At 46.5% G+C, this 243,793-nt stretch overlaps 2 protein-coding genes across 12 annotated transcripts in view; both read right to left on the reverse strand.

Moving 5' to 3' along the window:
- The window catches only part of RIMBP2 (RIMS binding protein 2), a 716,511-nt gene extending 696,327 nt beyond the window's left edge, over positions 1–20,184 (reverse strand). For all 11 annotated transcript variants that reach the window (XM_068119472.2, XM_068119471.2, XM_068119470.2 and 8 more), the window contains exon 1: positions 19,961–20,184. In XM_068119472.2, coding sequence (XP_067975573.2) covers positions 19,961–20,020 — 60 coding nt within the window. In that variant the 5' untranslated portion in view covers positions 20,021–20,184. The remainder of the gene's footprint in view (positions 1–19,960) is intronic.
- Positions 20,185–55,960: 35,776 nt separating this feature from the next.
- On the reverse strand, positions 55,961–243,506 carry LOC137429523 (nectin 1b). The gene is made up of 14 exons (XM_078779520.1): positions 243,343–243,506; positions 233,375–233,457; positions 157,109–157,203; positions 156,244–156,550; positions 151,818–152,189; positions 148,837–148,954; positions 138,029–138,180; positions 137,280–137,309; positions 124,092–124,239; positions 123,515–123,559; positions 100,920–100,968; positions 100,664–100,762; positions 60,951–61,049; positions 55,961–58,792 (listed from the first exon to the last, which is right to left on the reverse strand). Exons 1-13 carry the CDS (start codon positions 243,504–243,506, stop codon positions 60,954–60,956), a joined length of 1,758 nt encoding a protein of 585 aa, XP_078635646.1. The 3' UTR covers positions 55,961–58,792; positions 60,951–60,953.
- Between the last annotated feature and the right edge of the window lie 287 nt (positions 243,507–243,793).

Genomic DNA, 243,793 nt, shown 5'->3' on the forward strand with positions numbered 1-243,793 from the left:
GCCTGGGACAACATTGACAGTCTTGAAGAGACACTGAGTGGAGCAGGTACTTCTCACAGAGGACAAGGTACTCTATGTTACCTGTGAGCAGCTTTGCTTCAAGATCACCAAAGAACAATGGGAAGAGGCCACAGAGCTAAAATCCTCACAGGAAGAAGCTGATACTCGCCTACTACTCCATGCTCTTCATGCAGCAGAATCTGGCTACAAGTCTGTTGTCATCACTGCTGAGGATACAGACGTCTTGGTTATCTGCCTGGGGGTCAGCAGCAACATCCCATGTCCCATGTACCAGAAATGTGGAACAAAGAACCGGACAAGGTTCCTGGACATCACCAAGCTAAGCCATGCACTGGGAGGTACTGTCTGTGATGCCTTGATTGGTATGCATGCCTTCATGGGCTGTGATACAGTCAGTGCATTCGCTGGCCGTGGGAAGATGACGACCTTGAAGCAGGTGAAGTCTGACAAGACCTACCAGGAAGCTTTCATGGAACTTGGACGTTCATGGGAAGTATCTGCAGAACTGTTCCAGAAGCTACAGGAGATCACCTGCCATATGTACATGCCTTCTAGCCGCACATCTGAAGTCAACAAGCTTCGATACCAACTGTTCTGTGCCAGACGTGGAGAAGTTGAGTCAAGTCAACTCCCTCCTTGTGAGGACTGTCTATTCATGCATGCTCGCCGTGCAAACTATCAAGCTGCCATCTGGAGGAGATGTCTGCAGAGCCAGCCCTATGTTCCAAGCCCAAAGGACTGTGGTTGGACAACTGATGAGGATGGGAAGCTGGCTGTTGAGTGGATGCATGGCTCGCCTGCACCAGATGCTGTGCTGCAGCTGCTCTCCTGCAAACGTGTGCGGTCATGCAAACTACCAGCATGTAACTGCCTCAGCAATGGCCTGAAGTGCACAGACATGTGCAAACTACAAACGTACAGCAACCAAGCCAGTGAAGAAGAGCCAGAAGTGGAATTAACCGACTCTGATATGGATGACGGTGATGATGAATAACTTGGTGGCATAATTATGCACAAACAGAAACGTGAAACTGTACTTCATTTAATAATGTTAAGAGCCAAAGAAAAAGTGTCATGGATGCATGTTGATTCTACTGAATCAAAGACCTTGCTTAAAACAGGAAACCTAGAGTCTGATTTGTCACAGGGTGTGACTTGACAAAAACATAAATATATTGTTCAACTTGCATAAATATTTTGTTAAGTTAAGTTCGAATTTTTTTGAAAACAACCCACTTCATCTACAAAATCTGCCTTTATGTACGAGAATGACTGCCTACATTCGTGATACTGGTAAGAAAGGATCCCTATGTGGTATTTTATGCTTGTCTGTGACTGAACTGATTCTTAACAGAAAGATTGTGGTGTGAGAATAAAGGATAGTGGTAAAGTGTGTGTTCGCGCCTTTCATCCATGGGGCATGTCCATTACAAGAAGTGATAAACTCTAAAAGCTGTGAGTCTGCAAGGCCTATCATATCAAAATGCAAACTAGAGACGTATAGCAAGTTAAAAACACCAAAGAGAATTAGTCACCCCGGGTGGTACCGATACTGGAAATTTGGGATCCTGGCCCATGGACTATAGTACCCATAAAAAAAAAATACGTTTTTTTTTTTTTTGATCACAAACACTCCCGAGAGTTACCCGAATCAACCGTAGTTGGATTTATTGAAATCCGTTAATCCGTTCTCAAGTCACAACACGACAAACAGACAGACAGACACGGCTCCAAATATAATATAGATTGTTGCGATTCATAATTTTTTTTCATATTTATTTGTTCTTTGTTTTGTTTTTCCTGTTCATCGTCATACTTTTCTTCATTATTCATTTAAAAAATTGTTCGTTGTCATTAATATGCATCCTTGTTGAATTACTAGACTGGTATACTCGTTTTAGTCGGGTCAATGTAAGGTTTGACCCCAAAAAAATTTATAATAAAGGTTTTTTTGTTTTAGGTGTATCATTAGGTTGTACTAGACCCCTGAAAAAAAGTTTACCAAAATTTGACTCCGGGAAAGTGGTTAATTAGCATATTTTCAAAATGGCACCCCCCCCAAATTTTCAATGTACAGGAAACTTTTTTATAATTCAAATTAGACCCTATAAATGTATTACAAATAGATAGAAACATGGTTGGTTTACATAATGAACACATCAGAAAACTTATATGACGTCATTATGACGTCAATGATGACGACAATGAATAATACATGCATTTTTATCAACTTTTTTCAACAAATACACACTTTGTGAAAAAAAATTTTTGAAAATTTGATCTGCCTATACAATACAGTATTTTCTGAAAGGTCTGTGAATAATACATGGTTATTGGTAGTGACGTCATGACACCATGCAACCTAGGAACAAATCCCTGCATCACCGTATGACCATATGAAGGGAAATATCATGTCAGCTGGTTGTCCTTACAGAAATAGGCAATGAAATCAAACTCGTCCATAACACACTGAATGTCAGAAACCACTAAGAGCCTTTAAGTTATGACTGTCACATACCATTAGTCATCATCGTCACTGTCTTCTGTGTCATCTTGATCCATTGGACGAACGTTGTTTGGGTTTTCACAGGATTCAAGTTGGCATTCTCCACAAGCAGAGGTGCAAGGTAAACCGTACCTCCTACATGTACAGCGCTGTGTTGTGCAAGCGGTCGTGCAATTGCAATGCACAATCTTTAACAAATTGTCCGGCGCAGGGTTTTTTGCGGTCATAACTGGTGCGAATTGATTGTCCTCAATTTTCCAACCCCAGTCAGTGGCATCCAAATTGCTCTCAAGTCCTAGCCATGTCATTATTTGATAGTACGCACGCAGGGAATGGAATTTTGTCGCAGATGCAGTTGGTGGGAGTCTAGCAGGCGCAACAAAGGATGATGCTGAAACCACTTTCTTTTTAAACACCGAATGTCGCAAAGAAGCAAGATAATCCGTTTGCTTTCCGGAAAACAGTAAAACCATCGACTGGTTACCATGCTGTTCTATTGTGTCCGCTGTCTGGCCAGGTTTGGTAAAAGCAAGTGCACAGGATTTTAACTGTTCATCCCCTTTGGCAACTTTCTCAAAGAATGTTTTCTTTCCCATCCCGAAAACCCGCGATGTGTGCCAATAGCACCGAGCACGTTCATCAACGTATGGAAACTTCCTAACATCAACGTAATGTTCTTCAGGTGGCTCCACTCTGGTGAATTGTAGATTATTTCCGAGGCCTTAAAGAACAAGGGTTGGTCGAATATCACGATTGGCGCAATCTTGTGTTTCGCTGCTAGGTCACAAATGAAACTAAGTGTGGAGAGTATGCAAGTTGGCTCACTTGGATACATGTCGATCATTGGTAGGAATGTGACAGATGATTTTCCAGGGTGGTCAGATACGCTATGAACTATGTTCATCATTCCCTGCCAGTTGGGTGTGTCCATGTGGAAACAGAATGAGAGCTCCCATAGAATGTCTACAACTGGGACAGGACAGTGAAGTTCTGGAAGTTTTTCAAACATAATGTTACGACGTGCAAATGTGGAGAAGCGATAATCAATGATATCAACCCGTGACATTTCTTTCACATTCAATTTGGAAACGTTTTTCCTATTGACAACATGGGTTGTCACCTGTCCTGGTGTTGTTGCTGCCACCATTCCCATTCCATGGAAGGTTCCTTTTCCATCCAGAGTTATGATATTGTGGTCAACATTATCAGCAGCGAATAATACTGTACCAGATGATCCTTTCCCAAGTAACTCTGGTGCAACCACATCAGCAGCATTTTGCAAGAATCTCTGCACCTCCCCATAAGAAGAGCTAAACCCCATCACAGACAAGGTGTCAATGAGAAATCGTGACTTATAGACATGGTGTAGCTGAGTAGCAAGTCCTATTTGAAGTGGCACTACAAGTGCCCGCGGGCGAACACCTTGTATTATTGACTGCCCGATAGCAGCAACTTTTTCATCTTTATCTGTCCCCACAAACAGTTTATTCAACATGGTACGCAGTGAAATCGGCAAGTAATCTAATGTAGTGTCTAGTTTGAGGCTCTGCGAAGAAGGATATCGATCAGTGACTGATGGGATTTCAGTCTTGATATCGCACTTCAGGAGCTTGGCAGCTGTAGCAATGATTGCACGTTTCTGACTTTCGGAATCACCATCTTTTGAAGTCTCGAAATAGGTACGAAGTATTTTTGCAGTTTTCCCCCTCATCGTCACTATATCCTGAAGCCCTTCTACTTCCGCTATGCATATAGAATCATTGTAGCGTTCTATCAGTTTTTGCTTCAAATATTGACTTCCATATGGCACAGAGTCTTCTTCAAGTAAGTATTCACCCATTTTGCTCACAAGTTCAGATATCGTAATTTGTTCTTCATCATTGCTTTCCAAATATTCACAAACTGTCACAAATGCTTGTCGCTGGTCCTCGTTTGTGGGCCGCCCGATGTGTTTTGGTTTTTGCACTGCCTCTGATCGAAACTGGTCTGGCATTTCCTGCCCCAATCGAAAGTAGGTATTGCAGCGTTTATGGTAAACACAGTCAGAAGCTTGCAAATTTGTACCAAGATATTCAATTCGACCCTGAACAATATGCGCCCAATCATCGTGTCTTTCTTTGCAATGTTTAACTATCGTCTGAGGGAAACAGTCAGTGAGAATCTTACCGGCACTTTCATCATGTCCATGAGTACCCTTAGAAATTTCATGGCCACAGAAGAGGCAGTCCTTTTTAGGGTCATATGGCCCTAAGCTAATACGGCGGCTCTTCTTCTTTACAGGTGATGATGATTCAGAAGAACGTTTTAAAGCCTGTTTGATTGCTTTTTCATTTGTCCACGAGGATCGACATTTCTTGTGTACTCGTTGGTTTGGTCTTGCGACAACATCATCACAACCCCTTTCTTGGCTTGATTTGTTGATTTTTTCAACACCCTTCCTTGAAAGTTTGGAAACATCAGTGTCCTTGGCGTCTTCCAAACTCGCTTTGCAAATTGGGCAGACGTCTTCGTCAAGCTCTCCGTTATCCAGTTTCAAATCCTGAAACAAAAAATATTTATTTAAGTCTTGGTAGTAAGGAAAAACAGTAATGATTCATGATATCATATGACGTAATTGAGACAGCAACGTCATTATGACGTCACAATGACGTCATAGAAATTTTCTGATGTGTTCATTAGGTAAAGCAACCATGTTTCTATCTATTTGTAATACATTTATAGGGTCTAAATTGAACAAGAATTTTTTTTTCTGTACATTGAAAATTTTGGGGGTGCCATTTTGAAAATATGCTAATTAACCACTTTCCCGGAGTCAAATTTTGGTAAACTTTTTTTCAGGGGTCTAGTACAACCTAATGATACACCTAAAACAAAAAAACCTTTATTATAATTTTTTTTGGGGTTAGGCCCTTATTTTTCATATATTGACCCGTCTATTTATTCCGAGCCCACTCTCAAGACCTTGTATCATCTCTATACGCTTGTTTGTCTAACATGTGATCGTCTCAGCTGATGTAAGGAATATGTCATTGTGTCAGAGGTGGGTGTACACCAAAGTTTCTTAAACACGAATCATAAAATCTTGATATGGATGTAATTTTTTTTTTTTTTTTGTATACTGAATCGAGGCTCGTGAAAGAGCTAACATTTATTTCACAAACAAATCAACCAGACAAACAAAATATATAAAAAGAGGGAGCGGAGGCCAAGATGGGGAGAGAAGGGGAAGACATACACCGAAAGATAGATACAGTCTCGACAAAAACACAATTGAGAAAGATCACTTAGCTTCGAAAGCGTGAGCGCATATTCCCATTACAAGCTTTAGATAATGAATTCCAGTCCCTCACGATAACTTAGATTGTACAGTACATTGAATGGTGATTTCGAGAATAATGTGTCAGTTAATTTAAATTCTCAAACCACAGAATTAGAAAATAATTTTTACCAAAATGATCACGTTTCATCCCGCTCGACACCCGAGTTCTTAACCATAAATCAATTTTCCCCAAACATGTTCACTATACTTTAAGAATGAGACGTCTTTTCTCCATATTAATATTAGAAGTCTCAGTAGAAATTTTTAACATTTATGATTATTTCTCGATAACCTTCAATTTGATGGCTCAGTCACTGGTGTGAAACATTGCTCTCAGGTGCACCCCATTCACTGTACTCAATGAACGGTTATGATTTGATAAGTAATAATAGGGTCAATAAAATAGATGGCGAAGTAGCTATATATATTCCATCGAAATTTGAACACACAATCACACATGAGTGCAATCACATGACTGATATTTTAGAAAGCCTCTGTTGAAATCAGTATCTATGGAACGCAAAATGAAATTATTGGAGTTGTGTATAAACCACCTCAAACCAAAATTCATTTAATGCTTCGATAGAGAACTTATTAATGACACATTTTTTTACAAAACCACATTTGCATTCCAAAGGGAGCTTTCAACATGAATTTGTTCAACTGTAATCAAAACCTGTTGTGCCAAGACTTCCTTTATAAAATTCTCTCAGACTCCTCCCTCCACTAAGAAATAAACCAACCAGAATCATGGATCTGTCTTCTGCCCTAATGGACAATTTTTTTAACAAATGTGTCATCTCCCTTAAAATCAGGTATCATAATATCTGATATTTCTGATCATTTCCCCATTTTTGCATGTGCATCATTATATATAAGTATTAATAATTTTTAATTTTTAATTAAAATTAAAAAATAATTTTTAATTTAATTTAATTTTTTCTAATTTTAATTATTCGATTCTTTAATTTAATTAATTTATTTAATTAAATAATTAATTAAAATAATTAAATATTAATATTAATTCAATATCAATTTTAATAATTTAATAATTTTTTATTATTTAATTTAATTTTTAATAATTTTTCCATATTAATCATTATATATATATATTGTTATGAATTTGGGGTAGGGGGAATATCTAGATTTAGATACATCTGCAGAGGTAGGTGTCCGGCTATCATGATAGGGAACCTCACCTGTAATAAGTTCTGTGTTTAGGCGGTTTGTCGGGGTGAGTGTGTACCTGTGATCATACGAGGATGATCCGGTGAAAAATAGTTCTCGGGACTAAGATAATTCCCCTGTGTGTCAGGCCTGGTGATCATACCTGTGTCCCTTATGGCAACGCACTCTTGTAGACATTAGATAGGCCCTTAGTGCACACATAAATTAAATCACCCCCCCCCCCCCTTACAATGACTGACCATAAGAACTGACCGGAAAGCCAAGCAGGCAGCGGCCGCACAGTGGTACACCATGGCTTTCACACATTGACCAGGCAGGCTGGGAGCCACACCCAGGAGAACTGGTGATTGGCCAGGGGAGGGACGAGCAACAAACACCCTCTCCTGTAGGGGAGGACATGCGATTCGTCAAAGGAAGGACAGAGAGCTTCCCCGTGATTGCGGGTGAGAAAGGTAAAGGAGCGACACACTGATTGGCCACCAATTGATGAGACCTCAGCCAATCAGTGCGGAAGGCACGAACGAACAACCAACAAGCTACGCACTGGTTGGAGGAGAAGCGCCGGTGATGTAAAAAGGTGCGAAAGGTGACGAGTAAACGAGGCACTGGTTGGTAGAGGGGGGGGGCTGACGTCACGTGACGGGAGTAAAACCTCTCGCTCGCCGGCATTTTTCTCTTTTCCTTTGGCCCTCTTGCTCTGGACTGTCCGATTGAGCTCTCCCCTTTGTCCTTCTCGTGTTGGCTGCCTTCCTGTTTGGACCTCCCTTCTGCCCTTGCTTTTTGTTCCCGTTTTGGAGTTGGTTTCGAAAGACAATGGAGCGCCGACGATTCTCTTCCCCGGCATTCACGTGCGAACGGCGAGCGTACGAGCTGCAGCAGCCAGGAGAACATTGCACGTTCGCTCGCTTGGTGCAAGAGGCCTGGTGAACGGAGGGGAGACCGGTGGAACACCAGCAAACGGGACCGAGCGGTTCGCGCTGACCAGAGTCACGTTGGACGGAGCCTGATCAACCCGACACTGCAGACAGATAAGACGCACATTCACAAACACAATAGTTCCTTCAATATCTTCCCTGTGAATCTCTGTGTGTGTAGGAGCACTCATTAAGGAGTGCTCCTACACACACACAAATCTGTGTGTAGGAGCACTCATTAAGGGGTTTCGTTTTGATCGTCGCATTCCATTGTTCTCGGGTTCCGTAATAAATATTTCTTTCTTGTACATTTTACCTCCGTCTCGGTTTAAGTTAATTTCCACAGGGAGAAGACATCGTCGGGGCTGGGAAGGTAAGCCACGGCATTTCCCCCAATCCCCCGGCTTTTGTATCGATCCGCCATTGAATTGTCGCCTCGTTAAGCTCGATACCATCCGTGGTGTACTCTCAGTCTTAACTGAGCCAGCCACACGACAATACCTAAACCACCACCGTTTCATCCGAATCTGTAACTTTTTGAAAATTAATCATGTGATTAATGTAATAAAGAAATAATTAATGAATTAATTGATTAATCAATAAATCCATAAATCAAAAATACCCTTTACAACCAAATCACTTGGTTGCTGTCATGTTGCTGTCAAATATCAGCTTCCTAACTCAAAGGATGGCTGAGGTATCGCCCGGACAAACAAACAAATGAAAAATCGGTCAGAGACCGAGGACTTGCCGGAATGTACTTTTTTTAATCGGCCATTTTGGACAAATATGGCGGCCGAACCACGTGACCGATTACGTCATCATTATTTGCTTTTCATACTCATTTATTCCTAGATTGTGCTCAAGAAATTTAATCTTGATCGGATGAAGTTTTATACTTGTCGAATTATGACGTCATAATGGAGGCACCTATGACATCATCATTAATATATTTTATTCCCCATGGAGAGTTCTTTACAATGAGCCATGTCTCAATTTTTTCTATTCAGCACTTTGAGATGTAGAGGTGCAAAGTTTTTCGGTTTTTCCAAGATGGCGGCCAAACCACGTAACCAATGACGTCATCATTATTTGTTTTCTCCACCAGTTTATGCCGACATGGCACTCAAGAAATTGCATCTTGATTGGATGAAGTTTTGTACTTGTCGAATTATCGAATTATGACGTCATAATGGAGGGCTTGGGCCGAGAGAGTTAAAAATTGGGCACATTCTATTCCAGGGCAAGGCAAATATGTGTGTAAAATATGGTGATTCTATGTGCAATGATGTAGACATAGTACTGCGCACAAACAGACCAACAGACAGAGACAGACAAACCAACCAACCAACATACTTCCCGGAATCTCTTCTGGCAAGTAACAAACAAGAAGTCGTCATGCAGAGTACGATACTTACAAAATCCACCCCCCCCCCCCCCCCCCGAAAAAAGTTTGCAATCGATCCAGTAAATTGTCCATTTCATCAAGATCAAAATTGACAATCTTGATCAAAGCTCGGGTCAATAGGATGAAAAGTGACGTTTTTAGACGAAAATTGATGATTTTAGGAGTTTGACCTTGAGTTGACCTTTGACCTCAAAAATAGTTGGTTTCCCAATTCAGTGAGGAACTATGCAAATGCTGTTAAAATTTCAAGTGAATTGGATGAAAATTGATGATTTTTCAGATGAAAATTGATGATTTTGGAAGTTTGACTTGGAGTTGACCTTTGACTTATGACCTCAAAAATAGTTGGTTTCCCAATTTAGTGACTCAATATACAAATACTGTTCAATTTTCAAGTCAATCGGATTAAAAATGGTGATTTTAGAAATTAGACCTCCAGATGACCATTGACCTTTGACCTCAAAATCAATAGGCCCCTCAATTGTGACGACCTCTACAACTTGGTGAAGTTTCGTGAAGATCGGGTGAAAATTCTGACCTGTAGCCGACTGACAAAGACAGAATAACAAAGAGAATAATGTACAAGACGAACCAATATACTTGAACAATCTTCAATTTTGCAAGTAACAAACAAGAAATATGTCATGCACAGCACGATACTTTTGAAATCCCTAAAATAAGTCGTTGGCCTATGTTGACGTCAAAAATAATTAGTGGTTGAATTTAGTGTCCTGATATGCAAATCCTCTTTAAATTTCAAGTCAATCAGATGAAAATTGAGGATTTTAGAAATTTGGCCGATGTTGACCTCGAAAATACTTGGTGGTGGAATTCAGTGTCCAGACATGCAAATCCTCGTAAAATGTCAAGTTAATCGGATGATAAATTGAGGATTTTATAAATATGACAAAGTTGGTTACGTTTGGCCTATGTTGACCTTTTGACCCCAAAAACAATATGCTTCTTGCTTATGACCAACTCCATAATTTGGTGAAGTTTCGTGAAGATCGGTTGAAAATTGTGACCTGTAGGCGACTGACATACAGATAGACAGACAGACAAATAACACACAAGACCAACCAATATACTTCAAAAATCTTCCATTTCCGCAAGTATTAACAAGCGTTACGCCTCGGTCCCCCGTCAGTGAAGTGATGCGAGTTGACAAAGTGGAAGACGCAAGGCGGCCATCTTGGATTTTGACGTGGTGACCCAATTTTCAATAGCGTTCTTCCTTATGTGTAGATACACCCACACACTAGATTAGAAGTTAGTAGTTCGTTTAGTTTTCAAGATATGCCGCTCACAAGATTCAGACATATATATGGTGGTGGCCATCTTGGATTTTGACGTGGTGACCCTATTTTCAATCGCGTTCTTCCTTATGCCGAGATACACCCACACACCAGATTAGAAGTTGGTACTTCGCTTATTTTTCAAGATATTCTGCTCACATGGTTCAGACATACATGGCGGCGGCCATCTTGGATTTTGACGTGGGTTGCACCCACACACGGACGGACGGACGGACAAACCATAGTCCCCCTTCCGCTCCGTGGTGCGACGGGGGACAAAAACGGTGCGTGCCACTTCCTTGCTTGACGCTCAGCATTCAAAAGGACAGAGCAACGCTGGGAAGTCAGTGGCAAACCACCCAGTGTAACCCTTGCCAAGAAACTACTTCAGCAACCCCAGCACTCTGTAAAGAGTGCCGTACATCAGCTCAAAATCAAGCATCAACTTCTCTTCTATGTAGATTCTACTGAAACAAACACGACCATCAATCCTCCCATCAACTCGCTTGGAGACACCTCTGGAGCACATGGTTCATTTTAAGTGCATCTTGGAAGAGCCTCGTTACAAAGTGTCAAACTGCTTCACCTTGCGAACACAATAAGTGTCAAAATACAAAATACATTATGGTAGACTTGTCACGTGGTAGAAAAAAAATATTGAACACCTTCCTAAGAGCAGTGCTTTGTGGCAAACCATCTCAAGGCAAATGCAAGGGCCGACATTATATCCTCGACTCCTCGAGGTTTGCACGCCACCCTCTACAACATTATATCCTAGACTCCTAGAGGTTTGCACGCCACCCTCTACAACATTATATCCTCGACTCCTCGAGGTTTGCACGCCACCCTCTACAACATTATATCCTAGACTCCTAGAGGTTTGCACGCCATACTCTACATTATATCCTCGACTCCTAGAGGTTTGCACGCCATACTCTACAACATTATATCCTCGACTCCTAGAGGTTTGCACGCCACCCTCTCCGACATTATATCATCAACTCCTAGAGGTTTGCACGCCATACTCTACAACATTATATCCTCGACTCCTCGAGGTTTGCACGCCACCCTCTACAACATTATATCCTAGACTCCTAGAGGTTTGCACGCCATACTCTACATTATATCCTCGACTCCTAGAGGTTTGCACGCCATACTCTACAACATTATATCCTCGACTCCTAGAGGTTTGCACGCCACCCTCTCCGACATTATATCATCAACTCCTAGAGGTTTGCACGCCATACTCTACAACATTTTATCCTCGACTCCTCGAGGCTTGCACGCCACCCTCTACAACATTATATCCTCGACTCCTAGAGGTTTGCACGCCACCCTCTCCGACATTATATCATCAACTCCTAGAGGTTTGCACGCCATACTCTACAACATTATATCCTCGACTCCTCGAGGTTTGCACGCCACCCTCTACAACATTATATCCTAGACTCCTAGAGGTTTGCACGCCATACTCTACATTATATCCTCGACTCCTAGAGGTTTGCACGCCATACTCTACAACATTATATCCTCGACTCCTAGAGGTTTGCACGCCACCCTCTCCGACATTATATCATCAACTCCTAGAGGTTTGCACGCCATACTCTACAACATTTTATCCTCGACTCCTCGAGGCTTGCACGCCACCCTCTACAACATTATATCCTCGACTCCTAGAGGTTTGCACGCCACCCTCTCCGACATTATATCATCAACTCCTAGAGGTTTGCACGCCATACTCTACAACCTTATATCCTCGACTCCTCGAGGCTTGCACGCCACCCTCTACAACATTATATCCTCGATTCCTAGAGGTTTGCACGCCATACTCTACAACTTTATATCCTCGGCTCCTAGAGGTTTGCACGCCATACTCTACAACATTATATCCTCGACTCCTAGAGGTTTGCACGCCGTACTCGACATTATATCCTCGACTCCTAGAGGTTTGCACGCCATACTCTACAACATTATATCCTCGACTCCTAGAGGTTTGCACGCCACCCTCTACAACATTATATCCTCGACTCCTCGAGGTTTGCAAGCCATCCTCTACAACATTATATCCTCGACTCCTAGAGGTTTGCAAGCCATCCTCTACAACATTATATCCTCGACTCCTCGAGGTTTGCATGCCACCCTCTACGACGTTATATCCTCAACTCCTAGAGGTTTGCACGGCACCCTCTCCGACGTTATATCCTCAACTCCTAGAGGTTTGCATGCCACCCTCTCCGACGTTATATCCTCAACTCCTCGAGGTTTGCACGCCACCCTCTCCGACGTTATATCCTCAACTCCTAGAGGTTTGCATGCCACCCTCTCCGACGTTATATCCTCAACTCCTAGAGGTTTGCACGCCACCCTCTCCGACGTTATATCCTCAACTCCTAGAGGTTTGCACGCCACCCTCTCCGACGTTATATCCTCAACTCCTAGAGGTTTGCACGCCACCCTCTCTGACGTTATATCCTCGACTCCTAGAGGTTTGCACGCCACCCTCTACAACATTATATCCTCGACTCCTCGAGGTTTGCAAGCCATCCTCTACAACATTATATCCTCGACTCCTAGAGGTTTGCAAGCCATCCTCTACATTATATCCTCGACTCCTCGAGGTTTGCACACCACCCTTTCCGACATTATATCATCGATTCCTAGAGGTTTGCCCGACACCCTCTCCGACATTATATCATCGACTCCTAGAGGTTTGCTCGCCACCCTCTCCGACATTATATCATCGATTCCTAGAGGTTTGCACGACACCCTCTCCGACATTATATCATCGACTCCTAGAGGTTTGCTCGCCACCCTCTCCGACATATCCTCGACTCCTAGAGGTTTGCACGCCACCCTCTCCGACGTTATATCCTCGACTCCTAGAGGTTTGCACACCACCCTCTCCGACATTATATCCTCGACACTGAGAGGTTTGCATGCCACCCTCTCCGCCATTATATCCTCGACTCCTAGAGGTTTGCACGCCACTCTCTCTGACATATCCTCGACTCCTAGAGGTTTGCACTCCACCCTCTCCGACATTATATCCTCGACTCCTAGAGGTTTGCACGCCACTCTCCGACATATCCTCGACTCCTAAAGGTTTGCACGCCACCCTCTCCGACGTTATATCCTCGACTCCTAGAGGTTTGCACACCACCCTCTCCGACATTATATCCTCGACACTGAGAGGTTTGCACGCCACCCTCTCCGACATTATATCCTCGACTCCTAGAGGTTTGCACGCCACTCTCTCTGACATATCCTCGACTCCGAGAGGTTTGCACGCCACCCTCTCCGACATTATATCCTCGACTCCTAGAGGTTTGCACGCCACCCTCTCTGACATATCCTCGACTCCTAAAGGTTTGCACGCCACCCTCTCCGACATATCCTCGACTCCTAGAGGTTTGCACGCCACCCTCTCCGACATATCCTCGACTCCTAGAGGTTTGCACGCCACCCTCTCCGACATTATATCCTCGACTCCTAGAGGTTTGCACGCCACCCTCTCCGACATATCCTCGACTCCTAGAGGTTTGCACGCCACCCTCTCCGACATTATATCCTCGACTCCTAGAGGTTTGCATGCCACCCTCTCCGACATTATATCCTCGACTCCTAGAGGTTTGCACGCCACCCTCTCCGGCATTATATCCTCGACTCCTAGAGGTTTGCACGCCACCCTCTCCGACATATCCTCGACTCCTAGAGGTTTGCACACCACCCTCTCCGACGTTATATCCTCGACTCCTAGAGGTTTGCACACCACTCTCTCCGACATATCCTCGACTCCTAGAGGTTTGCACACCACCCTCTCCGACGTTATATCCTCGACTCCTAGAGGACGCCAGCTGCCGGAACGAGTCCGCCTCGCGTTGACCGGTTCTGCGACGACGGAACCCCGGGCTCTCGCTGCCGAAGCCGACAAGTTCTTCGCGACGTTGGACACCCAGGCGAGTTTTGGCGCAGCCGTCGCGGCTCTCGGGGCTGACCCTGATGCTGATGCACAACACCTCGTGGATCTCGAGGCTGATGCGAATTTCGTGTCCGCCGCAACGCCCCGCCCACCGCCGCGGAGAAAACCGTGGCCTCCGCCGCCTTCGCCGCAAACCTGGTGTTTTTTCCACGCCAAGTTTGGCCACGAGGCTCGGCAATGTCGCCCGCCGTGCTCATTCTGCAGGTCGGGAAACGCCCGGGCCGGCCCTCGGTAGTGGCACTGAGCACCGGCCGTGCCAACAGCCTACTGTTCATCACGGACACCTTATCCGGGTGCCGTTACCTGTGCGACACGGGAGGGCAGGTGAGTGTCGTTCCCGCCGGTACGTCCGACAAGCAGTCCGTGGGCCGGGGCCCCCCTGCCAACGATACGTCCATTCGCACGTACGGAAAACGCTGCCTTTCTCTGCGGTTCGGAGAGCAGGTTTTCCGATGGTCGTTCGTCACTGCCGACGTGCCTATGGCACTGCTCGGCGCGGACTTCCTGTGTGCCAATGGTCTACTGGTGGACGTCAAGCACAGAAGGCTTGTCCAGGCTGAGACGTTCAGCTCGCTCGCTTGCGCGCTGCCCGCCTCGTTGAGCGGCTCATCGAGCGGCTCACCGAGCGGCTTGCTGAGTGGTTCCGTTCCGGCCAGGTTCATCTGTACGCTTCCGGCAGCGAACGAATTCACCCGCCTCCTCGCGGGTTTCCCGGCCCTCACGCGGCCCACCTTCTCGGCGGGGGCCATCAAGCACGGGGTGGAACACCACATCCCCACCGCCGGGCCACCGGTCTACGCCCGGGCACGCCGCCTCGAGCCGACGAAGCTCGCCGTAGCTAAAGCGAAGTTCGCTATGCTGGAGCGGCTCGGCATCTTGCGGCGCTCCGAGAGTGCTTGGGCGTCGCCGCTTCATATCGTGCCAAAGCCCGGCGGGGGATAGCGTCCGTGCGGGGACTACCGGCGCCTCAACGACGCCACCACCCCCGACCGCTACCCCGTCCCCCACATCCAGGACTTCTCCGCCCGGTTGGCGGGCATGTCCTTCTTTTCGAAGGTGGACCTCATACGCGGCTACCATCAGGTCCCCGTCAGGCCGGAGGACATCCCGAAGACGGCTGTCATCACGCCGTTTGGACTTTTCGAATTTCTTCGGATGCCCTTCGGTTTGAAGAATGCGGCTCAGGCGTTCCAGCGCCTAATGGACAGCGTCTTGCGCGACTTGGATTTCGTCTACGTGTACCTGGACGACGTCCTCGTCGCCAGCATGTCCCGTGAAGAGCACCTACACCATCTCCGCACGCTCTTCGAACGTCTGGGCCAGCATGGCGTCATCGTGAACCCCGCCAAGTGCCGGTTCGGCGTCGCCGACATGGACTTTTTGGGGCACCGCGTCACCAGGCACGGGGCCGTCCCCCTACCGGCCAAGGTGGAGGCGGTGAAGGGGTTTCCGCGCCCCCGCACGATCAAGGGGCTCCAGGAGTTCCTAGGCATGGTAAACTTTTACCATCGGTTCCTGCCCCGCATCGCCCAGCTCCTGCGCCCCTTGCACGAGGCCCTCCGGGGCAAGCCGGGAAAAGGTGGCGTTACCTGGACCGAGCAGATGGACGCGGCGTTCACGGGCGCGAAGCTCGCCTTGGCTAACGCCACCATGCTCGCGCACCCGGCGCCCGATGCACCGATCGCCCTCACCACCGATGCCTCGGACTACGCGGTGGGCGCGGTGCACGAGCAATGGGTGTGTGGTGCCTGGCAACCGTTGGCGTTCTTCAGCCGGCAGCTTCGCCCGCCCAAACACCGCTATAGTACCTTCGACCGCGAGTTGCTCGGGCTTCACCTGGCGGTCAGGCACTTCCGCCATCTGCTCGAGGGCCGTGCGTTCACGGCCTTCGTCGACCACAAGCCACTGGTTTTCGCGATGGGCAAGGTCGCCGAGCCGTGGTCGGCCCGGCAGCAGCGTCACCTCTCGGCCGTGTCTGAGTACACGACGGACATCCGGCACGTCGCGGGGAAGGACAACCCGGTGGCGGATTGCCTTTCCCGGTCCGTCGCCCACGCAGTCCACCTTGGCATCGACTATGCCCGGATGGTGGCGGACCAGGCCGCCGACCCCGGCGTCCAGGCCTTGCGGACCGCCGTCACGGGCCTCCGCATCACCGAGGTGCCGTTCGACGGCGCGGCCCTCTTGTGCGACGTCTCCCTCGGACGGCCTCACCCCATCGTGCCCGTGGGCTGGCAGCGCCAGGTTTTTGACGCCATACACGGCCTGTCCCACCCAGGCACGAAGGCCTCCCAGAGGTTGGTCGCCGACAAGTTTGTCTGGCATGGCCTCCGGAAAGCCGTCCGCGGCTGGACCAGGACGTGCCTCGCGTGCCAGCGCGCGAAGGTGCACCAGCACACCCAGGCCCCATTGGCCCCGTTTACGGTGCCGGCACGTAGGTTCGACCACGTGCACGTGGACCTGGTGGGACCTCTGCCCCCCTCGCGGGGTTTCACCCACATCCTCACCATGGTGGACCGCACCACCCGGTGGCCGGAGGCCGTGCCTTTGGCAGCGACGACGGCGGCGGACATCGTGCAAGCGTTCATCACCACCTGGGTCGCCCGGTTCGGCGCCCCCTCGGACATCTCGTCCGACCGTGGCCCCCAGTTCACCTCGGAACTCTGGGGGGCGGTCGCGCGGGGGCTCGGGGTCCAGCTGCACCGAACCACGGCCTACCACGCCCAGGCCAACGGCCTGTGCGAGCGGTTCCACCGCTCGTTGAAGGCCGCGCTCTGGGCCACCCACCGCAACGGCGGCTGGGTCGACAGGCTCCCCTGGGTCCTGCTGGGCCTCCGGACGGCGCCCAAGGACGACCTGTGCGCATCCGTGGCGGAGTTGGTCTTCGGACAACCACTGCGGGTGCCGGGCAAGTTCCTCCCCGACCCCACGGCACCATGGTCCGCGGCGCAGGAGCGCTCCGCGCTGCAGGAGACCGCCCGGAGGTTCGCCCCGGTGCCGACGGCGCACCACGAGCACCTGCCTACGCACGTCGCCCCGGAGCTTCGCACCGCGGAGTACGTCTTCGTCCGGCACGACGCCCACCGGACACCACTGCGGCCCCCGTACGACGGGCCTTTCCACGTGCTGGAGACTGGGGGTGAAACATTTCACCTTGGAAATCGGCGGCACTCCCGACCGCGTCTCGGTGGATCGCCTCAAGCCGACCCACCTCGACGTGGACCACCCACCGCCGGTGGCTCGGCCCCCGCGTCGGGGCCGCCCCCCTGCGGGCGGACCCCCGGCACCGCCCAGGCCCGCCGGCACGCCGCCCCCCGGTCCTGCACCCATCCCGGGTGCAACCGGAGGCATCCCTGCACCCCGGACCCCGCCAGTCGCCAGGGGGCGCTTCGGCCGGGTCATCCAGTTGCCCCACAAACTGGCCCTCCAGGTGCGCGGGAATTCTGGGGGGGCGCGTGTGGCGGACACGAAAGCTCACTGGCGTGAGGGCATCATTCCACGCACCAAGTGGGCGGCGGCCACGCCCGAGGGGTAGGCGTGGCCGCGGGATATACACCGGGTGCGCAGCCCGGAGCGCTCCAGTGCTACAGTGAGCTCTGATAATAAAGACTCTTAAACTTACTGCGTTGTCCACTTCCTTCTTGTTGTACAAGTAAGCGCGCGTAGCACCGCGCTTTAGGGTAATACTAATGTAATGGGGTCCGTCATATGGAGGGTAATACTCATGTAATAGGGTCCAGGGGCGGATCCAGGGGTGGGGGGAGTGCAGGGGGTGCGCATCCCCCCCCCCCCCCCCCCCCTTCGATCCAGGATGAGGGTGCAGGCGGTGCGAATCTGCTGAACTGTTGGACCAGGGAAAAACACAAGGAACTGCAGAAACTTCCAAGAACGCACGAAATGCCGTTTCTGACGATCAATTTATTCAAATTTCCTGGGGGACGACCCCCAGGCCCCCCCTAACCCTACCCCCCCTCCCCCCCCCCACCCCACCAGCGCTATGGTTTCATGCAACCCCCGTCAAAAAAATCCTGGATCCGCCCCTGGGGTCCATCATATAGAGGGTAATACTAATGTAATCGGGTCCATCATATAGAGGGTAATACTAATGTAATACTAATAGGGTCCGTCATATCGAGGGTAATACTAATGTAATAGGGTCCATCATATAGAGGGTAATACTAATGTAATACTAATAGGGTCCATCATATAGAGGGTAATACTAATGCTATGGGGTCCATCATATAGAGGGTAATACTAATGTAATACTAATAGGGTCCGTCATATAGAGGGTAATACTAATGCAATGGGGTCCGTCATATCGAGGGTAATACGAATGTAATACTAATAGAGTCCGTCATATAGAGGGTAATACTAATGCAATGGGGTCCGTCATATAGAGGGTAATACTAATGTAATAGGGTCCGTCATATAGAGGGTAATACTAATGTAATAGGGTCCGTCATATAGAGGGTAATACGAATGTAATAGGGTCCGACATATCGAGGGTAATACTAATGTAATATGGTCCGTCATATAGAGGGTAATACTAATGTAATAGGGTCCGTCATATAGAGGGTAATACTATTGTAATATGGTCCGACATATCGAGGGTAATACTAATGTAATAGGGTCCGTCATATAGAGGGTAATACTAATGTAATAACGTCCATCGTATAGAGGGTAATACTAATGTAATAGAGTCCGTCATATAGAGGGTAATACTAATGAAATAACGTCCATCGTATAGAGGGTAATACTAATGTAATATGGTCCGACATATCGAGGGTAATACTAATGTAATAGGGTCCGTCATATAGAGGGTAATACTAATGTAATAACATCCATCGTATAGAGGGTAATACTAATGTAATACGGTCCGTCATATAGAGGGTAATACTAATGTAATGGGGTCCGACATATCGAGGGTATTATACTAATGTAATAGAGTCCGTCATATAGAGGGTAATACTATAAATGTAATAGGGTCCGTCATATAGAGGGTAATACTAATGTAATAGGGTCCGACATATCGAGGGTAATACTAATGTAATAGGGTCCGTCATATAGAGGGTAATACTATAAATGTAATAGGGTCCGTCGGTCCCCCTTCCTCCCCTCACCAACAAGCACAGGTGCGCGCGTGCGCGTTTGTGTCGCCGAGGCCTAAATATCACGTGACATGATAACAACACGTTATATTCATGTTTAATGTCGACTATCATAGATAATGACGTCATTATAATGAGGAATATATTGAAATGTTCCGAATAAACGACACGAACCGTTCCCGGATGTCGCTCGGAGTCCTGAGTTCAGCTCGCGATGTTTACCTTCCAATGGTCGATCGGGTCACCGTGACCATGAGGACGACGTGCCGGTGCCGCCTTCATTTAGCCCGAGGTTCTTGGAGCCGACATGACGATCGCGATCGCTCGGTCGCCTCACCCTCGGATCCGTCCCCGCTCTTCTTCTCCGCTCTTCTGACACCGAGATCTGAGGGGACAAACCCGCCCCTCGTGGCGAATCGGTACTAATACGGGGAACCCGACTTCGAGGGGTGAACCGGTACTAATACGGGGAACCCGACTTCAAGGGGTGACCGGTACTAATACGGGGAACCCGACTTCGAGGGGGTGAACCGGTACTAATACGGGGAACCCGACTTCGAGGGGGTGAACCGGTACTAATACGGGGAACCAGACTTCAAGGGGTGAACCGGTACTAATACGGGGAACCCGACTTCAAGGGGTGACCGGTACTAATACGGGGAACCCGACTTCGAGGGGGTGAACCGGTACTAATACGGGGAACCCGACTTCGAGGGGGTGAACCGGTACTAATACGGGGAACCCGATTTCGAGGGGGTGAACCGGTACTAATACGGGGAACCCGACTTCGAGGGGGTGAACCGGTACTAATACGGGGAACCCGACTTCGAGGGGGTGAACCGGTACTAATACGGGGAACCCGACTTCGAGGGGGTGAACCAGTACTAATACGGGGAACCCGACTTCGAGGGGGTGAACCGGTACTAATACGGGGAACCCGACTTCGAGGGGGTGAACCGGTACTAATACGGGGAACCCGACTTCGAGGGGGTGAACCGGTACTAATACGGGGAACCCGACTTCGAGGGGGTGAACCGGTACTAATACGGGGAACCCGACTTCAAGGGGTGAACCGGTACTAATACGGGGAACCCGACTTCGAGGGGGTGAATCGGTACTAATACGGGGAACCCGACTTCGAGGGGGTGAACCGGTACTAATACGGGGAACCCGATTTCGAGGGGGTGAACCGGTACTAATACGGGGAACCCGACTTCGAGGGGGTGAACCGGTACTAATACGGGGAACCCGACTTCGAGGGGGTGAACCGGTACTAATACGGGGAACCCGACTTCGAGGGGGTGAACTGGTACCAATACGGGGAACCCGACTTCGAGGGGGTGAACCGGTACTAATACGGGGAACCCGACTTCGAGGGGGTGAACCGGTACTAATACGGGGAACCCGACTTCGAGGGGGTGAACCAGTACTAATACGGGGAACCCGACTTCGAGGGGGTGAACCGGTACTAATACGGGGAACCCGACTTCGAGGGGGTGAACCGGAACTAATACGGGGAACCCGACTTCGAGGGGGTGAACCGGTACTAATACGGGGAACCCGACTTCGAGGGGATGAACCGGTACTAATACGGGGAACCCGACTTCGAGGGGGTGAACCGGTACTAATACGGGGAACCCGACTTCGAGGGGGTGAACCGGTACTAATACGGGGAACCCGACTTCGAGGGGGTGAACCGGTACTAATACGGGGAACCCGACTTCGAGGGGATGAACCGGTACTAATACGAGGAACCCGACTTTGAGGGGGTGAACCGGTACTAATACGAGGAACCCGACTTCGAGGGGGTGAACCGGTACTAATACGGGGAACCCGACTTCTAGGGGGTGAACCGGTACTAATACGGGGAACCCGACTTCTAGGGGGTGAACCGGGACTAATACGGGGAACCCGACTTCTAGGGGGTGAACCGGTACTAATACAGGGAACCTGACTTCTAGGGGGTGAACCGGTACTAATACGGGGAACCCGACTTCGAGGGGTTGAACCGGTACTAATACGGGGAACCCGACTTCTCGGGGGTGAACCGGTACTAATACGGGGAACCCGACTTCTAGGGGGTGAACCGGTACTAATATGGGGAATCCGACTTCTAGGGGGTGAACCGGTACTAATACGGGGAACCCGACTTCTATCGGGTGAATCGGTACTAATACGGGGAACCCGACTTCGAGGGGGTGAACCGGTACTAATACGGGGAACCCGACTTCGAGGGGGTGAACCGGTACTAATACGGGGAACCCAACTTCGAAGGAGTGAACCAGTACTAATACGGGGAACCCGACTTCGAGGGGGTGAACCGGTACTAATATGGGGAATCCGACTTCTAGGGGGTGAACCGGTACTAATACGGGGAACCCGACTTCTATCGGGTGAATCGGTACTAATACGGGGAACCCGACTTCGAGGGGGTGAACCGGTACTAATACGGGGAACCCGACTTCGAGGGGGTGAACCGGTACTAATACGGGGAACCCGACTTCGAGGGGGTGAACCAGTACTAATACGGGGAACCCGACTTCGAGGGGGTGAACCGGTACTAATACGGGGAACCCGACTTCGAGGGGGTGAACCGGTACTAATACGGGGAACCCGACTTCGAGGGGGTGAACCGGTTCTAATACGGCGAACCCGACTTCGAGGGGATGAACTGGTACTAATACGAGGAACCCGACTTCGAGGGGGTGAACCGGTACTAATACGAGGAACCCGACTTCGAGGGGGTGAACCGGTACTAATATGAGGAACCCGACTTCGAGGGGGTGAACCGGTACTAATACGGGGAACCCGACTTCTAGGGGGTGAACCGGTACTAATACGGGGAACCCGACTTCTAGGGGGTGAACCGGTACTAATACGGGGAACCCGACTTCTAGGGGGTGAACCGGTACTAATACGGGGAACCTGACTTCTAGGGGGTGAACCGGTACTAATACGGGGAACCCGACTTCGAGGGGGTGAACCGGTACTAATACGGGGAACCCGACTTTTCAGGGGTGAACCGGTACTAATACGGGGAACCCGACTTCTAGGGGGTGAACCGGTACTAATATGGGGAATCCGACTTCTAGGGGGTGAACCGGTACTAATACGGGGAACCCGACTTCGATCGGGTGAATCGGTACTAATACGGGGAACCCGACTTCGAGGGGGTGAACCGGTACTAATACGGGGAACCCGACTTCTATGGGGTGAACCGGTACTAATACGGGGAACCTGACTTCTATGGGGTGACCCGGTACTAATACGGGGAACCCGACTTCCATGGGGTGAATCGGTACTAATACGGGGAACCCCACTTTGGGGAGGTGAACCGGTACTAATACGGGGAACCCGACTTCGAGGGGGTGAATCGGTACTAATACGGGGAACCCGACTTCGAGGGGGTGAACCGGTACTAATACGGGGAACCCGACTTATAGGGGGTGAATCGGTACTAATACGCGGAACCCGACTTCTAGGGAGTAAACACGTACTAATACGGGGAACTCGACTTCTAGGGGGTGAACCGGTATTAATACGGGGAACCCGACTTCTAGGTGGTGAACCGGTACTAATACGGGGAACCAGACTTATAGGGGGTGAATCGGTACTAATACGGGGAACCCGACGTCAAGGGGGTGAATCAGTATTAATACGGGGAACCCGACTTCTAGGGGGTGAATCGGTATTAATATGGGGAACCCGACTTCTAGGGGGTGAATCAGTACTTAATACAGGGAACCCGACTTCGAGGGGGTGAATCGGTACTAATACAGAGAACCCCACTTTGAGGGGGTGAGCCGGTACTAATACGGGGAACCCGACTTCGAGGGGGTGAATCGGTACTAATATGGGGAACCCGACTTCGAGGGGGTGAATCGGTACTAATACGGGGAACCCTACTTCGAGGGGGTGAACCCCAGTACTCGTTTGGGGAACCCGACTCTCGGGGGTGATTCGCTACTCGTACAGGGAAGTAGGGGATAGATGTTTGTTCTGGCTCACATAAAATTTAACATCGAAGTCAATGGGGAAAATTAAGGAAACTTATTGACTCTCACCCCCTCTCTAGTTAAATTGCGCCCCTTTTTACCCTCGCCTGAGGAGAGGGTATTGATTGCATTTGAGTTCGTTTGTCTGTTTGTCCGCACAGAATAAATATGATTTTCTCTGCAACCGTTGGTCCGATTGACAGGAAATTTTCACCATAGGCGCAACTCCACCTGCGTAATTTTTAATGATAATTATGAAGTCATAGATCACGTTTTTCGGCCACCATATTTGTTTTAACACAAAAGGCTTAAAACCACTGAAATTACACCTCCTTTTCTCTCAAAAAATTGCGCCCCTTTTCTCCCTCCTAAGCCCTGCCCACGTTTTACTGCACCCCTTTTTCTCCCAAAAAATTACACCCTTTTCTCCCTGCATTTAACTTATTAACTTCCCTCATTTTTTATTATACTCATACAGAGACCCAACGAATATTTGTTTATGTTTTATTTTAGGGAATAATTTAATTTTCTTACAACACTCATCACCGTCAAGTATATTAACAAACAACATGTTGGAACTTGAATCTTGGGACAAGTATCTTTGTTGAGCAGAGATGAAATGATAGACCTCTCTTAATGTTCTAGTTTGAGCACCTCCTGAGCCACATATCATTTTAAGATTGTAGTTAATTATTTTCCCCTCAAGCTCTTGACAATCACTTTTTTTTTGTCTCTTAGAGCCTCTAACTTACTCGTATTTAAATTTATTCGCTTATTTGTTTTATCTACTTTTACCCCTGTTATTTTTTCAATAAGACTTATTTGATATTTTTCACATTCATGATGTTTTCCATTTAAATACCAAGGTTGTCTATACCTCCACTCTTTAGTTTGGTTATTGCATGGTTCTATCATTTATATATTGATAGAACTTATATATTGATATATTTATATATTGATACAACAACAACAACATGCATTTTAAGGCCATTTTCCCTGCTAGAGCGGGGGTTAGCCTTGCGGTCCCCATGACAATCTTCTCCATTTTGCCCTATTTTCTGCATCTCTCCTTGTTAACCCCCTTGCCCGCATTTCTTCTTCCACCATCTTTAGCCAAGTCTTTCTCGGTCTTCCCCGTCCTCTACTTCCTTCTACATTAACTTCCATCACTCTTCTCAACCAGTCACTTTCATCCTTCCTCAATACATGACCAAACCATCTCAACCTGTTCCTCTTCACAGCATCAATCACAGGCAATATTCCCATCATCTTTCGCAATTCATCATTTGTCTTCCTCTCTCTCAACGATACTCCGCACATCCATCGAACCATTCGCATTTCCACCCTTTCCAGCCTTCGTTGCTGCTCTACGTTCATTACCCATGTCTCGCTCCCATAAATCAAAACACTTCTCACACATGCAGCATACACCTTTCCCTTCAGCTTCAGCGACACTCTCCTCCTCATCAGCATGCCACTCAGTTCCCGAAACTTCTTCCATGCACATCTCAATAACAACTATATTTATATATTTATATATTGATAGATTTATATATTTATATATTGGTAGATAGATAGATAGATAGATATATATATATATTGATGTTCCTCTTGATGTTGATATATATATATAGAGGGAAAGGTGACCCTCTGGAGTGTGGCTCGTACCGAGCGATAAAGTTATTGGAGCATGGAATGAAGGTATTGGAAAGGGTGTTGGAGAGGAGGATAAGGAAGAAAATGAAGATCGACGAAATGCAGTTTGGATTCATGCCAGGAAGAGGAACAACAGACGCGCTTTTCATTGTGAGGCAGTTGCAGGAGAAGTACATGGAGAAGAGGAAGAAGTTGTTTCTTGGGTTTGTTGATCTGGAGAAAGCATTCGATCGGGTTCCACGCAAAGTATTGACATGGGCATTGAGGAAGTTAGGAGTGGAGGAATGGTTGATCAGAGTAGTGAGGGCAATGTACAAATGAGCGCGCACAGCTGTAAGGACGAAGGACGGGAACAGTGGTGAGTTTGAGGTGAAGGTGGGAGTGCATCAGGGGTCGGTACTAAGTCCACTACTATTTGTAGCTGTGATGGAGGTGCTGGCTCAGAACGTAAAGGAGGGTTTACCATGGGAGTTGTTGTATGCAGATGATCTGGTGTTGATTGCGGAAAGTATGGATGGACTGAAGGAAAAGATGAACACGTGGAAGGAATGTATGGAGACAAAAGGTCTGAAGGTGAATATCAGAAAGACGAAGGTGATGGCAAGTGGTACAGCATGTGGTGAGGTGGAAAGAACTGGGAAGTGGCCCTGTGCTGTATGTAGGAAGGGTGTCGGAGTGAACTCCATTCAATGTACAATGTGCGCTGAGTGGGTTCATCAAAAATGTAGTGGTCTGAGAGGGTCATTAACCAGTGTGGGAGCTACATTCAAATGTAAGGTGTGCACAGAGGGAGCTGCAGATGGAGGAAATGTTGAGTTGGATCTTGGAGATGGCGTGAAGCTGGAAGGTGTGAAAACATTTTGCTACCTCGGAGACATGCTGAATGGAGAAGGTGGATCAGACTCGGCAACGGTTGCTCGAGTGAGATGTGAATGGAAGAAGTTTCGGGAATTGAGTGGCGTGCTGATGATGAGGGGAGAGTCGTTGAAGCTGAAGGGAAAGGTGTATGCTGCATGTGTGAGAAGTGTTATGATTTATGGGAGCGAGACATGGGTAATGAACGTAGAGCAGCAACGAAGGTTGTAAAGGGTGGAAATGCGAATGGTTCGACGGATGTGCGGAGTATCGTTGAGAGAGAGGAAGACAAATGATGAATTGCGAAAGATGATGGGAATAGAGCCTGTGATTGATGCTGTGAAGAGGAACAGGTTGAGATGGTTTGGTCATGTGTTGAGGAAGGATGAAAGTGACTGGTTGAGAAGAGTGATGGAAATGAATGTAGAAGGAAGTAGAAGACGGGGAAGACAGAGAAAGACTTGGCTAAAGGTGGTGGAAGAAGAAATGCGGGCAAGGGGGTTAACAAGGAGAGATGTAGAAAATAGGGCAAAATGGAGAAGATTGTCATGGGGGCCGCAAGGCTAACCCCCGCTCTAGGAGGGGAAATGGCCTTACAATGCATGTTGTTGTTGTTGTTGTTGTTTTGTATCATCATAATTAGAAAGATATTTGTTGTTAGCTTTAGCATATTGTTACGTGGGTCCCCTTGGTGAATACCTGGCATCGGTGACCCCCGGACCGTGAGAGGAACTTCGCCAGAAAGTTGTATTATATATGCGCTTTCGCCACGCAATCCATATGAATTCCACCCAAGAGAAAACGGATGTTCCAGGATATATTTCAATGGTAATGATACCATACAATTTCAATGATACAACCACGGAGTTTTCCCCGAGCAATCAACAACAAACAACCATCAACAATTCCCAATCCACAATCAATTCCCTATATGATTAAGATGGCCCTCTTATATATGTGTGTCCACTTCTGTACTCACGACCCCCTTTTGGTCTCTGCCCCTCACAATGTCTCTGGGCCCCTCCTGACCAAGATGCTGGTCGGCGTCGCCGCACTCGGGCGGTTGAACGAACCCCGGGTGGACGTGTTTCCACCGGGCAGGTATCGTACCAGGCACCGCCGCTGCAGCCCCTCGTGGCCACGCGAAGCGGGTATGGTAAAGCAAGCCAAAAGCCCCACGCCGCTTGCAAGGCGTGTTAGGCCCCAACGTGCGACCCGTACGCGTCTGTTTAGACGGTGCCGCGAACGGTGCCAGATGCGGGGTCGATGCACGGCCCCACGTCAACTTGACGTCTCCACCGGGTAGGTACACGTCCCGGTAACTCCTCTCGCCAGACGGGCTTCGGAACGCCGCTTTTCCACGCAGCGCAAGGTCGATCCCACCTTTCGTCGGAGCGGGGCGAGGAAGAAGAATACTCGTCGCTTTTCTTCCTCCTGTCTTTTCCTCTTCCGTTTCCGGTCACTTCCGTTTCCGGACACTTTTCAGAAGGGCTCCTGACCCTCCAACCACAACAACCCTTAATCTATTACACATGGATAAGCAAAGACCTGAATGGTAATTCACATACATTCACATAAATATGTAACACTCCCCCCCTTCAAGAAAGAAAGTTTGAACCCAGCGAAAACTTTCTTTGCCGGCCAATTTGGAGAAACAAACCAGATAACTCAACCCCCCCACATTATCAGTTCCCCCCGGGCACAGTTATCACTTAAAAATAAAGCAACCAACATTTCACCACAACCCCTCCAGATTACTCCCTCTGGACTAAGCACCAGCAACGACATCGTCCCTGCCAAATCAAACTCCATCTCATGACCCTCTGACTTTGACCGTCAGTTTCTTGTGAATGAAGGTTAAGGGGTTGATCAAAGATCCAAAGTTAAGCAACTCGATAGCACTTTTTCCGGGAGGCCAAGCCGAGTATTCACTACATGGATGCCTTTAGGAACGTGGAGTTCACGGTTAGTCCGTGCAGGAAAGTTCTCTACATGGGCGCCTTGAGGAACGTGGAGTTCACGGTTAGTCCGTGCATGAAAGTTCACTACATGGACGCCTTTAGGAACGGCGTTCACGGTTAATTCGTGTAGGAATCTTGGCTCGGCGGCTCCGCCGCATTCAGTGCTTCAACTTCTCAGAACTTCCCTAATAATTAGGGTGGGACCACTTGTCCCTGTAGTCCCATGAATAGCGGTCTCCTTCTCGGCCACTACTTTGCCAATCCTTCCTTCGGGAGCGGCCGTAACTCAGGGAGCCTCCATAATAATATTGATTGCGGCCACCACCAAAACTACCGCCCAGTTGTCCTCTCCTGTAGACCTCTCGACGCCTACGAAATGCCTTCCCTACTGTTATGGTCCGACCCTCCAAATCCTTGCCATTCCAATTCTTCTCTGCCTCTCTGGCGTCTTTTGTGCTGGCAAACGTGACAAAGCCGAACCCTCTTGACTGTTGCGTTTCCCAGTCTCTTACCAACCGCACTTCCACCAGCGGCCCATATCTGTTGAAGACAGAGGTCAGAACTTCTTCCTCTGTTTTGAAGTTCAGTCCCCCTACAAATAACTTGGCACTTTTGTCGCCATCCCGAGCTGGTGTGGTGTTATTTTCCCTGCTGGGCTCTTTACCAACCCTCAGGTTACCATAAACTTGACCCCCGGCCAAATCATTCCCGATAACCACAGATACACCCTCTACAGGAAGCGTGGCTTGTAAACCGACGGTGACCGGTCCTGACATCAACTCGGACTCCAAATGGATGACATGAAGTGGAGCACTAACACCGCCCCCGATCCCCTGTAAACGAACACTATCCCCCGTTGCCGTCTCCTCGGACCATGGCAAAATGCCTTCAAGCATTAAAGATTGATGTGCTCCTGTGTCCCTCAATATCCTAACCGGTCTCCGGTTAGTCGAGGCTCCATCCAGTGACACAAACCCCTCTGAAATAAATGGTTGGTAACCCTTTTGATGGCGATTTCTCACAATGGCCATTGCATTTGGAGTCGTAATAGTCGGACTCCGCTCTGGGTCTTCCCTTTTCATGCGGTAACAACTGGACATCAAGTGTCCAGGTTTCTTGCAAAAAGCGCAAGTAGGCCCGGAGGAAAAACTCGTGGTCTGCCTTGGGCCCGCATCCCTCTGATTTCGAACAGGTGGGGTATCCGCGTTGTCCCCATAATCCTCTCGAGGTCGCCGCCATGTATTGTCGTTCTCCGCACCTGCTGTTCCCCACCTCCCCTGCGGAGATCTAGGCGAGGAGTTAGGTTCGTGGACCCCTATTCGGTGGGTTAAGGCATAATCATCTGCCATGGGGGCTGCGTCCCACAACTTTGGTACTTTCTTTTCCTGCAGGTACACTTTGATGTCCTCGTGGACACACTGCTGAAATTCCTCCACCAGGATCAAGTCACGCAATGTTTCGAAGTCTTTCCCGACTCCTTTTGACTCACACCACCGATCAAACATGTTTTCTTTCACTCTGGCAAACTCCACATGGGTCTCACTCTCCCTCTTCCTGGCATTCCTGAATTTTTGCCTGTAAGCTTCCGGAACCAACTCATAGGCTTTGAGGATGTGCTTCTTCAGTACCTCATAATCTGCACATTGGTCCATTGGTAGCGCCGAATAAATCTCTTGAGCTTTTCCCACCAGCACACTTTGCACGAGTATGGTCCAGGCCTCCTCCGGCCAGTTTAATTGTCGAGCCACTTTCTCAAAGTGTGGAAAAAATTTCGCGACTCCCTTTTCACTGAACGGTGGAACCAGCCTCACATGTCTGCCCACATCCCAGGTTTTCTGGTTAGGTGTCGACCCCGTCAGCAAGGGTGGTGCCTCTCCCCGTTCTCTCATTAACTCCAGCTCCTTGAATTTAATTTCTTGCTGAAGCTCCATATCACGTTCCTTTAATTCCCTTTCCGCTTTTCTCTCCTCTGCTTCGAGTTCCCTTGTTTTCATCCTTTCTAACCTTTCCTGGAGTTCTCGTTCCCCTCTCCTTTCTTCTTCTGCTCTTTCCTTTTCTGCTTTCCTTTCTTCTTCTGCTAACCTTTCCTGGAGTTCTCGTTCCACTCTCCTTTCCTCTGCTTGTTTCTCTTCTCTCCTCTCTTCTGCTTTCCTTTCTTCTTCTTTGATCCGTTCCTGGCTCCGTAATTGCAACTCCAGTTTCCGGAGCTCAACGTCTTCTGGTTCTTCGGGTAGCCACTCCCAGGCTAACTCGTCCCATGTTCCTAATCCCACCATAGATTGTATCACCGTGGTCTGCAACTCTGCCTTCCTCAAATTAGTTCGGACCTCCAAGTTAAAATGTTTGGCCAATTTCAAGAGGTCCGACTTTAGTAACGCTCGGAACTGTGCCTCACTCGGTGTTACCGCAAAGTTCTGTGCCACAAACGCCATGGTGACTATCGTTAACACCTGTTAACCTTCACCCAAGACTTTACCCCAATTTCCCCCAAAAATTTACCAATTAATACTTAATTAATAAATTTTAATTAATAAAAATATTATTTTATTATTTTATACAAATACAATTTTAGATCCCGGACGTAGACCCAATTGCGAAGCCGCAAATCGTAATTTGGACGAGCCCCCAATTATGTTACGTGGTCCCCTTGGTGAATACCTGGTCTCGGTGACCCCCGGACCGTGAGAGGAACTTCGCCAGAAAGTTGTATTATATATGCGCTTTCGCCACGCAATCCATATGAATTCCACCAAAGAGAAAACGGATGTTCCAGGATATATTTCAATGGTAATGATACCATACAATTTCAATGATACAACCACGGAGATTTTCCCCGAGCAATCAACAACAAACAACCATCAACAATTCCCAATCCACAATCAATTCCCTATATGATTAAGATGGCCCTCTTATATATGTGTGTCCACTTCTGTACTCACGACCCCCTTTTGGTCTCTGCCCCTCACAATGTCTCTGGGCCCCTCCTGACCAAGATGCTGGTCGGCGTCGCCGCACTCGGGCGGTTGAACGAACCCCGGGTGGACGTGTTTCCACCGGGCAGGTATCGTACCAGGCACCGCGGCTGCAGCCCCTCGTGGCCACGCGAAGCGGGTATGGTAAAGCAAGCCAAAAGCCCCACGCCGCTTGCCAGGCGTGTTAGGCCCCAACGTGCGACCCGTATGCGTCTGTTTAGACGGTGCCGCGAACGGTGCCAGACGCGGGGTCGATGCACGGCCCCACGTCAACTTGACGTCTCCACCGGGTAGGTACACGTCCCGGTAACTCCTCTCGCCAGACGGGCTTCGGAACGCCGCTTTTCCACGCAGCGCAAGGTCGATCCCACCTTTCGTCGGAGCGGGGCGAGGAAGAAGAATACTCGTCGCTTTTCTTCCTCCTGTCTTTTCCTCTTCCGTTTCCGGTCACTTCCGTTTCCGGACACTTTTCAGAAGGGCTCCTGACCCTCCAACCACAACAACCCTTAATCTATTACACATGGATAAGCAAAGACCTGAATGGTAATTCACATACATTCACATAAATATGTAACAATATCTACTCGAACAGAGTTGTGATATTCTCTCTCTCTTAGCCTTTTCTATCATCAAGAGCATATCGACATCACTGATTAAATCCAAAACCTGTTTTGTCATTTTTGACGTGGCACTCCAAGCCAAACCAGGAGCAGTGTTAGTGAGCGGGGTCTAATCCATAGGAATTTTTATTATGGCAGACGGTTCTAAAAGTCTCAAATACATCAGCCAATAGTAGGACATCAGTTTTAAGATACAAATCATGATACTCTCCAAGGTTCTTTATATTAAACTTTTCCCAAACATTTTGTGCTCGAGTATAATCTTTATCAGATGTATGACTTTTATTTAATTAGTTGTAGAAATTTTCTTTTGAGGGAAGTTGTGTTTCTTCAAATCTCTCAAATGAATCCATATAATCATACAGATACGGATATATCCCCTTTTGTGATAAGAGTTCAATCTCTTCTTGGTTTATGAAATACTCTGAAAGACTCGGAGAGTTTTTAATATTTGATACCAAGTCAGATAATGGACTTGCCATAAATTTAAATGTATCAAGAAACCTGATATGAGTTATAGGAGATTTATTCATTGTTTTTGTGAATGAAATGTATTTCTGATCCATGTTAGGAATTGCTGAAATGTCTCCAGATGTCTTTGAAAGTTCATTAATAAATAGATGCGTATCATAATGAGCATTGTTATGAAGAAAGACAGGAATGAAAGAGGGGAGTTTATAATTAATATTACAACTTTGATGAGCTGAACCTCTATATTTACCAGTGAGATGACAATGGGTGACGGGACCCACAAGGGTCCGGTGACCCTGCCAGCCCGAACCACCCGCTCGGGTGGCGCCCCGAAGGACAAGGGACACCACACTCCACCAGACCTCCCATGGGGCCCAGGTCATACCACGACACCCATGGCTGGACCCCACGACCAAATCTCACCAGCCCAGCCCCCCAGCTGGCTGGCATCACCAAATTTCCAAGGGGGCACATTTTTCCCGAGGCCATCCCCAATGACCTCTCCTGGTCCAAATCCCGCAGCCCAGGGACCAACTCCCACCATGGCTGCTCCAAATCCAATTCCCAATCCAATTTAACTTTATTTTTCCTTTTAATTTCTTTTGCCTCGTGTGTCCAATAACCGCAGCTGCAGGTAACAATCCCTCCAGGCTGTTCTGCCCCTCCCTGCAGCTGTTCCAAATTCCCTATGGGGACCAAATTTTCCGAGGCTCTATCTCCCGAATCTCCCAGGTCCAAATCCAGCTCGGAGCCAACACACTCCCCCTGCTGGCTATTCAATTTCGGAGCCTCCTGTACCCAATCGTTATGCATTGTGAGGGTCCCCTTGGTCACCTCAACCTCCTCCCCAGACTGACTCACCTCAACCCCCAAACTACCTTGGGCCTGGTCAACCTTGTCCTCCATGGGACTGTTCCAGGTCCCCAACCGCTGGGTCAAATCATGTACATCATCCCCATCAATAATTTCTGGCCCCCACAGGCCTCTCTCGATTAACCCCCGCTCCTGCTCTGTTTCGCGGGCTTCCAACCCCTTTACCTCTTCGGCCAATTCACCCCCCTGTTGATTGAGGAGTCCCCATTCCTCACTCTTTTGCCGCATTCTGACATCCATCCGGCCCTGATAGCCTTCCAGGTCTCCATTTGCTTTATCAATTCGGGTATTCGTGACACTAATCCTATCCTCCAAATTTTCCCCCATTCGGACAGCTTGGGTCATGCCCGCCTCTACTTTTGATATTAATTCCTCCCGTTTAAGTTCAATTTCTACCCCCATGGATTTTTCCATTTCCCCCAATTTAGTCTCTACTTTGACCTCAAATTCCCCGTCTGGCCGTAATTTGGTTCTGCAATGTCCCCTCTATACCATCAATTCGGTCCCCCAGTTATTGTGTTATTTCCCCAATTTTTCCTTCCAATTGTTCATTCATTCCTCTTATTTCATTCCCTTGTTCATTCATTTGCTCATTCATTCCCTCTATCTGCCCCTCCAATCCATCAATTTTGCTTTGCATTCCTTCAATTTGTCCTGTCAATCCCTCCTTCAATCCATCAATTTGCCCCTCCAATTCTTCCTTCAATCCCTCTATGTTTTTGGTTTCGGCATTCAATTCTCCCAGCAACCTATAAATTTTTCCGGTTTGAGCATTAATTTGCTCATTCATTCCCTTCATTTCAATCTTTTGTTCATCCATTTTGTTATTCATTCGTTCATTCATTTCCTCCATATCTCCCTTCAATTCCCCTTTCATTCCCCTCATTTCGTCCTTCAATCTATCACTCATTGTGTCCATTTTATTATTCAATCGCTCACTGCTCTCACTCTGAGCATCCATTTTATCATTCATTACCTTCATAAAACTCATCATCTCGACCTGAAAAGCGTTCGGGACCGTCTCTATGGCAGGGGAAGTTCCATCACTATGCTCCACCCCAGTATTTGGCCCACTTCCAATCCCGTTGGCATTTCCCTCACGCGCATCCTAATCGGCGTCTGCCATTTCACTGTTGGCTGAAGCGTTTCCCGCTCGAGTATTTTACCTCAGAGAAAATAGAGATTTTTAAATTTTCGAACCGCGATTTAGCGTTTCGTGCACCCCAATCGACTATAGAAAAAATTATAGCGCCTCCGACTATGAGAATTTTTCGTCCGAATGCCGAGTGTAATGTACGCTCAGCTGTGTCGATCGCAGCCGCGGCCAAAAAAATTTGTCCGTCGGGCCCGAATCTCACTCACTGACACCACTTGTCGTGCGGATGCTCTCAGTTAAGACAGAGCTTCCACGGATGGAATCGAGCTTAACGAGGCATTTCCCAATTCAATGGCGGATCATACACGAGAAGGGGGTTGGGGGATTATGCCGCTTACCTTCACGGTCCGATGTCTTCAACCTGAAAATCAATAACTCAACCAAAAACGGATATAAAATGTACAACAGGAATATTTATTACGGACCCGATAACAAAGGACGAGACGGAAGAACTAAAACCTAGGTTGGGATCCCACTCACAGACCTCATATACAAAACAATGGGAGAATGAATCAAAGGAACCATTGTTTGTGCGTCTGTGCTTCTCTGTCTGGATGTGGTGTCCGTCAGGAATCGTCCAGTCCAAGCACGTCGTCCGACGCAGCTCTGGTCAGCGGGAAAAAAAGGCCTCGATGCGCCCCCATTCACACACTGCTAGGCCACCGAGCCACTCGCTCGCCCCGGTCTTGCCCGCTCCAGTCGCAAGCCTCACTCGTATGTGGACGCCAGGGAGGAGAATCAATGGCGCTCCAATGTTGCTCCAACGTCCGTCGTCAAGCAGGGAAATTCGCGGATAGCAAAGGAAGAAAGGTCCAAACGGAGCGAAAGGCAAGGGCAGAAGGGAGGTCCAGGAAGGGCAGAAGCCAAAGCGACAAGGACAAAGGGAAGAGCTCAAAATGCTAGCGAGCGAGAGGTTTTACTGGCGGTCTTCTGAAGTCAGCTCCACTCCTCTGCCAACCAGTGCGTCGTTTACTCGTCACCTTTCACGCCTTTTTACGTCACCGGCGCTTCTCCTCCAACCAGTGCGTAGCTTGTTGGTAGTTCATTCGCGCCTTCCACACTGATTGGCCATGGTGTCATCTGTCGGTGGCCATTCACTGTGTCGCTCATTCACCTTCCTTACCCCCAATCACGGGGAAGCTTTTTGTCAATTCCCCGATCAATCACATGTCCTTCCCTGCTCTGCCAATCGGTGGCCTGTTCTTCGTTTGCCCCTCCCCTGGCCAATCACGAGTTCTCCCTGGACATGGCTCTCAGCCTGCCTGGTCAATGTTTGATCGCCATGGTGTACCACTTTGCGGCCGCTTGCTGTCGGTCTTTTCGGTCAGTCATTGTGGTCGTCGGGGAATTAATTAATGTGGTGCACCAATGGATCTAGCTAATGTATGTGGTGTGTTGCCATAAGGGACAATGGATTGATCACAGAGGTTTCACACACAGGGGAATTAGCTTAGTCCTTATTCTACCTGTCACCGGATCATCCTCATATGATCACAGGTACACACTTAATCCGACATTCGGTCTAGACAGGTCCTCTACTTATTTACATTGAGATGGTTCTAGCTACCCCCGACAACCGAAGCATGCTACCTATACAGATCTACCTAAATCTATATATGCCTACCCCACCCGACATAACAATATATTGTACATATACACAACAAAAAGTGCATGTAAGATCTCTAGCACCGGAAGTGGCTGAGTATTTTTCGATCAGGCTAGTGTCAGCCGGTGACGACCTCTTAGTATATGTTGTGGCCTGCTGGTAATTGGGATTGTGATGACTTTGTCGAGTGAGTAGCACCACATGTCAGTCATGCTATGGCGAATGGTATCAACAGGCGGAGCTCTGTGCTGCGGCAGATCTTGTGAACAGTGACGTATTGGAGAGCTAGAGACTGATGCCAAATTGACCGTCAATCTGGAAAAATTGGAATTTCCTTAAACAAAGGTTGCATTTTGCGATCATTATACTGACAAAGTATAATGAAGATCAAATAGCTGTATGTTGAAATATGTTGAAAAAGTCAAAACTTTACATGGGGTGTACTTACTTTTTCACGTGACTGTACATGTCCATACAAAGGTCAAGATGCCCCTTGGGCGACAAGATGTCTGCAATTCCTCTCACCTGTACGTGACACAACCTTTGGACTACTGCGGTATAATTCAAAACATGACATATGCTGTGGCCTTGATGATGAGATCATCGACCATGACATCTGCTGTGGCCTTGATGATGAGATCATCGACCATGACATCTGCTGTGGCCTTGATGATGAGATCATCGACCATGACATCTGCTGTGGCCTTGATGATGAGATCATCGACCATGACGTCTGCTGTGGCCTTGATGATGAGATCATCGACCATGTTCGAGACTATAAAATTGAGATCACTGAGAGAGGTCCTGGTCCTGGCCGCATTACATCTGCTGTGGCCTTGATGATGAGATCATCGACCATGACGTCTGCTGTGGCCTTGATGATGAGATCATCGACCATGACGTCTGCTGTGGCCTTGATGATGAGATCATCGACCATGACGTCTGCTGTGGCCTTGATGATGAGATCATCGACCATGACGTCTGCTGTGGCCTTGATGATGAGATCATCGACTATGTTCGAGACTATAAAATCGAGACCACTGAGAGAGGTCCTGGTCCTGGTCCTGGCCGAAATGATGTTCCTGTTCGGTATTTAGATGTTCCTTTGATGTACTGTTGATAGGTAGGCCCTACTCGAAGTACCTTTGTATTCTGGTATGTTATTTGTGTATAAAAGTCAGACTCCCTCTCCCGAGCATCTATATAATAATCTATATAATAATAGCGTAAGGACTCGACTTTGTTATCCCTTTTACGCCGCACCCAGTGACCCGATGCCCACGGCACTAATGGATTTACGATCTACGAACCGTGCTCTTTGTTTATCACGTACAGCCATACTCGAAAAATCTGAATTAGCTGACGCTGGGGCCCAAAAGCATACGATTAACTGCCGATACGACGCCATCTTACGACGCCATCGTATTGGCGTCTGCTGGGCGAAGGCGAAGCAAGCCGTCCGCTGATTGGACAGGCGAAGGCGAAAGCAAGCCGTCCACTGAGTGGACAATCCAGAGCATGCATTTGTGCCGGTGTCGGCGATCGTTGTTCATATACGCACTCTTCATTCTCATCTTTCTTCCTAAATCTTACTCGGACAAGCAAATCCCCTATGCCATCCATAATGGTGCACTCTATCCATACACCACATCCTCCCTTCCGTGGATGTTCCACGGGTTTCGGCTAGTTAGAAATATTCTTCAATGTAATCCTGTACATTGTAATCCCACGCAGAGGACAATCCATTATTTAATTACAATTGTGTTGACCAAATAATAATGATCGAAATTAATCATCGTCAGGCTCAACCGAAACTGGAGGAACATCCACACTACTCTCACTGCCATGAATATCCAGCTCCACAGATGGATGATGGGCACCTCAATGGATGAGGCAACATGAACATCTGGCTCCACAGATGGATGATGGGCACCTCAATGGATGAGGCAACATGAACATCCGGCTCCACAGATGGATGATGGGCAGCTCAATGGATGAGGGAACATGAACATCCGGCTCCACAGATGGATGATGGGCAGCTTGCCGAAGCGTGGTCATGGGCACCTCAATGGATGAGGGAACATGAACATCCGGCTCCACAGATGGATGATGGGCACCTCAATGGATGAGGGAACATGAACATCCGGCTCCACAGATGGATGATGGGCAGCTTGCCGAAACGTGGTCATGGGCACCTCAATGGATGAGAGAACATGAACATCCGGCTCCACAGATGGATGATGGGCACCTCAATGGATGAGGGAACATGAACATCCGGCTCACAGGTGGATGATGGGCACCTCAATGGATAAGGGAACATGAACATCCGGCTCACAGATGGATGATGGGCAGCTTGCCGAAACGTGGTCATGGGCACCTCAATGGATGAGGGAACATGAACATCCGGCTCACAGATGGATGATGGGAAGCTTGCCGAAACGTGGTCATGGGCACCTCAATGGATGAGGGAACATGAACATCCGGCTCACAGATGGATGATGGGCAGCTTGCCGACACGTGGTCACGGGCACCTCAATGGATGAGGGAACATGAACATCCGGCTCACAGATGGATGATGGGCAGCTTGCCGAAACGTGGTCACGGGCACCTCAATGGATGAGGGAACATGAACATCCGGCTCACAGATGGATGATGGGCACCTCAATGGATGAGGGAACATGAACATCCGGCTCACAGGTGGATGATGGGCACCTCAATGGATGAGGGAACATGAACATCCGGCTCCACAGATGGATGATGGACACCTCAATGGATGAGGGAACATGAACATCCGGCTCACAGGTGGATGATGGGCACCTCAATGGATGAGGGAACATGAACATCCGGCTCCACAGGTGGATGATGGGCACCTCAATGGATGAGGGAACATGAACATCCGGCTCACAGATGGATGATGGGCACCTCAATTGATGAGGAAACATGAACATCCGGCTCACAGGTGGATGATGGGCACCTCAATGGATGAGGGAACATGAACATCCGGCTCCACAGATGGATGATGGGCACCTCAATGGATGAGGGAACATGAACATCCGGCTCCACAGATGGATGATGGGCACCTCAATGGATGAGGGAACATGAACATCCGGCTCACAGGTGGATGATGGGCAGCTTGCCGAAACGTGGTCACGGGCACCTCAATGGACGAGAGAACATCGCACGGCGGAACGGAATTGGTGGTGTGTGAATGGCGGGACCCGCGAGCCAACATCTGATTCACATGTTTCCAGAAAAGCTCGGCGGAAGTACGAACAGGGTAGTTAGCCGGACCGAAACCTCGGATCACAACAGCTGCAACTTCAGGTGCACCGATCCAGGCGCGAACGCAACTGTCGGCCATACCTGCGGATTGCAGGCGTTTCCTGCATCGTCGAATGCACTGAAATACAAATCAATAGACATGCAACACATAAAGTCGACTCTGCACATATCGAACCGCTTGGCCTTGTGCAAGTCCATTTTGGACTTCCAAGTGTTCATCCTCAAGAGTAGGCAAGTTATTGCCGGCATCTCAATTGAAATTTGTCCCTCATCCTTATAATTGTCAAGATAGTTAAATAACATGCATTATAATGACAAATCTCCTTTCTGGTCTCTTCTTATCAAAATCCTCACGAAGGCACCAATCTCCAATGTATTTCTCTTGAGAAGAACACCAATATCAGATGTGATTACAGAAACGTTTCAGTAATAATTATTTGATGATCTTAATCACCAAATCAGATCTTAATGATACTGAGGCGGACACGAAAGCACTGACGTGGTGACATCACCCCGCACACCAAGTGGGGATGGGCCACGCCACGCCAGGGAGTGAGGCGTGGCCTCACGATAGACACGGGGCGCGCAGCCCTGAGCAGCTTAGTGCTGCAGTTTGAGTACTTTCAATAAAGACTCTTTTATGAACCGCGTTGTCCGCTTGCTCTTTGCGTAAGCATTAGCGCGCGCAGCATCACGCTTCATATGGTGACCTCGACGTTGGATCTGCCGTAGCGATCCTTCCGAACACGACGCCATTGCAATGGCAAACGACAAGGCAATGTCGATTAAACTTCCCGAATTTTGGGAGGCCCAGGCCGAAGTCTGGTTCGTCCAAGCCGAAGCCCAATTTCAGATTCGGCGCCTCACCGGCGACGACACGCGCTACTGCCACGTCGTCGCCTCCCTCGGGCCCGGCACGGCCGCTCGAGTTGTGTCCGTCCTTCGCCACCCACCGGACGGCCACAAGTACGAGGCACTCAAGCGGCTACTCCTAGCCACGTTCGGCCTCACGGATGACGCACGGGCCAACCGCCTCCTGGATCTCCCCGAGCTCGGTGACACGCGCCCGTCGGTCCGAATGGACCATATGCTGTCACTGTTGGGCGACGAAGCCCCCGGTTCTCTATTCGGGCGCTTTTCCGTCGCCAACTTCCAGCGCAGGTTCGCCTCGCGTTGGCCGGGTCCGGGCTAACGGAACCCCGAGCATTGGCAGCCGAGGCGGACAGGTACTTCGCGGCTTCGGATACGCGGACGAGAGTCGGTGCGGCCGTCACGGACCTCGAGGCTGATGCTGCTGATGCTGCTGATGATGCTGATCCACAGCATCAGCTTACACAGCATACGCAGCATGCTGATACGCCCCTCGTGACCGCCGCCACGCCCCGCCCACCGCCGCGGTGAAAACCGCCACCGCGGGGAAAACCGCCAACTCCACCGGCCTGGCGGAGCCAGCCACACTCCTCCAGCTCCACCACCTGGTGCTGGTTCCACGCCAAGTTTGGCCACGGGGCTCGGCAATGTCATCCGCCATGCTCCTTCAACAGGTCGGGAAACGCCCGGCCCGGCGCTCAATAGTGGCGATGAGCGCCGGCCGTTCGAGCAGCCTGCTGTTCATAATGGACACCTTATCCGGGCGCCGTTACCTGTGCGACACGGGAGCGCAGGTGAGTGTCGTTCCCGCCGGTACGTCAGACAAGCACGCCGCGGGCGGGGGCCCCGCGCTGCTTGCCGGGAACGGGACGCCCATCCGTACGTACGGAAAACGCTGCCTCTCTCTGCGGTTCGGAGGGCAGGTTTTCCGATGGACGTTCGTCACCGCCGACGTGCCCATGGCACTGCTTGGCGCGGACTTCCTGTGCGCTAATGGGCTCCTGGTCGACGTAAAGCGCAGACGTCTTGTCCAGGCCGAGACGTTCAGCTCGCTCGCTTGTGCGCTGCCCAGCTCGTCGAGCAGCTCAACGAGCGGCTTGCCAAGCGGCTTGCCGAACGGTTCGGTTCCGGCCACGTTGGTCTGTACGCTTCCGGCAGCGGACGCATTCACCCGCCTCCTCGCCGGCTTCCCGGCCCTCACGCGGCCCACCTTCTCGGCGGGGGCCGTCAAGCACGGGGTGGCCCATCACATCCCCACCGTCGGGCCACCGGTCTACGCCCGGGCACGCCGCCTCGAGCCGATGAAGCTGGCGGTGGCAAAAGCGGGGTTCGCTACCCTGGAGCGACTCGGCATCGTTCGGCGCTCAGAGAGCGCTTGGGCGTCGCCGCTGCACATCGTGCCAAAGCCCGGCGGGGGATGGCGACCGTGCGGGCACTATCGCCGTCTCAATGACGCCACCACTCCCGACCGCTACCCCGTCCCCCACATTCAGGACTTTTCCGCCCGTTTGGCGGGCATGTCCTTCTTCTCGAAGGTGGACCTCATACGCGGCTACCATCAGGTCCTCGTCAGGCCGGAGGATGTCCCGAAGACGGCGGTCATCACGCCATTCGGACTCTTCGAGTTCCTGTGGATGCCCTTCGGTCTGAAGAATGCGGCTCAGGCGTTCCAGCGACTGATGGACAGCGTCCTGCGCGACTTGGATTTCGTCTACGTCTACCTGGACGATATCCTCGTCGCCAGCGCGTCCCGCGAAGAGCACCTACGCCACCTCCGCACGCTCTTCGAACGCCTGGGCCAGCATGGCCTGATTGTGATCCCCGGAAAGTGCCGGTTCGGCGCCGCCATAATCGATTTTCTGGGGCACCGTGTCACCAGGAACGGAGCCGTCCCCCTGCCGGCCAAGGTGGAGGCGGTGAAGGGGTTTCCGCGCCCCCGCACGATCAGAGGGCTGCAGGAGTTCCTGGGCATGGTGAACTTTTACCATCGGTTCCTGCCCCGTATCGCCCAGCTCCTGCGCCCCCTGCACGAAGCTCTCCGAGGTAAGCCGGGCAAAGGCGACATTACCTGGACCGAGCAGATGGACACGGCGTTCACGGGCGCGAAGCTCACCTTGGCTAACGCCACCATGCTCGCGCACCCGGCGCCCGATGCACCGATCGCCCTCACCACCGACGCCTCGGACTACGCGGTGGGCGCGGTGCACGAGCAATGGGTGCGTGGAGCTTGGCAACCGCTGGCGTTCTTTAGCCGGCAGCTTCGCCCGCCCGAACGCCGTTACAGTACCTTCGACCGCGAGTTGCTCGGGCTTCACTTGGCGGTCAGGCACTTCCGCCATCTGCTCGAGGGCCGTGCGTTCACGGCCTTCGTCGACCACAAGCCGCTGATCTTCGCGATGGGCAAGGTCACCGAGCCGTGGTCGGCCCGGCAGCAGCGTCACCTCTCGGCCGTGTCCGAGTACACGACGGACATCCGGCACGTCGCGGGGAAGGACAACCCGGTGGCGGATTGCCTTTCCCGGGCCGTCGCCCACGCAGTCCACCTCGGCATCGACTATGCCCGGATGGCAGCGGACCAGGCCCCTGACCCCGACGTCCAGGCCTTGCGGACCGCCGTCACGGGCCTCCGCGTCACCGAGGTGCCATTCGACGGTGCGGGCGCGGCCCTCTTGTGCGACGTCTCCTCGGGCGTCCTCGCCCCATCGTGCCCGCGGGCTGGCAGCGCCAGGTGTTTGACGCCATCCACGGCCTGTGCCACCCGGGCGCGAGGGCCTCCCAAAGGTTGATCGCCGACAAGTTCGTCTGGCATGGCCTCCGGAAGGCCGTCCGCGGCTGGGCCAGGACGTGCCTCGCGTGCCAGTGCGCCAAGGTGCACCAGCACACCCAGGCCCCGTTGGCCCCGTTCACGGTGCCGGGACGCCGGTTTGACCACGTCCACGTGGACCTGGTGGGACCTCTGCCCCCCTCGCGGGGTTTCACCCACGTCCTCACCATGGTGGACCGCACCACCCGGTGGCCGGAGGCCGTGCCCTTGGCGTCGACGACGGCGGCCGATGTCGCGCAGGCTTTCATCGCCACCTGGGTCGCCCGGTTCGGCGCCCCCTCAGACATCTCGTCCGACCGCGGCCCCCAGTTCACCTCGGAGCTCTGGGGGGCGGTCGCGCAGGGGCTCAGGGTCCGGCTGCACCGAACCACGGCCTACCACCCCCAGGCTAACGGCCTGTGTGAGCGATTTCACCGCTCATTGAAGGCCGCGCTCCGGGCCACCCTCCGCGACGGCGGCTGGGTCGACAGGCTCCCCTGGGTCCTGCTGGGCCTTCGGACGGCGCCCAAGGAGGACCTGTGCGCATCCGCGGCGGAGTTGGTCTTCGGGCAACCGCTGCGGGTGCCGGGCGAGTTCCTCCCCGACTCCACGGCACCATGGTCCGCGGCACAGCAGCGCTCCGCTCTGCAAGAGACCGCCCAGAGGTTCACCCCGGTGCCAACGGCATGCCACGGGCACCCACTGACGCACGTCGCCCCAGAGCTTCGCACGGCGGAGTACGTCTTCGTCCACCACGATGCCCACCGGACACCACTGCGGCCCCCGTACGACGGGCCTTTCCACGTGCTGGAGACCGGGGCGAAGCACTTCACCCTGGACATCGGCGGTACTCCTGACCGCGTTTCTGTAGACCGCCTCAAGCCGGCCCACCTCGACGTGGACCATCCACCGCCAGTGGCCCGACCCCCGCGTCGGGGCCACCCCCCTGCGGGCGGACCCCCGGCACCGCCCAGCCCCGCCGCCACGCCGCCCCCCGGTCCTGCAGCCGGAGGCATCCCAGATGGCATCCCTGCATCCCAGACGCCGCCAGTCGCCAGGGGGCGCTTTGGCCGGGTCATCCGTTTGCCCCGCAAACTGACCCTTCAGGTGCGCAGGGATTCTGGGGGGGCGCGTGTGGCGGACACGAAAGCACTGACGTGGTGACATCACCCCGCACACCAAGTGGGGATGGGCCACGCCAGGGAGTGAGGCGTGGCCTCACGATATACACGGGGTGCGCAGCCCTGAGCAGCTTCGTGCTGCAGTTTGAGTACTTTCAATAAAGACTCTTTTATGAACCGCGTTGTCCGCTTGCTCTTTGCGTAAGCATTAGCGCGCGCAGCATCGCGCTTCAATACTGTATTAAGGTTTATATAAGAATCTTGTAGAAGACGATGTAATTATATTGTTATGAATTTTGGGGTAGAGTGATATATAGATCAGGTAGATCTGTGTAGGTATCATGCTCCGGTTGTCGTGATCGGGAACCCCACATGTAATAAGTTTGTTGAGGCGGTTTGTTCGCGTAAGTGTATCTTTGTGATCATACAAGGATGATCCTTGCGTTAAATAGAGTTGGGATTATGCTAATTCCCCTGTTTGTGAGACCTGTGATCTATCCATTGTCCCGTATGGCACTACACCATAGACATTAGTTAGGCCCATTAGTTACACCACATACACTAATTAAATTCCCCTCCCACAATAAAACTCACTGGAAGAGCAGGCAGGAAGCACCCGCGCATTGCGCCGGCATGTCGATGAAACATCGAGCAAGCCAGGCAATAGACACGCAAAGAAGGACTCGTGATTGGTCAAGGTAGGCGCAACAAGCTGGCCACCGACCGATGGCATGGGGAAGAGAGTGCTTCGCGCTCGGCCAATGCTGAGGGAATGATTCCAGAAGAACATTCTAGAGGTCGAGAGACGACGGACTTATTGGTAGGGAGGACCGGTGACGTCAGACCACGAGCGATAAAACAACTCGCCGGCCGGCATTTCCTTCTTCTTGCCCTGGACTTCCTTTGTGTTCTTGCGCTTGCACCTTCTCCCCGCTTGATTTTGTTCCGGACATTGGCGAGCGACGGTGTCCGGGACGTGACCTGTCGTCGGAACGGAAGGAGCTGCAAATCGCTCGCTCCCTCACGCGACCTGCCTGGAGGGAGGCGTGGACGGGCCGCGCGGGAGGCCTTATCGAGGCCTGGTGAAGAAGGGCGCGTCGAGGCCTTCTTCCCGCCAACCGGAGCCGTGTTCGGACGACGAGCTTTGGGCCTTACGATCCCTGACACTCCAGCCATTATTGCTAAGCCCAGCACACACAAACAAGACGTGGTTCTTTTCGTAAATTCTCCCTTGTCTTTGTTTTAGACATCTGGTGTGGAAGCGCTCCACTTTAGAACATTTATTAACCGATGTTTCATTGTTCTCGGGTTCCGTTAATCAATCTATTATTTTTGTACATTTTACATCCACCTCGGGTTCAGTTAATTTGCAGGGTGAAGACGCCTGCGTGGGGTTCGTGCAGGTGAGTCAGTATTCTTCTTCTTCCTCGTGTATCATCTGCGATCAATTGAACTAAACGCCTTCATTAACGTTCGTTTCCATCCGTGGCTTACTCTGTCTTAACTGAGAGCAGTCACAGGACAATATTTTAGAGACATATATATATATATATATATATATATATATATATATATATATATATATATATATATATATATATATATATAATACATATATTTTTCACCCGAGTTCAGGGTTTTCAAAGTACAACTTGCAGACTTTGTTTGGCACCAGAGAGATGAAGGAGTTACCTTTGTAATAGCTAGACATCTACATATCTCTCTCTTTGCAGTAATGTGTAAATACCAACTTGGGGAAAAGGATCTGTGAATGCTTTGTCTTACGAAACAAACATCTTCTGAGGCTCCTGCTCTCTGAGATTCAATTGTGTTCCTTGTTGACCAACTGGAAAAACAATGTCTGACTCAGTATTTATCAAGAACTCTCGTCCTGTGATCTCCCCATCCCTACTTCCTGCCACTTTGAAGACAACCTGACCCGAAGATCTCATCCTTTGTCCTCATTTATTATAAAAGGAGTGAAGCCAGCTGAATCTTCAGGAGATTCCTGGAACGTTCGTATTGAGTCCTGTCCATGTGCACCGGCAAAGTATTTTGTTGTAATCTTTGTTATATCCTGAGTAAATCTCCAAAGAATTAAATCTTCAAAATTGTTATCGGTGTGGACATTTTAGTTTATTTACATTCTTCACACGTTTACATTCTTCAACAATTTGGTGGCCCGTATGGGGACAATAACGCCCTGGGGGACGGAGACGTGGTACCAGCTCGGTTGATTTCAACACTCTGGCCTGAAGGTGAGGGTACATGGATTTTCACCTGCTAGTAGCCGTGACCCTCTAGGACTCCTGGGGTAACGTGGCTCCGAACATTTGAAGATTTAATTCTCTGTTGTGTTCATGTATGTGTTGATGTACTGCAGTGTCTATGGCATCACTGAGGTGTTAGCACCTGAAGTTTGGAACCCTTGCTTAATATTGCAAAAACGTCCTGGAGTTCAAGCGCTGGGGGTTCGGAAACCTTGCTTTGACAGGGCAAAAGGCCTGTTCATTTAGTATTCACTCGGGGAGTAGGGTTGGAGTCCAGTCTGTTAAAATGAGACGAAGGGCCATGGTGTGTACTCAAACGTTTATTTACATGTGCCAATGTCGGAGTAAAAAATGAATAATTCTCATCTCTGGACCAATCAGAGACAGCCATGGCCGAAAAGCATGCTGGGTTCTTGCATCACATGGGGTAGTCAGGCGAAGTTAAAGGAGGTTTGATTGTTTGAGTGCCATTGGCATAAAGCCATCTCGCACTTGCCGAGCAGAACCGTGCCTTTACGTTAGAGTTGGAAGAAAACCTGTTTTATCTGTGGTTTAACCTTGTACAAAATATTAAGCCAAGGGTTTTATAACAGCATACCTGTGCGTTGAACTAATGGCAGGTACTTGGCCTCACTTTGCCGAGTTACTTTGCGGGTATAAATCACAATTCAGAAAGAATAGAAGTTGGAGATCTGGCTGCCCATGCGGACAAGCACATTATCTCCGTGCGTACGAATAAATATTCCTTTTTGTCTATCAAAGTTGTCTGTCACTATTTTTGATAAAGGTGGACAGACACCACACGAATGCTCAGCAGGTTCTGACATTGGTGAAAATGGGTGATATTTATGGATGGCCTCTTCATATTTTTACCGACAGCCTTAAGCTGTCCCAAGGAGTGTGTATTGGTAGACGCTGGGTATCGATGGGGAGATGGGTGATAGATGGGCAAATGTGATAGATGGGTAAATGGGTGATATTTATGGATGGCCTCTTCATATTTTTACCGACAGCCTTACGCTGTCCCAAGGAGTGTGTATTGGTAGACGCTGGGTATCGATGGGGAGATGGGTGATAGATGGGCAAATGTGATAGATGGGTAAATGGGTGATATTTATGGATGGCCTCTTCATATTTTTACCGACAGCCTTACGCTGTCCCAAGGAGTGTTGGTAGACGCTGGGTATCGATGGGGAGATGGGTGAGAGATGGGCAAATGTGATAGATGGGTAAATGGGTGATATTTATGGATGGCCTCTTCATATTTTTACCGACAGCCTTACGCTGTCCCAAGGAGTGTTGGTAGACGCTGGGTATCGATGGGGAGATAGGTGATAGATGGGCAAATGTGATAGATGGGTAAATGTGATATTTATGGATGGCCTCTTCATATTTTTACCGAAAGCCTTAAGCTGTCCCAAGGAGTGTGTATTGGTAGTAGAGATCTTGGGGTTATGCTTCCAGTGGAGATCCTGAGGTGTGAAAAATTAGTAGACGCTGGATATCGATGGGTAGTTTGTGAAGAATGGTCTTTAATTGGTACAATTATGTTTGAAAGTTTTGTGTTTATTGTGAAATTTGTTATTGTTATAAAGATTATATCGACCATGTGAACGCGCATTTATTAGGTATCCAAGCCCCGAAGGAGGTAGACATGCACGCTCGAACCTGTTAATGTTTATTAGGTATCCAAGCCCCTATGAGAGGTAGATATGCGTGCTCGAACCTGTTAATGTTTATTAGGTATCCAAGCCCCTATGAGAGGTAGATATGCACGCTCGAACCTGTTAATGTTTATTAGGTATCCAAGCCCCTATGAGAGGTAGATATGCGTGCTCGAACCTGTTAATGTTTATTAGGTATCCAAGCCCCTATGAGAGGTGGTAGGCATGCGCGCTCGAACCTGTTAATGTTTATTAGGTATCCAAGCCCCTATAAGAGGTAGACGTGCGCGCTCGAACCTGTTAATGTTTATTAGGTATCCAAGCCCCGATGAGAGGTAGATACGCGCGCTCGACACTTAACACACATTTATTAGGTATGCGCGCCCCGATGAGAGGTAGATACGCACGGTCGACCCTGATAACACGCATTTATTAGGTATCCCAGCCCCTATGAGAGGTAGATATGCGTACTCGACCCTGTTAACGCACATTTATTAGGTATCCGAGCCCCGATGAGGTAGATACACACGCTCGACCCTGTCAACGCTCGCTTGACCCTGTTAACGTGCATTTATTTGGTATCCAAGTCCCTATGAGAGGTAGATACACACGCTCGACCCTGTTAACGTGCATTTATTAGGTATCCGAGCCCCGATGAGGTAGATACACACGCTCGACCCTGTCAACGCTCGCTCGACCCTGTTAACGTGCATTTATTTGGTATCCAAGTCCCTATGAGAGGTAGATGCGCACGCTCGACCCTGTTAATGCGCATTTATTAGGTAACCAAGTCCCTATGAGAGGTAGATACGCGGGCTCGACCCTGTTAACGCGCATTTATTGGGCAGCCAAGCCCCCATGAGAGGTAGATGCTCGCGCTCGAACCTGTTAACGCGCATTTATTAGGTATCCAATTCCCGATGAGAGGTAGATACGCACGCTTGAACCTGTTAACGCGCATTTATTAGGTAGCCAAGCCCCTATGAGAGGTAGATACGCACGCTCGAACCTGTTAACGCACACTAGTTAGGTATCCAAGTCCCTATGAGGTAGATACGCACGCTCGAACCTGTTAATGCGCATTAATTAGGTAACCAAGTCCCTATGAGAGGTAGATACGCGCGCTCGACCCTTTTAACACGCACTCGACCCTGTTAACGCGCATTTATTAATAATAATAATAATAATAATAATAATTCATTTATTTTGTATAGCGCTTTTCAAGAAGCCCAAAGGCGCTTTGACAGAGTGGAAAACATAATGCATAACAATACATGAAAACAACAATTGCAAAAAGACAAGCATCAATAGGGAAATATTTAAAGCAAAAGGAGGGAGAAGGAGAAGAGATAGTCAGGGGTTAAATGCTGTGGGTTGAATGTTGAATGCAGTGTTGAACAGGTGGGTCTTTAGTGGTTTTGAATGTGGTGAGTGAGGAGGAGTCTCTGATGGTGTGAGGTAGTGAGTTCCAGAGGGTGGGAGCAGCGATGGAGAAGGCCCTGTCCCCCCAGGATCTGAATTTGGTCTGGATGGAGGGGGTCAGGAGGTTGGTACCAGCAGAGAGGAGGTTGCGGGTGGGAGTGTGTCTGGAGAGGAGGTCAGCCAGGTAGGATGGGGCCAGGTTATGGAGGGCTTTGTATGTCAAGAGGAGGATTTTGTACTGGATTCTCTGGGGGATGGGGAGCCAGTGAAGCTTGTAAAGGACCGGGGTGATGTGGTCACGGGTCCGGGAATGGGTGAGTAGACGGGCAGCGGAGTTCTGAATGTATTGGAGTTTATTGGTGATTTTTGAGGGTGAACCATAGAGGAGGCTATTGCAGTAGTCCAGACGGGAGGTGATGAAGGCGTGGATGAGGGTTTCTGCAGCTGTGGAGGAGAGGGATGAGCGGAGACGGGCAATGTTTTTCAGGTGAAAGAAGGCTGACATTGTGATCTGTTTAGTGTATTTGTCGAAGGAGAGGGTTTGGTCAAAGATGACGCCAAGATTCCGGATGTGAGGGGAGGTGGATACTGGGATACCGTCAATGTTGAGGGCAACTTCAAAACAGCTGTTCACCACCATCTCTTATATCTTCCCCCATCCAAAACCTTGATCTTTTCTACCCCCACTAATTCACCCCAGATCCACCTTGTTTGAAATTCCAACTTCTTTCCTGGAAGTCTTGGCAGTGTCCATATGTTTTATACCTCTCCCACCCCCCCCCCCCCCCCACCCTTCCCATGCCTTCCCCCCAAAGCCCTCTCCCTCCCACAGTTCTCTCGATGTCTCCATGTCTCTCGGTCCCTGCTCTCAAATGTTGTGTTTGTGTCCTTCCCCCTCTCTCCCCATCTTGTCTACCGCTCCCGATGTTATTTGTTTTGTGTGTCTGTTTGTCTTTCTGTGTGATTAATGTTCGCTCTTTCACGAGCCTCGATCTTGTATACAAAAAAAAAAAGAAAAAAAAAAGTTATGGGTGGATTTTGTGAGCGTTTTTGGGCCAATGATGATTATTTCAGATTTATCACAGTTAAGCTTGAGGAAGTTGATTTGAAGCCAGGATTTTATTTCAGTGATGCAGTTTGTCAGGATAGAGTGGGTGTCGGTGGAGACGGACTTGGTGGAGATGAAAAGCTGGATGTCATCGGCGAAGCAGTGGAATTGGAGACCATGACGGCGGAATAAGTGACCGAGGGGGGACAGGTAAAGGATGAAGAGGAGGGGGCCAAGAACTGACCCTTGGGGGACACCTTGGGGGAGGGGAGCAGTGGGGGATTTGCAGTTATTGATGGAGATGAACTGGCGTCTGTCAGAGAGGTTTGATTTAATCCAAGAGAGGGCAGTGCCGGTAACGTTAAAGGTGGATTCAAGTCGGGTGAGGAGGATGGTGTGATCGATGGTGTCAAAGGCAGCGCTGAGGTCGAGGACGAGAATGTTGAGGTTGCCAGCGTCAGAGGAGAGGAGAAGGTCGTTGGTGATTTTGAGGAGAGCAGTTTCAGTACTGTGGTTGGAGCGGATTCCGGATTGGAATGTTTCATACAGGTTATTGGCAGAGAGGTGGTGTTTGAGTTGAGTGGCTACAGCGTGTTTCAAAACTTTTGACAGAAAGGGTAGGTTGGAGATGGGTCTGAAGTTGTTTAGGGTGTCAAGGTTTAGACCAGGTTTTTTTAGAATGGGGGTAACAGCAGCAATTTTGAGGGAAGGTGGGACGATGCCTGTAGACAGGGAGGAGTTTATTGTTGCAATGATAAGTGGAGAGAGAGCAGGGAGGTAGGCCTTGACAAAGCTGGAGGGGATGGGGTCAAGAGTGCAGGTGGCAGTTTTCATTCCTATGAGGAGTTCAGAGAGGTCAGTAGGGGAGATTGGGGAGAACGGAGACAGGGGATGGCAGGACAAGGGGGGCAGGTGGTTGGAGGGGGAGCGGGTGTGGCGGTGGTCAAGCTGTTGTAGATGTTGTCAATTTTGCGTTGGAAGAAAGCGAGGAAGGAGATGCAGTTGTCGACTGTGAATGACTGGGTGGTGGTGTTCAGGGGGCGGAGGAGTTTGTTTATTGTCGAGAAGAGTGCTTTTGGGTTTCCGGAGCCAGAGTGGATAATTTGAGAGTAGTAGGCGGAGCGGGCGCGGGAGAGGGCATCTTTGTAGTGTTGTAGGTGGTCCTTGTAGGCTTGGGAGTGAACTGTGAGAACTGTTTTATTGCAGAGTCTTTCAAGTTGGCGAGCACGAGTTTTCATCAGGCGGAGTTCAGGGGTAAACCAGGGAGCAGAATGGGTGAAAGAAACTGTTTTGGTTTTTACAGGCGCAAGCTGGTCAAGGCAGGAGGAGAGAGTGTGGTTGTAGTAGTCAGTGAGGTCGGAAGGGGTGTGGAGGTCAACGAAGGGAGAAGTGGACATTTTTTCAGAGAGGGTGGATGAGAATGAGGTAGGTGAAAGAGCGTTTACCTTACGGAAGTTGATAGTGCGATAATGTCTTGGTGTTGGGGTGGGGATGTTGATGGTCATAGTGATAGCTAAGTGGTCAGAGAGGGTGAGGTCGGAGCCAGAGAGATGGTGCAAGATTAATCCAGTGGAGCAGACAAGGTCCAAAATGTGACCACGGATATGGGTAGGAAAGTCGACATGTTGAGTGAGGTTAAAGCAGGTGAGTAAATCAGTGAAGTCAGTGGTTATTGTGGAGTCAGTGGAGTCCATGTGGATATTGAAATCACCAAGGAGGAGGATTGAGGGGGAGAGGGAACATAGCTGGGTCAGAAAGTAGGAGAAGTCAGACAGGAATGATGGGTGTGGTTTGGGAGGGCGGTAGACGACAGCCCTAATTAATATTTGGTATCAAAGCCCCTATGAGAGGTAGATACGCACGCTCGAACCTGTTAACGTGCATTAATTAGGTATCCAAGCCCCTATGAAAGGTAGATGTGTGCGCTCGACCCTGTTAATGCGCATTTATTAGGTATCCAAGTACCTCTGAGAGGTAGATACGTGCGCTCGACCCTGTTAACACGCGCTCGACCCTGTTAACGTGCATTTTTTAGGTATCCAAGTCCCTATGAGGTAGATACGCGTGCTCGACCCTGTTAATGCGCATTTATTAGGTATCCGAGCCCCTATGAGAGGTAGATACGCGTGCTCAACCCTGTTAACGTGCATTTATTAGGTATCCAAGCCCCTATGAAAGGTAGATGTGCGTGCTCGACCCTGTCAATGCGCATTTATTAGGTATCCGAGCCCCTATGAGAGGTAGATACGCGCGCTCGACCCTGTTAACGCGCATTTATTAGGTATCCAAGCTCCTATGAGAGGTAGATGCGCGCGCTCGACACTATTAACGCGCATTTATTCGGTATCCAAGCCCCTATGAGAGGTAGATACGCGCGTTCGACCCTGTTAACGTGCATTTATTAGGTATCCAAGCTCCTATGAGAGGTAGATACGCGCGCTCGACCCTGTTAATGTGCGCTCGACCCTGTTAACGTGCATTTATTAGGTATACAAGTCCCCATGAAAGGTAGATATGCGTGCTCGACCCTGTTAATGCGCATTTATGAGGTATCCAAGTCCCTATGAGAGGTAGATGCGCGTGCTCGACCCTGTTAACGCGATTTATTAGGTATCCAAGCCCCTATGACGTAGATGCTCGCGCTCGAACATGTTAACGCGCATTTATTAGGTATCCAAGCACCTATGAGGTAGATACGCGCGCTCGACCTGTTTACGCGCATTTATTAGGTATCCAAGTCCCTATGAGAGGTAGATGCGCATGCTCGACCCTGTTAACACGCATTTATTAGGTATCCGAGCTCCTATGAGAGGTAGATACACACGCTTGAACCTGTTAACACGCATTAATTAGGTATCCAAGTCCCTATGAGAGGTAGATACGCGTGCTCGACCCTGTTAACGCGATTTATTAGGTATCCAAGCCCCTATGAGAGGTAGATACACGCGCACGACCCTGTTAACGTGCATTTATTAGGTATCCAAGTCCCGTTGAGAGGTAGATACGCGTGCTCGACCCTGTTAACGCACATTTATTCAGTATCCAAGCACCTATGAGAGGTAGATACGCGCGCTCGACCTGTTAACGCGCATTTATTAGGTATCCAAGTCCCTATGAGAGGTAGATGCGCATGCTCGACCCTGTTAACGCGCATTTATTAGGTATCCAAGTCCCTATGAGAGGTAGATATGCACGCTCGACCCTGTTAACGCGCATTTATTAGGTATCCGAGCCCCTTTGAGAGGTAGATACGCGTGCTCGACCCTGTTAACGCACATTTATTCAGTATCCAAGCACCTATGAGAGGTAGATACGCACGCTCGACCTGTTAACGCGCATTTATTAGGTATCCAAGTCCCTATGAGAGGTAGATAGATGCACGTGCTCGACCCTGTTAACACGCATTTATTAGGTATCCAAGCTCCTATGAGAGGTAGATGCGCATGCTCGACCCTGTTAACGCGCATTTATTAGGTATCCAAGTCCCTATGAGAGGTAGATATGCGCGCTCGACCCTGTTAACGCACATTTATTAGGTATCCGAGCCCCTTTGAGAGGTAGATACGCGCGCTCGACCCTGTTAACGCGCATTTATTCAGTATCCAAGCCCCCATGAGAGGTAGATACGCACGCTCGAACCTGTTAACGCGCATTTATTAGGTATCCAAGCCCCTATGAGAGGTAGATACGCACGCTCGACCCTGTTAACGTGCATTTATTAGGTATCCAAGCCCCTATGAGGTAGATGCGCGTGCTCGACCCTGTTAACGCACATTTATTAGGTATCCAAGTCCCTATGAGAGGTAGATGCGCGTGCTCGACCCTGTTAACACGCATTTATTAGGTATCCAAGCTCCTATGAGAGGTAGATGCGCGCTCGACCCTGTTAATGCGCATTTATTAGGTATCCAAGCCCATATGAGAGGTAGATGCTCGTGCTCGACCCTGTTAACGCGCATTTATTAGGTATCCAAGCCCCTATGAGAGGTATATGCGTGCGCTCGACCCTGTTAACGCACATTTATTAGGTATCCAAGTCCCTATGAGAGGCAGATACGCATGCTCGAACCTGTTAACGCGCATTAATTAGGTATCCAAGTCCCTATGAGAGGCAGATATGCACGCTCGAACCTGTTAACGCGCATTAATTAGGTTTCCAAGTCCCTTTGAGAGGTAGATACGAGCGCTCGACCCTGTTAACGCGCACTCCACCCTGTTGACGTGCATTTATTAGGTATCCAAGTCCCTATGAGAGGTAGATACGTGCGCTCGACCCTGTTAACGCGCATTTATTAGGTATCCAAGCCCCTATGAGAGGTAGATGCGCGCGCTCGACCCTGTTAATGCGCATTTATTAGGTATCCAAGCCGCTATGAGAGGTAGATACGTGCGCTCGACCCTGTTAAAGCGCATTTATTAGGTATCCAAGCTCCTATGAGAGGTAGATACGCACGCTCGACCCTGTTAATGCGCATTTATTAGGTATCTGAGCCCCTATGAGAGGTAGATACGTGCGCTCGACCCTGTTAACGTGCATTTATTAGGTATCCAAGCCCCTATGAGAGGTAGATACGTGCGCTCGACCCTGTTAACGCGCACTCCACCCTGTTGACGTGCATTTATTAGGTATCCAAGTCCCTATGAGAGGTAGATACGTGCGCTCGACCCTGTTAACGCGCATTTATTAGGTATCCAAGCCCCTATGAGAGGTAGATGCGCGCGCTCGACCCTGTTAATGCGCATTTATTAGGTATCCAAGCCGCTATGAGAGGTAGATACGTGCGCTCGACCCTGTTAAAGCGCATTTATTAGGTATCCAAGCTCCTATGAGAGGTAGATACGCACGCTCGACCCTGTTAATGCGCATTTATTAGGTATCTGAGCCCCTATGAGAGGTAGATACGTGCGCTCGACCCTGTTAACGTGCATTTATTAGGTATCCAAGCCCCTATGAGAGGTAGATGCACGCGCTCGACCCTGTTAATGCGCATTTATTAGGTATCCAAGCCGCTATGAGAGGTAGATACGTGCGCTCGACCCTGTTAAAGCGCATTTATTAGGTATCCAAGCTCCTATGAGAGGTAGATACGCACGCTCGACCCTGTTAATGCGCATTTATTAGGTATCTGAGCCCCTATGAGAGGTAGATACGTGCGCTCGACCCTGTTAACGTGCATTTATTAGGTATCCAAGCCCCTATGAGAGGTAGATACGTGCGCTCGACCCTGTTAAAGCGCATTTATTAGGTATCCAAGTCCCTATGAGAGGTAGATGCGCGCTCGACCCTGTTAATGTTTGTTCGGTATGACCTCATATTTTATTAGGTTTATTAGTTATGCTCAAACCTCAGGTACACACACTACTCAAAGCCGTGTATTTCAGGTACACACACGAATCAAAGCAAAGTGTCAGGGAGTGCATAAACTTGGGCAGATGGAACAGTAGCACTCGTTTAACTTTTTTCTGATTCCTGATAAGTGAAATCATTTACCTTTATGTCACCTTCAAACTCCTAAAATAAAACTTTTCATTCCCAGTGAAATTAAAACATTTGTTTTCATTGAAATGAAAATACACTTTGGTCACAAAACACAATCATTTTTATTTCAGACACCTGGTCAATAAGCAATGTACAAGCAATTTCAAGGCTACACTCAGTTATCATCAGGTTACTTCTATCACATCTCCTGCACCACTCGGTCCACTCCAGGTGTAGTTTTTATCATTCCCTATTCTTTGATGACCGAATGTCTGTTCACCATTCCTTTGTTTAGTGCTCTTCACATAGTGCAATCTTCACACGCTCAAAACCTCACCGCTCCGTTATTTCATGTCAACTCCACGCTCACGACTGCATTACATCACATCCAATCACACTCCACCACGTCCCATCCAATCACACTCCACCACATCCCATCCAATCCCACTCCACTACATCACATCCAATCCCACTCCACTACATCACATCCAATCCCTCTCTACTACATCGCATCCAATCCCACTCCACTACATCACATCCAATCCCTCTCGACTACATCGCATCAAATCCCACTCCACTACATCGCATCAAATCCCACCACTACATCGCATCAAATCCCACTCCACTACATCACATCAAATCCCACTCCACTACATCACATCCAATCCCACTCCACTACATCACATCCAATCCCACTCCACTACATCACATCCAATCACACTCCACCACATCCCATCCAATACCACTCCACTACATCCCATTCTATCCCTCTCTACTACATCGCATCCAATACCACTCCACTACATCCCATTCTACTACATCGCATCCAATACCACTCCACTACATCCCATTCTACTACATCGCATCCAGTCACTCTCTACTACATCGCATCCAATACCACTCCACTACATCCCATTCTATCCCTCTCTACTATATCGCATCCAATACCACTCCACTACATCCCATTCTTCTACATCGCATCCAATACCACTCCACTACATCCCATTCTATCCCTCTCTACTATATCGCATCCAATACCACTCCACTACATCCCATTCTTCTACATCGCATCCAATACCACTCCACTACATCCCATTCTCTCCCTCTCTACTACATCGCATCCAGTCACTCTCTACTACATCACATCCAGTCACTCTCTACTACATCGCATCCAATACCACTCCACTACATCCCATTCTACTACATCGCATCCAGTCACTCTCTACTACATCGCATCCAATACCACTCCACTACATCCCATTCTATCCCTCTCTACTACATCGCATCCAATACATCCCATTCTATCCCTCTCTACTACATCGCATCCAATACCACTCCACTACATCCCATTCTACGACATCGCATCCAATACCACTCCACTACATCCCATTCTACTACATCGCATCCAGTCACTCTCTACTACATCGCATCCAATACCACTCCACTACATCCCAATCTACTACATCGCATCCAGTCACTCTCTACTACATCGCATCCAATACCACTCCACTACATCCCATTCTATCCCTCTCTGCTACATCGCATCCAATACCACTCCACTACATCCCATTCTTCTACATCTCATCCAATCCCACTCCACTACATCTCATCCAATCCCACTCCACTACATACCATTCTATCCCACTCCACTACATCCCATTCTATCCCACTCCACTACATCCCATTCTATCCCACTCCACTACATACCATTCTATCCCACTCCACTACATCCCATTCAATCCCACTCCACCACATCCCATTCAGTCCCACCCTACCATATCCCATCACATCCCAATCCACCACATCACACTCACTCCTACTCCACCATATCCTACGCCATTCTTCCACATCACATCCCATATTACTTTGAATGTTAAAACGATGCTAGGTGCCTGCTTGACTGCCCTCTCCACACATCTGGGATCCTTTCCACCATTTATTCCACATCCTCTGCCCTCTTTACTCCATTTCCTCTCATCTATTTTCTACTCTCATTGTTTCCTCTTGTCTATCCTCTTGTCTATCACTATATGTTGTCTTGTTCCATTAGACATCGTCTCATTCACAACTCTCACTCATTCCACTTCTACATAAATCCTTTCATGTCTTTATTCCCCCTTTGTCATTCTTCTGCTCTTGTTCTTCCAAAGGAAGCACACACCTCGTTTTTCACGTTCTTCATTTTTACACACCGTTTTACTCAAAACATTATTGAACCAAATTCCAAAATGCTCCCTTACAAAAGTGAAGAGAAGCAGAAAAGAAAGCAGGAAAAACAGCAAATGATGTTTTGAAACAAACACAAAACCACACAAACAATCACAAACTGATTCATCATCAGCAGAAGAAATCCAGTGGATAAGTACTTGATTTTACGCATCCGCCCCCGAAGGTGGCCAGAGGCATTATTCATTCATGCCAACACTGCATGATGGTTTCCAAAACCATTCAAACTATTATTTGTGCCTTTCCAGCATGGACACCCAATGGGCTCGTTTGATTCCACCGGCCTAGTGGCAGACCCTCGGTCAATGGGCGCTGCGATTCCCAACAAGGCCGAGAGATCCAAATGAAGGAACATTAACACAGGCCCCAACCTCATTTTGACCCCAATAAGCTGAAGTGCCATGGTTATTTTCCCCCCAATGGTTTCGATACATCCATTTTAGTTTGTTAATCCTTTGCATCTCCATAAAAAGGATTGTCATAAACACCGACATAGAACCCAGCAACACCTTTGCCAGCAACTGCATAAGTGCTGATCAGGTATTCAAGATGTGCCTTTTCACCCGCAAGGTGCTGGACAGGGCTGGGATTGAATTGGATTAGAACTGGAAACCCCCCAGGAACACCCAGAAATATCTCCAATTTCCACGCTATCCCAATGTTGTGGCAAGAATCTGGGGGAGGTAATGAAGGCTGGGGAGAGACTGAAGTGAGAGAGAGAGAGAAAGAGAGAGAGAAAAAGAGAAAGAGAAAGAGAAAGAGAAAGAGAAAGAGAAAGAGAGAGAGAAAGAGAGAGAGAGAGAAAGAGAAAGAGAAAGAGAAAGAGAAAGAGAAAGAGAGAGAGAAAGAGAGAGAGAGAGAAAGAGAGAAAGAGAGAGAGAAAGAGAGAGAGAGAGAGAGAGAAAGAGAAAGAGAAAGAGAAAGAGAAAGAGAAAGAGAAAGAGAGAGAGAGAGAGAGAGAGAGAGAGAGAGAAAGAGAAAGAGGGAACATAGGAAATTACTAAACATATGTCATATTAAAATGTCCATATTTAAACAACACTTCCACATTATTATTGATGACCCCTCATACTAATCACCCTGGATGTGGAAATTCTTCAGTGAAGATGTAAACAGTACTAGCTCTTCCACTATCCTCGACTATGTGTACAAAACAGAGGGGCAATACCCCTGGATGCTCACCTGGTAGAAGCTGTATACTACACTGACTAAACGTATTTTAAACTGTATCAAGGCATTTTTAACCAATTTCAATGGTTGCTAGAAGACAGGGCAGCAAGTAGAATGCAAGACAATGATTTGGAGCTCTCCTGGAACGAAGTTCCGGGGAGCTTATGTGGTGGTGCGTCGTCAGTCCGTCCGTCAGTCCGTAAACACTTGCAACTTCTTCTCCGAAACTGCTGATGGGATTGTAACCAAATTTGTCACAAATTATATTTGTAGTGTTGTGACTAAAATTTGTTCACGAAAAAAAAAAAAATCAGGGTCTAAGGGGGTCTACCGGGGGCCAAAGTGGATCCACGTTTGTCCCCCACCCCCCCCACCCCCCAAAATAGGTATTTGCTTTATTCTCAGAAACTACACATGCAATTCCGATGAAACTTGACCACAACATTCCGATAATCACCCATGATGTACCGAAGTTTGTTCCTAGCACTTAAAAAATTGGGGTCAAAGGCGGTCTATAGGGGGGGGGGGGGGGGAATTTCCCCCCAAAATAGGTATTTGCATTTTTTTTCTCAAGAACTACACACAATTACGATGAAACTTGACCATAACCTTCGCCACCCATGATGTACCAAAGTTTGTTCATGGCATTAAAAAACATTGGGGTCAAGGTAGTCTATGGAGGGGGGCGGGGAGGTTGCCCCCCAAAATAGGTATTTTTTTGTTTGTTTTTTTAAAGTCTTATGATTACGTTAGTATGATCGTACATGCTGCCCTGTTTTCCAGCAACCATTGAAATTGGTTAAAAATGCCTTGATACGGTTTAAAATACCTTTAGTCAGTGTAGTATACTGCTTTATTCTACCAGGTGAGCGTCCAGGGGTATTGCCCCTATGTTATTTTAATGCCGGGAACAAATGTTGTTAGATCATGGGTGATTATCGGAATGTTGTGGTCAAGTTTAATTGGAATTGTATGTGTAGTTTCTGAGAAGTAAGCAAATACCTATTTTGGGCAACCCCCCCTGACCCCCTGTACACCTCCAAAGGGGCAGATGTTTTTTTAATGCCATGTACCCTGTTAATGCGCATTGTACCCTGATGCCATGTACCCTGATGCCATGTACCCTGATTTTTAATGCCATGTACCCTGATGAACTTTGGTACATCATTGGTGATGAAGGTTGTGCTCAAGTGTCATCGAAATCGTGTGTGTAGTTTCAGAGAAGAAAGCAAATTCCTCTTTTGGGGGGTCAAACCTGGATCCACTTTGACCCCCTGTAGTCCACCTTAAACCCGATTTTTAAAATGCCGTGAACAAACTTAAGTCACAACATAACAAACATAATTTGTGCCAAGTTTGGTCACAATCCCATTAGCGGTTTTAAGGAGAAGAAGTGGCAAGTGTTTACGAACTGACGGACGGACTGATGGACCGACGGATGACTCGTCATCTCACAAGCTCCCAGGAACAAAGATCCAGGTGAGCTAAAAACAAATAACATTTCGATCACATATACACTTTCTCAAAACAAATTTAAATAAAGATATTCACACTAATTGATCATGTTCATTTAAAGCTGTAAAACTTAACACTTGATTGAAAAGAAACTTTTAGGGAGTTGTGCTTTCTTTACATTTCAAAGAGAATTCTATTCCATGCATTTAACCTTTGCTTACCTGTCACATGACATACCAACTAATGTCTTAGTGACCCTGCAGACTGGCTGAGTTCATGTCGTTGTGGTAATGACAGAGGGACATGGTGAGAACTCAATCCTCCCATTGCACAAAACTAGAGAAAAATGAAAGAAAAAGAAAATATTAACCACCTGGGCAGAAAAAGTGAATCAAGAACAGCGTTTCATAGAGTGACCAGAAAAAGTGAATCAAGAACAGCGTTTCATAGAGTGACCAGAAAAAGTGAATCAAGAACAGCGTTTCATAGAGTGACCAGAAAAAGTGAATCAACAATGGCGTTTCATAGAGAGTGACCAGAAAAAGTGAATCAAGAACAGCGTTTCATAGAGAGTGAACAGAAAAAGTGAATCAAGAACAGCGTTTCATAGTGACCAGAAAAAGTGAATCAAGAACAGCGTTTCATCGTGACCAGAAAAAGTGAATCAACAATGGCGTTTCATAGAGAGTGACCAGAAAAAGTGAATCAAGAACAGCGTTTCATAGAGAGTGACCAGAAAAAGTGAATCAAGAACAGCATTTCATAGTGACCAGAAAAAGTGAATCAACAATGGTGTTTCATAGAGAGTGACCAGAAAAAGTGAATCAAGAACAGCGTTTCCTCGAGTGACCAGAAAAAGTGAATCAACAATGGCGTTTGATGGAGAATGACAAGAAAAAGAGAATCAACAATGGCATTTTGTTGAGACTGACAAGAAAAAGTGAATCAACAATGGCGTTTGATAGAGACTGACAAGAAAAAGAGAACCAACAATGGCATTTCATAGAGAGTGACCAGAAAAAGTGAATCAAGAACAGCGTTTCATAGAGAGTGACCAAAAAAAGTGAATCAAGAACAGCGTTTCCTAGAGTGACCAGAAAAAGTGAATCAACAATGGCATTTTATAGAGAGTGACCAGAAAAAGTGAATCAAGAACAGCGTTTCATAGAGTGACCAGAAAAAGTGAATCAACAATGGCGTTTTATAGAGAGTGACCAGAAAAAGTGAATCAAGAACAGCGTTTCATAGAGAGTGACCAGAAAAAGTGAATCAAGAACAGCATTTCATAGAGTGACCAGAAAAAGTGAATCAACAATGGCGTTTCATAGAGTGACCAGAAAAAGTGAATCAACAATGGCGTTCCATAGAGAGTGACCAGAAAAAGTCAATCAACAATGGCGTTTTATAGAGTGGCCAGAAAAAGTGAATCAACAATGGCATTTTATAGAGAGTGACCAGAAAAAGTGAATCAAGAACAGCGTTTCATAGAGTGACCAGAAAAAGTGAATCAACAATGGCGTTTCATAGAGAGTGACCAGAAAAAGTGAATCATCAATGGCATTTTATAGAGAGTGACCAGAAAAAGTGAATCAAGAACAGCATTTCATAGAGTGACCAGAAAAAGGGAATCAACAATGGCGTTTGATGGAGAATGACAAGAAAAAGTGAATCAACAATGGTGTTTGATAGAGACTGACAATAAAAAGAGAATCAACAATGGCATTTCATAGAGAGTGACCAGAAAAAGTGAATCAAGAACAGCGTTTCATAGAGAGTGACCAGAAAAAGTGAATCAAGAACAGCGTTTCATAGAGAGTGACCAGAAAAAGTGAATCAAGAACAGCGTTTCATAGAGAGTGACCAAAAAAAGTGAATCAAGAACAGCATTTCCTAGAGTGACCAGAAAAAGTGAATCAACAATGGCGTTTTATAGAGAGTGACCAGAAAAAGTGAATCAAGAACAGCGTTTCATAGAGAGTGACCAGAAAAAGTGAATCAAGAACAGCGTTTCATAGAGAGTGACAAGAAAAAGTGAATCAAGAACAGCGTTTCATAGAGTGACCAGAAAAAGTGAATCAACAATGGCGTTTGATAGACTGACAAGAAAAAGTGAATCAAGAACAGCATTTCATAGAGTGACCAGAAAAAGTGAATCAACAATGGCATTTCAGAGAGAGTGACCAGAAAAAGTGAATGAAGAACACCGTTTCATAGAGAGTGACCAAAAAAAGTTAATCAAGAACAGCATTTCCTAGAGTGACCAGAAAAAGTGAATCAACAATGGCGTTTTATAGAGAGTGACCAGAAAAAGTGAATCAAGAACAGTGTTTCATAGAGTGACCAGAAAAAGTGAATCAAGAACAGCGTTTCATAGTGACCAGAAAAAGTGAATCAACAATGGCGTTTTATAGAGAGTGACCAGAAAAAGTGAATCAAGAACAGCGTTTCATAGAGAGTGACCAGAAAAAGTGAAACAATGGCGTTTGATAGAGACTGACAAGAAAAAGTGAATCAAGAACAGCGTTTCATAGAGTGACCAGAAAAAGTGAATCAACAATGGCGTTTTATAGAGAGTGACCAGAAAAAGTGAATCAAGAACAGCGTTTCAGAGAGAGTGACCAGAAAAAGTGAATCAAGAACCGTTTCATAGAGAGTGACCAGAAAAAGTGAATCAACAATGGCGTTTTATAGAGTGACCAGAAAAAGTGAATCAACAATGGCGTTTTATAGAGAGTGACCAGAAAAAGTGAATCAAGAAGAGCGTTTCATGGAGTGACCAGAAAAAGTGAATCAACAATGGCGTTTTATAGAGAGTGACCAGAAAAAGTGAATCAAGAACAACGTTTCATAGAGAGTGACCAGAAAAAGTGAATCAACAATGGCGTTTGATAGAGACTGACCAGAAAAAGTGAATCAACAATGGATTTGTGTTGAGAGTGACCAGAAAAAGTGAATCAACAATGGCATTTTGTTGAGAGTGGCCAGAAAAAGTGAATGAGCAATGGCATTTTGTTGAGAGTGACAAGAAAAAGTGAATCAACAATGTCGTTTGATTGAGACTGACAAGAAAAAGTGAATCAAGAACAGCGTTTCATAGAGAGTGACCAGAAAAAGTGAATCAAGAACAGCGTTTCGTAGAGTGACCAGAAAAAGTGAATCAACAATGGCGTTTTATAGAGAGTGACCAGAAAAAGTGAATCATCAATGGCGTTTTATAGAGAGTGACCAGAAAAAGTGAATCAAGAACAGCGTTTCATAGAGAGTGACCAGAAAAAGTGAATCAAGAACAGCGTTTCATAGAATGACCAGAAAAAGTGAATCAACAATGGCGTTTGATAGAGACTGAGAAGAAAAAGTGAATCAACAATGGCATTTCAGAGAGAGTGACCAGAAAAAGTGAATGAAGAACACCGTTTCATAGAGAGTGACCAAAAAAAGTTAATCAAGAACAGCATTTCCTAGAGTGACCAGAAAAAGTGAATCAACAATGGCGTTTTATAGAGCGTGACCAGAAAAAGTGAATCAAGAACAGCGTTTCATAGAGAGTGACCAGAAAAAGTGAATCAACAATGGCGTTTGATAGAGACTGACAAGAAAAAGTGAATCAAGAACAGCGTTTCATAGAGTGACCAGAAAAAGTGAATCAACAATGGCGTTTTATAGAGAGTGACCAGAAAAAGTGAATCAAGAACAGCGTTTCATAGAGAGTGAGAAGAAAAAGAGAATCAAGAACCGTTTCATAGAGAGTGACCAGAAAAAGTGAATCAACAATGGCGTTTTTATAGAGTGACCAGAAAAAGTGAATCAAGAACAGCGTTTCATAGAGTGACCAGAAAAAGTGAATCAAGAACAGCGTTTAATAGTGTGACCAGAAAAAGTGAATCAACAATGGCATTTCATAGAGACTGACAAGAAAAAGTGAATCAACAATGGCGTTTGATAGAGACTGACAAGAAAAAGTGAATCAACAATGGCGTTTGTTCGAGACTGACAAGAAAAAGTGAATCAACAATGGCGTTTGATAGAGACTGACAAGAAAAAGTGAATCAACAATGGCGTTTCTCAGAGACTGACAAGAAAAAGTGAATCAAGAATGGCATTTCATGGAGAGTGACAAGAAAAAGAGAATCAACACTGGCATTTTGTTGAGTGACCAGAAAAAGTGAATCAACAATGGCATTTCATAGAGAGTGACCAGAAAATGTGAATCAACAATGGCGTTTCATAGAGAGCGACAAGAAAAAGAGAATCAACAATGGCATTTTGTTGAGAGTGACCAGAAAAAGTGAATCAACAATGGCATTTCATAGGGTGACCAGAAAAAGTGCATCAACAATGGCATTTCATAGAGTGACAAGAAAAAGTGAATCATCAATGGCGTTTGATCGAGACTGACAAGAAAAAGTGAATCAACAATGGCGTTTGATCGAGACTGACAAGAAAAAGTGAATCAACAATGGCGTTTGATCGAGACTGACAATAAAAAGTGAATCAACAATGGCGTTTGATAGAGACTGACAAGAAAAAGTGAATCAACTATGCCGTTTGTTCGAGACTGACAAGAAAAAGTGAATCAACAATGGCGTTTGATAGAGACTGACAAGAAAAAGTGAATCAACAATGGCATTTGTCAGAGACTGACAAGAAAAAGTGAATCAACAATGGCATTTCATAGAGAGCGACAAGAAAAAGAGAATCAACAATGGCATTTTGTTGAGTGACTAGAAAAAGTGAATCAACAATGGCATTTGATAGAGAGTGACCAGAAAAAGTGAATCAACAATGGCGTTTGATAGAGACTGACAAGAAAAAGTGAATCAACAATGGCGTTTGATAGAGACTGACCAGAAAAAGTGAATCAACAATAGCATTTCATAGAGACTGACAAGAAAAAGTGAATCAACAATGGCATTTCATAGAGAGTGACCAGAAAAAGTGAATCAACAATGGCGTTTCATAGAGAGCGACAAGAAAAAGAGAATCAACAATGGCATTTTGTTGAGAGTGACCAGAAAAAGTGAATCAACAATGGCGTTTCATTGAGTGACCAGAAAAAGTGAATCAAGAACAGCGTTTCATAGAGAGTGACCAGAAAAAGTGAATCAACAATGGTGTTTCATTGAGTGTGACCAGAAAAAGTGAATCAACAATGGCATTTCATTGAGAGTGACCAGAAAACGTGAATCAACAATGGCGCTTCATTGAGTGACCAGAAAAAGTGACAACAATGGCGTTTCATTGAGAGTGACCAGAAAAAGTGAATCAACAATGGTGTTTCATTGAGTGACCAGAAAAAGTGAATCAACAATGGCGTTTGATAGAGATTGACAAGAAAAAGAGAATCAACAATAGCATTTTGTTGAGTGACCAGAAAAAGTGAATCAACAATGGCGTTTCATTGAGAGTGACCAGAAAAAGTGAATCAACAATGGCATTTCATAGAGAGTGACCAGAAAAAGTGAATCAACAATGGCGTTTTATAGAGAGTGACCAGAAAAAGTGAATCAAGAAGAGCGTTTCATGGAGTGACCAGAAAAAGTGAATCAAGGACAACGTTTCATAGAGAGTGACCAGAAAAAGTGAATCAACAATGGCGTTTGATAGAGACTGACCAGAAAAAGTGAATCAACAATGGATTTGTGTTGAGAGTGACCAGAAAAAGTGAAGTCGCATACAACACTATAAAGATGCCCTCTCCCGCGCCCGCTCCGCCTACTACTCTCAAATTATCCACTCTGGCTCCGGAAACCCAAAAGCACTCTTCTCTACAATAAACAAACTCCTCAGCCCCCTGAACACCACCACCCAGTCATTCACAATAGACAACTGCATCTCCTTCCTTTCATTCTTCCAACGCAAAATTGAAAACATCTACAACAGCTTGACCACCGCCGCACCCGCTCCCCCTCAAACCACCTGCCCCCCCTTATCCTGCCATCCCCTGTCTCAATTCTCCCCAGTCTCCCCTACTGACCTCTCTGAACTCCTCATCGGAATGAAAACTGCCACCTGCACTCTTGACCCCATCCCCTCCAGCTTTGTCAAGGCCTCCCTTCCTGCTCTTTCTCCACTTATCATTGCAACAATAAACTCCTCCCTGTCTACAGGCATCGTCCCACCATCCCTCAAAATTGCTGCTGTTACCCCCATTCTGAAAAAACCTGGACTAAACCCTGACACCCTAAATAACTTCAGACCCATCTCCAACCTACCCTTTCTGTCAAAGGTTTTGGAACGCGCTGTAGCCACTCAACTCAAGCATCACCTCTCTGCCAATAACCTGTATGAAACATTCCAATCCGGATTCCGGTCCAACCACAGTACTGAAACTGCTCTCCTCAAAATCACCAACGACCTTCTCCTCTCCTCTGATGCTGGCAACCTCAACATTCTCATCCTCCTCGACCTCAGCGCTGCCTTTGACACCATCGATCACACCATCCTCCTCACCCGACTTGAAACCACCTTTAACATTACCGGCACTGCCCTCTCTTGGATTAAATCATACCTCTCTGACAGACGTCAGTTCATCTCCATCAATAACTGCAAATCCCCCACTGCTCCCCTCCCCCAAGGTGTCCCCCAAGGTTCAGTTCTTGGCCCCCTCCTCTTTATCCTTTACCTGTCCCCCCTCGGTCACTTAATCCGCCGTCATGGTCTCCAATTCCACTGCTTCGCCGATGACATCCAGCTTTTCATCTCCACCAAGTCCATCTCCACCGCCACCCACTCTATCCTGACAAACTGCATCACTGAAATAAAATCCTGGCTTCAAATCAACTTCCTCAAACTTAACTGTGATAAATCTGAAATAATCATCATTGGCCCAAAAACGCTCACCAAGTCCACCCATAACTTTGCCCTCAACATCGACGGTTTCCCAGTGTCCACCTCCCCTCACATCCGGAATCTTGGCATCATCTTTGACCAAACCCTCTCCTTCGACAAATACACTAAACAGATCACAAAGACAGCCTTCTTCCACCTGAAAAACATCGCCCGTCTCCGTCCATCCCTCTCCTCTGTGGCTGCAGAAACCCTCATCCACGCCTTCATCACTTCCCGTCTGGACTACTGCAATAGCCTCCTTTATGGTTCACCCTCAACAATCACCAATAAACTCCAATACATTCAGAACTCCGCTGCCCGTCTACTCACCCATTCCCGGACCCGTGACCACATCACCCCCGTCCTTTACAAGCTTCACTGGCTCCCCATCTCCCAGAGAATCCAGTACAAAATCCTCCTCTTGACCTACAAAGCCCTCCATAACCTGGCCCCATCCTACCTGGCTGACCTCCTCTCCAGACACACTCCCACCCGCAACCTCCGCTCTGCTGGTACCAACCTCCTGACCCCCCCCCCCCATCCGGACCAAATTTAGATCCTGGGGGGACAGGGCCTTCTCCATCGCTGCTCCCACCCTCTGGAACTCGCTACCTCACACCATCAGAGACTCCTCCTCACTCACCACATTCAAAACATCACTCAAGACCCACCTGTTCAACACTGCATTCAACATTTAACCCACAGCATCTAACCCCTGACTATCTCCTCTCCTTCTCCCTCCTTTGTGCTTTGAATATTTCCCTATTGATTCTTCTTTTTTTGCAATTGTCTTTATGTTTTGCTATGCGTTATGTTTTGCACTCTGTCAAAGCGTCTTTGGGCTTCCTGAAAAGCGCTATATAAAATAAATGCATTATTATTATTAACAATGGCGTTTTATAGAGAGTGACCAGAAAAAGTGAATCAAGGACAACGTTTCATAGAGAGTGACCAGAAAAAGTGAATCAACAATGGCGTTTGATAGAGACTGACCAGAAAAAGTGAATCAACAATGGATTTGTGTTGAGAGTGACCAGAAAAAGTGAATCAACAATGGCATTTTGTTGAGAGTGGCCAGAAAAAGTGAATGAGCAATGGCATTTTGTTGAGAGTGACAAGAAAAAGTGAATCAACAATGGTGTTTCATAGAGAGTGACCAGAAAAAGTGAATCAACAATGGCGTTTGATAGAGATTGACAAGAAAAAGAGAATAAACAATGGCATTTTGTTGAGAGTGACCAGAAAAAGTGAATCAACAATGGCGTTTCATTGAGAGTGACCAGAAAAAGTGAATCAACAATGGCATTTCATAGAGAGCGGCCAGAAAAAGTGAATCAACAATGGCATTTCATAGAGAGCGGCCAGAAACAGTGAATCAACAATGGCGTTTCATAGAGAGTGGCCAGAAAAAGTGAATCAACAATGGCGTTTCATTGAGAGTGACCAGAAAAAGTGAATCAACAATGGCGTTTCATTGAGAGTAACCAGAAAAAGTGAATCAACAATGGCGTTTGATAGACGGACAAGAAAAAGAGAATCAACAATGGCGTTTTATAGAGAGTGACCAGAAAAAGAGAATCAACAATGGCGTTTCATTGAGAGTGACCAGAAAAAGTGAATCAACAATGGCGTTTCATTGAGAGTGACCAGAAAAAGTGAATCAACAACGGCGTTTCATTGAGAGTGACCAGAAAAAGTGAATCAACAATGGCGTTTCATTGAGTGACCACTTTAAAGGAAGACAATCATTAATTGTTTTGAAGTGATATGTTTGAGAGGATAATATCCCTGACCCATTAGCACAAAAATATTTTTTCGGGGAGAATAATAAGGTGGCTAATTGTGTTTTAAAATCGGACTATTTTCACTTCCATTGTGCAAATGAACTACTTCCGTCAAGTGAGTTGTGTGACGTCACGGGGGTAAAACTCATTGATGAAGTGTACATCTGCGTTTCATCACAAGGTTTGCGTGCATTCAAGTTGCCGATGTGCCAAGCTTTTTAACTGGTCAAATCGTCGAGAAATTTGACCACAGAACTCAGAAGTCGTTTATTTCCATTCCTGACCCACAAAAAGATTGTCAATGATCGTGTGCTTTGTGGTTGAAAAATCTAGGAACAACCAAGTTCAATATCAAAATGTAGGTTCATTCAAAATATCATGTTGTTTGGGGAGACCTCTCTTGCCCTCTATCCACCACACCCCCAGGAGTACCGCTGGCTACAGTTCCCCTCCGCTCCCACCTTTTGTTGTTATGTGTCTTGTACCGTCCTCCAAACAGTGATGACTCTATTTACATCTCCCTGTCGGACAACATGAACCAACTTCTATCCACTCATCCCAACTCTCTCTTCCTCATATGTGGTGACTTCAACTGTCACCATGCCAGTTGGCTGGGTGTGGGCACCTCTCTCACCACCCATGGCATCTCAGCAAAGGACTTCTGCGACTCACTGGGACTGACACAATCTGTCAATTTCCTGACCCGGATGCCTTACAACGGAGCATCTTCTCTTCGAGACCTGGTTATAACAAACTTCCCTGCAAATAAGTGTACTGCTACTCTTCTTCTGCACCAATCGGTTCTTCTGATCATGTGCTTGTTAAACTGGACATCTCTCTGGCTATTCTCAGAGAGCCTCCTCAGCGCCGCCGAGTCTGGCATTTCACTCAGGATGACTGGCACGGTTTTCAAGCAGCCAATCATCTGGACTGGTCTCCCATCTCTACTAACTCTGACATCAACTCTTCCTGGGAATTCTTCCAAAGCAAACTGCTCTCTCTCATGCACAGGTTTATCCCATCTCGTCTTCAGTTGTCATACCCTTCCTCCCGTCCATCGTACACTGAAGCTTGTGGTGAGGGAGTTTCACTGAAACAACTTGCCTGCACCTCATGGAAGGCAAATCCAACTGAATGTAATCTCAGTTTCTTTCACAAAGCTCAGAGCAAATGTGTGTCTATCCTCAGGAGAGCCAGGAAACACTATCTCTCTACTCTCAAACCTGTCTCCCTCCTGCAAATCCTAGTGGCATCTGGTCAAATCTGTTTCTGGTGATTGTTCCCCTTCTATCCCCCCCCCCCCCCCCCCCTTACCTCAAATGGCTACACAGTTGACACTGCACGTGAAAAAGCCGAATGCCTCAAATATGTTTTTGTCAAACCTCGACTCTGATTCTGCAACTGGACCAGACGGCATCAGCCCACGGGTCCTAAAATCCTGCTCTGCCGCTCTATCTCACCCTCTCTCTATTCTCTTCACCCTCTCTGTTGCTCAAGGTCATCTGTCATCTGCTTGCAAATCAGCAAACATCACCGCTTTACACAAAAAGGTGCAAAAACAGATCCTTGCAACTTCAGACCAATCAGCCTGCTCCCAATTATCAGCAAAGTCATGGAATCCATCATTGCATCGGATATCAAATCCTTCCTCTTCTCCAATGGCTTGATCTCTGATCATCACTTTGGTTTCAGACCAGGTCACCCTACTCTGGACATGCTGCTTCTGCTGTCTCAACAATGGATGGAGGTCCTCAATGCCAAACAGGAAATCAGAGCTGTCTCCCTTGACATATCACGTGCCTTCGATACGGTCTGGCACCCAGCTCTGCTCACCAAACTCTCCTCCTATGGTATCCATGGAAATTTCCACGCATGGCTTGCGGACTTCCTCTCTGGTCGTAGTCAACGTGTGGCCCTGAATGGGTTTCTCTCATCTCCCTTTCCTGTTCAGGCTGGAGTTCCCCAAGGTAGTGTTCTGGGCCCTGTGCTTTTTCTGGTCTTCATCAACGATCTCTCCGACTGTCTGGAAAATCCTCTCTATCTCTTTGCTGATGAGTCTACTCTCTGTCGCTCCATTCTTCATCCCTCAGATTGGCAGCCTCCTCACTCTCTGTAGATCTGGAAAAAAATCACAGACTGGGCAAACAAGTGGAACATGTCGTTCAATCCTGACAAATCTCACACTCTCACTATGTGTCTCCGAAAAGACCGTATGGACAACCCTCCCATCTACTTTCTCAACAATCCTCTCGAAGAAGTGCTGTCACTCAAGCTTTTGGGTTCCACTAACCTCCCATGAACGTGAGAGACAACGTCATCAAAAGACAGACAAAAAGCAAGAAGTACACCCACCGAAGTAGGGGAGCGAAGATTCCCACACTTCAACCAAATGATTATGTGCGAGTTAAGAAACTGGTTCGTGTGATGAAAGGGACTGCAAAATACATTGATCCTGTGCTGATTCGGGAGAACATTGGACCAGGCACCTACATACTTGGTGATGGGAATAAGTGGAATGCATCGCACCTGGCCCTCTATCCAGAGACTGCACTAATGCCGATCACATAGGGGAATGGAAGGAATGAAACAGATACAAGTCCAGAGGGAAATGAAAGGAATGAAACAGATACAAGTCCAGAGGAAAATGGAAGGAATGAAACAGTTACAAGTCCAGAGGGAAATGAAAGGAATGAAACAGTTACAAGTCCAGAGGGAAATGGAAGGAATGAAACAGTTACAAGTCCAGAGGGAAATGAAAGGAATGAAACAGTTACAAGTCCAGAGGGAAATGAAAGGAATGAAACAGTTACAAGACCAGAGGGAAATGAAAGGAATGAAACAGTTACAATTCCAGAGGGAAATGGAAGGAATGAAACAGTTACAAGTCCAGAGGGAAATGAAAGGAATGAAACAGCTACAAGTCCAGAGGAAAATGGAAGGAATGAAACAGTAACAATTCCAGAGGAAAATGGAAGGAATGAAACAGTTACAATTCCAGAGGAAAATGGAAGGAATGAAACGGTTACAATTCCAGAGGAAAATGGAAGGAATGAAACAGCAACAATTCCAGAGGAAAATGGAAGGAATGAAACAGTTACAAGTCCAGAGGAAAATGGAAGGAATGAAACAGTTACAAGTCCAGAGGGAAATGGAAGGAATGAAACAGTTACAAGTCCAGAGGCAAATGGAAGGAATGAAACAGTTACAAGTCCAGAGGAAAATGACAGGAATGAAACAGTTACAAGTCCAGAGGGAAATGACAGGAATGAAACAGTTACAAGTCCAGAGGCAAATGGAAGGAATGAAACAGTTATAAGTCCAGAGGGAAATGGAAGGAATGAAACAGTTATAAGTCCAGAGGCAAATGGAAGGAATGAAACAGTTATAAGTCCAGAGGGAAATGGAAGGAATGAAACAGTTACAAGTCCAGAGGGAAATGACAGGAATGAAACAGTTACAAGTCCAGAGGGAAATGACAGGAATGAAACAGTTACAAGTCCAGAGGCAAATGGAAGGAATGAAACAGTTATAAGTCCAGAGGGAAATGGAAGGAATGAAACAGTTAAAAGTCCAGAGGAAAATGACAGGAATGAAACAGTTACAAGTCCAGAGGGAAATGACAGGAATGAAACAGTTACAAGTCCAGAGGCAAATGGAAGGAATGAAACAGTTATAAGTCCAGAGGGAAATGGAAGGAATGAAACAGTTACAATTCCAGAGGAAAATGGAAGGAATGAAAAAGCTACAAGTCCAGAGGGAAATGGAAGGAATGAAACAGCTACAAGTCCAGAGGGAAATGGAAGGAATGAAACAGTTACAAGTCCAGAGGGAAATGACAGGAATGAAACAGTTACAAGTCCAGAGGGAAATTGAAGGAATGAAACAGCTACAATTCCAGAGGAAAATGGAAGGAATGAAACAGTTACAATTCCAGAGGGAAATGGAAGGAATGAAACAGTTACAATTCCAGAGGGAAATGGAAGGAATGAAACAGTTACAAGTCCAGAGGCAAATGGAAGGAATGAAACAGTTACAAGTCCAGAGGAAAATGGAAGGAATGCAACAGTTACAAGTCCAGAGGGAAATGGAAGGAATGAAACAGTTACAAGTCCAGAGGGAAATGGAAGGAATGAAACAGTTACAATTCCAGAGGGAAATGGAAGGAATGAAAGTTACAATTCCAGAGGGAAATGGAAGGAATGAAACAGTTACAATTCCAGAGGGAAATGGAAGGAATGAAACAGCTACAAGCCCAGAGGGAAATGGAAGGAATGAAACAGTTACAATTCCAGAGGGAAATGGAAGGAATGAAACAGTTACAAGTCCAGAGGGAAATGGAAGGAATGAAACAGCTACAAGTCCAGAGGGAAATGGAAGGAATGAAACAGTTACAATTCCAGAGGGAAATGGAAGGAATGAAACAGTTACAATTCCAGAGGGAAATGGAAGGAATGAAACAGTTACAAGTCCAGAGGCAAATGGAAGGAATGAAACAGTTACAAGTCCAGAGGAAAATGGAAGGAATGCAACAGTTACAAGCCCAGAGGGAAATGGAAGGAATGAAACAGCTACAATTCCAGAGGGAAATGGAAGGAATGAAACAGTTACAAGCCCAGAGGGAAATGGAAGGAATGAAACAGTTACAAGCCCAGAGGGAAATGGAAGGAATGAAACAGTTACAATTCCAGAGGGAAATGGAAGGAATGAAACAGCTACAAGCCCAGAGGGAAATGGAAGGAATGAAACAGCTACAAGTCCAGAGGGAAATGGCAGGAATGAAACAGTTACAAGCCCAGAGGGAAATGGAAGGAATGAAACAGCTACAAGCCCAGAGGGAAATGGAAGGAATGAAACAGTTACAAGCCCAGAGGGAAATGGAAGGAATGAAACAGCTACAAGCCCAGAGGGAAATGGAAGGAATGAAACAGCTACAAGCCCAGAGGGAAATGGAAGGAATGAAACAGCTACAAGCCCAGAGGGAAATGGAAGGAATGAAACAGTTACAAGCCCAGAGGGAAATGGAAGGAATGAAACAGCTACAAGCCCAGAGGGAAATGGAAGGAATGAAACAGTTACAAGTCCAGAGGGAAATGGAAGGAATGAAACAGCTACAATTCCAGAGGGAAATGGAAGGAATGAAACAGTTACAATTCCAGAGGGAAATGGAAGGAATGAAACAGTTACAATTCCAGAGGGAAATGGAAGGAATGAAACAGTTACAATTCCAGAGGGAAATAGAAGGAATGAAACAGTTACAAGTCCAGAGGCAAATGACAGGAATGAAACAGTTACAAGTCCAGAGGGAAATGGAAGGAATGAAACAGTTACAAGTCCAGAGGGAAATGGAAGGAATGAAACAGTTACAAGTCCAGAGGAAAATGGAAGGAATGAAACAGCTACAAGTCCAGAGGGAAATGGCAGGAATGAAACAGTTACAAGTCCAGAGGGAAATGGAAGGAATGAAACAGTTACAAGTCCAGAGGAAAATGGAAGGAATGAAACAGCTACAAGTCCAGAGGGAAATGGAAGGAATGAAACAGTTACAAGCCCAGAGGAAAATGGCAGGAATGAAACAGTTACAAGTCCAGAGGGAAATGGAAGGAATGAAATGGTTACAAGTCCAGAGGGAAATGGAAGGAATGAAACAGTTACAATTCCAGAGGGAAATGGAAGGAATGAAACAGCTACAAGTCCAGAGGGAAATGGAAGGAATGAAACAGTTACAATTCCAGAGGGAAATGGAAGGAATGAAACAGTTACAATTCCAGAGGGAAATGGAAGGAATGAAACAGTTACAATTCCAGAGGGAAATAGAAGGAATGAAACAGTTACAAGTCCAGAGGCAAATGACAGGAATGAAACAGTTACAAGTCCAGAGGGAAATGGAAGGAATGAAACAGTTACAAGTCCAGAGGGAAATGGAAGGAATGAAACAGTTACAAGTCCAGAGGCAAATGACAGGAATGAAACAGTTACAAGTCCAGAGGGAAATGGAAGGAATGAAACAGTTACAAGTCCAGAGGCAAATGGAAGGAATGAAACAGTTACAAGTCCAGAGGAAAATGACAGGAATGAAACAGTTACAAGTCCAGAGGGAAATGACAGGAATGAAACAGTTACAAGTCCAGAGGCAAATGGAAGGAATGAAACAGTTATAAGTCCAGAGGGAAATGGAAGGAATGAAACAGTTATAAGTCCAGAGGCAAATGGAAGGAATGAAACAGTTATAAGTCCAGAGGGAAATGGAAGGAATGAAACAGTTACAAGTCCAGAGGGAAATGACAGGAATGAAACAGTTACAAGTCCAGAGGGAAATGACAGGAATGAAACAGTTACAAGTCCAGAGGCAAATGGAAGGAATGAAACAGTTATAAGTCCAGAGGGAAATGGAAGGAATGAAACAGTTAAAAGTCCAGAGGAAAATGACAGGAATGAAACAGTTACAAGTCCAGAGGGAAATGACAGGAATGAAACAGTTACAAGTCCAGAGGCAAATGGAAGGAATGAAACAGTTATAAGTCCAGAGGGAAATGGAAGGAATGAAACAGTTACAATTCCAGAGGAAAATGGAAGGAATGAAAAAGCTACAAGTCCAGAGGGAAATGGAAGGAATGAAACAGCTACAAGTCCAGAGGGAAATGGAAGGAATGAAACAGTTACAAGTCCAGAGGGAAATGACAGGAATGAAACAGTTACAAGTCCAGAGGGAAATTGAAGGAATGAAACAGCTACAATTCCAGAGGAAAATGGAAGGAATGAAACAGTTACAATTCCAGAGGGAAATGGAAGGAATGAAACAGTTACAATTCCAGAGGGAAATGGAAGGAATGAAACAGTTACAAGTCCAGAGGCAAATGGAAGGAATGAAACAGTTACAAGTCCAGAGGAAAATGGAAGGAATGCAACAGTTACAAGTCCAGAGGGAAATTGAAGGAATGAAACAGCTACAATTCCAGAGGGAAATGGAAGGAATGAAACAGTTACAATTCCAGAGGGAAATGGAAGGAATGAAACAGTTACAAGTCCAGAGGCAAATGGAAGGAATGAAACAGTTACAAGTCCAGAGGAAAATGGAAGGAATGCAACAGTTACAAGTCCAGAGGGAAATGGAAGGAATGAAACAGTTACAAGTCCAGAGGGAAATGGAAGGAATGAAACAGTTACAATTCCAGAGGGAAATGGAAGGAATGAAAGTTACAATTCCAGAGGGAAATGGAAGGAATGAAACAGTTACAATTCCAGAGGGAAATGGAAGGAATGAAACAGCTACAAGCCCAGAGGGAAATGGAAGGAATGAAACAGTTACAATTCCAGAGGGAAATGGAAGGAATGAAACAGCTACAAGCCCAGAGGGAAATGGAAGGAATGAAACAGCTACAAGTCCAGAGGGAAATGGAAGGAATGAAACAGCTACAAGTCCAGAGGGAAATGGAAGGAATGAAACAGTTACAATTCCAGAGGGAAATGGAAGGAATGAAACAGTTACAAGTCCAGAGGGAAATGGAAGGAATGAAACAGCTACAAGTCCAGAGGGAAATGGAAGGAATGAAACAGTTACAATTCCAGAGGGAAATGGAAGGAATGAAACAGTTACAATTCCAGAGGGAAATGGAAGGAATGAAACAGTTACAAGTCCAGAGGCAAATGGAAGGAATGAAACAGTTACAAGTCCAGAGGAAAATGGAAGGAATGCAACAGTTACAAGCCCAGAGGGAAATGGAAGGAATGAAACAGCTACAATTCCAGAGGGAAATGGAAGGAATGAAACAGTTACAAGCCCAGAGGGAAATGGAAGGAATGAAACAGTTACAAGCCCAGAGGGAAATGGAAGGAATGAAACAGTTACAATTCCAGAGGGAAATGGAAGGAATGAAACAGCTACAAGCCCAGAGGGAAATGGAAGGAATGAAACAGCTACAAGTCCAGAGGGAAATGGCAGGAATGAAACAGTTACAAGCCCAGAGGGAAATGGAAGGAATGAAACAGCTACAAGCCCAGAGGGAAATGGAAGGAATGAAACAGTTACAAGCCCAGAGGGAAATGGAAGGAATGAAACAGCTACAAGCCCAGAGGGAAATGGAAGGAATGAAACAGCTACAAGCCCAGAGGGAAATGGAAGGAATGAAACAGCTACAAGCCCAGAGGGAAATGGAAGGAATGAAACAGTTACAAGCCCAGAGGGAAATGGAAGGAATGAAACAGCTACAAGCCCAGAGGGAAATGGAAGGAATGAAACAGTTACAAGTCCAGAGGGAAATGGAAGGAATGAAACAGCTACAATTCCAGAGGGAAATGGAAGGAATGAAACAGTTACAATTCCAGAGGGAAATGGAAGGAATGAAACAGTTACAATTCCAGAGGGAAATGGAAGGAATGAAACAGTTACAATTCCAGAGGGAAATAGAAGGAATGAAACAGTTACAAGTCCAGAGGCAAATGACAGGAATGAAACAGTTACAAGTCCAGAGGGAAATGGAAGGAATGAAACAGTTACAAGTCCAGAGGGAAATGGAAGGAATGAAACAGTTACAAGTCCAGAGGAAAATGGAAGGAATGAAACAGCTACAAGTCCAGAGGGAAATGGCAGGAATGAAACAGTTACAAGTCCAGAGGAAAATGGAAGGAATGAAACAGCTACAAGTCCAGAGGGAAATGGAAGGAATGAAACAGTTACAAGCCCAGAGGAAAATGGCAGGAATGAAACAGTTACAAGTCCAGAGGGAAATGGAAGGAATGAAATGGTTACAAGTCCAGAGGGAAATGGAAGGAATGAAACAGTTACAATTCCAGAGGGAAATGGAAGGAATGAAACAGCTACAAGTCCAGAGGGAAATGGAAGGAATGAAACAGTTACAATTCCAGAGGGAAATGGAAGGAATGAAACAGTTACAATTCCAGAGGGAAATGGAAGGAATGAAACAGTTACAATTCCAGAGGGAAATAGAAGGAATGAAACAGTTACAAGTCCAGAGGCAAATGACAGGAATGAAACAGTTACAAGTCCAGAGGGAAATGGAAGGAATGAAACAGTTACAAGTCCAGAGGGAAATGGAAGGAATGAAACAGTTACAAGTCCAGAGGGGAAATGGAAGGAATGAAACAGTTACAAGTCCAGAGGGAAATGACAGGAATGAAACAGTTACAAGTCCAGAGGGAAATGACAGGAATGAAACAGTTACAAGTCCAGAGGGAAATGGAAGGAATGAAACAGTTACAAGTCCAGAGGGAAATGACAGGAATGAAACAGTTACAAGTCCAGAGGCAAATGGAAGGAATGAAACAGTTACAAGTCCAGAGGGGAAATGGAAGGAATGAAACAGTTACAAGTCCAGAGGGAAATGACAGGAATGAAACAGTTACAAGTCCAGAGGGAAATGACAGGAATGAAACAGTTACAAGTCCAGAGGGAAATGGAAGGAATGAAACAGTTACAAGTCCAGAGGGAAATGACAGGAATGAAACAGTTACAAGTCCAGAGGGAAATGGAAGGAATGAAACAGTTACAAGTCCAGAGGGGAAATGGAAGGAATGAAACAGTTACAAGTCCAGAGGGAAATGACAGGAATGAAACAGTTACAAGTCCAGAGGCAAATGGAAGGAATGAAACAGTTACAAGTCCAGAGGCAAATGACAGGAATGAAACAGTTACAAGTCCAGAGGGAAATGGAAGGAATGAAACAGTTACAAGTCCAGAGGGAAATGGAAGGAATGAAACAGTTACAAGTCCAGAGGAAAATGGAAGGAATGAAACAGCTACAAGTCCAGAGGGAAATGGAAGGAATGAAACAGTTACAAGTCCAGAGGGAAATGACAGGAATGAAACAGTTACAAGTCCAGAGGGAAATGGAAGGAATGAAACAGTTACAAGTCCAGAGGGAAATGGAAGGAATGAAACAGTTACAAGTCCAGAGGGAAATGGAAGGAATGAAACAGTTACAAGTCCAGAGGAAAATGACAGGAATGAAACAGTTACAAGTCCAGAGGGAAATGGAAGGAATGAAACAGTTACAAGTCCAGAGGGAAATGGAAGGAATGAAACAGTTATAAGTCCAGAGGGAAATGGAAGGAATGAAACAGTTACAAGTCCAGAGGAAAATGACAGGAATGAAACAGCTACAATTCCAGAGGGAAATGGAAGGAATGAAACAGTTACAATTCCAGAGGGAAATGGAAGGAATGAAACAGTTACAAGTCCAGAGGAAAATGGAAGGAATGCAACAGTTACAAGTCCAGAGGGAAATGGAAGGAATGAAACAGCTACAATTCCAGAGGGAAATGGAAGGAATGAAACAGTTACAATTCCAGAGGGAAATGGAAGGAATGAAACAGTTACAATTCCAGAGGGAAATGGAAGGAATGAAACAGCTACAAGTCCAGAGGGAAATGACAGGAATGAAACAGTTACAAGTCCAGAGGGAAATGGAAGGAATGAAACAGTTACAAGTCCAGAGGGAAATGGAAGGAATGAAACAGTTATAAGTCCAGAGGGAAATGGAAGGAATGAAACAGTTACAAGTCCAGAGGAAAATGACAGGAATGAAACAGCTACAATTCCAGAGGGAAATGGAAGGAATGAAACAGTTACAATTCCAGAGGGAAATGGAAGGAATGAAACAGTTACAAGTCCAGAGGAAAATGGAAGGAATGCAACAGTTACAAGTCCAGAGGGAAATGGAAGGAATGAAACAGTTACAAGTCCAGAGGGAAATGGAAGGAATGAAACAGTTACAATTCCAGAGGGAAATGGAAGGAATGAAAGTTACAATTCCAGAGGGAAATGGAAGGAATGAAACAGTTACAAGCCCAGAGGGAAATGGAAGGAATGAAACAGTTACAAGTCCAGAGGGGAAATGGAAGGAATGAAACAGTTACAAGTCCAGAGGGAAATGGCAGGAATGAAACAGTTACAAGCCCAGAGGGAAATGGAAGGAATGAAACAGTTACAAGTCCAGAGGGAAATGACAGGAATGAAACAGTTACAAGTCCAGAGGGAAATGGAAGGAATGAAACAGTTACAAGTCCAGAGGGAAATGGAAGGAATGAAACAGCTACAAGTCCAGAGGCAAATGGAAGGAATGAAACAGCTACAAGTCCAGAGGGAAATGGAAGGAATGAAACAGCTACAAGTCCAGAGGGAAATGGAAGGAATGAAACAGCTACAAGTCCAGAGGGAAATGGAAGGAATGAAACAGCTACAAGTCCAGAGGCAAATGGAAGGAATGAAACAGTTACAAGTCCAGAGGGAAATGGAAGGAATGAAACAGTTACAATTCCAGAGGGAAATGGAAGGAATGAAACAGTTACAAGTCCAGAGGGAAATGGAAGGAATGAAACAGTTACAAGTCCAGAGGAAAATGACAGGAATGAAACAGTTACAAGTCCAGAGGGAAATGGAAGGAATGAAACAGTTACAAGTCCAGAGGGGAAATGGAAGGAATGAAACAGTTACAAGTCCAGAGGGAAATGGAAGGAATGAAACAGCTACAAGTCCAGAGGCAAATGGAAGGAATGAAACAGTTACAAGTCCAGAGGGAAATGGAAGGAATGAAACAGTTACAATTCCAGAGGGAAATGGAAGGAATGAAACAGCTACAAGTCCAGAGGCAAATGGAAGGAATGAAACAGTTACAAGTCCAGAGGGAAATGGAAGGAATGAAACAGTTACAATTCCAGAGGGAAATGGAAGGAATGAAACAGTTACAAGTCCAGAGGGAAATGGAAGGAATGAAACAGTTACAAGTCCAGAGGAAAATGACAGGAATGAAACAGTTACAAGTCCAGAGGGAAATGGAAGGAATGAAACAGTTACAAGTCCAGAGGCAAATGGAAGGAATGAAACAGTTATAAGTCCAGAGGGAAATGGAAGGAATGAAACAGTTACAAGTCCAGAGGGAAATGGAAGGAATGAAACAGTTACAAGTCCAGAGGGAAATGGAAGGAATGAAACAGTTACAAGTCCAGAGGCAAATGGAAGGAATGAAACAGTTATAAGTCCAGAGGGAAATGGAAGGAATGAAACAGTTACAAGTCCAGAGGAAAATGGAAGGAATGCAACAGTTACAAGTCCAGAGGGAAATGGAAGGAATGAAACAGTTACAAGTCCAGAGGAAAATGGAAGGAATGCAACAGTTACAAGTCCAGAGGGAAATGGAAGGAATGAAACAGTTACAAGTCCAGAGGGAAATGGAAGGAATGAAACAGTTACAATTCCAGAGGGAAATGGAAGGAATGAAAGTTACAATTCCAGAGGGAAATGGAAGGAATGAAACAGTTACAATTCCAGAGGGAAATGGAAGGAATGAAACAGTTACAAGTCCAGAGGGAAATGGAAGGAATGAAACAGTTACAAGCCCAGACGGAAATGGAAGGAATGAAACAGTTACAATTCCAGAGGGAAATGGAAGGAATGAAACAGTTACAATTCCAGAGGGAAATGGAAGGAATGAAACAGTTACAATTCCAGAGGGAAATGGAAGGAATGAAACAGTTACAAGTCCAGAGGCAAATGGAAGGAATGAAACAGTTACAAGTCCAGAGGAAAATGGAAGGAATGCAACAGTTACAAGCCCAGAGGGAAATGGAAGGAATGAAACAGCTACAATTCCAGAGGGAAATGGAAGGAATGAAACAGTTACAATTCCAGAGGGAAATGGAAGGAATGAAACAGTTACAATTCCAGAGGGAAATAGAAGGAATGAAACAGTTACAAGTCCAGAGGCAAATGACAGGAATGAAACAGTTACAAGTCCAGAGGGAAATGGAAGGAATGAAACAGTTACAAGTCCAGAGGGAAATGGAAGGAATGAAACAGTTACAAGTCCAGAGGAAAATGGAAGGAATGAAACAGCTACAAGTCCAGAGGGAAATGGCAGGAATGAAACAGTTACAAGTCCAGAGGGAAATGGAAGGAATGAAACAGTTACAAGTCCAGAGGAAAATGGAAGGAATGAAACAGCTACAAGTCCAGAGGGAAATGGAAGGAATGAAACAGTTACAAGCCCAGAGGAAAATGGCAGGAATGAAACAGTTACAAGTCCAGAGGGAAATGGAAGGAATGAAATGGTTACAAGTCCAGAGGGAAATGGAAGGAATGAAACAGTTACAATTCCAGAGGGAAATGGAAGGAATGAAACAGCTACAAGTCCAGAGGGAAATGGAAGGAATGAAACAGTTACAATTCCAGAGGGAAATGGAAGGAATGAAACAGTTACAATTCCAGAGGGAAATGGAAGGAATGAAACAGTTACAATTCCAGAGGGAAATAGAAGGAATGAAACAGTTACAAGTCCAGAGGCAAATGACAGGAATGAAACAGTTACAAGTCCAGAGGGAAATGGAAGGAATGAAACAGTTACAAGTCCAGAGGGAAATGGAAGGAATGAAACAGTTACAAGTCCAGAGGGGAAATGGAAGGAATGAAACAGTTACAAGTCCAGAGGGAAATGACAGGAATGAAACAGTTACAAGTCCAGAGGGAAATGACAGGAATGAAACAGTTACAAGTCCAGAGGGAAATGGAAGGAATGAAACAGTTACAAGTCCAGAGGGAAATGACAGGAATGAAACAGTTACAAGTCCAGAGGCAAATGGAAGGAATGAAACAGTTACAAGTCCAGAGGGGAAATGGAAGGAATGAAACAGTTACAAGTCCAGAGGGAAATGACAGGAATGAAACAGTTACAAGTCCAGAGGGAAATGACAGGAATGAAACAGTTACAAGTCCAGAGGGAAATGGAAGGAATGAAACAGTTACAAGTCCAGAGGGGAAATGGAAGGAATGAAACAGTTACAAGTCCAGAGGGAAATGACAGGAATGAAACAGTTACAAGTCCAGAGGCAAATGGAAGGAATGAAACAGTTACAAGTCCAGAGGCAAATGACAGGAATGAAACAGTTACAAGTCCAGAGGGAAATGGAAGGAATGAAACAGTTACAAGTCCAGAGGGAAATGGAAGGAATGAAACAGTTACAAGTCCAGAGGAAAATGGAAGGAATGAAACAGCTACAAGTCCAGAGGGAAATGGAAGGAATGAAACAGTTACAAGTCCAGAGGGGAAATGGAAGGAATGAAACAGTTACAAGTCCAGAGGGAAATGACAGGAATGAAACAGTTACAAGTCCAGAGGGAAATGGAAGGAATGAAACAGTTACAAGTCCAGAGGGAAATGGAAGGAATGAAACAGTTACAAGTCCAGAGGGAAATGGAAGGAATGAAACAGTTACAAGTCCAGAGGAAAATGACAGGAATGAAACAGTTACAAGTCCAGAGGGAAATGACAGGAATGAAACAGTTACAAGTCCAGAGGGAAATGGAAGGAATGAAACAGTTACAAGTCCAGAGGCAAATGGAAGGAATGAAACAGTTATAAGTCCAGAGGGAAATGGAAGGAATGAAACAGTTAAAAGTCCAGAGGAAAATGACAGGAATGAAACAGCTACAATTCCAGAGGGAAATGGAAGGAATGAAACAGTTACAAGTCCAGAGGCAAATGGAAGGAATGCAACAGTTACAAGTCCAGAGGAAAATGACAGGAATGAAACAGCTACAATTCCAGAGGGAAATGGAAGGAATGAAACAGTTACAATTCCAGAGGGAAATGGAAGGAATGAAACAGTTACAAGTCCAGAGGAAAATGGAAGGAATGCAACAGTTACAAGTCCAGAGGGAAATGGAAGGAATGAAACAGTTACAAGTCCAGAGGGAAATGGAAGGAATGAAACAGTTACAATTCCAGAGGGAAATGGAAGGAATGAAAGTTACAATTCCAGAGGGAAATGGAAGGAATGAAACAGTTACAAGCCCAGAGGGAAATGGAAGGAATGAAACAGTTACAAGTCCAGAGGGGAAATGGAAGGAATGAAACAGTTACAAGTCCAGAGGGAAATGGCAGGAATGAAACAGTTACAAGCCCAGAGGGAAATGGAAGGAATGAAACAGTTACAAGTCCAGAGGGAAATGACAGGAATGAAACAGTTACAAGTCCAGAGGGAAATGGAAGGAATGAAACAGTTACAAGTCCAGAGGGAAATGGAAGGAATGAAACAGTTACAAGTCCAGAGGGAAATGGAAGGAATGAAACAGTTACAAGTCCAGAGGAAAATGACAGGAATGAAACAGTTACAAGTCCAGAGGGAAATGACAGGAATGAAACAGTTACAAGTCCAGAGGGAAATGGAAGGAATGAAACAGTTACAAGTCCAGAGGCAAATGGAAGGAATGAAACAGTTATAAGTCCAGAGGGAAATGGAAGGAATGAAACAGTTACAAGTCCAGAGGGAAATGGAAGGAATGAAACAGTTATAAGTCCAGAGGGAAATGGAAGGAATGAAACAGTTACAAGTCCAGAGGGAAATGACAGGAATGAAACAGTTACAAGTCCAGAGGCAAATGGAAGGAATGAAACAGTTATAAGTCCAGAGGGAAATGGAAGGAATGAAACAGTTACAAGTCCAGAGGGAAATGGAAGGAATGAAACAGTTACAAGTCCAGAGGGAAATGGAAGGAATGAAACAGTTATAAGTCCAGAGGGAAATGGAAGGAATGAAACAGTTATAAGTCCAGAGGGAAATGACAGGAATGAAACAGTTACAAGTCCAGAGGGAAATGGAAGGAATGAAACAGTTATAAGTCCAGAGGGAAATGGAAGGAATGAAACAGTTACAAGTCCAGAGGGAAATGGAAGGAATGAAACAGTTACAAGTCCAGAGGGAAATGGAAGGAATGAAACAGTTATAAGTCCAGAGGGAAATGGAAGGAATGAAACAGTTACAAGTCCAGAGGGAAATGACAGGAATGAAACAGTTACAAGTCCAGAGGCAAATGGAAGGAATGAAACAGTTACAAGTCCAGAGGGAAATGGAAGGAATGAAACAGTTACAAGCCCAGACGGAAATGGAAGGAATGAAACAGTTACAATTCCAGAGGGAAATGGAAGGAATGAAACAGTTACAATTCCAGAGGGAAATGGAAGGAATGAAACAGTTATAATTCCAGAGGGAAATGGAAGGAATGAAACAGTTACAATTCCAGAGGGAAATGGAAGGAATGAAACAGTTATAAGTCCAGAGGGAAATGGAAGGAATGAAACAGTTAAAAGTCCAGAGGAAAATGACAGGAATGAAACAGTTACAATTCCAGAGGGAAATGGAAGGAATGAAACAGTTACAATTCCAGAGGGAAATGGAAGGAATGAAACAGTTACAATTCCAGAGGGAAATGGAAGGAATGAAACAGTTATAAGTCCAGAGGGAAATGGAAGGAATGAAACAGTTACAAGTCCAGAGGGAAATGGAAGGAATGAAACAGTTACAAGTCCAGAGGGAAATGGAAGGAATGAAACAGTTATAAGTCCAGAGGGAAATGGAAGGAATGAAACAGTTATAAGTCCAGAGGGAAATGGAAGGAATGAAACAGTTACAAGTCCAGAGGAAAATGGAAGGAATGCAACAGCTACAAGTCCAGAGGGAAATGGAAGGAATGAAACAGTTACAAGTCCAGAGGGAAATGGAAGGAATGAAACAGTTACAAGTCCAGAGGAAAATGGAAGGAATGCAACAGTTACAAGTCCAGAGGGAAATGGAAGGAATGAAACAGTTACAAGCCCAGAGGGAAATGGAAGGAATGAAACAGTTACAAGTCCAGAGGGAAATGACAGGAATGAAACAGTTACAAGTCCAGAGGGAAATGGAAGGAATGAAACAGTTACAAGTCCAGAGGGAAATGGAAGGAATGAAACAGTTACAAGTCCAGAGGGAAATGGAAGGAATGAAACAGTTACAAGTCCAGAGGAAAATGACAGGAATGAAACAGTTACAAGTCCAGAGGGAAATGACAGGAATGAAACAGTTACAAGTCCAGAGGGAAATGGAAGGAATGAAACAGTTACACGTCCAGAGGCAAATGGAAGGAATGAAACAGTTATAAGTCCAGAGGGAAATGGAAGGAATGAAACAGTTACAAGTCCAGAGGGAAATGGAAGGAATGAAACAGTTATAAGTCCAGAGGGAAATGGAAGGAATGAAACAGTTACAAGTCCAGAGGGAAATGACAGGAATGAAACAGTTACAAGTCCAGAGGCAAATGGAAGGAATGAAACAGTTATAAGTCCAGAGGGAAATGGAAGGAATGAAACAGTTACAAGTCCAGAGGGAAATGGAAGGAATGAAACAGTTACAAGTCCAGAGGAAAATGGAAGGAATGCAACAGCTACAAGTCCAGAGGGAAATGGAAGGAATGAAACAGTTACAAGTCCAGAGGGAAATGGAAGGAATGAAACAGTTACAAGTCCAGAGGAAAATGGAAGGAATGCAACAGTTACAAGTCCAGAGGGAAATGGAAGGAATGAAACAGTTACAAGTCCAGAGGGAAATGGAAGGAATGAAACAGTTACAATTCCAGAGGGAAATGGAAGGAATGAAAGTTACAATTCCAGAGGGAAATGGAAGGAATGAAACAGTTACAATTCCAGAGGGAAATGGAAGGAATGAAACAGTTACAAGTCCAGAGGGAAATGGAAGGAATGAAACAGTTACAAGCCCAGACGGAAATGGAAGGAATGAAACAGTTACAATTCCAGAGGGAAATGGAAGGAATGAAACAGTTACAATTCCAGAGGGAAATGGAAGGAATGAAACAGTTACAATTCCAGAGGGAAATGGAAGGAATGAAACAGTTACAAGTCCAGAGGCAAATGGAAGGAATGAAACAGTTACAAGTCCAGAGGAAAATGGAAGGAATGCAACAGTTACAAGCCCAGAGGGAAATGGAAGGAATGAAACAGCTACAATTCCAGAGGGAAATGGAAGGAATGAAACAGTTACAAGCCCAGAGGGAAATGGAAGGAATGAAACAGTTACAATTCCAGAGGGAAATGGAAGGAATGAAACAGCTACAAGCCCAGAGGGAAATGGAAGGAATGAAACAGCTACAAGTCCAGAGGGAAATGGCAGGAATGAAACAGTTACAAGCCCAGAGGGAAATGGAAGGAATGAAACAGTTACAATTCCAGAGGGAAATGGAAGGAATGAAACAGTTACAATTCCAGAGGGAAATGGAAGGAATGAAACAGTTACAATTCCAGAGGGAAATAGAAGGAATGAAACAGTTACAAGTCCAGAGGCAAATGACAGGAATGAAACAGTTACAAGTCCAGAGGGAAATGGAAGGAATGAAACAGTTACAAGTCCAGAGGGAAATGGAAGGAATGAAACAGTTACAAGTCCAGAGGAAAATGGAAGGAATGAAACAGCTACAAGTCCAGAGGGAAATGGCAGGAATGAAACAGTTACAAGTCCAGAGGGAAATGGAAGGAATGAAACATGTACAAGTCCAGAGGAAAATGGAAGGAATGAAACAGCTACAAGTCCAGAGGGAAATGGAAGGAATGAAACAGTTACAAGCCCAGAGGAAAATGGCAGGAATGAAACAGTTACAAGTCCAGAGGGAAATGGAAGGAATGAAATGGTTACAAGTCCAGAGGGAAATGGAAGGAATGAAACAGTTACAATTCCAGAGGGAAATGGAAGGAATGAAACAGCTACAAGTCCAGAGGGAAATGGAAGGAATGAAACAGTTACAATTCCAGAGGGAAATGGAAGGAATGAAACAGTTACAATTCCAGAGGGAAATGGAAGGAATGAAACAGTTACAATTCCAGAGGGAAATAGAAGGAATGAAACAGTTACAAGTCCAGAGGGAAATGGAAGGAATGAAACAGTTACAAGTCCAGAGGGAAATGGAAGGAATGAAACAGCTACAAGTCCAGAGGGAAATGGAAGGAATGAAACAGTTACAAGTCCAGAGGGAAATGGAACGAATGAAACAGCTACAAGTCCAGAGGGAAATGGAAGGAATGAAACAGTTACAAGTCCAGAGGGAAATGGAAGGAATGAAACAGCTACAAGTCCAGAGGAAAATGGAAGGAATGAAACAGCTACAATTCCAGAGGGAAATGGAAGGAATGAAACAGTTACAATTCCAGAGGGAAATGGAAGGAATGAAACAGTTACAAGTCCAGAGGGAAATGGAAGGAATGAAACAGTTACAAGTCCAGAGGGAAATGGAAGGAATGAAACAGCTACAAGTCCAGAGGGAAATGGAAGGAATGAAACAGCTACAAGTCCAGAGGGAAATGGAAGGAATGAAACAGTTACAAGTCCAGAAGGAAATGGAAGGAATGAAACAGCTACAAGTCCAGAGGGAAATGGAAGGAATGAAACAGTTACAAGTCCAGAGGGAAATGGTAGGAATGAAACAGCTACAAGTCCAGAGGGAAATGGAAGGAATAAAACAGCTACAAGTCCAGAGGGAAATGGAAGGAATGAAACAGCGACAAGTCCAGAGGGAAATGGAAGGAATGAAACAGCTACAAGTCCAGAGGGAAATGGAAGGAATGAAACAGTTACAAGTCCAGAGGGAAATGGAAGGAATGAAACAGTTACAAGTCCAGAGGGAAATGGAAGGAATGAAACAGCTACAAGTCCAGAGGGAAATGGAAGGAATGAAACAGTTACAAGTCCAGAGGGAAATGGAAGGAATGAAACAGCTACAAGTCGAGAGGGAAATGGAAGGAATGAAACAGCTATAAGTCCAGAGGGAAATGGAAGGAATGAAACAGCGACAAGTCCAGAGGGAAATGGAAGGAATGAAACAGCTACAAGTCCAGAGGGAAATGGAAGGAATGAAACAGTTACAAGTCCAGAGGGAAATGGAACGAATGAAACAGCTACAAGTCCAGAGGGAAATGGAAGGAATGAAACAGTTACAATTCCAGAGGGAAATGGAAGGAATGAAACAGTTACAATTCCAGAGGGAAATGGAAGGAATGAAACAGTTACAATTCCAGAGGGAAATGGAAGGAATGAAACAGTTACAATTCCAGAGGGAAATGGAAGGAATGAAACAGTTACAAGTCCAGAGGGAAATGGAAGGAATGAAACAGCTACAATTCCAGAGGGAAATGGAAGGAATGAAACAGTTACAATTCCAGAGGGAAATGGAAGGAATGAAACAGTTACAATTCCAGAGGGAAATGGAAGGAATGAAACAGTTACAATTCCAGAGGGAAATAGAAGGAATGAAACAGTTACAAGTCCAGAGGGAAATGGAAGGAATGAAACAGTTACAAGTCCAGAGGGAAATGGAAGGAATGAAACAGTTACAAGTCCAGAGGGAAATGGAAGGAATGAAACAGTTACAAGTCCAGAGGAAAATGGAAGGAATGAAACAGCTACAAGTCCAGAGGGAAATGGCAGGAATGAAACAGTTACAAGTCCAGAGGGAAATGGAAGGAATGAAACAGTTACAAGTCCAGAGGAAAATGGAAGGAATGAAACAGCTACAAGTCCAGAGGGAAATGGAAGGAATGAAACAGCTACAAGTCGAGAGGGAAATGGAAGGAATGAAACAGCTACAAGTCCAGAGGGAAATGGAAGGAATGAAACAGCGACAAGTCCAGAGGGAAATGGAAGGAATGAAACAGCTACAAGTCCAGAGGGAAATGGAAGGAATGAAACAGTTACAAGTCCAGAGGGAAATGGAACGAATGAAACAGCTACAAGTCCAGAGGGAAATGGAAGGAATGAAACAGTTACAATTCCAGAGGGAAATGGAAGGAATGAAACAGTTACAATTCCAGAGGGAAATGGAAGGAATGAAACAGTTACAATTCCAGAGGGAAATGGAAGGAATGAAACAGTTACAATTCCAGAGGGAAATGGAAGGAATGAAACAGTTACAAGTCCAGAGGGAAATGGAAGGAATGAAACAGCTACAATTCCAGAGGGAAATGGAAGGAATGAAACAGTTACAATTCCAGAGGGAAATGGAAGGAATGAAACAGTTACAATTCCAGAGGGAAATGGAAGGAATGAAACAGTTACAATTCCAGAGGGAAATAGAAGGAATGAAACAGTTACAAGTCCAGAGGCAAATGACAGGAATGAAACAGTTACAAGTCCAGAGGGAAATGGAAGGAATGAAACAGTTACAAGTCCAGAGGGAAATGGAAGGAATGAAACAGTTACAAGTCCAGAGGAAAATGGAAGGAATGAAACAGCTACAAGTCCAGAGGGAAATGGCAGGAATGAAACAGTTACAAGTCCAGAGGGAAATGGAAGGAATGAAACAGTTACAAGTCCAGAGGGAAATGGAAGGAATGAAACAGTTACAAGCCCAGAGGAAAATGGCAGGAATGAAACAGTTACAAGTCCAGAGGGAAATGGAAGGAATGAAACAGTTACAATTCCAGAGGGAAATGGAAGGAATGAAACAGCTACAAGTCCAGAGGGAAATGGAAGGAATGAAACAGCTACAAGTCCAGAGGGAAATGGAAGGAATGAAACAGCTACAAGTCCAGAGGGAAATGGAAGGAATGAAACAGTTACAAGTCCAGAGGGAAATGGAAGGAATGAAACAGCTACAAGTCCAGAGGGAAATGGAAGGAATGAAACAGCTACAAGTCCAGAGGGAAATGGAAGGAATGAAACAGTTACAAGTCCAGAGGGAAATGACAGGAATGAAACAGTTACAATTCCAGAGGGAAATGGAAGGAATGAAACAGCTACAAGTCCAGAGGGAAATGGAAGGAATGAAACAGCTACAAGTCCAGAGGGAAATGGAAGGAATGAAACAGTTACAAGTCCAGAGGGAAATGACAGGAATGAAACAGCTACAAGTCCAGAGGGAAATGGAAGGAATGAAACAGCTACAATTCCAGAGGGAAATGGAAGGAATGAAACAGCTACAAGTCCAGAGGGAAATGGAAGGAATGAAACAGCTACAAGTCCAGAGGGAAATGGAAGGAATGAAACAGTTACAAGTCCAGAGGGAAATGACAGGAATGAAACAGTTACAAGTCCAGAGGGAAATGGAAGGAATGAAACAGTTACAATTCCAGAGGGAAATGGAAGGAATGAAACAGTTACAATTCCAGAGGGAAATGGAAGGAATGAAACGGTTACAATTCCAGAGGGAAATTGAAGGAATGAAACAGTTACAATTCCAGAGGGAAATGGAAGGAATGAAACGGTTACAATTCCAGAGGGAAATTGAAGGAATGAAACAGCTACAATTCCAGAGGAAAATGGAAGGAATGAAACAGTTACAATTCCAGAGGGAAATGGAAGGAATGAAACAGTTACAAGTCCAGAGGCAAATGGAAGGAATGAAACAGTTACAAGTCCAGAGGAAAATGGAAGGAATGCAACAGTTACAAGTCCAGAGGGAAATGGAAGGAATGAAACAGTTACAAGTCCAGAGGGAAATGGAAGGAATGAAACAGTTACAATTCCAGAGGGAAATGGAAGGAATGAAAGTTACAATTCCAGAGGGAAATGGAAGGAATGAAACAGTTACAATTCCAGAGGGAAATGGAAGGAATGAAACAGCTACAAGCCCAGAGGGAAATGGAAGGAATGAAACAGTTACAATTCCAGAGGGAAATGGAAGGAATGAAACAGTTACAAGTCCAGAGGGAAATGGAAGGAATGAAACAGTTACAAGCCCAGAGGGAAATGGAAGGAATGAAACAGTTACAATTCCAGAGGGAAATGGAAGGAATGAAACAGTTACAATTCCAGAGGGAAATGGAAGGAATGAAACAGTTACAATTCCAGAGGGAAATGGAAGGAATGAAACAGTTACAAGTCCAGAGGCAAATGGAAGGAATGAAACAGTTACAAGTCCAGAGGAAAATGGAAGGAATGCAACAGTTACAAGCCCAGAGGGAAATGGAAGGAATGAAACAGCTACAATTCCAGAGGGAAATGGAAGGAATGAAACAGTTACAAGCCCAGAGGGAAATGGAAGGAATGAAACAGCTACAAGTCCAGAGGGAAATGGCAGGAATGAAACAGTTACAATTCCAGAGGGAAATGGAAGGAATGAAACAGCTACAAGCCCAGAGGGAAATGGAAGGAATGAAACAGCTACAAGTCCAGAGGGAAATGGCAGGAATGAAACAGTTACAAGCCCAGAGGGAAATGGAAGGAATGAAACAGCTACAAGCCCAGAGGGAAATGGAAGGAATGAAACAGTTACAAGCCCAGAGGGAAATGGAAGGAATGAAACAGTTACAATTCCAGAGGGAAATGGAAGGAATGAAACAGATACAATTCCAGAGGGAAATGGAAGGAATGAAACAGTTACAATTCCAGAGGGAAATGGAAGGAATGAAACAGTTACAATTCCAGAGGGAAATAGAAGGAATGAAACAGTTACAAGTCCAGAGGGAAATGGAAGGAATGAAACAGTTACAAGTCCAGAGGGAAATGGAAGGAATGAAACAGTTACAAGTCCAGAGGGGAAATGGAAGGAATGAAACAGTTACAAGTCCAGAGGGAAATGGAAGGAATGAAACAGTTACAAGTCCAGAGGGAAATGGAAGGAATGAAACAGTTACAAGTCCAGAGGGAAATGGAAGGAATGAAACAGTTACAAGTCCAGAGGGGAAATGGAAGGAATGAAACAGTTACAAGTCCAGAGGGAAATGGAAGGAATGAAACAGTTACAAGTCCAGAGGGAAATGGAAGGAATGAAACAGTTACAAGTCCAGAGGGAAATGGAAGGAATGAAACAGTTACAAGTCCAGAGGGAAATGGAAGGAATGAAACAGTTACAAGTCCAGAGGGAAATGGAAGGAATGAAACAGTTACAAGTCCAGAGGAAAATGGAAGGAATGAAACAGCTACAAGTCCAGAGGAAAATGGAAGGAATGAAACAGTTACAAGTCCAGAGGGAAATGGAAGGAATGAAATGGTTACAAGTCCAGAGGGAAATGGAAGGAATGAAACAGTTACAATTCCAGAGGGAAATGGAAGGAATGAAACAGCTACAAGTCCAGAGGGAAATGGAAGGAATGAACATTTACAATTCCAGAGGGAAATGGAAGGAATGAAACAGTTACAATTCCAGAGGGAAATGGAAGGAATGAAACAGTTACAATTCCAGAGGGAAATGGAAGGAATGAAACAGTTACAATTCCAGAGGGAAATGGAAGGAATGAAACAGTTACAAGTCCAGAGGAAAATGGAAGGAATGAAACAGCTACAAGTCCAGAGGAAAATGGAAGGAATGAAACAGCTACAATTCCAGAGGGAAATGGAAGGAATGAAACAGTTACAATTCCAGAGGGAAATGGAAGGAATGAAACAGTTACAAGTCCAGAGGGAAATGGAAGGAATGAAACAGTTACAAGTCCAGAGGGAAATGGAAGGAATGAAACAGCTACAAGTCCAGAGGGAAATGGAAGGAATGAAACAGCTACAAGTCCAGAGGGAAATGGAAGGAATGAAACAGTTACAAGTCCAGAGGGAAATGGAAGGAATGAAACAGCTACAAGTCCAGAGGGAAATGGAAGGAATGAAACAGTTACAAGTCCAGAGGGAAATGGAAGGAATGAAACAGCTACAAGTCCAGAGGGAAATGGAAGGAATAAAACAGCTACAAGTCCAGAGGGAAATGGAAGGAATGAAACAGCGACAAGTCCAGAGGGAAATGGAAGGAATGAAACAGCTACAAGTCCAGAGGGAAATGGAAGGAATGAAACAGTTACAAGTCCAGAGGGAAATGGAAGGAATGAAACAGTTACAAGTCCAGAGGGAAATGGAAGGAATGAAACAGCTACAAGTCCAGAGGGAAATGGAAGGAATGAAACAGTTACAAGTCCAGAGGGAAATGGAAGGAATGAAACAGCTACAAGTCGAGAGGGAAATGGAAGGAATGAAACAGCTACAAGTCCAGAGGGAAATGGAAGGAATGAAACAGCGACAAGTCCAGAGGGAAATGGAAGGAATGAAACAGCTACAAGTCCAGAGGGAAATGGAAGGAATGAAACAGTTACAAGTCCAGAGGGAAATGGAAGGAATGAAACAGCTACAAGTCCAGAGGGAAATGGAAGGAATGAAACAGTTACAATTCCAGAGGGAAATGGAAGGAATGAAACAGTTACAATTCCAGAGGGAAATGGAAGGAATGAAACAGTTACAATTCCAGAGGGAAATGGAAGGAATGAAACAGTTACAATTCCAGAGGGAAATGGAAGGAATGAAACAGTTACAATTCCAGAGGGAAATGGAAGGAATGAAACAGTTACAATTCCAGAGGGAAATGGAAGGAATGAAACAGTTACAATTCCAGAGGGAAATGGAAGGAATGAAACAGTTACAATTCCAGAGGGAAATGGAAGGAATGAAACATGTTACAATTCCAGAGGGAAATTGAAGGAATGAAACAGCTACAAGTCCAGAGGGAAATGGAAGGAATGAAACAGCTACAAGTCCAGAGGGAAATGGAAGGAATGAAACAGCTACAAGTCCAGAGGGAAATGGAAGGAATGAAACAGTTACAAGTCCAGAGGGAAATGGAAGGAATGAAACAGCTACAAGTCCAGAGGGAAATGGAAGGAATGAAACAGTTACAAGTCCAGAGGGAAATGGAAGGAATGAAACAGCTACAAGTCGAGAGGGAAATGGAAGGAATGAAACAGCTACAAGTCCAGAGGGAAATGGAAGGAATGAAACAGCGACAAGTCCAGAGGGAAATGGAAGGAATGAAACAGCTACAAGTCCAGAGGGAAATGGAAGGAATGAAACAGCTACAAGTCCAGAGGGAAATGGAAGGAATGAAACAGTTACAAGTCCAGAGGGAAATGGAAGGAATGAAACAGCTACAAGTCCAGAGGGAAATGGAAGGAATGAAACAGCGACAAGTCCAGAGGGAAATGGAAGGAATGAAACAGCTACAAGTCCAGAGGGAAATGGAAGGAATGAAACAGCTACAAGTCCAGAGGGAAATGGAAGGAATGAAACAGTTACAAGTCCAGAGGGAAATGGAAGGAATGAAACAGCTACAAGTCCAGAGGGAAATGGAAGGAATGAAACAGTTACAAGTCCAGAGGGAAATGGAAGGAATGAAACAGCTACAAGTCCAGAGGGAAATGGAAGGAATGAAACAGCTACAAGTCCAGAGGGAAATGGAAGGAATGAAACAGCGACAAGTCCAGAGGGAAATGGAAGGAATGAAACAGCTACAAGTCCAGAGGGAAATGGAAGGAATGAAACAGCTACAAGTCCAGAGGGAAATGGAAGGAATGAAACAGTTACAAGTCCAGAGGGAAATGGAAGGAATGAAACAGCTACAAGTCCAGAGGGAAATGGAAGGAATGAAACAGTTACAATTCCAGAGGAAAATGAAAGGAATGAAACAGTTACAAGTCCAGAGGGAAATGGAAGGAATGAAACACCTACAAGTCCAGAGGGAAATGGAAGGAATGAAACAGCTACAAGTCCAGAGGGAAATGGAAGGAATGAAACAGTTACAATTCCAGAGGGAAATGGAAGGAATGAAACAGTTACAATTCCAGAGGGAAATGGAAGGAATGAAACAGCTACAAGTCCAGAGGGAAATGGAAGGAATGAAACAGCTACAAGTCCAGAGGGAAATGGAAGGAATGAAACAGCTACAAGTCCAGAGGGAAATGGAAGGAATGAAACAGTTACAATTCCAGAGGGAAATGGAAGGAATGAAACAGTTACAAGTCCAGAGGAAAATGGAAGGAATGAAACAGCTACAAGTCCAGAGGGAAATGGAAGGAATGAAACAGCTACAAGTCCAGAGGGAAATGGAAGGAATGAAACAGCTACAAGTCCAGAGGGAAATGGAAGGAATGAAACAGCTACAAGTCCAGAGGGAAATGGAAGGAATGAAACAGTTACAAGTCCAGAGGGAAATGGAAGGAATGAAACAGTTATTACAAGTCCAGAGGGAAATGGAAGGAATGAAACAGCTACAAGTCCAGAGGGAAATGGAAGGAATGAAACAGTTACAAGTCCAGAGGGAAATGGAAGGAATGAAACAGTTATTACAAGTCCAGAGGGAAATGGAAGGAATGAAACAGCTACAAGTCCAGAGGGAAATGGAAGGAATGAAACAGCTACAAGTCCAGAGGAAAATGGAAGGAATGAAACGGTTACAAGTCCAGAGGAAAATGGAAGGAATGAAACAGCTACAAGTCCAGAGGGAAATGGAAGGAATGAAACAGTTACAATTCCAGAGGGAAATGGAAGGAATGAAACAGTTACAATTCCAGAGGTAAATGGAAGGAATGAAACAGTTACAATTCCAGAGGGAAATGGAAGGAATGAAACAGCTACAAGTCCAGAGGGAAATGGAAGGAATGAAACAGTTACAAGTCCAGAGGAAAATGACAGGAATGAAACAGCTACAAGTCCAGAGGGAAATGGAAGGAATGAAACAGCTACAAGTCCAGAGGGAAATGGAAGGAATGAAATGGTTACAAGTCCAGAGGGAAATGGAAGGAATGAAACAGTTACAAGTCCAGAGGGAAATGGAAGGAATGAAACAGTTACAAGTCCAGAGGGAAATGGAAGGAATGAAACAGTTACAAGTCCAGAGGGAAATGGAAGGAATGAAACAGTTACAAGTCCAGAGGGAAATGGAAGGAATGAAACAGTTACAAGTCCAGAGGGAAATGGAAGGAATGAAATGGTTACAAGTCCAGAGGGAAATGGAAGGAATGAAACAGCTACAAGTCCAGAGGGAAATGGAAGGAATGAAAGAGTTACAAGTCCAGAGGGAAATGGAAGGAATGAAACAGCTACAAGTCCAGAGGGAAATGGAAGGAATGAAATGGTTACAAGTCCAGAGGAAAATGGAAGGAATGAAACAGCTACAAGTCCAGAGGGAAATGGAAGGAATGAAACAGTTACAAGTCCAGAGGGAAATGGAAGGAATGAAACGGTTACAAGTCCAGAGGGAAATGGAAGGAATGAAACAGCTCCAAGTCCAGAGGGAAATGGAAGGAATGAAACAGCTACAAGTCCAGAGGGAAATGGAAGGAATGAAACAGTTACAATTCCAGAGGGAAATGGAAGGAATGAAACAGTTACAAGTCCAGAGGAAAATGGAAGGAATGAAATGGTTACAAGTCCAGAGGGAAATGGAAGGAATGAAAGAGTTACAAGCCCAGAGGGAAATGGAAGGAATGAAACAGCTACAAGTCCAGAGGGAAATGGCAGGAATGAAACAGCTACAAGTCCAGAGGGAAATGGAAGGAATGAAACAGTTACAAGTCCAGAGGCAAATGGAAGGAATGAAACAGCTACAAGTCCAGAGGGAAATGGAAGGAATGAAACAGTTACAAGTCCAGAGGGAAATGGAAGGAATGAAACAGTTACAAGTCCAGAGGCAAATGGAAGGAATGAAACAGTTACAAGTCCAGAGGAAAATGGAAGGAATGAAACAGCTACAAGTCCAGAGGGAAATGGAAGGAATGAAACAGTTACAAGTCCAGAGGGAAATGGAAGGAATGAAACAGTTACAAGTCCAGAGGCAAATGGAAGGAATGAAACAGCTACAAGTCCAGAGGAAAATGGAAGGAATGAAACAGCTACAAGTCCAGAGGGAAATGGAAGGAATGAAACAGTTACAAGTCCAGAGGCAAATGGAAGGAATGAAACAGTTACAAGTCCAGAGGCAAATGGAAGGAATGAAACAGCTACAAGTCCAGAGGGAAATGGAAGGAATGAAACAGTTACAAGTCCAGAGGGAAATGGAAGGAATGAAACAGTTACAAGTCCAGAGGCAAATGGAAGGAATGAAACAGTTACAAGTCCAGAGGCAAATGGAAGGAATGAAACAGTTACAAGTCCAGAGGCAAATGGAAGGAATGAAACGGTTGTAAGTCCAAGTCCAGCATGGAGCATGAGGGTTAGAAGACCACACCTGATTGGCTGAAATATTTTGAGAGATACTCGGATTAGTGTGAGAACACCTAAATAAACGTTAAACGATCACGCACGACTAAAGGTGAAACCTACAATTTCCTTCCTTACATTTAATATTATTACGAGTGATTGGAGGAAATGTTTTCCAACATATTGACAAATGAAACATTGATTAGAGTTCATGTGTGTGAAGGTACCACGTCATGAGATAATTACTATGTTGTTCATTCTGTGCTACTCATTCTTTTCTTTGCCATTTCAAAGTTCAATTCTGCAGGAGCTGAATGTTTTCAAGAAAAAGAAACATGTTCTGTCCTGTTCATATATTTGGGATGGAAATGGTAATTCCACTTTGGCCGCATGAGGGCGTTTCACAATGCGACACGGTTCAGGTGAAGAGGAAAGACATGGTGGAGATTGATTAAACCTGCTCGTTTGTACACCTGTGGTCCACACCTGATTCTTCTCAAACCCAACATTGATAGTCCGGATCTGGATAAGGACCTGAACCAAAATTGAATTGGCTTGTTCTTGTCACCTCACTAACTCATCCATGTCGTTTTGTCACAATTCTTCCACAACTTTTTGAAATATCATGCGATATATCGTTTTTGGACCCCATCCAAAATGGTGCTCACATTAAAAATAAATAAAAAACATTCGGATCCGGATGTTCACCGAAATCGAATCAACTTTGCCTTCACACACACCCAATCTGTCCACAAAATGTCCGAAGCCGTCCCATACCTTTTTGAGATATCTTGCTATGTATCATTTTTGGCCATATAGGTGAAGTGTAGGTGAATATAGGTGAATTCTTCACCATTTGGCCAATGGTGAAGAATCACTTTAAAAATTCTCCAAGCTGGATCCGGATCCGGATCTTCCCCAAAATGGAATCGATTCTTCCTTGTTACACACACACAACCTGTCCAACAAGTTTCGTCCAAATCCGTTCATAACTTTTGATATTTTGTTCACAAACAAACGGACAGACAGACAAACAGACAGGGGCGAAAACAATCTCCATCCACCTTTGGTGTCGGAGGTAATAATTGTTTCAAACAAATTTGGCGAACACAAGAGAATTGTTGATAATCACGATGATCTGATGGTCTTCACGCTGATGAAACGTTGTGAAGAAATATCTGAGATGATAACACAATAACGTTACCCTTGATACATGTACAAAAGAAAATTTGTCGATCTTCGAAAAGTTCACAGTCTCCATTGTTGTGGATGTGTGGTGAAAATGTCGGAACTGAATTGTAAGCGAATTTCAAAATGAGGTAATAATCCATCAAGGTGACCATCCTGCAACCAACGCAATAGTAAAAGTGGACAACGCATTTTATCAAATAACAAGTACAAAAAGTTTTAATTAAAACAAAAGCCGCGTCGATGTTACACAATGCCTAGATGCAGCTGTGCCTATAACGTCGATGTTATAGGCACAGGACATTCCTATTGATTCGATTACTTGATGTTATTTTTGTGCAAAGTGAAAATATATCTCGGCAATTTCCCGTGTGTGGCGACGAATTTTTAATATATCTCGGCATTTTCCCGTCTGTTATTTCAGGCGGTGTATGACTGACCATGCCGCGATGTAAAAAAATTATATCTCGGCAATTTCCCGTATGTGGCGACACGTGAACGAAGCTATGCTCCTCTCTCGACATTATTGTGACGACGTATAAATTAAATATTTCATCGTGACGATTGTCATCAAATGGACGAATTTTTAATATATCTCGGCATTTTCCCGTCTGTTATTTCGGGCGGTGTATGACTGACCATGCCGTGATTGAAAAAAAATATATCTCGGCAATTTCCCGTATGTAGCGACACGTGAACGAAGCTATGCTCCTCTCTCCACATTATTGTGACGACGTATAAATTAAATATTTCATCGTGACGATTGTCATCAAATGGACGGATTTTTAATATATCTCGGCATTTTCCCGTCTGTTATTTCGGGCGGTGTAAAACTAACCATGCCGTTATTGTAAAAAAATATATCTCAATGGACTTGAAGTTACAGGCCTTTGAGAATTCATTTCGTTCTATAAAGGGCAACTTCCATCGGATTTTCTTCCCGTTTTTTTTCAACCGAGTCTATAACTATGTTAGCGACTGTGAAAAATGAAATGATATATCGAATTTGATTTGAAATAAAACTGTGTGAGAGAGGAAGACACCACGGGCCTACAAAACAGGCCTCAAAGCTATGCGAGTTAATAAAATGGTGGATATTTGTTTATATGAAGCCTCTCCCAGAATGGGCAGAGCTATGGTTCCCAGAATGGGTGGAGCTTTGAGGTTTTGTCTTCTCTGCAAGAACAAGAAGAACAAGAAGAAGAAGAACAAGAACAACAACAGCAGAGGGCACTCTATGAGCAGCGTCTGTGACGCGGCTAAAAAAATCGGTAACAGTATGTTTTTGTCTCTACGGGAAGCGATTTATGCCCGACTCAAAAATTCGACACACCTCGTTTCCCAGGGTAAACGAACTGTTTTGAACACTTGGTTGGTAAATTTTACCAAACATGCAGTTTGAAAGTGCGACATGATAATTTGAGATGGAGCACACACCATGTCATGTCTCTGTGGCTCTCTTTCTCCAGGACTACAAACTGGAGGGATGGCCGCAAGGGAAACGGTGTCTCCTCTACCGGGGCTTGGGTAGACAATCTGAAAATTGAAAAAAAAGAACGTCAAAATCACCAGCAAATCCAGTAACTCCTCTTAAACTTCATGTTCATGCAAACAAACATCGGTGGCATTTATATATTATGGAGACACCAAGTTGTTGTTTTTTAAAGAAGAAGAATGTTTAAAAATCAATTACCATAAATCGATCACCATCAGTGTTATGTGGTTTTAATGAGGGAGGCACCCTGAGGAGGGGAAAGATAAGGAAGGGGTGAAAGACCAGCGATGATGTCGAGAGCAAATTGTGAGATAAATTATGTGCTTTTTGTCTCTCATCGCTCAAATTGCAATAACATCGGCTGCCTCTCACCAGTGCTGTGCCTGAAAGTGTTACCGACAATGAAAATGAGCCACCCAGCCCTCCCCATCCCCAAATTGTTTATTATAACATTCAGACACATACTATTCCTGACATTTTCACCAAACCTGGTAAGAAAAACCCAAACTATAACTCAGATCTAAGGATTTAAACTGACCTATGGTTCCCACACCGATTTTAAAAACAAATTATATGGAGGTCCAGTCTCATGGAAAAGTGAAAAGACAGAAGGCAGCAGGTTCACCGACTGAGGGAGGATCACAGGGGGACAGAGAGAAAGGAAAGTGGCAACAAGCATAGAGTCAACAAGAATTGAACAGAGAAGACATGGGTATGAAGGAAGGTAAGAGTGGCAGACGATGAGCAGCCCTCTAGAAGGACTCGAGGAAGGGGACAAGACAACAGAAACAGGAAGTCAGTTCCACAGGCGAGCATAAAGAGGGATAACCTGATCATTCAGCTTAGTATTTGCAATGGACGTGAGCATTCAACTCATGTCGGGAAGTGAATACAACGACTACACAGCTCTTTTTGTCGTACTGGACTAAATGAAGAAAGAGAGAGAAAAAAAAACATTCAACGATGAAGAATATGATATAATAAAATGGAAATGTCAGAAAGTGTATACTAAAAATAGAAAACCATTTGTGAGAGACAAGATACACCCATTCTCCACAGGAGGGGCAGGAAGGGTCATGTCATTACCTCCTTGTGGAGTATATAGATTACCGTAGATCTTAACTCACTTCCAGAAGTAAAATTTGCCTTAATGACGTCAGAATTTCTCCAAATTTCTTTCAGTTTAATGTTAAACAGCATTTAAACTTTGTGAGGGATGTTGCAGTAGCTCGTGGATAGTGGGAGGTGACGTAACTGCCGGCAAAAACAAGTTTAAGAGGAAGAAGCGGTGGCGGGAGAGGGCGTGCACGAGCTGTCAGACAAGGTACTGCCTGTTGGGAGGTCGGACAAGGTACTGCCCCCGTTGGGAGGTCAGACGAGGTACTGCCTGTTGGGAGGTCGGACAAGGTACTGCCCGTTGGGAGGTCGGACAAGGTACTGTCCGTTGGGAGGTCGGACAAGGTACTGCCTGTTGGGAGTGCGTAGAAAGTGCTGTGCTGAATCAGCAAGCCACTCTCGAGGATGGCCTTTGGAGACGGGACCAGTGTGGACGTGCAAGGAAGCCGGTGGGCATCGACTGCATGGAGTAGGTAGCAGACACGAGTCGCAGGGTAGGCTGCGTTGGGCCAAAAAAGGCTGGCCATTGTTTCCCGCACTTATTGAGCCATCGCTTGGACAGCGTGAAAGTATTGCTTTCAGATATTGACCTCAGGTGGGACTGAATAAACGTGTTGATTCATGAGATTAAATTGATTCCAGGCAGTGAATTGCAAAGGATTTGCCCTTGCTGGAGTTGGTGTAATTGTTCCTACTTTAGGCTTGGATTGTAGGTTTGGCATTTTAAGTAATTAATGTGTTTGACTAATCCTTTAATCCTTTGAAAATTTGAATTTGGCCGTTGCTGGTTTTTGAGTGGAGATCTGGAGACGAGATCCATTTTCAGTCAAGTGATTGCTTTTGTTGTTTTATACTCTGCTTAGTGCAGATGTGATGCTGGTGATGTTATTAGGGCAAAGCAGTCTAGAATAGTGTTTGTCTGTCCGTATGTATGTATGTATGTATGTATGTATGTATGTATGTATGTATGTATGTATGTATGTACACTACCGGTCAAAAGTTTTAGAACACCTCAATTTTTCCAGTTTTTATTGAAATTTCAGCAATTCAAGTCCAGTGAATAACCTGAAATGGTACAAAGGTAAGCAGTAAACTGCTCGAGGTTTAAAAAAAGTTAAGGTTAGCAAAAACGGGAAAATAATGTAAATTGCACAGTTATATTGTAAAAAAAAAAAAAAAAAAAGGCCTTCTTCAGGGAACAAGTAATTGGTTAACAACTTACAGCTGTTCTGCAGCAATGTAAGTAAATTAAGCCTTGAAAGTTGATGCAAACAATTCCTACAGGTGTCCCAACCTCTGCTGATTACTTGATAACAAACCCCCTGTCTGTATAAAAGCAGTATTGGAACAGACTGTTATTACACCCTCTGAAGCATTATTTGGACAATATTGCACTGCAGGATCCCTGGTGTTGGGCTAGCGGCTAGGGTGCCGGCTTAGGATCCTAGGATCCTGGGTTCGAATCCCGGTCGATCGCTGAATTAACGCCAGGGGGGTTGACTCAGCCTGTCATCCTTCCGAGGTCGGCTAATTGAGTACCAGTTCACTGGTAATTCCCCGTTTGTCGTTAAAGGCGGCAAAAAGGGTTGGCGTCAGGAAGGGCATCCGGCCGTAAAACATTGCTTCAAAAAGGGGACCAAAAAACAACAACAACCACGGTCCCCGAAAAAGGCCAACCCCTGCTTGCGGGGAAAAATGGCCTCTAAAGGTGGTTATATTGCACTGCAGGAAGTAGTATATTGGAAACTGGAGGAAACTTTGACAGGAAGAGGTCTGGCAGACCCAAAGTCACAACAGAATCAGAAGACAAGTTTCTGAGAGTCAATGGCTTATGTGATAGGCAGCTCACAGGACAACAGCTTCAAGCACAGCTTAATACTGGTCGAAGTAAACAAGTCTCAGTTTCAACTGTGAAGAGAAGACTTCGAGCTGCAGGTTTGACAGGTCGAGTCGCAGTAAGAAAGCCATTGCTGAGAAGGCAAAATAAGAAAAGGAGGCTTGCCTGGGCCATGAAGCACCGCCAGTGGACTACTGAAGACTGGAAGAAGGTCTTATGGACCGATGAATCAAAATTTGAAATCTTTGGTTCATCACGCAGGATTTTTGTACGCCATCGAGTAGGCGAAATAATGGTTCCTCAGTGTGTGACACCAACTGTCAAACATGGAGGAGGAAGCGTGATGGTCTGGGGCTCTTTTGCTGGATCTAGAGTCGGCGACTTGCACAGAGTGACTGGCACCCTGAACCAAAAGGGCTACCACAGCATTTTGCAGCACCATGCAATACCCTCTGGTATATGCCTAGTTGGTCAGGGGTTCATCCTACAGCAAGATAATGACCCTAAATACACCTCCAGGCTATGTCAAAGCTACCTTTGAGGAAAAGAACAAGACGGTAGGCTTCAAATCATGGAATGGCCAGCACAGTCTCCAGACTTAAACCCCATCGAGCTGGTTTGGGATGAACTGGACAGAAGGGTAAAAGCAAAGCAACCTACAAGTGCAACACATTTGTGGGAACTTTTGCAACAGTGTTGGGAAGAACTTCCCTAACAATATTTGATTTCCATTGTAGAAAGAATGCCACGAGTGTGTTCGGCGGTTATACCTGCAAAAGGTGGCTACTTTGCTGAGTCAAAAATTTAAATTACATTTTGTAAAACAAAATGATTCTATGATTTCTTTTTTTATCTCCAATTGTTTATTTGTTCTATGCTTAATTTCAGAGTACATTGAGACATTAAACAGGGTAAATTTCAATAAAAACTGGAAAAATTTAGGTGTTCTAAAACTTTTGACCGGTAATGTATGTCCCTCAAATGTGTACCAATCAGAGTTGAGGATCTGGTCACATGACAGGGTGATGTGATTATGTCTGAGGTCATTACAGCAGTGCAGCGGCCCACTCTGCACACCGCCATTTTGATTCCAATTTCGTTCAGGCCGAACATATCGTCGAACCTGTCATATATCACAATTGCCATGCTCTACCTTTACGCTTTGCATTCAGTGTGAAACACAAACAAACCGATTGTTAAAATGATCATCAAACATCGAAAGCATCGGCTTTACAGGTATTCCAACGGCACAGTACTTATAGGCCTTAGGCTTCATGCCTTCATGGCTCACCTTCAGGCCGCTTCGGCCAAATTAGCCCTGGTTTCTTAATACAGTAGTATTGTTTTCGTAATAATAATAATAATAATATTAGCGTTAATAATAATAATATGGTAAATATTGTTGCGGTTTTGAGTTTTGTACAGTCAGTATAATAAAGGTTTAAATTTCCCCCTCATAGTTAGTCACAAAAGCAACATGTAGCCTCGCGATAGTGCAGTTATTTCTTAGTATTTGTGAGCTTAGTCCTCTTCCTATGTTAGTTCTGCGTTGAGTAGAGTCAGGAGAACAGGTCCTACTTCTACTGACTCTCCAGCCTCCCTAGCCTCATGCCCCTTTGCACTGACTTTGGTTCATTTTGGGCGAATTAACACGAGGCAGGCCAAGGAGGATCGGGGCATTGCCAAATGAGGGGCGGCAGAGGAGCTGACGGTAAGCATGAGCCGCCAATCGGGGCTCAGAGGTTGTGACGGCAGCACTGCGTCACAGGGCGTGGTTGGAAGGTTCGAGAGGGTTCAAGAAGGTTCGGGGCGTATCTATATAACCCATCGCGCAAAGCCCCCAAAAGGACTAGCTCGAGACTCTCGTTGAACAAAGGACTAGCGCGGGACTCTCGTTGAACAAAGGACTAGCACGAAAGGACAGCGTCAGAGGACTCGCGCGCACTGACCAACCAGGAGGAATCGTTGACGAGCAGGAGTTGAGAGCGTCAAAGAACTTTGAGAGATACGCGGGTGAAGAAAGACGCGCATGAACCGGAATACGCGCTATTATAAAGTGACGCCCAGTTGAGCTGGAGGCCGAGCTGGAGGCCGAGCTGGTACAGTGCATTAAGTCACGCGAGTGATAATGGCTGTGTAATCGCTAGCCGCGCTGAGAGACGCGCACTTTCCCTTATACCTCATCGGCTGCTTTTGTTCGGGAGACACGCTACGAGGTTCCTTCCACTGCCTGCTGCCATCTTCGCGGGACGTGCTGGGATCGTGGAGATCCGGACGGGGCCGTTCCTGGATGACCACGTCGATGCGTCTGGCTGGAACAGTGGAACATCGATCCATCTGCAATTCCCTGTGTGAGTGTGACGGGCCCGAGTCTGGGTGATAAGATAAGACTGTCTAAGTACTGCTCTGTGTCTCTGCGTCCCGATCACTGTATATATGTGTGGGAATAATTAAACCTGTGTTCTTCCTTTTCCATTCGATCGTTCCTGTGGTTTCCCCATTGGCTAAGCGTGGTATGAATAGAACCGCTCGAATCGGGTTCCACTACCTAAACTGCACGGACCACGTGGTACTCAATCCGCTCGGCGTACCCAAACCACACGTGGCTCGTGCGCGGCTTGCTTCCTCGCTTCCGTGGCGGCGAAGGGGTTTCGGTACGAGCGAGACTTGGTCCCGAAACCCTACCTTGCGTTTTTCCCAGAAGAGGCGTTTCAAGTCTCCCGGTTCCGCCAAGCCCAGGAAGAACAAGGGGATTAATCCCCCCTTGGTAAGAGGAAGAAGGGCGGCGGAGAACCGTAACAATATAATAGTAACACTGCAATCCCTTTGCCGTTATTGCAACGTTTCTAGATTGAAGTGGTGTATGGTTGGTTCATTGTTGACTCGAAACATAGAATAAACTAACACCGGGATTAGCCGAATTTGCGATAGCTCACATGGAATGGCAGCGATAAATAATTGAATGAAAATATTTTTAAAAAATTATATCTCTTGAACCGCTTCATTGATCGACGAAAAACTTTATAATAAATTAGAAGTCGTGAAGTGGAACAAGTTTGCAAAATTTCAAGATGATTGTATGTACGATCTGGAAGCTAGAAGTTGTTATTGTATGAAGAAGAAGAAACTCTGCAGGAGCTTCTCATGCCATGTCACGGATTCAGGCAGTGCGATTTTTCAGGATTATTTTCTTTTAAAATCATTTTCTCTACAATGGTTTGACCGATGAGCAGGAAATTTTCACCAAAGGAGCGCCACAGCCTACATAATATTTTAATGGTAACTATGACATCGTAGGTCACATGCTACTGGCGCCTTCCTGAAAAAACCGGAAAAATTTGCACCTTTATAATCTCCAAAAGCGCTGCATAGAAAAGATGGAGACATGTCTCATTGTAAAGAACTATCCATGGAGAATAACCCATGTGAATGATGATGTCATAGGTGCCTCCATTATGACGTCATAATTCGACAAGTACAAAACTTCATCCGACCAGGATGAAATATCTTGAGCATCATCTCGGGATAAATTGATGGAGAAAAAGAAAAAATAATGTAAAAGCAGGATTGTTATAAAGTTAGAAATGTGTGTGTGTGTGTGTGTGTGTGTGTGTGTGTGTGTGTGTGTGTGTGTGTGTATGGGGATGTGTGTGTGTATGGGGATGTGTGTGTGCGTGTGTGTATGGGGATGTGTGTGTGTGTGTGTGTGTGTGTGTGTGTGTGTGTGTGTATGGGGATGTGTGTGTGTGTGTGTGTGTGTGTGTGTGTGTGTGTGTGTGTGTGTGTGTGTGTGTGTATGGGGATGTGTGTGTGTGTGTGTGTGTGTGTGTGTGTGTGTGTGTGTGTGTGTGTTTGTGTGTGTGTGTGTGTGTATGTATGTATGTATGTATGTATGTATGTATGTACAGTCACGTGAAAAAGTAAGTACACCCCATGAAAAGTTTTGACTTTTTCAACATATTTCAACATGCAGCTATTTGATCTTCATTTTAACAATATTGATCGATAAAGAATGAATGAATGAATGATCGTTTTAAGGCCATTTTTCCCCGCTAGAGTGGGGGTTGGCCTTGCAGGCCCCATGATCTCATAGGGCCCTGTTTGAGGCAATGTTTTTTTTTATGGCCGGATGCCCTTCCTGACGCCAACCCTTAGTCGCCTCTTACGATACGGTGTACCTATTCTAAATCGGGGTACACACCGTGATCATTCATCCCAGCAAGCTGGTACTCAATTTGCCGACCTCAGAAGGATGACAGGCTGCGTCAACCACCCTGGTGTTAATTCAGCGATTCGAACTCAGGATCCTAGGATCCCAAGCTAGTGCCCTAACCGCTAAGCCAACACCAGGCAGGATTGATAGATAAAGGTGATATAATATAACAAATATCATGAAACATTTACATTTTGTGGTCCATTGTATAATTTAAATAAACATAAATGCAAATTTTGCATGTGGAAAAAGTAAGTATACCCCTACATTTATCACTACTTCAAATACCTAGGATTAGAATCAGGTGCATCAGCTCAGGTGCAAATGATTAGAACATCATTAGAGCGGATCTTGGAGGAATCTGTTTTATTAAAACTTCAGACATTTAGTTTGGTTTGCTCTTTGTTGTTGAAGTGTGCGGCGTCACCATGCCTAGATCAAAAGAGCTCTCTGAGGCCTTCAGAAAGAAGGTTATAGATGCCTACGAGTCTGGGAAGGGATTTAAAAAGATCTCCAAACAATTTGAAATCAATCACTCGACTGTCCAGAAGATCATCTAAAAGTGGAGAAGATTCCAAACAACTGCCAACTTGTTCAGGCCAGGCCACCCCAGCAAGTTGAGCCTGAGAGCAGACCGCAAGATGCTGAAAGAAGTCTCTAACAACCCCAGAATGTCGTCATGGGACCTACAGGTAGCTCTTGCCACTGTTGATGTCAAAGTGCACGAGTCTACCATTAGAAAGAGGCTGCACAAATTTGATCTACATGGGAGGTGTGCCAGGAGGAAACCTTTGCTGTCCAGAAAGAACATCAGGGCAAGACTAAAGTTTGCCAATGAACACCAAGGGCAAAGACCAGCACTTCTGGAGCAATGGACAGATGAGTCAAAGGTAGAGCTATTTGGCCACAGTACCAGAAGACATGATTGGCGAAAACCAAAAACAGCATTTGACCACAAGAACCTGCTACCAACTGTAAAGCATGGTGGTGGAAATATTATGGTTTGGGGCAGCTTTGCTGCATCAGGGCCTGGGCAGCTCACCATCATAGAATCCACTATGAATTCTTCATTGTACCAGAGGGTGCTTGAGGATAATGTGAGGCCATCGGTCAGAAAGTTGAAGCTCAACTGAAGGTGGACTTTGCAACATGACAATGACCCAAAACATACCAGTAAACCCACCAAGGAATGGCTGAAAAGAAAGAAATGGAGAGTTCTGGAATGGCCAAGTCAAAGCCCGGATCTAAATCCCATCGAGATGTTGTGGGGGGATTTGAAACGAGCTGTGCATGCAAGAAACCCCTCAAACATCGCACAGCTGAAAGAATTCTGCATGGAGGAGTGGGCAAAAATTTCTCCCAGTCGATGTCAGAGACTGGTAGACAGTTATAAGAAACGCCTACTTGAGGTTGTTTCTGCCAAAGGGGACAATACCACCTATGAGAGCCAAGGGTGTACTTACTTTTTCCACATGCGAAATTTGCATTTATGTTTATTTAAATTATACAATGGACCACAAAATGGAAATGTTTCATGATATTTGTTCTATTATATCACCTTTATCTATCAATATTGTTGAAATGAAGATCAAATATCTGTATGTTGAAAAAGTCAAAACTCTACATGGGGTGTACTTACTTTTTCACGTGACTGTCTGTATGTGTAGGAGATGGGGGTGACGGGGAGGCGAGACACTCGTAGCTGGTTCAAAGCTCGTTTATTCCGACGGACTGAAAAACCAACCGGAACTTATGCATCATTTATATCAAGCCCAACCCTCTTAAGGGGGCGTGGCTCCAACCACCGAGCACATGCCACGCCCATACCATAAATAGCCCCACTTGTCCCGTGCCCGTGGATTGTGTCCCAATGCGGTAACCCCCACATGCGCCCCCCAAGAATTCACGCGCACGGGCAATGTCAGTTTTCGGGGGGCCTTAGCCACCCGGCCGAAACGACTGAGGACCCGAGCAGGGACTGTTAGCGGGCGCATGTGGCGGTTACCCACATTCCGGGTTAAATAGCGGGCGCATGTGGGGGTCATTCCTCTTTTCTCCCGCCTCTGGAACAAACTCCCACACTCCCTTCAATCCCACCCCTCCCTCCAGGTCTTTAAAACAGCTGTTCACCACCATCTCTTATCTTTCCCCATCCAAAACCTTGATCTTTTCTACCCCCACTAATTCACCCCAGATCCACCTTGTTTGAAATTCCAACTTCTTTCCTGGAAGTCCTGGCAGTGTCCATATGTTTTATACCTCTCCCACCCCCCCCCCCCCACCCCCCTTCCCATGCCTCCCCCCCCCCCAAAGCCCTCTCCCTCCCACAGATCTCTCGATGTCCCTGCTCTCAGATGTTGTGTTTGTGTTCCTCCCCCTCTCGCCCCATCTTGTCTACCGCTCCCCATGTTATATGTTTTATGTGTCGGTTTGTCTTTCTGTGTGATTAATGTTGGCTCTTTCACGAGCCTCGATCTTGTATACAAAAAAAACAAAAAAAAAACATGACCCACGGGAGTCTGTCGGCCCAACTGTCATCCCGGAGGCTGGCCCTGAGAGCAGCTTTCATAGAGCGATGGAACATCTCACACAAACCATTAGCCTGGGGATGATATGCAGTGGTGCGATGGAGCTTTACCCCAAGCCCCTGGGCCACAGCACCCCAGAGCTCTGAAGTGAACTGGGGGCCCCTGTCTGAAGAGATGTCCGAGGGAGCGCCAAAACGGGCAACCCAAGTGCCGATGAAAGCATTGGCCATCTCCTCGGTCCAGTCAATGGCGCGTTTGGTAGGCTTGCTCTTGAGGGCCTCATAAAGGGGCCGCATCAGCTGGGCCGCACAGGGCACGAAACGATGGTAAAAGTTCACCATGCCCAAAAACTCCTGCAAGGCCTTGACGGTGAGGGGGCGCGGAAAACCCTTCACAGCCTCCACTTTAGACGGCAGTGGGACGGCCCCCTCCTTCGTGATGCGGTGGCCAAGAAAGTCAATTGAGGCCACCCCGAACAAGCACTTGGCCGGGTTAATGATAAGGCCGTGCTGACTGAGGCGTTCAAAGAGTGCTCGGAGGTGAAGCATGTACTCCGTCCTGGAAGCGCTGGCGATGAGGATATCGTCCAGGTAGACCAGGGGTTCCCAAACTTTTCCAATATGTGACCCCTTTCAGTAGTACCAAACCTACCAATACCATGACCCCACCTTTATAAGCCTTCTGAAAATGTACTAATTTCCAATGGCGCAGATACATTTTAAAGATTAATCACAGCAGAGAGAGCAATAACAAAAAAAAAATTTTATTAATGTTTATTAACAAGGATTGATTTAATCATGTATTTTAATGAGAAGGATGTATTTGCTTTTTTGATACAAGCAAATCAATACGCGGGTCTGTGTGGCTCAAGGCACATCGCATGTCTGCTTCAGCATCCAACCTGTTTCGGGCGTTTGATTTGATTACCAGGAGAGTCGAGAAACCACCTGGAGAAGGCTCACCACCCTGGTCGCCGTGGAACCACTGAGTGCAGACACGACATGATATTTTGTGTCGTCGGCAGAAATGTTCCTTATGGCGAACTGGGCCTCAGCTTGCGCGAACCAAAAGGAGGCTTGTCGCTCCCAAAACTCCGGCAGTTTAATTGAAACTGCGCTTGTCGCCATGTTCGTTTGGGGCCCCCGAAAACGTCCGAGAGCAGTCGGGGTCAACAATGTAGGAGATGCGGGTAACGGGGAGGCGAGACACTCGTAGCTGGTTCAAAGCTCGTTTATTCCGACGGACTGAAAAACCGACCGGAACTCATGCATCATTTATATCAAGCCCAACCCTCTTAAGGGGGCGTGGCTCCAACCACCGAGCACACCCCACGCCCATACCATCAATAGCCCCACTGGTCCCCTGCCCGTGGATTGTGTCCCAATGGGGGGGGGGGGGGTGGTGTGTGTGTGTGTGTGTGTGTGTGTGTGTGTGTGTGTGTGTGTGTGTGTGTGTGTAAAAAAAAAAAAAAAAAAAAAAAGCAGAGTTGTATGAAAGCGGGAATGCGGAGGAAACCGGCCATCACTGCCAGCAGTTATAAAGTAGCAGTTCGACTTTTGATTATCATTTCTGTGTGAAGAGAATTGATGATTTATTGATTACTTTTGTTGTTTTATACTCTGCTTGGTGCAGATGTGATGTTATTTTGATTATCATTGCTGTGTGAAGATAATTGATGATTTGTTGATTACTTTTGTTGTTTATATACTCGGGTGCAGATGCGATGCTGGTGATGTTATTTTGATTATCATTGCTGTGTGAAAAGAATTGACGATTTATTGATTAATGTTGATGTTTATATACCCTGTTTGGTGCAGGGTTCTCATTTCCCACTCATGTGTTTGATCTATAATACAACAGGCATTTTAAGGCCATTTTCCCTGCTAGAGCGGGGGTTAGCCTTGCGGTCCCCATGACAATCTTCTCCATTTTGCCCTATTTTCTGCATCTCCCCTTGTTAACCCCCTTGCCCGCGTTTCTTCTTCGACCATCTTTAGCCAAGTCTTTCTCGGTCTTCCCCGTCTTCTACTTCCTTCTACATTCATTTCCATCACTCTTCTCAACCAGTCACTTTCATCCTTCCTCAACACATGACAAAACCATCTCAAACTGTTTCTCTTCACAGCATCCATCAAAGGCTCTATCCCATCATCTTTCGCAATTCATCATTTGTCTTCCTCTCTCTCAACGATACTCCGCACATCCACCGAACCATTCGCATTTCCACCCTTTCCAGCCTTCGTTGCTGCTCTACGTTCATTACCCATGTCTCGCTCCCATAAATCATAACACTTCTCACACATGCAGCATAATGGCTGAAATAAATCCCTCCAGCTAATACCTGGCACAAGGACGATTTCATCGTTGTTCACCCGAGCATCCCCACGACAGTCATTTTGGAGGTTAAGCGGGTATGGGATTATCGAAGAATGTGTCCAACCTGGGTGAGCTCGGGGATGAAGGTGGGAAGAGCGCAGCGTCGTGCTCAATCTTACTCAGTTAGCCTCTACTGAATTTGAATTCTACTTTTCCATCAATGATTTGTAGAAGAAGGAAAGTAACAATACCAGTATTATTTCTTTCTTTTTTTGTATACAAGATCGAGGCTCGTGTAAGAGCTAACACATTAAACATAAAAAACATAAACGGACACATAAAACATATTGTTACGTTTGTGGGGGTAGGTCATGACATACCATAGTGGAGATAGGAATGTATAGATTAGCATGGACCATGTGACACGTAGAAAGCCCATTTTGATATACATAAGCAGGGTAAACGTTGAGCTTAAGAGTGTTTACGTGTCACCACACACAGGGTGGTTTTTGTGGGAGTTAAATAGGGCTGAAGGATAATTCCCAGTATATCATTGCCTCCTGTGATTTTCCCCTATGTGTTATTACCACTACAACGCCGACCATAGGAAAACCCTCCGTTACAACAACCGTTCCCTTACAAGCCAAGGACGAGCCGCCTCCAGAGCAAAGCCCTGCCTCCAGAGGGTCTCATTGGCAAAAGCCCCGCCTACGAGAGGCGGAGAAATGAGGAGGCGTTCAAGAAAGGCCGTGAAGCCACGCCCCAGAAGGATGTGATTGGACTAAGAATGTGGGCGGGGCAAACTGGGAGGGAAACATCCCGATTGGCTAACCTAAAAAAAAGAAGAGGAGGTCGTCGTTTTGCTTCTCGAACAAGAAGCTGGCCATTTTGTGTTCTCTGGTAGGAGGACGTTTTGTGTGGCAAACACCAAGAGACGGGTGACTGTTGGACTCATTAAGGAGCTGGAGGCCATGGTGGGCTTCCCCAGACAGTCGAGGAGCCTAAAGGAGGCCGTCTTGGGTACTCGCCCCATGGCTCTGGGTGCCTTCGTCACGCGGGCCTTATCAGCCGTCGCCATCTTGTCCGGTTTCTGTGCCGGCACCACAAAACTTCACCATCGCATCACCGTTACAAAAGAACTCGTTGAGACCAGAGCTGAGCGCCAGCCGACTAGTCAAAGCATTTTATTTCATTTTACGTTTCCCTGTGTGCTCGTAGTTGTGTCTGAGTGAAGGATCCTCAACGTCGGAGTTGCAATTATTAGTTTTACCTCAACACTCATTTTATCATCTTGCATTTATTTTCATAAAACCATTATTTGTTGCATTTCGGTGTTGTGTCATTTCGTTGTTTGTGGGGTTCGGATTAACCCAAGTGTGGCTTCGTTCAGGTAAGGGCCTCACCGTTTTTGGCCCCGTGCGCGACATAAAACGAACCGCCATTAACTCGGTTGGATGCCTCGGGAATATAACCTGTTCGGCTATCTGTCCAAGGCTGGTCTTCATCGGCTACGGACTCGACGATATAATAAATGGAGCGGGAAACAAGATGGGGAAAGATTGGGAAGCACACAAGCACCATAACAGTAGAGAACAAGGACATTGAGATATCTGTGTAAGGGAGAGGGCTGGGGCAGGGGAGTGGGGGGAGGGGTACACGGTATAAAGAAAATGAACACGACTACGAATTTCAGGAAATAAGTTGGCGATTGAAAGAGGTGGATTTGGGGCATTTTAACGGGGGTAGAAAAGATAAAGTTTTCAAGTTTCAAAGATCAAGTTTTTGGATCAAGTTTTTGGAGGCATAAGAGATGGTGGTGAACAGCTGTTTTAAAGACCTGGAGGGAGGAGTGGGATTGAAGAGAGCGTGGGAGTTTGTTGCAAAGGTGGTGGAAAAAAAGGAATGAAAGAGTGAAGCTGAAGAGTGTTGATTTTGGCAGTTTCACCAGAAGAGGGTTGCAGGCAGATCTTGTGCGGCCTGCAGGAATGTGTAGGGGACAGAGAGCACAGACAGAGCAGGGGGAGCATGGCTGGAGAAGAGCAGAGAGAAGACAGAAAGCCCACCAACCTGCCTGCGGTGAAAGAGAGAAAGGCCCTCAGAGCCAGCATCATCACGGGAGACAGGAATGATTCTGAAAGCTTTGGTTTCAACAGCGTGAAGCCGAGCTAGGTGTGAGGCAGGGGCACCAGCCCAGAAGGGAGAGCAGTACTCCATTGAGCTGCGGATGAAAGCTTTGGATGTGGTGAGCTCAGAGATGCCCAGAAAGGACTTTGCACGACGGAGGATGCCCAGTCGGCGACTGGCTTTGGAGGCCAGCTTGGAAATGAGGTTTTCTCAGGAAAGATCATGGCAGATAGTGACACTCAAAGCCTTGAGTGACAGAACTTCTTCAAGAGGATTGTTGAGAAAGTAGATGGGAGGGTTGTCCAGTCGGTCTTTACAGAGAAACAAAGTGAGAGTGTGAGATTTGTCAGGATTGAAAGACATGTTCCACGTGTTTTACCAGTTTGTGAAATTGTCCAGGTCTGCAGAGAGTGAAGAGGCTGCTGCCTGCCGATCTGAGGGTTGGGATATGGAGCGGCAGAGAGTGAAGTCATAAGCAAAGAGATAGAGAGGATTTTCCAGAGTGGGAGAGATCATTGATGAAGACCAGAAATAGCACAGGGCCCAGAACACTACATTGGGGAACTTCAGCCTGAACAGGAAGGAGAGATGAGAGAAATCCATTCAGGGCCACACGTTGCCTACGACCAGAGAGGAAGTCCGCAAGCCAAGAGTGGAGATTTCCATGGATACCATAGGAGGAGAGTTTGGTGAGCAGAGCAGGGTGCCAGACCGTATCGAAGGCACGAGATACGTCAAGGGAGTCAGCTCTGATTTCCTGTTTGACATTGAGGACCTACATCCATTGTTGAGACAGCAGAAGCAGCAAGTCCAGAGTAGAATGACCTGGTCTGAATCCAATTTGATGATCAGAGATCAAGCCATTGGAGAAAAGGAAGAATTTGATATCAGAAGCAATGATGGACTTTGCTGATTATTGGGAGCAGGCTGATTGGTCTGTAGTTGCAAGGATCTGTTTTTTCACCTTTCTTGTGTAAAGCGGTAATGTTGGTGATTTCCACGATGCTGGCAGATGACCTTGAGTAAAAGAGGGTGAAGAGAACAGAGAGAGGGTGAGACAGAGCGGCAGAGCAGGATTGTAGGACCCGTGAGCTGATGCCCTCTGGTCCAGTTGCAGAAACAGAGTCGAGGTTTGACAGAAACTTCTCCACCTTGTCAGGAGAGAAGATCACAGAGTCCATGAGCAGCTGGGTTCGACTGGGTATGGCAGGTACAGAGAAAGATGGGTTAGGGACACAAGATTTTGAGGCAAACACAGAGTTGAGGCATTCGGCTTTGTCACGTGCGGGGTCTACTGTGTAGCTGTTTGAGGTAAGGGAGGGGATGGAGGAGGAACAAACACCAGAAACAGATTTGACCAAATGCCACCAGGATTTGGAAGAGGGAGACAGGTTTGAGAGTTCAGTCTTGAGAGTAGAGAGATATTGTTTCCTGCTCTCCTGAGGGTGGACACACTTGTTTCGGGCTTTGTGAAAGGAAATGAGATTTCCTTCTGTTGGATTTACCTTCCATGATGCAAGGAGAAGTTGTTTCAGGGCAACTGCATCACCACAAGATTCAGTGTACCATGGACGGGAGGAAGGGTATGACAACTGAAGACAAGATGGGATAAACCTGTGCATGAGAGAGAGAGCAATTTACTTTGGAAGAATTCCCAGGATGAGTTGGTATCAGAGGCAGTAGAGATGGGAGACCAGTCCAGATGATTGATGGCTGCTTGAAGACCGTGCCAGTCGGCTTGAGTGAAATGCCAGACTCGTGGACGCTGAGGAGGCTCTCTGAGAATGGCCAGAGAGATGTCCACTTTAACAAGCACATGATCAAGCTTTAACGAGCATTGGATACAGGACAGGGGAGGGGTAGGGTAAGAGGAGGCAGAGGGGGAGAAGAACCGATTGGAGCAGAAGAAGAGCAGCAGACATTTGCAGGGAAGTTAGTCATAACCAAGTCTAGAAGACAAGATGCTCCGTTCACTGAGATCCGGGTCAGGAAATTGACAGATTGTGTCAGTCCTAATGAGTCACAGAAGTCCTTTGCTGAGGTACCATGGCTGGTGAGAGAGGAACCCACACCCAGCCAGCTGGCATGATTACAGTTGAAATCGCCACATATAAGGAAGAGAGAGTTGGGATGAGTGGATAGAAGTTGGTCCATGTTGTCAGACAGTGAGATGCAAATGGAGTCATCACTATTTGGAGGACGGTACAGAACACATATGAACAAAAGGTGGGAGCGGAGGGGAAGCCGTAGCCAGAGGTACTCCTGGGGGTGGGTTGGAGAGCAGGCAGTGTAGGGAGAGTGAGGAAGAGAGTTTTTTTATAAAGATAGCAACCCCACCACCAGGACGAGGCTCACGTCTATCATACCGGAGGAGGGAGTAACCACGGAGAGATGTTAAGGAATCAGCGACATCTTGAAGGAGGAAAGTTTCTGTGAGGCAGATTAAGTCTGGTTTGTCAGAAGCAACCTGTATGGAGAGATCAGTCAGGTTTGAGCAAAGGCTCCGGATGTTTGAGGTCCATACCGTTAAAGAAGAGGGAGGGGGAGCATCCGATACAGGACAGGGGAAGGGTTGGGTAAGAGGAGGAAGAGGCAGAGGTAGGGAGAGCTTTTGATAGTGTGTTGGAGATTGCAGAAGAACTCGGAGAAGGGGAAGGATGAGGAGGATAAAAGGTTTGATGGTGATCTTTGAGGGGTGGCAGAGTGGAGTAAAAGGTTGGAGGATGTGGAGGTATGAGATAGAAGGGAGAGCAAGAAGGGAGGAGGCAGCTTTGAGGAGGAAGGGTGAGAGGGGAGCATTGGAGAAAAATGGAGGGTGGGGAGATTTGAATGGGAGGGGTGAGGGGGAAGTTTTGAAGGGGAGGGGTGAGGGGGAGTATTGGAGGGGGAGGGGGGGAGGGGAGGGAGTTGAAGGGGAGTTGGGATTTTAGAAAGTGTTGGACGATGAATGGAAAACGAACATTTATTGCAAAATGAGTTTCTCGTGATTTTAAAGTCAGAGATCCATTTGAAAACGTCAGAGGAGGGGTGGAATGAAAGAGTTTCGAGAATGAAGAAAGGAAGAACTGTATGAGATTGATTTTGTTTTTTTAATGGAGTGATTTGTTGAGCAAATTGAAGAAAGCCTTTTAAAGAGGAAGAAGAAAAGCTTGTTATAATATACAACAGAATACAACACTGCAGGGGAAAGTTTAAACCTTTTAAAACAAAACCGTGAAAACTATCTGGGAAATTCCCTGAAGTGAGGGCATGGAGGCAAAGGGGGATGAAGGATTCCAGAACAGGTTCGGAAGGCGGAACAGAAGAATAGGAGATTGACAGCCGGGTGAGCAGAGAACGATGGAACAGGGAGATGTAGCAGCAATTGTGTTAGTACGGGAGGAGGGGCCTACTTTTTAAATTCTTCGTAAATATATATTTTTTGAAGGTTAGGTGAAAGTGGATCTGAGGAAGAAGGAGAAAGGTTGAAGGAGTGTGGTGAAAATTAGAATTGGAAAGGTATCGGCTGGAGAGGATTGAGATATGAATGAAGGAGAGGAAATGGGTGGGGCGAGGCAACACGTGGTCACGGTTGGGGGAGGCGGAGCCACGAGTAGATAAAGAAATTGTTAAGATTTTTTTTTAGAGTTTTTTTTTCTGCATTAAGACTTTAAACAAAGGGCTTTAAACTTTTTGTATGAAGTTTTAAACTTTTACTTTTCTGTTTTACAAGACAGACAAAGACAGAGAGAGGAGACAGATAGACAAAAAGACAAAGGAGACAGACAGACAGACAGTAAGAGACAGAGAGAGAGAGAGGGAGGAGAAAGGCAGACAAACACAGACAGAGAGAGGAGACAGACAGAAGAGACAGGAGACAGGACACAGACAGAGAGAGGAGACAGACAGACAGTGAGAGAGGGGGTGAGAGAGAAAGGAGAAAGGCAAACACAGACAGAGAGAGAGGAGACAGACAGACATGAGACAGAAAGAGGAGACAAAGAGACAGAGAGTGGAGAGATATGTACAGAATAAATGACAGCTTTCATATGGATGAACACAAACCAAAATAAGATAATGCGTTGGCACTATAAAACCTAGAACGGCACTCAATAGAGAGCATACCGCAGCCAGGTGAACAGTTTACGTTTTGTATCCCACTGATGGGTTGTATCTGGATCCATACCTGAACCAAAATCTAATCAGCTTGTTCTTGTCACCTTACCAATTTATGCACCTAGTTTGCCAAAATTCGTCCATGTCAGAACTCATCCAAAACCTTTTGAGACGTCCTGCTATATATCGTTTTTGGCTCTATCTCTCAATGGTGAGGAATCACTTAAATTCTTCTTATCTAGATCCAGATCTTCACCAATATTGAATCAATTCGTTCTTGTCACACACGCAACCTGTCCTCCAAGTTTAATCTAAATCCGTCCACAACTTTTTGAGACATCGTGCTATTTATCGTTTTTGGCCGTGCATCGCACGATACTTGCGAAATCCCTAAAATAAGTTGTTGGCCTATGTTGACCTCAAAAATAGCTGGGGTTTGAATTCAGTAACCAGATATGCAAACCTCTTCAAATTTCAAGTTAATTGGATGAAAATTAAGGATTTTAGAAATCTGGCTTAATTGGTGGTTGAATTCAGTGACCAGATGTGCAAACCTCTTCAAATTTCAAGTTAATTGGATGAAAATTAAGGATTTTAGAAATCTGGCCTAATTGGTGGTTGAATTCACTGAACAGATGTGCAAACCTCTTCAAATTTCAAGTTAATCGGACGAAAATTGAGGATTTTAGAAATTTGTCAAAGTTGGTGACCTTTGGCCTATGTTGACCGATTGACCTTTTGACCCCAAAATCAATAGGCTTCTTGCTTATGACCAAATCTACCATTTGGTGAAGTTTCGTGAAGATCGGTTGAAAATTGTGACCTGTAGGCGACTGACGAACAGACAAACTAGAAATTGGTCAGAGACTGAGGACTTGCGGGAATGTACTTTTTTTTCAGGGGTGTTGGTTAGAAGGGAATCGGATAATGTTTGACAGAGTTATCAGTAAAAAATCAATTTTTGACCTTGTTTGATCTTTCAAGGTCACTCAAGGTCAAAGGTCATGGTGCCAAATGAAATGTCGTATGTGACTTCCTATATGTCAGTAACAGTAAGTGTATGCATATCTCTTCTACTTTTAGAGTTATCGTGGTTTGAAATATATTTTAAATGAAAACTCGACCCCCCTGATTTCGCGTTTTGGGTGACCTTGAGTTTGACCTTAGGCCAAGAGAGTTAAAAATTGGGCACAGTCTATTCCAGGGCAAGGCAAATATGTGTGTAAAGTTTGGCGATGCTATGTGCAACGATGTAGACGTAGTACTGCGCACAAACAGACAGACAAACACACAGACAAACCAACCAACCAACATACTTGCCGGAATTTTTTCCAGCAAGAAACAGACAGACAGAATAACGCACAAGACCAACCACTATACTTGAAAAAACTTCCATTTTCACAAGTAACCGACAGACAGGGGGTGAAAACATGATCTTCATCCACCTTTGGTGGTGCAAGTAATAAGTAACATTCAGATATCGAGATTCAGCCAAAATGGCGTCTCAGAGAAAATATAGATCATGGTCAGAAACACAATAGTCTAGTTGCCGCCCTTATATGGCCTTTATGAGACCCCGCAATGTTAACTACTGTGAACTTTTTTCACGGAAATGTGTTCTATATAGTTAGGAGAGTCAAATTAGCTTGGTTGCTACTTGTACAACGTTGAGCATTTCTCAGAATTCAAGATGGCGGCTGCCGCTATCTTGGATGTTGGCCAATTTTCAACTTTTGATCTCGATGACCCAGAGGGTCGTGTAATACCTCTTTCTCTGGGTTTTAGAGTACGGGGAGTCCATTTCTGGAGTTATTTTTTGGATACGGGGTCAATGTCAAGGTAAAAATGAATGTCAAATGTCAAACTAAGATTCTTTAATGTATTGTTATTGTTCATAAGACATGACGACGGAACCAGAGACATGTGACGCACAGTACCATGACCTCTATAGAGACATTGAGCACAGTATTACCAGCCATCAGCGGTCACAATCCTCCACTACTCTTCATCATCATCATCATCATCTACACCGAGCTCCCCTTCGTCGTCTTCGATGTCCATCTGCTTGCTGGTGAAACGACTACAGCAGGCGACTCCTCCCTCGCACTTGCAGTAGTCCGTGCATGAAAGGCCTGCGCTGTTGCAGCTGCAGCATGCACCGCTGCATGCCTTGCCCTCTGCGGTGCAGCTGCAGCTCACTTCATCCAGGAGTGCTTGGGGAGCAACTGGCGCTGTTGAGACAGCAGGTGTGATGGTGGAGCCTTCGATGCTCCAGCCGAAGTTGGCAATATCTCGAGCTTCTTCGGGTGGGTCATGTTGGTCCGCTGCCTTCCACAGTAGCATCTGAAGGTGAGCTTTGAGCACGTGCAGTTGCAGGTTGACATCAGTCGGCAGCAGTTTCTTCAGTGGCGGGGGCTTCTTACGGCCGCGGTAGAAGCGAGCACGCGCGTCCATTCATTGTCGTTCAGCTATTCTGTCCGTAGAGGGCTAAGAAGAAGCTGTCTGCTGTCGCCTTGAGCTGAGCGTGGGTAGCGCCAGGCTGTCCGAGCACGTGATCGAGACATGGGATGTCTATCTCCAGGAGCTTGAGCGCCGACTTCTTTCCCTTTCCGCAGGGGTACGACACCGTATCGCAGCCCGACAGCGCAAGGACACCAAGAAGCTGGCTGCACTTTCTGGGACCTAACCGCTCGACGGTTTCGTTGACATCCAGAACATCGCCATTCCACTTTTCCATTTGAATCTTGGTGACGACCCGCATCCTCGATGTCCAGTACACCAGGAGGACGAAGACGTCAGTGTCGTCACTGAGGATACGGATGGTCGGGTGCCGTCCGCCGCCGCCTTCAGCATGTAGCTGCAGAGGGTGACGTCTGCCTCAGCATGGGTGACGACACAGTCCAGCTTGTTAACGAGCTGGATGTTGTGTGGAAGGGGGTAGCCACATAGGATGTTGTTGAGCAGACTCTTGTTCGTGGCATTGTGAAGAATAGCTTCTCGGCATGGAAGGGGGGTGTTTGGGGTCAGCCGGACTTCCTTGGCTCTTCCTCTCCTCATCCGCTCGTGGTCTACGCGCTAGGGGCTTCTTGGTCGTACCTGTCGAACAGGACGATTTTCTTGGAGCCAGGAGGGTAGTGGGCCAGTCGAGCGCCGAAGCTTGCAGCCAGGTCTCCTGCGGTCCCGGCGACTGGCCAGACGACATGGTACAGCAACTGGCCGGCGTCAACCAGCAACACATCTGGAGCAGGTAGAGTCGTGACAGAGACACCTAGACACTTGACGAGCACGGCCTTGTTTCCCTTCCTCAAGCAGCCGTACTCGTCGATCAGGGCTGGAGGGACTGGACTCAGCTCGAACTGGAAGACATCGGCTACCTCCATGCTGCGCTGCTGCCCCACGTCCAACAGCCGACTGAACAGCGTCTCGACGTCGTAGATGGCCTTCCCCTTGACAGTGACTGCCTTATTGAGCGCCTCCATTGATTTTACCTTCTTCTTTATGTTTGTGTGGAAGTTACTGCTTAGCGAAGCGGAGAACTGCTTGCTCTGCTCACTCCCGATGGCCAGTGCATCCTGAACGTTCACTGTGTCGGGCGCCACTTGGCCGTTGCAGATGTTATAGACACCTGGATGCTGCTCGTTGAGGGGGTGAGTGTACCTCTCCAGCTCCGCCGCGATCTTCCTCCGATCGGCCTCGTCCAGTCTCCTTCTTCCATCTCCTTCCTCCTTGTGCTTGTTGTTCTCCTCCTCGTCCGCTCCACCATGTGGCTTTTCCTCGTTCCCAGCTTCACTGTACACATCTTCCATGGCGATGTCAAGGTGGGTGCACACACTGAAACTGTTGACCCACACAGCCACTTGCTCGGCGCTCGTCGAAATGTCCTTCATACCTCCAGCACCCTTCCCTCGCTTGATGTACGTCTGTTCGCCGAACTGATCTGCTGGCACTGCGGTCCCGCCATCTACCTACGTTACCTCGTCTCTATAGAGATCATAGTACTGTGCGTCACATGTCTCTGGTTCCGTCGTCATGTCTTATGAACAATAACAATACATGAAAGTTTCTTAGTTTGACATTTGACCTTCATTTTGACCTTGACATTGACCCCGTATCCAAAAAATAACTCCAGAATTGGACTCCCCGTACTCTAAAACCCCGAGAAAGAGGTATTACACGACCCTCTAGGTCATCGAGGTCAAAAGTTGAAAATTGGCCAACATCCAAGATAGCGGTGGCCGCCATCTTGAATTCTGAGAAATTCTCAACGTTGCACAAGTAGCAACCAAGCTAATTTGACTCTCCTAACTATATAGAACACATTTCCGTGAAAAAGGTTCGCAGTAGTTAACATTGCAGGGTCAACATTTTGGCAACCTGACGACAAAGCAAAGCAATATAAAAAGGCCCGTCCCACGTCCATATTGTCAGGACTGTGAGGGGAAGGTGTTGTATGAACCCTAGTTTTGTATCCTTTTTTGCTCCCATATTAAAATGGTTGTGTGCAGAGTCTGGAATAAAGGCACTTGTAAGTGTTTTCAGGATGGAGAAGAAGTTTATTACTTACCGGGAGATTGGTGGAGGAGGCGCAGTGGTGAATCCATCAAAGTATCTACATAAAGGTAACGACAAAGACTTTCAGGAATATGTGCACAGACAGAAACCAGGTATGTGTGAGAAGGAAAGTTCATGTTAAAAAATCAATAACTAGTGATCGGGAAAAAAAACTACAACGACACTCGGTAGAGCGCATACCTCCGTCTGGCTGAACAGTCCATGTTTTGTATCCCACTGACAGGCCGCATCTGGATCCGGACCTGAACCAAAATCGAATAGGATTGTTCTCGTCATCTAACCAACTCATCCACCTAGTTTTGTCATAACTCGTTCACTACTTTTTGAAATATCGTGCTGTATCGCTCAATGGTGAAGAATCCCTTAAAAAAAGAGAATATCCCAATGTGGATCCAGATCTTCACTAAAATCAAAGCGTCCTCGTCACACACCCACCTGTCCACCACGTTTTGTCTGAATCCGTCCTTAACTTATTGAGATATCCTGCACACAAACAAACAGACAAACAAGGACGAATACATAACATCGGTCCACCTCAGGTGGCACAGGTAATATAACTCGATACTCACACGTCATTATCCGAAGCACAATGTCCGTGTCTACGTCTTTGCCTCCGTCGTCTGAACCATAACGCTACTGGTAGGAAGAGGCAAAGAATGATGAAGAATGCAGGAAGAGCAACGGCGAAAGGAAGAGAGAGCAGCCGAACAGGAAATGCTGTGAAGGAAAGAGGAAAAGGGGGGAGAAAGAAAGAAACAGAGAATGAAATGGAAATTCACCAATCAGTCATTCGCAGTTGAAGAAAATTAACAACTCTTCGAAAATTTGTTTGGATGAGTGTGTCACGTGACCATAGTAGTTTTCGTTACCTGAGGTTAGCATGTCCGACATTGCTGTCTTCCTTCTTACCATATTTTAGAGGGACCGACCCATGACCACCAAAATGTCGGTCACATTGCTATTCATATCACAGACACTACAACCACTTCTAACAAAAGAACACAGAGTATATAGGATGCAGGGGCATCTTGATATCCCATTTGGGCCCAACACAAACCGACTGCTCTGGCCATGGTGGAATGCAAACGACGGAGTAACATCCCCGATGAGGGCGGCCATGTCAATCGGACCCACATCGAGGACAATGCACCTCCGGCTTTATGGTTCCATCACCGGGCAACTTCGACATTCAAACACGTCGAAACCCAAAACTTATAGGGTTTCATCATAATAATGGCAGGACACCTCACAAACATCAATTCTGATTACTCAATTCACCATGCACTCATTCACTGCACTCATTCACCGTCTCATGACTGTTCTGATTACTCGATTCACCATGCACTCATTCATTGCACTCATTCACTGTCTCATGACGGTTCTGATTACTCAATTCACCATGCACTCATTCACTGCACTCATTCACTGTCTCATGACGGTTCTGATTACTCGATTCACCATGCACTCATTCATTGCACTCATTCACCGTCTCATGACGGTTCTGATTACTCGATTCACCATGCACTCATTCACGGCACTCATTCACCGTCTCATGACGGTTCTGATTACTCGATTCACCATGCACTCATTCACTGCACTCATTCACCGTCTCATGACGGTTCTGATTACTCGATTCACCATGCACTCATTCATTGCACTCATTCACCGTCTCATGACGGTTCTGATTACTCGATTCACCATGCACTCATTCACTGCACTCATTCACCGTCTCATGACGGTTCTGATTACTCAATTCACCATGCACTCATTCACTGTCTCATGACGGTTCTGATTACTCGATTCACCATGCACTCATTCATTGCACTCATTCACTGTCTCATGACGGTTCTGATTACTCAATTCACCATGCACTCATTCACTGCACTCATTCACCGTCTCATGACGGTTCTGATTACTCAATTCACCATGCACTCATTCACTGCACTCATTCACCGTCTCATGACGGTTCTGATTACTCGATTCACCATGCACTCATTCATTGCACTCATTCACCGTCTCATGACGGTTCTGATTACTCGATTCACCATGCACTCATTCACGGCACTCATTCACCGTCTCATGACGGTTCTGATTACTCGATTCACCATGCACTCATTCACTGCACTCATTCACCGTCTCATGACGGTTCTGATTACTCGATTCACCATGCACTCATTCATTGCACTCATTCACCGTCTCATGACGGTTCTGATTACTCGATTCACCATGCACTCATTCACTGCACTCATTCACCGTCTCATGACGGTTCTGATTACTCAATTCACCATGCACTCATTCACTGCACTCATTCACTGTCTCATGACGGTTCTGATTACTCGATTCACCATGCACTCATTCATTGCACTCATTCACTGTCTCATGACGGTTCTGATTACTCAATTCACCATGCACTCATTCACTGCACTCATTCACCGTCTCATGACGGTTCTGATTACTCAATTCACCATGCACTCATTCACTGCACTCATTCACCGTCTCATGACGGTTCTGATTACTCAATTCACCATGCACTCATTCACTGCACTCATTCACCGTCTCATGACGGTTCTGATTACTCAATTCACCATGCACTCATTCACTGCACTCATTCACCGTCTCATGACCGTTATAATTACTCAATTCACCATGCACTCATTCATTACACTCATTCACCGTCTCATGACGGTTATAATTACTCAATTCACCATGCACTCATTCATTACACTCATTCACCGTCTCATGACGGTTATAATTACTCAATTCACCATGCACTCATTCACTGTCTCATGACTGTTCTGGTTACTCCATACACCATGCACTCATTCACCGTCTCATGACGGTTCTGGTTACTCCATGCACCATGCACTCATTCACTGCACTCATTCACTGTCTCATGACGGTTCTGATTACTCAATTCACCAAGCACTCATTCACTGTCTCATGACGGTTCTGATTACTCGATTCACCATGCACTCATTCATTGCACTCATTCACCGTCTCATGACGGTTCTGATTACTCAATTCACCATGCACTCATTCACTGCACTCATTCACTGTCTCATGACGGTTCTGATTACTCAATTCACCATGCACTCATTCACTGCACTCATTCACCGTCTCATGACGGTTCTGATTACTCAATTCACCATGCACTCATTCACTGCACTCATTCACCGTCTCATGACGGTTCTGATTACTCAATTCACCATGCACTCATTCATTGCACTCATTCACCGTCTCATGACGGTTCTGATTACTCAATTCACCATGCACTCATTCACCGTCTCATGACGGTTCTGATTACTCAATTCACCATGCACTCATTCACTGCACTCATTCACCGTCTCATGACGGTTCTGATTACTCAATTCACCATGCACTCATTCATTACACTCATTCACCGTCTCATGACGGTTCTGATTACTCAATTCACCAAGCACTCATTCATTACACTCATTCACTGTCTCATGACGGTTCTGATTACTCAATTCACCATGCACTCATTCATTACACTCATTCACCGTCTCATGACGGTTCTGATTACTCAATTCACCATGCACTCATTCACTGCACTCATTCACTGTCTCATGACGGTTCTGATTACTCAATTCACCATGCACTCATTCACTGCACTCATTCACCGTCTCATGACGGTTCTGATTACTCGATTCACCATGCACTCATTCATTGCACTCATTCACCGTCTCATGACGGTTCTGATTACTCAATTCACCATGCACTCATTCACTGTCTCATGACGGTTCTGATTACTCAATTCACCATGCACTCATTCACCGTCTCATGACGGTTCTGATTACTCGATTCACCATGCACTCATTCATTGCACTCATTCACCGTCTCATGACGGTTCTGATTACTCGATTCACCATGCACTCATTCACTGCAGTCATTCACCGTCTCATGACGGTTATAATTACTCAATTCACCATGCACTCATTCATTACACTCATTCACCGTCTCATGACGGTTATAATTACTCAATTCACCATGCACTCATTCATTACACTCATTCACCGTCTCATGACGGTTATAATTACTCAATTCACCATGCACTCATTCACTGTCTCATGACTGTTCTGGTTACTCCATGCACCATGCACTCATTCACCGTCTCATGACGGTTCTGGTTACTCCATGCACTCATTCACTGCACTCATTCACTGTCTCATGACGGTTCTGATTACTCAATTCACCAAGCACTCACTCACTGTCTCATGACGGTTCTGATTACTCGATTCACCATGCACTCATTCATTGCACTCATTCACCGTCTCATGACGGTTCTGATTACTCAATTCACCATGCACTCATTCACTGCACTCATTCACCGTCTCATGACGGTTCTGATTACTCAATTCACCATGCACTCATTCACTGCACTCATTCACCGTCTCATGACGGTTCTGATTACTCAATTCACCATGCACTCATTCATTGCACTCATTCACCGTCTCATGACGGTTCTGATTACTCAATTCACCATGCACTCATTCATTGCACTCATTCACCGTCTCATGACGGTTCTGATTACTCAATTCACCATGCACTCATTCACTGCACTCATTCACCGTCTCATGACGGTTCTGATTACTCAATTCACCATGCACTCATTCATTACACTCAATCACCGTCTCATGACGGTTCTGATTACTCAATTCACCATGCACTCATTCATTACACTCATTCACCGTCTCATGACGGTTCTGATTACTCAATTCACCATGCACTCATTCACTGCACTCATTCACTGTCTCATGACGGTTCTGATTACTCAATTCACCATGCACTCATTCACCGTCTCATGACGGTTCTGATTACTCGATTCACCATGCACTCATTCATTGCACTCATTCACCGTCTCATGACGGTTCTGATTACTCAATTCACCATGCACTCATTCACTGTCTCATGACGGTTCTGATTACTCAATTCACCATGCACTCATTCATTACACTCATTCACCGTCTCATGACGGTTCTGATTACTCAATTCACCATGCACTCATTCACTGCACTCATTCACCGTCTCATGACGGTTCTGATTACTCAATTCACCATGCACTCATTCACTGCACTCATTCACCGTCTCATGACGGTTCTGATTACTCAATTCACCATGCACTCATTCACTGTCTCATGACGGTTCTGATTACTCAATTCACCAAGCACTCATTCACTGCACTCATTCACTGTCTCATGACGGTTCTGATTACTCAATTCACCATGCACTCATTCATTACACTCATTCACCGTCTCATGACGGTTCTGATTACTCAATTCACCAAGCACTCATTCATTACACTCATTCACTGTCTCATGACGGTTCTGATTACTCAATTCACCATGCACTCATTCATTACACTCATTCACCGTCTCATGACGGTTCTGATTACTCAATTCACCATGCACTCATTCACTGTCTCATGACGGTTCTGATTACTCAATTCACCATGCACTCATTCACTGCACTCATTCACTGTCTCATGACGGTTCTGATTACTCAATTCACCATGCACTCATTCACTGTCTCATGACGGTTCTGATTACTCAATTCACCATGCACTCATTCACTGCACTCATTCACTGTCTCATGACGGTTCTGATTACTCAATTCACCAAGCACTCATTCATTACACTCATTCACTGTCTCATGACGGTTCTGATTACTCAATTCACCATGCACTCATTCATTACACTCATTCACCGTCTCATGACGGTTCTGATTACTCAATTCACCATGCACTCATTCACTGTCTCATGACGGTTCTGATTACCCAATTCACCATGCACTCATTCACTGTCTCATGACGGTTCTGATTACTCAATTCACCATGCACTCTTTCACTGCACTCATTCACTGTCTCATGACGGTTCTGATTACTCAATTCACCATGCACTCATTCACTGCACTCATTCACTGTCTCATGACGGTTCTGATTACTCAATTCACCATGCACTCATTCATTACACTCATTCACCGTCTCATGACGGTTCTGATTACTCAATTCACCATGCACTCATTCATTACACTCATTCACTGTCTCATGACGGTTCTGATTACTCAATTCACCATGCACTCATTCACTGTCTCAGGATGGTTCTGATTACTCAATTCACCATGCACTCATTCACTGCACTCATTCACCGTCTCATGACGGTTCTGATTACCCGATTCACCATGCACTCATTCATTGCACTCATTCACCGTCTCATGACGGTTCTGATTACTCAATTCACCATGCACTCATTCACTGCACTCATTCACTGTCTCATGACGGTTCTGATTACTCAATTCACCATGCACTCATTCACTGTCTCAGGATGGTTCTGATTACTCAATTCACCATGCACTCATTCACTGCACTCATTCACTGTCTCATGACGGTTCTGATTACTCAATTCACCATGCACTCATTCATTACACTCATTCACTGTCTCATGACGGTTCTGATTACTCAATTCACCATGCACTCATTCACTGTCTCATGACGGTTCTGATTACTCAATTCACCATGCACTCATTCATTACACTCATTCACCGTCTCATGACGGTTCTGATTACCCGATTCACCATGCACTCATTCATTGCACTCATTCACCGTCTCATGACGGTTCTGATTACTCAATTCACCATGCACTCATTCACTGCACTCATTCACTGTCTCATGACGGTTCTGATTACTCAATTCACCAAGCACTCATTCACTGCACTCATTCACCGTCTCATGACGGTTCTCATTACTCAATTCACCATGCACTCATTCACTGTCTCATGACGGTTCTGATTACTCAATTCACCAAGCACTCATTCACTGCACTCATTCACTGTCTCATGACGGTTCTGATTACTCAATTCACCAAGCACTCATTCACTGCACTCATTCACTGTCTCATGACGGTTCTGATTACTCAATTCACCAAGCACTCATTCATTACACTCATTCACTGTCTCATGACGGTTCTGATTACTCAATTCACCATGCACTCATTCATTACACTCATTCACCGTCTCATGACGGTTCTGATTACTCAATTCACCATGCACTCATTCACTGCACTCATTCACTGTCTCATGACGGTTCTGATTACTCAATTCACCATGCACTCATTCACTGTCTCATGTCGGTTCTGATTACTCAATTCACCATGCACTCATTCACTGCACTCATTCACTGTCTCATGACGGTTCTGATTACTCAATTCACCATGCACTCATTCACTGCACTCATTCACTGTCTCATGACGGTTCTGATTACTCAATTCACCAAGCACTCATTCATTACACTCATTCACTGTCTCATGACGGTTCTGATTACTCAATTCACCATGCACTCATTCATTACACTCATTCACCGTCTCATGACGGTTCTGATTACTCAATTCACCATGCACTCATTCACTGCACTCATTCACTGTCTCATGACGGTTCTGATTACTCAATTCACCATGCACTCATTCACTGTCTCATGACGGTTCTGATTACTCAATTCACCATGCACTCATTCACTGCACTCATTCACTGTCTCATGACGGTTCTGATTACTCAATTCGCCATGCACTCATTCACTGTCTCAGGATGGTTCTGATTACTCAATTCACCATGCACTCATTCACTGCACTCATTCACTGTCTCATGACGGTTCTGATTACTCAATTCACCATGCACTCATTCATTACACTCATTCACCGTCTCATGACGGTTCTGATTACTCAATTCACCATGCACTCATTCACTGTCTCATGACGGTTCTGATTACTCAATTCACCATGCACTCATTCATTACACTCATTCACTGTCTCATGACGGTTCTGATTACTCAATTCACCATGCACTCATTCACTGTCTCAGGATGGTTCTGATTACTCAATTCACCATGCACTCATTCACTGTCTCAGGATGGTTCTGATTACTCAATTCACCATGCACTCATTCACTGCACTCATTCACTGTCTCATGACGGTTCTGATTACTCAATTCACCATGCACTCATTCATTACACTCATTCACCGTCTCATGACGGTTCTGATTACTCAATTCACCATGCACTCATTCACTGCACTCATTCACCGTCTCATGACGGTTCTGATTACTCAATTCACCATGCACTCATTCACTGCACTCATTCACTGTCTCATGACGGTTCTGATTACTCAATTCACCAAGCACTCATTCACTGTCTCATGACGGTTCTGATTACTCAATTCACCATGCACTCATTCATTACACTCATTCACCGTCTCATGACGGTTCTGATTACTCAATTCACCAAGCACTCATTCATTACACTCATTCACTGTCTCATGACGGTTCTGATTACTCAATTCACCATGCACTCATTCATTACACTCATTCACCGTCTCATGACGGTTCTGATTACTCAATTCACCATGCACTCATTCACTGCACTCATTCACTGTCTCATGACGGTTCTGATAACTCAATTCACTATGCACTCATTCATTACACTCACTCACTGTCTCATGACGGTTCTGATTACTCAATTCACCATGCACTCATTCATTACACTCATTCACTGTCTCATGACGGTTCTGATTACTCAATTCACCATGCACTCATTCACTGTCTCATGACGGTTCTGATTACTCAATTCACCATGCACTCATTCATTACACTCATTCACTGTCTCATGACGGTTCTGATTACTCAATTCACCATGCACTCATTCACTGCACTCATTCACTGTCTCATGACGGTTCTGATTACTCAATTCACCATGCACTCATTCACTGTCTCATGACGGTTCTGATTACTCAATTCACCATGCACTCATTCACTGCACTCATTCACTGTCTCATGACGGTTCTGATTACTCAATTCACCATGCACTCATTCACTGCACTCATTCACTGTCTCATGACGGTTCTGATAACTCAATTCACTATGCACTCATTCATTACACTCATTCACTGTCTCATGACGGTTCTGATTACTCAATTCACCATGCACTCATTCATTACACTCATTCACTGTCTCATGACGGTTCTGATTACTCAATTCACCATGCACTCATTCACTGTCTCATGACGGTTCTGATTACTCAATTCACCATGCACTCATTCACTGTCTCATGACGGTTCTGATTACTCAATTCACCATGCACTCATTCATTACACTCATTCACTGTCTCATGACGGTTCTGATTACTCAATTCACCATGCACTCATTCACTGTCTCATGACGGTTCTGATTACTCAATTCACCATGCACTCATTCACTGCACTCATTCACTGTCTCATGACGGTTCTGATTACTCAATTCACCATGCACTCATTCATTGCACTCATTCACTGTCTCATGACGGTTCTGATTACTCAATTCACCATGCACTCATTCACTGCACTCATTCACTGTCTCATGACGGTTCTGATTACTCAATTCACCATGCACTCATTCATTACACTCATTCACTGTCTCATGACGGTTCTGATTACTCAATTCACCATGCACTCATTCACTGCACTCATTCACTGTCTCATGACGGTTCTGATTACTCAATTCACCATGCACTCATTCATTACACTCACTCACTGTCTCATGACGGTTCTGATTACTCAATTCACCATGCACTCATTCACTGTCTCATGACGGTTCTGATTACTCAATTCACCATGCACTCATTCATTGCACTCATTCACCGTCTCATGACGGTTCTGATTACTCAATTCACCATGCACTCATTCACTGCACTCATTCACTGTCTCATGACGGTTCTGATTACTCAATTCACCATGCCTCATTCACCGTCTCATGACGGTTCTGATTACTCGATTCACCATGCACTCATTCATTGCACTCATTCACCGTCTCATGACGGTTCTGATTACTCGATTCACCATGCACTCATTCATTGCACTCATTCACCGTCTCATGACGGTTCTGATTACTCAATTCACCATGCACTCATTCATTGCACTCATTCACCGTCTCATGACGGTTCTGATTACTCAATTCACCATGCACTCATTCACTGCACTCATTCACTGTCTCATGACGGTTCTGATTACTCGATTCACCATGCACTCATTCATTGCACTCATTCACTGTCTCATGACGGTTCTGATTACTCGATTCACCATGCACTCATTCACTGCACTCATTCACCGTCTCATGACGGTTCTGATTACTCAATTCACCATGCACTCATTCACCGTCTCATGACGGTTCTGATTACTCAATTCACCATGTACTCATTCATTGCACTCATTCACCGTCTCATGACGGTTCTGATTACTCGATTCACCATGCACTCATTCACCGTCTCATGACGGTTCTGATTACTCGATTCACCATGCACTCATTCATTACACTCATTCACCGTCTCATGACGGTTCTGATTACTCAATTCACCATGCACTCATTCATTACACTCATTCACCGTCTCATGACGGTTCTGATTACTCAATTCACCATGCACTCATTCACCGTCTCATGACGGTTCTGATTACTCGATTCACCATGCACTCATTCACTGCACTCATTCACTGTCTCATGACGGTTCTGATTACTCAATTCACCATGCACTCATTCATTACACTCATTCACTGTCTCATGACGGTTCTGATTACTCAATTCACCATGCACTCATTCACTGTCTCATGACGGTTCTGATTACTCAATTCACCATGCACTCATTCACTGCACTCATTCACTGTCTCATGACGGTTCTGATTACTCAATTCACCATGCACTCATTCATTGCACTCATTCACTGTCTCATGACGGTTCTGATTACTCAATTCACCATGCACTCATTCACTGCACTCATTCACTGTCTCATGACGGTTCTGATTACTCAATTCACCATGCACTCATTCATTACACTCATTCACTGTCTCATGACGGTTCTGATTACTCAATTCACCATGCACTCATTCACTGCACTCATTCACTGTCTCATGACGGTTCTGATTACTCAATTCACCATGCACTCATTCATTACACTCACTCACTGTCTCATGACGGTTCTGATTACTCAATTCACCATGCACTCATTCACTGTCTCATGACGGTTCTGATTACTCAATTCACCATGCACTCATTCATTGCACTCATTCACCGTCTCATGACGGTTCTGATTACTCAATTCACCATGCACTCATTCACTGCACTCATTCACTGTCTCATGACGGTTCTGATTACTCAATTCACCATGCCTCATTCACCGTCTCATGACGGTTCTGATTACTCGATTCACCATGCACTCATTCATTGCACTCATTCACCGTCTCATGACGGTTCTGATTACTCGATTCACCATGCACTCATTCATTGCACTCATTCACCGTCTCATGACGGTTCTGATTACTCAATTCACCATGCACTCATTCATTGCACTCATTCACCGTCTCATGACGGTTCTGATTACTCAATTCACCATGCACTCATTCACTGCACTCATTCACTGTCTCATGACGGTTCTGATTACTCGATTCACCATGCACTCATTCACTGTCTCATGACGGTTCTGATTACTCGATTCACCATGCACTCATTCACTGCACTCATTCACCGTCTCATGACGGTTCTGATTACTCAATTCACCATGCACTCATTCACCGTCTCATGACGGTTCTGATTACTCAATTCACCATGTACTCATTCATTGCACTCATTCACCGTCTCATGACGGTTCTGATTACTCGATTCACCATGCACTCATTCACCGTCTCATGACGGTTCTGATTACTCGATTCACCATGCACTCATTCATTACACTCATTCACCGTCTCATGACGGTTCTGATTACTCAATTCACCATGCACTCATTCATTACACTCATTCACCGTCTCATGACGGTTCTGATTACTCAATTCACCATGCACTCATTCACCGTCTCATGACGGTTCTGATTACTCGATTCACCATGCACTCATTCACTGCACTCATTCACTGTCTCATGACGGTTCTGATTACTCAATTCACCATGCACTCATTCACCGTCTCATGACGGTTCTGATTACTCGATTCACCATGCACTCATTCATTGCACTCATTCACCGTCTCATGACGGTTCTGATTACTCGATTCACCATGCACTCATTCATTGCACTCATTCACCGTCTCATGACGGTTCTGATTACTCAATTCACCATGCACTCATTCACCGTCTCATGACGGTTCTGATTACTCAATTCACCATGCACTCATTCACTGCACTCATTCACCGTCTCATGACGGTTCTGATTACTCAATTCACCATGCACTCATTCACTGCACTCATTCACCGTCTCATGACGGTTCTGATTACTCGATTCACCATGCACTCATTCACCGTCTCATGACGGTTCTGATTACTCGATTCACCATGCACTCATTCACCGTCTCATGACGGTTCTGATTACTCGATTCACCATGCACTCATTCATTGCACTCATTCACCGTCTCATGACGGTTCTGATTACTCGATTCACCATGCACTCATTCATTGCACTCATTCACCGTCTCATGACGGTTCTGATTACTCAATTCACCATGCACTCATTCACCGTCTCATGACGGTTCTGATTACTCGATTCACCATGCACTCATTCACTGCACTCATTCACTGTCTCATGACGGTTCTGATTACTCAATTCACCATGCACTCATTCACCGTCTCATGACGGTTCTGATTACTCGATTCACCATGCACTCATTCACTGCACTCATTCACTGTCTCATGACGGTTCTGATTACTCAATTCACCATGCACTCATTCACCGTCTCATGACGGTTCTGATTACTCGATTCACCATGCACTCATTCATTGCACTCATTCACCGTCTCATGACGGTTCTGATTACTCGATTCACCATGCACTCATTCATTGCACTCATTCACCGTCTCATGACGGTTCTGATTACTCAATTCACCATGCACTCATTCACCGTCTCATGACGGTTCTGATTACTCAATTCACCATGCACTCATTCACTGCACTCATTCACCGTCTCATGACGGTTCTGATTACTCAATTCACCATGCACTCATTCACTGCACTCATTCACCGTCTCATGACGGTTCTGATTACTCGATTCACCATGCACTCATTCACCGTCTCATGACGGTTCTGATTACTCGATTCACCATGCACTCATTCACCGTCTCATGACGGTTCTGATTACTCGATTCACCATGCACTCATTCATTGCACTCATTCACCGTCTCATGACGGTTCTGATTACTCGATTCACCATGCACTCATTCATTGCACTCATTCACCGTCTCATGACGGTTCTGATTACTCAATTCACCATGCACTCATTCACCGTCTCATGACGGTTCTGATTACTCAATTCACCATGCACTCATTCACTGCACTCATTCACCGTCTCATGACGGTTCTGATTACTCGATTCACCATGCACTCATTCATTGCACTCATTCACCGTCTCATGACGGTTCTGATTACTCAATTCACCATGCACTCATTCACCGTCTCATGACGGTTCTGATTACTCAATTCACCATGCACTCATTCACTGCACTCATTCACCGTCTCATGACGGTTGTGCTGTTTGAAAATGTAAATCAAATATCGAATCCGAAGGGTTCAAAGTCAATGTCAAAGTGAGTTTCCTTTAACAATGTTCTACAAAATGTACATGTGCAAAAGCAAATGAGAGTAATCTGCTTTGTGATGAACAATGAAATACAAACTTAATGGGAAACGCATGACAATGTCCAACTTAATGGGAGCCGAGTTAGACCGTCCACCGAGGCCACGTCGCACGCACCGAGCTGGTCTGCAGCGGAGGATTCCAAAGCTGAGGCACCGAGGGAGATGGGCAGAAGAGAGATGGAGCGGAAGAGGGTGCAGGATGATTGAAAGAGGATGGGGAGGGAGGGGATTGTGAAGAGAAAAAACAAAATGGATGAAATGAAATTATAAACTGTGGAAGTAACAAATGTGAAAAGAATAAAAGAGCATGATTTAAAAAAAAAAACGTTCATGCGCAAAACAAGTTGGTCGATTCGGAAACAAATGTCAACAATACAATGTAGTATCATGTGAGCATAAGGGAACCGTTAACTCACGTACAGGGACATCTGGTGCGTTCTCTCCGAGCGGTACACGCACACACTCAGGTGCACCTGATCTTTTCCACACGCGAACCGATCTTGAGGTACCGCTCGATTGAGTGGGTAGCTTAGTTTGGGTTTACGTTTCACTATCCATGCGGATGAGGCGTCCGACTCGAAACACGTGCGGACAAACGGACACGCGTGTTCAATTTGAGTAATCCTGTGTGACACTGCACCGTTTTGGGACGAGACCAATCATTCTGCCATTACTCTGTAATTTCGAACAATCTCGAGATGCTTCTGGTGACGATATAAACGACGTCTCCCTTTATGCTCCAACGCTGATCGATATTCTATTCTAAAGTATGGCACCAAGATAGGTACCAGGTGCCCAGACTGCAGCTGAGGGACGTTCTTACCTTCCAATTAAATACAACTACTACAACCACATTATCCATACCCTCAATGTTGACTTGGATACCAGCTTGACCCTCGCCGACACCATTGTCGACATGGCACTGGTACGTCCCTGCTAGCTCGGGAGTAAGAGGTGCCAAGAGATCAAGGGTTGCATTGTGAAGTCGAACTCCTGCCGGCAAGGTGTCGTTCATCCTGAATGTGGGTGAATGAACAGAAACCAAATAAGATATGTTGACAAGTCCATAAAATTATTAACATTCAGATATTACAATACTGTCGGACCCCACATTTCCCAGGGGATACGTTCTTGGAAAATGCAGTGAATGTCAAATCTGTGAATGTGGGGGCAGTGTTTCAATTGGAAAATGGGGGAGGGGTGGGTAGGGGGGGTTGGGTAGGTTCCCAACAGTTCCTGATTCGCAGAAAATCCCACGAATGTCGAGGAAAATCCCACAAATCTTGGGGCATTATTTCAATGGAGAAAAAGGGGGATATACGTTCCTGGAAAATGCAGTGAATGTCAAATCCGTGAATGTGAGGGCATTCTTTGAATGGGGAAAGGAGGATATACGTTCCTGGAAAATGCAGTGAATGTCAAATCCGTGAATGTGGGGGCATTCTTTGAATGGGGAAAGGAGGATAGGTTCTTGGAAAATGCAGCGAATGTCAAATCCGTGAATGTGAGGGCATTATTTGAATGGAGAAAAAGGGGGATATAGGTTCCTGGAAAATGCAGTGAATGTCAAATCCGTGAATGTGGGGGAATTCTTTGAATGGGGAAAGGAGGATATACGTTCCTGGAAAATGCAGTGAATGTCAAATCCATGAATGTGAGGGCATTCTTTGAATGGGGAAAGGAGGATATACGTTCCTGGAAAATGCAGTGAATGTCAAATCCGTGAATGTGAGGGCATTATTTGAATGGGGGAAAGGAGGATAGGTTCCTGGAAAATGCAGCGAATGTCAAATCCGTGAATGTGAGGGCATTCTTTGAATGGGGAAACGAGGATCGGTTCTTGGAAAATGCAGCGAATGTCAAATCCGTGAATGTGAGGGCATTATTTGAATGGGGAAAGGAGGATCGGTTCTTGGAAAATGCAGCGAATGTCAAATACGTGAATGTGAGGGCATTCTTTGAATGGGGAAAGGAGGATAGGTTCCTAGAAAATGCAGCGAATGTCAAATCTGTGAATGTGGGGGCATTCTTTGAATGGGGAAAGGAGGATCGGTTCTTGGAAAATGCAGCGAATGTCAAATCCGTGAATGTGAGGGCATTATTTGAATGGGGGAAAGGAGGATAGGTTCCTGGAAAATGCAGCGAATGTCAAATCCGTGAATGTGAGGGCATTCTTTGAATGGGGAAACGAGGATAGGTTCTTGGAAAATGCAGCGAATGTCAAATCCGTGAATGTGAGGGCATTATTTGAATGGGGAAAGGAGGATCGGTTCTTGGAAAATGCAGCGAATGTCAAATCCGTGAATGTGAGGGCATTCTTTGAATGGGGAAAGGAGGATAGGTTCCTAGAAAATGCAGCGAATGTCAAATCCGTGAATGTGGGGGCATTCTTTGAATGGGGAAAGGAGGATCGGTTCTTGGAAAATGCAGCGAATGTCAAATCCGTGAATGTGAGGGCATTCTTTGAATGGGGAAAGGAGGATAGGTTCTTGGAAAATGCAGCGAATGTCAAATCCGTGAATGTGAGGGCATTATTTGAATGGGGGAAAGGAGGATAGGTTCCTGGAAAATGCAGCGAATATCAAATCCGTGAATGTGAGGGCATTCTTTGAATGGGGAAAGGAGGATCGGTTCTTGGAAAATGCAGCGAATGTCAAATCCGTAAATGTGAGGGCATTATTTGAATGGGGAAAGGAGGATAGGTTCTTGGAAAATGCAGCGAATGTCAAATCCATAAATGTGAGGGCATTCTTTGAATGGGGAAAGGAGGATAGGTTCCTGGAAAATGCAGCGAATGTCAAATCCGTGAATGTGAGGGCATTCTTTGAATGGGGAAAGGAGGATAGGTTCCTGGAAAATGCAGCGAATGTCAAATCCGTGAATGTGAGGGCATTATTTGAATGGGGAAAGGAGGATAGGTTCCTGGAAAATGCAGCGAATGTCAAATCCGTGAATGTGAGGGCATTCTTTGAATGGGGAAAGGAGGATATACGTTCCTGGAAAATGCAGTGAATGTCAAATCCGTGAATGTGGGGGCATTCTTTGAATGGGGAAAGGAGGATATACGTTCCTGGAAAATGCAGTGAATGTCAAATCCGTGAATGTGGGGGCATTCTTTGAATGGGGAAAGGAGGATAGGTTCTTGGAAAATGCAGCGAATGTCAAATCCGTGAATGTGAGGACATTATTTGAATGGAGAAAAAGGGGGATATACGTTCCTGGAAAATGCAGTGAATGTCAAATCCATGAATGTGAGGGCATTCTTTGAATGGGGAAAGGAGGATATACGTTCCTGGAAAATGCAGTGAATGTCAAATCCGTGAATGTGGGGGCATTCTTTGAATGGGGAAAGGAGGATAGGTTCTTGGAAAATGCAGCGAATGTCAAATCCGTGAATGTGAGGGCATTATTTGAATGGGGGAAAGGAGGATAGGTTCCTGGAAAATGCAGCGAATGTCAAATCCGTGAATGTGAGGGCATTCTTTGAATGGGGAAACGAGGATAGGTTCTTGGAAAATGCAGCGAATGTCAAATCCGTGAATGTGAGGGCATTATTTGAATGGGGAAAGGAGGATCGGTTCTTGGAAAATGCAGCGAATGTCAAATCCGTGAATGTGAGGGCATTCTTTGAATGGGGAAAGGAGGATAGGTTCCTAGAAAATGCAGCGAATGTCAAATCCGTGAATGTGGGGGCATTCTTTGAATGGGGAAAGGAGGATCGGTTCTTGGAAAATGCAGCGAATGTCAAATCCGTGAATGTGAGGGCATTCTTTGAATGGGGAAAGGAGGATAGGTTCTTGGAAAATGCAGCGAATGTCAAATCCGTGAATGTGAGGGCATTATTTGAATGGGGGAAAGGAGGATAGGTTCCTGGAAAATGCAGCGAATATCAAATCCGTGAATGTGAGGGCATTCTTTGAATGGGGAAAGGAGGATAGGTTCTTGGAAAATGCAGCGAATGTCAAATCCGTAAATGTGAGGGCATTATTTGAATGGGGATAGGAGGATAGGTTCTTGGAAAATGCAGCGAATGTCAAATCCGTAAATGTGAGGGCATTCTGTGAATGGGGAAAGGAGGATAGGTTCCTGGAAAATGCAGCGAATGTCAAATCCGTGAATGTGAGGGCATTCTTTGAATGGGGAAAGGAGGATAGGTTCCTGGAAAATGCAGCGAATGTCAAATCCGTGAATGTGAGGGCATTCTTTGAATGGGGAAAGGAGGATAGGTTCTTGGAAAATGCAGCGAATGTCAAATCCGTGAATGTGAGGGCATTATTTGAATGGGGAAAGGAGGATAGGTTCCTGGAAAATGCAGTGAATGTCAAATCCGTGAATGTGGGGGCATTCTTTGAATGGGGAAAGGAGGATAGGTTCTTGGAAAATGCAGCGAATGTGAAATCCGTGAATGTGGGGGCATTCTTTACATGGGGAAAGGAGGATATACGTTCCTGGAAAATGCAGCGAATGTCAAATCCATGAATGTGGGGGCATTCTTTGAATGGGGAAAGGAGGATCGGTTCTTGGGAAATGCAGCGAAGTTCTGGCCAGGTTTACCAAATGTATTGCGGTGACATGATGATGCCTGGACCATATCTAGGGGCTTCTTTCTTCATTTTGCTCTCAAACAGCTGGTCAAGCCGCATCCCGTGAAGACATACACGCTAATAAGAGATGTGCATAAATCGTTGCTCAAGCAATGGAAGACCAAGTTCGTTCAAATCTACTCTCCTAACCGTTTGTTTACGAACGGTATGGAAATGAACTCTTCCAGAGATCTTGTGCAGATTAGATACAAATATGATGGTGACATCTCAATCAGGACTGCGTACCTGGATGATGGAAGAGGGATCAGCATCAACTGCGTGTCTCACTTGCAGGGCTAGTCTCGTGTCCGCTTATTCGTGATCCTAACGAAGTTCAGGAATGATATCAACTTTTTCTTTGCTCAGCCTGACAATTTTCTCCATGAGATACATAGACCGAGTAATCAGAAAGTCTGCCAACATCATCACTCCCAATGCTGAACAGAAGTTCAATCAATGACACTTTGTTTGCACCATCATTTAGGAAATTGAGCCACTGCTGTGGAATCCTCTGTTCTTTGCTGAATATCTTCATTCTTTGTGAGGTGGATCCGCTATATTTCTGTCATTCACAACCTTTGATACTCGTGTTCGGATACCAGTCGAATACGACGTCGACTCCGTCGCTCTCATGTCACCTGGCTAAAGTGAGCAGCTCAGCATTTGTTGCTGGTAGCCACTGAGAGATTGTGTGAATCATATCCGTGCCCTCAATAATGAATGCTGTGTACTTCAACAACATAAGAATCACACTTTGATTCGAGATGGTGCGGCAGCATGCTTTTGTCTGTCTCCACATGTGCTATTCTGATTGTTACACATTTACAATTAAAATGAACTTGTATATAGGGTGTTGTGAAATTAGCATCGCTTATTTATTTATTATTTTATGGATATCGCCCCAGACAAGGCAAACAGCCACTCTAGGTAAGGGGCTGGCATAATAGTATATTTTTGGAATAGCTCTTGACACATTATAAATTAAATAAATAGCACTGCAAAGTGGGCGTAACCCCTCAGCCCATACATGGTGAAAGGAAGCCGTGGCGGCCATATTGAAAATCGCAGCGCGCCAATTTTCGAAAGGCACCTTCCTCTACTCAACCCCAACACACACTGCAAAAATGAACTTAATCGGACAAGCCGTTCTGCTCGAAATTGATGGAAACCAATTTCAAGATGGCTGCCGTGGCGGCCATATTGAAAAAAGCAAGGCACGCCCATTTTCGAAAGGAACCTTCCTCTACTCAACCCCTACACACACTGCAAACATGGATTTAATCGGACAGGCCGTTCTTGAAATTGACGGAAACCAATTTCAAGATGGCTGCCGTGGCGGCCATATTGAAAATTGCAGGGCGCCCATTTTCGAAAGGAACCTTCCTCGACTCAACCCCAACACACACTGCAAACATGGATTTAATCAGACAAGCCGTTCTCCTTGAAATTGACAGAAACCAAAAGTTGACGGACGCCCGGACACCCACCCGCCTGCCCGGACGACATCCCTGACGGCAATACCCTTTAGCTTAGCCCATTGGGCTGAGGGGTGAAAACGAGATATGTGTGTGTGTTAGTGTGTGTGTGTGTGTGTGTACGTGTGTGTGTGTGTGTGTGTGTGTGTGTGTGTGTGTGTGTGTGTGTTAGTGTGTGTGTTAGTGTGTGTGTTAGTGTGTGTGTGTGTGTTAGTGTGTGTGTGTGTGTGTTAGTGTATATGTGTGTGTATATGTGTGTGTGTGTATGTGTGTGTGTGTGCGTGCGTGTGTTCGTGTATCTATGTGTGTGTGTGTGTGTGTATGTGCATGTGTTCATGTATGTGTGTGTGTGTGTGTGTGTGTGTGTGTGTGTGTTAGTGTGTGTGTGTTAGTGTGTGTGTGTTAGTGTGTGTGTGTGTTAGTGTGTGTGTGTTAGTGTATGTGTGTTAGTGTTTGTGTTCGTGTGTGTGTGTTTGTGTTTGAGTGTGTGTGTTCGAGTGTGTGTGTTTGAGTGTGTGTGTTCGAGTGTGTGTGTTTGTGTGTGTGTGTTAGTGTGTGTGTTACGTGCTCCTCCCCGACCCCCTGGTCACGGTGTACCTCCGAGCCCCGAGAGGAGTCATGGCAGAAAAATGTGTTATTCTGTGTGTCAAAGATCAATGGTGAAGCCACACCAATTGTTACCAACAAACAAATATTGTATTAAGATCACACAAGAATAACAGTACAACAATAATATGAATCAAAAGTACAATCAATATCCTATGATGGTACCATCAGTTTTGTAATATATAACTCACTGTGCTCCAAGTGAGTGAAACAGTAACATCCCCAATGTCTCTAATCCCCGGCTTCAAGCCAAAGTCGATCCGCTCCAGCAATCGACAGATCAATGTCCAATCGAGACCAGAATGCCGTTGGGTTGGCAGTTACAGTCCTGCGGCCAAAGCTGTGCAAAGGCGCCCTCCAGGCGACTGGGAAATCACACCCTCGGGTATGGATGTTCCACGGCTCACAGTCGGCGAACCTCCGATTTACCTTCAAAATCTGTGTTGCACACACACACCAGACACGTCTGAATGCGGTGAAATCGGCTGACGTGGAGCAAAGAAAAACCTTGCGCGACGTGCAAAGGCTGAAGCGAAGCAAAGAACCCTTGCTCGACGCACAAAGCGCGAGAGTCAAAATGGCCGACGGCCCGTTCTCGAGACGTAACGGCCCGACAATGATTCTCTCCTGAATCGATCGCAAAACCTGACACGCAGGTTAATCTGTCACAGCGATAACCACTCTGTCGCAGGAATCCCTTTCCTGGGAAACCCAAAGTTCACTCGTGACTCTTGCTCGTCAACGTTTGCTCAGACCTCAAAGCAACTATGCTTCTTGTCCGACTCCACTCGCTCCGCCTTCTTTTCCCTCTTCTTCCTCTTCATCGTCCGGTTCCCGATCTGGTTTCCGGTTTCTTTTAACTCTAACTTTTTCACCTTTTGAAAACAGTTCATAAACCATAAACCTTTTGAAAACAATAATAGTACATGGAATCAAAAATATTTACAGTGGATGAAAACCACCACAACGGAAGTGATGAATCCGTAACACTGTGTGTGTGTGTGTGTGTGTGTGTGTGTGTGTGTGTGTGTTCGTGTGTGTGTGTGTGTTTGTGTGTGTGTGTGTGTGTGTGTGTTCATGTGTGTGTGTGTGTGTGTGTGTGTTCATGTGTGTGTGTGTGTTCGTGTGTGTGTGTGTGTGTGTTCGTGTGTGTGTGTGTGTGTTCATGTGTGTGTGTGTGTGTGTGTGTGTTAGTGGGTGTGTGTTAGTGTGTGTGTATGTGTGTATGTGTGTAAGGAATTTAATTATAATCCCTATCCTGATGGAGGCAGAAGCGTCACACTGTGACCCATTTCCAGTCCGGCATCTGGTTATCTGGCTTTCAGAAAAACTGTTGACAACATCCAATGCTTTGGCCTTGGCAAAACATTCTTTCAGTATGAGGCTTATTCTGCCCTGTCAACTTGGGATGTTGTTTTGAGTTCTTTGATCTTTGAAGTATATTAAGCCAACTACGGGTTGTGGCTCGCTGAGATGTTGGTGCTGGCTGTGTAAGAACAATGATGTTATACCAAGTGGTGTTGCTGGCCTAAACACCATGTCTCCCATGCATGTATCCTTATCTATTAATAAATCTCTTGTACACTGTCCGAGTTCGACCATGTGCTTATTAAACCCACAACATGTGTGTATATGTGTGTATGTATGTATGTGTGTGTATGTGTGTCTGAGTGTGTGTGTTTGTGTATATATGTGTTTATGTGTGTGTGTGTTAGTGTATGTATGTGTTAGTGTATGTGTGTATGTGTTAGTGTGTGTGTGTGTGTGTGTGTGTGTGTGTGTGTGTGTGTGTGTGTGTGTGTGTGTGTGTGTGTGTGTGTGTTTTTGTGTGTATGTATGTGTTTGTGTGTGTGTGTGTGTGTGTGTGTGTGTGTGTGTGTGTGTGTTATTTTATGCGTGTGGGGAGAGGGGTGTGTTATTAATCCCCTCCCTGGGGCAGACTATAGTTTTGCTTTCCATCCATCTGTCTGTCCATCCGCCCACCTGTGATTTTCTGTACCTTTTCCCATACCTTTTAACATATTCAACTGAAACTTGGTACATGACTTTACAATATCTTACAGAACAAATTTGAGTTTTGGGGTGTTTTGCCATTTTTTCACGGAGTTATGCCCTATTTGCAGACCCAAAAGACCCGAAACACCCCAAAGACCAAAAACACCCCAAAGACCAAAAACACCCCAAAGACCAAAAACACCCCAAAGACCCAAAACACCCCAAAGACCCAAAACACCCCAAAGACCCAAAACACCCAAAACACCCCAAAGACCCAAAACACCCCAAAGACCCAAAACACCCCAAAGACCCCAAAAACACAAAACACCCCAAAGACCCAAAACACTCCAAAGACCCAAAACACACCAAAGACCCAAAACACACCAAAGACACAAAACACACCAAAGACCCAAAACACACCAAAGACCCAAAACACACCAAAGACCCAAAACACACCAAAGACCCAAAACACACCAAAGACCCAAAACACACCAAAGACCCAAAACACACCAAAGACCCAAAACACCCAAAGACCCAAAACACCCCGAAGACCCAAAACACCCCGAAGACCCAAAACACCCCGAAGACCCCAAAGACCCTTAGATATCCCAAAGAACCAAAATACCCCAAAGACTCTTAAAGACTCTGAGGAAACAAAAGCCCCTGAAGACACCGAAGACCCAAAAGACCCCAAAGACTCAAAACACCCTAAAGAGACAAAATACCCTTAAAGGCCCAGAGGATCCAAAAGATCCTGAAGACCCCAAAAACACCGAAATGGTCAAAGATGCCTATCCCTCTGAAACGGCATGTGGTGAGGCACCCGGAGCACGCCGAGTCACGCTAGTTTGGATAATAACAGGCAGAAGTTAATGCCATGACTATCATGACGACACATTTGGATAGCAAGCAGGAGTTAATGACATGACTATCAGGATTACACATATGGATGACCATCATGACGACACAGTCCCTATCATGACGACACATTTGGATAATAACAAGCAGGAGTTAATGACATAACTATCATGACAACACATTTGGATAATAACAAGCAGGAGTTAATGACATATGATTATCAGGACGACATTTGCTTCTTATTTGCTGTTCATAAAATACTGTTACGTTTGTAGGGGGTAGGCAATACCTTAGTCCAAGTAGAATTGCAGAGATTAGTGTGCTCCAACTGTCGTGAGGAAGAAGAAACCTCAATGTATCATAAGTAGGAAATTTGTGCAGACTGGATGTCGGGTAAGCTTGTATCTTCGTCCCCATGAGACGGATGGGGTTTGTTAATTAGCGAGGGATTGTGGGTAATTAATCCCCTGTATGTAATTGCCTCTAATATTTTCCTGTGTTCCTTATGACACCACACTACAGACACCTAGTAAGAAATTAACCACACTAATTAAAAACCAACTGGAAACCAGGCATCAAGCACTGTCGCTGATAACACCGACTTGGTGAGCGCAGAGGCACAAAAGGTCCGGGAAGCCACGCCTCAAAGAGCAGTGATTGGTCCGGAATTTGGTTCCAGTAAGGACGGGTAAGATGAGACTCGCTGATAGGATCGGACACGGAGACGTCGTGGGATGATGTCAGAGCCTCAAGGACAAAACAATTAAAACGGCGGACATTTTCCATTCTCGTTTTTGGAACTGGAGGTGAACGGTCGTGTGCTGACATTTTTCCCTTCTCTCTTGGGTCCGGACTTTGTTGGTGAACGGTCGCCGAAAAGCTCTCTCAGCATCGACATTTTATCCTTTTCAGCATCGACGTTCTTTTGGTTCTTCTCGTTTTGGGATCTGGTGGTGAACGGTCGCCATTGCTCTTGCACAAGGAAGCTTCATCGCGAACGGTCGTGTTCCGACATTTGCGACACTTGCTAGTGGTCATGAAGAGGCGGAACTGCGGACGGAGAGCTGCGGTTTCCGTGCAGAGAGCGTGAGGACAAGCGCGGCTGGAAGCACGAGCCGCGCGCCAAGGCCGTTCGCTTCGCGCATGGAGCCAAGAGCGAGCGGGCCGTACGGGAGGCCTACTTCGCACAAAAGAGCGTGTTTTGCGCGCAAAGACGTAGAGGCCTCAGACGATCTTTGACGATTCGTGACGAGATACACCAGCCGATTTGAGCCGGGTGCCCACGAAATCACACCTATTTATTTTCCAGTTATTTTATCCTTTGTCTGTATTTGCGTCTGTGTGCCTCTGAGTTAAAGCTCGTTCGGTCTTCCGTGTCACCCTGCGGTGTTCACCACACAGGGTAGTCACATGACAATAAGTAGTCCATTGAGATCCCAATGCCCTCAAGACAGTGAGCGGGAAGAGAGATTAACCATCACCTAAAAGGTTATCATACTAAAACTAAGTCGACTCAAACTCAACCACTGGCTGAACAAAAAGTTTTTTCCTTGTGTGTACGTACGTACCTGCACATTGCGAAATCTCGCTAGAAGCTACAATGGTGTTTTCCTTGCCACCAAGCTCAGGCAAACTCTCGCATTTTGCATTTTCAGATAAACTCTCACACTCTTTCCCAGCTCTTCTCAATGAATCCAATCGAATTTTCACTATTTCTTCGACAAAAATGTATCAGACACCGCATTGTTTACAATACTTTCTCCAACAATCCAAACAGGCTGGAACTACGTGATGAAAATAAAACAGTGCCGTAAATTCATCCGCCTGCCTCCGATTGCTCAATGTTACCATAACACTGGCTGGTCAGGCCAGTGCAAATGTCAATTGGTGATAATGTCCTCGGGCTAAAAAAAAAAAACACCATTCGTGGTGCATTATTGAGGGCGGAACTGCAGATTTAGACTTAATACATGCTGATCTGATATTCAAAAAGAAATACACTTATTCGCACGAGGTAAGTAATGGAATTGAAAGATAGAACGACTCAGTCACCACTATGACTTGAACTTGGGATAGCAGCAACTTGAGCTATGATTTCAGACAGATGGGAATGCCAAACAGGGAAATTCAGCCGGAAGCATAAAAAATAACCAACCTGGTCCATGTGAACACGCTGGGGGGAGGATTACTGTCAACCATGCAGTGCAGCTTTCCTCCGGGTCCGTTCACATACCACGAGCCGTCGTATCCTTCCACCCTCACCTCAGGAGCATCTATCAAAAATATTGATGCTTTAAGTTCATTCCCACACAAAGGTATATATATATTATTATTATTATATCTGGAAATCTGACTCCCCTTGTATCCCTTCTCCCACCCCCTCGCCTCCCTTCTCCCACCCCTCGTCTCCATTCTCCCACCCCCCTCGTCTCCCTTCTGCCACCCCCCTCGTCGCCCTTCTGCCACCCCCCTCATCTCCCTTCTGACACCCTCTTCGTCTCCCTTCTGCCACCCCCCTCGACTCCCTTCTGCCACCCCCCTCGACTCCCTTCTCCCACCCCCTCGACTCCCTTCCCCCACCCCCTCGTCTCCCGTCTCCCACCCCCTCGTCTCCCACCCCTCGTCTCCCGTCTCCCACCCCCTCGTCTCCCACCCCCTCGTCTCACTTCTCCCACCCCCCTCGTCTCACTTCTCCCACCCCCTCGTCTCACTTCTCCCACCCCCCTCGTTCACTTCTCCCACCCCCCTCGTCTCACTTCTCCCACCCCCCTCGTCTCACTTCTCCCACCCCCCTCGTCTCACTTCTCCCACCCCCCTCGTCTCACTTCTCCCACCCCCTCGTCTCACTTCTCCCACCCCCCTCGTCTCACTTCTCCCACCCCCCTCGTCTCACTTCTCCCACCCCCCTCGTCTCACTTCTCCCACCCCCCTCGTCTCACTTCTCCCACCCCCCTCGTCTCACTTCTCCCACCCCCCTCGTCTCACTTCTCCCACCCCCCTCGTCTCACTTCTCCCACCCCACTCGTCTCACTTCTCCCACCCCACTCGTCTCACTTCTCCCACCCCACTCGTCTCACTTCTCCCACCCCACTCGTCTCACTTCTCCCACTCCCCTCGTCTCACTTCTCCCACTCCCCTCGTCTCCCTTCTGCCACCCCCCCTCGTCGCCCTTCTGCCACCCCCCTCGTCTCCCTTCTGCCACCCCCCTCGACTCCCTTCTGCCACCCCCCTCGACTCCCTTCTCCCACCCCCTCGACTCCCTTCCCCCACCCCCTCGTCTCCCGTCTCCCACCCCCTCGTCTCCCACCCCTCGTCTCCCGTCTCGCACCCCCTCGTCTCACTTCTCCCACCCCCCTCGTCTCACTTCTCCCACCCCCTCGTCTCACTTCTCCCACCCCCCTCGTCTCACTTCTCCCACCCCCTCGTCTCACTTCTCCCACCCCCCTCGTCTCACTTCTCCCACCCCACTCGTCTCACTTCTCCCACCCCCCTCGTCTCACTTCTCCCACTCCCCTCGTCTCACTTCTCCCACCCCACTCGTCTCACTTCTCCCACCCCACTCGTCTCACTTCTCCCACCCCACTCGTCTCACTTCTCCCACCCCACTCGTCTCACTTCTCCCACTCCCCTCGTCTCACTTCTCCCACTCCCCTCGTCTCACTTCTCCCATCCCACTCGTCTCACTTCTCCCACTCCCCTCGTCTCACTTCTCCCACCCCACTCGTCTCACTTCTCCCACCCCACTCGTCTCACTTCTCCCACCCCCCTCGTCTCACTTCTCCCACCCCACTCGTCTCACTTCTCCCACTCCCCTCGTCTCACTTCTCCCACCCCACTCGTCTCACTTCTCCCACCCCACTCGTCTCACTTCTCCCACCCACCTCGTCTCACTTCTCCCACCCCCCTCGTCTCACTTCTCCCACCCCACTCGTCTCACTTCTCCCACCCCACTCGTCTCACTTCTCCCACCCCCTCGTCTCACTTCTCCCACCCCCCTCGTCTCACTTCTCCCACCCCCCTCGTCTCACTTCTCCCACCCCACTCGTCTCCCTTCTCCCACCCCCCTCGTCTCACTTCTCCCACCCCCCTCGTCTCACTTCTCCCACCCCCCTCGTCTCACTTCTCCCACTCCCCTCGTCTCACTTCTCCCACTCCCCTCGTCTCACTTCTCCCACTCCCCTCGTCTCACTTCTCCCACCCCCCTCGTCTCACTTCTCCCACTCTCCTCGTCTCACTTCTCCCACCCCACTCGTCTCACTTCTCCCACCCCCCTCGTCTCACTTCTCCCACCCCCCTCGTCTCACTTCTCCCACCCCACTCGTCTCACTTCTCCCACCCCACTCGTCTCACTTCTCCCACCCCACTCGTCTCACTTCTCCCACTCCCCTCGTCTCACTTCTCCCACCCCACTCGTCTCACTTCTCCCACCCCCCTCGTCTCACTTCTCCCACCCCCCTCGTCTCACTTCTCCCACTCCCCTCGTCTCACTTCTCCCACCCCACTCGTCTCACTTCTCCCACCCCACTCGTCTCACTTCTCCCACTCCCCTCGTCTCACTTCTCCCACCCCACTCGTCTCACTTCTCCCACCCCACTCGTCTCACTTCTCCCACTCCCCTCGTCTGACTTCTCCCACCCCACTCGTCTCACTTCTCCCACCCCACTCGTCTCACTTCTCCCACCCCACTCGTCTCACTTCTCCCACCCCACTCGTCTCACTTCTCCCACTCCCCGAGTCTCCCTTCTCCCACTCCCCTCGTCTCACTTCTCCCACCCCACTCGTCTCACTTCTCCCACCCCACTCGTCTCACTTCTCCCACTCCCCTCGTCTCACTTCTCCCACCCCACTCGTCTCACTTCTCCCACTCCCCTCGTCTCACTTCTCCCACTCCCCTCGTCTCACTTCTCCCACTCCCCTCGTCTCACTTCTCCCACCCCACTCGTCTCACTTCTCCCACCCCCCTCGTCTCACTTCTCCCACCCCACTCGTCTCACTTCTCCCACCCCACTCGTCTCACTTCTCCCACCCCACTCGTCTCACTTCTCCCACTCCCCGAGTCTCCCTTCTCCCACTCCCCGAGTCTCCCTTCTCCCATGTATTCCCTCTTCACCCCCACTCTTTAATACTCCTACTTACAGAGAACTCTGAGATTCACTTCCTTCTCTACGTCGGTGATGAGTGCCGGGTGCGAGACTACACAGGTAGCATTCTGCCCGTGTGCTGTACGGTTTGGCTGAAGCCACAGCTCAGAACGGCTGACCCACAGAGGTCCACCAGGACTCGACTGAGGGCTCACCACTGGACTGTGACCAAGATTAGGTTGGGCCACCAAGCGTTCTAGAATCGTCGATAGGCGCCAATGAATAGTCGAGGGTGGTCGGGCTCCCCATGCTTCACAAATGGCCGCCAACGCAGGAGTAAAGGTTTTGTGAGAAAATTGAGAGTCTGAAGATAAGGAGGGTGATACCGGTGCAGGGTTTGCCTGAAAAGCTGAGATTTGTGGTGGCACTGGGGTAGGGTTACAGAACGAACAAGTAAGATATAGCAATCCTTTTAAATCAGTCCGTCAATGATGTTCATCTTTTCTTTTCGATGTTTCTCTATGTTAAATATTTCGATGGTCCCCCCCCCCCCCCACCCCGCCCCCCCGTCACGTCACATCCCGTGACGTGTATCCATGCATCAAGTATACTTGCATTGTGCATTGTATATTTGCATTGTACATTGTATATTTGCATTGTACATTGTATAATTGCATTATGATTGTGTATTATAAGCACCCCTCCCTCTATATAAGGGATCGTTTCTCTGAATGCAGCTTTAACATGGGGCCTGAAAATTCGTTTCTCAGCTTCTACTGGACGAAATCTGCTGCAAATTTCAGAAGTAAATGCTTTGTACGTGGAGGTAACATGTTCCAAATTTAAGCAACGTCTCTTTATGCATTTTTTAGTTATATTTAGAAAACCCTCAAATTCACGTTGGTGTCTGTCCGTCCGTCCGCCCGCTCAAAATGTGTTGGTGCTCATATCTCAAGGGCTATACATTGAAATTAGCTCAAACTTGGAATATACATCGGCCCATACGTCTAGTTAATGGCTTTCGAAACAAATTCCACATAAGTGCTATAATTTTGGCTTTAAAATAAAATATATATAAACATACATATATAAACAAACATACAGTGCACTCAAAGTATTCAGACCCCTTCACTTTTTTCACATTTTGTTACGTTGCAGCCTTATGCTGAAATCGTTTAAATTCATTTTTCCCCTCATCAATCTACACTCAATACCCCATAATGACAAGGAGAAAACAGGATTTTAGAAAGTTTTGCAAATTTATTAAAAATAAAAAAACTGAAATATCACATTGACATAAGTATTCAGACCCTTTGCTATGACACTTGAAATTTAGCACACATGAAAAACACATGAAAGCCCACAGAATCTTGTTTCTCACAGTCTGAGAGTCCTTTAGGTGCTTTTTTGCAAACTCCAAGCGGGCTTTCATGTGTCTTTCACTGAGGAGACACTTCCGTCTGGCCACTCTGCCATAAAGCCCAGATCGGTGGAGTGTTGCAGTGATGGTTGTCCCTCTGGAAGTTTCTCCCATCTCCACACAGGATCTCTGGAGCTCAGCCAGAGTGACCATCGGGTTTTTGGTCACCTCTCTAACCAAGGCCCTTCTCCCCCGATTGCTCAGTTTGGCCGGACGGCCAGCTCTAGGAAGAGTCCTGGTTGTTCCAAACTTCTTCCATTTAAGAATTATGGAGGCCACTGTGCTCTTGGGAACCTTCAATGCAGCAGAGATTTTTTTGTAGGCTTCCCCAGATCTGTGCCTCGACACAATCCTGTCTCTGAGCTCTGCAGGCAGTTCCTTCGACCTCATGGCTTGGTTTTTGCTCTGATATGCATTGTCAGCTGTGAGACCTTATATAGACAGGTGTGTGCCTTTCCAAATCATGTCCAATCAATTGAATTTACCACAGGTGGACTCCAATCAAGGTGTGGTGACATTTCCAAGATGATCAAGAGAAATCGGAGGAACCCGAGCTAATTTTCAAGTGTCATAGCAAAGGGTCTGAATACTTATGTCAATGTGATATTTCAGTTTTTTCTTTTTAATAAATTTGCAAAACTTGTCTAAAATTCTGTTTTCTCTTTGTCATTATGGGGTATTGAGTGTAGATATATATATAGTTGCGGTTTTGAGTTTGTACAATAAAGGTTAATTTCCCCCTCATAGTTTAGTCACACTACAACACGTAGCCTCGCGATAGTTCAGTTATGTCTTAGTAAATGTAAGCATAGTCCTTTTCCTGTGTTAGTTTTCCGTTGAGTAGAATAATGAGAGTTAGGTCCTTCCATTGCTCATGCCGCCTCGATACTGTGGTTTTTGGCGCAAATTAACACGAGGCAGGCCTGACAAGTCGAGGCAAGACCGAAGGAAGGCGGAGGAGAAGCCGACGGTAAGCGCGAGCCGTCAATCAGGGCTCGAAGGGAGTGGCTTAGCACTGCGTCAAAAGAGGTTAGAACATTCGATGGGGCTAAGGGTGTGGCAATAAAACCCTTTGCGCAAAGCCCCCACCCGAGTAGTTCTGGGGAGAGAGGCGCTTGAAGTAGTTACGGGAGAGGCGCTTGAGAGTGAACAAGTCCTGAGGACAGGTGCGCTGAAAGAAGCCAAGCGAGTTTTGAGGGAAGAGGCATTTGAACACGTTAATTGCTCGGTTGAGCTTGAGGCGGATCCTCTCGATTGAGTTACGCGAGTAAAGGCGCGCCGCTGATTAATAGCGCTGTGAGGAACCATCGAGCCGTGCGAGACACGCGTACATTTTCCCGCCTGCCTGCTCTGCCCTTTGTTCGAGAGACGCGCTGCAAGGATCCCTTCTGCCGCCTGCTTGCCTTCATCGAGGGACGTGCTGTGACCGGGGAGGGCCACGCCGGGCGAAGCTGTTCCTGGACGACCAAGCCGGCGTGCTCAGCGCGTGAACACCATCCTTCCTTCATTTCCCCCTGTGAGTGTGATCGGGCCCGTGTCTGGGAATAAGCTAAGACTGTTTAAGTTCTGCCCTGTGTCTCTGCTTTCTACCGATCCTTGTACATAATAGTGTAAATAATTATTAAACCTGTGTTCTTCCTTTTATTCGACCCCGTCTCGTCCCTTCCATCTATTGACTAAGCGTGGTACGAATAAAACCGCTCGAATCGGGTTCCAATACCAGAGATCCGCTCGGACGTACTCAAATTACGCGTGGTTTGTGCGAGGCTTGATCCCCGCTTCCGCGGCGGCAGCGGTACTTAGGTACGTGCGAGAATTGTCCCGGAACCTTACCCTGCGTCTGCCCGGGAGGGGCGATTCAAGTCTCTTGGTTGCGACGACCCAAAAAGAACAAGGGGCTTAATCTCCCCTTGGTAAGGGCAGGAGGGTCGCGTGAAAACCGTAATATATATATATATATATATATATATATATATATATATATATATATATATATATATATATATATATATATATATATATATATATATATATATATATATACACACACACACATATATCCACTTTATACCTCTTTACAAATACTATTACACAAATCTAATATGCTGGCCTAATGGCCTGATGGATAAGGCATCAGACTCCTGAGCTGGGGATTGTGGGTTCAAATCCTGTCTGGGATGAATTTTTTTTCCCCTTACTTTTTCAACTCTTTTATATAGTCTTCAATAAAGTCTTGTACGATGAACAAATGCATTTTGTTCGTACTTAAAATGTATAATGTGAAAAATGCCAGGGGCATAGAAAAGGCCCCTTTTCATGGTATGTGCCATGTGATAAACAATAGAAAAGAAGGGACATCCTTGGGTAAAGTGCCAGGGGCATTGAAAAAGCCCCTTTATATCAGGGTATGTGTAGAAAATGTCAAACAATGGAAAATAAGGGGCATTCAAAAAATCTCGTGTGCATGCTGGACTACCCTTGTGTTCTGAGGAGGAACCAAGGAATGCTCTAGAAAATTCATATAAAGGGAGCGCCATTTTGATTCATACATGATGAAGCTACATGAAGAAGTAAATGTATTTTATTTGCCAGATGTAGGGCACCCTTTATATGAAATTTTCCAGAGCATTATACTTAGTATACAAAAACAAAACAAAACTAGACGCCACTCAGTAGAGCGCATACTCCCGCCGTGGGTGGCCGCTGTTGAGCCCTATCTTCCAATGGTAAAAAAATCCTTCAAAAAATTCCTGGATCCGGAATAATATCCTGAGCTTCACCAAAAACTAATCAATTCTACCTCATCCCAAGGGCAATCATCCCACCAACTTTCATCCAAATCCGTTCAGAACTTTTCCAGATATCTTGTTCACAAACACACGAACACACGAACACACACACGGACGGACACGATCGAATGCATTACTCCCTGGCATGAGTAAAAAACAACAAAACCAAAAAAAACAGAGCAGATGAAATCAACTCCCATACAAACTCACATCGACCTCACCATACTATTCTTCTACTCTTCCTCTATCCACGTCAACCAATCGGTGCTCACCTAACACTTGAAGCTCCAATCCAGCTCGCAAGCCTCCACGTGGAAACAAAGTGAACACACAGATATATGTCCCACCATCGGCCCGCCTTGCCTCACTCAGGTGTAAGGTCCCATCGCGACCGCCGCTGGGTCCTATAGGACCCTGGGATCCTTCGAAGGTTGCTCGGCCATCGAAAGGTACGGCAAAATTGCTGCCATACAACGGGCTAAGAGTAGCGAGAGCCAAGGGAGGCGGACGAGGTTCCGGTGGTGGAAGTGGTGCAGCAGCAAGGAAGCGCCACGTGACTTGTGAGACCGAGTCATTACCCTGTATAAAATGGGAGGCAAACAAAAAACAAGTGAACAAAAAGACAATAAAAAGGAAAACAAAAAGATCTTTGAAGGACAGCATGAAGAATCACAAGTAAAATGACAATGCGCAAATGTCGTGTAGGATCGGGATCAAGATACTGATATCTTGCAAAGAAAAGGAAAAAAGGTTTCATTTTCACTGCCATTTACAGAAAAATATCGAAAAGCAGCACAAGAGACGTTTCGAACACTTCCTCCTTGAAATAGAGCCGTCTCAACAATAAGAGCCATCGGTCATTGTCCCGTGCAGGTAAGGCAGGCTTGGCTGGAGCTGGACCGCGGTTCATTGAATGATGAACATTACATTATGTACAGCAGCACCGCAAGGCCAATTAGGTCAAATATTGTTAAATTCACACGTGCGACCAAGAGCCGAATGGCAGTCTTGTAACTGGGAGGCATTAGAAAGATGGGGAAAATGATGCAAATTGATGAAAATTCTCTGGAAGGAACAGAAGATTGGATTGAAAAGGAATGATAATTGAACATAAACTAGCCGAAGAAAACCACATACCTTATACCGGCAGATCAGGGTTACTTGCTCTCCCTCGGTAACGACGATGTCATCAGAGATTTCCAACTGCTCATCCACCAATATCAACGCTGAGGCTGAGTGAAGGCAACAATGGCGGGGGTAAAGCGGGTGACGGTGGCAAAAAAGGGTAACAACGGGTAAGAGTAGAGTCCCTATATATATGAGTAGCAACAACTTGGAATTGGAAGCCATTTTGTATCCATGGAGCGTGACGCACCGAACCCGCGCCCATTGTGTGTTAAGCGTGATATGTCCGCTTTCTAATCAAACTGTCTTTGTCTGCGCCCAAAATGGACATTATATGACTTAATCATTTATTCTGGTTCTTCCAACGCGCCTCAATAAGCATTTCCAGGGCCTTCAGAAAATATTTACACCCCCTGCCTTTTTTCACATTTTCTTGTGTTACCTGAATTTAAAATTGACTGAATTAAGATTGTTTTTTTTGTCACCGATCTGCACATAATACAACATAATGTCAAAGCGCAATTTTATTTTAGAAATTTTTACAAAGCAATTGAGAAATGTAAAAAATAGGGGCAATACACCTGGGTGCTCACCCGGTAAAATAAAGCGGTGTACCGGGCGGTTCGTGTGCAGCCTCCCGGCTGCTGGTTGCATCATTTCTGTGGGCGCTTCTGCCGCTCTCGATTACCGGTTATCCGGTACTAATTTTGCCGATCTCGGAAGGATGACAGGCTGAGTCAACCCCACCTGGCGTTAATTCAAAGGGATTCAAAGTCAGGATCTTAGGATCCCAAGCCCGCCGCCCTAACCGTTTGGCCAACACCAGGTATAGCAGTATACTACACTGACTAAAGGTATTTTAAACACTATCACGGTATTTTAAACCAATTTCAATGGTTGCTAGGAGACAGGGCGTCATGTACAATCATACTAACGTCATCATAAGACTTCAAATTTAAACAAACAAACAAAAAAAATACCTATTTTAAGGGGGAACCCCCCGCCCACCCCGTATACTTCCTCAGACCCGGATTTTTTTTAATGCCGGGAACAAACTTTGGTACATCAGGGGTGATGAAGGTTGTGGGCAAGTTTCATCGTAGTCGTGTGTGTAGTTTCAGAGAAGAAACCAAATTCCTATTTTGGGGGTCAAACCTGGACCCACTTTGACTCCCCATAGCCCCCCTTAGGCATAGATTTTCTTAATGTGAACCGTGAACAAATTTTGTCACAACACAACAAATATCATTTACATGGGATAAACAAGATGGACCCGACTAGGACGGCAACGACAAGGATTCATTTAACCTCAAAACATATCATAGAAACTGCAGTGAAAGGAAGTGTAATGAGTGATCAAAGGTTCGCTCTGATGAGTGCCTGATTCCAGGTATACAGAGAGTGTGTAGAAGATACACCCAGGTAGTGACAGGAGAAATTTGAAAGGTGAAGAAGAAGGAACATGAAAGAGAGAAATGGAGGAAGACCATTCAAGGTGAATGTGGAAACCGTCAAGAGTAGATCATTGAAAAGGATAAGAATTGGTAGAGAAAAAAAAAGAGAAAGATCTTCAGAAGATTGATTGTGTTGTACCTGAAGGAAGGTCCTTAGCTGCTTGACAAAGATGATACTGGATTGTTTGCCATTGCTTTCCAAGCAGTTAGTCAGGGCAGGAATTTGCAATTTGACCAGAATGCCGGCAATAACTCGCCTACTCTTCACGAAGGATACCGTGGGATGTTTAACGTCCACAAACCAATGATAGCAGATGGGACACCCGGCTTAATGTCCATCCGAGGGACGGACCACACACACCGATGAATCACCTGCGTGTGATACACTGAGATGACAGTTTATAACTGTGGGTCACAATTCAAACGCAGCTAAACAGGTCACAGACAGGTGTGCATACCTGTGGGGCTCTAGGCCATTCTGCCAACACCTTGAGAAGGTAAGCAAAGGGAACGGTATTCTTCGCAATGGAACGGAACAGTTGCTTTCTCCCTCTCACGACAGAGTTACTTCTCTTTGTCTCAAAACAAAATACAAACAAACAAACTTGTTTCAATCTTGTGACTTTCTTCTTTTCACATCTTCCGCCATCAAAAAGGTACATCAAAAAGGTACATCGAAAAGGTACATCAAAAAGGTACATCAAAAAGGTACATCGAAAAGGTACATCGAAAAGGTACATCGAAAAGGTACATCGAAAAGGTACATCGAAAAAGTACATCGAAAAGGTACATCGAAAAAGTACATCGAAAAAGTACATCGAAAAGGTACATCGACAAGGTACATCGAAAAGGTACATCAAAATGGTACATCAAAATGGTACATCAAAAAGGTACATCAAAAAGGTACATCAAAAAGGTACATCGAAAAGGTACATCGAAAAGGTACATCGAAAAGGTACATCGAAAAGGTACATCGAAAAGGTACATCGAAAAAGTACATCAAAAAGGTACATCGAAAAGGTACATCAAAAAGGTACATCAAAATGGTACATCAAAAAGGTACATCAAAAAGGTACATCGAAAAGGTACATCGAAAAGGTACATCAAAAGGTACATCAAAAAGGTACATCGAAAAGGTACATCGAAAAGGTACATCGAAAAGGTACATCGAAAAGGTACATCGAAAAGGTACATCGAAAAGGTACATCGAAAAGGTACATCGAAAACGGTACATCGAAAAGGTACATCAAAAAGGTGCATCAAAAAGGTACATCAAAAAGGTACATCGAGAAGGTACATCGAAAAGGTAAATCAAAAAGGTACATCAAAAAGGTAAATCAAAAAGGTACATCAAAAAGGTACATCAAAAAGGTACATCAAAAAGGTACATCAAAAAGGTACATCAAAAAGGTACATCAAAAAGGTACATCAAAAAGGTACATCGAAAAGGTACATCGAAAAGGTACATCGAAAAGGTACATCGAAAAGGTACATCGAAAAGGTACATCAAAATGGTACATCAAAATGGTACATCAAAATGGTACATCAAAAAGGTACATCAAAAAGGTACATCAAAAAGGTACATCAAAAAGGTACATCGCAAAGTTACATCAAAAAGGTACATCAAAAAGGTACATCAAAATGGTACATCAAAAAGGTACATCAAAAAGGTACATCAAAAAGGTACATCAAAAAGGTACATCAAAAAGGTACATCAAAAAGGTACATCGAAAAGGTACATCGAAAAGGTACATCGAAAAGGTACATCAAAAAGGTACATCAAAAAGGTACATCGAAAAGGTACATCAAAAAGGTACATCGAAATGGTACATCAAAATGGTACATCAAAAAGGTACATCAAAAAGGTACATCAAAAAGGTACATCAAAAAGGTACATCAAAAAGGTACATCAAAAAGGTACATCAAAAAGGTACATCGAAAAGGTACATCGAAAAGGTACATCGAAAAGGTACATCGAAAAGGTACATCGAAATGGTACATCAAAATGGTACATCGAAAAGGTACATCAAAAAGGTACATCGAAATGGTACATCAAAAAGGTACATCGAAATGGTACATCAAAATGGTACATCAAAAAGGTACATCAAAAAGGTACATCAAAAAGGTACATCAAAAAGGTACATCAAAAAGGTACATCAAAAAGGTACATAAAATAGGTACATCAAAAAGGTACATCAAAAAGGTACATCAAAATGGTACATCAAAAAGGTACATCAAAATGGTACATCAAAATGGTACATCAAAAAGGTACATCAAAAAGGTACATCAAAAAGGTACATCAAAAAGGTACATCGAAAAGGTACATCGAAAAGGTACATCGAAAAGGTACATCGAAAAGGTACATCGAAAAGGTACATCGAAAAGGTACATCGAAAAGGTACATCGAAAAGGTACATCGAAAAGGTACATCGAAAAGGTACATCGAAAAGGTACATAAAAATGGTACATCAAAATGGTACATCAAAATGGTACATCAAAATGGTACATCAAAAAGGTACATCAAAAAGGTACGTCAAAAAGGTACATCGAAAAGGTACATCGAAAAGGTACATCAAAAAAGTACATCAAAATGGTACATCAAAATGGTACATCAAAATGGTACATCAAAAAGGTACATCAAAAAGGTACATCAAAAAGGTACATCAAAAAGGTACATCGAGAAGGTACATCGAAAAGGTAAATCAAAAAGGTACATCAAAAAGGTACATCAAAAAGGTACATCAAAAAGGTACATCAAAAAGGTACATCAAAAAGGTACATCAAAAAGGTACATCAAAAAGGTACATCGAAAAGGTACATCGAAAAGGTACATCGAAAAGGTACATCGAAAAGGTACATCAAAAAGGTACATCGAAAAGGTACATCGAAAAGGTACATCGAAAAGGTACATCAAAATGGTACATCAAAATGGTACATCAAAATGGTACATCAAAAAGGTACATCAAAAAGGTACATCAAAAAGGTACATCGAAAAGGTACATCGAAAAGGTACACCGAAAAGGTACATCAAAATGGTACATCAAAATGGTACATCAAAAAGGTACATCAAAAAGGTACATCAAAAAGGTACATCAAAAAGGTACATCAAAATGGTACATCGAAAAGGTACATCGAAAAGGTACATCGAAAAGGTACATCGAAAAGGTACATCGAAAAGGTACATCAAAATGGTACATCAAAATGGTACATCAAAATGGTACATCAAAAAGGTACATCAAAAAGGTACATCAAAAGGTACATCAAAAAGGTACATCAAAAAGGTACATCAAAAAGGTACATCAAAAAGGTACATCAAAAAGGTACATCGAAAAGGTACATCAAAAAGGTACATCAAAAAGGTACATCAAAAAGGTACATCAAAAAGGTACATCAAAATGGTACATCAAAATGGTACATCAAAAAGGTACATCAAAAAGGTACATCAAAAAGGTACATCAAAAAGGTACATCGAAAAGGTACATCGAAAAGGTACATCGAAAAGGTACATCGAAAAGGTACATCGAAAAGGTACATCGAAATGGTACATCAAAATGGTACATCAAAATGGTACATCAAAATGGTACATCAAAATGGTACATCAAAATGGTACATCAAAATGGTACATCAAAAAGGTACATCAAAAAGGTACATCAAAAAGGTACATCGAAAAGGTACATCAAAAAAGTACATTAAAATGGTACATCAAAATGGTACATCAAAATGGTACATCAAAAAGGTACATCAAAAAGGTACATCAAAAAGGTACATCAAAAAGGTACATCAAAAAGGTACATCAAAAAGGTACATCAAAAAGGTACATCAAAAAGGTACATCAAAAAGGTACATCAAAAAGGTACATCAAAAAGGTACATCAAATAGGTACATCGAAAAGGTACATCGAAAAGGTACATCGAAAAGGTACATCGAAAAGGTACATCAAAAAGGTACATCAAAAAGGTACATCAAAAAGGTACATCAAAAAGGTACATCAAAAAGGTACATCGAAAAGGTACATCGAAAAGGTATATCGAAAAGGTACATCGAAAAGGTACATCGAAAAGGTACATGAAAAGGTACATGAAAAGGTACATCGAAAAGGTACATCGAAAAGGTACATCGAAAAGGTACATCAAAAAGGTACATCAAAAAGGTAAATCAAAAAGGTACATCAAAAAGGTACATCAAAAAGGTACATCAAAAAGGTACATCAAAAAGGTACATCAAAAAGGACGTGTACATCAAACAGAAAGATTGAGACGAGAACAAGGACACAGGAGGGAAGGGGGGGTTGAGCAGGAGTTAACAGAGGGGAGTGAGAGAGGAACGCAGGAGGAAGGGGGGTTCAGATGGGAGGAGGTTAGGGCAGGAGCACAGAGGAGCGAATGGAGGGAAAGGGAGAGGGGTTGGAACACAAAGCACACGGAATCTTCCAGGCATGTCCCATGTACATGTGCGGGGTAGGGAGGGGAGGGGGGGTAGGAGGAGGAGGAGGAGTACACATCTGTGGGTTTTGAATGGGGAGGGAGAGGAATAGGGCAAGAGTGAAGCTGTGTCTGTGTGTGTGTATGTTTGTGTATGTGTGTGTGTGTGTGTGTGTGTGTGTGTGTGTGTGTGTGTGTGTGTGTGTGTGTGTGTGTGTGTGTGTGTGTGTTCGCATGATAATGTAAAGCGCCATGAGGGTAGTTTACTCTGCTTGATGGGGCTATATAAGACTCCTTTATTATTATTATTATTATTATTATTATTATTATTATTATTATTAAGACTACAATCGCTACATTCAACCACAACTGTACAAAACTACATTCACTACATTCAACCACAACTGTACAAAACTACAATCGCTACATTCAACCACAACTGTACAAAACTACATTCGCTACATTCAACCACAACTGTACAAAACTACAATCGCTACATTCAACCACAACTGTACAAAACTACATTCGCTACATTCAACCACAACTGTACAAAACTACAATCGCTACATTCAACCACAACTGTACAAAACTACATTCACTACATTCAACCACAACTGTACAAAACTACAATCGCTACATTCAACCACAACTGTACAAAACTACATTCGCTACATTCAACCACAACTGTACAAAACTACAATCGCTACATTCAACCACAACTGTACAAAACTACATTCACTACATTCAACAACAACTGTACAAAACTACAATCGCTACATTCAACCACAACGGTACAAAACTACATTCACTACATTCAACCACAACTGTACAAAACTACATTCGCTACATTCAACCACAACTGTACAAAACTACAATCGCTACATTCAACCACAACTGTACAAAACTACAATCGCTACATTCAACCACAACTGTACAAAACTACATTCACTACATTCAACAACAACTGCACAAAACTACATTCACTACATTCAACAACAACTGTACAAAACTACATTCACTACATTCAACAACAACTGTACAAAACTACATTCACTACATTCAACAACAACTGTACAAAACTACATTCACTACATTCAACAACAACTGCACAAAACTACATTCACTACATTCAACAACAACTGTACAAAACTACATTCTCTACATTCAACAACAACTGCACAAAACTACATTCACTACATTCAACCACATCTGTACAAAACTACAATCGCTACATTCAACCACAACTGTACAAAACTACATTCAACCACAACTGTACAAAACTACATTCACTACATTCAACAACAACTGTACAAAAATACATTCAACAACAACTGTACAAAACTACATTCACTACATTCAACAACAACTGCACAAAACTACAATCGCTACATTCAACCACAACTGTACAAAACTACATTTACTACATTCAACAACAACTGTACAAAACTACAATCGCTACATTCAACCACAACTGTACAAAACTACATTAACCAAACTGTACATAACTACATTCACTACATTCAACCACAACTGTACAAAACTACAATCGCCACATTCAACCACAACTGCACAAAACTACATTCACTACATTCAACAACTGTACAAAACTACAATCGCTACATTCAACCACAACTGCACAAAACTACATTCACTACATTCAACAACAACTGTACAAAACTACATTCACTACATTCAACAACAACTGCACAAAACTACAATCGCTACATTCAACCACAACTGCACAAAACTACATTCACTACATTCAACAACAACTGTACAAAACTACATTCACTACATTCAACAACAACTGTACAAAACTACATTTACGACATTCAACAACAAATGTACAAAACGACAATCGCGACATTCAACCACAACTGTACAAAACTACATTCCCTACATTCAACAACAACTGTACAAAACTACAATCGCTACATTCAACCACAACTGTACAAAACTACATTCAACCACAACTGTACAAAACTACATTCAACCACAACTGTACAAAACTATATTCACTACATTCAACCACAACTGTACAAAACTACATTCACTACATTCAACAACAACTGTACAAAACTACATTCACTACATTCAACAACAACTGTACAAAACTACAATCGCGACATTCAACCACAACTGTACAAAACTACATTCACTACATTCAACAACAACTGTACAAAACTACAATCGCTACATTCAACCACAACTGTACAAAACTACATTCACCCACAACTGTACAAAACTACAATCGCTACATTAACCACAACTGTACAAAAATACAATCGCTACATTCAACCACAACTGTACAAAACTACATTCACTACATTCAACCACAACTGTACAAAACTACATTCAATACATTAAACAACTGCACAAAACTACATTCACTACATTCAACCACAACTGTACAAAACTATAATCGCTACATTCAACCACAACCGTACAAAACTACATTCACTACATTCAACCACAACTGTACAAAACTACATTCACTACATTCAACAACAACTGCACAAAACTACATTCACCACATTCAACAACAACTGTACAAAACTACATTCACTACATTCAACAACTGTACAAAACTATAATCGCTACATTCAACCACAACAGTACAAAACTACATTCACTACATTCAACCACAACTGTACAAAACTACATTCACTACATTCAACCACAACTGTACAAAACTACATTCACTACATTCAACCACAACTGTACAAAACTACATTCAACAACAACTGCACAAAACTACATTCACTACATTCAACCACAACTGCAAAAACTATATTCACTACATTCAACCACAACTGTACAAAACTACATTCACTACATTCAACAACAACTGTACAAAACTACATTCACTACATTCAACAACAACTGTACAAAACTACATTCACTACATTCAACAACAACTGTACAAAACTACAATCGCTACATTCAACCACAACTGTACAAAACTACATTCAACAACAACTGTACAAAACTACATTTAACAACAACTGTACAAAACTACATTCACTACATTCAACAACAACTGTACAAAACTACATTCAACAACAACTGTACAAAACTACATTCACTACATTCAACAACTGTACAAAACTACAATTGCTACATTCAACCACAACTGTACAAAACTACATTCAACCACAACTGTACAAAACTACATTCACTACATTCAACCACAACTGTACAAAACTACATTCACTACATTCAACAACAACTGCACAAAACTACATTCACTACATTCAACCACAACTGTACAAAACTACATTCACTACATTCAACAACAACTGTACAAAACTACATTCAACAACAACTGTACAAAACTACATTCACTACATTCAACAACAACTGTACAAAACTACATTCACTACATTCAACCACAACTGTACAAAACTACATTCACTACATTCAACAACAACTGTACAAAACTACATTCAACAACAACTGTACAAAACTACATTCACTACATTCAACAACAACTGCACAAAACTACATTCACTACATTCAACCACAACTGTACAAAACTACAATCGCTACATTCAACCACAACTGTACAAAACTACATTCACTACATTCAACAACAACTGTACAAAACTACATTCAACCACAACTGTACAAAACTACATTCACTACATTCAACAACAACTGTACAAAACTACATTCAACAACAACTGCATAAAACTATAATCGCTACATTCAACCACAACTGTACAAAACTACATTCAACCACAACTGTACATAACTACATTCACTACATTCAACCACAACTGCACAAAACTACATTCACTACATTCAACCACAACTGTAAAAAACTACAATCGCTACATTCAACCACAACTGCACAAAACTACATTCACTACATTCAACAACAACTGTACAAAACTACAATCGCTACATTCAACCACAACTGCACAAAACTACATTCACTACATTCAACAACAACTGTACAAAACTACATTCACTACATTCAACAACAACTGTACAAAACTACAATCGCTACATTCAACCAGAACTGTACAAAACTACATTCACTACATTCACCAACAACTGTACAAAACTACATTTAACAACAACTGTACAAAACTACATTCATTACATTCAACAACAACTGTACAAAACTACATTCAACAACAACTGTACAAAACTACATTCACTACATTCAACAACTGTACAAAACTACAATTGCTACATTCAACCACAACTGTACAAAACTACATTCAACCACAACTGTACAAAACTACATTCACTACATTCAACAACGACACAAAACTACATTCACTACATTCAACAACAACTGTACAAAACTACATTTACTACATTCAACAACAAATGTACAAAACTACATTCACTACATTCAACAACAACTGTACAAAACTACATTCACTACATTCAACCACAACTGTACAAAACTACATTCCCGACATTCAACAACAACTGTACAAAACTACAATCGCTACATTCAACCACAACTGCACAAAACTACATTCAACCACAACTGTACAAAACTACATTCAACCACAACTGTACAAAACTATATTCACTACATTCAACCACAACTGTACAAAACTACATTCACTACATTCAACAACAACTGTACAAAACTACATTCAACAACAACTGTACAAAACTACATTTACTACATTCACTACATTCAACAACAACTGTACAAAACTACAATCGCTACATTCAACCACAACTGTACAAAACTACATTCACTACATTCAACAACAACTGTACAAAACTACAATCGCTACATTCAACCACAACTGTACAAAACTACATTCAACCACAACTGTACATAACTACATTCACTACATTCAACCACAACTGTACAAAACGACAATCGTTACATTCAACCACAACTGTACAAAACTACAATCGTTACATTCAACCACAACTGTGCATAACTACAATCACTACATTCAACCACAACTGCACAAAACTACATTCAACCACAACTGTGCATAACTACTGTACAATCCCTACAAGAAAGACTACAATCACCACAAGACTACAATCACTACAAGACCACAATCACGACATGAGCACAATCACGACATGACTACAATCACTGCAAGACTACAATCACTGCAAGACTGCAATCACTACAAGACTACAATCACTACAAGACTACAATCACGACATGAGCACAATCACTACAAGACTACAATCACTGCAAGACTACAATCACTACAAGACTACAATCACTACAAGACTACAATCACTACATGACTCCAATCACTACAAGACTACAATCACTACAAGACTACAATCACTACAAGACCACAATCACCACATGACTACAATCACCACAAGACTACAATCACTACAAGACTGCAATCACTACAAGACTACAATCACCACATGACTACAATCACTACAAGACTACAATCACTACATGACTACAATCACTACAAGACTACAATCACTACAAGACCACAATCACTACAAGACTACAATCACTGCAAGACTACAATCACTACAAGACTACAATCACTACAAGACTACAATCACGACAAGACTACAATCACTACATGACTACAATCACTACAAGACTACAATCACTACAAGACTACAATCACCACATGACTACAATCACTACAAGACCACGATCACGACATGAGCACAATCACGACATGACTACAATCACTACAAGACTACAATCACCACATGACTACAATCACTACAAGACTACAATCACTACATGACTACAATCACTACATGACTACAATCACTACTTGACTACAATCACGACATGACTACAATCACTACATGACTACAATCACTACATGACTACAATAACTACAAGACTACAATCACCACAAGACTACAATCACTACAAGACTACAATCACTACATGACTACAATCACTACAAGACTACAATCACTACATGACTACAATCACTACAAGACTACAATCACCACAAGACTACAATCACTACAAGACTACAATCACTACAAGACTAGAATCACTACAAGACTACAATCACGACAAGACTACAATCACCACAAGACTACAATCACCACAAGACTACAATCACTACAAGACTACAATCACCACATGACTACAATCACCACAAGACTACAATCACTACAAGACTACAATCACTACAAGACTACAATCACCACATGACTACAATCACTACAAGACTACAATCACTACATGACTACAATCACTACAAGACTATAATCACTACAAGACTACAATCACTACAAGACTACAATCACTACAAGACTACAATCACTACATGACTACAATCACTACAAGACTACAATCACCACATAACTACAATCACTACAAGACTACAATCACGACATGACTACAATCACTACATGACTACAACCACTACAAGACTACAATCACTACAAGACTACAATCACCACATGACTACAATCACTACATGACTACAACCACTACAAGACTACAATCACTACAAGACTACAATCACGACATGACTACAATCACTACATGACTACAATCACTACATGACTACAATCACTACATGACTACAATCACTACAAGACTACAATCACTACAAGACTACAATCACCACAAGACTACAATCACGACAAGACTACAATCACTGCAAGACTGCAATCACTACAAGACTACAATCACTACAGGACTACAATCACCACAAGACTACAATCACTACAAGACTCAATCACCACAAGACTACAATCACTACAAGACTACAATCACTACAAGACTACTATCACGACAAGACTACAATCACCACATGACTACAATCACTACAAGAGCACAATCACGACATGACTACAATCACTACAAGACTACAATCACCACATGACTACAATCACTACATGACTACAACCACTACAAGACTACAATCACTACAAGACTACAATCACCACATGACTACAATCACTACAAGACTACAATCACTACATGACTACAATCACGACATGACAACAATCACTACATGACTACAATCACTACATGACTACAATCACGACAAGACTACAATCACTACAAGACTACAATCACTACAAGACTACAATCACCACAAGACTACAATCACTACAAGATTACAATCACTACAAGACTACAATCACTACAAGACTACAATCACCACAAGACTACAATCACTACAAGACTACAATCACCACATGACTACAAGACTACAATCACTACAAGACTACAATCACTACAAGACTACAATCACCACATGACTACAATCACTACAAGACTACAATCACTACATGACTACAATCACCACATGACTACAATCACTACAAGACCACGATCACGACATGAGCACAATCACGACATGACTACAATCACTACAAGACTACAATCACCACATGACTACAATCACCACAAGACTACAATCACCACAAGACTACAATCACTACAAGACTACAATCACCACATGACTACAATCATGACAAGACTACAATCACGACATGACTACAACCACTACAAGACTACAATCACTACAAGACTACAATCACCACATGACTACAATCACTAAAAGACTACAATCACTACATAACTACAATCACTACATGACTACAATCACGACAAGACTACAATCACTACAAGACTACAATCACCACAAGACTACAATCACGACAAGACTACAATCACTGCAAGACTGCAATCACTACAAGACTACAATCACCACAAGACTACAATCACTACAAGACTACAATCACTACAAGACTACAATCACTACAAGACTACAATCACCACATGACTACAATCACTACAAGACTACAATCACTACAAGACTACAATCACCACAAGACTACAATCACTACAGGACTACAATCACTACAAGACTACAATCACTACAAGACTACAATCACGACAAGACTACAATCACTACAAGACTACAATCACTACAAGACTACAATCACTACAAGAATAAAATCGCGAAATGACTACAATCCCGACAAGACTATAATCCCTACAAGACTACAATCCCGACAAGACTATAATCCCTACAAGACTACAATCCCTACAAGACTACAATCACTACAAGACGACAATCACTACAAGACTACAATCACTACAAGACTCAAATCCCTACAAGACTACAATCCCTACAAGACTACAATCCCGACAAGACTATAATCCCTACAAGACTACAATCCCTACAAGACTACAATCACTACAAGACTACAATCACTACAAGACTACAATCACTACAAGACTCAAATCCCTACAAGACTACAATCACTACAAGACTACAATCACTACAAGACTACAATCACTACAAGACTCAAAACCCTACAAGACCACAATCACGACATGACTACAATCCCCCAGCCCTCCCCCTTCCACAGATCTACCGATGTCCTTGTTCTCTATTGTTGTTGTGCTTGTGTGCTTCCCTCTCTCTCCCCCTTTTGTCTCCCACTCCCTTCATTGTATATTTCAAATGTCTGTGCATGTTTTCATGTTTTAATAACGTGTTAGCTCTTACACGAGCCTCGATTCTGAATTTTAAAAAAATGGGGAGGGTGTGGAAACGGGTAAAAATGGGGAGGATGTGGAAATGGAGAGGGTGTGGAAATGGAGAGGGTGTGGAAATGGAGAGGGTGTGGAAATGGAGAGGGTGTGGAAACGGGTAAAAATGGGGAGGATGTGGAAATGGGGCGGGTGTGGAAATGGAGAGGGTGTGGAAATGGAGAGGGTGTGGAAATGGAGAGGGTGTGGAAATGGAGAGGGTGTGGAAATGGAGAGGGTGTGGAAATGGAGAGGGTGTGGAAATGGAGAGGGTGTGGAAATGGAGAGGGTGTGGAAATGGAGAGGGTGTGGAAATGGAGAGGGTGTGGAAATGGAGAGGGTGTGGAAACGGGTAAAAATGAGGAGGATGTGGAAATGGGGAGGATGTGGAAATGGGGCGAATGTGGAAATGGAGAGGGTGTGGAAATGGAGAGGGTGTGGAAATGGAGAGGGTGTGGAAAAGGGTAAAAATGGGGAGGATGTGGAAATGGGGAGGATGTGGAAATGGGGGAGGATGTGGAAATGGAGAGGGTGTGGAAATGGAGAGGGTGTGGAAATGGAGAGCGTGTGGAAATGGAGAGGGTGTGGAAATGGAGAGGGTGTGGAAATGGAGAGGGTGTAGAAACGGGTAAAAATGGGGAGGATGTGGAAATGGAGAGGGTGTGGAAATAGGGAGGGTGTGGAAACGGGTAAAAATGGGGAGGATGTGGAAATGGGGAGGATGTGGAAATGGAGAGGGTGTGGAAATGGGGAGGATGTGGAAATGGGGAGGGTGTGGAAATGGAGAGGGTGTGGAAACGGGTAAAAATGGAGAGGATGTGGAAATGGGGAGGGCGTGGAAATGGGGCGGATGTGGAAATGGAGAGGGTGTGGAAACGGGTAAAAATGGGGAGGATGTGGAAATGGGGAGGATGTGGAAATGGGGAGGATGTGGAAATGGGGAGGATGTGGAAATGGGGAGGATGTGGAAATGGAGAGGGTGTGGAAATGGAGAGGGTGTGGAAACGGGTAAAAATGGGGAGGATGTGGAAATGGGGAGGATGTGGAAATGGGGAGGATGTGGAAATGGGGCGGATGTGGAAATGGAGAGGGTGTGGAAACGGGTAAAAATGGGGAGGATGTGGAAATGGGGCGGATGTGGAAATGGAGAGGGTGTGGAAATGGAGAGGGTGTGGAAATGGAGAGGGTGTGGAAATGGAGAGGGTGTGGAAATGGAGAGGGTGTGGAAATGGAGAGGGTGTGGAAATGGAGAGGGTGTGGAAACGGGTAAAAATGGGGAGGATGTGGAAATGGGGAGGGTGTGGAAATGGAGAGGGTGTGGAAATGGAGAGGGTGTGGAAATGGAGAGGGTGTGGAAATGGAGAGGGTGTGGAAACGGGTAAAAATGGGGAGGATGTGGAAATGGGGAGGGTGTGGAAATGGAGAGGGTGTGGAAAATGGAGAGGGTGTGGAAATGGAGAGGGTGTGGAAATGGGGAGGATGTGGAAATGGGGAGGATGTGGAAATGGGGAGGATGTGGAAATGGGGAGGATGTGGAAATGGGGAGGATGTGGAAATGGGGAGGATGTGGAAATGGGGAGGATGTGGAAATGGAGAGGGTGTGGAAATGGAGAGGGTGTGGAAATGGAGAGGGTGTGGAAATGGAGAGGGTGTGGAAATTGAGAGGGTGTGGAAATGGAGAGGGTGTGGAAACGGGTAAAAATGGGGAGGATGTGGAAATGGGGAGGGTGTGGAAATGGAGAGGGTGTGGAAATGGAGAGGGTGTGAAAATGGAGAGGGTGTGGAAATGGAGAGGGTGTGGAAATGGAGAGGGTATGGAAATGGAGAGGGTGTGGAAATGGAGAGGGTGTGGAAATGGGGAGGGTGTGGAAATGGGGAGGGTGTGGAAATGGAGAGGGTGTGGAAATGGAGAGGGTGTGGAAATGGAGAGGGTGTGGAAATGGGGAGGGTGTGGAAATGGGGAGTATGTAGAAATGGAGAAGGTGTGGAAACGGATAAAAATGGGGAGGATGTGGAAATGGGGCGAATGTGGAAATGGAGAGGGTGTGGAAATGGAGAGGGTGTGGAAATGGAGAGGGTGTGGAAAAGGGTAAAAATGGGGAGGATGTGGAAATGGGGAGGATGTGGAAATGGGGGAGGATGTGGAAATGGGGGAGGATGTGGAAATGGAGAGGGTGTGGAAATGGAGAGGGTGTGGAAATGGAGAGGGTGTGGAGAAATGGAGAGGGTGTGGAAATGGAGAGCGTGTGGAAATGGAGAGGGTGTGGAAATGGAGAGGGTGTGGAAATGGAGAGGGTGTAGAAACGGGTAAAAATGGGGAGGATGTGGAAATGGAGAGGGTGTGAAAATAGGGAGGGTGTGGAAACGGGTAAAAATGGGGAGGATGTGGAAATGGGGAGGATGTGGAAATGGAGAGGGTGTGGAAATGGAGAGGGTGTGGAAACGGGTAAAAATGGGGAGGATGTGGAAATGGGGAGGGCGTGGAAATGGGGCGGATGTGGAAATGGAGAGGGTGTGGAAACGGGTAAAAATGGGGAGGATGTGGAAATGGGGAGGATGTGGAAATGGAGAGGGTGTGGAAATGGAGAGGGTGTGGAAATGGAGAGGGTGTGGAAACGGGTAAAAATGGGGAGGATGTGGAAATGGGGAGGATGTGGAAATGGGGAGGATGTGGAAATGGGGCGGATGTGGAAATGGAGAGGGTGTGGAAACGGGTAAAAATGGGGAGGATGTGGAAATGGGGCGGATGTGGAAATGGAGAGGGTGTGGAAATGGAGAGGGTGTGGAAATGGAGAGGGTGTGGAAATGGAGAGGGTGTGGAAATTGAGAGGGTGTGGAAACGGGTAAAAATGGGGAGGATGTGGAAATGGGGAGGGTGTGGAAATGGAGAGGGTGTGGAAATGGAGAGGGTGTGGAAATGGAGAGGGTGTGGAAATGGGGAGGATGTGGAAATGGGGAGGATGTGGAAATGGGGAGGATGTGGAAATGGGGAGGATGTGGAAATGGGGAGGATGTGGAAATGGAGAGGGTGTGGAAACGGGTAAAAATGGGGAGGATGTGGAAATGGGGCGGATGTGGAAATGGAGAGGGTGTGGAAATGGAGAGGGTGTGGAAATGGAGAGGGTGTGGAAATGGAGAGGGTGTGGAAATGGAGAGGGTGTGGAAACGGGTAAAAATGGGGAGGATGTGGAAATGGGGAGGGTGTGGAAATGGAGAGGGTGTGGAAATGGAGAGGGTGTGGAAATGGAGAGGGTGTGGAAATGGGGAGGATGTGGAAATGGGGAGGATGTGGAAATGGGGAGGATGTGGAAATGGGGAGGATGTGGAAATGGGGAGGATGTGGAAATGGGGAGGATGTGGAAATGGAGAGGGTGTGGAAATGGAGAGGGTGTGGAAATGGAGAGGGTGTGGAAATGGAGAGGGTGTGGAAACGGGTAAAAATGGGGAGGATGTGGAAATGGGGAGGGTGTGGAAATGGAGAGGGTGTGGAAATGGAGAGGGTGTGGAAATGGAGAGGGTGTGGAAATGGAGAGGGTGTGGAAATGGAGAGGGTGTGGAAATGGAGAGGGTGTGGAAATGGAGAGGGTGTGGAAATGGGGAGGGTGTGGAAATGGAGAGGGTGTGGAAATGGAGAGGGTGTGGAAATGGAGAGGGGGTGGAAATGGGGAGGGTGTGGAAATGGGGAGTATGTGGAAATGGAGAAGGTGTGGAAACGGGGAGGGTGTGGAAAAGGGGAGTGTGTGGAAAAGGGGAGTGTGTGGAAAAGGGGAGGGTGTGGAAATGGAGAGGGTGTGGAAAAGGGTAAAAATGGGGAGGATGTGGAAATGGGGAGGATGTGGAAATGGGGGAGGATGTGGAAATGGAGAGGGTGTGGAAATGGAGAGGGTGTGGAAATGGAGAGGGTGTGGAAATGGAGAGGGTGTGGAAATGGAGAGCATGTGGAAATGGAGAGGGTGTGGAAATGGAGAGGGTGTGGAAATGGAGAGGGTGTAGAAACGGGGAGGGCGTGGAAATGGGGCGGATGTGGAAATGGAGAGGGTGTGAAAATAGGGAGGGTGTGGAAACGGGTAAAAATGGGGAGGATGTGGAAATGGGGAGGATGTGGAAATGGAGAGGGTGTGGAAATGGAGAGGGTGTGGAAATGGAGAGGGTGTGGAAACGGGGAGGGCGTGGAAATGGGGCGGATGTGGAAATGGAGAGGGTGTGGAAATGGAGAGGTTGTGGAAATGGAGAGGGTGTGGAAATGGAGAGGGTGTGGAAATGGAGAGGGTGTGGAAACGGGTAAAAATGGGGAGGATGTGGAAATGGGGAGGGTGTGGAAATGGAGAGGGTGTGGAAATGGAGAGGGTGTGGAAATGGAGAGGGTGTGGAAACGGGTAAAAATGGGGAGGATGTGGAAATGGGGAGGATGTGGAAATGGAGAGGGTGTGGAAATGGAGAGGGTGTGGAAATGGAGAGGGTGTGGAAATGGAGAGGGTGTGGAAACGGGGAGGGCGTGGAAATGGGGCGGATGTGGAAATGGAGAGGGTGTGGAAATGGAGAGGGTGTGGAAATGGAGAGGGTGTGGAAATGGAGAGGGTGTGGAAATGGAGAGGGTGTGGAAATGGAGAGGGTGTGGAAATGGAGAGGGTGTGGAAATGGAGAGGGTGTGGAAACGGGTAAAAATGGGGAGGATGTGGAAATAGGGAGGGTGTGGAAATGGAGAGGGTGTGGAAATGGAGAGGGTGTGGAAATGGAGAGGGTGTGGAAATGGAGAGGGTGTGGAAATGGAGAGGGTGTGGAAATGGAGAGGGTGTGGAAATGGAGAGGGTGTGGAAATGGGGAGGGTGTGGAAATGGGGAGGGTGTGGAAATGGAGAGGGTGTGGAAATGGAGAGGGTGTGGAAATGGAGAGGGTGTGGAAATGGAGAGGGTGTGGAAATGGGGAGGGTGTGGAAATGGGGAGTATGTGGAAATGGAGAAGGTGTGGAAACGGGTAAAAATGGGGAGGATGTGGAAATGGGGAGGGTGTGGAAATGGAGAGGGTGTGGAAATGGGGAGGGTGTGGAAATGGAGAGGGTGTGGAAATGGAGAGGGTGTGGAAATGGAGAGGGTGTGGAAATGGAGAGGGTGTGGAAATGGAGAGGGTGTGGAAATGGTGAGGGTGTGGAAATGGAGAGGGTGTGGAAATGGAGAGGGTGTGGAAACGGGTAAAAATGGGGAGGATGTGGAAATGCGGAGGGTGTGGAAATGGAGAGGGTGTGGAAATGGGGAGGATGTGGAAATAGGGAGGATGTGAAATGGAGAGTGTGTGGAAATGGAGAGGGTGTGGAAACGGAGAGGGTGTGGAAACGGAGAGGGTGTGGAAATGGAGAGGGTGTGGAAAGGGGTAAAAATGGGGAGGATGTGGAAATGGGGAGGCTGTGGAAATGGAGAGGCTGTGGAAACGGGTGGAAATGGGGAGGATGTGGAAATGGAGAGGGTGTGGAAATGGAGAGGGTGTGGAAATGGGGAGGATGTGGAAATGGGGAGAGTGTGGAAATGGAGAGGGTGTGGAAATGGAGAGGGTGTGGAAATGGGGAGGCTGTGGAAATGGAGAGGGTGTGGAAATGGGGAGGGTGTGGAAATGGAGAGGCTGTGGAAATGGAGAGGCTGTGGAAATGGAGTAGTCTAGTAGGAAGACTAGGTCCCCCTGCACCCCCCGGAGATATACTTCTAATCAGTGTTTCTAGATTGGAAAAAATGTGTAGAAAATGACTAGCTATGGCCCCAAGCTGAAAAAATGTCCCACATACCATTTTTATGCAAATTACTGCTGCCATTATCAAAAAAACGATTTTTGACATATCTCAGCCAATATTGCAGATAATTGAAAAATGAAGGTGTCTAGACCCATGTTTTGAAGGGCATAGATCATGATAGAACTATTCATAACATGATTACATGTGTCTATGGTATACTAGTATGCATATTAATGCTGTAATTACAAAATAATCAGTTTTACAAATGATAAGGATACGTTAATACTGCAGATAACTTAACATGGTACATAAGGGGTCTAAACCCAGGTATTTTCAAGGTTAAATGTCAACAAGATGCTCCTGAGTCTTGCATAGGGGCGGGACATTGGCAGTAACATTGGTACCACTCAACTTTTCTTCCCACCATTGACTTTGTATTGCGAGAGATTTTCACTTGCTTATTTAAAGGTTTCTCACCCAGCCCACGTAAAATCTACCAACTCCTGCTGTTAACTCCCAAACATATTTTTTTATGTTATCCAATCACAGTGCAGAAATGACAGACTAGAGATCCAAATTAGTGCTGCTATAGCTGCCATTTTACATTTCCATCCATGTAACATGCGCGCTCGCGCGCTCGTATCAATTGGTAATGTCGCGCGCTCGTATCAATTGGTAACGTTGATGTTATTGAATACCTCAGTTGAAAGTTCAGTCTTCCATTCCATCTGTGTGTTGTTCTTGGTATTCATCCTCCAATCTAGCCAGGTAAGATGCTAACTATAATGTTACTCACACTCTTGACTTCAGTTTCTGCATGAAATCATAAACAGGCAGAATAACAGCTGAGCCAGCTAGCACCATGTTAGCTAACGTTAAAGCTAGCCTCATCTATGTACAGTATGTTCCTAATGTCGGTGTAACTTAAACTTTTGTTAATGCCAAACATGAGACATATCTGTTGACTTCTGTATTTGAATTGAACCAGAAAGAGGCACGACAGCTGAGCTAGCTACAGTAACTTAGCACAATGTTTCATTGGCCTAGATAGCTAACGTTAGTGTGGAAGAATTTAGATGTTTTAGCTATTAGCACTTTTGATGCCACTAAACATGGTTTAGTCAGCTAAAAAGTACCCTAGTGTAGAACATGACTCAGAACCTCTGTTACCTCACTGAAAACTCAGAGCCTCCTTTCACAGGCACTTTTAACATCATTCGTGATTTCTTATTTGTCATTTAACAGTGATGGTAGACATCGACAGCAAGCATGCCCAAAAGAAAACGGAGTGTAGAACCTGCAGCCCAAAGCTCTCCTCCTACATGCATCCTTCATGTACCATCCATGTCTGATCATGGGGATTTCACGCCCCTCCGTAAAATTAAAGGATCTGCTTCAGAAAAACTGCAACTGCTTCAAAAGATCCGGGATAGACGTCTCAACCAACCGCATGACTCCCCATGTCGTATGCAATCAGTATGTGATCAGATCCCGGCAACTCTTCCTGATGACCTAGAAAGAGTAGGATATCACAGCAAGTGTTATAAGCACTTTGTCCGCCACTTTCATCGTCTGGGAGATGATACAGAACCAGGGCCATCAACCTCATCATGGCATCACTCTCCTCGTAAACCAGGAGGTTCTGCTGAACCCATCTTCCCGCCAGAGTGTATATTTTGTGAGAAAGTTGAGACCAAAGATGCTCATCGCAATACTGAGAGGCCTACAACCTTCCCATCCTTTAAAAACAAAGAAAATGCATGGGAGCAAATCGAAACACGGGCTGAGAAAATGGGTCTCTATCGACTCCATCGAAAGGTGAAAAACAAAGCCCTCTTTGCATGTGAGGCCAAACACCATCCGTCATGTTTTAAAGCTTTCCGCACAGCATTCTACAACTATGAGCGTGCGATTCACAGAGCCGAAGCACCAAAGGAGCAGGCTTGCATGTCAGCCGCCCATGAAAAGGCATTCAACTCAGTACTGGAACACATTCAAACCCAGGTCATCCAGCAGAATAAAGTTCTACAGCTTTCTTCCTTGCGCTTGCTCTATGTCGAGGAACTGAAACTGAATGGATATGAGAACTCAAATTATCGGTCAGAGAAACTACTGAAACGCCTACAGAATGACCCAATCAAGGAGCATATCCACTTCACGAAGGTTGATCATGACAAATGTGATGTCATTTCTTTCTGGCTTGTGCACAGCTCAAACATAACAGTTTCCAATGCTCTCGCACGAGCATTCACACTCGGAAGCACAAACAAGAACCAAAATGTTGCCCTCCAACTTCGCCAGGGTATTCTACAGGCTTTCAGAGAGTGTAAAGACCAACCATGGCCACCAACAGCTGAAGACATGGAGCTCAATCCTGAAGACATCCTACCTCCAGACCTTGTCCGCTTTCTCAGCGTGCTAATGACTGGCAAGGAGGGCATCGAGACAGAAAAGGTGAAGCGTCTGGTCTTCTCCATTGGACAAGATCTGTGCCGTGCAGTGTCAGATGGAAAATGGAAGTTACCAAACTCCCCACGATCTACAGCAACCAGGAAGAGACTGATACCAGGGTGGTTCTGTACCTCCATCATGCTGCTACCATCGGATACAAGAACGCTGTAGTCAGAACACCGGACACAGACATCCTCCTGATCCTGCTCCACCATGCCCACAACATCAAGCTGACGGTGTACCTGGATACAGGGTCAGGGAAGCATCGCCAACTTGTCAACGTCTCTGAGCTGGCAGAATCCCTGGGAGAGGACTACTGTGCCACTCTCCTGGGGTACTATGTGTTCAGCGGAGAAGACTGCACCAGTGCCTTCAAAGGGAAGGGAAAAGTCGGGCCCTTGAAAAAGCTGGAGAAGAATCCCAGGTTTCACAGGGCATTCGGTGAACTGGGTGACAACTGGGATGCCAACCCTGAGGTGGAGAGGCAGTTAGAAAAATTCACCTGTGTGATGTACGGCCAGAGTCGCGAGTCATCAGTGGACATTGTCCGTGCCAAGCTGCTACGAAAAATGGTGGGAGAGGACAAGACCCTCACATCCAAGTCCAACGTTGATCTGGCTCGCCTTCCTCCATGCCAGTCTGCCCTGAAGCCGCACATCCAGCGTGTGAACCACCGCGTAGCATTGTACAAAAGAGCCGATCAACCTATCATCGAAAAGCCAAAACCTTATGAGGAGCAAGGATGGATAAGGACTGATGAAGGACTGTTGAAACCAATGTGGTCCAGTGGTCCCATCCTACCAACCTCACTGGTGGATCTTCTGAACACAGGAGAGCACGAAGAGGAGGAGGAAGAGGAAGGAGAAGAAGAGTTTGACTCTGACGATTTCGATGAAAATGATGATGACTGACTCAGTGTAGAATCACTAATGCTAATGATGTTTATCTAAAACAAGCAAGAGAAGAGTGGTCACATTGAGTGCTAGGACTATTTTGACAGTTGTAATATTTAGAAAAATAAAACTTTGTGTTAACGTCTGTGTAGACGGACCTTAATATGAGTCTATTATTTCGTAAAACTGTGATTATTTTGTAAATAAAGCACTAATTAGCATACTAGTATACCATAGACACATGTAATCATGTTATGAATAGTTCTATCATGATCTATGCCCTTCAAAACATGGGTCTAGACACCTTCATTTTTCAATTATCTGCAATATTGGCTGAGATATGTCAAAAATCGTTTTTTTGATAATGGCAGCAGTAATTTGCATAAAAATGGTATGTGGGACATTTTTTCAGCTTGGGGCCATAGCTAGTCATTTTCTACACATTTTTTCCAATCTAGAAACACTGATTAGAAGTATATCTCCGGGGGGTGCAGGGGGACCTAGTCTTCCTACTAGACTAGAGAGGCTGTGGAAACGGGTAAAAATGGGGAGGATGTGGAAATGGAGAGGGTGTGGAAATGGAGAGGGTGTGGAAATGGAGAGGGTGTGGAAATGGAGAGGGTGTGGAAATGGAGAGGGTGTGGAAATGGAGAGGGTGTGGAAATGGAGAGGGTGTGGAAATGGAGAGGGTGTGGAAATGGAGAGGGTGTGGAAATGGAGAGGGTGTGGAAATGGAGAGGGTGTGGAAATGGAGAGGGTGTGGAAATGGAGAGGGTGTGGAAATGGAGAGGGTGTGGAAATGGAGAGGGTGTGGAAATGGAGAGGGTGTGGAAATGGAGAGGGTGTGGAAATGGAGAGGGTGTGGAAATGGAGAGGGTGTGGAAATGGAGAGGGTGTGGAAATGGAGAGGGTGTGGAAATGGAGAGGGTGTGGAAATGGAGAGGGTGTGGAAATGGAGAGGGTGTGGAAATGGAGAGGGTGTGGAAATGGAGAGGGTGTGGAAATGGAGAGGGTGTGGAAATGGAGAGGGTGTGGAAATGGAGAGGGTGTGAAAATGGAGAGGGTGTGGAAATGGAGAGGGTGTGGAAATGGAGAGGGTGTGGAAATGGAGAGGGTGTGGAAATGGAGAGGGTGTGGAAATGGAGAGGGTGTGGAAATGGAGAGGGTGTGGCAACGGGTAAAAATGGGGAGGATGTGGAAATGGGGAGGGTGTGGAAACGGGTAAAAATGGGGAGGATGTGGAAATGGGGAGGGTGTGGAAATGGAGAGGGTGTGGAAATGGAGAGGGTGTGGAAATGGAGAGGGTGTGGAAATGGAGAGGGTGTGGAAACGGGTAAAAATGGGGAGGATGTGGAAATGGGGAGGGTGTGGAAATGGAGAGGGTGTGGAAATGGGGAGGGTGTGGAAATGGAGAGGGTGTGGAAATGGAGAGGGTGTGGAAATGGAGAGGGTGTGGAAATGGGTAAAAATGGGGAGGATGTGGAAAAGGAGAGGGTGTGGAAATGGAGAGGGTGTGGAAATGGAGAGGGTGTGGAAATGGAGAGGGTGTGGAAATGGAGAGGGTGTGGAAATGGAGAGGGTGTGGAAATGGAGAGGGTGTGGAAATGGAGAGGGTGTGGAAATGGAGAGGGTGTGGAAATGGAGAGGGTGTGGAAATGGCGAGGGTGTGGAAATGGAGAGGGTGTGGAAATGGAGAGGGTGTGGAAATGGAGAGGGTGTGGAAATGGAGAGGGTGTGGAAACAGGTAAAAATGGGGAGGATGTGGAAATGGAGAGGGTGTGGAAATGGAGAGGGTGTGGAAATGGAGAGGGTGTGGAAATGGAGAGGGTGTGGAAATGGAGAGGGTGTGGAAATGGAGAGGGTGTGGAAACGGAGAGGGTGTGGAAACGGAGAGGGTGTGGAAACGGGGAGGGTGTGGAAACGGGGAGGGTGTGGAAACGGGGAGGGTGTGGAAACGGGGAGGGTGTGGAAATGGGGAGGGTGTGGAAACGGGGAGGGTGTGGAAACGGGGAGGGTGTGGAAACGGGGAGGGTGTGGAAACGGGGAGGGTGTGGAAACGGGGAGGGTGTGGAAACGGGGAGGGTGTGGAAACGGGGAGGGTGTGGAAACGGGGAGGGTGTGGAAACGGGGAGGGTGTGGAAACGGGGAGGGTGTGGAAACAGGTAAAAATAGGGAGGATGTGGAAATGGGGAGGGTGTGGAAATGGAGAGGGTGTGGAAATGGAGAGGGTGTGGAAAAGGGGAGGGTGTGGAAAAGGGGAGTGTGTGGAAAAGGGGAGTATGTGGAAATGGGGAGGGTGTGGCAACAGGTAAAAATGGGGAGGATGTGGAAATGGGTAGGGTGTGGAAATGGAGAGGGTGTGGAAATGGAGAGGGTGTGGAAATGGAGAGGGTGTGGAAATGGAGAGGATGTGGAAATGGAGAGGGTGTGGAAATGGAGAGGGTGTGGAAATGGAGAGGGTGTGGAAATGGAGAGGGTGTGGAAATGGAGAGGGTGTGGAAATGGAGAGGGTGTGGAAATGGAGAGGGTGTGGAAAAGGGGAGGGTGTGGAAAAGGGGAGTATGTGGAAATGGGGAGGATGTGGAAATGGGGAGGATGTGGAAATGGGGAGGATGTGGAAATGGGGAGGATGTGGAAATGGGGAGGATGTGGAAATGGGGAGGATGTGGAAATGGAGAGGGTGTGGAAAAGGGGAGGATGTGGAAAAGGGGAGGGTGTGGAAAAGGGGAGGGTGTGGAAAAGGGGAGTATGTGGAAAAGGGGAGTATGTGGAAAAGGGGAGGGTGTGGAAACGGGTAAAAATGGGGAGGATGTGGAAATGGGGAGGATGTGGAAATGGGGAGGATGTGGAAAAGGGGAGGTTGTGGAAAAGGGGAGGTTGTGGAAAAGGGGAGGTTGTGGAAAAGGGGAGGTTGTGGAAAAGGGGAGGTTGTGGAAAAGGGGAGGGTGTGGAAAAGGGGAGAGTGTGGAAAAGGGGAGGGTGTGGAAAAGGGGAGGGTGTGGAAAAGGGGAGGGTGTGGAAAAGGGGAGGTTGTGGAAAAGGGGAGGGTGTGGAAAAGGGGAGAGTGTGGAAAAGGGGAGGGTGTGGAAAAGGGGAGGGTGTGGAAAAGGGGAGGGTGTGGAAAAGGGGAGTGTGTGGAAAAGGGGAGTGTTTGGAAAAGGGGAGGGTGTGGAAAAGGGTGAAAATGGGGAGGGTGTGGAAAAGGGGAGGCTGTGGAAAAGGGGAGGGTGTGGAAAAGGGGAGGGTGTGGAAAAGGGGAGGGTGTGGAAAAGGGGAGGGTGTGGAAAAGGGTGAAAAAGGGTAGGGTGTGCAAAAGGGAGGGTGTGGAAAAGGGGAGGGTGTGGAAAAGGGGAGAGTGTGGAAAAGGGGAGGGTGTGGAAAAGGGGAGGTGTGGAAAAGGGGAGGGTGTGGAAAAGGGGAGAGTGTGGAAAAGGGGAGGGTGTGGAAAAGGGGAGGGTGTGGAAAAGGGGAGGGTGTGGAAAAGGGGAGGGTGTGGAAAAGGGTGAAAAAGGGTAGGGTGTGCAAAAGGGAGGGTGTGGAAAAGGGGAGGATGTGGAAATGGGGAGGATGTGGAAATGGGGAGGATGTGGAAATGGGGAGGGTGTGGAAATGGAGAGGGTGTGGAAATGGAGAGGGTGTGGAAATGGAGAGGGTGTGGAAATGGAGAGGGTGTGGAAACGGGTAAAAATGGGGAGGATGTGGAAATGGGGAGGATGTGGAAATGGGGAGGATGTGGAAATGGAGAGGGTGTGGAAATGGGGAGGATGTGGAAATGGGGAGGATGTGGAAATGGGGAGGGTGTGGAAATGGGGAGGGTGTGGAAATGGAGAGGGTGTGGAAATGGAGAGGGTGTGGAAATGGAGAGGGTGTGGAAACGGGTAAAAATGGGGAGGATGTGGAAATGGGGAGGATGTGGAAATGGGGAGGGTGTGGAAATGGAGAGGGTGTGAAAATGGAGAGGGTGTGGAAATGGAGAGGGTGTGGAAACGGGTAAAAATGGGGAGGATGTGGAAATGGGGATGGTGTGGAAATGGAGAGGGTGTGGAAATGGGTAAAAATGGGGAGGATGTGGAAATGGGGAGGATGTGGAAATGGGGAGGGTGTGGAAATGGAGAGGGTGTGGAAATGGAGAGGGTGTGGAAACGGGTAATAATGGGGAGGATGTGGAAATGGGGAGGATGTGGAAATGGGGAGGGTGTGGAAATGGGGAGGGTGTGGAAATGGAGAGGGTGTGGAAATGGAGAGGGTGTGGAAATGGGTAAAAATGGGGAGGATGTGGAAATGGGGAGGGTGTGGAAATGGAGAGGGTGTGGAAATGGAGAGGGTGTGGAAACGGGTAAAAATGGGGAGGATGTGGAAATGGGGAGGATGTGGAAATGGAGAGGGTGTGGAAATGGGGATGGTGTGGAAATGTGGAGGGTGTGGAAATGGAGAGGGTGTGGAAATTGAGAGGGTGTGGAAATTGAGAGGGTGTGGAAATGGGTAAAAAAGGGTAGGGTGTGCAAAAAGGGAGGGTGTAGAAAAGGTGAGGGCATGAAAAAGGGGAGGGAGTGAAAAAGGGGAGGGTGTGGAAAAGGGGAGGGTGTGGAAAAGGATGAAAATGGGGAGGGTGTGGAAAATGGGAGGGTGTGGAAAAGGGGAGGGTGTGGAAAAGAGGAGGTTGTGGAAAAGGGAAAAGGGGAAGATGTGGAAAAGGGTAAGATGTGGAAAAGGGTAAGATGTGGAAAAGGGGAAGATGTGGAAAAGGGGAAGATGTGGAAAAGGGGAAGATGTGGAAAAGGGGAAGATGTGGAAAAGGGTAAGATGTGGAAAAGGGGAGGTTGTGGAAAAGGGAAAAGGGGAAGATGTGGAAAAGGGGAAGATGTGGAAAAGGGGAAGATGTGGAAAAGGGGAAGATGTGGAAAAGGGGAGGATGTGGAAAAGGGGAAGATGTGGAAAAGGGGAAGATGTGGAAAAGGGGAAGATGTGGAAAAGGGGAAGATGTGGAAAAGGGGAAGATGTGGAAAAGGGGAAGATGTGGAAAAGGGTAAGATGTGGAAAAGGGGAGGTTGTGGAAAAGGGAAAAGGGGAAGATGTGGAAAAGGGTAAGATGTGGAAAAGGGGAAGATGTGGAAAAGGGGAAGATGTGGAAAAGGGGAAGATGTGGAAAAGGGGAAGATGTGGAAAAGGGGAAGATGTGGAAAAGGGGAAGATGTGGAAAAGGGGAAGATGTGGAAAAGGGGAGGATGTGGAAAAGGGGAGGATGTGGAAAAGGGGAAGATGTGGAAAAGGGGAAGATGTGGAAAAGGGGAAGATGTGGAAAAGGGGAAGATGTGGAAAAGGGGAAGATGTGGAAAAGGGGAGGGTGTGGAAAAGGGAAAAGGGGAAGATATGGAAAAGGGTAAGATGTGGAAAAGGGGAAGATGTGGAAAAGGGGAAGATGTGGAAAAGGGTAAGATGTGGAAAAGGGGAAGATGTGGAAAAGGGGAAGATGTGGAAAAGGGGAAGATGTGGAAAGGGGAAGATGTGGAAAAGGGGAAGATGTGGAAAAGGGGAGTATGTGGAAAAGGGGAAGATGTGGAAAAGGGGAGTATGTGGAAAAGGGGAGGATGTGGAAAAGGGGAAGATGTGGAAAAGGGGAGTATGTGGAAAAGGGGAAGATGTGGAAAAGGGGAGGATGTGGAAAAGGGGAAGATGTGGAAAAGGGGAAGATGTGGAAAAGGGGAAGATGTGGAAAAGGGGAGGATGTGGAAAAGGGGAGGATGTGGAAAAGGGGAAGATGTGGAAAAGGGGAGTATGTGGAAAAGGGGAAGATGTGGAAAAGGGGAGGATGTGGAAAAGGGGAGGATGTGGAAAAGGGGAGGATGTGGAAAAGGGGAGGATGTGGAAAAGGGGAGTATGTGGAAAAGGGGAGTATGTGGAAAAGGGGAGTATGTGGAAAAGGGGAGGATGTGGAAAAGGGGAGGATGTGGAAAAGGGGAAGATGTAGAAAAGGGGAAGATGTGGAAAAGGGGAGGATGTGGAAATAGGGGAATATGTGGAAAAGGGGAGGATGTGGAAAAGGGGAGGATGTGGAAAAGGCGAGGATGTGGAAAAGGGGAGGATGTGGAAAAGGGGAGGATGTGGAAAAGGGGAGGATGTGGAAAAGGGGAAGATGTGGAAAAGGGGAGGATGTGGAAAAGGGGAAGATGTGGAAAAGGGGAAGATGTGGAAAAGGGGAAGATGTGGAAAAGGGGAAGATGTGGAAAAGGGGAAGATGTGGAAAAGGGGAAGATGTGGAAAAGGGGAAGATGTGGAAAAGGGTAAGATGTGGAAAAGGGTAAGATGTGGAAAAGGGGAAGATGTGGAAAAGGGGAAGATGTGGAAAAGGGGAAGATGTGGAAAAGGGGAAGATGTGGAAAAGGGGAAGATGTGGAAAAGGGGAAGATGTGGAAAAGGGTAAGATGTGGAAAAGGGGAAGATGTGGAAAAGGGGAAGATGTGGAAAAGGGTAAGATGTGGAAAAGGGGAAGATGTGGAAAAGGGGAAGATGTGGAAAAGGGGAAGATGTGGAAAAGGGGAAGATGTGGAAAAGGGGAGGATGTGGAAAAGGGGAGGATGTGGAAAAGGGGAAGATGTGGAAAAGGGGAAGATGTGGAAAAGGGGAAGATGTGGAAAAGGGGAAGATGTGGAAAAGGGGAGTATGTGGAAAAGGGGAGGATGTGGAAAAGGGGAGGATGTGGAAAAGGGGAAGATGTGGAAAAGGGGAAGATGTGGAAAAGGGGAGGATGTGGAAAAGGGGAGGATGTGGAAAAGGGGAGTATGTGGAAAAGGGGAGTATGTGGAAAAAGGGGAATATGTGGAAAAGGGGAGATGTGGAAAAGGGGAGGATGTGGAAAAGGGGAAGATGTGGAAAAGGGGAAGATGTGGAAAAGGGGAGGATGTGGAAAAGGGGAAGATGTGGAAAAGGGGAGGATGTGGAAAAGGGGAGTATGTGGAAAAGGGGAGGATGTGGAAAAGGGGAAGATGTGGAAAAGGGGAAGATGTGGAAAAGGGGAAGATGTGGAAAAGGGGAGTATGTGGAAAAGGGGAAGATGTGGAAAAGGGGAAGATGTGGAAAAGGGGAAGATGTGGAAAAGGGGAAGATGTGGAAAAGGGGAAGATGTGGAAAAGGGGAAGATGTGGAAAAGGGGGAGATGTGGAAAAGGGGAAGATGTGGAAAAGGGTAAGATGTGGAAAAGGGGAAGATGTGGAAAAGGGTAAGATGTGGAAAAGGGGAAGATGTGGAAAAGGGGAAGATGTGGAAAAGGGGAAGATGTGGAAAAGGGGAAGATGTGGAAAAGGGGAGGATGTGGAAAAGGGGAGGATGTGGAAAAGGGGAGGATGTGGAAAAGGGGAAGATGTGGAAAAGGGGAGGATGTGGAAAAGGGGAAGATGTGGAAAAGGGGAAGATGTGGAAAAGGGGAAGATGTGGAAAAGGGGAAGATGTGGAAAAGGGGAAGATGTGGAAAAGGGGAGGATGTGGAAAAGGGGAGGATGTGGAAAAGGGGAGGATGTGGAAAAGGGGAAGATGTGGAAAAGGGGAGGATGTGGAAAAGGGGAAGATGTGGAAAAGGGGAGGATGTGGAAAAGGGGAGGATGTGGAAAAGGGGAAGATGTGGAAAAGGGGAAGATGTGGAAAAGGGGAAGATGTGGAAAAGGGGAGGATGTGGAAAAGGGGAAGATGTGGAAAAGGGGAAGATGTGGAAAAGGGGAAGATGTGGAAAAGGGGAAGATGTGGAAAAGGGGAAGATGTGGAAAAGGGGAAGATGTGGAAAAGGGTAAGATGTGGAAAAGGGGAAGATGTGGAAAAGGGTAAGATGTGGAAAAGGGGAAGATGTGGAAAAGGGGAAGATGTGGAAAAGGGGAAGATGTGGAAAAGGGGAAGATGTTGTAAAGGGGAAGATGTGGAAAAGGGGAAGATGTGGAAAAGGGGAAGATGTGGAAAAGGGGAGGATGTGGAAAAGGGGAGGATGTGGAAAAGGGGAAGATGTGGAAAAGGGGAAGATGTGGAAAAGGGGAAGATGTGGAAAAGGGGAGTATGTGGAAAAGGGGAGGATGTGGAAAAGGGGAGGATGTGGAAAAGGGGAAGATGTGGAAAAGGGGAAGATGTGGAAAAGGGGAGGATGTGGAAAAGGGGAGGATGTGGAAAAGGGGAGTATGTGGAAAAGGGGAGTATGTGGAAAAAGGGGAATATGTGGAAAAGGGGAGATGTGGAAAAGGGGAAGATGTGGAAAAGGGTAAGATGTGGAAAAGGGTAAGATGTGGAAAAGGGTAAGATGTGGAAAAGGGTAAGATGTGGAAAAGGGTAAGATGTGGAAAAGGGGAAGATGTGGAAAAGGGGAAGATGTGGAAAAGGGGAAGATGTGGAAAAGGGGAAGATGTGGAAAAGGGGAGGATGTGGAAAAGGGGAGGATGTGGAAAAGGGGAAGATGTGGAAAAGGGGAAGATGTGGAAAAGGGGAAGATGTGGAAAAGGGGAAGATGTGGAAAAGGGGAGTATGTGGAAAAGGGGAGGATGTGGAAAAGGGGAGGATGTGGAAAAGGGGAAGATGTGGAAAAGGGGAAGATGTGGAAAAGGGGAGGATGTGGAAAAGGGGAGGATGTGGAAAAGGGGAGTATGTGGAAAAGGGGAGTATGTGGAAAAAGGGGAATATGTGGAAAAGGGGAGATGTGGAAAAGGGGAGGATGTGGAAAAGGGGAAGATGTGGAAAAGGGGAAGATGTGGAAAAGGGGAGGATGTGGAAAAGGGGAAGATGTGGAAAAGGGGAGGATGTGGAAAAGGGGAGTATGTGGAAAAGGGGAGGATGTGGAAAAGGGGAAGATGTGGAAAAGGGGAAGATGTGGAAAAGGGGAAGATGTGGAAAAGGGGAGTATGTGGAAAAGGGGAAGATGTGGAAAAGGGGAAGATGTGGAAAAGGGGAAGATGTGGAAAAGGGGAAGATGTGGAAAAGGGGAAGATGTGGAAAAGGGGAAGATGTGGAAAAGGGGGAGATGTGGAAAAGGGGAAGATGTGGAAAAGGGTAAGATGTGGAAAAGGGGAAGATGTGGAAAAGGGTAAGATGTGGAAAAGGGGAAGATGTGGAAAAGGGGAAGATGTGGAAAAGGGGAAGATGTGGAAAAGGGGAAGATGTGGAAAAGGGGAGGATGTGGAAAAGGGGAGGATGTGGAAAAGGGGAGGATGTGGAAAAGGGGAAGATGTGGAAAAGGGGAGGATGTGGAAAAGGGGAAGATGTGGAAAAGGGGAAGATGTGGAAAAGGGGAAGATGTGGAAAAGGGGAAGATGTGGAAAAGGGGAAGATGTGGAAAAGGGGAGGATGTGGAAAAGGGGAGGATGTGGAAAAGGGGAGGATGTGGAAAAGGGGAAGATGTGGAAAAGGGGAGGATGTGGAAAAGGGGAAGATGTGGAAAAGGGGAGGATGTGGAAAAGGGGAGGATGTGGAAAAGGGGAAGATGTGGAAAAGGGGAAGATGTGGAAAAGGGGAAGATGTGGAAAAGGGGAGGATGTGGAAAAGGGGAAGATGTGGAAAAGGGGAAGATGTGGAAAAGGGGAAGATGTGGAAAAGGGGAAGATGTGGAAAAGGGGAAGATGTGGAAAAGGGGAAGATGTGGAAAAGGGTAAGATGTGGAAAAGGGGAAGATGTGGAAAAGGGTAAGATGTGGAAAAGGGGAAGATGTGGAAAAGGGGAAGATGTGGAAAAGGGGAAGATGTGGAAAAGGGGAAGATGTTGTAAAGGGGAAGATGTGGAAAAGGGGAAGATGTGGAAAAGGGGAAGATGTGGAAAAGGGGAGGATGTGGAAAAGGGGAGGATGTGGAAAAGGGGAAGATGTGGAAAAGGGGAAGATGTGGAAAAGGGGAAGATGTGGAAAAGGGGAGTATGTGGAAAAGGGGAGGATGTGGAAAAGGGGAGGATGTGGAAAAGGGGAAGATGTGGAAAAGGGGAAGATGTGGAAAAGGGGAGGATGTGGAAAAGGGGAGGATGTGGAAAAGGGGAGTATGTGGAAAAGGGGAGTATGTGGAAAAAGGGGAATATGTGGAAAAGGGGAGATGTGGAAAAGGGGAGGATGTGGAAAAGGGGAAGATGTGGAAAAGGGGAAGATGTGAAAAAGGGGAGGATGTGGAAAAGGGGAAGATGTGGAAAAGGGGAGGATGTGGAAAAGGGGAGTATGTGGAAAAGGGGAGGATGTGGAAAAGGGGAAGATGTGGAAAAGGGGAAGATGTGGAAAAGGGGAAGATGTGGAAAAGGGGAAGATGTGGAAAAGGGGAGTATGTGGAAAAGGGGAAGATGTGGAAAAGGAGAGGATGTGGAAAAGGGGAGGATGTGGAAAAGGGGAAGATGTGGAAAAGGGGAGGATGTGGAAAAGGGGAGGATGTGGAAAAGGGGAAGATGTGGAAAAGGGGAAGATGTGGAAAAGGGGAGTATGTGGAAAAGGGGAAGATGTGGAAAAGGGGAGTATGTGGAAAAGGGCACAAATGGGGAGGGTGTGGAAAAGGAGAGGGTGTGGAAATGGAGAGGGTGTGGAAACGGGTAAAAATGGGGAGGATGTGGAAATGGGGAGGGTGTGGAAATGGAGAGGGTGTGGAAATGGAGAGGGTGTGGAAATGGAGAGGGTGTGGAAATGGAGAGGGTGTGGAAACGGCTAAAAATGGGGAGGATGTGGAAATGGGGAGGATGTGGAAATGGAGAGGGTGTGGAAATGGGGATGGTGTGGAAATGTGGAGGGTGTGGAAATGGAGAGGGTGTGGAAATTGAGAGGGTGTGGAAATTGAGAGGGTGTGGAAATGGGTAAAAAAGGGTAGGGTGTGCAAAAAGGGAGGGTGTAGAAAAGGTGAGGGCATGAAAAAGGGGAGGGAGTGAAAAAGGGGAGGGTGTGGAAAAGGGGAGGGTGTGGAAAAGGATGAAAATGGGGAGGGTGTGGAAAATGGGAGGGTGTGGAAAAGGGGAGGGTGTGGAAAAGAGGAGGTTGTGGAAAAGGGAAAAAGGGAAGATGTGGAAAAGGGTAAGATGTGGAAAAGGGTAAGATCTGGAAAAGGGGAAGATGTGGAAAAGGGGAAGATGTGGAAAAGGGGAAGATGTGGAAAAGGGGAAGATGTGGAAAAGTGGAGTATGTGGAAAAGGGGAAGATGTGGAAAAGGGGAGGATGTGGAAAAGGGGAGTATGTCGAAAAGGGGAAGATGTGGAAAAGGGCAGGATGTGGAAAAGGGGAAGATGTGGAAAAGGGGAAGATGTGGAAAAGGGGAAGATGTGGAAAAGGGGAAGATGTGGAAAAGGGGAAGATGTGGAAAAGGGGAAGATGTGGAAAAGGGGAAGATGTGGAAAAGGGGAAGATGTGGAAAAGGGGAAGATGTGGAAAAGTGGAGTATGTGGAAAAGGGGAAGATGTGGAAAAGGGGAGGATGTGGAAAAGGGGAGTATGTCGAAAAGGGGAAGATGTGGAAAAGGGGAGGATGTGGAAAAGGGGAAGATGTGGAAAAGGGGAGGGTGTGGAAAAGGGGACATTGTGGAAAAGGTGAGGGCATGGAAAAGAGGAGGTAGAGGAAATGGTGAGGGCATGGAAAAGGGGACATTGTGGAAAAGGTGAGGGCGTGCAAAAGATGAGGGTGTGGGAAAAGTGAGGTTGTGGAAAAAGTGAGGTCGTGGAAGAAGTGAGGGCGTGGAAAAGTTAGGGTGTGGAAAAGAGGAGGACGAAGAAATAGGGGGGCGTGGAAATGGGGATATCGTGGAAAAAAGGGAGGGCGTGGAAAAGGGGAGGGCGTGGAAAAGGGGAGGGTGTGGAAAGGGGAGGGTGTGGAAAAGGGGAGGCATGGAAAATGGGAGGGTGTGTAAAAGGGTGAAAATGGGAAGGTGTGTAAAAGGGTGAAATGGGGACGGTGTGTAAAAGGGTGAAAATAGGAAGGGTGTGTAAAAGGGTGAAAATGGGGAGGATGTGTAAAAGGGTGACAATGGAAGGGTGTGTAAAAGGGTGACAATGGAAGGGTGTAAAAGGGTGAAAATGGGAGGGTGTGTAAAAGGGAAGGGTGTGTAAAAGGGTGAAGATGGGAGGGTGTGTAAAAGGGTGAAGATGGGAAAGTGTGTAAAAGGAAAGGGTGCGTAAAAGAGTAAAGATGGGTGGGTGTGTAAAAGGGTGAGATTGGGGAGGGTGTGTAAAAGGGTGAAAATGGGAGGGTATGTAAAAGGGTGAAAATGGGAAGGTGTGTAAAAGGGTTAAAATGGGGAGGGTGTGTAAAAGAGTGAAAATGGGAGGGTGTGTAAAAGGGTGAAAATGGGAAGGTGTGTAAAAGGGTTGAAATGGGGAGGGTGTGTAAAAGGGTGACAATGGAAGGGTGTGTAAAAGGATGAAAATGGGAGGGTGTGTAAAAGGGAAGGGTGTGTAAAAGGGTGAAGATGGAAGGGTGTGTAAAAGGGTGGAGATGGGAGAGTATGTAAAAGGAAAGGGTGCGTAAAAGAGTAAAGATGGGTGGGTGTGTAAAAGAGTGAAAATGGAAGGGTGTGTAAAAGGGGAGGGTGTGTGAAAGGGTGCATTTAGGGGGGTGTGTGTAAAAGGTTGAAAATGGGAGGGTGTCTAAAAGGGTCAAAATGGGGGGTGGGGTGTAAAGGGGGAGGTTGTGTGAAAGGGTGAAAATGGGAAGGTGTGAAAAAGGGTGAAAATGGGAATGTGTGTGAAAGGTTGAAAATGGGAATGTGTGTTAAAGGTTGAAAATGGGGAGGGTGTGTAAAAGGGTGAAAATGGGGAGGGTGTGTAATAGGGTGAAAATGGGAAGGTGTGTAAAAAGGGTGGAAATGGAAAGGTGTGTAAAAGGGTGAAAATGGGAAGGAGTGTAAAAGGGTGTTAATGGGAAGGTGCGTAAAAGGGTGGAAATGGGAAGGAGTGTAAAAGGGTGTTAATGGGAAGGTGCGTAAAAGGGTGGAAATAGGAAGGTGTGTAAATGGGAAGGTGTGTAAAAGGGTGAAAATGGGAAGGTGTGTAAAAGGGTGGAAATGAGAAGGAGTGTAAAAGGGTGCAAATGGGAAGGTGTGTAAAAGGGTGGAAATGGGAAGGTGTGTAAAATGGTGACAATGGAAGGGTGTGTAAAAGGGTGAAAATGGGAAGGTGTGTAAAAAGGGGAATATGGGAATGTGTGTGAAAGGGGGAAAATGGGAAGGTGTGTAAAAGGGCGCAAATGGTAAGGTGTGTAAAAGGGTGCAAATGGTAAGGTGTGTAAAAGGGTGCAAATGGGAGGGTGTGTGAAAGGGTGAAAATGAAGTTGTAAATGTATCAGATTGAGCAAAATGGAAACAAAAGGTTGTTCAAATTGGACTCGCATTTACTCAGGTAGAGTGATTAGTGTGCACACTACTACTCATTCGTTGTATCAATACGTAGTCGTTGGTGAATATTAATGATTAAAGTTGTCAGTATTGGAAGTAAAAACAGAATCATTGAATTGTACACACACATGCATAAAGAGTACATTTAAAATTGTGAAGATGGGACGATGGGACGATGTATCACGATAAACAGAAGGAGCGATATCATCATGGCTCTGCTAAAGTAGTCGGATGGGACGAGGGATACATGACGCCTTGCTCCACTTACCGCTTTCACCTTCTACTCAACGACCCACGTTTAGATATTTTGGGAATGTTTTTTTACCACCTGCACACGTCCCTGGTGGAACAAACCTTGTGAGGTTTAACGTCCTACTTGATGAATTAAACCACTTTTATATACAAACATCGCCTGATGGAGTTGATGTAAATGGCCTTTAATCAACCTGGGGAGGTGGGGGATTGTCGGGGGAGGGGGGGGGGAGGAAATTAGACCAAGTACACACGCACACACACACACACACAAACACACACACATTCCATCCAACGCCGAAAAATTGGCAGAACTGAAATTCGTGTAACGGTTCGCCAATGACACCCAAATGGAATTTGGCCTAGACAAGTGTGTCAAGTGCACATTTGTGCAAGATAGATCAACAAAAACAAACGTAAAAATCGATGTAGATACAACAATACAGGAGCTAGACAACGCCTCAGCTTACAAATACCTCGGAGTACAAGAGGGTCACCAAATATTTCACAAGCAAATGCGCAAAACAATTACCAAAGAATACCTGCGTACGAAGCTAATCCTGAAAACAATATCTCACCCCAAGAAACAAAATCAAAGCCATAAACCAACTTGCAGCACCAGTATTCCAGTACAGCTGCGGAATAGTAAACTGGCCACAAGTGGATATCAAAAAACTAGATAGAAAACAAGGAAACTCCTCACTATCCACAAAATGTTATATAAAAATCAGTGCATCCCAAGAATGTACCTGCCGAGGAAAGGAGGTGGGGGCCTGATGGAACTTGATCAAGTACACAGAGGGACGACTGTAGGATTAGTAGCTGAGAAAAGAAAAGTTCAACAGACTACCGAATACAATTTGTACAAACATGAACACAACAATTACAAGAAAAGGTATCTCTCACTCACCTTGCAAAAACAGGTGCAACTAGAAGGTGTCACACACCAAACGGAAACAGCAACAAATACAGCCCCAAGGATTGCAAAAAAGACAAAAAAGAAATACAATATTAAATGCCAGCAGATATATAGTGACAACTGGGAGAAAGACAAAAGAGCAGGGAAAAAAAAAAGTTGGACAGATTTGGGATAGACAAGGAAGGATCACTGGAATGGCCAAGAAGTGGTCAGCTCAAATGGGACGGAGAACGAATCATTACTAATGCCCAAGACCAAGCGCACTACACGAATGGCTTTAAAAAGACGGCGGGATTGAGTCAAAGGGACAAGTGCAGGTTCTGCAAGGTCGAAACAGAAAACATGAGACACTTCCTATCCGGATGTGAAAAACTCATGTCAGAGCAGCTGTACACCCAAAGGTACAACAAGGTATGTAGAGTAATCCACTGGCACATCTGCAGAAATTTAAACATCCCAGTTCCACAAAACTCATGGAAACACGAACCAAGGACAATCATTGAAAATGAGGACGTCATGCTCACGTATGACCTGATGATTCCATCGAGCGTGAACATCGAAAACAAAGCATTGCGACCGGACATTGTACTCAGGAACAAAAAGGGAAAGACAGCATTGATGATCGAGATATTAGTACCCAGTGATTTTGATCTAAATAATGCAGAAATCAAGAAAATGACCAAATACCAGGAGCTCAAAAATGAAGTGAAAGGATCCTGGAGGCTGAAGAGCATCAAAATTGCACCAACAGAAATGATGAAAAAGAACCTCACAGAGATCTTAAAAACCATCCCTAGGAACATTACCACAAAACCTACAGTTGGAGGATGTACGGGCCTCGGTGACGATCCTGAAAAACCATCCCAAGGAACATTACCACAAAACCTACAGTTGGAGGATGTACGGGCCTCGGTGACGATCCTGAAAAACCATCCCAAGGAACATTACCACAAAACCTACAGTTGGAGGATGTACGGGCCTCGGTGACGATCCTGAAAAGAGAACTTGGAACAAAATTCTGAGAACAACAAAACTTCATAACTGAGGCGATGAATCTCAATCCTTCATCGAAACAGGGGTGGATACTTTGGGTCCTGGAAGAACTCTGTTCCACCCTCTAAACCCCACATTATGGAGACAACCAACCAACCAACCAACCAACCAACCAACCACACACACACACACACACACACACACACACACACACAACACACACACACACACACACACACACACACACACGCACACGCACACACACACACACACCTCTGAACAAGGAAAGGAAAAAAAATGCATGGTATAATTATATATATATTTTTCTTGTATTTTTATTTTATAAATAGTTATACAACTCCTCTTCCTCCTCCTCTCCTCCTCCTCCCCTCCTTCCCCTCCTCCACTCACCCACCACTCCTACTCACCTCCCCCACCCCACCTCCTCCTCCTTGTCCTCCTCCTCCCCCACCCCACCTCCTCCTCTCCTCCTTGTCCTCCTCCTTCCCCACCCCCACCTCCTCCTCTCCTCCTTGTCCTCCTCCTCCCCCACACTCCTCCTCTCCTCCTTGTCCTCCTCCTCCCCCTCCTCCCACTCCCCCGCCACTCCTACTCTCCTCCCCCACCCCACCTCCTCCTCCCCCACCCCACCTCCTCCTCCTTGTCCTCCTCCTCCCCCACCCCACCTCCTCCTTGTCCTCCTCCTCCCCCACCCCACCTCCTCCTCTCCTCCTTGTCCTCCTCCTCCCCACCCCACCTCCTCCATCCTCCTCCTCCCTCCCTCCCCCACCCCTCCTCCTCCTCTCCTCCTTGTCCTCCTCCTCCCCCACCACTCCTACTCTCCTCCCCCACCCCACCTCCTCCTCCTCCCCCCACCCACCTCCGCCTCCTCCACCCCGTCCACACGGGGACATGCACGGCACACACGGGGACATGCACGGCACACACGGGGACATGCACGGCACACACGGGGACATGCACGGCACACACGAGGACATGCACGGTACACACGGGGACATGCACGGCACAATACGCCGACACACACGGGTAAAGGCACGGCTCTGCACGCCGACACGCACGGGTAAAGGCACGGCTCTGCACGCCGACACGCACGGGTAAAGGCACGGCTCCGCACGCCGACACGCACGGGTAAAGGCACGGCTCTGCACGCCGACACGCACGGGTAAAGGCACGGCTCCGCACGCCGACACGCACGGGTAAAGGCACGGCTCTGCACGCCGACACGCACGGGTAAAGGCACGGCTCCGCACGCCCGACACGCACGATCTGTCACGAAAGCTTCAATGATTCCAAGATTCATTCGCGTCTTCCTTGCCTGTGGCAAAAACTCACCTCGGTCAGAGGACGCTGAGAGAAACCATGATGAGGCAAAGAACGCACAGCAGCGGCGCAGCCATGGCTTTTACAATGGACGAGTACGTGGTGTCCGCAAGGGGGTTTGAAAAAATACGCGATGACCACGAAATAATGGAACGTTTTATTATCGATGTAACACCGTTAGACATCGAAATACTCGTGCATCATCCATTAATGGAGAATCTTTTGTAAACATTTTCCGCTCATCCGTCCTATGTTAATCACAAGTTTCCCCTCTTCGTTTCGTATGGGATGGTCCACCGCCCACTGTACGGCTAAGTGGGACGAACCATTCCTGTCGTTGGCAGGGGGTGGGGAGGGGAGGGGGGTGGAGGAGGAAGAGGAAGAGGGAGAGGGAGGGAAGATCTGAGACATATTGAGTTGGGATTGATTTCAAACTCATCTTATTTTACAATACAATACACGACACTGTACTGTACTAGATAAGGATATAAAGTTAAACATTCCATTAAAAACCATATTATAGTTTATCTCACACTCTTACAGTTGGAGCACACAATGCCAATGTGCAATGCGTACATGCACATCTTCACCAATCCCATTTATAACTAGAAGACAGGGCAGCATGTACAATCATACTATTACATAATCATAAGACTTTAAACAAACAACCAAAAAGAAATACCTATTCTGGGGTGCAACATCCCCCCCTCCCCCACCCCGTGTACCTCCTCAAATCCAATTTTTTACAATGCCTTGAACAAACATCGGTACATCACGGGTGATAAAGGTTGCGGTGAGGTTTCATCAAAATCGTGTGTGTAATTTCTGAGAAGAAAGCAAATACCTATTTTGGGGGTCAAACCTGGATCCGCTTTGACCCAGGTAAAACCCCCTGAGACCACGATTTTTTTAAAATGCCGTGAACAAACTAAGTCACAACACAACAAATATCAAAATATCATTTGTGCCAAGTTTGGTCGCAACCCCATCAGCGGTTTCAGAGGAGTTTCAAGTGTTTACGGACGGACGGACGGACGGATGACGCGCCATCGCATAAGCTCACCTGAACTTCGTCCCAGGTGAGCTAAAAATTGTGGCTGCTTCACCCGTCCGAAACCTATTAGCTTATTAGCTCACCCGTGACGTAGTTCCGGGAGCTTATGGGATGGCGTGTCCCTCAGTCCGGACACACTTGCAACTTCTCAGAAACTGCTGATGGGATTGTGCCTTCCCCACTCCCACACCATTACCTCTCCCTCCCACTCAAATCCCGCTCCCTCCCCCACTCCCCTGTGCGCCCCCCACTCTCTACACTCATCTCGCATCCTCCACCACTCCTCTGTCTCCCCCCGCCCCCCTCCCACTCTCTACTCTCACATCCCGCACTCTCTACACTCACATCTCGCATCCTCCACCACTCCCCTGTCTCCCCCCACCCCACTCTCTACTCTCACATCCCGCACCCTCCGCCACTCTCCTGTCCCCCCCCCCCCCCACTCTCTACACTCACATCCCGCATCCTCCCCCACTCCCATGTCTCACCCCTCACTCCCTCCCTCCCCTCACATCATGCACCCTCCCCCACTCCACTGTCTCTCCCCCAGTCCACTGTCTCTCGCCCACTACCCTCTCCCTCCCCTCACATCCCGCTCCCTCTCCCACTCCCTGTCTCGCCCCCACTCTCCTGTCTCTCCCCCACTCTCCTGTCTCTCCCCCACTCTCCTGTCTCTCCCCCCCTCTCCTGTCTCTCCCCCACTCTCCTGTCTCTCCCCTGCTCCCTCCTCCTTCCCCTTTTAATAAGCATATACAATGCATTACCACACATTATATGGACACACACACACACACACACACACACACACACACACACACACACACACACACACACTGTCGTGTGTCTCCCCTGTAGTGAACACCGCAGGGTGAGGGATGGCCAGCCGAGCTTTAACTCCGAGGCGTATACTCAACTCTGGCGGTTGTGACACACGCGGGGATAGTGGAGGGCAGCGAGGTCCTTACCTGTACGGCAGGACGCAACGATGGTTTTCCAAACCACAAACAAATAAACGTACAAGACACAGGAATTGAAAATGTAACAAATAATGGTTTAATAAAATAAATGCCAGGATAACAAAGAATGTGCGGTAAAACTAATTCCAAATTGAGGCGCCCCCACAAATGACTAATGACTCAAAATGACTGATAATTGATACTCAACTTATAATGACTCAAATACAGACACAGGGAGAAATAAATGAAAGTAAAAATGTGTGTAATGTTAGCTGGTACTCAGCTCTGGTCTCCTCAAGCGGCCCTTGAACTCTGTTGGTCGTCGAACGGGATAGAGAGACTTACGTCCGCCTGTCCCACAGCCCGGAACAGGGAGAGCGAAAATGCGACAATGACAAGAGAGACCAAACAACTGGGACCGCTCGTGAGGAAGGCCAGACCAAGAGGGAGAGAGAGAGAGAGAGAGAGAGAGAGAGAGAGAGAGAGAGAGAGAGAGAGAGAGAGAGAGAGAGACTTTGACTTTTTAGTCCTTTTATTACAAAAATATAAAAGTAACAATATACACGTTTTGCAATAAAATCAATAATGCCAACAAAAAGAAAAAAAGAAAAAGAAGAAGCACCCAATGATCATAAAATAAAAAACAATCAGTATTTCACAACAGTATTCTAAATTCATTTTCTTTAACCTCACAAAACCCACCAACACACCAAGTATCAACAAAGTTATGAAAATTTCCGGACTCGTTGGACAGGGTAAATTCCAGTTTCAATCTTGCTGAGATTAATGCATTCAAACACAACATGATATTGCAGTGCTCTATCGGTTTGCCAGATAGTTTGTCTTTTCTTGTTAAATAAACAGCAAGCTTCGCAGTTGCTATTAGGAAACTAAACAGTTTAGATGCAGGATTCTGTTTAGGGGCAAAACTAAAGACGAAACTTCTCAAAGAAAAGGTAACATGCATTTCATGTGCAATGTAATTCAACCAATGAAACAAAGGAAATAATCGGATACAGTCTATGAATGCGTGAAACAAGTCCTCATTGACTGTACAGAAGGGACAACAAACAGATACAGGAGAAAAATGTCTAATAAACGTGTTAGAGGGAACAATCCAGTGGGCCAAACGCCACTGGAGATCACCTGTTCTTTTGGATGTGGGCTCACTGTACATGGCTTCCCAGATAGGTTCGGAGGGGGGTCCTCCGGGTAACAATCCTTTCCATCGGGTAACTCCATTTAACGAAGGGTTCCCATTTAACAGCTTGAGGCACATCTTGTAGATGCCCTTGCTGTCCATTGTCTGGAAAAGCTTTGACCCATCGCTAACAGGGGGCAAATCGTTTTGAATGGGTTCAACAATTAATTTAGGCACTGTCGGCTCATTTAGATCTTCTTCTGTACCTCGAGTCCAAGTTAGGCCAAGTTGCCGTCCCAACTGAATCATTTTCCTCAAAATTTTTGCAATCATCCTATGGGACCAAATCCCTGTCAGGTCGGCGATTTCACTTACGGATTTCCAACCATACCCTGAGTCATGTCGGAGATGCCGCACCTTCACAATACCAGCTGCTATAAAGTGTTGGCAAAAATCTCGACTCTTTGGAATGTCGGGAAAGAGAGGGTTATAGAACAAAGGCTCGTGTGCCAGCATTTTCGTTACATATGTGTCCGCCTGACGACTCACAGAAAGGCTCTGCCAGGCATTTAAGAGGCTTTGGTAAAAAGCAGGGAGAACCGATATGTCGACATGCTGGAGGTTCATTTGAAAGAGTTCAAACCCGTACCCGAGCCTACCCGCTCGCTGCAGTACAAGGCGTGCAGGGAGCCGGCCTGGCAGATGTTCCATGTAGAGGAGACGTTGAATGGACCGCAGCCGGAAGGCCATTAGGCGGGCTTTGATGTCGACGAGGTTGTGGCCACCCTCAGCCGAGGGGCGACATATCACATCGGGTCGTAGCCAGTGGTAGCCTCCCCAGAAGAAGTCCACCAGTTTGCCCTGGAGTGCTTTGAGTAGGGCCTCCGGCGGTTGCAGGCAGATGAACCTATGCCACAACATTGTGGCAACTAAGTTGTTGATCACTAGCACACGGCCCTTGAAGGACAAATGAGGTAAAACCCTTTTCCATCGGTTCAATCTTTCTCCCACTTGCTCAATTACCCCGTCCCAATTTCTTTGAGCATACTGTGGGGAACCAAGGAATATGCCCAAGTACTTAATTCCCTCACTTCCCCACAGCAACCCTGCGGGGAGGGATGGGGGCGGCTGTGGTACAGGCTGAAGAAGGTTGCGATAAAGGGAGGGTATCCATAACGTCTTGCTCTTGTTCCAATTGATTTTTAAAGAGGAGGCAGCGTGAAACTTTGACAGGCACTCAACAACGATATCAATATCATCCTTATCTTTTACAAAGATGCAGACGTCATCCGCATAAGCACATAGGGTTAGCGGTGCACTCATGGGAGTGAGTGCTATTCCAGAAATCTTCTTTCTCAGTAGATTGAGAAGAGGCTCTAAAGAAAGAGCAAACAATAAACCAGAGACTGGGCACCCTTGCCGGACCCCTCTCCGAACCTTGATGGGGGGAGCCAGCACATTATTAATCTTAATTAAACTAAATACATCCGTGTATAGCAAGGAAATGTAGGAACGAAAGTTTGCTCCGAGGCCGCATGCCTGTAACACATGATGCATAAACTTATGGTCGATACTGTCAAATGCCTTTTCAAGATCAAGCGACATCATTCCAAAGTCTTCTTTAACACGGTTACCATCAATGAGATCTCTGATTAAAGAAATATTATCATGGATGGATCTTCCAGGAACACAGTAACTCTGTTCTGGCAGTACTAGATCACCAATAACCTTTTTTAGTCGATTAGCTAGTACTTTTGAAAAAAGCTTGTAGTCCGTGCACAGCAGGGAGATCGGTCGCCAGTTCACCAAAAGTCGGGGATCTTCAGTTTTCGGGAGCAAGCACACTACGGCTCTTCTTAGGCTCAGCGGCATTATACCAGTCTGTATAGAAGTGTCCAAAACATTCAGCAACTCAGGGCCTAAAAGGTCCCAAAATGTCAGAAAGAATTCGGGAGGTAGACCATCAATACCCGGAGCTTTCCCTGAATCCATGGCAGCAAGAGCACAGGTTAGCTCAAGGAGGGTGATTGGTAGGTCAAGCTCCAACCGTTGAGCCTCAGTTAGGGAGGGGAGGTGAGAGGTTAAATCCATCATTGTATCATTACAAACAGTCTGCTCCTCAAAAAGTTTTGTAAAGAATTCAATAATGTTTATTCTAACATCATCCTCGTTGACAACAACGTTGCCTCTTGAGTCCAAAACAGAAGAGATTAGCCGTGATGGCTTGCTTAAGGATTCTAAATGAAAGAAAGACTTGTTTGGGGTGTCTGATAACTTTACATTCTGTATTCTAAGTCTAATTAATGTTCCGGCTGCTTTCTCTTGAACTAACTCCCTTAAAAGAGCTTTCTTTACAAGCAATAACCGGTAATTGGCGTCATTGTTTTCATGAGCCAATTTATTCTCCAAATGTAGAATATCCAATTCCAACCGGGCCATTGTAATGTGCTTGTCGTTTGTGCTGTGTGATTGGAAACATTGACAAAAAACCCGAATTTGAGATTTCATGTTATCCCACCATATGCTGGATGAAGAAAAGGAAGATTTCTTTGCTACTAGACTTGCCCAGAAAACACGAAAGGCTTCCTTAAACATACCATCTTCTAGAAGTCTAACATTAAACTTCCAATAAGCGCTCCTACTTGCGGGTTGAGGAAAGGAAAGGTTTAGGGTTACCATATGATGGTCTGAAAACACGGAAGGAAAAATATTTGAAGAAACCGCAGTATTTTTAAAGGGTACGTTGATGTACCATCTGTCAAGCCTTGCCAAGGATACTCGACTATTGGCGCATCGACACCAGGTGTACTGGGATGTGCTTGGGTGGTGCAACCGCCAAACATCAACGAGGCCCATTGTGCTAAAAAAATTGGATAAGTGTACATGGGACTCAGGATGGGGTTCGGCAGAATTTCTGTCAACCGATGGGTCGAAGGTGCAATTGAAATCACCTCCGACACACACACAATGATCAAAATCAACTGATCTTAAGTGATTTATCATTGCGGTGAAGAAGGACTTACGCTCTACGCTATCACTTGGCGCATACACATTAAAAATGGTGTAATGGAAGTTATGGCTTACTAGTTTGAGAGAGCTAAGCCGACCATTTATTACCTCCTGAAAATGGCATGACTCACACACGAGGCCTGGCTTCAGCAAGAAGCCGATTCCAGCAGATGAAGCTGATAAATTGCTGAAATAGCATTGGCTCTTAAAAAGTTGATGCCAGTTATGTTCCACATTTGGTGTGATGTGAGTTTCTTGAAGTAAGATCACATCCACCTTTTTCCGTTGAAATATGTTTTTTACTTGAACCTGGCGGAGGTGTCTAGCACCACCACCGTTAATATTTAAGGTTGCGAGTTTTATAGTTTTCATCCTGTATTGATGAAATCAGCCTGTGGCTGGGAACACTCTACACCTGCACGTGTGATGAATTTTCTTAACCTGTGGTATTGTGACTTATTCAGGTCAAATTGTTCAGGCGTTTTAATTATGGATTTTGCAGTGTGGATGAATGCAGCCAAATCGTCAAAATGGTCTTTAATGACTATGTTACGCTGTCTGTACGTTTCGGCTAGAAACGACACGATGTGTTGGGGGGGTATCTGTGACTGAGATGCTGATGACTGTGACAGCTCAGTCACTTCCACCTCGTCCTCAGACTCTGACAGGTCTGATAATGTCCCACCTGGATCTTGGGCCTTACTTGCAGCTCTCACGAGCTCCTCTGGAGGCATATCCTGAGATTTCGTTGGGTACTCTGGTACACACTCACGAGCAGACTGGTGCTTACTTTCTTTATGTGTGTTTTGGCAAATGGCTGCAGATCTCTGCGTAGCCGGGGTTACGATTTCTGTTTGTGAGACAGAGCAATTTGTTTGGTCACCAGTCCGCTCAGCTACTGGAGGGGGGACCGGTGGGGCTTCGCGTTCAGGCTCAAAAATGGCCGCATTGTTCGGATCAATGTCGGCTTTATTCTCAGAGCTTGGGAAATCAGTAACATCTTCTTTACCACTTTGGCGTTCGATATTTTCGTTTGCTGTAAACGTTTTGCCCTCTTTTGCAGAGACAGTGTCTCTGCCCAAGACAGCCTTCTTTATCGCGCCATCGGGGCTATTTGTTAGTGGTGCTTTCCGTTTTTTGGTCAGTATGACAAGTTCTTCATTCATGGGTTCGTCAGCAGTACTAGCATCACCAAGTGCCATCTCACTAGGTTTGGGTAGCACCGGGGCGTCGGGAAGCACGGTCGGGGCGTCGGGAAGCACAGTCGTGGCGTCGGGAAGCACAGTCGGGGCTTCGGGAAGCACGGTTGGGGCTTCGGGTAGCACGGTTGGGGCTTCAGGTAGCACGGTTGGGGCTTCGGGAAGCGTAGTCGGGACCTCGGGAAGCACAGTTGGGACATCAGGAAGCACCGTCGGGGCGTCGGGAAGCACGGTCGGGGCTTCAGGTAGCACGGTTTGAGCGCCAGGAAGCACGGTTTGAGCGTCGGGGAGCACGGTTTGAGCGTCGGGGAGCACGGTCGAGGCGTGAGGAAGCACGGTCGAGGCGTGGGGAAGCACGGTCGAGGCGTGAGGAAGCACGGTCGAGGCGTGAGGAAGCACGGTCGAGGCATGAGGAAGCACGGTCGGGGCGTTTTCTTTTTTACAGCCCACATTGGTGTGTCCCAATTTGCCGCACTTCGTACAAGATGCTTTGGGACAAAACCTTTTAACGTGTCCGAAGGCTCCACAAAGGAAGCACGTTAAGGTGCCTGACGAAGCGTACATTTGATATTGACGATCATTTACCGAAATTTTAAACGAGATGTTTAGTCCTGTATCGTCGCCGCGATCAGGAAGCACCATGAATACTTGTCTCCGGAAACTCATAACATGTTTCATTCGTTCATCCCGACATCCCAGGGGAATCATCGAGATTCGGGAAACAACAGTTCCATACCGGGTCAGAACAGCCATTAACTTATCATCTGTGATAAACGGAGCGACATTTGAAATAATAACTTTAATCGCCGGTGTGTCCATCGGGGAAACCATGACGAACTGCCCACCTTTCAATGACAGACCGGTACTAACAACATCATGCACGAACTTCTCGTCCGACACGAAAACAACAAACTTTTGGTTCATCCGCGACGCGGCGCGGACATTTTCATCGCCGATAACATTCCCTACAGCTAGGATAATGTCCTCGGTAGGAACACCTTCGGGAGGGACACACACGAAAGCATGCTTCCTTGTTAGGGTTTCAAACCCTTCCTGCCGTGCACGAACACTCGCCATAACGGCGATGTCTCACCTTTCCACCTTGACCAGGCGGAAAGGACACAAAATAAATAAAGTCGAAATGAAATAATGAATAATAAAGTTCACACGACGCGAGTAAGGTAAACAGCACCGACGGAGCAGGTAGACTGAACCGAACGGGTCTGCTCTCACCTTTGGGCTCTTCTCTCACTCTCTCTGTCTCAAGGGAGGGAAAGGGGCACAGGTGGTAAAGAGGGACACGACAAAGGCGCGATGGGAAAGGAAGGAATGGGGGGGGGGACGGGACAACACAACACAAGCACGGAGCTACAGCACACGAACACCAGTGCACGCCATCTTGCCACGCCCAACACACGAAAGGCCAGCAGGGGCGCGAGAGTGTGAGAGAGAGAGAGAGAGAAAGAGAGAAAGAGAGAAAGAGAGAAAGAGAGAAGAGAAGAGAGAAAGAGAGAAAGAGAGAAAGAGAGAAAGAGAGAAAGAGAGAGAGAGAGAGAGAAAGAGAGAAAGAGAGAAAGAGAGAGAGAGAGAGAGAGAGAGAGAGAGAGAGAGAGAGAGAGAGAGAGAGAGAGAGAGAGAGAGAGAAAGAGAGACAGACTGACTGTGTCTTCCTTTTATTACAAGAGTACAAAAAATCAGTTATGTACAGTCATAAAGAAACAAAACAAAATAAAAATGGTCTCAAGGAAAAGTTATTATCAAATCATCATCATCAAGTGTGCATATGACATCATTAAAAACCCACTTTTCTTTAAAACATGTTAAATTCTTGTTCATTTTAAAAAACCGGTATTCTAGCTTTAGTCTTGCATTTACAAGAGCCTTAAAGGTGAGCAGTACATCATATGACGAGTCAGAAGCGTTTCCCATTTTTTTCTTCCTGGATTTATAAATTGCAAACTTGACCTGGCCAATTAAAAAATTCATTAAAACCACATTCCTAAGGGAAGACGGTCCTAGAACACCATAAATAAAAACATTGTGATTGCAGAGGGAACCAAGCTTCACAAAGCGTTCCTGAAGGAATGTAAAAAGAGGTTGCAATCGTTCACACTCAAGGTATATATGCGGTAGGGTTTCAATGGATGCACAGAAAGGGCATAGATTAGAGTTAGCAGTAGAAAACCGGTTCAGTAAAACATTATAAGGTAAAACCCAGTGTACAAGTTTCCATTGAATATCTCCAACATACTTTGGAGTAGGCAAGAGATAAAAACTTCGCCAATTGAGGCAATTGGGGGGTATTGGGGGTAAAACATCCCGCCATCGAAGCCTCGGGTGCTCAGAAAATGTTTTTGCGTATAAAATTTTTACGTATGCGTTGTACAAAGTTTTCTTTGGAAAGGCGGGAAGGGATAATGCAGTATCATCAGGGCTGTTCAGGCCAGGGGACAGATTAAGTGGCGGGCTAAAGACTAGGAGTTTGGGGAAGTCACCCGCTGTTTCCTCGGGGGAAGGGCCAAGTTCCTCGCAGGTATTACGATACGTTGTGGATATCCCTTGAAGGAACCGAGAGATGATCCTGACAGATTTTATTCCTGTTTTTTGTGCCACAGCGGCAGCACTCAGCCGGCAGCTCCCAGACTCTGTCATGAGGTCTTTCACTCGCAGCAGCTTGGCATCAACAAAACGTTGAACGAGTCCCCTATTATTCAAGCTGTTTTCCGGGAAGGGGTTGTAGCATAGGGGCTCATTCAACAACATTTCCATGTTGTATGTTGCCATTTCACGGGAAAAGGACAGGGCTTGCCAGGCGTTCATCACCCCTTGGTAAAAGGTGGGCAGCAAGGATGAATCGATTTGATGAGGGTTAATCAAGAAAAGTTCTCGGTCGTAACCCAGCTTGCATGTAAGTTGCAATATGCAGTTAGCCAGAGGCCTCCAGAGTAGGGCTTCATCTCCATATACAAGTTGGCGCACGATATGAAGCCGGAAGACCATAATCCGGCTGCGGATATCAATAACACCTTGGCCACCTTCAGTGAGTGGTAAGTATGCCACGGGGGGTTGGAGCCAGTGTTTCCCGCTCCAGAAAAAGTCGACAATGCTCTTTTGCAGTGTAATAAGAAGGCTCCCGGGCGGTTGTAGGCATATCATCTTATGCCATAGCATAGAGGCGACAAGATTGTTAATGACGAGAGTTCTTCCGCGGTATGAAAGTTGAGAAAGAAGTCCTTTCCAGCGGGCCAGTTTTGCCATTACCTTGTCCGGTAATCCCACCCAGTTCTGCTGCTCAAAGGTGTTGTCTCCTAGGAAAATACCGAGGTATTTAATGCCACTTTTCTGCCAGTTCACTTCTCCTGGTAGGACAATTGGCAGGCAATCTCCAGGTCCTATCCAAAGGGCTTCACTCTTCTTCCAGTTTACCTGGCCTGAACAAGCCTGACAATATGTCTTTAGTGCCTGAGCCACCGCAGTGACGTCAGCACTATTTTTTATATAAATACAGACATCATCTGCATGGGCAGAGACTTTTAGCGGTGTGGTAAGAATTGATCCAGTGAAGCCAGAAATGTGCGTACGTAATTGGAGCAGAAGAGGTTCGATGGCAAGAGAGTATAAAAGTCCAGATAGCGGGCAACCTTGCCGTACTCCCCGTTGTACAGCAATGGGGCTACACAATACTTGATTAATTTTAAGAACACTGGATATATTACAATACAAAAGTTTAACGTACGAGATAAAAATAGGTCCAAACCCAAAATTCTTTAAAACTCTAAAAAGGTACATGTGGTCAATACAGTCAAAGGCTTTTCCTTGGTCAATGAAAAACAGACCAACATTCATATTAAAATTGTTACAAAACCGAATGGTATCACGGATAAGAAAGATATTATTAAAAATAGTACGTCCAGGAATACAAAAGGATTGATGTTCTCCTATTAGTACATTCATAAAAGGTTTCATTCGATTAGACAAGGCTTTGGCTAAAATTTTATAACCCGTACATAAAACAGAAATAGGACGCCAGTTCTCTATAAGTTGAGTGTCCGCTTTCTTAGGAATTAAGGTGGTGACTGCTCTCCGGCAACTCCACGGCAGTTGTCCATCCTCTAAACATTCATTCAATACCCGCAGTAGGTGAAGTCCAATGGCGTCCCAAAAAAACTGGAAAAATTCACTAGTCAGCCCATCCAGTCCAGGGGCTTTATCAGGTTCCAAGGCCTTCAAGGCAGCGGTGAGCTCAGGTAACCTAAGAGGATCCTCCAACTGCTGCTTCTGAACCTCCGCCAATGTTGGAAGGTTAGAAACAAGTTCAGATATTGCCTCCTGGTTAATGTCATGCCGCATAAACCGTTGTTTAAAATGTTTCTGGGCACATTCCCTGATTCTGCCATCTTCATAAAGGAGTTCCCCATCATGGAGCAGGCGTGTAATCATTGACGAAGAGGCCCCCCTTTTAAGGCTGAAGAAGAATTTGGTTGGAGCATCAAGGTCGTGTATGTACCTCATCTTCAGGCGCAATAAAGCATTTTGTGCTCGCCTTTCGGATATGGAATTCAGTAAGGCCGTTTTTCCTTGAATTTGTTGCCTCATTCCCTGGTAGCTCACACTTGCAGTTCCCTGAAGCTGTTCTTGTAATTCCAGGATTTCATCTTCAAGTAAGGTTGTGGTTTTTCTTTCCTCTTGAACACCATACGCACGATATTGTTGGCAGAACAGTCTGATGTGCGTTTTGGCATTATCCCACCATTGTCTGAGGTTTGAGAAATTCCCTTGGGAGGCAACGAGAATATTCCAAATTTCCGGAAAAATGTCCTTAAAGGTACTATCATCAAGTAAGTTGTTATTAAATTTCCAAAAAGCACTCTTGTGTTTCGGGCAGGGGGCAGAAATTTTGAGAAATGTTGCGCTGTGGTCCGAGAATCCTGATGGGCAAATTTTGGATGACAGAACGAGGCGTTCAAGTGGAGGATTAATATAAAACTTGTCCAAGCGAGCAAGTACAATATTACCCTGAATGCATCGACACCATGTGTATTGCCTGATTGATGGGTGCTGTACCCGCCATATATCTGTCAAATTAATTTGTTTTAAAAATTTGGTGAGAGGGATTGTGGAGGCAGGATGGGGCTCTGCACTGTTCCTGTCTAGTTGGGGTTGGAGGGTGAAATTAAAATCTCCACCAATACAAACATGATTGTCTTGGTTTTTTAGGGCGTTTTGGCTGTCGAGGGACGTTAGGTGTGTCCCAAGGGCATTAAAAAAAACTCGCCGAGCTACAGGCGTACTTGGGGCATAGATATTAAAAATAGTATAGAATTTTCCACAGTAGTGGAATTCTAGGGATGCTAGGGATCCCTTGTGTATTTCGTCGAATTTAAGCGATGAAGGCGAAAAGGAGGGGCTAAGAATTATTGCGACACCGCCTTTGCGGGAGTCACCGTTACTAAAAAAGGACAGGCCGGGGAAGAGCCTACACCACTCTGCGACACAGCAGTCGTTGGCATGGGTCTCTTGTAAGAGGGCAATGTCAACTTTCTTCTGTAATAAAAAATCCCTTACTTGAACTTTACGGACAGAGCTACATCCTCCGTTAATATTCAAGCTACAAATGGAAAAACTCATTACAGCTACAAGGAGGAGTGACCACCACTCAATTTTTTGATAGCAGTTCATTCTTAGCTTTTTGCAACCACTTCTTTAAACGGTGACGTTGGGAGGAATTGAAATTAAAAACGTGGGGCCGTTTTACCATCAATCTAGCGGAATGTATAAAATCAGGTAGCTCCGGAAAAAAGGTTTCTATAACAACATTCCTTTTTCGGAATGTGTCCTTAAGAAACCTTTTTATCTCGGAGGGAGGGATTGGAGGGGTTTCTTCTTCCTTAAGGCTACCACATTCACTACCAGAGTCATCTATATCAGATGGCTCAGATGGTGTGTCACACTGGTTTTCATCATTTATCTCCTCACCGTCATCACATCCCTCCACGTTATCGGATGGGGCATAGTCCATCGAGGGAGGGGACGGGGAGGGAGAGAAATGAGCCATCTTCAGGGGAGGGGGGGGGAGGGGGGGGTACTAATTTTTGCGGTTCAACCACATCAGTTTCTAGGTCAGTAGACAAGGGCGAGGATTCATCCACATCTATGTCCTCCAATACCGAGAAACGATTTTCTGTGACGAGGGACAAATCTAGGCCAGAGAGGAGGGGCTGTCGGTTTTCAGTTGTAGGTTTTTTAAAGAGATGACCGTTTTCATCTGTTGTTTGCAGATGTCTTTTTCCTTTTGGGCAGACTAATTGAAACTCGTCCTGGTTAGTGGGAAGAGATTGCAAGGGTTTGGGGGGGGGGGGGGGGGGAGGACGTGATCATCGGGAGGGGATTCCCATCGGCTACCACGGCGAGAGAGGTAGGATCAGTTATAGCAGGCAACAAGCTGTGATTGGACGATGTCGCCTGGGGGGTGAGGTCTATCGTTAACAGGAGATGGCTGCAATTAGATCCTTCAGTAGAGGGAGGGGCCCCTGTTTCAAGGGGAGGGGAAGGGGGTACGGTGGGGGGGTTTGGGTCGGTGGTAGGAGGGCTTGGGTCGGTGGTAGACAGATTGGGAACAGTGGTGGTAAGGCTTGGGTCGATGGTGGGAAGGTTCGGGTCGGTGGTGGGAGGGCTTGGTTCGGCGGCGGGAAGGCTTGGGTCGGTGGTGGAAGGGCTTGGTTCGGCGGCGGGAGGGTTTGGTTCGGTGGTGGGAAGGCTTGGGTCGGTGGTGGAAGGGATTGGATCGGTGGTGGGAAGGTGGGGGGGTTGCTTATTCCCGGTTCGGAGGGGAGGTTGTACTTGTGGAGAATTCTCTTTTCGGGGGCAGTCATGCTTAACATGCCCAAATTGTCCGCAGCCAAAACATTTTAGAACGTTGGTGGACACGTACACTGTATATTCGTTCTGTTGATGTTTTAATTTTATTATAAGGTTTAAATCCTTCTGGGAATTTTTTAAAATCATAAACACTTGCCGCCGGAATGAAACCACGTGCCTTAAATCGTTGTTTCGTGACCCGAAGGGAATCATGGAGATACGAGACACGATGGTACCGTATCGGGACAATTCTTTAATTAGTACATCGTCGGATACAAATGGGGGGCAATTGGATATCACGACTTTTATCGCTGGGCTATCTAGTGGGGAAATCATAACAAATAAATCTGGATCGATTGTCAAACCCTGTTCGACAATTTGTGGGACACAATCCACGTCGGACAAAAAAATAACGATCCGCTTGTTCATCCGCGAAGCGGCAACAACCTTGTCGATCCCGACAACACGACCGGTTGCGAGGACAACGTCCTCGACACTAACCTCACGTTCCGGAGGTACACAAAAGAACCCGTGCTTACGGGTCAGGCTCTGAAAGGCCGTAAATCGAGATAGTGCAGCTGCCATGCTGGAACAGCTGCACTTACAACCCCTCCCCGACTCGGGGAGGGTGAATATATAATATAATCTTCCCTACCCGAACTCCGGGAATGGGAAGTAATCAGACCTCTCCGATTTCCCTAACTTCGGAAAAGGGAGGCAACAAAACAAACTGAAGGAAAGATAAACGAAAGGAAAAAAAGGAAATAGAGGTTTAAGATGAAGGAGCAAACACCGATCGGGCGACGCCCAAAAACGGTGAACTCTTACCAGCGATCACCCTGTGCTCTCCGGCTCTCTCTCCCGTCTCAACGTATATGGGAATCACCAGGAAGACTCCACGAACAGGCACAAGGACACGGAGGGGGGAAATGGAGCAACAACACAGAGCACTCACAGGCCTCCACAAGCAGACGCCATGACACTGACAGTACATCCAGCATACAAACGGCCAGCAGGTGGAGAGAGAGAGCGAGAGAGCGAGAGAGCGAGAGAGCGAGAGAGCGAGAGAGAGAGAGAGAGAGAGAGAGAGAGAGAGAGAGAGATTTTTTTTTTTTGACTTTTGAAGTCCTTTTATTATCAAAATAATACAAAAAAATGTATTTATATCTTTACACCAATCATAAATACATGAAAAAGCAATGAAACGAAAAGGTTACAGAAGTATCACGGCACACAATTTGCCAAAATAAACCATTAACTTTATACAACCTACAAAAATATTACCAGTTGGTTCTCACAAACCTCACACAACCCTTCATGACACCAAGTATTGGTGAATTCATCAAGATTGTTTGCATCCTTATAGAAACAAAACTCTAGTTTAAGTCTTGCTGACATGAGGGCATTGAAAAACAACATTACATTGCATTCCCCGGCAGGTTTACCGTTCAATTTCTCCCTTCTTGAGAGATATATTGCCAGCTTGGCTGTTGTGACAAGAAACCTCATTAACATATTTTCCTTGCTTGACTTGGCATTAAAGCCGAAAATAAAAGAACGCAACGAGAAACCAACCTTCATTCTGTGTGCCACAAGATTAAACCACCGAAACAAAGGAACCAATCTCACACAATTAATGAAGGCGTGGAACACGTCCTCCGTACATATGCAGAATGGGCAACGTGTGGATGTAGGAGAGAAATGGTTGATTAACTTATTGGAGGGGACTATCCAGTGGATCAGTCTCCATTGGAGATCGCCAGATCTTTTACTTATGAGCTTGCTATACATGGAGTTCCATACAGGTTCAGAGGGGGGTCCCACAGGCAACAGTCTCTTCCACCGGATTATTCCATTTAGCGGCGTATCCCCCAGCAGTAACTTGACACATGACTTGTATAGCTCTTTACTGCTAGTCTCTTGAAAGGGGCTTATCCCCATGCTAACCGGGGGTAAGTCTTCCAACTTGAAGTGCACCAGTAACCCAGGAAAAACCCACTCATCGTGCAATGGTTCGAGCTCGTGGGACCAGCATACTCTCAGCCGTACCCCTATTCGTATCACCTCTCTCAACACTTTTGCAGTCACTCTTTCGGACCGAATTCCTGCTAGCTCGGCTACTTCTCGAGCTGATTTCCACCCGCAACCTGAAACTTGCCGGAGGTGCCATACTTTTGTGATGCCGGCAATTATGAAATGCTGGCAGAGGTCCCTACTTTTGGGTATGTTTGGGAAAAGCCGATTGCAGAACAAAGGCTCTTGTGCAAACATATGGATGTCGTAGTTGTCTTCTTGACGGCACACTGTGAGGTTCTGCCAAGCATTCAACACACTCTGATAAAAAACAGGAAGAGGAGATGTGTCAACTTGTTGAAGCAGGACCAAGAAACATTCGCGGCCATATCCCAGCCCACCAGCTTGCCGCAAAATGTGGGTGGCCAAAACATGGTTTGGTAATTGTTCTTTCACCAAAAGTTTTTGCACAGTGCATAGCCGAAAGGCCATTATGCGGCTCCTGATGTCGACCATACTCTGGCCACCCTCGGCCAATGGACGGCATACAACGTTTGGCCGTAACCAGTGATGCCCTCCCCAAAAGAACTCCAACAGTTGCCTTTGCACTTCCTTCACCAAGCCTTCTGGTGGTTGCAGGCAGATGAATCTGTGCCACAAGAAGGAGGAGACGAGGTTCTTGACTACCAAAACTCGGCCCTTATACGAAAGGTGAGGCAGGGCTCTCCTCCATCTACTCAATCTCTTTTTTACGCATTCAGCGACACCTTCCCAGTTTTTCTGGCCGTACTGTGGGGATCCAAGGAACACTCCAAGATAGCGAACACCTCTATCCATCCACTTTAAACTTGCAGGAAGGTGTATTGGCGGATCTTGCGCCATTCTAGATGCACTGTCCCTGACAGAGGGAACCCATAGCGCTTTGCTCTTTTCCCAGTTGCACTTCAACGAGGAAGCTAAACCAAACAAATGTAGGCACTTAGCCAGAGCTGCAATGTCGTTATTGTTTTTAACAATGATTGCAACATCATCAGCATACGCCGATACGACAACTGGAGGATGATCAGGAGATATACTCATTCCAGAAACGTTATTCCTTAGTAACACGAGAAGTGATTCCATTACAAGGGTGAACAGTAAGCCGGAGACAGGGCAACCTTGCCTTACCCCCCTTTGAACCTGTATGGGAGAACAAAGCTCATTGTTCACCTTAACTAAACTGAATATATTGTTGTACAATAAAGCAATATAAGTTCTGAAATTATCTCCAAATCCACAGGCTTCAAGCACATGATTCAAAAAGACATGATCGATGCTATCAAAAGCCTTTTCTAAATCAAGAAAAATTATACCAAAGTCATTCTGCACACAGTTGCCATCTATGAGATCTCTAATGAAAAATATGTTATCATACATAGATCTACCTGGAATACAATAACTCTGATCAGGGTGAACCAAATCGCAAATTACCCTTTTAGCTCGATTCGCCAGAACTTTTGAAAGGATTTTATAATCAGTGCATAGTAGAGAAACAGGTCTCCAATTCTTCATTTGTCGCAAATCACCAGCCTTTGGAAGAAGGGACATCACCGCTCTTCTCAAACTTAAAGGCAATTCTCCATGAGTCAGTGATGATTCAAGAACATGCATCAGTTCTGGACCTAATAGTTCCCAAAATTCCACATAAAATTCAGCCGGCAGACCATCGATTCCAGGGGCTCTTCCCGAGTCCATTCCAGCCAGGGCTTGCGTTAACTCCTCGAGCATAATTGGCGAGTCCATATCCAGCCGCTGGGACTCGGTTAACGAGGATAGGTGAGAGGTTAAAAGTCTCATTGTTTCATCACAAACTACCTGTTTTGAAAACAGTTTGGAAAAGAAGTCTTGAACACATAACCGTCTGTCTCTGGGATTTACAACGACAGCTCCGCCAGGATTAATTACAGAAAAAATGTTCTTGGGTGCTTTACTGACAGAGTCCAGACGAAAAAAAGCTTTGCTAGGGGTATCTAAAACCTTTAAGTTCTTAACCCTTAGTCTGAGCAACAACCCTGCTGCTTTCTCCTGGATTAACTCTCTCAGCTGAGTCTTCTTTTCTAGTAATAACTGGAAGTTTCTTGCATTATTATTTTTAGCAAGTTTACCTTCGAGCTGTACAATGTCAGCTTCCAAACAAGTCATTGTTATATTCTTAACATTTGTAATGTTTGCTCTAAACTGTTGACAAAACACCCGAATCTGGGCTTTCATATTGTCCCACAAAAGATTAACTGAAGAAAAAGAGGGCTTTCTTTGGATTTGATTAGCCCAGAAAACTTGGAAGGCTTCTTTAAATAGACCATCTTCTCGAAGACTGGTATTAAATTTCCAGTATGCACTTTTATTTATTGACTGAGGAAAAAGAAACCCCATGGTTACTAAATGATGGTCTGAGAATATTGACGGAAAATAATCTGGAGAGACTATAGCGTTTCTAAAAGGTGAGTTTATATACCATCGGTCGAGTCTCGCAAAGGACACTCTTCCTCTGGTGATGTGGCTCCAGGTGAACTGAGGTTCATTGGGGAAAAGTACCCTCCATACATCTAGCAAACCCACCCGAGAAAGGAAAAGGGATAAATCAATACATGATTCGGGATGAGGTTCTGCCGAGTTCCTGTCCATTACAGGTTCAAAGGTACAGTTGAAATCACCCCCGATACACACACATTGGTTTAGATCAACTGTCTGCAGGTGATTAATCACAGACGCAAAGAAAGCTTTCCGTTCTGTGCTCTCACTTGGTGCGTACACATTGAATAATGTGAAATGGAAATTATTAACCTCCAGTTCAAGAGAGCTGAATCGGCCTTTAATGATCTCCTGGAAGAGGATTGACTCAGGTACTAGCCCTGGTCGAAGTACGAAAGCAACACCTGCCGAAAGGGAAGACAGGTTGCTAAAAAAGCACTGTCCCCCAAAAACGCGACACCAATCATATTCTACGTTTTGGGTGATGTGCGTTTCCTGCAGTAAAAGTACATCGACATTTTTGCGCCGAAACAAACTTTGCACTTGAGCTTGGCGGTTTGGGTTTGCACCTCCACCGTTAATGTTCAAGGTGCCAAAGGTAATTTGCTTCATTCCTTATCAAAAGGTTTGATTGGGTGTTGCGAAATCTCAAGACTGGCTTTTGTAATAAATTTCCTGAGTCGGTGAAATTGTGACCTTGTTAGTGGAAATTCTTTGCCCTTTCTTGTTATTTCCTTTGCTGATTGAATGAATGAACCTAAATCAGGAAATGTATCCCTGATAACTACATTTCACTGTCTGTAGGTTTCATTCAGAAAGGAGAGTACGAGTTGAGGAGATATCATTGGCTGACTCAACTGAGACTGAGACAACTCGGGCACCTCGTCATCCTCATCAGATTCCGACAAGTCTGACAAGGTCCCTCCAGGATCGAGGATGTCGGCCTCCGTGGTCACTATGGGAATTGTCAGTATCTCTGGGGATTCGCTGGAGAGCTCCACTGTGCAATCCACGATGCCATGGTGATATTTCTGCTCGTCAGAAGTTGAAGCCTCGGTTTCATCCTCTTGTGGAGCACAATCTACCGAATCGATGAGTGACTCGGTAACACAGTTTTGAATCTGCATCGGTGGAGCAGCACTGCAGAGGGATGAGTCAGTCACTGTCTGCTCGTTCACAGTGACTGATGTCAATGATCGTAATGGTTCGTTCGAGGGTTTATCAACATATTCAGCGTTGCAACTTATTTCACCCATATAGCAATTTGCGTCCACAGAGTTTGTACACAAACTTTCAGACATATTATCCTCAATTGCAGCACCCGATTCACCATCCTTTTTTTCAAACCCGATGGAAGCATGAGGAACACATTGAGGTGTGTGTTCAGCTACACTGGCCTTCTCCAATACCACCTTTTTTGGATTACTGGTAGAAAAATTATCAACCGACGCCCTTCGTTTTTTAGAACCAATAATAGGGTCCTCCTCCATTCCTTCACTACATGAGGGAATCGTAGCAAAGGTAGTGCGAGTTGGGGTCGCTTCGGTTTCTGTGACAGGAAGTGAAGTGCGATCGTTTTCTAGACTCGGGATATGCCCATCGATGCTGCTATTGTTCGTCTCACTGCAGGAGGGAACAGCAGGAACCGGCAAACTCACAGGATTAACTCCAGTCGGTTTAATAGGAACACGAGTATTGTCATTTTTACAATCGGTGTATGCGTGGCCATTTTCCCCACACTTTGAACACGAAACCTTGGGACAAAAACGTTTAACGTGACCAAAGGCTCCACAGTGAAAGCACGTTAGTGAGGCTGACGAGGCATACATTTGATACTCCCGATCATCGGATTTTACTTTAAATGAAATATTTAACCCTGTATCATCACCACGATCGGGAAGTACCATGTAAACTTGGCGACGGAAACTCATAACGTGTTTTATCCTCTCGTCTCGGCTCTTCAGAGGGATCATGGACATTCTCGACACAGCTGTTCCATAACGAGAAAGGACTGACATTAGTTTGTCGTTTGATATAAATGGTGGTACTAAAGCGCGGCGTTACGCGCGCTGCTTGTGAGCAAGGAGGAAGCGGACAAGCGGTAACATATAAACGTCTTTATTGTAAGACTACACTGTAACACTTCCGGGCTGGTCGCCCGGTGTATATCATGAGGCCACGCCTACCCCTCGGGTGTGGCCACCGCCCACTTGGTGCGTGGAATGATGTCACCACGCCAGTGGGCTTTTGTGTCCGCCACATGCGCCCCCCCAGAATTCCCACGCACCTGGAGGGCCAGTTTGCGGGGCAGACGAATGACCCGGCCGAAGCGCCCCCTGGCGATCGGCGGCGTCCGGGGTGCGGGGATACCAGGTGGGATGCCCCTGGCTGCCCCTGGGATGGGTGCAGGACCGGGGGGCGCCGTGGCGGCGGGGCTGGGCGGTGCCGGGGGTCCGCCCGCAGGAGGGCGGCCCCGACGTGGGGGTCGGGCCACTGGCGGTGGATGGTCCACATCGAGGTGGGCCGGCTTGAGGCGGTCTACCGAAACGCGGTCAGGAGTACCGCCGATGTCCAGGGTGAAGTGCTTCGCCCCGGTCTCCAGCACGCGGAAAGGCCCGTCGTACGGGGGCCGCAGTGGTGTCCGATGGGCATCGTGGCGGACGAAGACGTACTCCGCCGTGCGAAGCTCCGGGGCGACGTGCGTCGGTGGGTGCCCGTGGCATGCCGTTGGCACCGGGGCGAACCTCTGGGCGGTCTCTTGCAGAGCGGAGCGCTGCTGTGCCGCGGACCATGGTGCCGTGGAGTCGGGGAGGAACTCGCCCGGCACCCGCAGCGGTTGCCCGAAGACCAACTCCGCCGCGGATGCGCGCAGGTCCTCCTTGGGCGCCGTCCGGAGGCCCAGCAGGACCCAGGGGAGCCTGTCGACCCAGCCGCCATCGCGGAGGGTGGCCCGGAGCGCGGCCTTCAATGAGCGGTGAAATCGCTCACACAGGCCGTTAGCCTGGGGGTGGTAGGCCGTGGTTCAGTGCAGCCGGACCCCGAGCCCCTGCGCAACCGCCCCCCAGAGCTCCGAGGTGAACTGGGGGCCGCGGTCGGATGAGATGTCTGAGGGGGCGCCGAACCGGGCGACCCAGGTGGCGATGAAAGCCTGCGCGACATCGGCCGCCGTTGTCGACGCCAAGGGCACGGCCTCCGGCCACCGGGTGGTGCGGTCCACCATGGTGAGGACGTAGGTGAAACCCCGCGAGGGGGGCAGAGGTCCCACCAGGTCCACGTGGACGTGGTCAAACCGGCGTTCCGGCACCGTGAACGGGGCCAACGGGGCCTGGGTGTGCCGGTGCACCTTGGCGTGCTGGCACGCGAGGCACGTCCTGGCCCAGCCGCGGACGGCCTTCCGGAGGCCATGCCAGACGAACTTGTCGGCGATCAGCCTTTGGGAGGCCCTCGCGCCCGGGTGGGACAGGCCGTGGATGGCGTCAAACACCTGGCGCTGCCAGCCCGCGGGCACAATGGGGCGAGGACGCCCGAGGGAGACGTCGCACAAGAGGGCCGCGCCCACGCCGTCGAACGGCACCTCGGTGACGCGGAGGCCCGTGACGGCGGTCCGCAAGGCCTGGACGTCGGGGTCAGCGGCCTGGTCCGCTGCCATCCGGGCATAGTCGATGCCGAGGTGGACTGCGTGGGCGACGGCCCGGGAAAGGCAATCCGCCACCGGGTTGTCCTTCCCCGCGACGTGCTGGATGTCCGTCGTGTACTCGGACACGGCCGAGAGGTGACGCTGCTGCCGGGACGACCACGGCTCGGTGACCTTGCCCATCGCGAAGATCAGCGGCTTGTGGTCGACGAAGGCAGTGAACGCCCGGCCCTCGAGCAGATGGCGGAAGTGCCTGACCGCCAAGTGAAGTCCGAGCAACTCGCGGTCGAAGGTACTGTAACGGCGTTCGGGCGGGCGAAGCTGCCGGCTAAAGAACGCCAGCGGTTGCCAAGCTCCACGCACCCATTGCTCGTGCACCGCGCCCACCGCGTAGTCCGAGGCATCGGTGGTGAGGGCGATTGGTGCATCGGGCGCCGGGTGCGCGAGCATGGTGGCGTTAGCCAAGGCGAGCTTCACGCCCGTGAACGCCGTGTCCATCTGCTCGGTCCAGGTAACGTCGCCTTTGCCCGGCTTACCTCGGAGAGCTTCGTGCAGGGGGCGCAGGAGCTGGGCGATACGGGGCAGGAACCGATGGTAAAAGTTCACCATGCCCAGGAACTCCTGCTGCCCTCTGATCGTGCGGGGGCACGGAAACCCCTTCACCGCCTCCACCTTGGCCGGCAGGGGGACGGCGCCGTGCCTGGTGACACGGTGCCCCAGAAAATCGATTGTGGCGGCGCCGAACCGGCACTTTGCGGGGTTCACAATCAGGCCATGCTGGCCCAGGCGTTCGAAGAGCGTGCGGAGGTGGCGTAGGTGCTCTTCGCGGGACGCGCTGGCGACGAGGATATCGTCCAGGTAGACGTAGACAAAATCCAAGTCGCGCAGGACGCTGTCCATCAGTCGCTGGAACGCCTGAGCCGCATTCTTCAGACCGAAGGGCATGCGCAGGAACTCGAAGAGTCCGAATGGCGTGATGACCGCCGTCTTCGGGACGTCCTCCGGCCTGACGGGGACCTGATGGTAGCCGCGTATGAGGTCCACCTTCGAGAAGAAGGACCTGCCCGCCAAACGGGCGGAAAAGTCCTGAATGTGGGGGACGGGGTAGCGGTCGGGAGTCGTGGCGTCATTGAGACGGCGATAGTCCCCGCACGGTCGCCATCCCCCGCCGGGCTTCGGCACGATGTGCAGCGGCGACGCCCAAGCGCTCTCTGAGCGCCGAACGATGCCGAGTCGCTCCAGGGTAGCGAACTCCGCTTTTGCCACCGCCAGCTTCGTCGGCTCGAGGCGGCGTGCCCGGGCATAGACCGGTGGCCCGACGGTGGGGATGTGATGGGCCACCCCGTGCTTGACGGCCCCCGCCGAGAAGGTGGGCCGCGTGAGGGCCGGGAAGCCGGCGAGGAGGCGGGTGAATGCGTCCGCTGCCGGAAGCGTACAGACCAACGTGGCCGGAACCGAATCGTTCGGCAAGCCGCTTGGCAAGCCGCTCGTTGAGCTGGGCAACGCACACGCGAGCGAGCTGAACGTCTCGGCCTGGACAAGCCGTCTGCGCTTGACGTCGACCAGGAGCCCATTAGCGCACAGGAAGTCCGCGCCAAGCAGTGCCATGGGCACGTCGGCGGTGACGAACGTCCATCGGAAAACCTGCCCTCCAAACCGCAGAGAGAGGCAGCGTTTTCCGTACGTACGGATGGGCGTCCCGTTCGCGGCAAGCAGCGCGGGGCCCCCACCCGCGGCGTGCTTGTCTGACGTGCCGGCGGGAATGACACTCACCTGCGCTCCCGTGTCGCACAGGTAACGGCGCCCGGAGAAGGTGTCCGTTATGAACAGCAGGCTGCTCGAACGGCCGGCGCTCATCGCCACAATTGAGCGCCGGCCCGGGCATTTCCCGACCCGTTGAAGGAGCACGGCGGATGACACCGCCGAGCTTCGTGGCCGAACTTGGCGTGGAACCAGCACCAGGTGGTGGAGCTGGAGGAGCGCGGCTGGCTCCGCCAGGCCGGTGGAGTCGACGGGTTTCCCCGCGGTGGCGGTTTTCGCCGCGGCGGTGGGCGGGGCGTGGCGGCGTTCACGAGGTGCGTATCAGCATGCTGCTGAACTTCAGCGTGCTGTAGAAGATGATGCTGTGGAACATCAGCGTCGAAGGCCGTGACGGCCACGCCAACGCTCGCCCGCGTGTCCGAAGCGGCGAAGTACTTGTCCGCCTCGGCCGCCAATGCTCGGGGTTCCGTTAGCCCGGTCCCGGCCAACGCGAGGCGAACCTGCGCTGGAAGTTGGCGACGGAAAAGCGCCCGGAATAGCGAACCGGGGGCTTCGTCGCCCAACAGTGACAGCATATGGTCCATTCGGACCGACGGGCGCGTCTCACCGAGCTCGGGGAGATCCAGGAGGCGGTCGGCCCGTGCGTTGTCCGTGAGGCTGAACGTGGCTAGGAGTAGCCGCTTGAGTGCCTCGTACTTGTGGCCGTCCGGTGGGTGGCGAAGGACGGACACAACTCGAGCGGCCGTGCCGGGCCCGAGGGAGGCGACGACGTGGCAGTAGCGCGTGTCATCGCCGGTGAGGTGCCGAAGCTGAAATTGGGCTTCGGCCTGGACGAACCAGACTTCGGCCTGAGCCTCCCAAAATTCCGGAAGTTTGACGAAGGCGGCCATGGCGATGGCGTCGCGTGTGGAAGGATCGCTCCGGCAGATCCAACGTCGAGGGTCACCAGTAAAGCGCGGCGTTACGCGCGCTGCTTGTGAGCAAGGAGGAAGCGGACAAGCGGTAACATATAAACGTCTTTATTGTAAGACTACACTGTAACACTTCCGGGCTGGTCGCCCGGTGTATATCATGAGGCCACGCCTACCCCTCGGGCGTGGCCACCGCCCACTTGGTGCGTGGAATGATGTCACCACGCCAGTGGGCTTTTGTGTCCGCCACAGTACGTTTGATACAACGATTTTCATCGCTGGAGTATCCATGGGGGACGCTAACATAAAAACACCACCTTCTGTGGTTAAACCTGCACTCACGACGTCGTGAACAAAGTTTTCTTCGGACAGGAAAATAACAACTTTTTGATTCATTCGTGAGGCAGCTCGGACATGCTCGCACCCGATTATTTTCCCCACTGCGAGTACCACATCCTCAGTGAGGACTCCTTCTGGTGGAACACACACAAATGCATGCTTCCTCGTTAGGCTATCGAACGCCTCTAACCGAGAGCGTGCATTCGCCATACCAGCGAATTCAACACCCCCCACTTGTCCGAACCGGACAAGAAGGTATCAAACCTAAATAATCGAACTAAAGTAAGTAATAAACGTGCATTATAAGCACAAAAATGGCTTACAAAATGCCGTCGAAGCCAGTAGGCCGCACCCAAAATGGGCCCGCTCTCAATCCTCTCTCTCTCACAGACAAAGGTGTAGAACGGATGAAAACAAAATGCCAAAGTACACAGGATAGGAAGGAGAGGGAGGGGGGGGCAGGGGAGGGCAGGAGAGGAGGAAAACTCACAAAGAACTCACTACACCACAGAGCAGTTGCTCACAGCCGCCATGACGCCATGCCAACCACAAACGGCCTGCAGGGGGCGAGAGAGAGAGAGAGAGAGAGAGACTGTTTCTTCCTTTTATTACAGAGGTGAAAAGGATCAGTTATGTACAGTCACAAAGAAAGAAACAATAATTAAAATGGACTCAAGGAGAAATTATTATCACATCATCATCATCACGTTTGCATATGACGTCATTAAAAGCCCACTTTTCTTTAAAACATGTTAAATTCTTGTTCATTTTTAAAAACCGGTACTCTAGCTTTAATCTTGCACTTACAAGAGCCTTAAAGGTGAGCAGTACATCATATGAAGTCAGAAGCGTTTCCCATTTTTTTCTTCCTGGCTTTGTAAATTGCAAACTTGGCCTGACCAATTAAAAAGTTCATTAAAACCACATTCCTAAGGGAAGACGGTCCTAGAACACCATAAATAAAAACATTGTGATTGAAGAGGGAACCGAGCTTCACAAAGCATTCCTGGAGAAAGGTAAAAAGAGGTTGCAATCGTTCACATTCAAGGTATATATGCGGTAAAGTTTCAACGGGTGCACAGAAAGGGCATAGATTAGAGTTAGCAGTAGAAAACCGGTTCAGTAAAACATTATAAGGTAAAATCCAGTGTACAAGCTTCCATTGAATATCTCCAACATACTTTGGAGTAGGCAAGAGATAAAAACTCTGCCAATTGAGACAATTGGGGGGTAATGGGGGTAAAAAATCCCACCATCGAAGCCTCGGGTGCTCAGAAAATGTTTTTGCATATCAAATTTTAACGTACGCGTTGTACAAAGTTTTCTTTGGAAAGGAGGGAAGGGATAATGCAATATCATCAGGGCTGTTCAGGCCAGGGGACAGATTAAGTGGCGGGCTGAAGACCAGGAGTTTGGGGAAGTCACCTGTTGTTTCCTCGGGGGAAGGTCCAAGTTCCTCGCAGGTACTACAATACGTTGTGGATATCCCTTGAAGGAACCGAGAGATGATCCTGACAGATTTTATTCCAGTTTTTTGTGCCACAGCAGCAGCACTCAACCAGCAGCTCCCAGACTCTGTCACGAGGTCTTTCACTCGCAGCAGCTTGGCATCAACAAAACGTTGAACGAGTCCCCTATTATTTAAGCTGTTTTCCAGGAAGGGGTTGTAGCATAGGGGCTCATTCAACAACATTTCCATGTTGTATGTTGCCATTTCATGGGAAAAGGACAGGGCTTGCCAGGCGTTCATCACCCCTTGGTAAAAGGTGGGCAGCAAGGATGAATCGATTTGATTAGGGTTCATCAAGAAAAGTTCTCGGCAGTAGCCCAGCTTGCATGTAAGCTGCAATATGCAGCTAGCCAGAGGCCTCCAGAGTAGGGCTTCATCTCCATACATAAGTTGGCGCACGATATGAAGCCGGAAGACCATATTTCCGGCTGCGGATATCAATGAGACCTTGGCCACCTTCAGTGAGTGGTAAGTATGCCACGGGGGGTTGGCGCCAGTGTTTCCAACTCCAGAAAAAATCGACAATGCTCTTTTGGAGTGTAATAAGAAGGCTCCCGTGTGGTTGTAGGCATATCATCTTATGCCATAGCATAGAGGCGACAAGATTGTTAATGACGAGAGTTCTTCCGCGGTAAGAAAGTTGAGAAAGAAAGCCTTTCCAACGGGCTAGTTTTGCCATTACCTTGTCCGGTAATCCGACCCAGTTCTGCTGCTCAAAGGTGTTGTCTCCGAGGAAAATACCGAGGTATTTGATGCCATTTTTCTGCCAGTTCACTCCTCCTGGCAGGACAATTGGTGGGCAATCTCCAGGTCCTATCCAAAGGGCTTCACTCTTCTTCCAGTTCACCTGGCCTGAACAAGCCTGACAATATGTCTTTAATGCCTGGGCCACCGCAGTGACATCAGCACTATTTTTTATATAAATACAAACATCATCTGCATAAGCAGAGACTTTTAGCGGTGTGGTAAGAATTGATCCAGTGAAGCCAGAAATGTGCGTAAGTAATTGGAGCAGAAGAGGTTCGATGGCAAGAGAGTATAAAAGTCCAGATAGCGGGCAACCTTGCCGTACTCCCCGTTGCACAGCAATGGGGCTACACAATACTTGATTAATTTTAAGAACACTGGATATATTACAATACAAAAGTTTAACATACGAGATAAAAATAGGTCCAAAACCAAAATTCTCCAAAACTCTAAAAAGGTACATGTGATCAATACAATCATAGGCTTTTCCTTGGTCAATGAATAACAGACCAACATTCTTGTTAAAATTGTTACAAAACCGAATGGTATCACGGATAAGAAAAACATTATTAAAAATAGTACGTCCAGGAATACAAAAGGATTGATGTTCTCCTATTAGTACATTCATAAAAGGTTTCATTCGATTAGACAAGGCTTTGGCTAAAATTTTATAATCCGTACATAAAACAGAAATAGGACGCCAGTTCTCTATAAGTTGAGTGTCCGCTTTCTTAGGAATTAAAGTGGTGACTGCTCTCCGGCAACTCCACGGCAGTTGTCCATCCTCTAAACATTCATTCAATACCTGCAGTAGGTGAGGTCCAATGGCATCCCAAAAAACCTGGAAAAATTCGCTAGTCAGCCCATCCAGTCCAGGGGCATTATCGGGTCCCAAGGCCTTCAAGGCAGCGGTGAGCTCAGGTAACCTAAGAGGATCCTCCAACTGCTGCTTCTGATCCTCCGCCAATGTTGGAAGGTTAGAAACAAGTTCAGATATTGCATCCTGGTTAATGTCATGCCGCATAAACTGTTGTTTAAAATGCTTCCGGGCACATTCCCTGATTCTGCCATCTTCATAAAGGAGTTCCCCATCATGGAGCAAGCGTGTAATCATTGACGAAGAGGCCCCCCTTTTAAGGCTGAAGAAGAATTTGGTTGGAGCATCAAGGTCGTGTATGTACCTCATCTTCAGGCGCAATAAAGCATTTTGTGCTCGCCTTTCAGATATGGAATTCAGTAAGGCCGTTTTTCCATGAATTTGCTGCCTCATTTCCTAGTAGCTCACACTTGCAGTTCCCTGGAGCTGTTCCTGTAATTCCAGGATTTCATCTTCAGGTAAGGTTGTGGGTTTTTTTTCCTCTTGAACACCATACGCACGATATTGTTGGCAGAACAGTCTGATGTGCGTTTTGGCATTATCCCACCATTGTCTGAGGTTTGAGAAATTCCCTTGGGAGGCAACCAGGATATTCCAAATTTCCGGAAAAATGTCCTTAAAGGTACTATCATCAAGTAAATTGTTATTAAATTTCCAAAAAGCACTCTTGTGTTTCGGGCAGGGGGCAGAAATTTTGAGAAATGTTGCGCTGTGGTCCGAGAATCCTGATGGGCAAATTTGGGATGACAGAACGAGGCGTTCAAGTGGAGGATTAACATAAAACTTGTCCAAGCGAGCGAGTACAATATTATCCTGAATGCATCGACACCATGTGTATTGCCTGATTGATGGGTGCTGTACCCGCCATATATCTGTGAAATTCATTTGTTTTAAAAATTTGGTGAGGGGGGTTGTGGAGGCAGGATGGGGTTCTGCACTGTTCCTGTCTAGTTGGGGCTGGAGGGTGCAATTAAAATCTCCACCAATACAAACATCATTGTCTTGGTCTTTTAGGGAATTTTGGCTGTCGAGGGACGTCAGGTGTGTCCCAAGGTCATTTAAGAAATCTCGCCGAGCTACAGGCGTACTTGGGGCATAGATATTAAAAATAGTATAGAATTTTCCACAGTAGTGGAATTCCAGGGATGCTAGGGATCCCTTGTGTATTTCGTTAAATTTAAGCAATGAAGGCGAAAAGGAAGGGCTAAGAATTATTGCGACACCGCCTTTACGGGAGTCACCGTTACTAAAAAGGGACAGGCCGGGGAAGAGCCTACACCACTCGGCGACACAGCAGTCGTTGGCATGGGTCTCTTGTAAGAGGGCAATGCCAACTTTGTTCTGTAATAAAAAATCCCTTACTTGAACTTTACGGACAGAGCTACATCCTCCGTTAATATTCAAGCTACAAATGGAAAAACTCATTACAACCACAAGGAGGAGTGACAACCACTCAATTTTTTGATAGCAGTTCATTCTTAGCTTTTTGTAAACATTTCTTTAACCGGTGACGTTGGGAGGAATTGAAATTAAAATCATTGGGCCATTTTACTATCAATCTAGCGGAATGTATAAAATCAGGTAGCTCCGGGAAAAAGGTTCCTATAACAACAATCCTTTTTCGGAATGTGCTCTTAAGGAACCTTTTTATCTCGGAGGGAGGGATCGGAGGGGTTCCTTCTTCATTAAGGCTGCCACATTCACTTACAGTCATCTATATCAGATGGCTCAGATGATGTGTCACACTGGTTTTCATCATTTACCTCCTCACCATCATCACATCCCTCCACATTATTGGATGGGGCATAGTCCATAGAGGGAGGGGATGGGGAGGCAGATAAATGAGCCATCTTCAGGGGCGGGGGGTGGGGGAGGGGGGAGGGGGGAGGGGTACTAATTTTTGCGGTTCAACCATATCAGTTTCTAGGTCAATAGACAAGGGCGAGAATTCATCCACATCTATGTCCTCCAATACAGAGAAAGGATTTTCTGTGACGAGAGACAAGCCTGGGGCAGAGGGGGGGGGGGGGGGCTGTCGGTTTTCAGTTGTAGGTTTTTTAAACAGATGACCGTTTTCATCTGTTGTTTGCAAATGTCTTTTTCCTTTTGGGCAGACTAATTGAAACTCGTCCTGGTTTGTGGGAAGAGATTGCAGGGGATTGGGGGTAGGGGCGGGGGGAGGGAGGACGTAATCATCGGGGGAGGATTTCCATCGGCTACCTTGGCGAGAGAGATAGGATCAGTTATAGCAGGAAACAAGCTGTGATTTAACGATGTCGCCTGTGGGGGGAGGTCTTTTGTTGACGTTCCTGCAGTAGAGGGGGGAGGCGTTTCAAGGGGAGGGGAAGGGGGGTACGGCGGGGATGCTTGGATCGGTGGTAGGAAGGCTTGGGTCGGTGGTGGGAAGGCTTGGTTCGGTGGTGGGAGGGCTTGGTTCGGTGGTGGGAAGGTTCGGGTCGGTGGTGGGAGGGCTTGGTTCGGTGGTGGGAGGGCTTGGTTCGGTGGTGGGAGGGCTTGGTTCGGTGGTGGGAGGGCTTGGTTCGGTGGTGGGAAGGCTTGGTTCGGTGGTGGGAGGGCTTGGTTCGGTGGTGGGAGGGCTTGGGCCAGTGGTGGGAAGGCTTGGGCCGGTGGTGGGAAGGCTTGGGTCGGTGGTGGGAGGGTTTGGTTCGGTGGTGGGAAGGCTTTGTTCGGTGGTGGGAGGGCTTGGGCCGGTAGTGGGAAGGCTTGGGTCGGTGGTGGGAGGGCTTGGTTCGGTGGTGGGAAGGCTTGGGTCGGTGGTGGGAGGGTTTGGTTCGGTGGTGGGAAGGCTTTGTTCGGTGGTGGGAGGGCTTGGTTCGGTGGTGGGAAGGCTTGGTTCGGTGGTGGGAAGGCTTTCTTCAGTGGTGGGAGGGCTTGGTTCGGTGGTGGGAGGGCTTGGTTCGGTGGTGGGAGGGCTTGGTTCGGTGGTGGGAGGGCTAGGTTCGGTGGTGGGAAGGCTTGGTTCGGTGGTGGGAAGGTGGGGGTCTTGCTTAATCCCAGCTCGGAGGGGAGGTTGTACTTGTGGAGAATTCTCTTTTCGGGGACAGTCATGCTTAACATGCCCAAATTGTCCGCAACCAAAACATTTTAAAACGTTGGTGGACACGTAAACTGTATATTCATTCCGTTGATGCTTTAATTTTACGATAAGGTTTAAATCCTTCTGGGAATCTTTTCAAACCATAAACACTTGCCGCCGGAATGAGACCACGTGTCTTAAATCGTTGTTCCGTGACCCGAAGGGAATCATAGATATACGAGACACGATGGTACCATATCGGGACAATTCTTTAATTAATACATCGCCGGATACAAATGGGGGGCAATTGGATATCACGACTTTTATCGCTGGGCTATCAAGTGGGGAAGCCATAACAAATAAACCTGGATCGATTGTCAATCCCTGTTCGACAATTTGTGGGACACAAACCGCATCGGATAAAAAAATAACAATCCGCTTGTTCATCCGCGAAGCGGCAACAACCTTGTCGATCCCGACAACACGACCGGTCGCGAGGACAACGTCCTCGACACTAACCTCACGTTCCGGAGGTACACAAAAGAACCCGTGCTTACGGGTCAGGCTCTGAAAGGCCGTAAATCGAGATAGTGCAGCTGCCATGCTGGAACAGCAGCACTTATAACCCCTCCCCGACTCGGGGAGGGTGAATATATAACATAATCTTCCCTAACCGAACTCCGGGGATGGGAAGTAAACAGATCGCTCCGATTTCCCTAACTTCGGGAAAGGGGAGCAAAAAAACAAACTGAAGGAAAGATAAACGAAAGGAAAAAAAGGAAATAGAGGTTTAAGATGAAGGAGCAAACACCGATCGGGCGACGCCCAAAAACGGCGAACCCTTACCAGCAATCACCCTGTGGCTGTGCTCTCCGGCTCTCTCTCCCATCTCAACATACATGGGAATCATCAGGAAAACTCCACGAACAGACACAAGGACACAGAGGGGTGAACGGGGGTGAACGGGGGTGAATGGGGGGGGGGGGGGGGTGAGGAAGGCAGCAACAACACAGAGTACTCACAGGCCTCCACAAGCAGACGCCGTGACAGTACAACCAGCCAGCAGGTGGGAGGGAGAGAGAGAGAGAGAGAGAGAGAGAGAGAGAGAGAGAGAGAATGCACATAATAAGCGCGACTGTTCTTAATGAGTGTCGGAACCAAAAGAAAAGCGTATAACTGCGACTGTGACAGCATGAACGCCAGGACCAAGAGAAGGAAGATGGTGGTCCTCTGCCTTTTTGTCCCTGGCGCTAGAATGTTCGATGATGACGTCGCACTCGCTCCAATCATGCCACGCCATCGCATCACTCCAACCAATCGCTCTTCAGGGCGTAGCCACACGGCCTTTCTTGCTGTCCATCGAGAAGATTCGAGCTGGGTGTTGTCAGTGGTAATGTTCGGATCCGGTCGGTGATCACTTTATTTAATTTAACCGCTGATCGCATCGCTGTGGTGTGTGTGTCAAAAGAAACGAAGGGAAAATACAGAGGCGACTACACACAGGGAATGTTACCTTTATACCCTAACACCTAACTAATTAGCATAGCTCCACCCCTCGCATGGAGACAAATATGCACTTACGCGACATCCGGGCCTGACTTAATTAAAGGAACGTTTCTTCTTCTTCGTGACATTCAGAGCACACCACCCTATACAATCCTACCTGGCCGAAGGTATTCCATTGCTATATATATATATATATATATACTGAAACGCAAAAGAAACTTACCACCTTTGAAACCCTTAAATATCAACAATAACACTGCGTGTAGTAAATGTGTGAACTTATTTGTGGACAATAGTGTCCTCACTGTCAGACAAAACGGTCATGGATGGTCACTTGAACCTTCAATGGTCACTTCATAGCACAGCTGTTGAACAGCCGTTTTGACTGTCAGTGATTAGCCAAGGGGTACGGGATGATTTTAATGAGCTGCACATGATGTCTTGATATTGGCTTTAAAAAGGCCAGTGCAAAATGGGCATTTCAATCAACATGACACGATTGTCAAGGGATCAACGGCAGCGTGCCCTGGGCATGCTGCAAGGCGGACTGAGCTACCGTGAGGTGGCACGTCGCCTTGGCTGTTCACACCAGACGATATCGGCCCTGGTGGACAGAGACACCCTCCACAACTCTGCAAATGACAGACCTCGATCAGGGAGGCCAAGAGTCACCACTGCAAGGCAGGACAGGCAGATGGTCCGAAGTCACCTGCGGGATCGATTCCGTCCAGCATCCTGCACTGCGGCAGAAACTCCGGGGCGTGCAAACCCACGGATCTCCAATGATACTGCACAAAGACGACTGCATGACTATGGTCTGAATGCCAGAAGACCATACAGAGGCCCCGTGATGACGGCTGCCCATCGCCGCAACCGACAGAGATGGTGCCAGCAGCATCAGCGGTGGACCTTGGCGCAGTGGAACGAGGTCGCATTCAGCGATGAGTCAAGGTTCTGTGTGGACAGTCCTGATGGGCGTGAGCGTGTCTGGAGAAGAACTGGTGAGCGATATGCCGATTGTTGCGTGCGTCAAGCCAACAGTTGGGTGGCCCAAGTGTGATGGTGTGGGCCGCCATATCAGGCTGGTACAGGACGCCACTGGTGGTTGTGGATGGGAATCTTAACGCCCAGCGGTATGTGGATAACATCCTGCGGCCTCATCTGCTGCCATTCCTGCTAGACCACCCAGAACTGAGTACCTTTCAGCATGACAACGCTCGCCCCCATGCTGCTCGCTTTACCACTGCATTTCTCCAAGGCGAGAACATCAACACCATGCAGTGGCCTGCGCTCTCCCCTGACCTGAATCCCATAGAGCACCTGTGGGATGAGCCTGGGAGACACGTAGTTGGCAGGGCCAGGACACGGGCAGAGCTGCTTCAGACATTGAGGACTGAGTGGGACAGAATCCAGCAGCAATCCATCCAAAGACTGGTAGGCAGTATACACCGACGATGCACTGCCTGTATCCAAAACAATGGTGGCCACACACGCTATTGAAAGGGGACTGACATTGCACCCTGTGCTGTTCTGTACTGTAGAACAAACTGATGAGATGGTGTATCTTGGTCAAAAACTTGACATGTCATCAATAAAATGCCAATGTTTCAATTAGCAATTGTTGGTTTGTTTTATTTTGAACTGTTACAATTTTATTACATTTCAAACAAGTGGTAAGTTTCTGTAAGTTTCAAACAAGCTGCTGGCACCATCTCTGTCGGTTGCGGCGATGGGCAGCCGTCATCACGGGGCCTCTGTATGGTCTTCTGGCAGTCGTCTGTCCCACACACCATATGTTCTTCTTCTGTTGCCCTTTTCTCCTCAATCATTTGCAGTTTGCCAGAATGTGTGTACCATTTGTAGAGGGTGTTGTGTTACGTGGTCCTCCCGGTGACTACCTGGTCTCGGTGACCCCCGGACCGTGAGAGGAACTCCGCCAGAAAGATGTATTATGTATGCGCTTTCGTAACGCAATCAATATGAATTCCAACCAAGAAAAAACCCCACACCAAGGATCCGGAATAATCAATGATATATTCCCCGAGCAATCAACCATCAACAATCAGCAATCAATAGTACAAAGATGTAAACTCATCTACATTAACTCTAAGATGGCCATCTTATACATTCCTCACGTGAGCCCCACTCCCGACTCCCTCCGTGGTCAATGTCTCTCACAATGTCTCCGTACTCCTGTAGTTCGATCTCCGCACGTGGGCGGTTGAACGGACCCTTCCTGACGTGCTTTCACCGGGCACGTCCCGTACCGGGAACAACGGCTGCAGCGCGCACCTCCTGGCCAAGCAAAGCGGGTAATGTAAAGCAGGCAAAGCAACACGCGGCTTGCCCAGCGCGCGCGGCCCCAGGTGCGACCCGTACACGGCCTTGTAGATGGCGAGGCGAACTGTGCCAGCTGCTTGGTTTCGTGCACGAACCCACAGTGACTTGACGTGTCAAAGGGTAGTTACACGTCCCGGTAACTCCTCTCGCCAGACGGGCTTTGAAACGCCGATTCTCTTACGTTGCTCAATCGACACCCCTCGCGTCCGAGCTTGGCGAGGAAGAAGAAGAATCGTCACGTCTCCAGGACCTCGTGTCTTTTCTTCTTCCGTTTCCGGTCTCCTTTTTCTCAGAAGGGCTCCTGACCCTTTAATCACAACAACCTTTAATCGACTACACATTGATAAGCAAAGCCCGGAATAGTAATTCACATACATTCACATAAATATGTAACAGTTGGTATTATGGTAAACAAACATGCCATTGTCACTATCCTCATCATTATCTCCCACAATTTTGATACGCTTCATAACCATGGCATTTCGGATTTTAGCAGCTCGTTTCATGCTCAACCGTCCTAGTTTTTGACTTGTCACAGGAGTTTTATAATCTTCTTGGCAGATAATGCATAAACTTGGATTAAACACATCATCCTCTACCATTGAGGTGACTAAATTCATCCTCCTGGGGCCAGGTATACAAGAATGTTCCATGGTAATCAATTTCTGTGGTGCACAATCATAAGATGAAGACTTCAGGAACTCCTCAGCATTATGCAGGCACCTGAAAAACACAAGAGAATTAAGAACAAACTCAATGTTTGTGTAGTTAAAGATAACAGCACACAGAAAAAACCATTATGAGTTTTATGTTATAATTTATTAAGTAATAATTGATGGTTTAAAGGTAATTTTAGTACAACAATTACCATTTACCTACTAATAGCCAGCACTCATTCTCAGTTGTGAAAAGACGACTTGGGAAACTCTGGAATGCCTGGAAAGACAAGAAACTCATTATTATGAAAGTTCTTACTCAAGTTTTATGTTATAATGTAGTTGCTAATCAGTGATCGATCTAATCACCCAACATGCAGCATCACAGAAATTAAGTCGCTGTTCATGTTGAAAAGCTGCAAGAAAAAAAAACAGATTTACCTAAATGTGGAACGATTTTCTGGTGGTGCCAATTCGAAACAAACAGGGCAGCACGAGAAACAGATTTAACGCACTTTTTTATTCACATGAATCTCCCAACATGCGACACCTGAATATGTATTTCCCCATGCATCAAACTAAAATGTCAATATTACTATCGCTTAAATGAGAATGAACTCATTTGAACTCATTGAAAACATTATGAAATGGCAAAACAAACAAAACACATGTTTCCAGGAGGCAATCTTGAATTTTAATACTACAGGATTATATGAGTTTCAGTCTTGTTGCTAAAGTGACGCTTTTTATATAACTGCATTTTCTCAATTCAAAACAGTTATAAATATTTTTCTTTCATTTGGCAAAATAAATGTCAATATGACCTTGTATCATACAAAATAATTAGAAATGAATTCTATACAACAAAATAAGTTGAATTAGATATATTATACCCATTTCTACTGCTATCAACAGCCAAGATAGGACAAAGTTCATTTGTGTAATAAATGACCTTGACCATGACCTTTGTAGGTGAAGATGATCCAGAATGGCCAAAATAACATCAGAAATGAATTCTACACCCCAAAATTAGTTGAAATAGAGGTATTACACTTAAATATGCTCTCAAAAACAAAAAAGTTAGATTTCCGTCATGGCCGACGACGGCCATATTGGATTCAGCCATAGCGCCATTCGTGACACCATGACGGACAAGCACCTCAGTGATTTTTCATCTCTAGGGGCCCACTAACTCAGTTCAAGTGAGAAATTCCCCCAACACCATTTTGCATACGGGTCTACAGGCCAGGTACAGGATCAAAAGGTAATCCTGTTTGAACACTCCATTCATTCCATCGATGTTTTTTTTTTGTCATACGAGTTTTCAAGGCTGAATCGTGTTCACATCCAGGATTGATAAACAGACCATTTCACGTGTGCATGGATAGGTAATTCACATGTGTAAAATAAATAAATAAACAGACGGGAGATTGCCGAGTGATATTTGTTCGTTCTTATTATATAAGTTATGTGCACGTACACTTTAAATAAGTTTATTTGAATGATAACTATGACGTCATCGGTCACATGGTTCGGCCGCCATCTTGAAAAAACCAAAAAACTTTGCACCTATATATCTCCGAAAGTGCTGAATAGAAAAAAATTGAGACATGGCTCATTGTAAAGCACTCTCCATGGGGAATAAAATATGTTAATGATGATGTCATAGGTGCCTCCATTATGACGTCATAATTCGACAAGTACAAAACTTCATCCGATCAAGATGAAATTTCTTGAGCATAATCTTGGAATAAATTAGTTGCGAAAAAAAATAATGATGACGTCATCGGTCACGTGGTTCGGTCGCCATATTTGTTTTAACACAAAAGCCTTAAAAAACACTGAAAATACATCCTCGCGAGGGTTTGCAATCTCGGATTGCTCTTTCTTGTTTTATAAGTTATGTGCACGTACAATTTAAAGAAGTTTATTTGAAATCTTTAATTTAAAAAATGTCATTTTGTATCATGTATGCTGTCACGAAAATAGACATTTTGGTTTTCGCCGGACAGAAGGGTGCATACACAGCTCAGAAGACTTTTTCCCCAATGACTGCCATTTGATGACAGTCGGCACGATTAAATGTTTCATTTGGACGAAGTCACAATAAAAATTCAACAATGTGAGAGAGCGGCGGAGTTTCGTTCATGTATCGCCACAGACAGGAAATTGCCGAGATATATATTTAAAAATCGCGGCACAATATATCATACACCGCCCAAATAACACACGGGAAATTGCCGAGATAATTTAAAAATAATCGCGGGACAATATATCATAAACCGTCCAAATAACACATGGGAAATTGCCGAGATATATAAAAAAAAATCGCGGGACAATATATCATAAACCGCCCAAATAACACATGGGAAATTGCCGAGATAAATAAATAAAAATCGCGGGACAATATATCATGAACCGCCCAAATAACACACGGGAAATTGCCGAGATATATGAAAAAAAATCGCGGGACAATATATCATAAACCGCCCAAATAACACGCGTGAAATTGCCGAGATATGGAAAAAAAATCGCGGGACAATATATCATGAACCGCCCAAATAACACACGGGAAATTGCTGAGATATATTTTTTAAAATCGCAGGACAATCTATCTATAATTCCAGTAATCTCTGTGTGTATGTATGTATGTATGTATGTATGTATGTATGTATGTCTGTGACCGCTGTTTCTCGACAACCACGGGTCCGATATACTTTAAACTTGCCAGGTATATTGCTGGGGACCCGAGGATGTGCCTTTTCAAGGTTTCATATTAATCGGACAAGTAGTTACCGAGCTATGTCCAAAAAACGATTCAACCAATCAGAGAGCAGCGAGCTATCACGTGTGCCGAACGTGCCGAACAGACTCTGCCTCGGACGGCACATTTGAGAGCGTATTCATTTATTTCACGTTGGCAAACTATGTTGGCGTTAAACTATGTTTTAAAACTAATTAAAACTACTATCTATAATTCCACGGGTCCGATAAAAAACACCGTACTCGCAAGCCGTTCGCTTTGGACCAAACCATTTCATGTAAATAGAGGGGGGGGGGATTGTCACCGTACTCGCAAGCCGTTCGCTTTGGACCAAACCATTTCATGTAAATAGAGGGGGGGGGGATATAATTTTAGATATATATATAGTACGGGCATGCCCTAGTATATCATAAACCGCCCAAATAACACACGGGAAATTGCCGAGATTAAAAAAAAATCACGGGACTATATCATGAACCGCCCAAATAACACACGGGAAATTGCCGAGATATATTTTAAAAAATCACGGGACAATATATCATAAACCGCCCAAATAACACACAGGAAATTGCCGAGATAAATAAAAAAAAATCGCGGGACAATATATCATAAACCGCCCAAATAACACACGGGAAATTGCCGAGATATATTTTTTAAAATCGCGGACAGTATATCATGAACCACCCAAATAACACACGGGAAATTGCCGAGATTAAAAAAAAATCACGGGACTATATCATGAACCGCCCAAATAACACACGGGAAATTGCCGAGATATATTTTAAAAAATCACGGGACAATATATCATAAACCGCCCAAATAACACACAGGAAATTGCCGAGATATATAAAAAAAAATCGCGGGACAATATATCATAAACCGCCCAAATAACACACGGGAAATTGCCGAGATATATTTTAAAAATAGCGGAAAAAAATATATCATACAACGCCCAAATAACACATGGAAAATTGCCGAGATATATTTTTAAAAATCGCAGACAATATATCATGAACCGCCCAAATAACACACGGGAAATTGCCGAGATATATTTTTAAAATCGCGGAAAAATATATATCATACAACGCCCAAATAACACATGGAAAATTGCCGAGTTATATAAAAAAAAAATCGCGGACAATATATCATGAACCGCCCAAATAACACACGGGAAATTGCCGAGATAAAAAAAAAAAATAGCGGGACAATATATCATGAACCGCCCAAATAACACACGGGAAATTGCCGAGATATGTAAAAAAAAATCGCGGGACAATATATCATGAACCGCCCAAATAACACACAGGAAATTGCCGAGATATATAAAAAAAAATCGCGGGACAATATATCATGAACCGCCCAAATAACACACGGGAAATTGCCGAGATAAAAAAAAAAAATCGCGGGACAATATATCATGAACCGCCCAAATAACACACGGGAAATTGCCGAGATATGGGAAAAAAAATCGCGGGACAATATATCATAAACCGCCCAAATAACACACGGGAAATTGCCGAGATATGGAAAAAAAAATCGCGGGACAATATATCATAAACCGCCCAAATAACACATGGGAAATTGCCGAGATATATAAAAAAAAATCGCGGACAATATATCATGAACCGCCCAAATAACACACGGGAAATTGCCTAGATAAAAAAAAAATCGCGGGACAATATATCATAAACCGCCCAAATAACACACGGGGAATTGCCGAGATATATTTTAAAAAATCGCGGGACAATATATCATGAACCGCCCAAATAACACACGGGAAATTACCGAGATATGTAAAAAAAAATCGCGGGACAATATATCATAAACCGCCCAAATAACACGCGTGAAATTGCCGAGATATGGAAAAAAAAAATCGCGGGATAATATATCATAAACCGCCCAAATAACACATGGGAAATTGCCGAGATATATAAAAAAAAATCGCGGACAATATATCATGAACCGCCCAAATAACACACGGGAAATTGCCGAGATAAAAAAAAAATCACGGGACAGTATATCATAAACCGCCCAAATAACACACGGGGAATTGCCGAGATATATAAAAAAAAATCGCGGACAATATATCATACACCGCCCAAATAACACACGGGAAATTGCCGAGATATATAAAAAAAAATCGCGGGACAATATATCATAAACCGCCCAAATAACACGCGGGAAATTGCCTAGATATATTTTTAAAAAATCACGGGACAATATATAATACACCGCCCAAATAACACATGGGAAATTGCCGAGATATAAAAAAAAAGAATCGCGGACAATATATCATGAACCGCCCAAATAACACACGGGAAATTGTCGAGATAAATAAATAAAAATCGGGGGACAATATATCATACACCGCCCAAATAACACATGGGAAATTGCCGAGATATATTAAAAAAAAATCGCGGACAATATATCATGAACCGCCCAAATAACACACGGGAAATTGCCGAGATAAAAAAAAAAAATCGCGGGACAATATATCATAACCCGCCCAAATAAGACACGGGAAATTGCCGAGATATATAAAAAAAAATCGCGGACAATATATCATACACCGCCCAAATAACACACGGGAAATTGCCGAGATATATTTTTAAAATCGCGGAAAAAAATATATCATACAACGCCCAAATAACACATGGAAAATTGCCGAGATATATTTTAAAAATCGCGGACAATATATCATACCCCGCCCAAATAACACACGGGAAATTGCCGAGATATATACAAAATATCGCGGGACAATATATCATACAACGCCCAAATAACACACGGGAAATTGCCGAGATATATACAAAATATCGCGGAAAAAATATATCATACACCGCCCAAATAACACACGGGAAATTGCCGAGAGTTATTTCTTCGTTATAATTTTATAAGTTATCATCATCATTTATCATTATAATACGGAAGTAAAAGTAATCCTGTTTAAACTTGCATTCATTCCATCGATGGGGTTTGTTTACGGCCCACTGCTTGACATAAATAGAACATTGAAGCGCGGTGCTACGCGCGCTACTTGCTTACCAAGAAGGAAGCGGACAACGCGGTAAATCAAAAGAGTATTTATTGAAAGAGCCCTACTGTAGCACTGGAGTGCTCGGGGCTGCGCGCCCGGTGTATATCCCGAGGCCACGCCTACCCCTCGGGCGTGGCCGACGCCCACTTGGTGCGCGGAATGATGCCAGCACGCCAGTGAGCTTTCGTGTCTGCCACACGTGCCCCCCCCCCCAGAATTCCCGCGCACCTGGAGGGTCAGTTTGCGGGGCAAATGGATGACCCAGCCGAAGCGCCCTCTGGCGACTGGCGGCGTCTGGGGTGCAGGGATGCCCACTGGAATGCCTCCGGCTGCACCCGTGATGGGTGCAGGACCGGGGGGCGGCGTGCCGGCGGGGCTGGGCGGTGCCGGGGGGGCGGCCCCGATGCGGGAGCCGAGCCACCGGCGGTGGGTGGTCCACGTCGAGGTGGGCCGGCTTGAGGCGGTCCACGGTCCACTGCGTGGGTGACGGACCGGGAAAGGCAATCCGCCACCGGGTTGTCCTTCCCCGCGTCGAACCTACGGAGTCAGGAGTACCGCCGATGTTCAAGGTGAAATCTTTCACCCCGGTCTCCAGCATGCGGAAAGGCCCGTCGTACGGGGGCCGCAGTGGTGTCCGGTGGGCGTCGTGCCGGACGAAGACGTACTCCGCGGTGCGAAGCTCCGGGGCGACGTGCGTAGGTGGGTGCCCGTGGTGTGCCGTCGGCACCGGGGCGAACGTCTGGGCGGTCTCCTGCAGCACGGAGCGCTCCTGCGCCGCGGACCATGGTGCCATGGGGTTGGGGAGGAACTCGCCCGGCACCCGCAGCGGTTGTCCGAAGACCAACTCCGCCGCGGATGCGTGCAGGTCGTCCTTGGGCGCCGTCCGGAGGCCCAGCAGGACCCAAGGGAGCCTGTCGACCCAGCCGCCATCGCGGAGGGTGGCCTGGAGCGCGGCCTTCAACGAGCGGTGGAAGCGCTCGCACATGCCGTTGGCCTGGGGGTGGTAGGCCGTGGTTCAGTGCAGCTGGACCCCGAGCCCCCGCGCGACTGCCCCCCAGAGCTCCGAGGTGAACTGGGGGCCGCGGTCGGACGAGATGTCCGAGGGGGCGCCGAACCGGGCGACCCAGGTGGCGATGAACGCCTGCGCGATGTCCGGCGCCGTCGTCGCCGCCAAAGGCACGGCCTCCGGCCACCGGGTGGTGCGGTCCACCGTTGTGAGGACATGGGTGAAACCCCGCGAGGGGGGCAGAGGTCCCACCAGGTCCACGTGAACGTGGTCGAACCTATGTTCCGGCACCGTAAACGGGGCCAATGGGGCCTGGGTGTGTCAGTGCACCTTCGCGCGCTGGCACGCGAGGCACGTCCTGGTCCAGCCGCGGACGGCCTTCCGGAGGCCATGCCAGCCAAACTTGTCGGCGACCAACCTCTGGGAGGCCCACGTGCCCGGGTGGGACAGGCCATGTATGGCGTCAAAAACCTGGCGCTGCCAGCCCGCGGGCACGATGGGGCGAGGCCGGCTGAGGGAGACGTCGCACAAGAGGGCTGTGCCCGCGCTGTCGAACGGCACCTCGGTGACGCGGAGGCCCGTGACGGCGGTCCGCAAGTCCTGGACACCGGGGTCGGCGGCCTGGTCCCCCGCCATCCGGGCATAGTTGATGCTGAGGTGGACTGCGTGGGTGACGGACCGGAAAGGCAATCCGCCACCGGGTTGTCCTTCCCCGCGACGTGCCGGATGTCCGTCATATATTCGGACACGGCCGAGAGGTGACGCTGCTGCCAGGCCGACCACGGCTCGGTGACCTTGCCCATCGCGAAGACCAGCGGCTTGTGGTCGACGAAGGCCGTGAACGCACGGCCCTCGAGCAGATGGCGGAAGTGCCTGACTGCCAGGTGAAGCCCGAGCAACTCGCGGTCGAAGGTACTATAACGGCGTTCGGGCGGGCGAAGCTGCCGGCTGAAGAACGCCAGCGGTTGCCAGGCACCACGCACCCATTGCTCGTGCACCGCGCCCACCGCGTAGTCCGAGGCGTCGGTGGTGAGGGCGATCGGTGCATCGGGCGCCGGGTGCGTGAGCATGGTGGCGTTAGCAAAGGCGAGCTTCGCGTCCACGAACGCCGCATCCATCTGCTCGGTCCTGGTAACGTCAACTTTGCCCGGGCTTCCCTCGGAGGGCCTCGTGCAGGGGGCGCAGGAGCTGGGCGATGCGGGGCAGGAACCGATGGTAAAAGCTTACCATGCCCAGGAACTCCTGGAGCCCCTTGATCGTGCGGGGGCGAGAACAACCCCTTCACTGCCTCCACCTTGGCCGGTAGGGGGACGGCCCCGTGCCTGGTGACGCGGTGCCCCAAAAAGTCGATTTCGGCGACGCCGAACCGGCACTTGGCGGGGTTCACGATGAGGCCATGCTGGCCCAGGCATTCGAAGAGCGTGTGGAGATGGTGGATGTGCTCTTCGCAGGACGCGCTGGCGACGAGGATGTCGTCCAGGTAGACGTACACGAAATCCAAGTCGCGCAAGACGCTGTCCATTAGTCGCTGGAACGCCTGAGCCGCATTCTTCAACCCGAAGGGCATCCGAAGAAATTCGAAAAGTCCAAATGGCGTGATAACGGCCGTCTTCGGGATGTCCTCCGGCCTGACGGGGACCTGATGGTAGCCGCGTATGAGGTCCACCTTTGAAAAGAAGGACATGCCCGCCAACCGGGCGGAGAAGTCCTGAATGTGAGGGACGGGGTAGCGGTCGGGGGTGGTGGCGTCATTGAGGCGCCGGTAGTCCCCGCACGGTCGCCATCCCCCGCGGGGCTTTGGCACGATGTGGAGCGGCGACGCCCAAGCACTCTCGGAGTGCCGCACGATGCCGAGCCGCTCCAGTGTAGCGAACTCCGCTTTAGCTACCGCGAGCTTCGTCGGCTCGAGGCGGCGTGCCCGGGCATAGACCGGTGACCCGGCGGTGGGGATGTGGTGTTCCACCCTGTGCTTGACGGCCCCCACCGAGAAGGTGGGCCGCGTGAGGGCCGGGAAGCTGGCGAGGAGGCGGGTGAATTCGTCCGCTGCCGGAAGCGTACAGATCAACCTGGCCGGAACCGAACCGCTCAGTAAGCCGCTCGGCGAGCCGCTCGACGAGCCGCTCCGTGAGCTGCTCGATGAGCTGGGCAGTGTGCAAGCGAGCGAGCTGAACGTCTCGGCCTGGACGAGCCGTCTGTGCTTTACGTCCACCAACAGCCCATTGGCACACAGGAAGTCCGCGCCAAGCAATGCCATGGGCACGTCGGCAGTGACGAACGACCACCGGAAAACCTGCCCTCCAAAACGCAGAGAGGGGCAGCGTTTTCCGTATGTGCATATGGACGTACCGTTGGCAGCAAGCAGCGCGGGGCCCCGGCCCGCGGTTTGCTTGTCGGACGTACCGGCGGGAACGACACTCACCTGCGCTCCCGTGTCGCACAGGTAACGGCACCCGGACAAGGTGTCTGTTATGAACAGTAGGCTGTTTGAATGGCCGGCGCTCAGTGCCACTACCGAGGGCCGGCCCGGGCGTTTCCCGACCTGCCGAATGAGCACGGCGGGCGACACTGGCGAGCCTCATGGCCGAACTTGGTGTGAAACCGGCACCAGGCTTGCGGTTTTTTCCGCGGCAGCGGAGGTGGGCGTGGTGTGGCGGCCGCCACGAGGCGCCCCTTGGAGTAGGGGTGGTCACCCGCAGGAGGTTCAGCGGCCACGCAGTGCGTCGCGTAGTAGGGGTGGTCACCCGCAGCAGTTTCGGGCTCGGCGTAGGGGCGCGCAGCCACAGCCGCCACAGCCCCGGGAGCCGCGACGGCCGCACCGAAACTCACCCGCGTGTCTAAAGCCGCGAAGAACTTGTCGGCCTCGGCAGCGAGAGCTCGGGGTTCCGTTATCATGGAACCGGCCAATGCGAGGCGTACTCATGCCGGCAGCTGGCGTCGAAATAGCGCTTGGAATAGAAAATCCGGGGTTTCGTCGCCCAGCAGCGACAGCATATGATCCATTCGGACCGACGGTCGCGTGTCGCCGAGCTCGGGGAGGTCCAGGAGGCGGTCGGCCCGTGCGTCCTCCGTGAGGCCGAACGTGGCGAGGAGGAGACGCTTGATCGCCTCGTACCTGTGGTCATCCGGTGGGTTCCTCAGGACATACACGACCCGGGCTGCTGTGCTGGGCCCGAGGGCGGCAACGACGTGGTAGTATCGCGACGCGTCACCCGTGATGCGCCGAAGCTGAAACTGGGCTTTGGCCTGTGCGAACCAGACCTCGGCTTGGGCCTCCCAGAACTCAGGGAGCTTGACCGCGTTGTTTGCCATTGCTATGGCGTGTTCGGATGGTCAGCGACGGCTGAGCCAACGTCGGGGTCACCAAATGAAGCGCGGCGCTACGCGCGCTACTTGCTTACCAAGAAGGAAGCGGACAACGTGGTAAATCAAAAGAGTCTTTATTGAAAGAGCCCTACTGTAGCACTGGAGTGCTCGGGGCTGCACGCCCGGTGTATATCCCGAGGCCACGCCTACCCTTCGGGCGTGGCCGACGCCCACTTGGTGCGCGGAATGATGCCATCATGCCAGTGAGCTTTCGTGTCCGCCACAACATAATT

This window comes from Myxine glutinosa, chromosome 6 (genome assembly GCF_964187855.1).
Source record: "Myxine glutinosa chromosome 6, kmMyxGlut1.1, whole genome shotgun sequence".
NCBI lineage: Eukaryota > Metazoa > Chordata > Myxini > Myxiniformes > Myxinidae > Myxine > Myxine glutinosa.

Excerpts from the sequence above, each read along its gene's own strand:
- LOC137429523 (XM_078779520.1), bottom strand. The coding sequence starts at position 243,506 with ATGGCAAACAACGCGGTCAAGCTCCCTGAGTTCTGGGAGGCCCAAGCC. Across the intron at positions 124,240-137,279 it reads CTCCGCTGCAGACCAGCTCG|CATTTCCTGTTCGGCTGCTC; the intron begins GTGCGTGCGACG and ends TTTCCTTCACAG. Across the intron at positions 100,763-100,919 it reads CTGATGGTGATCGATTTATG|ATTGTCTACCCAAGCCCCGG; the intron begins GTAATTGATTTT and ends TTCAATTTTCAG.